Genomic DNA, 215,877 nt, shown 5'->3' with positions numbered 1-215,877 from the left:
CAAACCCTAACAGTCCCTAACACTAACCCTAAGCCTCAGCCTAACCCTAGCAGCCCTTACCCCAACCCTCATAGTCCCTCACTAACATCTCTAACAAAACCTAACCATAGCCCATTCAGACAAACAGATTTGAAGTTTTTTTGACTAAATGAATTAAAAAGCATTTTTCTTTTTACTTCCTATGCCTTGCTACCTAGGGGGGAGTTTATATTACAACTTTTGGAGCTCATTCATGCTGTGTAGTTATAGAAAGTCACATCAAGATTCTAAACATCCTAGGAAGCTTTGAGGGGCTGTAAGCTTTCTTGCTTCCCAGTGAGGTTTACAGCTCTGAAATGAGCCTAAGAGTTTGGATTACAAATAAAATGTGGTGAGGAAGGTGGGACAAGAAAGCAGGGAAGAGGGCAGAGTTGCTTATGCAAGTTTGGCTTGTAGGAACAACAGCCATGTGAACTCATCATGATGCAAGGTTGCTCCTGCTCCAGAGTACATCCTGGCTACTTTTTAAATCAGCATCACACAAGGTTGCGTGCCAGCTGTTTGGACTCAAGCGCTGGCTGCATACTGTAAGGGAACAAGATACAGGATCCAGACTCAAGGTTTTAAGACAGACATATAGACTTTTGTCTGTCAAGACTTAAGGCCAGGCTTGTTAAGCTCAAGCTTACTAAGGCAGTTTTGAGAGTTCAAGAGTAAACTGAATTACCTGAGTGGACTTCGATTTTTGACTCTGCTAGGCAGAAGGCGAGGCAGGGAAAGAGGCTGATATAGGTACTTCGAATCACCCTTGAGAGGAGGCAATATCTTTCTGTTAATTAGTAAGGGAGTGTGCTCTTTGTCTCAAGCAAGTACCATTGTGAGTACATACTCAGACCCTGAAATAAAATACTAACTTCTGGAAAGCGGACTTTGGGAACAAAAAAATTAATTTTGAGTATCAGCATTTAAGACCAGTTTCTTACAATAATGAAAATGATTAGGTTAATAGACAGAGATCTTGACTGGTAAAAATAAAGATATAAGAAATCTTCCGATTAGATAACAAGCAGACTTTGTGTTGTTTGTGCAATGATTACCTGAATGATGTGTGTCATACTCAGTACTGACTTTTACTTAAAAACCTTTAACCCGGTATAGTCAGCCAGAATATGCAAAAGATTTGTTATTAAACGGTTTTCTGCCTTGGAAAATGTGCAATTATGTTTAGATGTTAACAGCAGAAAGTGTAATTCCTGAACCATAGGATTATAAGAAGCAATTCCTGAAAACTCTGTGGGAGAAGTAAGGAGCAAAGCAGGACTCAAAACACTATCAGTTATTCACAAACACATTTCCACTATTTTAAAAAGCCTTTAAAAATTACCTTCAGTAGTCTCTGAAAATAATTTCCTTGGGTAGATGAGAGGCCCAGTTTTGAAGACCAGTATTTAATTTTTGGAACTTCAGCATCATTAGGCTTCTAGTGCAATTTGCAGTCAGGACCCCTGTAAATCAAAATGCAATTTAAAAAAAAAAAAAAAAAGCGCTCTGCAAATGTTTTCATTAGCTGAGGACCCAACAGTGTGCAAATGAGGCAAGGTATGCCTGAAGGTTAAGCAAGACTGAGATGAAAGGCTGTGGATTAATATGGAATAAAGCCTAAGCAATATGGATCAACGCCAGAGCAAACAGAAGTTGCTAAATTTTCCCCAGGTATCTTCAGCCAATCTTATCAGTATGGTAGGTAGTATAGGTTTAGATGAAAGGCTGCCTGTATTATCTCAGGAGAATATTTAATAGCTTGGTGAGATTTTACAAAGAAGATATAACTGAGAAGGCCAAAGAAGAAAACACATACATACTAACTACACAACCCAACATAAACCCACAAAAATAACTACTCTTATGTAAAGAGGTTACGGTGCATGAAAACAGAGTGGAAGTGGAATTAGCATCACTATGACAGCATCTTCTCTATATGTGAAAAAAGATGGAAATTATACAAAATATTAACTGACTTACTCTAAAATACAGCCTTCATTCCTGCAACTCTGAAATGCAATTTCTGTTCTTTTCCAATGGTCAAATCTTGAAGTCAGATGTTCAGGACAGACAGTTTCCACTGAAAATAATTTTGAAAGCTTGAATTTAAAATTAAGTATTTTTTCTGATAAACTCTCTCTAGAGAAGGGTATATTTTAAGAAATATCAGCATGCATGAAAAAAATCAGTTTTATACACAGCACGTAATTTTAATAGCTAGATATTAAGTTAAGTTAATGAACTAAGCACACTCATTATCTTTGCATTATAAAGCTGAATGGTAAATAATAATAAAAAAATCTTAATCTTTTAACAAAAAGCTGTATGTATTAAAATGTTGACAGGTCTCAGCCAAATTTTTTATATAATCACAGTTTATTTCATGGAAGTAATGAAACTATTCCTCATCCTGCAGTCTTCACAAACTTGTACACATATGCCTATCAGATGCATAACTTCACTAATAAAAGCTTGTGACTTGTTTTAAATTTAAACAAAGAGCAACATTTAGGAAAAGTAGCAAATGTCCAAAGCACGTTGGACTCTGCACATACGCAATAAGTAAAGCAGGGAAAATGAGATTTCTTTGTTCTCGCTTTTCCAACTTCCCTCCACAAAGGCAAGAGCATTATCAAGACCCCGTAGACAATACAAAAACTATGATTAGGCAGAGCTACGTGCTTTCAGCTCCTTCGTACGTGCCAGTTTTCATTTGCCCCCTCACCTCAAGCGACACAAAAAGTAACACCAGTCTTACTGCCTGATTTAACTGGGTTTAACAGAAAGATTAGGGGAAAAAATGTGAGTGAGGCAAAATATGTTAGACTTTTGTTAAAGATTACACCTTCAGGCAGAGCAAGTATTGTGTAATTTAAAGCAGCACTGGTTTGGCCAGCTTGTTTGCCAGGGTCCAGTCACCTGCTGCTTGAGCAGAGCTGGTTGGGAACAGGTCGCACAGACCTCAGCTCAGGCAGGTGGTGAGCCCTGCACCATTTGGGCAGATGTTCGCTAAAGCAGTCAACAAACTATCACGTCTGATCAAACAGGCAATTTACTCTATTTTCCTTTGATCTATTATATTAAGACAATACTAATGTGAAGAAATAACATGTTTAATTGAGTTGTTTTTCTAGAAGTGAGGAAGAACCAAAAAGAAGGCTGAACATTATCAATGAGAGTGAAGTAACTGCAGCTTACTGAAGAAAGCAAGGTGAAGGGGAAGTGAGATGGGTGTTTGGGTTCAGGTCTCCCAGCAGTCTCCATCTCCCAGACAACCTCACCTTTTCACAGTCCAAGTATAGAAAAAGAGAGATGAACTTCCACAAGAACTCAGTTACCTGCTTCTTCACAGATTTCCAGTGGCAATCCCAGCGGCATCTGTGAATGAGCCAGACTTAGAGCTTGCCCAGCTGCCATCCCAGGGAAGGCTGCCTGTAGGCATTTTGTATTTTCATTCTGTTTGGGGAGTATTGCACAACTGCAACTTAGTCTGCAAATGATCTCCCATCATCCTCATTCCTCAATAATTCTTACACATATGTGCACAAAGTCAAAGACAAATTCTTGAGACTTAAGTGCAGAAAACAGGAAAGAGATGATTCTTCCCCAAGTACTTGTTTGTAGAAGAGTGTATCCACCTGTGTGTCAATACTGTTGCTGTCAATGCTGAATCAACAATCACTGCAAGACAAGGAGTTACTGCACACACACACACACCCCCCCCACAAAAAACACCCCCTCAGTTAAAAAGTAACAAAGTTCCCAATATTGGTTAAAGTTTTAAAAGGGTGAAATCTGAGAGGAATGAATGAAGAATAAACACTGAAGTTAAAGACACAGCAAATCTACATAAAATATTTTTGTGGTTTATCACATGCTATGAAACAGGAAAGGAAGTTTTTCTTGACTTGTTCCATTACAGCTTTACAGCATTTGATTCAAATCATTGGATCCAACTTCAGTTACAACAACCAAGCAAAATGGCTTTTATAATCTTGTAATGATTTGAATGAGATTGGTTAAGATCAAGGTGGACATTTCTGTGGTTTTCAAGAAAGTATGAAGACACTGTCCGCAATTTCTGAAAAAAAACTGCAAAGTAACCAGTGTCTATTTTCTTTCAAGGCAAAGAACAGCATATTGTCATTTAATGAAATAAGTCTGGCTGCAACTTCTGGGCTGAAAAATGTCAAGATTATATATTATATATATATATAATATAACAGCACTAGACCTCCTTGATCCAGCTTCTTTGCTCTGGTAAGCAGAACGCAAAAAAAAAAAATTATTTTTTTTAATTAAAAAGGTATTATCAAACTATCAGTTTATCAAGCTTTAATGACCTGAAAATAAATTTCAGCACAGGTCCTGAGGGCCTGTTTACTCTCAGCCTGCAATGCAGTGCGATTTCCAGCACTGAGGTTGAAGTTTGACTTTGGGTGGAACCCCACCACGACAAAGTTCAAGCTTTTATCACACAAGTAAATTATACAGGCTCTACACAGCAATCCAGGCTGTGAAAGTGTTACCGTTACCAGCGATCCAGATATCAACCTACTTCACTTGTCATTTCTACACTGCCTTGTTGTTTAGCTTTGATCAGCTTCCCTAGACTACATAATTATGCAGCCTTTTACAACCTCTTGCAAACACAGGGCTTTTTCAGGAAACTTATTCAGTCTAAATGATCCATCCCCGCAACTGAAGCCATCCTGAACTAGAAGAGGATTTCAGAACTTCTCATGTGGGAAAAGTTTTCACAGGAAAATTAAATGAATCCTTTCTTAACGGGACAGATGAGAAAGGGAATGTGACAGATGCTTTGCAGATACCTTAAACAGCTATTTGTGAGATGGTACGGCACAAATTGTAAAGGTCTTTAGCTCTTAGGCTAGGTTCAAGAGCTAAGTAAGAATTTACCAATTGCTGACAGACAAACCACAAATCTGGCAAAATTGCCTTCATTTCATTTCCAATCATCAGAACAGAGACTTAGTTCTTTTCCCATTTACCTCCAAAATGGCCTTATGCAACTGCATCCTCAGTATCAGCTGAGTCAAGGCTATGCTCAAGCCCAGCTCTCCATGTCATGACCTGCATTATGATCATACAATTGTGAGCCCAAATTATCAGTTCAGATTCAGTTCTGCAATATTGCCTGGGAAGAAAGGTCAAGTTTACCATGCATTGCATATCTTCATATAATCTACTATCAGCAAGAGATAAGAACATGCAACATAACACTGGATCTGTGGTACTGGTTTGAAGCCCCCCATCCCACAGGATTTGTAAATAAATATTTGTTAAAAATATCCCACAGGATAAGGTAAATCAAACAGGTATGCTCATCTCTAGCACACATCTGCTTGCAGTGCTGATCAATATAGTAGCTTTCTTAGTATCATGAACTCATGCCCATAACTTAGTATGAAAGCAGACACTCCTTCACATTCCTTCTCACACAATTCACATTTAACCTGCAGATGAAAATGAAATGTTTTTAAAAGAAAAAATAATGGAGCCCCAACTAAAAAAAACTTGGGCACTAACACATGAAATGTGGGTTTTCAGGCTTAAGAGAACCTTCATAGACTCCCAAACACCTCCTCCTGCGGTATTAGGTGATGAAAGACTCTTGCTTTTATATAATTTTGTGAGAAAATGGAGAGTCATTTGCCTGTCTGAGAATTTGTGTATCAGATCCCCAAATGGAGAACAAACAGCCTTTTCCTCCAAGATGAGTAACAGGTATATAACATAACTTGGCAAATCAACTTGGTTTAATGGATGCTAAAGTCATGGATATCAGCACGCTGCTTAGCAGACTATTTTCATCAGTGGCTTTCCCCAGGCAGTGAGCTAGCTGGGTTCAAGAAAAGAATTTAGGGCTCACTCTTCCCAAGATACTTGAAGCAGTAACTATCTGCTCCAAACTTGCCTCACTCATTTTGCCCTGGAGAACATTTAGCAATGCCATACCCTCACTCATCCGCTGGCACAGCCTGCTCTAACAAACATCCACTGAGATTCTGGAATCTGCTCATGGGTTTTGACCACTCAGGTTCAAACATTCTGGAAAAGGGAAAATCACCTAGGACTAAAGAGGAAGGGTCCATGAGAAGGAGAGGTACTCCTAAAGAAGCTGTAATTTCCAGAGCATGTTTCAAATTCATTGCTAATTCCATTGTTACAGATGTGCACCTGAAATAAAACAGTAATAGGAAAGTGTTGAGCAATTCTCCTTTACACATAACTGAAAGTTGCATTGCAACAACCTGCCAAAGGAATATTTGTTTTTACTTGAACAGAACACAAAGTCAAAACACAAGTGAGACTGTGTCACATCACGTAAATAGTCTTATTCTCACAGTAAGTAGCTCTAAGTGGATTCATCATCTTGTTTATTTGAAGAAATGGCATTATTGTCCTCCAGTGTTCTGTGCCCTTCCATTGTGTTCTGAAAAAGCCAGGTTTGACTGTGTAATACTTGTCACGGCCAGTTTAGCAGCACAGAACACAGGTTAGCCTTTTAAGCATTATTATGCTGAAACAGGGAGTTTTCAAAACAAAGGTAGCTGCAGAAGGTACATATTACCTACCTAGCCCATTCTGCCCTGCTCAACATTACTGCACAAGGCGTTTCCTCTCATCCTCATCCCCTAGTGCTTGATTTTCTTTTCTGACTTGACATCATCCAAACTTTAGCCTAACCTCTACTCTAAACTGGTATAAATTACAGTGGAATTTATTAGTGACAATGATTTACAGCCATGGTCAGATAAAGGCCACCTGGACAAACTTAGAATAGCTTTCCATGTGAATTACTCTACTAAAACCTCTGCAAGTTCATGTCACAGTACCGTTTCCACTACATGTTAAGTGTACTTATCCACTTTTTTCTAGTGTATATAGTGTATATAGTAATAACCTTACAATATACAGTGAGGAAGGAGGCACACACTTCCTTACCTATGAAACAAAAAAGGACAGATTTAGGAACTAAGTAACTGCAATATGAAAAGCGGAACCAAACATTTGGGTAACAAATGGTAGAATAAATTTCTGTACTGACAGCTTTTTGAAAGGCTGTATGGTAGCTTTGAAACACTTCATATGTTACATTTCAACTCTACATACTCAAACAATTGACAACCGACCTTCACTAACAGATGAGTGAACTGCAATGAAAAACAAGGTAACCTTGTGACAAATCTGTAAATTGCCACTGAAATTTTCATATAATAAATAAAAGGTTCTTCAGCAAACAGAGGCTTAAGCAAGGCTTTGTCAACAAACCCCACAGTAAAGCAGGACAGCAATTTTTTCCAGTTCATATAGTACATGCAATCGTAGACACATGAGCAGCATTCCCTTTCCTGAAGGGTGAGGAAATTAAAGAGGTTCCTAACAAGTAATTTCACTGAGCTGAGCAGAACTTAGTGCTTGGCCCCTACGTGTGAATTCCAAGCACCAGCCTTGAGTCCAAGGCCTTTGTTGGCAGCCAGAGCCTGTGCAGGACAAATAACTACATTCTGAAATAGATACCAATTACCCAGAACTTCCAACAGCTTCTGCATCATCTCCAAAAAACAGATGAAGATATGAACTTCCTAGATTAAAATAAACTCTTTGAAAATACTTGCACAGAAAACAGACAACACGTTGCCAAGAGATTTTTTAAATTCAGCTTTATTTCAGAAATAAAAAAGGAAGACAGTATAATTAATTTAGCAAACAACAAAAATAAGATTAAGCCTTGTTCACTCTTTTCCAAAACTCATTAGGATTCTATGTTCCAGTCAGAAATATTCCCACCCATTCATGTAGCTCTTTCAGGTAAAAATCCAACTGAATCCCAGAACAAGGTAGGCTACCAGTTCATATTATTTTATGGCATCTACACCGCAGCTAATTTTTCACAATAGGTTAGTACATAAATGAGTTGGAACAGCACTTAGTATCTACTTTCCTTCACCTATCTATCACCTCTTACAATGCAAATTCACACTTAAATGCCAAATTGGGAAGTACTCCTGCTCAAAACACAACTCAAGACAGACCCAGAAATGCACCAAATATTAAAAAACTTGCTATGATTGAAATTTGTGAAACATTTGCTTGAGTTACAAGCTAGTAGCTGGGCTCTGAAATCCTTTGTATCACTTATTCAAGCCTTTTCCAGACCAAATCCTAAGGCGGCAGTATCAACAGGCAAACAAGGAGAGCAAGTATTTCATACAAGGGGTACTGTTGTGCAACTACAATCTCAACCATTTACACATACATGCTGATCTTTCTGTTTGGCAAGGGAAGAGGCAGAAGTTACAGGCAGAGTCCTATAACTTGCCAGGACTCTAGATGCACAATGAATTACCCGATTCTACTGAGCACACACTTCTGAAACTCTTGTGGTCTGTTAGGACCAACTTCAGTATGCAACAGTTAGGACTTTTTTTTTATTCAAAACTGCCAACAGTAAGCTTGGACACTAATTACCCCATAAGTGGGTCTTGCTTTATGTGTATGAGTCTGGCATATGGCAAAGTAGCAGGGGAAAGCCCTCCCGTTGAGTCATGAGGTTCAAAAAGGACCCTCGTTTCCTAAACACCATGTCTGAGAGGAGTCTAGGAGGTCCAGGCCCATCAACCTGTCCAGTAGTTGGAGTTCTTGTCCTCAAAATAGAGGACTCTAATGCCAGATTTATACTCATGGTGAGGTGGGACAGTTGTGTGCCAGTTGGCCCTTAGCAAGGGAAGGCCAGTAGGGCCCAGTGGCACAGCAGGGGGCAGGGTATTTGGTAGAGATGTATGGGAGTCTTTCTGGCTTTACTGAAGCACCACAAGCCTGTGAAGTCCCCACCTCACCCCAGACACCACTCAGGTTGATTGGTGTTAGTTCACATCTCTCACATCTGTTTTGTGAGACAAGCATGTCGTTCAAGTCGAACCCCACTACTCCCTGCTGACTCACGGACTTCTGTATTCAGCACCAACAACGCCAGCGTCCCACACTGGATAACACTTTCCAAACAGTTATCTAACAAGAAATACTAGGTGGGATTTTGGCCTTATAAAACAGTAGCTTAAGCCTTGTTTTTTGTTGTATGCTTGTAGAGTAAAGTGCTCAGATGCTGACAACATGCTTTCTGAGGTAACCACTACTACTCAGATTCAAAAGGCAGTGTCCACAAATAATTATCATTTAACTACTGCTCTAAGGTCTCAAATATAAACACTTTCATTTTGTGCCAATTATTAAGACCTGATTAAAGATTACACTCTAAGACTGAGGAAAAAAATATTGCTAAAGAAACTCCTTTCAATCTCAGGAATAATAATAGGGATCACTTTTCAATCTAAAGGGTTCCAAAAGTCTTTTATACTGATTAACTGAATATCAAATACTAGGCAACATTACAACATGCTTAAAGTCAAGTTTATGCATATATCCAACTATAGATATCCACATTCATAGAAATCTACCACTTTAATTGAAGTCTAACTCTGAAAACTAGCTCTGGCTTGATCAGTAGCTAGTAATATGAGACTACGGCAGTAAAACAACAGAATTTCAGAAACCATTGGGAATAGTTTTGAATACGCTAGAACTTAAGATCATGGTCAAGAAAAATATTCATGCATTTGAAGGTTAATTTTTTAGAAACTTAGAAAAATCAGTATTTTTCCATTTAAATTCTTACAGATTAGATAGAACAATCCCCCCACCCCTAAAGAACTGTAAGATGTAATCAATTTAGTTATAAAGTGTATGAAATAAGAAAGTATCTTTTCCTATCCCCCTTTGGTCTGTTATATCCCAACCTAGCATTAGTAAGCAAAGATTATCTTAAAATATATATTGGGAATAAAATTTACATCTATTCAGATTAAACTTTCTAGATAGCTTCATTTCAATCATAAGGACGAAATGCCTTTGTGTTGGAAAGCAGGGCATTTTTATATCTTTTAATATACCTGTAATTAATATACCTATAAATCTATACCGCACATTTTACTTCTGGAAGGCCAAAAATGAAATTCAAAAGGAAGCATCTACAAATACCTAAAAGAACTAATTTATTAGAAATACTGAGCAACATCAACTTTAACATGAACAAGTTTATCCTTAAGGATAATTATAGTATCATTCTAGAAGTTCTATTGGGTGATTTAGCCAGGAGAGTTTTACCACAAATAAAACAAGCAATATTGCAATTAAACTTATATTTGCATCTAGAAATGAAGATAATTTTTAATCAATTTCCTTAAAAATACCCGATATTGTTAACGAGCAGTAAAGCACTCGTGTTGAAAGGCACTAGGATTGTTAGCTTATGTTACCTAGTTTCCCATACAGATACAGGCACTTGAAAGCTTAACAAGTCGAGCCTGTAAAACACTTCTGTGTTTGTGCAGAAGTCGCTACATTCATTCACATCTTCAACAGGTTGTCCTGCAGTTGTAAGGACGCAAAATTCACAGATTAAGTCTCCGCAGCGTGCTTTACAAGTTGGATCTTTCTTTGGCAGACACACGAGATGTGGATTGTGTATATGTCCTAATCACATCCTAAAAATAATACAAAAGAAATATTCAGAGCAAGGTCCACTAGAAGTAGTTAGGGGAACTTCAGGAAAAAATTGAGTACTTAAAGCAACAATGTTATTCTATGTAGCAAGCACTGAGCCCAGGAAAGGCTTATGGAAATGTTTCATTACCATTACAAAGAACGAGTAATCATTTGGTCTGAAGAATCAGCCTGAACACATCGCATATCACGTACAGTTATCTTTCACAAGCCTTCCAAAAACCAACTGAAACAAAGTTAATTGTACACCATTGGTTAATCAACACTTAAATGTAATTAATGATGATTCATCATGGGTTAGTTCTATACGTGCTGAGTTCCACCATTTAAACTAAATGGGAATCAAGACTATTACTCATTTTTTTGTCTTTACAGAAGAAGCTAATTCACAGCCAGTCAAAATTCAGCTACAGGAATCATTATCATACCTTCTTCCCACTGTCAGCATTGTATTTGTCCAGCAAAGCCTGAACACGGGCACCATAGTCAGGATGAACATCAGTGAAGTTTTTCACCTTAACATGAAGGCAGAACACAAGAGATAATAAGAAGTTTTTCCTCCACTTCAAATGTATTCTTTAACACATTTTCTGTTCTGTGGTCCACAAGCAGTAGATGTTATAAGGAAGAAGAGGAGAATGAACATTCCTTTCCAGAAGTTTAATTCTGGCCAGCCAGAAAGGGAGCTATGAACATCTTCAAACACTATTTGTATTATCTCACACAGAACTCTTTCCCGATATAAAGAAAGGTCTATTAGGAAAGATAAAGATCAATCCCTCTCTGGCCCTCACTGCCTTCTCCTTGTTTAGAGCAAAACATTACACTGGCAGTCGCCTCATTTTTGAAACAAGCAGCTAAACACATGACATCCTTGATGTTCAATGTTCACCCCATTTTTCCCATCACAAACAAAAGTTACTTTAGCATGTTAAATATTGTGTTCTATTATGTAATTAGGCACGTATTTAAATGGTCTGTATTGAAAATTCATGAATAAGAAAAAATCCAGAAGTTGCCTTTTCAGAGAAGAATTCCTGATCTTCCTTTCCATACGCATATTGCCATTTTGACTGCAAGAAAAGCTGGACTAAAGAGCAAAGGCTAAAAACCAAACAGGCCACTTACAGCTCTCTTCTGAATGAAGAGTTGTGCATCTTTAAGATGATCAGCAATGTTTTTACACAGCCTTTGGCGTTCATCCTCCTTCAGCACTTTCGTATAGAAATCTCGCACCTTACAATTAGAAAAAGTTTTATTTTGAAATTCATAAAAGCAAGTCATTCTACCTGTATCAGCCAGTAACACTTATAAGATTCATTATGACTGAAGAATAGCTATCACTTACTAGTCAGGCAACGCTTAAAATACTCAGAACACTTAAACTTAAAGGCAATCAATTCGTGGTTTTGGGGTCATGTGGTTGGTTGGGGTTTTTTTCCTCCCAAAACCTGCTAACAACTCTTTCCATTTCTAGGTGGAAATAACTGGTGTTTGGTGAATTAAAATCAATATCGCTGTTGGGGTACAATTCAGGAATTGATGATCATGACGTTACATTCATACTCTAGTTTGCATATCTGCAGACACTAATCACAAGATGCCAAAGTAACAACGTCTAGATATCTGTGTCCAGAATACAGATGGCAAAGGTCTGAGAGAATTCACTAACTGTCCTGTCAGCAAGAATTCAGTTATTCACGAAATTAAGCTGCATGGAGATCTTCCAGGCTCTCATGGGACCTGAACTTCAGGTTAGCCCAGGTGCTTCAGAGAGAAGCCATATCTGCATGATTCTTACCAATATTCTTTAAACTCATTTTATCTAATAAGCCTTTTCATACATTGTACCTGAGTCACATTATCTTCATTTGCACTATTGAAGCGCTGCACATCTCCCGAAACAGACATACGGCTCTCTTTTACAATGGGCTGATCTTCTGGACCGGTAAAACTATTTGGATAATAGTTTGGAGCACCACCTGAAAAGAAACAAACCCCCCCCCCCAAAACCAAAACAATCAGATGCCAGCTCTCCCAGATTAAGGCCCAAGACAGAAAATGTTCTCTGCCTAGAAGAATCTAAATCAATTCCCCAGCTCGATTCACTTCATTAAAAAGTTGTCAGCATTTTTTTGTCAACGCACAGCTCAACAACAGGAGTTGCGTCTTCCAGCTAGTACTTAACAGCACTTACCACAAAGAGAATTTTGATAGATTTTTGTGGGGAAAATTTGTTTGTTTCAGAAATAAGGAAATCTGGCCACTCTCACAACAACATTGCTCAGACCTTTTAAATATACAAAGTCACGAGAGTTATTCAAAGTTTTAGTCCAAGGCAGCATGAAAATACACTTTCATCTGCATATTTGAAGAACTACTAGTCTTAGCTATGTGGGGGGGTTATTTTCTTGTTTTCCAAATATTTCCCTCACCTACCTCAGCAAGTATTAGAATTCATAGCCCAGAGGAATACAGCATTTTGGCACGACACGTAAGTATATCCTTGTTTCATCTCAGGTGTAAACCAGCCACTATTGGGCAAACATTGACAGAACACAACATGCTGAATAGAAGGGAGGTTAAAGCTCTAGTCTTGGCATTTATGCTCTTGCCTTTCGCAATCTCTTGGAGAGCAGAAAGTTAAGTAGTTTAACAAAGCAGACTAAGTATAGGAAAATCGATCTTTAAATCTTAAGAAAGCATATAAAGATTTCTCAGAGACATTCAGGCCACCTCTATTATTTTTCAAATAGATTTTTGCTTAGAAGTAGAAACAAAGAGGTAGTAATTAACTTCTGTGAAACTATTTCTCTGGCATATTTCTTCATTTTGAATTATTAATATTTCGGAACTTTTTCAATTAACAAGTATGTTTCTAGAAGTCTTTAAAGGAACATAAACTAGGGACACTACTGAATTCGTTTGATTGCTTTCAACAAGATCCCCTCAAACAAGAGATAACAGGATAAAAGTCAGTATCTTGTCAATTAGTATTGTATCAAGAACATAGGAAACAGGAATAAAAGGTCAATTTTTATAGTAAAAAGAATTACTCAGGGAGAGCCCTCCTCTGAGAGGACTAGTACTATCGAACACATTCATAAAGTTACCTGAAAATGGAGCAAACAACAAACTGACAGCTCAGCCTCTGCAAACTAACTCAGTCAAAATCAAAGCTAGCCATCTATACTGACACATAATCTCACGATACCAAAACAGTGGATGAAAATTGCTTTTCTGAAAACAAATTTATCTGCCATGTAATCCACACGGGGAATAGAAGCGCATGCAACTTTATACATGCACAATCATGAATACTAAGATATGTCATGCCCAGTCACAAAATACATCTTGAATTCATTTGGACAGTTAGAAGTTACTTTCAGATTGCTGGCGAGTGCAGAGTTAGAGACAGTATTAGGAACTGCACACAGACAAAAGTAGGGCACTCTATACAAGGAGCATATAATGGATTTTTAACAAAGGCAGGCGAGGCCAGCTGATCTCAGAAAGCATCTAGTAACGTAAGGAAAGGTACCAAGAGGTTGACAAAGATTATGAGAGGTAAGGAACAGTTTTCATATAAAAGGAAAAAGCCAGACTGGGAAGTCTGAAGCTCAGGAAGTTACACAGTGATGTCTGTGTTGGGGCGAAAAAGCCCCAAGAGACACTAAATGGCTGAGGAGAAAAAGTAGCATTTCTTATAGTATAATAAATTAGTAATATCCAGCACCACCCCCAGACCCAAATCTGTTTAGCAAGTATCTTAAATCCCCTGTGAACAGGAAAGAATTCTGTGGTACGTGCATAAGCATCATTATAAAGACATTTTCATTACTACCTTGGTTGTCAGAAACACACATTAGTCCATCCCTCTGGTAATTGGCCACACGAGCTCTGAAGGGGCAGTTCACAGGAATTTGTAGATAGTTAGGTCCCAGACGGTGTCTATGAGTGTCAGGATACGAAAAAAGGCGACCCTAAAACAGTGATCACAAATATTTACTACTTGCTGAAAGAGATCACTTAAGTGGTAGATGCGAATTCAAAGCACTATATATTAAATACTACAAGGAAGAAGACTGTTTCCTTTGCATATATATTCCTTACATACTTCATATTACATACCAAGTGACAAGCCACAAGCTAACTTTGCTGCACTACCAGTGAAGAATGGCAGGCTGCGTTGTATTCATGCAGCTTGGGTATTTCCTACCCATTTCAAAAGGCTAAACCTATTCTGAAGCAGCAGAATGGTTATATGTGTACAGGTGAAAGCAACTATAGTAGTGCTAAATGTTACTTAGGAGTAACATAGTATTTTCAACCTTAAGTTTTAAAATTTGATTGTATTGAAATAAGGTAGCCCCTTATCTATTTACTGAACTGAATCTGAAGCATTCTAGTGACATCTGGACACCAAGATGACAGGGATTCTAACCATTAAGTCTGTGGGAGTGCAGAGAGACAAATGAAAGAACTGCCTGATGGTTCAAGACTTTATCAGTAAAATTGTCAAAATACTTTGTTGTTCCTATGGATATCATTTGAAGCAACAATCTGGTTTTAATCTGAACAAGCTTAACATGCAAAGATCCATGACTTTGCAAACAGTATAGTCTACTGCAGCCAGTCTTGTCTTAGATATTTTGACCTGTAAGAAATCTGATACAAACCACAAGACCATTCTTTAGAAGTAGTATCAGGGATTAGCTGTATCTGTATTTTAAGAGCACTTGAAGTCCACCTCTCACACTCATAAGAGTTTATAGTTCTAAGATCTATTGTAAAAACATGAACAAACATGCACTACTGCTATGACTTTATCCTGTATTCTTGCCAGCCTGGCAGATTTCCCCATTAACTTTGATAGTTGTTGCAGATACCCTGTAAATTCTAGATTTTTCTATTCCTTTAGTTCTTTCCCATTCTCCTTATATTTAAATTTTTGATGAGCACATCAAATTGTAATCATTAAAAAACAACCACAAATTAAAAAAAAAAAAGAACCAATTACTTTTCATTTGTCAGGTTCTACTGCTGCTACATGAACAGGGGATAGGATTTAGAAACAGCAATGCAAACTTAATGCTCTTCAGGTAAAACCTTACGTGCATTGTAGTTTACCTGCAGCATTTTATCAGGGCTAGGTTCAATACCAGGTGGCATGTTGCTAGGATCGAAGGCCAGCTGTTCTACCTCTGCAAAGTAATTCACAGGATTCCTGTTCAAGACAAGCTTTCCCACAGGGATGAGAGGGTAGTCACCATGCGGCCAAATCTACAATACATAACACACATACATTAAAGTCAATGTTATTACAGAATTATGCAGCTTAAATAATTACTAGGCAGCATTTGCCCGATTTAAGTCTTGACTGAGCGAATACATTACTGAAGAAATTTCTTTTTTGCTAACAAACATTTTGGGAGATCTCTTATTTTAAGAAGGCTTTTGCAATTACTACAAGTATTAATGCAACTTATTTCATCTCAGCATAATCTCAGCTACTTTACTACTTAAATGAAATACCCACAGGTGCTTGAAAAACTGCCTAGGAATGCAATATCGTAGGTGGAGATGGTAGCATGATTGTTTTCAGCTACTTCAAAACACAGCTAGCTTAGCTAGCCTTTTCTTTGTCATCTTAGCCTGTACTTTCAAGTCCAAAAGTCTTTAGCCACTTTGGGAGAGCAATATTAGGAAAAAGAGGAAAAGAAGTAGTAACACAAGTTTAGTTTAATATGTTTCAACAAGCCATTCCTTGGAACGGCAACTGGAAGTCTGACAAAATCCAACCAACAATCAGAAGCTACGTTGTCAACACCACTTAAAACTAGCGAGCTCAGGGTGTGACTATATGATCTGAGATGACTCTTTGGAAGTGCAGCGCAGTTGTAATCTGCAGGCCTGGAATCAAGCCCTATCCATATTTCACTGAGGAAAAGTAATGTCAGATATAACATCAATATAATCTCCAAGATTTCCAACTTAACATGATCATATAATAAAGAGTACACTTAAACAGAAGGGAAAAATAAAAAGGACAGACTAACTTTAGCCATAGGGACTAATAAGAAAACAGTGCTACTCCATGGAAACTGTTACACTTCTACAGAAACCTCAGTTTTGGCGTTTGCTACGTTTTGATCTCATGACCTTTCTTAAACCAGCTGAATTCCAATATTCACAGCAGTATCAGAGATACCTTAGTTACATCAAAAGGATTAAATGGAAACTTCTCTGCTTCTTCAAATGTCATAACTTGAATGTAGAAAGACCAAGATGGATAGTCCCCCTTGGCAATGGCATTGTAAAGATCACGTATTCCATAATCAGGATCAGTAGAAGCCAATCTTCCTGCTTCTTCAACAGGAAGATTTTTGATGCCCTGGTCAGTCTAAAAGTGATAAAAACAGTAGCACCAGTTACAACATGCAGAAAGTATTACAGAAATCATTACTAAGAAGGTACTTTAACAAGACTTATAATCCAAGAACGTGACTGTCCATGTTCCAATCTTCAGTAATTTGAGTTCAGAATAACAGTACATTCAACAGCTGCCTTCAAGATAAAAATTATTTCTCTGCTAAAAGTGAAATAAATAGGTAACGCTATACTGCAAAACAGGACATCAAACTTGAAGGTATGATACCTGCAGCACATGAAGTAGATTTCCCCTCTGTCCTTACAGGACAGAGTGCTCCTTCACTGTCCCACCATCCCACCTTCTCTTACAGATCACATGCCAACATAAAGTGATAAAACAGTTGCAGCCCTCAGGGCTGAGATTCTACATGAATCTCAATTTCTTACTCCCATCTAAAATGGGACTAAAATACCACTTTAATAGGCTTTTGAATGAATCCTTGAAGGCTAAAAGCTGATATACAATCCCTTTTAGTTTAAAATAATGGTTTCTGAAGTCTTGCTTCAAAGGTAGATGTCCAGCCTTCAGTAAAGTCTAATGAGGTAAGAAGCTGTATGGCCTTTAAAATTTTGAAGGGAAGTTGTTTTCAAGCAAGATATGCTAGAGACTGCTTTCTCAGAAAAGTGCGAAAGTTCTGTGAGGTTCCACAAGCTTCAGCTGCAGAGCTCTTAGAAACAGAGTTTTTATATTTTGATGTACAGTTGAGGCCACCTTAAAAATACTAGATCAATGCAGCTTATATCCAGAGGATAAACGGAAACAAAAACCAGATCCAGATTGAGAGAATTTTGACCTGAAGAAGCACCTGTTGAATCCAAACTTCTGTATAACCATGAATATGAAACAGGAACATATCACACACCGAACAAAACAATTTCCAAAGGACTAGAGGATTCTTGCATCTGCACTGAATAGCAAGGGAGCCCGATGCAAAGTTCTTGCACAGCTTCACATCCACAACTCCCAGTGGCATGAGGCTGAAGTCCAGTAAGCTGAGCTAGATGTCATAGCTCACCACATGAGTACACCAAGTTCTGCAATAACAAGAGAGTTCCCAACAAAGCGTTCTTCACAGTCTAGTAAATCCATACCAAGAAAAATGTTGACTGTCATATTTGTTAAAGGCATGAAACTGATAAAAAAACCCCATGTACCTTGGTGATTGAGCTTATGCACGAAGTCTTTCCTGAATTCAACTTGAAAAGTCATAGAAAATTTTTCAATGATCTATTTAAATGGATTTTTTTAACCAATGATGTATACTATCTGTAAGTAATTGGAAAAAAATATCAATACCTTTGCATGGAACTTGCAATAAACTGGTCTTCCACTAGCGTTAACCAGTTTAAAAGTGTGCGATCCATATCCATTCATATGGCGATAACCATCAGGGATACCACGATCACTGAACAAGAAAGACACCTAAAGAGAAGGATCAAACTGTATCAATGGACTCACCAGATCAAGGATAAAGTGACCATTCAAGACCAAGTTTATTTATTGCATTAATCTGCATCCCTGGAAGCTATCTTAACGTTATGAATTCCTTGAGGAATTTCTAAGTTTAAGTTTTAAGAGTGTTAATGAAATTAGACTGCTTTGGTTTTGCACAAAGAACAATTGTGGGCATAAAACCTCATGTAGGTTTAATTCACGTGAAATATTCAGTGAAGTACAAGACATTAACCTAATGATAATGTTATGATCTCCCTTGTAAGCACAGAGCAGATAAGCATGGATAATTTAAGTTACAAATGTAAGTAAGAGTTTTTTTCCAGGTGAAAGACAAAATCTGAAAACAGAAGTCCTTAATAACATCAGTCTTCAAGCAGTAACCATATCATCATGCAAACATATTCAAAATGCTGTTTTTCTTTAGGTTTATGATCACAAACAATGCTTGTGGTACTTTTTCCAATTAGTAATTACTGGAAGGCTTCTGTGTGAACTTAGTCTCTTAAAAAAAAAAGACAACTGCATTTTTAATTTTATATTAGCTTTTTTGCATAATTTTTAAATATAAATACATTCCAGAATAGCTAGAATGCACTGTGAATTCTAGTCATTTTGGGGGTTGATCTAATGTGCAACGCGATATACAACTATACATTACTAGAGAACAGTAAAAAAAAAAAGTACGGGGGAAGTAGTTTGTTGTTTATCAGTATCTCTGCTGCTTTAGTGTTAGAAAGCTTCACAACTTGCCCTTTATCCTTACATAAAAAACAATTATGAAAACAGAAGAATATCACTCGTTTCACAGTGTCATTAAAAGAAAAAAGGCTAGATACACATACTAACAGCTTTAAATGTTATGATAGGCCTTTCACCTTTACTGTTCCTAGATTACGTAGACTTTAGATAAAACTGGAAAAAGAGACAGTTAAAACACATATGCTGTCATAACATGATTTTCTTAATCATACAAAATAAAGTCAGAGACACTCACTTGATGCAAAGACTCAGGGCGAAGACTCCAGAAGTCCCACACCATGTCTGGATCCTTCAAATGAGTCTGAGGGTTCCTCTTTTGGGTATGGATGAAGGACGGAAACTAATTTGTCCAGAAGTGGAGGAGGGGGAAAAATTAAGAAGGAAAAAGATTTCTGTAACATTTCCAAACTATATGGAGTATCCTAAGCAACTCCTGGTACAAAACAAGACAAACATTTTTTTCCAATACACTCAACAGTGAAAGGAACAGCACACTGAAAGATGAGTAAGTTGTAAGATCACTGAAAAGAAATCTTCTCATTGTTATACCCCTCCTGCAACCAAATTCATTCACAGACCAGTAAAATTAGGGTAAGTAAAACATTTACAGCTACGATAAACAGGCTGGTCAAAGCTAGAGAATTATTTCATTTTGTGACTGAAAGTGAGACGTGAATCTTTTGTATTTGTATACCTGAACTTTTCACTTATGAGTCTGATATTCCGTATACAGAGAGATTATAAACTATCTGTGCAGAACTCCCTCACTCAAGGAAAGCCCTTCTACTTACAAAGTGCTGTTATACTGAAAGATCAAAACAATCACTTAATGAAAAGAAGTTGCAAGAAGCTTTTAAAGTGAAAAGTCTGTCCCCGGCCCTCTCAAATAGCCTGAGAACAAAAAAAACTGTCTACAAAGCAAAACAGCTAATATGAACACCAGTGAAAATTATTAGATCTGAAGTTAAAAACACAATGATGTCCTTGCTAGCTATTCTGTTGTGACATATGTACCAGCAAACACAACTATGCATGTTCTGTTTGTGGTATGAAACCATGTATGTAAACAAGCATTAGTTCTTGAAATAATTTGTTTTTCTAAAAAGTAACACCTTTTCAAGTCAAAAGTGTTCAGACCATTTAACAAACAACAAATCTTTAACTGTGTCAAAACAACAGGTTTTGCTTCTTAGTGAAGCAAGAACAAGATGTGAATGAACTTTTGGACTCTTTCACAAAGTACACTCATCTTTTGTGCTTACTCACCAACATGGCATCCCGAATGAAGAAGATAGGAGTATTATTTCCCACAAGATCCCAATTACCCTCCTCTGTATAGAATTTCATTGCAAAGCCTCGAGGATCACGAACTGTATCAGCTGACCCAGATTCTCCAGCTTGAAGAAGCACATGAACAGACAGAAGTGTTACTATAGGAAATGCATACAAATTATAAGCATAAAAACATAGAATTTGAGAATATGCCATAAAATCTTCGAAAGACAGGGTTTATTAATTTCTGTGCATCATATCCCAGTGTGAAAGCTCTCATTTAGAAGGTAGCAATCTATATAGCATGCCTAATGAAAAGGAAAATTATAGAAGAGTTGTAACCCTTCTAATTTCCCTCCTGCTTTATCCAGAACAGTCTTTTCAATGGGCAAATTTATACCAGAGCAAAAGTGCCAAAGTGTCTACCACAATATCTGAGCAAAAGCATTCCAGAAGTATTCAGGAACAGCTCATGCTAAATAAAACATCATGATGAAATAACAAGGACAGTATGAGGACAGTCATTCTCTCATTAATTAAAAAAAAAAAAAGGGGGGGGCATACTACAGAATAGCTAGGAAGAAACATGTTCAAACAGAGCAGGGAAAGCAAAGGTAACTATGCAATGACCCACTTCAGCACAAAGTCTGCAGATCAAACTCAGCGGCCCGTCTTTCCCCTGTATCACATTCCATGCCCTTAAGTTTTGGCGACACAAGGAAAAGCCAGTAGGCCAAAACCAGAAGCATCTTGAGCCTTTCTGGACTTCTCTCTCCAATACTATCTCCTGAACTGAATCTTCATTAGGATTTCATTTCTTTTAAATACAGGTAACTTAGTAACACATACATTTTGAAAGATCAGTTTTCTATCAGGCAAGATATTGAACACAATGCATGTTTTAACTAATAGCATTTAAGATTTTGCCAGTTTATGCATTCAGCTCTAAGAAATAAGAGTTTATTTACAGAACATTGTTTATTTTTCTCTGCCTAGTACTTATTTTACAGCATTCATCCCCGTAACATTTCTACAGCATTAAGAGATTAGAGGTTTTTAACTTTCAAGCATTAAAACTGCAGTATGCAAGTGCTGATTATGATCCAGAAACAAAGCAAGCTTTCTGTCAGAAAAAAAAGAAATAGCTCAAAGCTATCCTTCCTCTCACAGTCCAGATAGAAAAGTGTCTACAGAGAGCTCTGACAAAGATGCAGAAGCTGCTTAAGGTCTTAGAATTTAAATGAAGTTCACAAACGAGGAACTGGTTGGCAGAAAGCATTTCAAACTACCTTAAGTCCATTAAGCACTCCACAATGCAAACATGGCTACCAGTGTAACTATGGCACACACGTAGGAAGACACAGAATAACTTTAGAGCCTTACCAACAGTGGAAAATCGTATAGCAATCGGAGTTCTTTTTCCAATATGTTCAAACACTTTTGCCTTACAATACTGGGTAATATCATGAGTGACTTCAAAGTAGCCAAAGGCTCCTGAAGAAAAATAATTTCAAAATATCAGATCTACATACCTTCCTTCCACTCACAGCATATCTGCTATTCTATTGCGGTAGAACATGAAAGTTTTGACTTAAAGGAAACATGGAAATAAAATACACCAGTTTAAAACACAGTTCATATCTACCCACTAAAATACTCGATTCGTTTTCACAAAATGCAACTTAAACTATTTACACAGTGCTCACTCTTCCTTCCTTCACTGAACATTAACAGTTCCCAGCAACAATACAGACTTCCATTTCTACTGTGCAAAATAACAAACAGTAGCTTTTTGAATGCTCTTCTGCCAAGATTTGCATATTTATCTCTGAGCTAGACAAGTATTTCTTTAATTCTGATGTGTTGCAGAATTTTTGGTCCACATGTAAGCTGGATGAAGCAATAAAATTCTTCCCACCCTCACAGAGGAATTTTTCCCATGTACATTCACATTATAAATTCAATCCCATATTTTCTTCTTCTAGAGCAATACATAACTAATCAGAGGTGCCAGTTCTACCTTGCTAAGATCAATAACAAATTTTAAGAGTTGGTTTAGGTGTTTTAAAATTCAAATATCAGATCATCATCTTGCTCTGGCAGACAGATACAGCAGATGACAAAGGCAAGAATCTCTATCAAATAACTTGCAAACAGACATTGAAACAGAGATGGGCAAGTCTTCCCTTCCAGAGGAATGGGGTAATATGGAGGAACAGATAGAAGCAGCACAGATTACGGGAAATACAGTAAAAGTCCAAGGGCTATAGCTATATTTCCTTTTTTTAAAAAAAAAAAAGTTTTTCAGTGCTTCGAATTTTAACATTGAGTTTTTTTAAACCTGGCTTTACTACTGTCATTGATATAAAATTGTTTATTATAATCTATAATACTGGATTATAGATAATATAATGCAGTTTGTCAAATTTTACGTGTTAATTCCAGTGCTTTTTAAAGTCTGATTCTACACAGAGAAAAAGAATGTGTTTTTAAACATACCTGCCCCTTTTGCATGCACAACTCTTTCAGGAATCCTCTCTCTGTCAAAATGAGCCATCTCATCAGTGAAAACAACATCTTGAACAAGAAGAGGTCCACGTGGCCCTACTGTCAGAATATTAAGCTTATCCCCTACAGGGTTGCCAGCACCAGTGGTCAAAACATCTGGTTTCTGAAAGCAAGAAACAATATCACAACAACAGAAATTAAAAACCCTTTCTATCTGAGCCACACAATGTGCACGCCTGTTTGACCATTATGTGTCACATAGCAAAAGGACTTAAGATTGTGGAACCAGTTACAGAAAATATAGATGTCTACACCTCAACACCGTGCTGTATCTGGGGCTACTTAAGAAAGGGAGTTCAAGTCATGTATAATCCAGGAATGTCTTCCATGGTTCAGAAATGAGACTATCTTGCTTCAAGAAAAATATGAAGCATCAACCTTAAAAACAGGTGTTAAAATTCACTTTACCCTCGCCTCAACAAGACAGGATGAGGAGAGAGACAGCTAGAAAAGGAGTTGCTGCTGGAAAGTAATAAGGGAGAAAGGAGAGGAAGAAGGTAATGTCAGTAGAGGGATGGAGGCAAAAGAAAAGACATACAGTCACACAGCATAAAGACTAAATGGAAGAGCTGTGGAAAAACAACATAAGCAAAAGCACCTGAAGAACCATCATTCTCAACTCTTGAGCCATAGAAGGACTAAGATTAACAAAAACCCTAAGAAGCCGTGCCGCCAATAAATGTGCGGTCAAAAGGACAGCAAACCACCTTTTTTCTTTTACTAAGATCATTATTGTCTTTAAAGAAACTGCGCAAGATAGCCCATACTAATCCTTTTCCCCTCCCATACCAAGTTTAAGTTAACCTACTTAGAGCTGCAGCACCTTTGTACAGCAGAAGTGACCCTGTACCTGAAAAAAAACAGTCACTCCAAGACAACTTCAAGAAACACTGGTTGGAACTCTGTAGCACTATAATTGAGCATACTCCCACTTTCTTAAAAAAAAAAAAAATCTCACTTGAAAAAAACTTTTATTTGCATCACATATAGGGTCATATAATCCTCTAAAGGAACCAGTCCTATTTTACTGGCTACTGTAGAAAACAGCAAGAAAAGTACATCAGCTCCTGCAATTGTCAAGTCTCTGGTGTCAGTTTTTTCCTGGAGAACATTTATTGTTAGGAGCCTGGGCAATGCTTGCAAAGGACTTCAAAGAACAGAACAGAAGTTAGTACAAACAAAAAAACCAAACACAAACCCCAAACAAAAGAAAAGTTTGCAACAGGGTGAGCTCAAGTATCATCCACAGATAGTGACCAGCCAACACTTAATCCAGTTACACGTCACACTGAACATACATGGATATGGCCTCTGTATCCATACCATCCTACCCTCTTCTGCCAGTAGCATCCCACACACCTGAACCATGGGAAATACACCAGAATAAACTCTCTCACCCCCTGCTGCCTAGTTCTCCTTCCTTTAAAGTTCTATAAATGAAAAAGGACAGTGAAGAGAAGGGAAAAGTAACTCTTGATGAGAAGGCTTTCACTATTATATCAGTGACTTTATGGGGTTCCAATTTTTATACTGACAATCTAAGCGCTCTTTTAATTACTGTAAACAGACAAAAATCCCATCTCTATCTTATGGAAGAGCATACTGAACTGGACTAACCTCCACGGGTTTTGGGTTTTTTTTTTTTGGTTTGTGTCCTGCCCCCGCCCCCCCCCCCCCCGACCTCAAGCAGCAACCCACAAAGGCAGGGGAAAGAACAATTATTCACATCTACACCCAGAGCTCTGGATGAGGCAGAGCATGCAGGGAGAGTTATACACGCACCTTTGTTTAACTCGGGTACGTGAATAACCACATAAAAGACATTTGACAGGATAACTGCATTTCCAGTGTGTACTTACTAATATGCAACACACACTAGCTGGCTTGAATTCCCAAAATATCTAGGTTCTTCATTCACCACTTCATTAGCATAAAGCTATACACATAAATTCAACTCCTTCAGGGTGCCTGAAATCCTAACCTACTCAGAAATTTGTACAAACATTTAAAAAAGACAATACACATCCAGTTACAAACAGGAACACGATGTTCAGAAACTTGCAGGAAAGTTATTACTTTAGCTTTATTTGAAGTATTTCAAGTCAAAGGAACATCAGCCTAAATCAAAATGTTATCTATAGTCTGGCAAGGGAAACATGCTAAAGTAGAAACTGTTCTCAGTATTCTTTCCACTGCTTATATATTGCATGCTTCCTACCTTCTATTTCGCTCAGTTTAGAATGAGCGAAGAAAACTATTTCCCTGCTCACGTTGAGAAATCGCCTAGTTAGACCACGTGGGAAGTTCTCCCATGCTGAATCAGTTTAAGAATTCAACTTCTTAAAAATACCCTAACATAAAAGCCCCATATAATTTAACATCCGTAAATATGTATGCCTTATTATGTTTTAGCTATCAGCTTAAACTAGAAATTGCTTAAGTCGCCATTACAAATGAACTTTTTTATTTAGAATTTAATTTCATACATTCCAGTAAGCAGCAGGATGCCATCATATTCAAGGAACTTCAGGAAAAAGCTCATTCATCCACTCCATGATTCAGTCTACTAAGTCTGACATATTCTACTTTTAAGATATTCACCCAGCACAAATTAACATAACTATATTATCAGCTCATTATCCTGACATTTTCTGTACTGAAAGCTACAAGCAACCCATCCTGGAACCCATTATAAGCCTCTGCTTTCAAAAACCCTTTCTTAGAACACGGTAGTCGGCAGACTATTAGTCTAAGAACTGTTGTGACGTGTGAGCATTTTAAGTTCAACTTTTTTTGCCAAGAATTCTTTTCTGAGTTTGCTTAGGGAAAACTATTTTTTTTTTAATCCAGCTTCCAGCACTGCAAATATTTTTCTTTTATTTTCATTAGCTTTGCTTATGAAAAGTTTCAAGTTTCTCACAGATGAAACCTAATGTATTAGGTTTTCTAATCATAATTACATTTTTTTGTACGGATGACTGCCATACTCATTTAAGATGGGTAAGCTCACTGTAATGTGATGAAAAATAACAGTCCCTACCAATGCATCCTAAACTTCTGCATTTTCCTCTCCAACCTCCTTGCGTTATTATTCATTACAGACATCTCCATCCTTCCAATGTGTTCTACATACAGATATTTCCACTTCATCCTCACTCTAAGGTAGCCTGTGACACAAAACCCCATGTCCAGCTTCAGGACTGTTCATGAATTCCAACTACTGGAATTCCAAGAACAGCAAACGTGGGGACTGGATTCTGGCAACTCTTTTTTAACATGAGACATAGCTCTTAAAAGCCCTCCAATCCATACAGCCACTTTTTAAAATCACTAATACTTATGTTATCTTGAAGCAGCAACCAAGTTTCATTCAGTACACTGGGAAACAAAAATTATGTTGAATTAGAGACCTGTTCATCCTGGAGTTCCCAATAAATTCTAAGCAGCTCCTCACAGGTTTAAACACACAGTGGTAGGACTGTAATGCATATACCTACACCTATGACCTTCCCCTCTACAATGCCCTTGCAAGAGCCTGGTAAAAGACAGGAGGAGTTAAAAAAAACCCAACAACTATATCCTTAGTCTTAAGGAGACTTTTTAGGTCCTTTTGATTCACCTATACCTTTATGATACCTGCCATGTGATCACCTTAGGGATAGAAAACCCCCTTGCATATTAGTTGTAAACTACACATGCAACAAAGGATAAAAGTTTGCAGAGGTAATACAGCCCTTCTCAAACCAACAGGCTATAATTTTGCCTAAAAACCTCTTCTGCTATAATGCTAAGATTTAAAACTACTAGAAGTAGTAGCTAAACCCACAATTTTTCAAAATATTTAGTTTCAAACCTGTCAAAAAATTTAACAGCTTTGTGGCTGTACAGTCTCTTTTGTGTAGGCAGACTTTCTGAAAGGTTCTTTCCAGCATTTGAATAGAAGAACAAACTTCTTTTTTTTTTAAAGTGGTAGGATATATTCACTTTAGTTTCAGGATAACGTTATGTGGGGCACGCAAAATAAGTTCCATCAGTGTGGAGGGAGAGGAAAAAACCCACAGTAGTTTTAGGAAGAATTCTCATACTACTTTTGACTTGAGTTTGTTTGATGACTGTATTTTCATATGGTTAGGAACTGCATACAATCAAAACCTTGAAAGATAAGAACTTTCAAATCTGCATGTTTAGTTCATTACAGCACTAACCTGCCAAGACAGAAAGAAGGGAAACAAAGCCAGGAGAGTTTTAGTCACAGCTGTTGTAAACACCATACATCAAAGTACATACTTCCAGGCACTACTGATACTTTGCACCTTATACAAGTCACTTTAAAATTCTAATAAGTCCTCCTTACTTTCTGTCTTAAGGTCTCATGACTCTTTATGCAACACAGACTTCTGGTTGCCTCCCAGTCTTCAAATTAACCTTGGCCTGTATTCAAATACTGCTTTGTTACAGAAAAGCTGATATTCATACCAAAAAAATAAGTCACGGTACAAAAATAATTATGACACACGCTAGAATAGGATGGGGTCACAGTTCATCACTGGAAGGTAGTTTTCATACAGTACCTTTTAGAACCAAGTGGAAAAAAGTGAAATTGAGATGACTTAACAACTGCAAGCAGTGGGACCCGAGACATCCACTTGTCTCTTGTAAGAGTGGTGCTTGGTATAACCAACAGAAAAACTATTTAACACCAAATAAGCACTTCCATTAGAAAAGACACAGCAGAAACTGCCACAGTAATTTGATAAAGAAGAAGGGAAATCAACTCTTGCAGCATTGGTACCTGTACCCAAATATTTCGGGGTATATTCTACACCTCCAGAAGACCGAATGCCATGCTGTTGCCTACACCTTCTCATGATTTCAGCCAACCGCTTGCCCAAACCCACTTCAACCTGGCAAACAAGCCTCCACTCTTGCGGAATGCGCTTTATCTTCATATTAATCTCTAGTTACATTTTCACTGGGTTCTACCAACAGGACATCAGAAATGAAAACGTGAACACCCGATCTGAGACCAAAAAAAGAAACATATGTATATGTACACGTATCTCTGCCCAAGGCCGTGCCCGCTCGGGCACAGCCAAGCCCCGCCGCTGCCCACCAGGAGAGCTGAGGCGGAGGCAGCCGCTGCCCGCCCATGCCGCCCCCGGCCCCTCGGCGCTCAGGACTCCCCAGGCACGGACCGAGCCCTGAGCCCCGCTACGGCGCTCCCCCCGGCTGCCCGCCGCCGCCTCAGGCCCGGGGCCCCCCTGAACTCGGCGCCCTCCCGCCCCGGGACCCCCGCAGCCCCCCACCGGTCCGCCGTTCCCCGGGCCGGACCCTTCCCGCCCAGGGAGGGCCGCCGTCCCTCAGGCCGCGCCGGGCTGTACCTGCGAGCCCCGCTGGCTCCGCCACTGCTTCAGCTGCTGCGAGGCGTCGTCCCGGCCGTCAGCCATTTTGCAAGAGACCCCCAAGGCGGGAAGGGCGGCGCGCGCGGCGGTGGGGGAGCAAGCGCGGGGCGGCGCGGCGGGACCGTGCAGCGAGGAGGCAGCACCGCAGAGGTCACCCCGCGGGAAGGCACCGCCGCGCCCTGCAGCACCAGCAGGTAGCGGGAGCTACTGCAGCCGCGGCTCCTACCCCGGCGCTGCGCCCGCCCCCGCTACTTGCTCGGCCAATATTCCCGCGCCCAGCGGGCAGCGCGAGCCGTGAGCGGGTGAGGCGCGCGTCAATCGTGCGCTGTGAGGCGGTGCCGGCGGCAGCCCCGCCATCGCCTGAGGCGACGGGGGTCGGCGACGGGCCGGTGAGGGGAGCAGCCTTCCCTCGGCACTCCGGTGTGTTTAATTATGGCGTGGTGTGGAGGTGTGTAATTTTTGGTGTGTGTTTCCAGTTTTGCGATGTCGGAACTTTCTAAAGCTGCTGATTGGGAAGATGGCATTCAGCGGTGTGGGAAATTACAGGATGGCACTGTGAAAACTGCAATTATTTAGGGAGTTTCAGAGGCAGGGTTTGTTTCAGCGGGAAGAAATGTTTTAAATTGCAAAATCGGAGTGACCGAGACTATAGTTAAATGTTGGTTCTTGTCTTTGTACCTCAAATGAAGCACAGGTGATACACGAACACTGCTCATAATTCGTACATGCCCAACTGTAAGCTGGATTTCTTTGGAGGCCTGAATTTGTAACCTTAAAAAAAACCCTACTTCTGAATTAATAAGAAGACTCCATGGGTTGTACTTACAAGTTACGAGGTAAATACATTTCTCCCGTCAGGCAACTGTAGTACTGCAGGTGGTAAAAGAGATTAACGGGCAGGGTTTTTTCCTATTTCTGAGGCAAAACCTTCCAACAACATGAATAATCTGTCTTAAACTATTAGGTTGTGTGACACTGGACACTTGAAAGATAGATTAGGATATTTATCTACCAGTTATTTTTTGGACTTGCACTTCATGGCACAATCTTCTGTATGGGGGTTCCTGGACCCAGACAGGTGGTAAGACTTCTTATACATGCTAGAAAACTAAGATATATACACCTTTCCCCTTATTAGCTCTTCCTGAATGACTTGACAGGGGTAATCACAGCAGATAGGAGACCTGTCCAAACAAACAATTACCCAAATGTGGTTTACAGGAGTGCTGGTTTATAAAAGCAACTGAACCAGCTAGTGGGGGGTGGGGTGTGTGTGTGGGGTGTGGGGGGGTGGGGTGTGTGGGGGGGGGGGTGTGTGGGGGTGTGTGTGTGTGTGTGTGTGTGGAATCCAGTATGGTTCTTTACAGAATACATATTACAACACTGAAGCAGAGCAGCTCTGTTTACCCATAGCCTGTCAGAAAGAAATGAAACTGAGAAAATGCCTGTCTGCAAGATTATGTACACATTTTTTTCTCTTGACAGGTACAAAGAATGGTCTAGCTCCTTATTTCAATCGGACAACTGTTTTATCTAGTATGTGTTGTTATGTATTAGATGGCTAAGACTCACAAATTCAGGTCTGTACTACATAGGGAATATCATGAATGGTATTATTCCTTTTCCTCCGTGGTAAGAACACTAAACTACCTTTTTTGTGCTTCAGCCTTATTTGGGACATTTCTTTCATGTCTCCAAGTCTCAATCTTTTCTTCCTTAACACGATAACCAATGTCATAAAGAAGAGCAGGAAAGATCATCCCCTATGTTTGTAATATGCTAAATATACAACATCAGACTATACCTGCTACTGCATCTTCTGTGCAACCACTGATCACTTCCATGTGCCAGACTTCCACTACACTCAGAAGATCCTTGGTAAAGCTAAACGGGAGCAAATCCCCAAAGGCCTTAAAAGTCTTTGTACACAGCAAAAAACTCTCTATTAGTATCAGCCAAAGAGAAAAGTATCCAAGTTTCGCAACAAGGTCTCAACCCACAGAAAACTTAGTTTTCAACTTGCTAGCTCCCATTCTGCAAACTAAGTTTGTAGGCCTCACCGTCAGCCATTCCTGAGAATATTTAATGGTCTTTTCAGGTATTCATTCAGACTTATGTGTTGTTCTTCCATACAGCTTTTCTTTTTTAGAATGACTGTTTTACAAAAATATGGTCTTTTCATAAGAAAAGACTGATTGACAAGTCCTATAGACTTAATATTAGGAGTGCATACACACTTTCTTTAAATCAAGTAATTGATATGTCAGTTTGTTTAACCAGCAAAATGAGGGAAATGTGGACATTTTCATGAAAACTCACTGTTTGCTTTTCCTTTAAAGTTTAATACTATGTCAACAAATATGTGTAGATAAACTTGCTTGTCGCAAATCTGCTTCAAAGTAAGAGTAACTTGCAAAAGCTGCTTCTCTTCCATTTCCCATAAACTCTTCTTATTATAACGGTAATGCTGGAGGAAAGGATATATGTGTGTATATGTACATGTATGTGTGTGTTTAAAAAAAAAAAAAAAAGAAGAGATTAAATATTGGCAAAGAAAATATGCAAAAAAAAAATATCCAAGAGAGAGCAAGTGGCATGTTTTTTCCAAAATGTTTGCTCTTTAGCTTTACTAAAACCAAGCCACTGCATTTGTTAAGAAAGGTTATATACAAAGCTAAATGTGAAACAAATATGAAATTTTTCTCTCATCTCACCTTAATCTTCTATCTTTTCAGTGAAGAAAGCATTGAGTACTGGTTTGAACTCCACAGGTACCTTGATGTGGATATCTGTATTTATTTCCTTTTTTCCCCCCATCTATTTTGATATTTAATTCCCGCGGCATCTTATTTGTTTGCATAAGCCTCCTGTTTTGTATGCATTAAGTAAACAAACTTCAAACAATTCCAAATTAATCATCTTTATTTAGCTGGGGAGACTGGTTCTATGTTGCTGCGTGTCTTTCTGAGGCATAATCCAAACCACACTTCACCCTTAATTAAGATTTTGTGAGATTAAAAGTCATAATACTTAGCATTTGTATTTTGTTTTCTGTATTTAAAGTGAGTTTAAACACAAACTACAAGGTCAATTCCACTCTGACGCATGCACACACACAGAATCGTGCTGTATATAAAGTTTACGCATAGTTCAGTGATTTACACACAAGCGAATGGTCTAGAATTAGTTGAGTACAAGGTCAGTAGTGTCTATTGCTTTGCTAATTAAGTTACATAGGCACCTAAAGCTTTCATGATACATATATCAGCCATGTCAGCTGGCCGACTTGGTACCTACCGCCTGCTTATGTTTACATCAGATTCATAAATGTTTCCATGTTCTCGACAACATCTGTTGAGTAAGTATGCTCAGAGTACTTCTACATAGCCAAAGCATTTAAACTTCAGCACAGAACATGGGGGCCACAATGACTTTTATTCTAAAAGATCAGGAAAAAGAAACAGAGTGCTTATTTTTTATCAAACTGACTATTGGTGAAAATACTTATCACAGGATCGGGAGACTTAATCTTTTTCCCCTTCTACTAAAAATGTTCAAACTACTATCTCCCAGAGTATCCAAATTATGTATCTAGAGATGAGGCTTGGGTACATTTTCTACCTGTGCCAGAAGAAATAAGGTCAGAAAGACCTGTTTTAGGCTCATGTAATAAAAATATAATTGATCCTACTGAATATATTTTCAGTCATGAAACAAATTGATCTACTGCATGTACTCCAACTGTGAAGTAATATAACGAAACTATTCTTGAGACTTGAAATAACAATTGGCCTTGTTATAAGCATCCAGCCTTGGGATACTTACAGTAAGTACCTCAGGACCTCTACAAATGACTGGTCCACTGATCCTTGTGCTGTCATGTCTGATGTAAGCATCAGGGCACAGGCAAAGCACTGAGAGAGGAACATATAAGGAAAGAGGAACTACTTAACTGTTCATTTACATGACAGAGGATTGAGAGGTAGATACAGCAAGTACAGTCAGAAGGAAAAGGTTGCTATTATATTTTAGAAAAACAGATAAATACTAATAGAAACATCAGGTTAATGTTCACCGTAATATAGTAGATGAAACATATTGTCTGTCTTGATTCCCAAGTGGCAATACACACCCAAAACGATTTTATACGTCAAACTTGCAATTAGATAGACATGGAGTCTGTGCCATTAGTCAGCCAACATCTGGGTGGCAGGTGCTAAGATGGTAGACAGTACATGGTGAGAAGAGATGGAATATAAGATAGGTAATAATAAACTGGAGATCTTTTTATATACTTTGTAAGTTATGTCTGAAAACATTTTGCTGCTTAAGCTATCATCATAAGTTTATAATTCAGTAGCTTGAATTATATGTAGCCTTTTTATTTTTGTATTTTCAGTCATCAGTTTCTAATGAAAAACATGGAAAATAGTGAAATATAACATCTTCAGAAGAGGTGAACTTCTAAGGATTGAGAGAATAGTAGTGGAAAAGGTAAGCAGGCAGGAAGTAAAAGCTGGTTTTTATGGGAAATAGCACATATATATTGGGCTGACAGTTGACAGAGTGAGATACTGAGATGCATAGCAAAGAGAAAACATGGACTTCTGAGAAGACATGCATAGAAGAAAATTAGGAAAACGCAGCTAGGAAACCTCTGTTTGTATTTGTAATTTTCCACCATCCTCTACTGTAGTTACTAGCACAAGGTCTTAATTTAAACCACTAGACAAAAAGTCTACCCTCAGTCATAGAAAAGTGTGTTAGAATAATAGTAGTTTATGTGTTTCAAACAACATGTTTTTCTTTTCCTCTGCTTCTTTCATTCTCCAGAGATAATAAAGGTTTCGGTGATTCCTCAAACTTTAATAGTGTATGTGGTTAGTAAATGTCAATGGATACACCAGTCCTAAAGTAAAATAAATTTTGCAGTATTTTTACTGAAAATATTGTTTTATTTATCTATATTAATGTTTTGCAATAATGTATTAATTATCATAAACATTACTCCTAATGATCATAATAAGAATTTGTGTTTCATATTTAGTGCTCGAAAGATGGCTGCATTATACTTGAGATAACTGAGAGCAGAACAATAACAATAAGAAACGCAGCACTTCTCAGGTGGTAAGGTATTCAAACATGTATTTAGCATTCTGATATCTCAGTTCTTTATTTTTATTCCTAGAAACTACATTATTAAAATCATTTCAAATCATAAAATACAGTTTTCTTTCGTTAATGCCTTTGCATTTATTTGATTTTCTTTCAAGTTAAAACACCAATAAGTAAGCTGATAAATGTTTTTCTGCATTTGTTCTCTGCATTGTCTGAAGCATTTAGCTAATAGCAGTTAATAAAACCTCTATTTTGAAACATGATTTTGCCCATTAATGCTTCATTCTGCATGAGAAAATATTTAAAACTAGACACAGCAATATTTTTTCTGTTGTTAAAATCAGAAGCTCTTAAACTTTTAAATGGGTCAACCATCCAGTATGACTTCATGACATGTGCTTTAAATTAGTCAAGTGCTTAATTGGCTTGCTGGATGTTTGCATGTATAAATATAGATGCTTGATCCAAGAGATACCTTGTTACAATAGGTGTCATTTTATATGTTCTAATTCTGTAGAAAGAAGAGAATCCTAAATGAACCGGTTCTTCAAACGAGTGGAATTTTCAGAAACTTAAAGGCAATTAAAAATGTTGGTTGCCCAGCAGGACTGGAAAATCAGGGTATTATTTTATTGCCAGTAAGATTTAGATATGTGCTTTTGAAAATTTTGGATATATGTCTGTAGCTAAATGCATCAATGTGGCTCTCAACTGATATACAGAGATTATTCATACAACTCATTAATATGCCATTAAAAGGAACTAAACTGAAGCTGCTACTTTGTGTATGAACAGAATTTGTTTGCCCATTATATTTTTTCTATGATCCATAAGCAAAAGAAAGAATAGTTTGATGCTGTGCTGGAAAGATCAGTGTAGTATTTCAGATTTAAACATCTAATTCTATGCTGCAGGTGGGAAGGTATACCTGATATGTGCTTTATTAGAGGTCTACAGAATAGGAAGAGAACAAAAGAGATTGCCTATGTGCCTTAACAGTATCAATACTGCTTTATCATCTGGGTATTCCATTTTGAAAGAAAAACCCTAATTAGTGGCATTTTGAGTGCATGACTGATATTTAGGTTGCAAGGTGAATAACACCAGTAACGGTGCATTTAGGCATGGTGAATACCTCAACTTTCACATAGTTTTAGTACTAAAACAATGTTAAAATTTGTCATCTGATCACACATTGTTCTTTACAGTGGTGATTTCTAAATTTTCCTGTGAATATAAAATCATGATTATGAGTGGAAGAGGCAATAACGTGATCACAGGAAGTTCATGGGGAAAAAAACCAAACAAACCAGCCAGTGGCCTGGCAACAAACAAGATGGATTTGCCGTACCCAGGGCAAATGTGGATGCTGGGAAACAAGGAAGGACAAGGAAGAAGGTATGTTGCGTTTGTAAAGTACAAAAAGAGAAGATGTCACTATCTTTGAAACCAATAGGCGAGTAGCTAGAAATTCTCCATACATGATCCAGTAATGAAGTCAAAACTGTTAAACCTGAGAGATTTAAGTTAGGTATCTAAATAATGTTTAGGTATCTAAAGAAAGGCCAGATTGGTCTTTTTCTGTGTAAGTTGTGAAAGGTGTGGTGCTCTGCAGGCAGAGATACATCAGAGACTATGACAGTGCATGTGACAATTGTAATAGGTACACGTGATACTTGTATGCTAGAGTATCAGTGAGCGTTTTACATATATAATAATCTAGTGTGCTGACTTGATGGGTCAGTTTCCCATGGAAGCACCCGGAGGTAATTGTTGCAAATTCCCAAGGCAGAGATTGCCTGGCAGGATCCCATTAAGATAATAATATTTTCTAAGTTTAACATCTTTATAATCGACCTGTACTTTAATATGTTTTCTCTTTCACTTTTTTGTCCTGAAAAATTCTTTAAAATATTTAATGGAAGCTAGCTCATCACTGATTTATTTTCCATGTCTCTAAACTAGCTGATAAATAGATGGTGAACATAACTCAGATATTTTGAAGATAATGTCATTGAATTTTGAAATAAATGCAGTTTTAAAATTCTGCTTTATTATTGAAGGAGGATCATGGCTGTCTCTTAAGTTGTCCTTTTAAGAGGAGTAACAGCAGTAGATGTAAAACAAGGTTTGTCCCTTGAGATGGTCCAGTTGGACTCGATAATTCTAAAGGTCTTTCCAACCTAAACGAGTCTATGATTTTAAGGTTGCAAATAGAACCAAGGGAATCATTAATCCTAGGGTAAGAGCACACTGATTAGTTTTGTTTGAATTGATAGGGCTTGTAGATTCTCAGTACCTTTGAACATCTGTTTTTATTTTGGTGTGAATATTTTAGCCAATTTTGTCACTTTAAGTAGCTGTCATTCCCAGTATATTTTACATCATAATAGGAGGCATCTAAGGATGGAATACTGGTAAAAAGTCTGTATACCATCTGCTTACATATCTTAATTTTGACAACAAGAAGGACTACAAAAAATTCCATGGTCTTATGAGATTCAGAGAAGCGAGGGGCACAGTCAGAGTGAAATAAAGCACTGTTAGTAGCATATTAGATAAATATAGAATAGCTCTTCTAGCCTGGGATAATTGGTCCACCACAGTGCCTGCCATATGGCCAGCAGCTTGCTGATGCCCTTTGCCCCAGCTGTCTTGTCTAATGGCAGCATCTGAGTTGTTGTTCCAGTCGTTCAGATAAAAGCAGTTTTTCACACTGACTAGTTATATGTCATTATAGGTTGCAAAGATGGCCATTATTTTGTTTAAGACTTACACAATTGCCAGGGACTACTTCAGATTTCTGCTGAAGTAGAATAGAATAAAAGACCTGGACAAGCCCTTGACTGTTTTGACCACAGGTAGGTGCATGGAAAATAAACAGCAGAATTTTTTCTGTATGTTTAGGTATGGCTACTCTTAAAGCCAGAGTTGTCTTATATACATTTGACCTCATTTTTCTTAGGGTTTCTGTTCATAGGAAATTTGTTGCTTCAAATAGGTAAGTTAAAATGATGGAAGCATCTAATATACTAAAAAAAAGCAAAGTAATTCCATAACTACAGTAGTCTTTACAGCATTTAGTTAGACATTGGGATCAATTTTATATATCCTAAATATACTCTGTTTTTTACGTGTATGGAGAGATCTGTTTCTAAAACGTGCTCCTGCTGTATAGAAATTGCTAGAGGAGGTAATAGTTACTTTGACATAGTAGCACAGAACTTGGCAGTTTCATGACAGCCACTAAGTGGTGAAACTTGCCTGGAAACTGTAACAAATTATTCGTTTGCTGGGTTTTTTTCTGGAGGTTGACATTAAGTTATATTGATATGTTTCTTTTTCACTACTAATTGTCCCCTGCACCCTGGCTGGCCATGTACAAGATATTTACAAAAGGTTTACAAGCCATTTACATTGCCAAGAAACTTACAATGGAGGGATAAAAATAAAGGTCATAACTTAAAAGCCATCAAACTTATGAACTTGCTAAAACCTTCTAAACAGATCTACAGTGATCTATCAGCATTCCTTTTATGTGCATTTCTTGTTTTTGTTGGGTTATGAGCAGTGTTTGTTCTGTGTTTGAACAGCACAGCTGGGTCTTGGTCCATAGTGTGGACTTCTAAACAATTTTATAAGGAATACGTATTTTTCACTGAATATGCTGCCTTTGTTTTTTTCAGTACTTCTAGTCTAAAAATGTTGGATAATTTTTTACTGCTACAAAGAAATTAATACATGATACAACCGTGTCCAACAGTGAAAACAGGGGTTTTTTCTGTAGTTCTCTGGTTATCATATTATTTGGCTGAGGAGGGGTTTTTTTCTTATCTTTTGTTGTTACTGTTGTAGGGGGTTTCTTTATTCGTTTTTATAGTGTGCTAATACCTCTTCTGTTTGATACTGCTATTCATACATTTTCCTGAAATCTCAAAATATGTTTCAAGATACAGAGATATCTTAATTTTCTGCCTGCATGACAGATCTTTTCACCATCTTCTTCCACACTGATGTTTTCCCTGCTTACCAGTAGTAGGAGTAGTCATATCCTATTCACAAAAGGCTCCATTGTATTAACTGCCAAGTATTCTTCTATGGATTAGAGATAGACCTTGGTCTATCCCCCTGTATTTTAATGGATCTGAACAAGGAGGTTTCTGTTGTGATCCAGTTCTAATGACTTATCCTGTGACATCCACCCACCATTCTTCATTTAATTTAATTCTATTGTCAACCTCTGATACACCTCTGAATCATCATTTTATTGAGTACTGATGGATCCCATATTTCATGATCCTGGTGCCAGCCCCCCTTCTACTGAATCATACAGACTATTCTTATATGATTTTTTTAGGACCAGTTACTGGGATGTGCTATGCATAGAGCATTGTATAGCACTGTGATACTGCCATTACAGATGATGTGTCACAGGTATGCCTTCCCAATGACGTAGGTGGGAAAAAAAGGGAGTTGGTAATTATCTATCCATTGCTTACAGCATATGCTTCATCCTGAGTGGCAATAACAGTGTGCCTGTGTCAGCAGTCTCCTTGTTTGAAAAATATTCCTGGATTATATGATAACAAGGAACCCTGTGTCATAACTGGAATTACGTGTATAAGAAGGTGGATGGTGTTATGTTTATTAAGGCTGGATGTTGATGAGGTGGTCTTGAGCCAACAGTGCTAATAAACAACTCAGCTACATGTGCATGTACTGAACTGACAGTGAGTTTTGGAACCTTGTTATGTGATTGTTTCCCTGCTGTTTTTCACATTATTTTACTCTTTGGGTTGGAAGTATGCACGCTCTTCTGCTGTAGCAAAACCTGTATGGTGGTATACACATTCAGCATCTTCACAAGAATAGTGAGATGGTAAAATACTGTTCATTCACATAAGAACTAGGAGCAAGCACACTGAAAAAGTATGAACAGTGCATTGTGTGAGGTACTTATTGGCCATCATATAAACTCAGAAAATTTCCATTAATTCGTACACTCACTTGGATAATAAGTGTCAAACTACAAATTCTTGCTCCAACAAACTGAGATTAAATCTTCTCATTGAAGGTTTCTTAGAATTTTTAATATGGCAACATAATTTAGTGATGGATACTAGAATACTAGTTACTGTGCTGTTATGGTGTTATGTAGAGTAAAAAGATTTCTTTGAAACTGTTACAGAATCTTTAAGAGAAAACCAAAAATTTTACCTCTATCTCAAACTTTCATGTTTCAGTGGCCTACTAATGTTGCAAAGCTTTGTTTTCCATTTTCTTTTTCATTAAAATGCCAATATTGATGGTCATGCTAGGTAAGTTATATAGCACTTTTCACATATGCCTTACAGATTTTAGATATAATTTTGTTAAAATTTCACCCTAATTTTTGGCAATCACTCATTTATTTACTGTTAACATTATGTAATATTGGCTCTGAGGTATCTAAACACTATGAAGTATACGTCCAACTGAAAAATTTGTAAGATTCTATTCTAGGTTTATTTACGTGCAGGTAGGCAAGGTTTTCTACTATATATTGGAAATGGCTGAAGTCTCTTATCAGAGAAATCAGAGAAAAGAAAATTAGGGGTCACATAAAAAGATAGGAAGTTATTAGTGAAGAGAGAATTGTGCAAGTGAAGACCTTGTGTTGTGGGTTTTTTTCCCCCTTATTGTAACATGTTTGGCATTCTTTTAGTAATTATTTTGTTGCTGGACATCCTCATGCATTGTAGTTTTTCCCACAAACATGTTTGACGTTTTCTCTGTCCTGCCTTCCAGATGAGTGCTATGGGGATAGTTCTGCAGGAGTCTGTCTCTCTTACTTGCCCTTTTACTGCTCTGGTGGCTCAATATGTTATTATTGATTCACTACCAAACCAGAACAGCAATGAGTTGGTGGCTGAAAGAGTTTAATGAAATATGGGAAGAATCAAGATGAAATGCTAGATTTAGACAAGGCTTAAAATGAGCCATGCGTGCCAGATGACTACTGTAGCTGCTAGGTCCTTTGTGGTGCTGAGGATCTCCTGGATACATCTGCACTGTCCCTTTGCATGGCTCTCACATTCCTTGGCCTGGGCCTCCATGGTCTAACCTGAATAGTTAGTTCACTCCTGAGGTGTCTCTGGATTGAATGTACTATGTCCCTTGCTGATGAAGTGTCAGTGTGTCTGAAAAAATAGTCAGAAGACAGTCGTAAAGACAGTGTGGAGGGCACTGTGCAAAGTCTGGCTACCTCTGCCTGACTGTCCTCCCGTGCCATCCCAGAAGGCATCATACTCTCCTATGCTTCATACTCTGCCTTACTCCCTGCTAGAGTGTACCACACCTAGCCTAAGCAGTATGGCTTTTGGGAGGGTTGCCAGCACCTTGACACTGCTCAGGATAACCTGAAAAACAACCCAGTAAATCTGAACACAAAACCATCAAGTGTTTATAGCATTTTGGCTTGGGTTCGTGAGAAGACTTTGGCATAGTTCTGTCATGCCTGGAGATGGCCTAGATTGGAGGTGTCACTTCCAGCACAATCAGCCTGACACACTGCTAGCAGGTATTAGGGTAGCTTAACACCCCTGAATTCTGCCAATAGTGGTGAGCAGGGCCCTTTTTAATTTCAGAAAATGAAAGCAGAATATATGTGAAGGAGACCATGTGACTGCATTAAATATAGTAGGATGCATGCATGTCCTGGCAAGAAAAGGCTCTGACAAGCATCCATACATTCCTGTGCGTGTATGTGCCTCCTTGGAATCTTTCTTGTGCAGATCAGAAAAAGTTAGTGCTCCCTGGGTACAAAGCCCAGTCAATCCTTACTTCCTTTGGAAACAACATCAACAACAGGCTGGAATGCCATTTATATAAATTATGTGGCATCATCTTGGTGAAGGGATAGTCACCACACCTCTTATCTTTTCCTATTGATGTGTGTTTCCTATCCAACTCCTTTCAGAGGTTCCTAATTGCAGAAGACATCTTCCAATGGGCCTGTCACCCTAGGCCACACATGATACCTCAGCAAGGATGGGAGGGAGAATGCTCCATGCATTATACATGTGCAAGACAGGGTAGGCACTGCTGACCTTTTGATGTAGGGCAGTGTCAAAACATGAACAGGGCCAGGACAATGTAACACAAGAATGCCGCCTTTTGTTAACCTTCAGCATAGGACTTCTATTTCTGGCTGGAATACTGTGTACATGGTGACAGGTGTGCTCACACAGTGTAGGGGATGTTGCTTTACTCCTTTTACGGTAAGTACCCAGGGTAGCTGTACGGCCAAGAGTTAGCCAACAGTAAACACAGGAGGCCTGGTAGAACACTGGAAGAAACAGTTCATTGAGAGCGGATGGCATAGTGTGTGCCAGCTCCACAGCAGACAGGAACTTAAACTGCTAATCCTCTTAAAGGCATATTTCAACTCAAAGCAAGGCACTTGAAGCATCACAAAGTTTTTGATTTGCTCCTGACTGAGGGCAGGTTAGAAAAATAGAGTAGTGAAGTTCCACTACTACACTGCGCTTCTTGTAATATACATCAGCTTCATGCTTATCCTCACTGTGTTTCCCCAACCCTGTCTCACTTGCTTTTTCTTTCCTTTTTCTTCCAGTTACGTTTTCTTGCTCAAGAACCTGTTTACTGCACAGAGAGACACATAGGTCGTAGGTTGGTAGGCATGACACCTTATCATGATGAGCCGCTCTGTCTCATGATGGGCCACCTCATCAGGTGCTGCTCTGGGAATGTGATCTACAAATGAGTAAGTTTAACCTCCTTCTCATGCAAAATGGCAAGTTTTGTCTTTCTGAAGCAGGTGTCTGCAACAGTGCACTATATTGTGTCTGTCTTGTGTGTATATTGTGAACAGAAAGGAGTGCTCCCTCTGCCAGAGGCTTTGTGCTGGGGATAAGGAAAGCAAGCAGATCTCTGTTTCTTCTTTTATAAATAGAAAGTCAGCGGCTTCACTACCATGCAGTTTAGACATTATGCTGGGCAATAGTGCAACTGTTGTAAACAGTTATGTATGCCTGGCATTGTGCACTTGTTGATCACTCTGTGAGACAAGACACCTTGTGGTGATAGTGCCATATCGTAGGACGGGATCTGTTTGAAACTGTCACATAGGCAGTGCCTCGTCAGTGTTCACATATACTCCCATTGCATGAAATGTGTCAAACAGCAGTTGTTCACGCAGCAGTGGGAAAGCTGGCATTCACGTCTCCCCTGCACATTCTTCATTTTGCAGTGAATTCAATTACTACACATTTGACAGACATGCTGGAGCAGTTTAAGTACAGAGTTGTTGCAGTATTTCCATACAGCCAGCCTCAAGAGGGAGTCAGTAGGTTAACTGTGATACAGCAAAGCTGTCTAATCCTACAGGGTCTGGTATTCCTTGGGGAAATAAAGCTCTGGCTAAGCACGACCAAGGGGAAGCAGAATTTGTGCACTGTATAGACTGGTGGCTATAGTTGTCACTATAGGGCTCACTAATAGCCCTTGTGAGGGCTGGTAAGAACCTTGTGGAATGAGATCCTTCATCAGCTAGGAAGCTATTGCTACTCTGATGTGTGTCAGTACCGCAGTAAATGTTGAGCTGTTGTCCTAAGGTTCTGAATTATTGCAGACAAGGTAGAAGACATTTTTAAGGGTTTTGCCCTTGCATTTTCCCCTGTCATTTGTCTTCAATTATTTTCAGCATTGTTTTCCATTTTATATAAACACTATTCTCAACATTGACTGATGTGTCCTGGGGCATCCGCTTCATAACAGTGTTAGAGGATAATATTTTGTTTCGTTTCCTGATAGCTTCTTGAGTGCTAAGGATTATGAAAAATACAATATTTAATTATAAATTCTTTCCATTGACTCTGTGATCATATGGTTGGCTCTTGGTAATGTTATTGTCAGTACTGTATTACTAGATAATGAAAGAGAGTTGAGGACTTGAACATTATTTCAGTGCACACATACCAGGAAGCGTGACACACATCCATTGCAACCTACACATGTAATTTGCTCTATCAAGTGTCTCATGAGATAGGTTAATATTGCAGCCAGTGAATGGGTATAGTAACAAGTGCAATTTCGACAAAAAAAAAATCATCCAAATAAGTGAGTATTCTGGCACATGGGGCTGTAGCAGGTTTCCACACATAGATCTGGAGATCATCTAGTCCAATCTTCAAAGAAGGGTCAGCTAAAGCAGGTAGTCCAGGACTGTGTCTGGTCAGGTTTGGAATATCTCCAAGGATGGAGACTCCACAACCTCCTTGGGCAACCTGTTCCAGTGTTTTACCATCCTCACAGTAAAAAGGTGAGGGTTTTTTAACATTTAAATGGGATGTTTTGTATTGTGATTTGGGCCTATTCCTTCTTGTTCTTTCACTGGACACACTGAGACAAACCTAGCTGTCTTCTTTGCTCTGCCCTCATCAGGTATTTATACACAAGGATGTTCTTGCACCTTCTCCAGGTTCAACAGTCCCGGGTCTCTCAGCCTCTCATAAAATGAGAGAAACTCCAGTCCCTTAGTCATGTTTGTGTCTTTTTGATGGACCGGCTCCTATGTCCAAGTCCTTCTGTAATTGGAGAGCCCAGAGCTGGACTCTGCATTCCAGATGTATCTCATCGGTGCTGAGCAGTGGGAAGGATCACCTCCCTCCACCTGCTGGCAATGCTTTTCCTAATGCAGCCCAGGATGTTGTTGGCCGCCTTTGCCACAAGGATGTACTGCTAGCTCACTTTCAACTTGTTTCCCACTAGGATCCCCAAGTCTTCTTATTCCAAGTTGTTTTCCAACTGCTCAGCCCCCAGCATGTATTGATGCATGGTGTTATTCCTCCCTAGATGCAGGACTTGGTGCCTACCTTTGTTGAACTTCGTGAGATTCCTGTTTGACCATTTCTTAAGCCTGTCAAGGACCCTCTGAATGGCAGTAGCGATCACTCCTCCCACTGTTTTGTCACCTGCCAATTTGCTAACTGGCCTTTAGCTCAACTTTGTGATGCTGATCACAAGTCTTTAAGCCCAGCAGCTCAGCCAGCTTTAACTCTACCTCCCTGACCACTTATCTAGGCTATAATTCATCAATTTGCCAGTGAGGATGTTACAGGAATGAGTGTCAAAAGCCTTGCTGAAGTGAAGATAAACAATACCAACTGCTCTTCCCTCATCCATCATGCTAGCGATTTCATCATAGAAGGCTGTCAGGTTAGTCAGGCATCATTTCCCTTTCATTAATCAATGCTGACTACTCTAAATCACTGTTTTTCCCTCAATGTGTTTGCAAATGGTTTCCAGGATTATTTGTTCCATCCCCTTTCCAAGGATGAAGGTGAGGCTGATGAATTTCTAGCTAGTTGCTCTGAATGATTTCTGGAGCACAGTACAGGAAAAGTTGTCCAGTTAAGCTATCTATAGAGCAGCAGCAAACCACTTTTTAGTTCATCTCAGGAATCTGACGTACATGTGCTCAGAGGTTTACCTCCAAGTTCCTTACCTCTCTAATTAAATCTACTGCAAAAGGCAGGTTTTGAAAGTAAAAAGGATTTTTGTAATGGATTCTCCATGTTTCTTGTTCTGTTCATATTTGAAAATGTGTCAGAAGCGGGCTGTTGTATAAAATCATTGGCAATTGAAAGTTTTTTAAATGGTCTTGCTTAACAGTCACTGTTAGTCATGATAGACATGACCCCTTATTTCTTGATAGTAATAATTTTGAGTAGTAATTTACGTGTCATTACAAATAACAGTAAAGCTAATCTGTGCTGATTTCCTACGCTAAGCAAACTCAGCTTACTGAATAAAAATTAATAGTGATCTCTTTTTAAATAGAAATTCTGTTTCAATTGACAGGCTAAGGATATCAGTGAGGCAAGTTATAAGGACTGGTAATGTCTTTTATTAGACTAGTAGAAAATAACTAGGCAGGATTTGTTAGGCAGGAGTGTTTCTGTGGAATTGTTAATGGCAAAATGTAGTTTTAGTCTAAGTCACAGATAAAACAAAGACAGGGAGATGGTAAGATCACCACTTATAACCAACAAGCCTGAAGATTTCTTCAGTGTACCCTCTGTAGACTTCAGTCACTTCTAAGTATGTCAAAAGTTTACACAAGGGATAGTATTATTTCTGAGGATTTTGAATAACAAAGGCTTGGTCTGAAATTCTAGTGTCCAGGAGATTCTGTGTTTTCTTTTTAAATTTTAATTCGTGCTGTCAAGTAAATTTACCTCTGAATTGCCAATTAACACATTCTGAAATCTAAGTTTTATAACCTTTGAAAAAGCCATACTACGCAAAATGAATGGGGGAAGAAGCTGACATTACATATTGGGAAAAGTCTTTCTTCGGCTGGTACCTCCATTACTCCTTGGTAGTTGGTGAGGTTAGCAGTGGCAATTTGGTAACTTGTTGAACTGGACCATCAACTCCAGTTAGACAATATATTGAGGGCCTTTGGATGGGGATTTTGCTGTATTGTAGAAAACACACCAGACATATGTTACCCCTCCATCAGTTTTGCTTGGAAAATATGCAAAATTTATTCTCTTAAATGCAGAAAACTTTTTTTTTTTTAAATCTGACTTAGACCTGATATGTGATTCACCTGCAGTAGTCATGCTTCATCTCTACTTTTCCCCCCCCCATATTCTAGTGTGTGAGCTTAGACTGATTTTCAGGTATTGGGCAGCAACTGTTAACAGAGCTAAAGTTTATTAAAAAAAGATGGTTTTGAATGTTGCAGATAAAATGCAGTTAAATAAAGTAGCTATATAAGGAAAAATGCCACATTTTTACAGTGAGCATCCAGAATTAGCACTTGCTGAAAACAAGACAGCAGCTTGAGAAGGACATTTCTAGCAATGACCATCAAAGCAGTTCATGCCCTATGAAGAAGCCCGGCTAACTGTTGAACCTTTGGGCTCATTAACACTCCCACCCACAGCTGCAGTGAATAAAGCTTGGAAACGGCTCCTCAGCCAGGTGTTCTGTAGGTACTACTTCAGGGTTTTGGTTGCACAATTCAAACAGCTTGAGTCTTTTGCTGAGGATAGTTGGACTATTTATTTGTTCTTCTCCATCTCCTTCCCCCCTTTTTTTTCTTGGTGGAAAAGCTTGAATCTTCTTAACTTCAAGTGAGAGAAATAAAGCTGATATTGAACTTAGTGGTAAGGGATGTTTATGCTGCTTAATAGTGTACATGTGAATATTATTTTCAAGGAATACACTGAATTTTGTGGGTTTAATGTGTATTTTGTTACTATTTTCAATAGTTTAAATTTTTTTACTTTTAAAAGTACTGATTTGGAGTCTTTGGTACAGATTAAGTTTATGAGGGCTTTACTTTTGCTTTGACTGTTATGTTTCCTTAAAAACATAAAGCAAATGCTTGATTAATTTTTTAAATGGATTTGCTATTTGTGTATTAGAGAATGCTGATCCTTTTAAATTCTAATCAATTTTGAGGTACTTTAAAATTAGACTCTTATACTCCAGACTTTGATAGAGTTTTATCAGAGCTAGACTAACACTTCTGTCTGAACTCTTTACACGATGAAAAATAAGGCTTCTAGAGTGCCCTATTTTTGTTTATCATGGGATTTCCACCATTACATCCTTTATCTGTTCTGCCTATGTTCCTGAAAGTATTCTGATATCTTCTACTTTCTTAACACTGCAATTCTGGAGAGAAATGATGATGAGAAAATCTGTCTATAGAAAATTGACTTTTATTGTATGAAAATAAATTGCAATCCCTAATGGCTCCAGTTGAAACATATACATAAAGAGCTCAATACTTATTGTGCATTATAAATCAAGGAATGTTAAGTTGTTCGTATCAACATTTTGATGTATGACTTGTAATCTTGATTGTTTGGGTTGGCAATTTTGTGTTAGTTCAGGATAGCAATTGCTTTCTGGAAACATACCTTAGTTTTCATAACATAGGCTAGTTTTGTTACAGATACATGCCTCTGGTCTGAAAGTGAACAGTTTTCTCCTACTTCATATAAAGAGAATAATTTGAATATTTCCTTCCACTCTTCTTGCTTCTTTTAGCTGTTCTTGGAGATGTTACAAAAGAAGCTCTTTCTCGTTCCCTGATAAAGATAGTGAATTAACATGAAAGAGCACAGAGCATGTGATTAACTTGTTCTGTCACGGATAAGTAATGCACATGAAATGGAGAAGTGCTAGTAGAGAACCTTTATTTGTCTGGTCCTATTCCTCCCACCCCAGTTTTGTTTTTGCTGTGACAGATACCTTTGAGCTTGAGGTTTAAATCATCCATTAGGAATATCATTTTCATGCTGGGGGGGGTGTCTGTTCCCCAGTTTGTTTCCCTTTGGAATAGGCTGGTGATAACTTTGCAGTGGAGGGACAGAATGATTTATCAGGCAAAGTGTTATTGTGTAAGGAACTATGATCTGTGATATTATGAAAATGGGAAGCGGTGTAACTCCTAACAATGAGAAAACACTGTGTGAGGGAAGTAAGAAAGCAGACACTGCTTGTTAAGCCAGATGATTTTTGTATTGTTACATTACTTGGAATGGTAGGAATAACAAACTGTGTGGGAGTATGGGAGAAGTGCAATAAAGGGAAAGAATAGAAATGATTTGCAGAAATGTGTCAAGTACTTGCACAGCTGCATTTTCCCCAAATGCTGTCAAGTTCCCATTGGCCAACTACAAAGCCATTCTCATTGTCAATTTATGCTTGCTTTTATGATTGAAATGAATCCTAAGAGGTGGACAGAACAGAATGAATTTTAGAGAAAGCTTTTGCAAAGAGGCATCGCAAAACAAGGCACAAAAGCTTTTTGGTGAGAAAGAGGTGATAGAGATTGGTTTTACTGCCAGCTTCCCATTCGCATAGAGGTCAGTGTGAAGACACAAGTCATCTGCGTATGATCTGAAGAGATATGGACAAGGAACTAACCTATAGTACCCTTGTTTAGAGGAGGCAGTGGAGAGATGTAGGGACATCAGGGCTGGCTGCCACATGGTAAACTACCCAAATTCACAGTTAATTACTCTGCAGTAGCCCATGGTACCTAATCTAAAGGATTAAATACAGATGCAAGAGTGGAAAGATAATCTTTTTAAAAGAAGTGTATTGACTGAATGCATGAGACTTAAAATTGTGTACTTTGAATCAGTGATGCCTTGTCTTACATTCAGGTACCTCTTTACCACGTGTACTGTCAGCTATGTTGCCTTTGCTGGGCTAGAAATGCTTAAAAATAGTGCTCAAGCCTGAAAAATATGACAAAATAACAGAGTTAGCTTTGATCTGTAAAATAACAACTGAGGTATTAGAATTGTGTAGTGGAAATAGGTATTTTTGAACTGACAGTGGGGCACAAACAAAGTGGTGAGGTGTTAGAATTTTCAAATAAATTTGAACGACTTTGAATTATGTCTGATTTTATCAGACAACTTACGCTTCATGCTTTCACGGGGAGAAGCTATGAAAAAGCAGAGCACTGTATTATAGTTTGGCTTAGATCTAAGAAAGATAAAAGAAGATGTAATGTTAAAAAAAGCTTTTGAGGGTCAACTAGTGGGAAGTTAGTACACCCTGTTAAGTACTTTGTCTTTTAGTATAAACAGGAGCGGCTTGATCCTGTGAGCAGAAGTGCACAAGTAAAATGAATTAAATACTTGAAAAATAATGTCTATGTAACAGTTCTGATATATTTTTTCATTGACACCAAGCAACATGTATACCACAGTACAAAAATACAAAATGCGATCCTGGTAAGGGATTAATGTTTTTGAAGTAGGAAAGCTCTTGTATCCCAGATGAGAGAAAAATCTGGGGAACAGCGTATTCCCAGCCATGCAAATAGGTGGTCAATAGCAACATATGCTCAAAGTATTTGTTAGCTCCGGCCTTCATATGAAAGCACTGCACTCTAGGTCAGATTGTATGCAAATACAACCCTGTTACTTCCTCTGTTGCAAGTAGTCATTAAGGGAAAGTACTGCAGGCTGAGAATATATTGCTGCGCTGCAAGTGTGACTCTAAAATATTTACCTTTAGAATTTTAAAATGCAGATTTCCAGGCTCCTTTTTAACAACAACAACAACAGAAAAGTCAAAGCGTTTGATGTGTTCATTGTTGCCTTGTAAAATGGGTGTCATTGCAGTCAGCCTCCTGTTAAAAATGTAGACGGCTTTGAGTGGAATCTTTTGGCCTCATACAACTATAAGACAACAGGACATAACACTGGGTATTTTTTATTGGAATCTATTATATGAAAAAAATATGTATACTCTGCAAGAGCACAAGAAATACCAACCAGGCTGCTCTAAGTGGAGGATGCCATTTACTCAAGGCAGAGAGAACTGCTTGGTGCAAGCCATCACAGTAGCTGTTTAGGTTTGTGAGTGCCAAAATTCACAGGTTTTTAGAGAGAAAATGAGCACAGAGCTTCAGGGTATCTTACAGAACCGAAGTAAAATGCTGTGTTTGTAAATAAGCTGCCGAAAAAAATAAATGACAGATATTTGCAGTCACTGCAGTTTCCAGTGTGGAGGAGCAAAATGAGGCAGAGCACTAACAAAATGGATTCTGGCCTGCCTTCACTCTCCCTGTCGGCTCCCGGTCACCTACTGCCGATGTAATTCAGGGCTCCGCGGCCGCGGAAGGGCAGGGGGCCCGCCTGCGCGCTTTTGTGGTGGGGGGGCCCCTGCATAGTAACGGGCTTGTGATCTTTGGCGCCGGGGGCGGGGAGAGGAATGTTAATTCTTGTAAAAAGACGTGAAAACTGCATTTGAAAGTTAAACGCTAAGAACTGGCGAACCTGGTGCGGGGGGTTACGGTTTCTCCTGCCGCCCCGCAGCCGCCTCAGTGCCCCAGAACAGCCGATGGGGGGCGCCCTCGGCCCGCACCGCCAGCCCGGGCCGGACCGTGGCTGGGGCGGAGGGAGGGAGGGAGGGAGGGGAGAAACCAGCCCGGCACCCCCCGCTCGTACCCCGCTCACGGTTCAAGGTCAGGGCCGCGTAAGCTGCCGCACAAAGGCTCCTTTCAAAGGCCGGCACACCGGCTTCGCGGCCGCCCGCACAATCCCCCATTCAGGCGCTGATCCCCCGCGGGACCAGGCGTGCGTGACCCTCGGCTCGGGGAGCCGCCGCAGCGCCCGGCCCGGCCGTGTGCCGTGCTCCGGCGCAGGGCAAGGCAGGGCGGGCGGCCGCCCCGGGTGAGCGGGGCCGGCGGTAGCGGAATGCTCGCTGGCGCCCGGACCGGCGGAGCGCTGCCCGGCTGTCCTCGCCTCCCCCCGCCCCGCCCCTCCCGGCGCAATTTGCATGCTACCCGCCCAGCTCGGATTTCACTGGTGGAGACGCTCTCTGCCGGCGCCGTTGATTGGTGCTTCTCCCCCCAGGTCGTTTGCATACGGCGGGGCGGGGCGCCCGGCAGACCTGCGGCGGAGAAGTTGAGTGGGAGCCGCCGCCAAGTGTCCCGCCGAGCGGCTCGCGCGGAGCCCGCCCCGCCCCGCGCCGCCTCCCCGCACCCTCCGCGGGCCCCGCGCCCTGCCCGGGCAGCAGCCGGCCCGCCCGGCCCGGCGCGGCTCTCGACCGCCGGCTGCCGCCAGCCGTTCCTCCCTTCCGAAGCAGAAGATGGCTGAGCACAGCCTCCCTGCGGGATGGAGGTAGCTGGCCCTCGGCTGAGCCGGCGTGCGGGGAGGGCTGTTTCCCGCTGTGCTGCAAATCCTCCCGCGCCGCTGGCGAGGCAGGCGGCTCTGGCCCGGTAGGCGCAGGAGGGATCTGCCCCAGCCTCACCTTTCGTGCTGTCGGCGGTTGGCTTCACCGGTCTTTCCTATGGCTGGGATATACAGCTCTACTCTGAAGACCCTGGAGGATTTAACTTTGGACTCTGGTTATGGGGCAGGGGATTCCTGCAGGTCTCTTAGTCTCTCTTCTTCCAAGTCCAACTCCCAAGCCTTCACCTCTTCTCAGCACAGAGGCAACTGGTGGTACTACTCGGGCTCCATGAACAGTAGGAATAACAGCTGGGATACCGTGAACACCGTTCTGCCAGAAGACCCCGAGGTTGCAGATATCTTTTCCAAGTGTCCTAAGCTGCCGGATCTAGAGGAATACCCTTGGACTGATGAAGACATTGGAAAAATACTCAGAAAAGGGAAGGGAGATGGCAGTAGCAGAACCTTTTCTCAGGAAGCTGTCAGGCGTCTCTCACAGTTACTGAGGCGCGCCTTGATCAGGGTCTCCAGGGAAGCTCAGCGTCTCAGCGTGATGCACTCCAAGTGCACCAGGTTTGAGGTGCAGAGTGCTATCAAGCTCATCCAGAGCTGGTCGTTGTCGGAAAGCTGCGTCTTGGCGACTGTCAAGGCTCTCTCTCTGTACAGCATGAGTGCTGGGGATGGACTGAGAAAAGGTAAATCAGCTAGATGTGGCCTCACCTTTTCAGTGGGGAGGTTTTTCAGGTGGATGGTGGACACTAGGATCTCAGTTAGGATCCATGAATACGCGGCCATCTCTTTAACCGCTTGCATGGAAAACCTGGTAGAAGAGATTAAGGTCAGGGTTTTGGCAAGTCAGAGCCCAGATGGTGGAGGAGGGGAGATCTCAGCTGAAATCCTGGAGATGGTTATCAACAATGATGCTGAACTTTGGGGAGTGTTGCAACCTTATGAGCATCTCATCTGTGGGAAGAATGCTAATGGTAAGATACTGCTTTTACAATATCTAATCTTCATACCGACAAGCTTTGCAGTAAAATCATTGATTTTGATGGACTTTGGGTTTTTTTTGGTTTTTCTTTTCATCTGAATTGCATCTTGGTCGTGGTTTGTGTGTGCGTAAAGCAGGCATGATGGTTTTACCAGGCAAGAATGTTCCTGCTTTATTCTTAAGAAAGGGGCAGAGGCTGTGGGAAACCAAGCCCTGTTGTCCTAACAAATGTCTCCTGACTTTTTACCAGCTGCTGTTTTGAGCAATTTTACTGTAACTGGCATGTAAACCTGCTTCTCTGTAATCATAAGGTGAAATGTGCTTTACAAGCTGCTCCTCAGAAAACACCACTATTGTTTTAAACAAAACTTACATTATAGTGAGTATTTTGCAGTTTCATCTTAAAGATGCAATTCCCACGTACAGCCTGGAGAGGGGAAACAACATTATTTTTTTTTCTTTGTGATAGTAAAATTCAGTTTCTGAACAGAAACTTGTAACTGCATGTTACTTAGACTTCCTTCTAGTTTAGCAGGAACCTGTGCTGAAATTACACTCGTGCAATAAACAAGAGCTTGTGCTTGGCTTGCCACAGTGGATATTTGGGATGGTGCCTCAGTAATGAGAATAACATAGCATTAAGGTACTTACCTCTGTAATTTGTTTAGAAAGCAGACTTTTTGAACAGTTAAGCAAATAAGCAGAGAGAGGAATGTTGGCGTCTTCCTATGGGACTGAGGAGTAGTTTGAAAGACTTAAGTCATGACAGTTCTACTAAGAAGCTGCAGTGTTTATTTTGCATTGTCACACTGAAGAGTACCATATTTTTTCCATGGAAAAATTGAGAGAAACATTGAATTTAGAAAACTATTCTGTGCACTGCACACAGTTTCGTGACTTCTGCTGGCCTCATTGTTATGGTCAGATATCCCATGCATAAAACCTTTCTGATTTAACTCTATAAAACTAAGTGGCTTGGTCCTCTTCAAAAGATAATCTCATATTGAGAGACAAAGGAAAGGAGCAGATTTTCTTTGATGGGGAAAAAATATACCTTAGGTGAATGTTAGTAATGAAGTGCTTTGTTAGGGAAGGGCTGACTCAACTTCTGATCCTTGGGTGCATTGATTTCCTGCAGTTATCCTATACAAAAGCAATAATGTTGCCGTTCAGATCACTAGTAGGTGAGTGCAGTGACTGTCCCCATTGGGTGAGCCTGCTTCAGATTACAGTGTAAGAGGATGGCTGCTATTACAGCGCTCACAAAACCTCTCTTGTGTGTTCTGTCTGCCCTCTGTCCACCGACTGTTACTAAACGTATGTGAAAAAAGTGTGAAGAGCCCTTTGGGATGTGCTCTTGGTGCTGGTACAAGACATAACTGTAACATTAAAAGTCAAACATAGACATCTACTTTTTCTAAGTACAAGCTCTTTGGTGGAAGACTGTAAGGGTATGAGGATATCTTGTCCTCTGCCAAAACACTTGTCATAATTCTTTGCGTATCATGGGAGCACTTGTCACCGGGTCCAAAAAGAGGACGTGGTTCCTTCTCTTGTTCCTTACTTAGGGAAGCTGGAGTGAAATGTTGTGGTTCTGTGAAGTAAAACATGCACTTGAGCTGTTCCTTGCTCAGTGCTTTTGCCACACAGTTTCTGTGTGTAAAATGGAGAGGAAGAGTAAGTCCCTCAGAGCTTTTTTTTTTTCCTGCCTTTTTTTTTTTTTCTTGAGAGAGATCTCTTTGGAAAAACTGCAGTGAATGAATGGAAGCTGGTGTGCAATGGAAACGGGAGTGACTGTGCAGGGAAATGCTTATAAATATTCAAACCACCAAATGGTCAGTTATGATAACGCTTGTGTAGTGTAATACCAAGCAGTTACTGGCCACAGAAGGGTTGGCTTCTGTTGCCTCTTTTGTTGTTCCTGTCTTTCAGATCAATTCTGTCAATAATTGAATGCATTTTTAAAGTCTGAAAATGGAATAAAACCACACATGAAGGTATCCTGTGATTTCCTGTGACAGTCTGTCACTAGTATTTTACCTGACACAAGTCAGTGAATCTTCTAAATGGCTTTTCTTGCAGTTGTAAGACCACAAATGGTTTTATCTGGATGCAAAAAAGCTTGAAATAACTTCTTTATTCTTCTCCCTGTAGGAATTGTAAATTAGTAGTATTCACATAATTCTTCACAGTGCTTTCAAATGATCTTGTCTTTTACATTAATTTAAATCTGAGGTAGATCTAGCAGTAAAATAACTGGATTTATTCCAGTGTAAGAAACAGGAAAACTTGCTTTACTGTCACTTTTGGTTTTTTTATAGTAAGAGCATTTTAATGGAGTACTTGTAAACTGTGCACTTGGCATATGTTTGTTGGGTTTTGTTTTATAGCACTGAGTTTGATGTTAGAGATAAAAAGCACTTAGAGGTTAAGTTCTAACTCCAGTCGAGCATTGCAATCTCTGGATAAAATCCATGGCAGAAGATTGTACTGGATTATCATAATGGACCTTTCTGGCATTATGATCTATTGAATACCATTTTCATTATTAGATCAGGATAGCATGCTTCTTTGGAGTCTAAGAAACAGTAAGTAAATACATAAATCTTTGTAAATTCTTAAGAGACTGAGGTTTAGACCTGTGTTTCTTCAGTGACTAATACCCCATCAAAGACCATAGTCCAGTCACTGTGCTTAAGGCTTTGGAGGCTGAAGGCTTAATATTCTGTATTGTAACAAGCGTGGTTTAGTGAACAGCTGGTGTGTGAAGGGTGAAGTTAGAAACTCAGTAAATACTTAAGGGGGATTTTAGTATTATTTTAAGATAAATAATGATCTGTGGTGGGTTTATGTTTTTGCCCTTTCCATGAAGTTGTTCTTTAATCAACTATTTGAGACTTCTGTGAGACGTTTTCTGCTGTCAGTGTGAGTTCTGAGTTCATGACTGGGATTCGGTCTCTGCCTTGGAAGGAGGAATGTCATCTGAATTTATGGTTGTAAGGAGTTCTGTAGAGCTCTCTGTGAGTTTAGGTGGGCTATTGCAAAAATAATGCCATGCAAGCTGGAAAGAAAATGAAACAAAAGCAGCAAAAATGATAAGCAGCTACTGAAATGTAGTTACTGGAAGGTAAAAACAAAAAAAAAAGGTAATGTACATTGGAATACGTGTTTTATTTGTTATTTTTAATTACTTGGAGATATATGATATGTATTGGTTTGATACAGCTAGAGAATGCATCTGGTGGTTTCACAGGGATTTGGAGACGTTAATTTGTAATATTAGAGTCTATTCATTTGAAACGTTTGTTGGGAGACAAGGAGAAATACAAACTTACATTGGAAATGTGATTCTTCTACTTCATGTTCCTGTGTTTCACTGGTGCATGGTTCACTAGAATCTGAACTGTCAGCACTGCAAATACATTTTGATATTATTGCCCTATTAACTACAGAACTTATGTTGTACTTAACTATCTAGTTATTGCCAAACCCTCCTGCGACAGCCAATACACCTGCTGTGCTATTTAATGCATCAGCACATCCTGGTGTTCTGCATATGTAAGTGTTGACAGATGTCTTTGCGGGGGGAAAAAACCAAAAAGCCAACCAAACAAAAAAAAAAGGGGGGGGGGGGGGGGATATGACTGAGTAACACTGTTTCTTCACATACCTCTTAGCCAAAACACTTGACATTCTCTGTGCATGAACCAATCCACAAATCGGCCTGTTGGTTTGCTCAGCTGATGAGTAGTAGAAACAGAGTCTGAAATAAGCTGTGCTTGTGTTTTGAGACCTTTATCTTAGAAAGGACTTAAGAGGGGAAATGTGTAACCTTTCCTCACGGTAGGAGGGAATGATTTGGACTCAGTAAAATTAGACCAGGGATGAACTTTCTTCTTTTGATACTAAACACTGTGGCACACCCTACCAAGCATCAAGTGTGGACTTTGGATTTAGTATCACTAACTAACCCCATTTTCTTTCATATTTGTCACTGTGCTAATATAGATTACTAATATAGATTAAAAATTATTGCTGATTTTAACATTGAGGATTTTTAGAGTTATGCTATTATAAAAAATCCTTTTTGTAGTTATCAAAATGGCCTGAAATAACTTTTTTTATTTCAAGTGTAGCCATGGTACTGTACTAAAATCCAGCAGGGAAAAGAAATAATTTATGACATTTCAATAAACAGAATGTCCTTTTGTTATCTGAACTGAACGAACTGGTGTGCTCATAAAGAACTTGATCAAATTTAATAAGCTATCAGCTTCACAACTCTTCAGGAATACACTGCGTTTTGGAAGGAGTGCGTTTTGGGGAAGAGAGCTGCAAATGCAATCAATAAACTAAGATGAGTGGAAGTACAAAGCTAGTACAGCGGTACCACAGGTGATTTGCAGATCATTAAAAACAAAAACCAAATGCCTCTGTCTCCTGCGTCATCATCTGAAGCAGTATTTGGAAGCAGTGTTGCTTACTGGGGATTCCTGGGCAGGGATATGATAGACCTACGTGCATGTTTCCATGTTAGATGAGCTGGTTGTAGCTATTTGATCTATTGCTATTTGATCAAATAGGTTGATCCTATTTGAACTATGGCTTCATTCACCTCTGTACAAATGTACCCCCAGCATACCTTGTGTGCTTCTACTCCTACATGCTCAAGAGCTTGAATTTATATCCACAAACCCACAGGGACAAATTCTTTAAACCTTAATGTTAGTGCTTGTATATACATGCTCGCCTCTCCTACAAACGCAAACCACTAGATGCGCGATTAAAAAACACAAGTATCTGCAGATATGCGTCTCGCTTATGTTAAAGGGTAGATCAAGTAAGGCTAAAATGCCTATTTTTTCCCCCCTTATAGTGGGTTTTATGTGTCTGTATATGTAATTTGGTGATAGTAAAGGAGAACTTCATTGATGAAGTAATAATGCTGTTTAATCCTTCAAATTGCTGGCATTACACCACGGCAGTAAAATCTTTGTTCTTTCTGTTCACTTGGTTAAAGAACAAGTGCTGAAACTCCGTGTGTAACTACTAGTAGCAAACGCTGATATGTGGATTTCAAGTGGAATCGGTGCAGTGACAGCTTATCTCCGCAAAACTGAGGAGCTAGGCCTGTGAAGAAGGAACCTCTTGGAGAGAAAAGTCTATGACCTGTTGTGTTGAGGCTGAAGATTCTTGTTACTGTGAAAGCCAGGGGTTTGAACTGAGCAAATACTGTTGAGGCTAGGCCAGAATTTTATCCTTGGTATGTTAAATCGTAAGTTATAGCAGGGTTTTGGTGGCTTTTCAAAATTTATTTTTCAGATTAAAAAGCAACCTGCTTTAGCTCACAGTTTAGCGGTGAACACCTGTGCAATATTTGGGGTGCTCTTGCATTTTTATTTTCTACGTGTGTCTGCAGAAAATGAGGCATGAGCTTTGAGTGTTCATATTCTTAATAATAAAATATGATATGGTTGATGTACATGTCTTCTGACATTGGAATAATGGAAATTAAACTTGTCTCTTTTCCAGTTTGAAGATCTTGCAGCGTTCAGTCAGCTAGTCTTTCTGAACTGAGCCACCAGAGGTTGTTTTTTTTTCATATACCTCATTTAATTTCTTACGTGATTTGGAACCTAAACTCATCTGATCTGGGGAGAATTGATGGCTGTCAGTGAACCTCCCTGACTGATCGCTAACATTACAAATTGCTTCCTCTTGCTTGAGATCTGCACTCACCCAGGGCATGGATGCTATATATATTGTAGCTGTTTTGAAATCTTAATCCTACCTAATTTGGGGCTATTCCAAAACTAAATGCAATAGTAACATAGGGTGGCAGTGAATTTTAAATAAATTGTATTTTGGTGATGGAGTTGAGTTGAAAGGCCTTTTTACACTGAAAAATCTTGTTTGGGTATTAATGTTGTTGTAACTTTTTCATGTTGTTATAGTTTATTTCTGCTGACACACCTGGTATGATTCAGTTAGTCTAGTTAATGGTCCACTTGGAGCTTCCTTCCTTATCTGTTTCATTTTTCTGTCCCTTTCCCTAGCTTGGTGTGTAATGCATGGGTATGCAAAGGAAATGTTTAAGCTTATGAAGCCCTCTGTTGTATGAAATGCAAAATACTGGAAATATTTATTTACAATAGACTATAAAATTCACTTACTACACAATTAGCAAGTTGCAGAGGGGAATGGGCTTAGGACTCAAGCACTTAACTTCTGAAAGAACTGGAAAAAGTGCCTGTTTGCACTTGGGAGCTTAAACCCAAGATCTTAATGTTGAGCTAGAAGTTAGTTCATTTTTAAAAGGAACTCATCTTACAGCAGTGCAAGAAAATGTGAAATAAGGCCAAAGGTAATATTAATCCTGTGATCTTCACTAACTTGATATTGTCCTTTCTTAAAGTAAAATGTAGAATGAACAGGTGTCTTATCTTGAGTAATTTGCCCATTGTACCAGCAGAACTCAAAAGAAGAGAAACAGAGGCTTCTAAACTGAGTAAAACCACTAGATACTCAGCAGCACCCATCAAATCCCTCAGCATTCTTTATTCTTCTGAATATTTGGGAACAAGATCAAAATAATTTTTCATTTACATTTTAGCTCTCATTTTGCATTTAGTCAATGCTAAGTTTTTCAAGTCAATATATGTGGTCCTTATTTATAAATATTTCCATGATGTTCTAGGCTTTGCAGTCTTAAACTCTTGGCATTAAGAAAAAACCTCTCTCATTGGCTAAGTTCTACTACACCAGGAGTAAGCAGAAGAAAATGTCCATTTGCTCACACTGAACCATGATAATTCAGACTGAGGAACAAAAGAATAAAGCCAATCATTGCTGATGCTGTTCTTGTCTTAATAGGATTAATTTACACATTGTTTTGAACATAAGTGCCTAACATGACATTTGGTTAAGCCTGAGGCAATGGTAAAACCAGTACAGTGGTGGCTTCGTGCTTTCTTAATTTACAAATTTGGATGAAAATATTTCAACAGAACTCTGATTCTTTCCTTTACAGAACAAGAGCTACATTTTAACAAAAATTAAACACAAGCTGCACCTTGTTGAGAGCATCTAAGTCAATTTAAGGATTCAAAGTTGTGCATTTATGAGTGGGGAGAGCCTTTTAAATGGAGCCTTCTTATTGGCAATGGAGGCCTTATCACAAGAAAGCAATAATGGGAAGAGGAAAGGATGCAGAAACGCTGAAAAGTTTGTTTCTTTCACCCAAACACATCCAGACTTGCCTTCTGACTTAGGTCAGTAGCCAAGCTAGAACTGTGAGTTCATCCCGGTCCTGAGGAAATGTTTGGCTACAGCGGGTGTGACTTGGTGCAGTTGGCAACTGGAGTGAGGAGAGACCAGTGCTGGGACAGGCCAGCTCTGGGCAGGGCACAGCTGAGGGTTGTTTGTTCATCTGTAATTAAAATGTCTGCCGGCCGCCTGCTGGGGTGGTGGCTGCAGCTTTTGTGAGCATGGTGTATGTGGGATAGAATTAATAATGTGAAAGGAACTTCTGAGGGAGGGGTCTGCTGTAATTGCTGTTGTCTTCAGGAGTAGAAACTAAGGATCAGTCATTTCAATTCAAGTTAAATGGAATTCTGAGCGATAAAATCCTTGTCTATAAAAGCCTACTTGCTTATGTGTTACTTGCAGATGAAAGTCCCTTAAAATTGTAAACTTCCTCCTCATCTGCTCAAAACCTGTTACTTAATGATGTGATTTCATTAACTGTAGTCTAGCTGATGTTTTCTGTGGTGGTCCTCTAGGAAGCAGTTGTTTGGATTGGTCTTTACTGTGATCTTAACATGAAATGACCCTTTGAAATAGACATTCAACAGAGCTGAGATCGTGGACCTGTGAGAATCATTAAATCAGGTCACAGGGATTGCTGTGAGTGTACTTACTTTCTTCCTGTTGACAAGGCAAAAACTGTCTGGTGTTCTTCGTACAAGTTTGACCCAGACAACTCCTAGGTTAACTGTAAGCCTGAGCACTTGTCCATCTTGTTCTGGTTGTTTAATTATTACACCTGGACCATTTCTTTCTTAAAGCTTGTTTGATGTTCACAAGGCTACTTAACCTGCTTCACATCTGAATTGAGCAAAATACCAGCTTCTGGAGGATGCTGCAAGGTTCCATTCAGTCATTCGTGTAAAGTGCTTTCAGGCTGTGGCATGATAGGGACAGTAGAAGACAAACGATCTTCTCAGTCATCTTCGGTTGGTGTACATTGTTCATGTGTGGGTTTCTCTCTATGCTAACTGTGTTGTCTTACACTGAGAATATGCATCTCTGCTTATTTTATGCACAAGTAGCAAGTTAGCTATTTGATAAATTTCTGAAATTGATGTCTAAGCTCTGATTATTATTTTATTAAAAAAAAATTGTTAGAAGAAAGCTAGGGAAGTTTCCAAGTGACCAAAGTAGTGCTTTTTTGTAGTGTTGCAGTGCTACAGCAGTCTACCAGGAGGCTGCATTTGGCTCTCCCTGTCCAGAAAATGAAAAAATCTTGACATAAGCAAAAAAGAGGAAAACTGTGGAAAATGTACTTAAGTAATTGCTGTAGTTTTTGTGTAGCAACACCAAAATGCTTGAGATGATTAAGGGTATTTGTGGTATAATCATAGACTAGAGACTAAGAAGCTAAATAAACATTTAAGACCAGCTTTTCAGTTCATGCATATAGATTTATAAGAACTGATAAATTTGCTATGGGGCTATACAAGATCAAAGTAAATGTTGTTTATGATATTTCAGGGATGAGAGGAAAGGAACACTACAGAAGACATCTGTTTGTCCCATTCTTTACTGTTTATAACATTACAGTCCATGTTGGGTACTTCTGTTGCTTTCATTTCTAGCCCAATACGCAGTCTGTTGCCTGGGACCTGGAGAACAAAGAAAAAAACATGACCTACATGTTTATGCTGGGAATTATACATTAAAAAGATAAACATGCAGAGGCTTAATTATCTATTATTTTCTTGATCTTATGTGGCACTTTCTTTCCCTGTTTAAGTCCAAGATGACAGTGAATAGATTTTCTTCTAATACTTACATTTTAGTGCTTCTGAGTAAGGCACACTACTATTTCAGCTGAAGGACAAGAGTTGAATATTGGCAAACTGCTAAAGTAGGGAATTAGGCCAGTTTTGCCTCCTATTCTTTCTTCAAACTGTTTTGGATTTTTGATGTTCTAATAGAATTTAGTAGAAGTCAATTTCTTGTTTGCTTGTTTTATTTAAATGACTACCCAATACTCTGCAGCACAGACTCATGTCAGAACTAGTAGATGAAAGCAAAAGCCTGGGTTTCTAGTTGCTTTTAGACAGTTCACTCATCTTTAACTTTGATTCCACTTGGATGACCCACTGATGGTCCTGCAGCTTCTTTCAACCTGAAATTGTGTGTGTCTCAGCCTTGCCTGATGGGTGAGGAAGCGGTGTCAGGATGCTGCTGTGGCTTGTGACGAACATTTCTGTGGTAGGTATGCAGATATGCAGGCAGATAGCATCCCTCTGTGTACCGTTAGCTGGAGTGTTAACTGCAGAGATGTCTCTTTGGAGTGTTATTGTGTGCCGGATTTGGGAAGAATTGGTAATGTGAGTCATGAGAAACATAAATGGACTGGTGCATGCTGTAAATTTGTCATGCTTATCTGTTTCTGCATCACAAAGAGTTGAGAGGTTTCCTTTTTATTTCTTTTTCAGGTTTTGTGCTATTTCCTGAGATAATACCACAGGCCTAACCAAAATGTTAGGAATGGATGTATATTGTAATAATATGAGAGATAATATATAATGAAATGGATTTCCTCTGTGAGGCTTGGATAGATAGAATTTCTGGTTAATTGCACATTGAATTTCTGCTCTTTGGTTTGCATGTTACCTTTCTTCCACCCTCCATCTTGTTTTCTGCTCAGCTTGCAATGGCAGTTTTGTTTAGTCTAGAGATGGTAAAAATTGCTCTAGAGTTGAATTGATACAGTTTTATTATAGTCTTAAGTATGGTTTCTGATACTTTCACGTTATGATGTCAAATTTATAAGGTATCTTTGGATATTTTCACAAAGTGGTAGTTTAACTTAGAGTAGAGAGAAGATAGAAAACAATGTAATAGTAGCAACCAAGACACACAATTCTTATTAGTTGTTTTTAATAAGCCATTTCATTCTATTGTCAATATGTAAAGACTTCTAAAGCTTGTCTATGGGCTTTTTCTTTTTTTATTTCAAGTGTTATAAAAAGTTCTCGTGCTTTGGCAGTATACGTGAACATTTTGTCTCGAGTGAGTATCAGTTTTATTTGAACTTGTAAGATACTTGAGGGTGATGACAGTAAGATCAAGTAGAAAATTTGTCAGAATTGTTGTCAATGAACTGCTGCTGAAAGCAAGCTTAGAATCCATGCAAGAAGTGCTGCTTACTGTAAAGTTTAATCTTGCTGGAACCAAAGAAATAATTTTCATTGAGTTTAATGGGGGGTTTGGTAGGTATCCAGAATAGGTTTGCGGATTTTTTAGATGTCAGGAACGCTTCTACCTGGCATGGTGCAGGTAGAGGAAGAGAAAGGCAGAAAGGCAAGAAAATTAATCGGAGTTGTGAACTAGGCTCAAGGGGGAAAAAATACAGTGTGTTTATTTACCAGTGCTGAGAGACCAGAGTTTTGTTATGGAACGAAGCAGTGGCTTATGGATTTTAGTCTGTGATTCCTTACAATATCAAGGGAATTATTTTGCTTACCAGAAAAGGCTGGCTTCTTTCTGAAGCAGTTGCCTGGGCTCTTCTGAAATCGCTTGGATTGAGGCCACGTGTTTGTTTGAGGTAGTTTTGTTTTAGTACTTTGTAATAAACTTAAGGGCTTTACACCTCGAGGTGGGAGAAGCTTTGATGGTAACGATTCATTCCATGGAAAACCTGGATGTCCTGTTGTGTACGCTGGGGGCAGGGGGGATTTAAAGCATCTGTACACTGAGGTAGTTCTGTAGCTGTGCTGGAGTGTGATGTGGGTGACAGGTGTTTTCTTTTTTAATATTATTCCTTGAAAAAAAGTATGTCCTTTCCCCCATCACCCCCCCCCCCAGTCCCATTCTCTCAGGGCAATACCAGATGCAGGGTCTCTTATTAAAGGCACTGAGGGAAGATTCATGTGTAATGCTACATTTCCCAATGGAAAGCAACCCTGGAATTGCTTCTGGCACGTTTTCCTTGTGTGTGTAATCTTGGGTCTCATTTTTGTTGCAGACATGTGGAAATGCAGCTTTCGTCACAGGTTATTTTGTGGGATAATATATGTGCTGCACATCAATAAATTTGGGGAGGGGGCTGTTTTGCTTTGCTTTTGAACAGTCGCAGTGACCTGTGACCTGCTGGAATTGCATGATAAAACTGTGTGAATTTTCTTCTACCTTGACAGCAGTTCAGAATATAATTTTCCTTTTGGAGCATGATGATGTGTATGTAAGGCTGTGTGACTATGGTTTTTATGTTCACTGCAGAAGGCCAGAGCTCCCCTAAGGCAAGCACAATTTATGAACTAAAATGAATATAATTTATTAGCATGAAGGTAACTCTTGCCATGTAGCCAAGACATAGATAATGCATATGTTATGGAAGAAGATACTAAATTGGCACAGGGCATTTGGCCTACCACCATCTGCAAAGCCTGAACTCCAATTTTCTGCTGTTGCCATGGGCTGCAGACTCAGACAGGAAATCATGGTAGGATGGGAAAGGGTCCAAAATATACACAGCTAGTATAAGGTTTGCAGTTAAAAGAGAGTCAGAGAACAGGCTATCTGTTCTACTGCACAGGCAGTGCAAAGTAAAACTGGCTTGTATGTGTGTGTGCGCGCATGCGCACTTTAAATGTCTTTTTATATTTTATATGCTCATTTTTTAAAAGCTTGAATTTTTTCCATGTAAAGTAACGTGTATAACTTCAAATGATCCATTTATATACGAGGGGCCTGATTCAACCCTTACTTAATTGGCCACGCTGGTCTGAAAGAAGAGTAAAGCAGCGGAGAATCAAGCCGTGACACACACGAAGTAACCACGCAGTTTTGTCTTGGCATGTCAAACAAAAGAGCAGCCCCCTGCCTCCACTTTTTTCCTCAGATTCACCACTGCTTCGGGATGTGGTTTTGTTTTCAGGGAACGGTATAGCTGTGTATGGTCAAGAGACAGGGGCACAGAAGGTGTTTGGTTAGTGGAGCTGGATCACTTTCTAGCGCTGGTTAGATCATGGGGTCAGAGTTAGCAGTGTATTTTCTTTGAACTATAGGTTGAAACAGGGAATGCTGGGGTGAGTTGCCTTGGACAGCAAACAGTTCTCTTATCTCTCGGTGAGAGAGTAAGTGTAATAATCTACGGGTAATGAATTGCACTGTTTGCAAAGCTTCCTGTCTGTTTAAGAGAGCAGTGTGCAACTGGTCAACTTATGCAACCTTGACAGATGATGAGAGAGAGTAATTTCTACATCAGTTTCTAATTTAATTTTTGTAGAGAAGATGTTCCTTAAACTAAAAAATAACAACAAAACAACACCAAGTGTCATGCTAGAGACGCATTCTGGACTGACAGAATAGGAGCTCAGTGAACTTCTTGTGGCAGAAATCTGAACCAGAACTTTTTCTCACAGGCCCATCTGTGGTTTTTAACTCTGACTGAAGGGAACCATACAAGAGGGTGGTTTGTTCTCAGGGCATTTTCCAACCAGAGCTTTTATTGGGCTGTAAGAACTGCTTCCTGCTTGCCTTAGTTGTGTATGTAGTCCCTTTTCAGCTTCATGGAAGAATGGAACTGTGAACAGGAGTAAGGTGAGGTCTGCATGTTACAGTGCCAAATATTGCTGGATGCAGTGGTGATGTATCTGCCAAGAACGAGACTGAAGCTACCAATTAATCCCATTTAGACATCAAATAACTTAGGTAGCATTTAGCCCTGGGGCTGGAATCAGTGAATGAGGCAGTCTATTTCATGACCCTGTGTCTTCCAGTAACTGCTGCTTTTTTGTGTGTGTAATGTAATCTTAAAAAGACTTGCTGATTTTTGACTTTTTATTTTAAATAAAATCTGACCGGAGATAGTTTTCAAATTGTGAACTGTCTCAGCCAAGCCATCTGCCTGAGTCTTCAGCGGTGCATTGTATTTCTGAAAAGCATTCTAGTGAAACATGATAATTCTGAAAAGTTTGAGCTGATTCTACATTAAAAGAGGTGATCCAAAAAGCTGCTGCTGATTTACATGTGAACACTGCCAAGTATTTCTCTGATGAGAGTACATAACAAAGAAGTGCTCCAGTGATTGAGTAAGGCTGATTTGAACAATTTGTTGTGGGTTATAGCTCCTTCTGATATTCCACAATTGTGAGAAGCTACTGTCACTTGCATTTTCAATCTGTTTTGCTTGGAGGTACAAGATCTTTTGTTGTCAAGTCCCTTGAGCCAGTTATGGGGGGAGATATAATATTTCTTGCTTAAAAAGGTTCACAAAGCTTGCATGGGCTGACTAGATCTGACTTTGTCACCCATAGGGATTTCTAGAAGATTGCAGAGAAGTTGTATTTGATTGGTCTTAATTAGGGATTGATAGACAAATTCTCATTTGGCTTTTGGGTCTGAATATGGATATGAATTAAGAATCAATTGCTTTCCTAACAATTTATTTCCTATATTCTTAACTGAGGAGCTTGCTCAGTGAACATCTGTAAAAATGTGTAGTATTCATTGTATAGGACTGGTTCATGTGAGGACACTTTTCATTGTTCAGGGACAACAGGTTACTTTCTGTGCTTGTTATGTGATGAACAGCATGAGCTTTAAAAGATTCGCGTGGGAGTGATTTCTTCTACTTTTGTGATTTGCTGTTGAAGAGAAATGAAGCAGTTCATAAAAAGCAGCTGCTTATTTTGGAACAAAATCAGCATAACACATTGAAGAACCCATTAATCACTTAGCTTGACCTTAACTTATTTTTTAAAAAACTTTTAAAATCTTTTGTTCGTTTCAGGATGCCAGGGATGCTAAGAAATAAGTTATGTGTTCAGATCTACAGGTTAAGAGCATCAAATTAAGTTATAATAGGGAGTAAAATCAAAATGGATTCCTGTTGAAGTATTACCTTTCCTCTTACTCATTTTCAGGAAAAGGTGGCTGTATAAATACCTGTACAAATAAAGAACTGTTGTGAACTCTTGTCTTGTTCCATGGTTGCCATGTGTAAATTTTTGTCCTGGGATAGCGGTTGCTTCTCTTTGTTCAAACTTTGCCCACACAAAAGCCCTCACTTTTCAGCAAATCTTCCAGGAGGGGGAAAAGAAAAGATAAATAAACCACCTTCTTTATCTCTCCTCCCCTCAAAAATCCCAAGGCTCATTTTGCAAGAGAACTTACTCTGTATTTAGGCTCTTGGTGAAGTTACCTTGGCAAAGGTAACTTCTATATCCCCGGTGTAGTCCTAATGGTATCAAAAGAGCTTACCGCGTTACAATCATGTTAACTTGTTGCAGAGATTTTTCAGTACTGTGAGTAAAAACTAGACTAGTTCTGGGATGGAGCAAGGGGTCAGTAGATGACTTTTTGAAAAGAGTGAATGGTCTGGTCAGAAACCTGTTCTATGATTGTATAGGAGCACAATACAATTGTCTATTCCTGCAAAGTGAAATGTTATGATCTACAGGATCAAGCTTTCATTCAGCTTTTAAAGGAAGATACTCAACCAGCATCTTCATTTTATTGGGAAGGTACAGTCAGTTTTGTGGTGTTCTTTAGTACATAGTAGTTCATAAAACCAGCAGACTTAATTGGAGGTAGCAGTTAGTAGAAGCATATGAGGTGAACCCAAATGTGATCTCTTGGGGTCTGAATTGAGTCTTCTCTTAAAATACACATGGCTTGGTGCAGTGAGTAGCTGAGGTTGAGAGCAACGTAGTAATAATTTTGTTTGAATAATGGCATTCATGTAGCTATGCTAATGATCTGTATCCTGCTGTCTATCCTACAGACTGGACTCTGAGCTTTACATCTGTTATAGCTTCTGTCTGTAATAGAGCTCGTCTTGATATACAGTGATGTAATGGATCAGAATCTGACCTTATTACACTGCTTTCCCACAACTGTTGTGCAGCAATCACACAGCTGTTCACAGATTATTTTTTTTCCAGTTGGCTGCTTTGGGAGACGTTATTTTTTGGCCTCAACTTCCGAATGCAAGTAATCAGCCAGTCTTCGGTAACAACATTCAGAGCAGGCAGTGGTGTTGAAGGCATTAAGCATCGCTTAAGTATTTGATTCTGCTCAGAATGTTCAGGCCTTTAATGAATTTTAGGTTTATTTTTATGGGCAATGAATTGCGTGCTTCCTTCCTCCCTTTGCCCCTATCTTTTTCTCAGCTTACAACAAGCTAAGACAAAAGCAGCACTTAAAAAGAAATTCACTGTTTCATACAGATATATCTTAGAGGCTTTTTTCATTAATGTCATGGATACATGCTGTGTTACATTCAGCATCCCAGCTGACATCAGGGAAGTTGCATGGGCTAGCAGTTCACCACTTAGTGTTTTGGGTTTGGGGGTTTTTGGTTTTGTTTTTTTTTTAAGTATCTTTTGATGCATTTTTTCTGAAAGTACTGTGAGCTTATGAATTAGACCCAAGAAAGAAGGAGGAATATAAATGAATATTTTGGGAACTGGAAATCCTGACTGCACTGCATAACTACTTGGTCATATTAGAATCACTGAAATACTGGTTAGGAGGAGCTCCTGAAGGTCATGTAGTCCAGTCTCCCACCTGAGGTGGATTCCTGCCAGAACTAGATCTGGCAGGCGATTTTTTTTGTGGCTCAATCTTGAAAAGGTCCATATGGTAGATATCACAGCCTCTCTGAGCAACCTGCTCACTTCTTAGTGAAGAAGTTTCGCCTAATGTCAAGCATGAGATGAAGCCACAGTTTGTGGCTTGTGCCCTTGGAGCACCATGTGGCGCTTCTGAGAAAAATTTGGCTCCATAATTTTTGTAGCTACCTTTCAAATAGTTGTAGGCTTCTTTTAAATTGGCCTCTAACATCCTCATAGCCAGCCTATACAAGTCCAGCTCCCCCACCCTGTCCTTGAAGGCTGTGCTCTCTAGGTCTCTGCCCATTTTCAGGTAGACATCCACTGCTGGTTCCTCTGCAGTTATCCACATCCCACTTAAGTGGGCACCCTAAAACTGTTACCTACAAAATTGCTGAGGCTGTTTATGAAGGTATTAAACAATATGGACCCCAGTATCAGCTTGGGTATTCTCTGCTCATTATCATTCTACCAAATGAATACTGTATGCATAATACAGTATAGTATTATTGTGTGGTCTGCTGTCATCTCTGCCTTGCCTTGAGTGTGGAAAAGCCTTCCACACTCAAGGTGTGAAGGTTAGAAACTGCTGTTGAATTCTGCCCAAGCAGAGCACAGAGAAGTGCAGTGGCAGAGCTCCAGATAGGAAGAGGCAGAGGTGTGGCAAGAGGTGGCAGCAATCAGGAGGCTCTCTCCAGAGTCCCAGGTCTTCTGACTCTCTAATTTCTGAAGACTTGGCTTCTCTGGGACACTGAGCTGTTGTATAACTTTTTGGTCATGTGATTTTTCACACTCTGTGTCTTTGTTTTTAATTCATGTATTAACTGAAGCTAATGGTGCCTTTGACCTTTTGTAGAGTATCTAAAGTTCAGTGAATGAAAGAACTTCACAAACAAGTGCGTTACATCGCCCTGTGACCATGCATTCATACTTAGCAGTCAGTGGCTGTCATGTCCCCTGTCACTTACAGAATGCCTCACATTGTATGTTAGTGTCACCTGATCTTTGATCATCTGTTGTTTCTACTGGAGAAACACCGGGAAAGCCTGTCTTTGGAGCATGCTTGCCCTGGCTTGGATGCCAACCCTTTATTAGGCATCATCTTTGGGCCAGAGAACTTGCAGTACAGTTGTACAGAAACAAGGGTGGGAGGATGAAGCATTGTATGACAACCCTGTGGCAAAAGCAAGGATGAGCCCAGACGGATTGGGTCCAGGCTTACCACTTCCGACCGCTGTTGCAGTCTCTGCTGGAGAGGGATGTGTCCTGGTGTTGCTGAAATCCTAGACCTGACAGACTGTAGTGAGCGAGGTTGTGGCTTTGCATGTGGTAAGCAAGTATGGGAAAAAAAAAGTTTCAAAGGCAGAATTTTCTCTCTGCTGGAGCATGAAACTGAGGCATTGCATGCTCTAAGGGGGTCGCCAAAAAGAATGGCTTCATCGCTAGAGAGTGACCTTCTTGCTACCCCAAACAGTGGTTCTTGAGTTCCCTTGTAGCCATTTGTACAGTCAGAACTATTTCTGATGTTTTAAAATAAAAAAGAAGAAAATCAAACTAAACATCCCCCCCAAACCAAACCAAACAAAAACAAACCAACAAAAAAAATCCCTGAAGTGTTCTGTGTGGCAGTCAAATATTACTACACACTTCTTGCAAACTCTTTTAGAACTGTCAACTGAGTTAGAGCTATGGTGTCAATGTTATTGCAGTGTATAAGAATATCAATATTTTCACTGTCCAGACACCTTCAGAATAAAGAGTTTGAAGTCTGGCCATGAGATCTGCTTCTGCCTGAGATCCAGTCTCAGGTTTCAGTGGTGGGTTTTTTTCTCATTCCCCTTCAGCTCTTCTCCTGTCGCCCACAACCAGTGTTGAAGACACAACCTGCCGGATCATTTCAAGCTTAGGAGATAGGAAAGTGGGATCTGTTGGTTATAGCAGACTGCAGACAGATTTGTTGTCATTCTTTATCACTGACTGCCCTTTTTAAAATTGCAGTCACTTATGTAAATGCTGCCTGTATGTACTTGGAAAATTGAGTCACTCTGCTCTATGCAAGCAGAGAACTGAGGAGCAAGTATTTTAGTTTCTCTACCACTGCATTATGACATGGAGCAATCGCGAACCAAAGACTTGTACAGTATTTCTTCGGAAATTATGGCTCTAAACACTAGCTGTCACTTCTGACTTACACCAGCTGCCCAGGAAAACAGGTACAGGATTATGTCTTAGCCTTACCTAATCCTTTTAAAAACAGAATGTCACCTACAGAAATCAATGAACTAATAATACATAGGTAAGCAGTTGAAGAGAATTTTATACCTATTAAAATAACAAAGCTGGTGAGTGTGCAGGTTCTAGTACACCCACACTGCTTTTCTTCCCTTCCATCTTTCAATTATTTTGCTTCACAGTTATAATATTTTGAAGGGAGAGTGGGGTGGAGACCAGGACACTGTAAGTTACTCTGTATTAACTTTGTTCAGCTCTTGAACAAAGCTCTTAACAAAACTGGAGCTCTTTAATTAAGACATGTCACTTTTTTCTCTGTGAAAAAGTTGAAATTATGCTGAAATGTTCCGCAAAGAGGCTGGATCCCATTAGCCAGCAGTATCAGTTCTGAATGCAGGGTCCCCTCTGAGGCTGGTAGTACTCAGCCTTTCCAAATGGTGGAAGAAGAGAGTAGAGACACAATTTTGACATACTTACAAACTCTGGAAATGTCAGCAGAGCTAATCCTGACTAACACATTTTCTTTACCAATGAGGTATAGACTGCAAATATTGGTGTACCCCAGAAAATGGTTTTCTCCTGTCTTGAGTAGTGTAACTAAATTGAGTTTGCTAGTAGCAAGAGGAAACTTGCTCCCTACATACAAATTTGTCTGTCTCTAATTGAAGTAAACCCTCTGTGAAATTGCTACCCAGAAATGACCTCACTAAGGTTGTTTGTTCAAGCTCTTGGCAATCAGTTTTGAATACTCGATGCAGTAGCCAGAAAGCAGCAAAACTCCCTATAAAGCTAGAGAATAAATGAGGTAGTGGTGTCCATTATATCAAAATGCTCTCTAGTTCTCTGCTTTTAGTTCAAAAAATGATTAAAATAGTATTCTAATGTTCATTTATTAGTTACACCCTGCCATGTGAATCCAAAAAAATGGCTCTATATGGAATGCTAAAATGTCAGAGATTAACTGTGTTTCAGTATTTCATCTTAACCCAAGTAACTGTAGTGAGCTACTTAAATACAAAAACAAGGAAAAAAATCCTGCACTATTACAAGTCTGTTGCATGTGAGTCTTTGAATTTAGGTAATTTCATGCATGCGGAGGTAGACTTTATTTTTCCTTCATCAGCTAAAATAACAATAAAGCTGAACTTGGTGTATTTATTTAATGAAACACAGGATCCCTGCCCTGATGGTTTTAATCAGTACCCTCGCCATGTGGTAATTAGGGGTTCTCTCCCATGGTTCTGTTTTTACTTAACTTTCAGAATGTGTAGCCAGTTTAAGTTTCCAGAGATACTTACAACTGATGTTGCTTCATTTACATGCAGATTATCCAGAGGGGACTCTTAAACACACACTCACATGCAGACATTTTCAGCACTTTCTCATTCAGTGAACAGTGTTCTTTAGTAAAATGTTATCTTTTGTGAGCAACTAATTCATTCCACTCTGCGGATGTGACCAGCTCTTTCATTTCTTGCACACAAGGATTCAGAAGCTGAAGAGGGCTGAGAGCCAGGATTGCCTGCTCTCTGATGCTCTGCTGACTGCAGCTCTGCTAATTTAGAAGTACGTACCTGAAATCAGGTTCAGGCTGTATGTTTGCCACAGAGAAGCCCTATATGCAATACAGGTCAAGAAATGGGCCACTGCTTTCTCTGGCTAGACCAAGCATATCGGTGGAAGAGGTTATGGCAGGCTTCTCATCTTTGTGCTTAATAGTTAACTCCCTAAAAGTGACCTGAGAAATATTTGTGTCTCTGACTGTAGTGCTGGGTACCATTTGCTTCTGGTAGTTATGGAATCACTGGAGACATGAGGAAGTAGAACAAATATATAGCATTTACAGCTCTCTAAACCAGCTTCCTTGCATAATGTGTGATGTTAAAATACTAGGTGGCAGTTTGGTCCGATATAAAACTTTTATAGGTATGAATCTGAGCCAGCCACATTATTCAGGAAGCCACTACTGAGTTTTCAAGTTGTCCAAAATGTGTGCTAGTAAAACCCTTTTATAAAGCAATACAACCTCACGCAAACTCCCTGTATGACTAGTCATCTGTGTCCTGGCATTTAACTAGTGGGATGTTTGTGATGTGAGTCTCAGTTGCTGGTTTGCACAGGTATACTGCTTGTAAAGCCAGGGAGTGAGCTTCTCCCAGTCTCTCCTGGTTCTAGGCTTTAGCAAAGGGATTACAGAGGAACTAGCTTTGCATTATGCTGAAACCTATTAATTAAATCTTTCTCATTGCAGAACTGAGTCTTGCTGCTAATTCCTTTCCCTTCCCGAGTGTTAAGATTAAAAGTGAATTTATCAGGTTTTATACAGCACGCTGTGTGTTTACTCTAGGATCATAAATGTGTCTGGTTGTGGGTATCTGGTGCCTCTTTTCTATGAGCAGAAAAATAAAAAAAAATACCCCAATACATGACCATGAAGCTTAGATGGTGGGGCCTGAGTTTTGGATTGTGAAGGAAAAAAAATTCTATTTTACTGTGCACATCTTGGAATAAATTAATTGGAAAGATTAAAACATTTGGTTGCAAATTTAAGTCAGTAGCTGGAGTGATTTGGGGTCAGAACAGGAGGTGGCTAGCCTGGACAACTAGCACATGAGCATTGCTTCCTAAATGTGGATATACACCCAAATGGCTTTAAAGGTGTCTGAGACCACAGCTGTGTCTAGAATATCCAGCCCCCCACACTCTTTAGGAATACTAGTAACTGTGAAAATGCCCCCATAGTAGAAATACAGTGTTAGGATGAAGGTATGTTGCATTCTGATTGCAGTGGGATCTCCTATTATTTGTCTGAGAAGCTGTTCAGATTCCCAGCTAAATAGATCTTTGCAGGCTTGTTCACTCATTTCTTTGATCTGGCTTGGCACTTTTCTGTTTCATTCTGTTGTAATTTTTTCTTTGCAGCTCAGCTGTTCTTAATCATAGCAGCTTATGAATTGGGGTACGTACTTTAGCTCTGACTTTGAAAATGAGGAGTTTCATCTTTACAGTTTTATCATAAATAACAAAATTAAGAAATTTATAATAAAGCATGCTTTAAACAGTTTCAATAGGGAAGCATGTTACAGTGCACTGAGAAACCTGTTTAACTGGTAGCAGTAACAGTCCACTAACTGCGGCTTAACTTTAAACCTATGCTTACTAAACACAAAACACCCATATACTTTATAACAAATGTAATTTTCTTTTGTGAATAAAATATGGATACATATGTTCTTTTAAAAACAGTGTTTGCTCTTACATGTTGTGGAAGAGCTGGCGTGTGGATACAGACTGCAGTTTGGAAACCCATGAGGAGGTAGAGATTGCAAAAAAAATTGCTCAGAATTACTTCCCCTCTTTGATACTCCTTGTGCAAAAAAAGGGGAGGATGATTGAGAAGGATAATTATTATGAGCAAACAGTAGGGAACCCAGGTTTTACTGTCCCAGTGTAGCACTATACCAGTAGCATACTGTACTCTGTACTCACTGTAGCGAGTTCTGTAGTAGTGTCCTACGAACAGTACAGAACTGAGAGAGGGGAGACTAGAGGTGTCTCCTGGTTTCCAAATGAAGGATCAGATACTGTTCCTGCTGTTATGTGGTCTGAATGGCCAGTTGGTAGTACTTGTCATTGGACGCAATCAAAATGTTTGCAGATCTCTCTGAGTTTGGCCACATTTGTTCCTATGTGAATGTAGTAGTACTATGTGGAAGGTTGTGGGTGAATAAAAATGACAAGCTGTAGCCAGGGCTTGAAAACATGGTACCAGCATTTACTGCTAGGGCTGTTCTGTTGGAAAACAGATCCCTTTGGGTAAAAAAGGAAAAGGAAACAGATCCCTTAATGAAAATAAAAACATGTTATGGGATAGTTTTGCTTGTGTTGGAGATGCTATTTTTTTTTTGTTTGTTTCTGGTGAGGCTTGACTTCATTTAATTTGAGTATTGCTGCTAATAGTATAGCACCATACCCATTGTATTGCCTTGGCACAGAAAATTCAATTGAACTGTCCAGGGCCATCTTTCAAGTCAGTATGAGAGCTGGGATTGAATTCCAGGTGCTCTGGCTGTTTTAAGTTTTGAGATTTTGTGCTCCCCATGGTTCGGCTGTAATTTTAGAGCTTGTGGTTATGGAGGGCAAGTTGCATTCAGCACAGCACCAGTCGACAGTGAGATTCTTTAACAGTGATTTTATACCATGAGCATCAAGCCTTCAACGGAAATAACAAAAACTGCAAGACCTTACTACAGTAAAAACCACTGGTGTTTGGAATACTTGCCACAACTTCTTTTAACAGCTTGCTTGGCTGATATGCTCTCTCTAACCTTGTAGGCTGGGACAGTCACAAAGCAGAGGACTGAAAATACAAGTAGTCAGTGAACTCGAAGGATTTAAGTCTGCTCAGCTGTGCCATTTTGTCAGAAATAAATTTAGTGTACATGGGGAAATATTTTACGGAATACTTCTCACTGTGCAGTCATCCACATTTGAGTAACATTTCCATGTTGTAGAAAAGCAAACCACTGTGCATACTCATTACAGAAACATGTTTGTGCAGCTCACCGTAGATCACATCCAGAAACAACCTACACATACCTGTCTGGTGACAAATGATTGCTCAGCCCAGCAGCAATCTGACTTCTCTTTTATGATAAGCTAAGGTGATTTCCTTATTGCAAATTATGGGAAGGTCTCTTTCTCTTTCTTTCTGAAGCACATAGTCATCTATTTTTGGATTCAGTTTGTATCACATTCATGATGACTCTTGCCGGGTACGTCAGAAAGCCTGTCATCGTTCTTTTTTTAAATATTATACAGCTGAGTAGAATTAAGACATACCATACACATGAGGAAACCTCTCTTCCCTTTCAGCTATACTGAAAAACTGTATTAGTTCACTCTGTGCTTGTACTTAGGAACACTTAGGCAGTGTAATAAGAGGTAGAGAAGCTCTTGTGAAGAAGATGACACACAACAGTTTCAGTACGCTGCTTCTACTTTACACCCTGCTTACAAACTATTGCAGGGATAGAAGCTAGGAGCTATAAATCTTATTGTTGTAATAAATAACTTGCAATTTTTATTAAGTACCTTTTGTTAGTGTTTTACAAATACTAAATAAGCTTTGTAGCACCTTATTAAGGCAGAGGAATATTGCAAATTTAAAATAAATTTAAAAAAAAAAAGAAAATTTGAAATGTATGCAGGAGAAGTGATTTGTTGAATGTCACACAAAAAAACAGTGGCAAAACTGGAAGGAAAATCCTCAAATGTGCCTCAGTTGATCTGTGGTGCTTGCTAATGGACAGGCAAGCTATTAGTTTTGGGCTTTTGCCAGCTCATCAGGAAATGAATTAGATGTGTCCTGACTGTGCTGTACTTTGTGCTCTCTGGCCAGTGTGGGCAGCCAGTATGAGCTTTAGCAAAATGGAGGCATTTTTAGAGTAACCCCAGGACTGCATGAATTTACAGCCCGCAGACAGCGGAGGGGGGACACGACACAGCAAAGCAACTTCAGCATCTCATTGTATCTCCAAATAAGAGATGGGATGTAACTTCCTGAAATTCCTTCTGATACTGAATAGTTATTAGAGGGTGGTCTGCTTGAAGCTTATGGACAAAAAGTTGTGTTATGCTTAGGCCATAGACTGTTAACCATGTATTAGAAGAAATTATTATGATTAGAGGACTTTCTGTGAATATTGCTGGAGAAACATGCTCCTGCAACTGAGTGGGTCAAGAATGGGGGCCACCTTCTCAGACTGAGCAAATTCTCAGTGCATCACACATGAATTGGTTACAAAACTCCTTCCCATATTGAAAGTGAAATCTCAGTCTGTTTCCATTTGGTTCTTCCCAGAAGAAGAAATCTTGCCCCCCCCCACCCCCCACCCTGTGGTAATGCTGAAGGTGAAGGGGGATGCATTTGCTACTGCATTTTTTTTTCTCTTTTTATGCCTACTGCATGTGTGGGGCTGCATAAAGACCTCATTACCGTCTATTTTATAAAAACTTTATCAAAATAAGAAAAAAAAAATCAATGCATGAAAATGATCCTTTGTTGTTACTGTTTTAGCTTAGGTAAAAACAGGTTCTGTCATTAATCAATTATTTCATTTATTCATATAATCATATTTATTTTTTAAATTGTACTATAAAAATACAAAGGCCTGAGGAAGTTCACTAGCATAACTTAAATATAAAAGTAAAAGTTGTGATTTATTACTTTAAAATCAGTCTCTGACTTCATGAAATGGGTCTAATATTCATCTTGGTTACAGCAGTGTATCTGAAATGAGTGTCTGGGCTCATATCTCTTGTCTACAAAGAAACCTGTTTTAAGCAATAGCCCTTCAGGCCAATAAAAATTAGTTGCTTAGTAAACTTAGTTATTTAAGAAGAAAATAAAATTCTGCATGGAAATTTAGGCTCATTCCGTAAACATGTGTGACCATAAATATACCTAGTTCAGTAAACTTGTTAGAACAGTCTTAAATCAGACACTGTGAAAAACAGATTTTACATAAGTTGTGCTAAACCTTGGCAATGTTACTGATCTAGGAGTGACTGGATTTCCTTGTTGCTAAATTTGTTCTAAGATCTCTCTTCCTCTGGAGAAAAATTATTTTGTATCATTTTAAATTGTTGGTCTTGCTGGTTATGAGTAAGCTGTGGGGTGGATTTGCTCTCTGGTGTGCCTTGCAGATCTGGTCCGACACCTTTCTGGTGTTCCTACAAAGCAGGATGGGACTTGAGTGTGCATCTCCACCACCTCCCCAGTCTGCCTGGTTGCCTGGGCACCTAAGTTTTCTTCTAAGAAAAATGGGAGTTCCCAGTAGAATTGTGGCTGCATAGTTGGGGAAATAAAATTGCAGGGAGTCCGTGAAATGGTCCTGTTAGGCATGACTGATGATGAGGACCGAATGGGGTCATGCCACAGTAGGGTAGTGGTTACACCAGAGACGTGCAAAACTTTCCATATCTATGTATAGTATTTTGACATTCATGGTTTCATCTTCCTTCTGCAAGGAAATGAGACAGTTGTTCATAAAAGAGGTATTTATCAAGCAGATGCCAATAAATAATACAAACTGCTTAATGAAAGGTAATTGTCTTTTGTGGGGGAAAAAAGTTTCATTTTCATCACTGCAAATTGAAACCATGTTGTAGGTGGCTGCTTGCAACAGAATCCAAACTTGGCTCTATATATGGGCTCTGAGAACTGAGCTGGGTTTTTTCACTAGGTATAAGTTGGGTGAGTTAAAAAAAACTTGGTCGAGTTGAAGTAATGACATGGGGTGACCTACACAGGTACTACCATTCCTTTTCTGTGTTGGAGGAGTTATTCTAAGGTGACATACTGTGATGTTAATATGCAAAGGCTTGTATTGTCTGTCAGCATAGTTAAAATATAAGGATTAACATAAACACATTCTCCTTTGCATTGATTTTTTTTTAACTGCTAATGGAACAGAAAAGCAAGAAAGGCTTAATCTGTGCCCTAGGAACCGATGATTTGGCTCTGTACACAGCATGGGAAGGAACAGAGCTGCTGAGTAAGAGTTTATCACTGCTTCATAATAATTTTTCAAAATGGAAGCACTCTTGTAACTGAAAGTTGAAGAGTCAGATGCTAGTGGAACCAAAATCGGATAGAACATTTGCAATAAAACAAGTTCACTGCACCATCCTGTTGAACCTTGCTTTGAAATTAATGACCACTGAGTTTTGTTCTTGTAACTTGAACTGGGTTTTATTTTTGGAGGAGTATTTATTAAAGTGTGCATTGTTGTTGAGAGTTTTTTCATGTGGGGATTTCAGTGCTAAGTAAGCAATTCAGTAAGAATGTCTTCTGTATAAGTGGAGCTGCTCTGCATTTGTTAGGGTTGTCCTCAGAAAGAAAATAACGTACAGAAAGTTGTCTACATTTATGCCATGGCTTGCTGATGAATGCTAATGCTTACACAGTGTAAGCCCTGAAATACAACTGAACTTTGCAGTTAGAAAAAAAGAGAAAAAGGATATTCTTAATACCACTGAACAAAGAGAGAAGATCAAAGCCAACCAATCAACCCCAATTTTTGTTTTACTCGATTTTGAAAGGCCCCTGTTACTATAGTAACTCCAGTAGGTCTTTTAATTACAAAATTTGTAAAAACGCATCAATTATTCAGAACTGCTGGGGGGAAAAACAGTGGCATAAATGCTTATAAAAAAAAAAAAGGAAATTTGCAAACAAAGCTTGACAGACTTCCCATTAAGCATGATAGGGAAGAACAGTATCAGCATAAACACATTGGGTTCAAGTTCTCAGAAAGCAGTCCCCTGTTAGAAGGTTTCCCCTTTGGCTAAAGAGAAAAAAATAATTCCCATCACTGTCCAAATAAAGCACTTCCCTCTCCACAGATACAGATGGTTGAGTTTGTTCTTTATAGACCCTAAATTTAATTACAGTGTATCTGAGCAGAGCAGTTGTGTTATCACATTAATTAGCAGTTTAGAGAACTGTTCAGTACTGGAAGTGTTGAATACCAGTGTGTGTTGCAGGTACTAGTTCTATCAAAGAGGAATCAAATAATTTAGCAATAATGAGCACCTTTCAAATAATAATTGCATTTAAAATAGATGCTGTCATCTTTTATCATCAGATATGTTTCTAAAATGGATTTATACTCCAAACAGACTTATATTGACAGTACCAGAGTAGAAGAATTCAAGGCATATCATGTGAGCAATTTCTAAATGCCATCTCTTGACTTGAATACATGCTGAGTTGATGTATTTGGCAGACCTGCTGTAGCTGTGGGAGACACTGCATTTTCTGACACCACAGGGGAACGCAATAGTGAAATTTTGGTTGTGAATCTTTTGCTTTTCAGAAATGGACACTTTTAGTGACTGATACTTGGAATCTCTTTCTTTGTGCCTTTATTTTTCCCCTCTGTAAGAAACTACATACCACTTTTGTCTGTTGTATTCCTTACTCCAGTATGTCACGCATCCCAGACTTTATTTCATATTCTGACAAAGATTTTAATTGTATGTCCAAGTAGTAAGCTTACTTCTGGATCTAATTTGAGTTTTAGTGCAAACCTAAATGGCTATGCCTGTACTAAACTACTATACTCTGTGCACTGACCCCCACGTGCTTGCTTGGCTGTGTTGGGAACAGAAACTGTTTCTTTTGGAAGCTGTTGCTTTCCAGAGTTCTGTTTTTTAATTTTTCTCTTTACATGTTCCCTACTTGCCCCCCTGTATGTCAAAACCTGCTTGCTTATATGGCATGGCCAGGCCTTAATCCTGCTCTTCACACTGTCTATTCAATTTCTGCAGGGCTTGGATCCTCTCAAGTGGTAGGAAAGGTATTGTGGGCAGAGGCTAGATTCCGTTTAACCTACTGAGCAAGTACAGGAAAAAGTGATTTTAAATAAGCATCAAAAAGCTTGACTTTTCTTGAAATAACTAGTTAGTATCCAGTGTTAGAAGTGATAGTAATAAGGAATTGCCAATGCTGTATAAAATAATAATGGGTGTGGATACCATTCTGACCATGCTAATTAGCACTTATCTCTCAGGCTCTTTGTTAACCCCTGACAGTTTTACAACCAAGGCTTTATCAGGGTAGCACTATGACTTAAAGTGCACGTGTGGTTGTAAAGCATGATTGGCTTGCAGGCAGGTTTGGTAAGGTTTGGTTTTGTCTTTGGAAGTCCAGCCCTAATACCTGCTGCATGCTAAAATGCAGGCTTTGGATAGAAGCGTCACAGGAACTGCAGCATCAAAATGGGAGATGAAGTTAAATTCTTCCTTGGTCGTACAGCAAGCACTCTGAAGGTCTCTGAACAATCCCCCTTACACTGTCTTCCTTCAGCCTATTAATGAATTTTAAATACTTTGTGCATCTTCCAAAATCTCAGTTACATAAAATTTGTTGGATCGATCCTTGTTTCATAAAACAAGCAAAAATAAGTTACTACTATTGGGTTTACTGTTGTTGGTTTTATTCTTTTCCTGCTTGTGTAGTTTCTATTGCTAGAAGAAACATTCTATTCCTACTATTAACTGAACCTGTTTTTATATAAAATAGAACAATAAGGAGTGTTTCTGTTAACCCCCCGGAATATTTTGGTGTGTGCTATATTACTTAGCCAGAGTGAAAATCCACCAAAAGTTTTTGAAATAGCCCCCTAAGACTGGTGTGTTTACACAGCATCCACAGGTCATGAAATTATTCCTTTGAGATACTTTCACAAACATCAACCTGGTAACTGTATGCTTTTTCACATTTTTCAAACTCTGGGATTATGTAAATCCAAGGAGTTGTGATTAACAAAGTTTCAGTGTTGGTAAATTCCTGGGAAAGAACTTGTCCCTCCCTAACATCTTATATGTTAATGTAAGCTGTGAATGGATTGTGTAAGTGCTGAGCAAATGATACCTTTTTTCACCTGATGTATAATCCATGTCAGTGTAAAAGGAATCATAAACAGTCCTGCTGATCTGTTACTGTACATAGTAACATGTTTCATGAATACATCTTCGTTTCCAGGATGGTGGTCTCTGGTGTAAATGTGTTGAGAATATTAATGAATCTGTCTTTGTAAATGGCTTTGCAGTCTTCAACTGCACGTGCAAATTCTGACTGTGCAGACCTGTACCTCAAAAAGGCCAGCACAAAATATCACCTTGCAGTAATGCTGCTCATCTTTGGTGATCACAGATGATCAAAACATGGATTAGAAGTTTCATTTGGGAACCTTTTGCTGTCATAAAGTGTTTCTGTTAGTCTCCTAAGTGATGAGGTTTACAGCTGCAGAAGTACTGTTCTGAGGACGGAAACCTTAGCATGGCAGAGCTGCTGTAACCTGTAGGCTCACAAGCTGTAGGCAGCATGGAAAGGTTTGCTTGCAAAGCCGTACCTTGATGTCCAGGAGGCTTGCCACAGCTGCCTGCAGAGATTTCACATCCTCACATCACAAGGAGAGATTTAATGATTGATCCTTCCAGTTGAAGGATAGAATTGTAACCTGATAGACTGAATTCAGAGGAAAACATATATTGCTGTTGAGTATTTATTTTTAAAGAAGTATTTATATTTTGTGTTTAGTATTTATGGATTACTTCTTACTACTTTTTTATTAATAGAACTAGCTATATAGAATCATAGAATGGTTTGGGTTGGAAAGGACCTTAAGGATCAAGTAGTTCCAGCCCCCCTGCCAGGGGCAGGGACACTTTCCACCAGCCCAGGCTGCTCCCAGCCCCATCCAGCCTGGCCCTGAGCACTGCCAGGGATGGGGCACCCACAGCTGCTCTGGGCAGCCTGGGCCAGCACTTCGCCACCCTCACAGGAAAGAATTTATTCCCAATATCTAATCTAAATTCACTCTTTTTCAGCTTAAAACTATTCCCCCTTGTCTTATCACCACATGCCCTTGTAAAAAGCCCCTCTCCACCTTTTCTGTAGCCCCCCTTTATGTACTGGCAGGTGCTGGAAGGTCTCCCTGGAGCCTTCTCTGCTCCAGGTGACCAGCCCCAGCTCCCTCAGCCTCTCCTCACAGCAGAGATGCTCTAGCCCTCTAACCATCTGTGTGGCTGTCCTCTGGACTCACTTCAACAGGTCCACAAGCTTTTTATGTCGGGGGCCCCAGAGCTGAACGCAGTACTGCAGGTGGGATCTCAGGAGAGAGGAGTAGAGAGGGAGAATCGCCTCCATTGACCTGCTGGCCATGCTGCTTTTTATGCAGCCCAAGATACGGTTGGCTCTCTGGGCTGCAAGCACAGGTTGTTGGGCCGTGTTGAGCTTCTCATCCACCAGCACCCCCAAGTCCTTCTAAGCTCTTACTCAAAGGCAGAGATCCAATGGTAGTGAGGCTGAGGAGAGAGTGCTGTTTCGCTCACTATTCGCCATATACACAACACACAGAGAAAACACATATATGCACACACAGGGAGAAGAATCACTAAGCTGTTTTCTGTCATTAGCTGTCCAAGAGCTTATTGCACTGAATTTGTGTTGATAAGCTAGTGTCCACTTTCCAAAGGCTCCTGAGTATTTGAATGCAGCGAGGCTCACCTAGTTAATCACGGAGGGGTAGGAAGTAAGGCGTATTTCAGAAGCTAATTCAAAGTGAAAAGTAATTTATTTTTTTTTAATTAGACAACATTTCTTAATGGATAGACAACACTGACCTGAGGTTTAAAGGCAATATTCGCAAAAATTAAATTTAACTTGGAGAGGTATTTTTCCGTCAGCTCCATGCTTTGAACCGTCCCCTAGAGTAGCTGCTATTTTAGACTTATATTGACTTGCAGATCATTGTTTTTCAGTGTGTGGAGCAGAGCTAATAATGCTAAGTTTCAGGACCTGTAGCTGTGAAAAGCCATTTGTTTCCCCTTATCTTTAAAAATTTGGGGTTTTTTCACTAAAAGTTTTTGAATGTGGACTCTAACTTGGTTGTTCTTGTGGTGAAAGCTGCATACAGAAAAGAGTCTGAAAAATGTCTTATATAATGTAGTAATATATCAACTCAAAACAGTTGTTTCCACTGTTCTTGTAACTTTTTACAGTTAAGGGTGGCATGTCTGTTGTGTCTAATAGCACAGCCTCCTTAAGGTTCAAAACTGCCACAGATTATAAAGTTTCCATTAAAGGATAATAAACTATATGTCAATGTGACAAAAGAACTCTCTTATCTCTTTGGAGTAAGAATGCTCTTTGAAGAGCTTCGTAAAAGACTGCAGTATGAAATAAGTCTAGTTATTTTGAATTTCTATAAAGTATGTCAACCCAAAGGCTAAAGGGATTATCTGTGAAGTAACAAAATGTGAAAGATGAATGCTTTCCTTCTGTGTCATAAATGACATCTCTTTAGAAAGCACAGGTATAAATTGTTCTTCACCAGCAGTGGTTCAAATCAGGAACGATTCCTTGAAATTAGTGGAGCTTTTCAGATCCAAGGGATCTAGCTGCAGTTGAAGGCTAATTCAGTTTTAGGTTGAGTGTAGATCTTGAGTGTAAATAAGTAATCATAATCTTTATCCAGCATATGGTTGTCTACCTCTGGAATTGGGAGACCTTCTTTCTTTTAGCTTTGCTTATACTTTTAGGTGAATTAAAGTGACCAGGAACAAAGATTAACTGAAATAGATGTATCCATGCATGGATTTGCTTAAAAATTGGTCTCCCTGAACTAACTAAATGTTTGCAAGCCTGAAATCAGAGGTAGGTTGGATCTGAATACTTAAGTTAGTCATATTTATTATTTAGAGGTTAGTTTTTATTATTTATTTATTCATGAACTACCTAAATACTAAGTTCTTACTCAAAGGCAGAATATCCAGTGGTAGTGAGGCTGAGGAGCAAGTGCTGTTTTGCTCACCATTTGCCACAGACACAAACTGAGCACATACCTAATCAAAAAAGAGAAATAATTTTACTGCTTTCAAGATCTAGTGCATTAACCATTTGATGACTAGGTACATAGTGTTTTTTTCCCTTTTTCCCCAGAATTAATTCTGGGGTAATACTTTTCAAATTGAGAAACTGGTAATTAAAGAGTAGATTTTTATTTTTAACTAGCAAGAGAGAAAGTGTTTCTATTGCATAATATTCTTTGTGTGCCAAAAGTATAAAAGTCCCTTTAAGAATGAACAAATTTTGCCACTGAGCTGTATTAAATAGATCTGACGAATGGCTGAGTTGTGTGTTGGTTTGTAATTGGCCAACAGTAAATGGCTCTTTATCTGAGTACTGGCATATTGTACATAATGAAGATGCTGAGAGGAAAAATTTTGCCCTTCTTATAGAAAGGCAACAGAAACAAAACCCTTAAGCTTTACAGCACTATGCTTTTATGAAGCATATATCCACTGAAATCAAAAGGAATGTAAAACTTTCCTTGGGCTAAACAGTTTCTGTCATCTCTGCTGAGACCCTCTACATCTTTGCTGACAACTCCAGAGCTCCTTATCTTCTAATCACCTTAGCCAAAAGCAACCTTGGCTCTGTGGATGAGGAGCTTAATCACATAATAATGTGGCCTCTGGAGAAGAACAGAAAAGGAACAGAGATGGATGGCACTGGTGGATAGCCAAAACTCAAGTTTTTAAAACATTTGGATGCTCTTGGTGCTATTTCATTCATTAAATGCCAGAACTCTGGGGAAAAAAATGAAAGAGGATGTGGGCGAAAGCTACAGGAGCTCAGGTTTACAGGCCCCTATGATTCCCAATTATGTTTGGCGAACAGCAGAATAAAATTAATGATGCCAAATTATCCTTCTATGCAACGTGTGATAGCTTAACTATTTTCGCTATTTCAGAGTTGTAAATGATGGAACTGATAGCACACTGATGTGCTCCTTTCAGGCTTCTCGTTTATATTAATGAGTTTTAGTCATCTAAGGCAAACTGATAACTACTGATTAATAGCTCAGCAACTTTCAGAGTGGCATCAAAGGCTGATTTCTCCCTTTTATTTTTTTTTTTTTTAACTCCTTGATGGGTTAGGAGTTAAGACAGTTAATTGTTAACTTGAAGCTTAATTGAAATCCAGATGTTAAATTCTTGATGGAAGTTAATTTAATGCTGATCATGACTATAGCTGATTTCAGTCTAATTTTTTTTAATGTAGCTTTGAACTTGCAAAACAAGAGCATGATTCGTTTCACAATTTTTTGTATTTTTTTTTTTTAGCTTTTACAGTCTGTTGAAGAGGGCTTGTTAAACTAATATTGAACAAAGATAAATTATCATAGAAGCATCAAATAGCTACTAGCAAAAGCAATTAAAACCCTCAGAAAAACTCAAAATTATCAAGAGAAGGCAAACTGCTTTCCTTAAATCTTTAATCTGTTTTTAATTTCTATATACTTGTATGAAGAACAGATACCACATTTTCTGGGCAGTATGTAATGGTAAAGACCAGAATAAGAATTACAGGTATGTGCATGCAAGAAGTCAAATAACCATTACTTGTTTTAGAAAATGGATGGGAAGGTTTGGAAGAAAAATTATTGAGGTGTAATAACAAAACCAAAGTCGGTCTCTGAACAAGGCTGGGGGTTTTATATGCAGGCAGCTGCTTACAGGTGAAATCTTTGAGGGCTTGATTGTACAGTATTGTGTCTCTAGTTTTTCTGTTGCTGTAGTGAATACAGGATTGACCAAAACTGTTAGAATAGTCAGTGCAAGTAAGACATCATATTAATATGGGCTATGCCTATATCAGGCTTCAAAATATTCCACTTTTCAAGTAGAGGTTTTCAGAAGCCAAGCAGGCAACAACTTAGTAGAGTGTTTGTGCAATTATTATTACAAATACTCCGCGTTTTTCCTGGACTGTTTACTAAAAATTATATCAAACATCTGAAGTTCTTGTCCTGACACTGACATAGTCCAGGTCAGCTTCTACTTTTCAAACAACTGCCTTCATTGTTTTCCAGGAGGAATATTGCTACAGTTTTCTAAATAGGCCGTTCCTCTAAATAAGGAAATCTGATATGCTGAGAAATCTTGGCCCAGAAGTCAGAAACACTGTTCCCTAATCAGTATTTCTTTAGAATATACAGTGATGTTGACACTTCCTCTCTGTGCCTGGTGTTGAGCTTTAAGGCTGTCCCACAGATGGCTTCAGGCATTTGACATGTACAATGATGGGAACTAGATTTGCAAAAAGCAATTTCACTGGACAAAGGGTGTGTGTGGGTGGGTATTGGTACATATTTAGTCTTCACTTTAGATTGAGACATTTTACAGTGATATTCCAAACAGCATTTGCTAGAAAGATTAATCCATTGCAGTGGAAATTAAATGCATATTTTAAATTCAGATGGTTTTCTATTGTCAGTGATGTATAGGGAAAATAAATGTGAAAACCATTTAAAAAGCTTGTGTAAAACTTGCATGTGTGCTGAAGAATGTTGTCCTTTAGCATTACACCCCAAATCAGACTTTCTTGTCTGATTGTCAGATTGACTAGTTTGTTTCTAATCTTAAGAGTTCTTTTCATCTTTAGAAACTGAGTTTAAAAAAGAACTTTAATATTCTTCAGTGGAATTGTACATCTGAACAATAAGCATCTGCTACAGTTTGAGATTCCTTCTTCACTTGTAAGAGTGCTCTGGTTCAGAGCATGCTGAGGTTGGTGTGCTTGACAAAATGTGGTTCGGGCTGCGGCCATCAGACCAGCAGTTTGTGACTTGTAATGCTTTGCTGCAGCATTCCTACCATATCTCTAGTCCAGCTTTCAAAAACTGCACAAAACTACTGTCTTTACCAATTTACCTTTTGCTCAGTTTCAAAGAGGCCAACATGAGTGTAGAGTATCACTTAACTCAAGCTAGACAGATTTTGTTTGACCAGAAGGTTAGTTTCCTGGAAGATGCTGGGTGAAGATCTGCCTGGCAGAAATAAGATAACTACAAAGTGAATTCTGAAATTCCAAATTTTCTTCTCAGAACTGGCAAAAGATGCAGGTACTGAAATAAAAAATAAAAATAAGAAATGAATAGGTGGTGGTAAAAATAGTTTTGATGCTTATAATTTGGATCCTTCTAATATTCAAGTTATTAACCACAGAAGAAAGGAGCACTAATATAAGGAACTTAATATAAATTACTGAAGCCTTTCAAATATAACTAACTTAGAAGGACTCTTCTAGCAGAAAATAACATTATATATTGTTTAGATATTGAAGGTAATCCTGGAATGCTAAAGAGTTCTAATTTGCAGGAGTAAGGACTTGACTCTTTAGCACATTCAGTCTTCCAAAGTCCTAACCTCGCTATAGCCCATTCAGTCCTCCAAAATCCTAACCTCACTGTTCAAAGTTAAGAGCCTGCTTTTAAAAAGGGAGCAGAACACCACCCCCACCCCCAGTTTTGGTTAGGTTTGTTTTCTGGTATTTTTAGCCTGTGGTGTTTAAGTTAGTTTTCTCATCTGTAAAGAATGGGAGGATGGATATTTTGTTTGCCTTTTTTTTGTGTTTTAGGGAGGAACATTGTTCTGCTCATTCTTGAGAATCACGAAACCTCCCCCATTTGCAATAGAGTGGCAAGTATTGACAAAATTACTGTACTGCAGTCTTCACTCCACATTGAAGGCTGTTAAGAGCTTCCATGGCCCTGATGATAATAATTAATAGTTTGGGTAAATCTTGCTTTTACTGAGTTTTAGCATCTATGAGAAGGTGTAAGTTGCTGTTTTTGTGGTATGTGGACCAGATTTCATCAACAATGTCTCATGATTGCTTTTAGGATACATCGTTTCTCTGTTTCTCCACTGAGTTTTGTGCCAACCTCTGTAACTGCTTGCATTATGAAAGGTGTTCAAACGAAATACTTAACATATATTTAGTTTTCTCAAACAGGGGGGAAGAGGAATCAGCCACATAAGAACAGCTACTTCTTCCCAGCTGTCCAGAGATACCATTTGGTATCCTGTGAGTCACAGAACACAGCTAGGAAACAGTGTCGCTGAAAATTCAGGGTGCAGTTTTATGTTACACTGAGTTCAGCCTAAGTTTAGGCTGCCAATGAAATGAGATCCTGTTCTCCCTGGGCCAGCCATGTGCTTCCACTGTTTGTGTTTGCTCTGGCAACTCTCTGACTGTGGGCAAGTTGGATCACTTTGCTGATTTAATGGAAAACTTGCTTTCAAAACGAAAAGCAAGTTTTCCATTAGATTGGATTGCTGGCCTGAGACAGAAAACTGCATAATCCTGTGCAAGACCGAGGATGAGAATACATGCTTTAGGGAAGAAGACTTCACCTTTCAACATTAGCCAACATAATGTAAAACTGTGAACTTAAGATTAAATCAGAATTTATAACCTAGTTTAAATATACAGAATACTTAGGATCTTTTTTGAACGTCAGTTGGCACCCACAGGGTGAGATCCTGATTCTGTATTATTGGATGTGAACTGCCCTATATGGTTCTAGTGCTGCATGGTGGAAATGCTGAGATGGGTGGAATTGGAACAGGCAAATAAAACATCCTTGGTATCACTGACTCACTCATTGCCAATGCATTACCTGCAATACTGCGCATCTGTTATATCGTGGGTATTTCCTAGAGAAAAAGGAGATAAACATGAAACTTCCCTGAAATGTAATCTCTTATCAGAGGGTGTGGAACAAGTTTTTTAACACCTCTATTTGACTGAGACAACCAGGAGGAAGCCTGCTGCAGCATAGGCTAGTGTTCTGGGTGAATGCTTCTCTCTTTAGCTTGGTGACTGTCTTAACCAGCAGGAAACTGCAGTTTCCAGGGTGAAGATGAATGCTTTATCCTCTCAACTTCTGTTGAGATTCTGATTCGTAATATATGAAGTAGTGGGTGGACACACTTTTTGGTTGTTGGTTTGGTTTGGGGTTTTTTTTGGCTGGAAGCTTTATGCAAGATCTTGTCTTATTCTGATCCACTTTGTTTCCATTCACTTTGATATAGGTCAGGAGTAACTCTGAAGTCAAGGTATTTATAGAGCATAATGTTATCCTTAACTTTATTCATGGAAGTAGTAGTACCAGCAGGTAACTTGATGGAATATCCACTGTAGAATCAAACCTTAAGTCAGTGAAAGTTACAGTTTGCTGGATCAAGTTTTATCTATGGTGGGAGCACATATTGCAAAAATAGTATGTAGTAACAAACATGTTATGGTACTTAAAATTAGGAACTGTCATAAATGATCTCTGTATCACTCTCCTGCCCCTTGACAGTGGGAAGTAGAATGAAATAATTAGTTTTCCGCATTCAGGACAGCAATAGCCCTACCAGGTCTATCACAGACCTGTGAGCAGAACCAGTCTGGTACACTTCCCCAGAGAAATTCTTATCACCGGGAGGAGTAAAGCCACTCTTAGCCCCCCTTTGTACTTTTTAAGGGGGATTCTTACAGAAATTCACTCTGCTTTGTGCACTAAAGAGCCAGAGCTTGACAGATCAATGTTCTTTATTACAGTAGCTAATAAAAAGAGCTTTATCAGGTTACCTTGCTTTGTAGCTGGTTCTTGCATCTGTCTCTATTAACCATTTCCCCATTTACTGCAGGGGCAATCTAGTCCTGTGGCTGTGAGGGCAGCTGTGCCGCAGCACAAGTGTAGAGGTATCGCACAAACAGGAGTTTGCAGTGACCGATCTAGTGAGAGCTCACCAGTAAATTCTCTCCTCCCAGCTATTCAAACGAGGCTGCAGGTTTCCTCTGCCAGAGCACCCATTTTAACTGGCCTGAGCACATACATCATGGTAAAAGTTGTATTTTAAAAATGTCAAAATCATGCTATCAAATATGAGCTGACTGTCCATTGGAAATCAGAATGTACAATCCTAGCTTGGTGTATAAAGCATGTCATGGTAAAAATCCTTGTGCTTACCTGCTTGCTTTTGTTCAGTTTTAGAATCAGGCAATAACAATAGTAAACTGCCTCTCATGGCTTCATTAATGTGCACAAGTACATCGTTTTGAAGCTGCATTTTAAAGTTAGTATAGTTCATTATTAATACATAAGGAACAAATACAAATATGAAGGTCGAAGTCCAGGCTTCTTTACTAAATTGTAAATGGAGAGAAATCAGTCACAATAGTGTAAGCAAGTGCACTTTGACTCATGAAAGAGAGTAGGAAATTCAGCTGGATAATTCTTTTTGGTTCTTTGCACACAGCAGAAGATTGGGAGTATTGCTTACTAGTACTGAGTTTTACTGTAACATTCAGAAAATTTTATTCATTATTGTATAAAACTAGTTTTCCCTAGCATGTCGATTTTGTAAGCCTTTTTCGTTACAATTACTAGAGTTCTTACTTCCAGTTTTCTGGTCTGATCAGTGAAAAGGATAGAAGGTATAAAGGTTGTTTTGATTTATTTTGGTATAACCTCTAGCCAGAAATACGTAATATTGCAAAACAGGAAGAAAAAAAATGAGAGAAATGTGAAAGCTATTGGTGTTCTAAGTGGAGGTCCTGCTCCCTGAAGGATAGAGCTATTTCATGTTCCCCTTTTCAAATGGAGCATTACAGCATATAATGCAGCAATTATTTTGTTGGGTAGGTGTTTCATTACCAACCTGGGCCTTGGAGGTGATGAGAGAAAATTTGTCTTGACCTTCCAGGGAAGCCGTAAAAGAGAAATGATGTCTAAATAATAAATGTCTAGGAGATATGTGAAATGCTTAACGGTGTTGCACTTAGCTTTCATGACATATGTGCATTGTTGTATAAAGAGCTGTTATATGGATCATTTAAAAACCAGGAATATTTCCTATTGTTTCTTTGCATTTTTGACCTTCCTTCTTCTCCTGGTTCAATCCCTCTCAAATACAGTCTAATTTTTTTTTTTTTTTTTTTCCTGCAGGATGTCAGTTTTCCTGGTTTTCCCTTAGAAATGTAGCAAACCACAAAAAGCAGATTTAGAAAAAAACTTTGATTCCAGAGTGAGGGTAATGGGATCAGGTTTTTATTTACTATGCTTTGCTGTCTGTGCAGCATTTGGTATCGGTAGCCACACAAGAACGCATCTTGCCTTCTCCCTTTGATGATCCTGTGACAGTAGGGCAGATAATAGTGTGGAAGAGAACAAGCAGGAGTAGCTGCTGTGACATGCCTCGCTTTGTATTGCTGCTCAGGATTCTGGGGTAGGAGTGCAGGTTGTTCTTGGGTTTGGGTGTTGTGGGGGTTTTTTTTATTATTTTTAATTTCTTTGTTTTCCAAATTTAGATTTAATAGTTTTCAGGACCAGTGGTTGAGGTTGTTGTCATTCCTAAGTTCTGAAACTTACAATTCTGTAGTTGTGTTGTGTAGTTCCCTTGTTGAATAATCATAATGCTTTCTGTGCTTCTACTCTTTCCAATTGCTTTGGGAAAGGCTGATTTCCTCTCTGAGTGATATACAATAAAACTGATTTTAATGGAAAAATAAATTGCCCTGGAGTAAATAGTACATTAAATGATCTCATTTTAAAATCTTTCCTTCTAAACAAGTATGAGTGTTGCCATGTGTTGTTTTTCTTTTATTCTGTATTCCTCTGGATCTAATGGAGATGGAGATTCTCTTTTGCAAAGCAAATGTAATGCTCCCAAAGAACTGCTGATCTGGACAGATGATGTTTGTTATGTTGAGCATTATTAATGTTCCTAAGAACCCTTGTGTAACATTATCCATCATGCCAGAGTGTAGGGGTAACTTCTGATTCTGTCTGGCTTGAATGGCCTGCTTCATTCACTGGAACTGAAACTGAAAACTGAAAGTTTTACATCCTCAATGATTTCAGATACCGATTGATCAGCTGTTTTTCTGTGGGTGCTTGACAATCTTCGTTTTACTCCTAACTAAAGTGTTTCTGTTCTTGGCTCAGATTCTTGGATAGAAGCAATCCTTTAGAGAAGTAAATGATGAACAATTTATGCACTGCTTTATTGTAGCTTTACTTGTGTCAGCTAGGTCTCTCAGACTCTGCAAGATTTGGGTTAATGTTTCTTGATGCAAAAGGTTTGCAGTGATTAGAAGAGGCGCAAAGGAGAGCGTTTAGGCAGGTCTTTGATGCATAAAGCAAAACTCCACAGCCAGGAGCTTAATCTGTAACATCTGAAGCACAGTATCTGTAAGAGGCAGGGGCTCCCAAGTGCTGAGTTCAGAATGCAGCCCTGGTGGAGAGCCACTCCCTCTTGCAAAGATAAGGAACTACTGATAAGGAAATAAGCAGGATCTTGCCTCTTTTTGAAGTCAGTTTTTAACCTTATATTCCCTTTGGGAAAGAAAAACCTAATCTGATACCTTGGTCTCAAAACGTTGCCTGTGCTAATTCTAGCTTTGAGCCTAAGGCAACACAAGTGATGCTAAACACTACCCAAAAGACCCTCCTTGACATAGAAGCTAGTCACTAACCCTTTACATCATGCTTGTGTTTCTGAGGTTGCCCTCCTCTAAACGTAGCTGTACTTCTCCCCTCTTCCCACTCCATTTTCAACCTCGCTTTTCCATAGGTAGGGGTCTGGAGTGGCTTCCCTCTCAGCACAATTCCAAACCCATTTGTGCAAACTGAACCTTCCCTACAGCCTTTTTCCGTTCTCAAGACTTGTTCAGATGCTTTTCTCCTCCTTTCTAGGCTCCTTTTCTTTACTGACTTATCTTCTACTTTTTCATAGCTTCTTTCCACGTACTTGCCAATACTAATGTATTGGGTTATTGCTACTTTTTGTTCTTTGTCTCTTCCCTCGTATAGCCTTTTGCTAAAAAGTCCTCGGTAAATATTTATGTGAAGCATGCCTGTTATAAAACAGCTTCTGGTAGCTGTCACATCCCTGTGGGAGTGTGTGCACAGTGATGATGTGCTTCTGTGATTTCAGCCATAGCTGGCACTGCTCAATTTTGGAACTGTAAGCCCAATAGCGTGCTATCTGAATCTTGTTGTCTTTTTATTGAGGAAGTAGGTATCTAAAGTGGTTCAATGAGTATTGGTTTGTTGAAGTTTTCAGATGACTCAGTGTAATATACAGGTCTGGGGGGAGTTGGGAGTGTGACATATTATTTGTAAAAGTGGAAACTTGATGAGTTGAGAGGATGAAAAGCATGATTCATCTCTCGGTTCATGTCGCTATTATAAACCTAGAAAATACCCAAGCTGTATTTAACTGTAGCTTTAACTGATGTCAGCTGAGACTTGGTTTTGATCATTGGGAAACATGCCAGTTCTTCTCGGGGCTTCTGGAAAGCCTTGGTATCATTTTGACATCATGATGACTGTATATAATAATGCTTAAGATGACTGTCAGTATGGTGTCAAATATATACGTACATATATGTATACATACAAAAAAGATTTAAAACTTTTCTTGTGATCCTTTATCTCATGACAGATATGTCTTGCTTTATTGTATCTCAGGGGAACAGCATCACTGCTGGCATGTTTTCTCTGCTCTTTTTCTTGCCTATCAGTCCCTTAGTTGTGCCATGAAGAGGTAGTTCTAAAAAAAATACCACCAATGTCCATGTTTCAATGATCACATTTATGCATGTTTCCTGTTGACAGATAGTTGAGATAAGCAAAAGCACATTCCAAACTGTAAGCTGGAAGGAGCAATCATCATTGCTGTTCAGCATTGCAATGGCAGTATGGATCATGACAGCAGCCAACTGTACAGTTTGCCACTTGTCAAGTGCCTTTTCCCATAACTCTTTGCTTGAAGTTATGAGAAGGTTCAATCTGTGCATACATGTACTTTATTACAATAACAAGAAAAAATCTTGATAACCAAGCCATGTGGTTTTCTTCGTTTTCTAAAATGTAAATACCCATTTTATGAGGCTACTCAACAGGGAGTCTGTGTAACTTATGTACTGTGAACATGAAGATGTTTAAGATACAAGGAAGGATGTTACTCAAGTTTAATCATGATTTGCATAAAATTTAAGAAGAATTTTGGGAAACTGTTGCTTCCCCAAAAATTACTTGCAGATAGTAGGAAGAAATGCCATAATAGCTGTGAATGTGCTCTCTCTGAAGCCTTCTAAGCAGATAATGTGGAAGTTAAGACTGGGAGGCAGACAGCCAAATACACTGTAAATAGTTAAAAGCTCGATCTTATGATAAAAGAGTCACTAAAGCTCAACTGGGCTGACAGCTTTGTCATGTTGAACTACTGGAAGAAATTGAAACTGTCTTGGTGTATGTTTTCAGTCATTTTTGACAAAATGTTTGACTGCAGAGGCTTAATGTTAGAGAGCTGTTGTCTTGTTTTCTCCATTGACAGTTGTGGACTCAGGTGCTGGGCCCATGTTGTTCTATTTAGGTGAGCAACATGGAGCATACATGAGTTGTAGTCTCTGTTTTAAAGAAGAATTGCAGAGTTTCACCCAGGAAGAGAGAACATATGGAGTCCATCCATCCATACCTGAGGGGGATGTAGGAAGCCAGTGAGGGCAAAAATGCAGTTGTGGGAAGAGTGCGGTGAAGACTGAGACCACCTGGTCTCATGTCTGGAATCTGCTACCTCACTAGTGAGGATTCTGGATTTGCATTAATTTCTCGAGTTCATCTCAGAAATGCAGTTGTAATTGCAGAGCCCCCATGTAATTCTGACGGAGTAATTCTCCTTCTTGCCTCCTGCAGAGACCTTCAAATGTCATCTTGACACAGACTGTGATCCAAGCTTTTTTCCCAACAGATAAAAGTAAGTGCTGGCCACATGCAGGATTGCTATTATGAGTTTGTCTCACCTGTAAGTCTAATCAGCACTATACTGGATTTAAGCATCTGTTATGAATTAAGCTGGCTCATGCAGACCAGGCCCCTGACTTTTATTTCTATTGTTACTATTTTTCTGGGCTTTGCATGCCTTTCTGTTTATTGATGGTAAGTGCCCTCTGCAGCATATGGCTGCTGAAACATGGTGTCTGCATAAAAGCCACCCTGGAGGATAAGATAAAAAAGATTCTGTGTGAGCAACTACATAGGAACAATTTTGAAAGGGGTGGTATGAAGAGCATCCCTTGAGACTTAGCTCTTCTGATCAGCTAAACAAACACAGGACCAGTTAATCTTTCTGGCCCACTGGTGAGTTCATAGTGTCTTTCAGATGTTTCTGACTGAATGCAAGTAAGAATACTTGAAAGAAGAGTTAGGTGTATCCTACCTAGTGTGTTTGCTGTTGATGTGTGGTTAAAACTTCAGTTGATGGTACAAGAAAATGTGTTACTGCCTCAGATGGAAAACTCTCAGGAGCTGAAGACTGGCTTCTGTTTATAGGAACCTGATGGCCGGGTAAAGGCCAGTTGATCTCTGGGATGCCAGCCAATATAATTTCTGGTTTTGTCATATTGCCTGTTACCACTCTAGCAGGATTGTCTGTCAGGGCTGGTGCTTCCCCTTCAGAGGGGTTAATTTTGTCTCACTTTCTGAACACAAGGGAATAAAACTTAGCTTCTTTATTCTTTTGTTCCCCCATCATTGCCCATGTTAATTTAATTTGACAGCCTGGCGAATAGGATTTGTCAAATACTGTAACCTTAAGCAACACAGATATTGAAAACTGTGCTTTAAATTTATATAATCCAGATGTGAGAACCAATAAAACGCTCAGATGAAATGAAATGTCAGACTTTGTGGGGAGAGAAAGGGAGAAATACTATTTGCCACTTACTTTTCCACATGGCATAAAGTGCAGAGCAGGGTTCAATCAGTTATATTCATTTCCAAGTACAGAAGTAGTTTTTGTCATTTCAGTGCTGGTAGCTAATAATAAATATGATATCAAAAATGCTGAATTGCACAAGACTTGTTAAGTAAAAAAAATTTGGTGTTTGGGCAGCGAAAGGCTAAGTTGTTGAGATGATCTTCAGCTCAGAATGGTAAATCGTGTGGTATCATGTATGAAATTGTTTGATTGTCTTGCTCTTCTGATCAACACCAGGTACCACTCAAAGAGATACCATTTCTGTCTCTCAGTAATACTATCAAAAAAGCCACCGATTTAATGATTTTACAGCTGTAAGAGTTATCCAGTTGGGATAAGCCAAAGAACTCCAAAAGAGTAGAGGAAAGGAAGTTTGTAAGCTGTTAACCCTGTGTGCACTGAATAAGTGAACTAGAGCATCTTCTTTGGGAATTTCCCTTGTTTTACAAAACATGTTCTCAGATTATGTGCATAAAACAACTCCTGTGTCTGCAATATTTGTTCTCCTGTATGTAGGAAAAGCCTGAAAGATGTATAATAATTATCTTAAACTAATTTTCAGCTAAATCTCTTAATTCCCCAGGGACATTTCTTTGGCAGAAGGGAAGAAGTACTGAGTAATGCTAGGTAATATTTATGAAATAGTTCGTTCCCCAAAAGTGCAGTTTAATTTTAGCTAAAAATGGGTATTCATCAAATTCAGAGCATAGGTCTAATGAATAGGATTAAAATTTGGAAAATTTAAAACCTTACGATTTTATATTTAAAAGGCCAAGATTTTAATTTCAATATGAATTGCCATTTTAAATTTGCCTGCATTTAATATTAAAGCTGAAGAAACTTTCAACCAAAACAAAACAATTTTTCACATTTTGAAAATAATTTTATAGTAAGCCCAAAGTTGTATGGATAGCTCAGTAAGTAAATGCGGGTGTTGAGAATACTAACTTGATTTGTCTTTACAGTATTGTGGTATGATAAAATAAAGTTAGACTGTTCTTGACTTATTTCCATTTTCTACCATACAAATTAGGTGTCCATAAATAGGTTAGAAATTAAACTGTATTTAAACCACAACCCTCAGTTCTGCTCTCAGAAAAAATACCTTTTCATGCTTGAAGTTAGACCTGAATCAAGACCATCTGTGGTTTTGATTACACAAAATCAAAGCACGTATGATAAGATTTTGCAAATCCAACTGAACTGCTGGCTTTGTGTGTCTGTAAATCATGGTTTGCTTAAGTCAAAAGCTTTAGAAAAAAACCTCAAAAGGTTTAGTGGAAAAAAAGTAGTATGAGAAAATGCATGGGTCAATTTTTCTTACTCCTAAGACACAAAATTAGAACAGCTAGGGGATGCATCCCCTAATATCAGCACAATTAATAAAATTAACTGCTCATGTTGGAGCCTTGTATGTTGGAAACTGAGTCATGTGAAGTTAGTGCATTAGTTAAGAGACTAGGACACAGCAGACCTGAGTGAAGTCACAGTTTTTCAATTATTTTCTGCATTGTCTTGGTGCAGAATTACCTGTTGTTCTCTGTCTGCAGTGTGAGGCTATTACTACTTCTTACGTGTGAAGGGAGAATGCTCTTTTTTTACTTTTTTTTACATTCGTGAGCCAAATAGGCTATAATGTGGAAAGAGCTTTTTCAGGCTGATGTAAAGGCAAAGCTTTTATCAAAGATAGTTGTTGGATTGCAGGTTTGGGGCAAAGTCTGCAGTTTCTGTTGGAGTCTCCAGGTATCCCACCCTTTCCAGGCCATGGTTAGGGTGCAGCCAGCTTAGAAGTTCAGGGCAAAATTTGAGTAGATAAAAATTCCATAGCCCTGTACAGTTTTCAAGAGAAGCATCCTGTTAGAAATGCAAGGTGCCACAGCTGTATTTGAGAGAGAGAATGCCCCCTAAGTTTTCCTGTCCCAAGTTTTGTATATGCTGTCGTGGGGAAGTTTTTGCATCATTTGCAGCTAATTCAGATGGAGACAACACTGTAGAAAGATGTCACTGAAGGCAGATCCACATTGAAAAATTCTGTGTTTTTTAAACAATGCAGTATCTGTCTGGATTCTGGCTCTTTGAAACCTTGGTATAACCAAGCACAAAGACCTAAGCAGTAGAAGTGCCATTTGAAAAAATCAGTCCCACTCAGCTGATCATATGATCTAGCCTCTTGGGTTTGATTCATTCATTAGCTGTGTAATCCATTCGTTTCTGCTGTGGTTCCATAAATCACATGCTTGCCAGAGTGGAGAGAGTTATTCGAAAGGATGGAAGAACCATTAAGTAGAAATGAGAGGATGTGTAAAATGTTCACCCTACATAGCTGGGGGGGGATGAGCTCTGGTCTCCGTATGATATGGAGTGGAAAGACCAGTGAAACCTCAGCCATTTCCCCTGTTTCTGGTTAACGTAATAAACATGGTACTGAAGTATTCCCAGTAGGGACATACTGCAGCTTCCAAAACTGGGAATAGCTTTCTTCTGTCATGCTTAGCCGTGGCTTTGTATGTTTTTCCTCCAAATTACAACATGGTTTTAATCTAAACAGACATCAGTTCTGTACGCCAAGCACATCAAATATATATTGCAAGGATAACAGAATGGAAGAAAGTAACATGGCTCACAACATGACCGTGTGATAGTACAGGGAAGAGGAGGGGGAACTGGAGGAAAGGGTTGAGCAGGGAATGGACCCCCTAAAGCAAAGGAACTAATGGAAAAAGCGGTCAATGAATAGAGGTATTGTATTCAACTTCTTGAAAGAGATTCCCCAGGGAAAGGTTAGGTTCCAGGATAAATGAAATCTCCCCTCAAATGGCATTCTTCCCTGTCCACATACAGGCATGATGTTTACCTATTAAGGAAAAGAATTGAGAGTATTTATCGCTTCTGTTCTAATTCATACAATTCCACAAGTGTCTTATTTTTGCCTTGATTGGGAGGGCTGTGTTATCAGAAGGTTCTGCCTTTCTGAAAGATATTTTCTTCTAGGATCTCTGAAGCACCACCTCCAATTTCTTTTATTATTTTTTTGCCTTCCAGCTTTTTATACTTAGTGTTGCTGGAAAGTATAGGCTTTTTCCACAGTCACTGCAAAATGTCTAGACAACAGCGTCAACGCTGTGTAAGTCTCCATACATGGATGTTTCTCCACCTTCTGGGGGTACTAGATAACTTTTGGAAAGGGGGTGAGAATGGAGAAGTGCTGGCTTTGGAAGCCTTAGGATTATTTGTCTTGTGTGAGCTCACAGATTAGTACAGACAGGGGATATAAAAATCCTTAAGGAGGCTGTTGTGAAGAGTACATGGGACTGAGGAGGGAAGAAACAGATGGGATGTCTCTTGCAACCCGCTTCAAGGCCAGAAAGTTGTGTGATGTCATGATGTCATTCTTGTGACATAGTGGTAAGCTCTGTTTCTTTGACAGTTGTGTTTGGGTCTTCTATTGTTTAAGTGATTGCTGCTATAATTAGAAAGTTACAGGACATCTTCAGTTTTACACCACAAAAGAAGTTGGTTTTAGTTCTTGTGACAGTGGAAGTTTCAAAAGCCATGGAGTGTAGTCTAAAAATGCAGAAACCTGAAAGTTCCTGAATCTCGGAATAATATCCCAGGATATTTTTTTTCAATTTTTTCCCCTCATCGTTTTTTCAACTCCTGATGTTGACCAATATTTTCAGTAAAGACATACATTTTAGCCTGAGCATGGTACATCAGGCACTGACTTTAACTGTGTCTAGCTCATCATTGGTGTTTGCATTGTCGTAGCTCTTTGGAAACTCATGCAAATGCTAGACAAAGTACACTCATGCCTTACAGACTTCTTCAGGTTATTCAAATCCTATTTGGTTAGCAAGCACGTAGATATGGTCATCTACTTTGTAGATCAAAGATATTAAACCAGAATTGTCTGTAGTTGTCACTAATATGGTGATATAGAAGGACTGTGATATTTGTTTTTAGAAAGTTCTGCTGAGCTTTTTTGAAGAATACAAATTACAGAAGTAGTCATGTGGGGAAGCAGGCACAAAAAAGAGCTGTTCTAAGTGTAAGAGTGCAAAGGAAGCAAGCTACATGTACAAGGTGTAGAAATGGCTTTAAAAAAAAAATATCAAAATCAAGCTGAAACATGTTTCTCTTTAATATATGGTCTCACTCCACAGCTGCTCCTTCTCCAGCCAGGCATGCAACATTTTCATTGCAGCACTCCCTAAGGACTTGGCATTGCTTAGTCTGTCAAGACCAACAACTGACACAGTGCTGCTGAAACATATGAAACACGAGTTGAATGGTGCCAACACTTTATAACATTACGGGGCTTTTACCCAAACAGAAGGATCCTGCACTGAACTGCTTTATGTTCCGTTCTTTTTACAAATCTACGCCTCTGACTTCTATTTTTTGAGAAACTTCTTTTGCTCGCACTGTGGCTTTTCAGAGATCTTGCACGTTCTTGGTCTTATGCTTTTGATGTACTATATTTTGACAGTTGCTGCAAAGTTGCTTGGGTGGATTGGGCTCCAGAGGTTTGTAGATTCACACTACAATTTCAGATGGGTGAGAATGATGGAGGGAAGTTTCACAACAGTGGCTGAACCCTGGGAAGCAACATGGTACTCAGTGGTAGAGCCAGTGCGATAATGTAAGAGCAGAGTGCTAGAAGCAGAGTTACAGGACAACTGGGACTAAGTTACTTCTTTCTGAATATTTTCTCTCTGGAGCTCCTTCAGTTTGTTTTATAGAGCAATGGAAATTGTCTAAACTCGAGACTAAGGGGAAGATGCTGAATTTCAGATGTTCTTGCACCGACTCCTTACCTTGTTGGCCACAGGTAAAATGCTCTGTTTCTAATCTGTAAAACAGGTCAGATGCTTACTTCCCCTTCTTAGAGAGATGATGTGGGAATTAGCTTCCATTTATGAAGTACTTTAATGTGCTGTCATTCTTCAGGGTTCAGAATAGACTTTAACCATAGAGATCTTCCTCTCTGGCTCGGAAAAGACCACACCTACCACATTGCTCTCAGCTTTATTCATCTGAGTCACGAGGAAAAAAAGCTAACAAATTGGCATGAGCTCAGAGGAGAGCAACCCTAACAACTCAGGGACTGGCTGGAGGGGTTAAATTAATAACACAAGATTAAAAGAGATAAATATATGTAGTTTGGTGAAAGCTGTTCCCCTGGAGTTAATTATGCCATATTATTTTAAAGATGTAAATGTTGAAGGATTTGCTTAGTTTGCTCCAGAGAGGTAATTGGCAGAGAAAAGAGGAAGCAAAAAGGAACTTCAAGTGGAATACCAAGGGAAAAGAATTTCCTGACAGTGGATCTGTTGCTCTGTCAAACAGGCTTGCAGTACAGTGCTGAAAGCCCCACTGCTTGAAACGTGAAAGTCGCCTAGATAAGGAGGAAGTCCTGAAATGAGATAGAGATGAAACCAAATGATTCTTGTTTGTTTCAATTATTGTAATTTGAGAGATTCAGCTACCGTTATTGATACAGCAGTGATGCCCAAAAGCTCGAATCAAGAGATGCATGCTGTGGAAACACATGTACAAGCTTTTCCCTATGTGTTACAAATCTGTAGAGCATTCTGGATCCAGACTGACTCAGAATTTAGTACTGAAGGGCCACAGCCAACACTGGTATGGATATTCTGCCCTTTTTGTTCCTATCCCAGCAGAGGCGCACTGCCTGCTGGCAAGACCGGTGTGGTGGGCACAGCAGAGCTGCTCTTGGAGTACCCAAGAGCAGTGCAGTCGGCCCCTGCTGGCTCATCCTCCACACACCGACTCCGGTAGCATGCAGCTTGTCAGTTCACAAACACAAAAATACTGTACCAGGCTTCCAAGGTCCTCCTGGGCTGTAATTGTAAGAACAACTATTGGAAGGTTCAGAGAAAACTTAAACAGGAAAACTCAAGGAAAATTAGTTTAACTTCCCAGTTAATTATGAACATCTTTTTTTCCCTTTCTTAAATATTTTTGTTTCTCTCATATTCCAGGTGTTCCTATGCTGCAGCACACACCAGATTTGGCCTGAGTATTTGAGGAAGGATAACTGTGGTGCCCTGGAGTTCCTTGCAGGCAGATTTATCCTGGTAGTCCAAGCAGGGTATATTAATCCATGTTTAGTGCTGTGCTATTGCAATTATTGTGCTTCCAGTGACTAGGCTAACTTGTTTAGACTTATCGCAAGCATCTCTGCAATGCTCAGCAGTCAGCTAAGCATTTTTCCTGGAAAACAGCATCAGCAATAATTAGTATTTCTGCCAGTTAAATAAGATGGAGACCTAAAATCAAACTGCTCTGATTGTGCAGTTTATTTAGATCAAGCAAATCCTGAACTCAGGTCTGTAGAGTCAAGGAAGAAGTCAACCTTGATCATGGCTTTTAACTTGCTAGGTACTGGGTTTGATCAGAGAAATGGATCAAATGTCCTTTGTAAACAAAATATTTGAAACATGTGTTACATTTGAAACCACATGTGAGAAATCATAGCTATGAAGCCTTAATCATATTGCATGGGAAATACCTAAGTTTCTTATTTAGTTAGGACCATTTAAATGTCTGGAAAAAAAGTAAAAAAAAAAAAAAAGTCTGAAGCTAGTACTTCAACACAAAATCCTGTATTCGTTTTACATCTGTGATTATTAGTATATGTGAGATCTTATAAATAATGCTTCTGCCAAGCTTCATTACTTATGCTGATGAACTCTGCAGGATTTTATTCCCAAGCTGTAATACAGCCTTAGTTCAGGAATGGAAGTACAGTTCCATTCCCTTCCCCTCTCAGCATTTCATTGGTTATCTACAGCTTTCTGCCATACCAAGCTCCAGCCATAGTAGAACAACTCTTCGCATCTTGGTCTGCGATTTATGTTTGGCAGAGCATTATATTTACAACAGCACACGAAACTTTAGGGCATCTCAGATGGAGGTTCTACAAGGGGAGCTAAAAGCCAGAGAGATGCATGTGTGGAATTTCAACCTTCTCATGTTTTTTTAGGATGCTTCTGTTTTGGGATATTAACTTCGAGATAACTAGGTTTTAGAAAGCAATCCCAGTGGAATGATAACAGTGAAATAGTTAGTGTTGCTGAAACTCTTAAGAATCCCCTGCCGTTCCCGTGCTAACTCCAACACATGAACATGTACAGCCAACATATTTATGAGAATGTATGCTGCCAAGCAGTTAACTAAATGTGAAAAAACATGTAAGCTGGAATTGAGTGCATTTCCCATATTCTTCAAAATATTTTTTTAAAATGCATGCCATATAAAAGCTTTCAGAATAATGTTGTCGGTATTCAGTTTAATTAACTGATTAAAAATTAGAAAAGCGGTAATATTCTTGGTTTTGTCAAACTCTTCACTTCCAACTCACTGCTTACTAGAAGAAAGTCTGGTGTGCACTCTATGCAAATCAAAGCCAAGGTGTCAATTCTATTCCCAGGACCAATTCGGGAAGTTGGAGCAGAATAGCTGATTTGTCCAGGCTGTTTTAGCTTTCCTTATCTGTTCCCGGTCGTCTGTATATCGGGATCTGCTCTCTGCATCCCATCACTAACACTGTGCCCAAGAGAAATGCTGTGATAACAAGTAGTAACTTGGCTGTCCCGTTCATTAGATATATTGTGACTTAATGATAACATTAATTGAATTGGCTGAATAAGTGCTCTTTGGGCAGGATGCCAGTTTTTCTGAGACTTTGTGTAACAGATGTGCTTCTGAGGGAATGAATGAGATATGAATCCGTCTTCCAATAGGCACCAATTTGGTGTCTATTCCTGTGGTTCCCATCATCTTGTGGCTCTGAAGTGATATGTATAAAAGTATATGGCTGGCTGTAGTTTGATGCTTGTGAGCATGGGGGAGTTGGGTTGTGGGTTGTGTTTTTTTTTGTTTGGTTTGTTGGGGTTTTTTGTCACAGTGGTGATGAATGAATTAGCACTTTGCAGATGGTATTCTCTGCCCTGGTGGCATGTTCACCACCAACCACACTCTTCCTTCTCATTTGACTCCCGATCACTGTATGTTCCTGGCCTTGGCCCAGAGAGGTCAGCGACTCTTTACATTCTGCTCTCTTCAGGTCCGTGGCTTAAGAGAAATCAGAAGGTAGGAAAACTCATTTTGTTGTCTTTCAGGGATTCCTAGCAGCAGGTTTGCTATTCTTCCTTTCCATTTACTACTCCTGTGTGGTGTTCCACATTCCTCTTCAGAACTTGTGTTAGGGAGTGCTGCAGCGCTTTGGATACAGGGCTCAGCCTTCCTGCGAGACTCCCACCACATCAGTAAAGGCAGGGCAAACTACAATAGTTACTGTGCTGATATTGTCATCGTTAAAGCTAACAGATAACTCCTTCTCATCCATACTAATGCACAGTGTATGTAAGTTATCAACATCTGACTTCTTTCATTATTGAATCATTGTTTTTATTCAAGGACAGGTGTGTATAAACAGGGGCCATTTCAATTATTTACTGCTTCCATTGGTTAAGTGTTCCTTGGCCTTACCTAAAAACCTTATATAGAGACAACAAGTTTGTGTGCATGTAGCTAGAGAGACAAGGATGATCTTTTTAGGTATTCTGCTGTGTTCTGAACATGAGTATTTCCCCCCCCCCCCCCTTTTTTTTTTTCCTTCCTCTGTCAAACTTTGAGCTTCAGCAAGCTGCTTCTAACTACTAGCATATGTCTGGGGGTGGAGAAAGAGATGCAAGAAGGAATATTCCAAGGAGTACAGTAGCATTTCTGCATTCAGTAAGTTAGGCGTCAGCTCCTTCAGTTGTAACACAAAAAATAAAATGAATGATCTGTAAAGGAGCTGTAAATCTGAGAGAACAAGCTTGCCCTGTCCCTATAGTGATCACATAGCAGATCGTAACTTTAGTGTACCTAGTGTTTTCATTATGAGGATCTCAAAGCACTTTAGTGCTTTGAAGTAGCAAGATGTTTATTGCCTCTACTTTACAAATGAAAACATGAAGAGCCAGACAAAGCTAGATCTTGAATTTCTTGATTCACAGCAGCCATTTACTGTTTTCAGTGTGAGATGATGTGTGGAAGGAGTTTTGGAAATGCAGCAAGTAGTGATTGAGTGGGAGATGAAACCGTGTCTGAGGTGGTAGAGAAGACCAACTTCTCTTGCTTCTTAATTTGTTCTTTGAACCCTAGTATTGTCTCAGCTTGTTTTCAGAGTCAAACTCCTGTCTATTCACCAGCAGGACTTGCCTCCTGTAACCAGACAGGGGCTGTTCTCACTTGAACTTTTTGAAATCTCTCCGCTGAACCTGCCCTGATGGTGATCCCAGACAGCTGGCAGAGTTTTTGGTTTAGTGCTTTGGCCGTTTACTGGACAAACCACAACCTGGGGGCCATATCACCACCTCATTTTCCCACCTCTGCCTTTAAATACTTGAGAATGTTCTTTTTTGTCTCCACCCCTCCCAAAACAAGTATTTCTGCCCCCCCCTCCCCCCCCACCCCCCCAGTTTTAAATATGACAGGCATATGTCTATTTACTTATGGTACTTAAGGACCATTAAGTTGTGATTTCATTGCTGTCTCCTGAGTATTTCTTGGGAAGGCAGGTAGCTGTAGAAGGAACACTAATAGTTGTCTTTTAAATCAAATTAATTTAATGTATGGTATGTGTGTGGTCAGTATCTCCATTAATTTTTAGTCTCATCTTATAGATGAGTTAACCGTAAAACCTCTATGACTGTTGCTGGGTGTGAGCCAAGAGAAACAATGGCTATAAGGAGTAGAAGCACATCTCCCACATAATTGCAATCACGTTTGAGGTCCACTTGTACTGCAGTTTTTAGCTTTCTGCTTCTGTGCATTCCTTTGTTGTTATCATCTGGGTTTCAGCACTGCGCAGGAGCTGTACTGAGCTGAGGCTTTGGTTCAAGTCTCATCTTGAACACATGCTCTGTCTTTTTTCTGCGCTCTTTTTTTTTTTTTAAAAATCTTTGTGTTTGCTCAGACTGAAATCTTTGGTTACAAATCTCAGTGAACAAGTCCTTTGAGCTATGCCAATTGTTTCTGGAAGCTAATTATTGCGTGTTAGTAAATGAACCAGGTGGAAAGAATGTTAAATACAGCAGACTTGCAGCAACAAGTCTGCTGTCAAAAGGAAAAACACTAACCTCTCCCTAACTGAGGAGATATCAGCAGTTACAGCCACCAGCAGGTAGGAAGGTGAGAAACAGAGTAAACCAGGAACAGGAATAGAATTGTAAGTATTATACAATGAGCTGCTTCATGTAGAAAAAAGTTTCTGAAAAGCAGAGACCAAGACACTTGCCCGTACCACACATGTGGTTGTGTGCTGCTGGTAGTGTAAGGGAAGCATGTTGTCTGGGTTTTTCTTTGTTTTTTTTTTTATTCCCGTAGCCCCAGCACTTGGTAAATGCTGAAGTGGAACAGGAATTTGAATGCTGACTCAGAGGCATCAGCAGGTATTCTCTCCTGGTTGGTTTGATTCCAGATTTTCCAGCTATAGCAGGATTTCTACAAATGAAGTTTCAGGCTTTCAAATGTATTCGCTTGCCTAGAAGAGAGTAATGAAATCCAGAATGTAGCAATTCAAAACATTCCTGATTCCAAACCAATCCCCTGAGTCACTTAGTTGAAGGGACACAATTTAAGAGTGAGCTCAGTTCAAAACAAACCTGGAGTTCATTATCAATTTGGGGTGATTTAATCTCACAGTCCTTTATTATTCCTTTCTGGGACATTCTGAGGTGAAAGTTGTTGTATCTTCCACTGTAGCGAGAAAGTGCCTCATGTCAGTGACGTGCAGCGTAGCCTACTCGCCTTTGTCTGACAAACTCCAGGACTCAGCAGTCCGAAAAAGAAGCTCAGGCTAAAAGTAGGGCATGGTCAAGCGGTTTGCCACGAGACAGTGAGCTCCTTGTACCTCACTGTATTTAGTCATAAAATGGATGTGGTAAACACTGAAGTGCGTATTTTGAAATTAAACATACCCCCTTCCCCTGTTTTTTTTGCCCTCCATCTGTAGCATGCCATGTGAGGCAATTGCTGTGTTAAGCAGATACTACACCAAGGTAACAGATGCTGAGACAATATCAAGTATCTACAAAATTCTCTCCTCTCAAAGAGTCTGACCTTGTAAGAGTATAGCTGGTAGTGGATTGATCTCAGGTGTCAACGGCTGTACTGCATAATTAAGTATAACTTTATATGGTGAAGAGAGAAACAGAGCAATGTTGTATGTGTGTGTTAATGGTAATAAATGGATCTGTTTACTAAGGATCTATGTCACAGTTCAATTTTTTTTTTTTAATCTTTCCACTGGTTTATAATTTCATCCAGACTTTTCCATTAGTTAATTATGTGGTAATTAATCTTTGTTGCTCTTCATTTATCTGTTCCATCTGAGTAAATTTGTCTTACCTAGATGACTAAGAACAAAGGCATTTATGAACTCCCACCTGTACAAAAAGTGATCCTAACTAAACGATGCCTTTAATCCTATGGGTATCAGTTGCTTCTGCTACTCTGAACTTCGTATACCTCTGTTTCACAATAATAATGTCTGTACCTTTACACATGTGCTGTGAATTTTTTTTCAGTGCATGCCTTATACATCCTGGCTGGGGTATTCGTGGTGTCAGTGAGAGGTGCTGTGGATGTGACATGCCGCCTGCCCTCTGGCTGGAGTGACAGCAGGAAGGTAGAGGTTCCTCCTGCAGAGTCATCCTCAGTGTAGACTCTGGAAAAAACGGTGCAAAACTCTCACTCCTGCTGACACTGGTTGTTCTTCTCAGCTAGGAGTTTGTGCCAGATTCCCATGCATGTGGTGAGATGCGGTTATGCTGATAACTGTGATTCTTGCATGTGAGCAGCAAGTGACATACTTTGTAAGTGGGAGCTCTGTCCGTGAGCTGTGGGCCTGTGAATTTGGAGATTGGGAGCTACAGTGATGTTTGGATTAGGCTGGCTGTTGAGAATGTGGCCTCTCTTTGCTAAGACCTCTCCCTCTGCAGACAGCGAACATCATCTAGATAGTGAACGTCATCTAGATGCACTCCATGCTTTTCTTCAGTTGGGACAACTGCTAAAATATAAACCTGTTTCGCTTACGAGCTACAAAACTGCATGTTTTCCAGTTGTAACCTAAGAATGTAATTTAATCTTGAGACTCTCCAGCTGCATACTAAACATGAAAGTTCAAGTGAGTTTTATTTTCAATACAGGGGGGAAGTGTATGTATTATTCATGATGCAAAATGTAATGCAGTAAGCAGGTATTTGTGTTTTCATTCAGGTCAGTTATTTGCCTCTCAAAAAACCTAGCAAGTAATAGGTTGGGTTTTTCCCCCCTCTGCTGACTACACTTTATCCTCTTCCTTCTTATCTATTCTTAATTCTGTATAGAAATGCTTCACTGAGCATGTCAGATGTTTAGTATTCTGGTGTTCTCTGCATGGGTTCAGACATTTTAAGCAGTTGCTTAGAAGACCTATAAATTAATTTACTAAATATGAATAATCTTATCTTAAACTGTTCTGCTTTATCAAAAATAAAGACACAGGAATTGAAAAGTTCTTGGGTAAAATTTGAGCATGAATCAAAAATCACGTCTAAGGATATCTGAGTTTTGATTGTTTCTAGTGCGAGTGCTGCGTAGTCAAATTTTGATCTGATTTAAAACCCTGGCAAGCCTTTGATGTCACTGAGGTTATGCAAGGCTAGCTTTGCAAGCCTCTCACCATTTCCTCCTATGAATACAACCCAGACTCTCGGTCTCTTCAAGATGAACAAATGGTTTACTGGGAAATTCACTTGGTTTCACCAAGGTTTTCCCAAGCTGTGATGTGCAAGTAAGGCAGAAATGAATGTAGGCCATAAAAAGCAGGTCTGTTGTATTAGTCTGACAGTAGCTGGCCTAGGAGTGTAACAATGGCTGAATGCTCAGTGATGAAAGATGGGTATGTGTTATGTATACCTTTGTTACCCTGTTTAACAGTGAGGTAGGGGGATTCTCCCAGTTTTGAGAGGAAAGAAAAAGGCAAGCTTAACTTAGCTGTATTTTTTCTGGCCAGTGACAAGTACCAAACTGCATTGCACATTATTACTGTTGTTTCGAGATCTGGAGGTTCTAAAGCTTTAATAAGCATGTCTGCAGATAATGGTGTGTACTGCATAGCTCAACTATTGCCTGTGCTTTTGTGCAAAGCCTTTCATCTGCCAAAATAGTGTCTGAGTCTTAGTCTCTTTCTGTTCATGCTGATGTGGGTGCGTAAGTTGCATGCGTCAGTGGCGTCGCAGCATTTTGGTGTACACAAGAGGAGAAACGGGTCTTTTATACCTTTTTTACATGCGAGAGTCTTCTCAGCATTGCCACCTGGGTAGTCCTGTTGCAGTGGGCTGTCTTCAATGTGGTGATTCATTGCAATTAATAGGGCTACTTAAATATGTCCATGGCTCCCTTTGGGATAGTTTAGGCAAAATGTGTATTAGTCCAGTGTGCTCTGTTGTTACAGTGGAGAAGGGACCATCAGTAGTTTATCTATGTATGGCAGCAGCTCTTCAGATGAGCTATTAAGCAGGGCCAGCCCATCGTAAGCTTTCTACCAAATCCAAAGCTCACCTCTGGGCACTGTTTCTATATATTAAGACCCACAGTGCAAGACACTGCATTTTCTGTCCAAAAGAGCTTTCAGTCTGAGATGAGCTCTGACAACCATGGAAGAAGAAATAACTAAAAAAGGTGGATGGAGATGGCCTAGGGAGAGGAGAAGAGGAGCTGCATGTATAGAGAAGTGGAATTTTGGCTGCTCAGTTTGGCAGCACAACTCAGCTAACTGTTGTCAATAGAAATTGGTCCTGCCTCTTCCCTGACTGTGCCCCTGGCAGGTGTATGTCCCTTGGTTCGTCAGCACTTGTACTGACAAAGTGTGGTCAGTACCATGAATCCAAGTCCAGCTTGTGCCATAACCTCTCATAGGAAAAGGCAGGACTGCTGAAAAGAGCGTAACAATTTGGGATTTGTTTGCTTTTTGTAGCTTCTGGACATGGCCTTTCCTGTAGGTCTCCCATGACTCCTCAGTGTTCAAGTAAGGGAGCCTGAGGCTGCAGGGGCTGCTGATCACACTGGCCTTATAGTAGGGGCTAACAGTGGTAGAGTGTGTATGTGGTTTTGCTTGTAAAAAGAAGTGGAGCATGTTTTTAAGGAGCATATTTCCTTTCTGCTTCCCTTCAGTGCATACAGATGTTATTTCAGAGGAAACGGTGCAACTACGCTAGTTTGTAGAAATTGTAGACTGTGCTGTTTCCTAAAAGTCACTTCTCGGTCTCATGCATCTGTGCATGTATACACTCCTGTAATGCAGAAGGGCTGTTCTTATACGTTCCACAATGAGATTTATTTTCTGGGACTTACTGGAAACATTATCAGAGAAAACTCATAGCTAGTGACCCAGCTACGTTGTGTTTTTCTGTCTGTTTTTTATTATGCTTGTGGTTTTTGCTAGATTTGCTTCAGCTGTGATTTATTTTAATCTTCTGCTCTGGCATTTACTGTTTAAGCTTGCATATTCCTTGCATTTTGTTGAGTGTTACTTCTTTTCAGTTTTCTGAGTTGTGGGATTATTTTTAGGTGACATCCAGGCCTTTGTCTTTCTCCTGAGCTCATGGCACTGCTTGTCCAGATCTTGGTCAGAGCCAGATTCCAGGTCGACTCAGCATCTCCTGCTTGACTCAAGAGTTCTTGCTGCCTTTTTCTGTTACCATTGCTTTTCTGAACCTGAAAAAAGTACTAAAATTGGATTTTAGTCTTCTAAAAGAAGGAAGGGTCTTCTGGCTTTGAACAATGTTTCATACAGTGATCACACACTGATTTTAGTGTTTAATGATTGAAAACTAAAGAGAAATTGGGAGAGAGAATGCCTTTTGAGGCTGTTGACAAGAATAGCCAGGATAAAGGCTGAAAACAACAAATACTTTGGGCTGAAGCTGCCCTATAAATCCCAAGTGGCACAAGTAATGTATCTGTCTTAATTCTTCTCGTGTATTGGTGTGCTAAATCTGAATGCCCACTGTGGAATCTGTAAGCTCTGCAGGTTGCATGCAGGAGTGTGGCTTTTACAGGTTTCGGCTGAAAGGACAACCTGCAGTGAGCAGGACGGAAATGGTTCAAGCTTCCAAAGAGCAAAGGGCTGGGTGAGTTGTGTTGACAAAAAATACTGCTCTTCCAGGGAGCTGGAAGTCTTACTTCCAGCAGGAAGAGGCTTTTCCCACAGAAAACACTAAGACAAATCCTCAATCCTGTCTTCTCAGGGACTTCTTTTTTGTTTGATGAAAAACAAGTGGAAAACTGGTATTTTTAGTTAGGGTGTTCTGGAGTTTACTTAATGTAGTAAATAGCAGTTTGGTGGCATTCAAAGGCAGATATTTAAGTGTTGTTTTTATTCTTAATGACAAGTTCTGGGGCAAATTTTCAGCAGAGAGATTGTGGGGTGAAGTAGGAGCCAAAGTTTTCTCTGTAGATTTGAGGCTCTTCTTTTCTCAGAGATAGATAAAATACAACCATTACAAAGCCCAGGATGTCTTCCACTTTTCTGGTGTTTAGTATGTCTCTTAGGGGCTTCCATTTTGTCAGTACCATCAGCTTTTTCTAGCTTTCAATCTGTGAGCTTAGTGCTGTTGCCTACAAGACCTGTAGCCAACACAGTGTATACTGTTTGGGCAGGAACTTCTCATATGATTACCATATGATTCACAGTCTCGCTGTGATACCAGCTTATGTCATATGTGTCCTGCTCCCACGCCCACAGAGCTCACATAAATACTCTACTTTGCTTATATTTGTTTTGTTTCTTTTGTAGTAAAAAGGTGGCTGGAAACCTCAGTTGTGGAAAGCAAGTGTGGTCAACTCTGACAAGGTTTTCTGGCTTTCCTTCCTCTCCTCCTCCGTGTGTGTGTATGTACAGAGCACAGCCTTGTCTTTCTTTCCTAAGCTGGGATCCAATTACACTATATCCCCACGCTGTTCCCTCTCTTCCTCAACTACTAAAACACACCTAGTTATTAATATAAGCCTTGTGCATGTTCTTCCTGCAGTCTCCTCTACAAAACACGCAAAAGATGCAATCTCTTCCGCCAGCGCTTCAAAAGCGACCCTGCTGGTGCTGCCTTGCGAAGCAGGCTGGTGTTACGTTAGTGATTTAGCCTGTTGGTTTAAACAGTCTATGCTACTTCTGTACCCAAGCTTAACAGTTTTATCCTCAATCAGTCCAGGGTAGCAGGGAAGGGTATGTCTCACAGAAATTAAATATTAAGGTTGTCTGCCATGGTTTCTTATCTTGGGGCTTGAGCATGTACATATTGCCTGCTTGTCAGATAGGATCCTGCTTCTTATCTTCAGTAAGACACCTGGTAGACATTTAGAGCAAATTTGAGCTGAAGCCCTGGGGATAGTAATGGTGCAACTGGAACGACTCACCTGGCCGGGGACTGTGAGGCTTTTACTGAAGGTACTCTAGATACGGCCGGTATCACTTGTCAAAAGGCTAAGGGGAGACTAACCTCCGTGTCTGACTGCTGTTTTTCAACTGAGTGTCAAAATAAAGAAACCAACACAAACCCTTGCAGGACACCGCATGGGTAGGGAGCAGCATGCCCAGCACGGGCTATAGTCTGCCTCGTCCACCAGAGAGCTGGCACCCGCAAAGCGATCCAGATGTACACATCTGGTAGTAGACTTTGGAATGGGGCTCGAAGTACAGATATACTGGTGGCCCAATGTGAAATTCCATTGAAATTTTATGGTTTTATTATTTCAAATGAAACTCTGTAATCATTTAAACCATTTTATTGTTTGCAAGGTTCTGTCCCTAAGCAGAGGTGCAGAGAAGCTAAGTACTAGGCAGAAAAATGTGACTTGTAAACCACAAAACCTGGAAAAGAATTTAGACTGTGAATAACCCTTCCCCTCCCCTTTCCATGAGGCTTCAGTTTGATGCAATCTAATGAGCAAAATACAGCAAGTGCTTTTTTGGTAGGGTTCCCTCTCACCCCCAACCCCCCACCCCCCTTCTTTGTTAGCCGTAATACTTTATTTTAGCCCTTTAATTTGATATTACCAAACAGCCTCCCAGGTAGGATTTTGTTGCCTTAAGAAACTTGGAAGGAAACACAGTCACCCTGGGGTTCATTTTTCAGATGTAGAGGGATCGCCAGGAAACTGTTTCACTTCTAGTTTCTGCCTTAATAGTTCTGAATGATGCAACCCTGTGTGGTTTAGTTAGTGAAAGACTGTATGAGAACACTATTTGAATTTCCTTGGCCAGTACAAACAAGAAGATACTCTAGTGAAGCTGATATAAACTTTGAATTGAGAGTGGTGTCAAGTGGAACATAGTGCTGTGACACACTGCTTGCATATGACATCCTGGGAAAGTGGCAGGTTAAAAGCAAAGCCTCCAGCCCAACGCATCAGGAAAGAGAGATTGGCATTCACTGTGCCAAATAGAGCAAGTGTGACATCTTTTCTCCTAAATGTTTGCTGTGATAGAGAAACCAGTAATTGTGTGAAGCTGCGGTAAGTCAGAGTCACAGTTTTGTGAATAGCTCTGATTTTTCATAATTTCACATAGAATTGATCTCTTTATGCTGTAGTATGACAAATTATTTTCAAAATACTATTCTTATTTTGGAGCACTGTAAGTGTAAAAATGACAGCAAGGGCTGCCTCCTTGCAACTCCCTCAGCCCTTGCTTCCAGTGTCATGAGTTAGAGCTAGTACCTTGAGTCTTCTGTTGTTTTGTTGTTTTGTTTGGGGGTTTTTGTTTCTTTTTTTAGACAGATAGCCATCCAGACTTTATTTACATGTGGCAGGATAAGCTGGTTGCAATGACAGGCTGTAAAACAAATTAATAACAGTAAAAAAGTTACTTGAGGCTAGTTTATGTGGTGTGATTTATGGGCGTTCCAAGATCACTCTGCTTCCATAGTGCAGGATCAGACAGATGATGTTGAATAAGGAATGTTTATTTAAAAAAAAAAAAAAGAAAAACGAGTGTGCAGCAGCAATTGCATTCTAGTTGGTCAGGAGAAAGTATGAATGTTGAAAAGAGATTAAAGAGGCATTAGGGTAATCCAAGATGTTATGCTTTTTAAAAGAGCGGGGAGGGGAGATTCATCCATTTCACAGTCTGGCTGTGAGCCTGCCAGCCCTTAGTCATGACCTTGTGAAAGGGAGACAAGAAGCTGCACTGGCCCTTTACTTGCCTTTTATTTTTGGAAGGAATTGGTTTGGAATTAAAATAAAAGTCAGTCTCTCTTACATGACAAAATAAGCCATTTTTCTTTGGCTGCTATTTGAGAAAGGACGGCTCTACCAGTCCCTAATTTGTGTGAGGTTCAGACTTGCTGTGTCAGAGCCCCCCAAGGGGATGGAGCAGCAGGTCCCAACAGGGGTGATGTCATTAACAACAGATGAGGTTGAAGTTGTTCAGAACCAGGCAGGGAATATGGAAAGCCACAAGGAAAGAAATAACTTTAAAGGTGACAACTTAAGTTATGAATAAAGTAACATAGCGAATAAGTGCAATTTCAGTGTAGATTGGCTCCATGGAAGAGGTGACAGTGGAGCATGTGAGCATAGCTCACTCACCTGGATAGCTGTTGATACAGGCCAGTCAGGCGGAGCTGGGGAAAGGCCTTTTCCTCTGCTAAGAAGTTAAATGGATTATATTCTCCGGCTGGAAGCCATGCGGATTCGTTACTCATTGCAGAATTATGGTAAACTGTCCTCTCTGGCGCCTCTGCCTTCCAAGGACCCACAGAAACCTGTTCTGTGGGACACGTTCTGACTCTTACTTCATCCACCGGTGGCTCTCCTTCCAGTGTACTCTCCCTGTTTTGCCTGGCTCACCTGGTGTTCGAAAGCAGTCTAAACCTGAAACAGAAAAAGTCTTTGGTCAGGGAGAAGCCGTGCTGCAGAAATGAGCCTTACACATAAAGAATGTATTCTCCCTTGTTGAAAATGCAAATATTTAATAAAAATGCCCATATTATTCCCCAGTTCTTAGATGTGGGAAAGGAAAATGTCTCAAAGGCCCTGAACAGAAGGCCCATCTGGGGGATATAATCTGTGAAGTGTAATGCCCAGTTTCTGTGTGTGTAACAACATCTTTCTGTAGTCTACCTTGTGACAGATAAAGCCTCGTGCTCATTTCTTGCAAGACTTGAAGTTCTAAACAAAGCCAAGCTTTGTAAAAAGCACAGAGTGAAGACGGCTGGTGAAACTGTGTGTCTCTTAGTCTAACCACAACAGATTGAAATTTTTCTTTTAATTTATTATTTTTTTTCTCTCTAGTCAGACACTGGCAATAAAAAAAAAAAATTCCTATGTGTGTAACTGGTGATCTCATAAGTCATTTGCCTGCTCCCCCTGGCGTGCCCAGGCTTGCCTTTCATCTCCATTCACTCTTTTAAAGGCCTGGGACAGCACAGGTAGATTTTAGCCTTATCTCGTAATTTGTTGTAAAACAGCTTCTTTGCTGAATAATTGGATTTGAAAATGTTTTCTATCAATATAAAAAGACTGCATTTTCATCAGGACACAGATGTTGCTACAAATGTAGAGGCAACGCTCAGCCTATGTACTTCCATGGCAGATCTGGACAGGACACTTATGGGCTGTTCCCTTGCTCTGCCTTGTGGCCTGCATAGGTTGAGAATTAGGGTTTTAATTGTGAATACCAGAAATGTGTAATTGCAGCTACACCAGCCTTGCCATACATAATAAACTGCTTGCTTTTCAGGTTAATACTTGTATTGAAAAAGCTGCTACTTTTGTCCTAACTATATCTATTTGCTGAGGGGTGTCCTGCTGTTCGAGTTTTTTTCTCCCCAAGACTACTTTGGAGAAAAAGCAGAATTATGAAGTAGCCGTGCTTTAAGGCTGATAATATAGTATTATGTTTTATATATAGCATTATGTTTTATATAAAGCAGCAAACTAACGCTTGGCCTTTCGTCTCAGTGGATCATGAATTCAGTGTTCACAAAGATAGGATCTTTTCCCTGTGAAGACTGAGAGCTTTTGTCTGCCATACTGCTTCCTTCCCCTGCATCTCAGAGCATTTTCCAAGCATCTCTGAGGCATCGTAAGTGGGGAGCAGTACTGTTAACTGTTTAACAGATGAGAAAACTGAGGGAAATGCCTTAGTCACATGATTTAGTGGCAACTGGAATAAATTCAGTATTTCTGCTGTTGGGTCCCATGAGCTATGTAGTAAACCTACTGTTGCCTTTACAGCCCACTAAGTCTTTTCCCACTATAACCTCTGTTTCAGCACAGTCTAATGGTTTATAATGCTGCCTCAAAATAGTTTTCCTTTTCTTCTGAGAATAGAGAAGTTTTTCTTAAAAGTACCTTCCCTCCCCTGGATTTTTATTTTTAATCATTCCCTGATGAAAAACTCCACATCAATCTGATCTCAGCTTGTCCTTCCAGCAGGAGAGAGGGGTTTGTGTGGGCCCCATCCAGAGCTGGGAATGTCAGCGCCTCTCTGGGTTATTTAAGATACATCTACGATGTAATAAATCTGATGTTGTCATTCTAATGGTACAATAGCTTGGAAATGAAAGAAGTCAGCTGGGGGAATGTGTGTGCACTGGAAAAATCATCCAGAATACTGTGTTGGAACAGAGGTTTGGATATTGTTGTGGAAAAATCTTGGAAACCATTAGGCTGGTGCACAGAAGCAATGAAGCAAAACAGCGATGCTTATTTAACAAAGGGAGAGAATATGAGGGGTGGCAGACTTAACGCATCCATTCCTTCTAGACTCTTTTGCATTCTTTTTTTATAATGTTGCAGGTCTTGTTGGCAGTATCCCTTAGGAGAAAGTGAACATAAAGAAAGCCAGCCAGAGGGTAACCAGAAGAGTACTTGAAGAATTTAGCATTTAAATTATTGATTTTTTTTTTTTTGTACCTCCCAGCTGAAGATGCTGAATAAACTACATCCATGTGGAAATGTCTTAAGCTTTTAGGCTGTCAACCAGGTACCATGTGGTGTGTTGCATAAAACTGCTCAGTGGAGATGTGTTTTACCTGGAGACTGCACCAGATGCCCTGTGTCCACCCGTATCTGTGCAAACAGGAATAGAATTATTGATAACCCCTTCTGTTCTCCCACCCTTTTCCCTGGAGTGTGTCTGACTTCCAGAGCACTGGGTTTCCTGCTCCACCGCAGTCCTGTGGAGTGATGCTGGCCGTGGGCTTTGATGCCTGTGCCTTCATTTATCCTGCTGAAAAAAAGGTAGTGATATTGATCTTTCCTTTGTATGGAAGCTGGGGTAGTTGAAGAAATGAGGGGTTATGTAGGTATTGTTTAAAACGGCTTTAAAAGGAGGAAGGACTAAGTTGATGCAAATACATAAATCGGTGTTCCTGCAAAGGGTGGTTTAGGTCTATTAAATACATCCCAGAAGAAAGGGTGGGAGGAATTCTTGGTTTGTTTTTTCAGTCTATTAGATGAGAAGAGATTCGAAGAGACCTTTTCCTTCCTACCTGAGAAATGCAGAGTTGGAAGCAGCTCCTAAAGGTCCCAGTTAGACCTGAACCTCAGAACTTTAGCTGTGCTTAGAAAGGAGTGATGATGATATCTTCAGTGAAGCCTAAATCTGAACCAAATTTTGACAGATATACCGTGTCTGTGGAGAGGGCCCACATGCTCTGTCACAGCCTTTTGCAAGAGTTTGAAATCCAGGCCTCAGGTAAAAAAGATGTTTTTCCTTCTCTGCTTGGTGGGGAGAAGAGAAATGCTACTATATCTAAAGTGCACTTCCTTTCATTATAAAAGACAAGCAGCAAAACTGGAAATAAAACCTGATGCAACAAATGCGCTTAACTTTTATTTGTGGAGAAGACATTTGGCAGCAAAAATCTAAAAGGCAACATAGTCTCTTTGAAATAGATGACCTCTCTTTGCCCTGTAAAATTTTCTGCATTCTGCTTTTCATTAGCTATTTGCTTATGAGATTTATATACTGTATAGATAAAAAATATATAAAATCTGAACTATGGTACAATTTAGACCTAACATGGACCTTACGGATGATGTGATCAAGTTTGTAAGAGCTGGACTCTGTGGTTTGACGCAACACAGTTCTTATGCAAGTCACTGCATGAGATCACTTAACAGGAATCAGTGAAGGCACAACAGCTTCTGTAATTGTGGCTGAAATGCTGTCACGCATACTCAGAGTCATATTTTTCCATCTGGGGATGTCCTTGGAGGTATCTGCTAAGGAGGAAACTTGCTGATAACTTGGATGGAGCCCCTTCATCCTGGGCAGATATAGGATGATTTAATGAAAACTTTAGCTCAGATACTAAATGCTTTCAGTCTTGTATCCTGGAACTTTCCCCAACCCAAAAGGATTAAGAGATTATTTTATTTTTTTCCCCAGAATGTTAGCTTTGGTGGGAGATTAATGGGAAGTTACTGGAGCTGTTTAAGAGGATTTTACTGTTGTAAGAGCTGAATGTTCAGAGGCTGAACCTCATTTCAGATATTCTTTCATCAGAATGCTCTGGTGTGTATGGGGCAGGGAGAGATGGAGAAGGTAGAAAAAGTCTTTAAAAAAAATTCCCTTTTACATTTGCCTAAAGATCTTTTTTTTTATGAAGAAGTAGAATTTATGTATAGACAGAAAGAAATCTTAAAGAAAAAAACCTTGCACGGAAGGTGTCAACAAGTTTTGTGGAAACATGTTCCTATGTCCTGGTGTTTGCGCTGTATGAGGGAACAAAAGCTGCATGTGCGTGAGCAGAGAATTTCTAACCTTCTTTTCCTCCGTTGCAGAAATGGATTTTTTTTCTGTAATGTGGCAGTAATGTCAGTACTTGTGCAGCATTCACCCAGAATTGCAACATGTTTTAAGATTACCAGTTAGTCAGTGCATCTGTGTAAGTAATGTCAAGGATCCTCAGAGATCACATTTTCTCTGACTGCCCCATAACAGCAGCCTTCAGGGCTGAATATGGTAGCTGTGAAAAGCACACAGCAGCAACTTTGCACAACAGGTTAGGCCAGGAAATGAAGAAAATTTTTAACTACACGTGTCACGAGTGAGTTAAAGCAGTTGGAAAGAGATTGTTCATGTTAAACTCTCTGGATATTTCATTAAAATTTCAGCTTTCAGAAAACCAGTGGCCTGAGCTCGAACAATTGTACATCTGAGAACATGGTATGCAAAGTCACCACATTAGTAAATAAATTAATTGTTCAGAGTTGGGAGAAAGCAGCCTGTGGGTTATGTCCAATTCTGTAGCGTTTGTCTCCTCAGCAGGCATGGCCACACTGAGTCACAAGCATGAAAGCTCACTTTTGTGAATCCTGTCTGCACAATTACATGAAAGTTTTGACTTTCATTTGAAAATGATGGTACAAGAATAAACTTTGACTTGTGTCCTCAGGGACTGAAACACTGCAGGAACATTTGCCTAGCTGAACAGAAACTAAAATGATTGCTCTTGCCTAAGCTTTTTTAGGCTGACGCAAAGACCCTCAGAGCATCATCAGCACGCTTTGGTGGTGGTGTTGGACTACATGTGGCAGCCAAGCCTCCTGTCTTGTCAGTAATGTGCTGGCTGGCCCAGCACAAGTAGTCTGGCAATGAGCATAGAATTTTTTCATGCTTCCTACCTCCCTGTGACTACTTTTGTGGGGAAGAAGAGGAGGGATCCTGCACAGGCCAGGGCTTTAATGAGCTGTGGCACTAGGAAGTACTTTGGACTTGCCAAATGCAGTAGTCCAGCCCTGACTTCTCAGCATTCCCCAGATCAGTTCATAAGAACAGCTGGACATTTTGTATGTCTGCAGGGTAGTAGTTTTCCTTTCTTAATTTGTAGGACACCATTGTGTGTGGGCAGCTACTGATTTTTGTTTTCCTTTTACCCCGCAGTGACTGTATTTCCTTTTTCCGGGAAGCACTGCCTGTGAACTACCTTGTTTAATATGTAAGAAAGTTCTTTTAGATACTTGAAGATAAAAGGTATCCATAACACTACTTCAGAATTAATTATGTCATGCCAGCTCCATCAGATAGTTAATGACTCTTGGCTTCGTAGACTCTCATAAAATAGGTAATTTATCAGTTGTGCCAAATGAGAGAAATCACCCTCCAGCTGAAGTCGGGAGCATGCATCCTTTGATTGCATTGGTAGAGGAAGAGCACATTATTAGATGAGCTGTCATATTGTAAGTAGATCAGTGCTTTTATTTTGGAGTGAAATTGTCTAAATATTGAAAAGGCATTCTCTAATATGATTTTTAAAATACTTAAGCATCCACTGACCTTTTTGCATGTGTTGTATTTTCTGTTTTTAAACACAGCACCACACATAGAATTCCTCGGCACGCTGGCAGTATAGTTAAGTCTTGTCACCAGCACCAATGGCTCTATGGCTTTCAAATTCAAGCTACCTTGCATTCATGTCTTTAAGCATGAATGGAAGTGTTAGTAAGAGATGCTCACTGTCCTAAGATTCCCTAAGATGTTTTAAAAACAAACACACCCCTCTTCCCTCCCCCCCACCCCCAACAACAACAAAAGCAACCAAAACCACAACCTCAGGAGTAAAGAGAAGAAACATCTCTATTTCTGATTACAGGTAGTATTTAGAGGCAAAGTAGCGGACTTGCCCATGGTCTGTATTAGAGCTAGGGAAAGAACCCAGACCTCCTGCAAAACCATTTCTCCCTGCCTGTTGTACCAAGTAACTTGCTAATTTGAGAGTAATATTGTTCCAGTTCTCAGGCTATCTAGACTGATGTAATATTTTGGCTGCAATCAGGTGGATCAAAATAAATTTTCTGGAAACAGTTCGAGTTCTCTGTTTCTTTTCTTATAAACAACTTCTTGCACTTGGCAAATTCAGTTTGTCTCAGAATGCCAAAATTGCAGATAAGTTTTTTACTAATTTCTAAAAGTAAGTCTTTTTACGATTTTCTCTAAAAGCAAGAGAGATAAATTTAAGGGTTCTGACTTAATTTATGGTTTTCAGTATTTCAGCAGTTTCTGTTATTTCTACAAGATATAGTGGCAATGTAAGGGTGTGATTTTGTGGCAGCTTAACCTGAAGTTTCTGCAGTCTCACCCTTTTGCCCCCAAAACGTGTTCTCATTGCCCCTTTTATGCCTGCACTTGCATTTATGTGTTTACACAGTGCTTTTGCTGAGGCAAGGAATTGATGTGACTAAAGCTAAGTCTACTGAGAGGAGGTTATTTTTAAAAAAAGAGACATCCCTCTCTTTCCTGAAGTGTCTTATGATACAACTGCACAAATTCCAATTCTGCCAAAAGCAGAGGCCAGGAACACAAAACTTGGGGTCAAAGTAGAGAGGCAGGAGCGTGGCTGCTCAAATATTGGAGGTAGTTCAATGGAAGTTTAAAACAATGTAGGTGGTACTGAGAATACCAAGCATCCAGCTCATTTTTAATGCCCTAGGTCTCTGAGATACTAGCTCTTTATCTGTGTCAGTCTGCATGGAATGGGTAATGTGGAGACATATGGGTGCAATCTGGCCCGAAGCAGGTTATAATGATGATCTTTCATCAGGTCAGCTCTTCAGAGGGTGAGAGGTGATTCGGTCTCCAGACAAAGATAACAGGTTAAACAAGTGCCAGTCACCTGTGGGGTAGGTTGATGAGAACTGTGATTTGAGTATCCCCTGCTGTTTGCACTGCAGATCCAGAGTGAGCTGTGAAGACAGCCAAAGGATAAAAATCTTGGTTTTACAGACTCAAGTGTCCAGGCACCTCATCTAAGACATAACGCAGGGGTTCATGTTGCAAATGCAAACAGAGGAGAAACATGGCTCTTTTCTTTGTTTGACAGATTTGGACAAGTAATAGACAGGTCTTTTTCATCTGGGAAATGAGAATAGTAGAGGCTAGAATAGCTGCAGGACTTCGATGTATTTCCTACTGCAGCTTTTGCCACCTGTCAGTGACACGATGGATTATTAAACACTACATAATATGGCTCTAGCTACTGCATATGGCCTAAACGGAGAGGTTTGGACTTGACAACCACTGAAGTTTTCTCTGTGTGTACCTACTTTTTTGCTGTTTTCTGTTTTTGGTAAAACTGCAGTTGCCAGATTTGATCCAGACATCAGCTTTTTGCTGCTGGCTTTATGTAGCTTTATACTCTAGCAACATCACCAGATGCTGAGAAAGCTTTTCTGTCTGGTCCTTGGCTAGGTATGACCTGCTGGTTTATGGGCAAAAATGGGATTTACAGGGAGAAATTCAAAGAGAGAGTGGAAGAAATCTCTCTCCTATACTCTAGAAAGTTTGGTGGATGCTGTAGTGACATTTCTCAAGGTAAGATGAAGGAGATGGATTGCTTACACCTGAGTGAGACACCCAGCAAAATACAAACAGTGATAGTGCAGCTGGAGATCAGGATTCCTACTGACTTTACACAGCACAGAGATTTCCACATTAGTTCCTGTCAGCATGGAGACCCCTTGACATTATTAGGTCAAAGAAAGGTGCTAATCCATCACAGAAAATGGCTCAGCACTTGATTTATATTCATTTATCTTTGCTCTGCACAAATGCTTTGTTCCTTATCCTTCTTTGAATCAGGCCAGCCTAATATATTGGCATCTCAATCATCATTTGGCTCCTACTGAGATGAAGAAGCAGTGGTCGGGCCTGCAGGGCCGTAACAGTAAAGCAGTGATTTATTAGTATGAACAGGGCAGGAAGGTGAAGAGGATCTTGAACAAAATAGGTAGTTAGGAGACTGTAGCATTTTTCTGTTAGTGTTTGATTATTCTGCCCTGAAGAACTGTAAAACAGCAAAACCAAACCCAAACCAAGTATCTTCAGGTTTCAAAGCATAGTATTAAAAAATGGATTCCTTTATCTTTATACCTTACTACGGTGATCTTGAAATACCCAAGAAGGTACATGTGGAAACTGCATGACTTTGCCCAGATAGTGACAGTGGATATCAGGTTCCGTCGGTATTAAGGGGAGGCATGTTCCAGCTCTGCTAGATCACCCTTTGTTTATTGTGCCACTTCCCAGGAAACAAGGTGAGGGGAATGGAGACAAATGATATTGGCTTAAGCATATAAAGCGTTACAAGTTCCTCAAGACCCTGAAATTTTTTAGGAAAAATAAAATATTTCCAAGAAAAGAAAGTAGAAGTGGCTCTTACTTATTGGACTGTTTTCCAGTGCTCTCTCATTCTTTCACTAACTCCTTCATCAGGGAACGTTTGGGGTTTTATTCCTATTCCTTTCCCACTGTCCTTCTCCCATATATCTATTTCCAGCCTCTCTAAGTCTCAGTTTCCTTTCCCTTCCCTGTTACTTTGTATTTCTTTTTGGAAAAAAAGATAGGTCTAAAGTAAAATTTCAGCTCCAAGTAAGTCTACGTTGTTGTGGAGCCACCTGGGTTTCAGATCAGAGTGATGTGTCCCATCGCCTATTCCAATCTTAACTCCTATCTGCATTTTGACATTCCTTAAATGGAGCTGCAGTGCAGTCTAGTTTTAGCCTTTACCAGCTTGTCCTATTTTAACAGAACAGTCTCTTATATGAACTGTTGCTTCAGTAATTTGGTGAAAGGAATGGAGTGTCCTTTGAGAAGAAAAGTATTCTTAGATAGTTGAGCTTCCCCAGATTTGCATCTGCCATGGTTCTAGCATTTGCTTTCCTCCATGACAAATTTAAAAAGCCTTCTAAAGACATTTTTTTCTTGGCAATAGTCAAAGCTATTAATGTTACTAGGATATAGTGGTTGCATACAGACAGCTGGATCCAAAAAGTGATTACTTATGTGGTATGGGATTATTTATGTGGTAGGGACCTTTGCTTTTCAAGTACTTCCATGCTGTGCATCTCTGTTACACAGCAGTAGAGATTCTGCACGTTGCCATCAGAGGGAAAGTCGCAGTGTAGTCTGGGTTCAGCAGGGAACCAACAAAATAACAAAATACAAATTTTATGTTATAGCCTAATGGCTACAGTTATTTAATAGAATAGGTAAGGTAATGCTATGATTGTTCATTTAAAAAAAAATAGTTTTCCTGGCAATATTACTTTTTTGTCAATGAAAGGATCTTCCTCTGGGAGCCAGTTTTCCATTATTTTATTATTTTCCTAAGAATTGTAGGAAGGTTCCCTGTAATCTTAATCTTCACCACCAGTGTATGACATGCTGCCATAGGAATATCTTCACATTTAGGAGCAGGCTTGTTCGTTGTTGGAAATGGGGGCTGACTGAAAAGGGGGAGAGGAATGCAAAATGGTAAGAGCTGCCTGCTTTTTTTTTGGTTGGTTTGTTTGTTTGTTTTTCGAGGCAGCTGGTGTCCTTCCTCAGGTTGTCTTCTCTAGTAAGTGGATTGCCATGGTCCTGCTGTTCAAATAGCCCCTGGCTGTGACTGTGGGCAAGTTGTTTTAGCACAGTAAAGTTCAAGATTACTTGAAAGATAACAGACTTACTGATTTTGAAAGATATTTGGAAGAACGGGTGGCACAGTCGCAGACCAGTGGGTAGGCACTCCAGTTGGTTTCATACGTCTGAGGTCCTACAGAATTTGACAGCAGTGGTGGGGATGGGGCTGAGCTGCTCTTCTAGCAAAGGTGCAAGAAATGCTACTTTATTTTGCAGTTAGCAGCATGGGTTCCATAACATCTGAAGAAAACTATCTAGGTTCTGTCTCTAGAGGAAATGGTGGGCACAAAATCATGACATTATTTTTGCTTATTGTCTGCAAGAGCAATCCTCTCTGTATTTGGAGCACCGGCTGTGCTCTTACCAAAGCTATTCTGGCACATGTGTGCTTGCTGTCTGAGCTACACAGTATTATTCCTCCTGGGGACACTGTCAGTAACCCTGCGTGCACGCGGGATTGTAAAGCAACAAGAACCTGTCTTGCTCTAAAAAATACTTTCCTTTTTACCTCTGCCATAAGGCAGTTTTCCCCAATTATGTTGTCTCATCTGAAGGAGGTCACCACTACAAATAATGATGTTGCAAGTGTTAAGAAAATAATTGCGTGCTACGGAATGGTGTAATTGGAAACTCACGTGCAAAAAAGCTTTAAGAAGATAGCACACTGGCAAAATCATTTGGGTTGAATGGTTGAATCCATTACAGATATGGTGCACAGGTGTAATAATGGTATCAAAATGTAGTTTCCCTGTTAAAAAAAAATAAATTAGATTCTAATTTTCATCCTCTACAAAGATGCTATGTTTAAAAACTGAAACATGTGGTAGTGTTTCAGATTCTTCAAAGAATCATGCCCATCCATCTGAGCACTGTAAACATTGCAGCTTTTTATGCTTATGCAAAAAAGATGCTGTTCTAGAATAAAAATATAGGAATCCTGGTTTTCTTCTGGGCTATTTAGAGTTACAAAACAATGCTGGGGATCCGTTAATAAGAGTAGTTTCCTGACCAAGTATTTAGATCTTGATGTAAATGTCTATAAATAATACAGTGGCAACAGCATTCTTTTGAAAACAAAATTCAAAGAGGTACTGTTTGAAAAGTGAATACTTGCTTAGGGCAGTTATATTTAGGGCTCTAATGGAAGTGTACAAGTTATGCCTTTTATACAAACTATAAATGGCTACATCCAAGAGACTTAGACTTTGAAATGCATTTGGCATTTATGCAATAAGAGAGACAGGCCAGAACCTCGTAGTGGAGTTGTTGGGGTTTTTATTTCTGCTAGCTTTGCAAATATTGCCAAATTCTTATAGTGTTGCTACCCCTAAAGGGACATTCAGAAATAGATATTGTATCTACTCTTGTTTGCAACTGGCATGAGTCTTCAAAGGCTGAATCCTGGGAAGAGTACAAGCATGACGATGATGGGGGGGGGGGAAATACAAGAAAGAAGAATGCAGATGCAGCAGTAGAGAGTAAAATAGGGGTTAGAAGCTGGAGCAAGTGCCATACATCATAGAAGAAACCCAAGCATGAATGTAGATGGTATGAGGCAGTCCTTTAGTACTACATGTGATGTGAGTAATAGGGGAGGGTGTTGCAAAGACAGAGGGCAAAAGTCAGCAGGTGGTGAGTAAGTGGAGTTCCTCAACTTCACATCTCATTGTTGACAAGTTCTCCAGGATCCTTTGATGTGAGGAAGCAGGAAGTTGCAAAATACTATCATTAGTAAGAGACTCGTTTGCTGTTGTGGGGAAAAAACTGCCAAATACTTCCAAGTGTGTGTTTGAGGAAATCAAAATCAAGAGGAATAGCTTCTGTTCTGAGATAGAGTTGTTGCTGGTCTTTAGTGCTATGAAATTACTCCTGGACAGTAGACCCTGTCTGTTTGACATGCACCATTAGATACTGCTGTCTGTATGGTAGCAGTTTGTGTTTGTACTCGTTCCAAAAACTTGTGCTCACCAAAGCTAGTATTGGGCTCCAGGCAGTTCTGGGTTAAAAATGTCAAAACCTGTGATTTTTTAACTACTCATGTACATAAATGCAGGTGTGAGCAATTTACTGTAAGTAAACTACCAATAATATTGGAGGTTAAACTCTGGGTATCAAATCTACAATATACTGTCTTTTCTTCTTGTGAACTACCCAGGATACACCCACCCAAAGTTTTGTGTCGTATGGCCAATGACTCAAAACCTGAATCATCTTCATCTGGAGGCATGGTATGCATGTGATCATCCTAGCGAGACTCCCATCCTTGCCCTGTTGAGGTCAGACTTTATGTTCTCAGTCAGGACTGTGCTGTGTTTCACTTAGATGAGATTTCAATTCGATATTTAGCGACAGATGCGTATTTCACCCTGACAAAATCAAAACTGTGCAGCTGTGCATCAGAGGGTTGCCGTTTTTGACACCTGATGGACACAATCCTTGAGTCATCTGAAAAACGCCAGTCCTTTCGGAGCAGTAGTTTGGTTACCGTTGACTTCCTATTTCTTCATGGCTTTTTTAAAGTAAGCATAGAATAAACAGCTCTTACGGTGCTCTGATATTTCAAGCCATTAAGTGATGTAATTGCAGTCTTGATGTTTATTATTAAGTTACCACAGTTTCCAAAATTTTATTTTAAGGGCATGTTTACTACAGCCAGGAGAGTCTTACGGGGGTAGATTTTATCAGGCCAAGGGCTCAGCAGTATAAAGAAGTTGATGGACAGGGGTCATGTAGAGTAGGCTCTTTCAAAAGATTGCTCTGGTATACCTGAAAAGGGATTGTATGGGATTATGCTGGAGTACTTCCCTGGTCAGATTCTCCATCTTGACATTCCCTAAGAAAAGGAACTGGGAGTGACAGAGGATATAAATTTACTATCCTCTTTGTGTTTGGCAAGCATACAGATCATGGGATGTATAAATAGAAGAATTGAACACAAGTAAAGAGAGGTCATTATGGCATGTACAAAGAGCTTAGTCAGACCACATCTGGAGAACTGGGCATGATTCAAAGACCATATTTCAGGAAGGACAGTGAACAATAAGGAATGGATTAGAAGAGGGTATTGTAGAGGGTATGAGGGCTCTAGCTGGTGCCTGCAGTTGCTGCAGTCCCACTGGTTACGCCAAATAAAGCTGGTTTTACTGTAAAAGCACCTAGATTGGAGACCTCTAAAGAGTTCCAAGGGAATGGAGAAGGTGTTATAAACCTGTTCTCCCTAAGGTTTCTAACCCCCACAGTAATGCTGCTAAAAGGACTTGGTGTTTCTGGAGTTGCCATTATTTAACTGTCATCTCTCTTTTTTAAAAAATAAGGTTTGTTTTTTAGCTTTCATATGTTTTTTCTTGTGTGTGCATATATGTAGTTTTTTCTTTATGATTTCTTATGGTAATTTTGATGCTTGTCATAATAACTGTCCCAATATTGTATCCACAGCAGAATCTCTGTTAAGCTAAAATCCATTTTGCCTTTCTTAACCCTCCCAGTTGAGTAAAACTTCTCATTTTTGTATCGTAAGCTCCATTGGGGTGGAATTATACATCGTCACAATATTGTGTCCTTTCAACTCAGGAGTAGCTGTGTCTTGGAGAGCTTTGGGATTATTGAAAGTAAAGAGGGCTGTGTAAATGGAAGATGGACTGATGCTAAGGGACAAAAAAAGTGCTGTGGATGTATATAGGAAATGGTGACACTGCTGAAATGTTGCGTAGTGTGAAGGAGTGAAATGAAAGAGAAACGAAGCAAGAAGGTTGCTTCTGTGATGCCACCCTTAATGAGAACGAAGCAATATCCCCATTTTCCAGATAAGTGAACTGGGACACTAATTAAACTGGTTGGGGTTTACACAGCTAGTTAATGCTAAGTCTTCTGCCTGTTGGTCCACAGCCATTTTTTGGCACAGGATTCTGGTTTTGTGTTTCTTTCTCAGTGTTCATAATCTATTTATACCATGCCTCATAAAACTTTCTCTTTTTTTCATTGATATTTGTAGCGCAGTGTGGGGTTTTCTCTTCAATATATCTTACTGGATCTTGAAAATAAGAGTCCTAGAAACAAAGGTGGTTTTATCTCTTAACCTAACATTACAGTCTGGTATGGGTCTTTGCCTGTCCTCAGACCCTGTGTAGAAGATCCAGTGACTGGAAAACCATGTGTGCAAAATTGTAACTGATCAGCCTAGTTTTAGGGATGTACTTGTTGATGTACTAGCACATGTGCTCCTCTTCAAAAACAGTTGTAGTCCTAGTGCTAGGAAGCATTTACATTCTTTTATTTACAGATCATATTCTCAAAGGTCTTTTATTATGAGATGTAAGTAGCATAGTTCTACAAACCTAGACTAAAGCCTTGCAGTCATGTCATTTATTTCCAGTCTCTGGATCCAGGTTGTGAGAGCAATGGCTCCGTGTTGGCCATTTGTGTACAGACAAGGTCTAACGGCACAGGGATTCTGAACTGGGAGATTTGGACTTTGCAACGAGCTGGTTCTGATGCATGAGCTTGGTAGTTGCTTCTCCTCCTTTTGTCTCTGTTTCTCCATCTAGGAAACGGAAATGAGGACAATCACCATCTCATAAAAGCACTGATACCTTTTATCTTGTGAACTATGCAGTTGCTGCTACTAGAGATAAAATTTGCTTTGTTTTTTGGCATTAAAATATAAACCAAAGGTATGTTCCCTTGTGCTTATGTTCAGTTAAGCACTTGGGGCCGAGCCAGGTTAGTGGTTGTCCAGAAGACCACAGGGATATGGAAGTGGGATTAATGACTCAGTAAATACTGACTCGGTACTAAACCAAGGCCTTTCTCCTACATTTGTAGTCATTTGCAATCCTATATATTACAGTGGATTCAAATATAATAGTTTTTACAGATGCTTCCTACCTTTCCCCCTCCAACTTCCAGTCAATTCTACCATTTTCATAGCAAAAGTGAGGCAAAGTACGTTGAACTTTTCCCAGTGTGGGATGAAGACAGGGTACAGTTAGCTACCTAGGAGTAAGGAGGCATTTAAGTATTTGTAGTGACTGTCAGCAGGCTTCTGCTCCTCCTGTGGCAGTGTGTACAGAAGGGTAGTGTTATGGCTCGCATAGCGCTTCAGAAGCTGCAAGCTCTGCTGCTTTTGAACCACAAGGCGCTGCACTGACCTGCACCCCAGGAAGGGATGGTGGGTCTTGATAGTGCTTCAAACTCTCTTTTAGGGTATTCTGATACTTCAGTCAAGCAATGCCTGTTGATACAGAGAGACATGAAGGGCAAGACTGCATGCTTCTAGTGCATCTCTGATGACATTCCTGAAGTCCAGGCAAACTTAATTTTATTAATTTGAAGGGGACATTGTCTCTATGAGCAGTTAGACCAAGACTAGGGAGCCCATGTGAGGGCTGTGTGAATCATCAGATCTGTCCAGAAATGTCTGATTAGGACAGCAGCTCTTCAATGGACAGATCCAGTTGAGCACTTGTAGAAGACTGAAAGATGTTTTCTCTCTGCTTGAAGCTCCTCCCTCTTCTGATTTTCCTCCTGTTTTCAATTATAGAATCACTGTTTAATGTGGATGCAGATACAAGCAACTGTGTTTGATTTTTCTTACTGCTGACAGAGACAAACTGAAAGAGATGCCTGCCTGCTTTATAGGAGAAGCCACATTATTTTCCTATATGTTAGCAATTATATGCATTGTTTCCTGATCACAAGTCTTTCTCACAATCTATCGCATGACTGTAGTTGATTATAGAGCCTGATGTGTTTAGATTTGAGTGAGCTCTATCAAGAACACTTTGGTTGCCTGTTTTTTGGAGACGTGGGGGAGCATTTGTTTATATTCTGTCAGAATGTTCCTGTATTATCTCAGAAAATAAAGAAGGGTTGAGCTTTCCTAGCAGTGGTAGGTCAGCAAGAAGAAAACAGCTCCAGGAAGTGGCATTAATTCTAGGTGGTGCTCTGTACTCTGAATTGATTGGCAAGAAAGAACTGACGGCATTGTGTTGCTTGGTAGAATGGGAAACAAAAAACAAGGAGAGCCTTGAATGCTCCTTGCCGTGAAGAATTACAGGACTTTGTGCAAGGTGACAGCCATCCTGATGTCACAGCCAAATTGCAATGTGGGAACTGCAGTTGCAATTGGATGAAGTTTTTGCTGGGTCCATTGAAATTAGTGGGATTTGGCTATTCACTTCAGTGTAGTCAGGTCATCACCATCGGCCTTCCAAATCACAGCTCAGTTCACTGGGATCAGCTATCCTTCTCACCTTGCAGAATGTTTCAGAAATACGCTGATGCTGGAGACCCAAGACTGGTTTTTTTTCTTATTTGGTTTTGTAATTCTTTTATCTAGCATATTCACAGCAGTTCTGATTTCACATATGTGGCTTTTTGCAGTATGGGGGGCTTTTAGAAACAATTTCTAATGTATAAAGACGATCCCAAATTTTATGAGGGCTTTCGTTTCTGGTTGCTTTTGCCCAATAGATATTTGTTTCCTGTTGTTCTAATTTGTATTACGGTAGTGTTCAGTAACTATCACCACTGTTTTAGGTGCAATGCAAACACAGTGCACTGAGAGAATCCTTGCCCAGTGAACCTGTTTTTCTTCTGGTCAAAGGGAGAAATCAATATACATTGTATTCTCTCACAGGCTTTACTAGGTTTATTAAACAAAACAAAACAAACAAAAAAAGGCATTTTTTCTGTGTCGGTAGTTTATGGTGTGTAACCCTGTCCTAATTATGTTCCTGATTCTTTGCCTAACCTGTCCAGAATACAGCCAGTGCATTTCTGAGATAAGGGAGTTTGTACCCTGGGCAATTTCCATGAGGAGTCCCAGACAGCAGAATTTGAGTGTTTTCCAGACAAGACTCCTTGGCCCTTTGCCACTTGTGAGTGGCCCCATCTTAACCTCCAGGCATCATCTAAGTGTTTGAAAGTCATCAAATGGCTGAAAAGTTAATCACTAGGAAGTTGTCGCCCAGCATGAAGGATTTAGATTAGAGAAAGCACAGAGAAAATCATTACAGCAAGATATAAGTGATGGCTAGTCCTTTTTCATGAATGTAACATGAAAACAGCATGAAGTGTGAAGATAACATAGGTACTTTAAAAATTATTTGAACTAAGGTTTTTAAACATTCAAATCTTAAAATAAAATTTGGGTAGAAGTCTGCATTTGCTTGTATCTTGATATAGAAAGAGCAGAACTTGATTCCAGCCTCTCGATTATCATGGGACATTCAGGGATGGACCCTGGGTTCCTTACAGAAATTGCCTTGCTTGAGGACAAGACCAGTTGCCCAGCTCAGGGAAACCACGCAGGAGTTTTGCACAGCCCTGCTCCTGGGAGCAGTCAAGTTATAGCAAAGCTCTCAGCAGAACTGCTGCACCTCTTAAAGCAGGAGTCCAAGACTGTGAACAGACTTTTCCCTGGACCTAGCTCAGACTGTGGAAACATTTTCAGTTGCTATTAAAAAGCATCAAATTACAGACAACAATTTCAAAATCTTTAGGCAAGCAGAATAATTTGAGTTTAAGGAACTGCTTAACTGGAATTTCACCCAGTCGTGACTGCCTTTTAAGATCATTGGCAGCAAGTGCCTATGAGCAGGTTTCGTATTTAACTGAGGTAGAATAAATATGTCTTTATTTCCAGCTGCTATTTCAAAGGCTATGGAAATATCAGAAACAAATTGTTAGCCAGCCGTGCCTTAATCACAGTGCTACAAACGTGCTTTCAATTGGGCTGCTACAGTGTTGCCTCATGCCATTCTAGAGGTGACTTCTGTGCTCTTGAGGTTTGATCTAAGCCACACACAAATTAATAGACTAACTTCACCTGGGCTTGGATCCCATACTTAAAATCTTGGTTAATTAAAAAAAAAATAATAAATTGTGACCAGAATGCCCAGGATACTGCCAGGGATTCGTAGGAAACACAACACAGCCCACATCAGAGGGACTATTGTAACAGTGGTGTGCATGCCTGAATGGTTCATTCCTGCACGGCAATTACGTGCTGTTTGACATTGTTGTTTTGTGGGGAAAACACATTCTTGAACATCAGGAAATAAATCGGCAGTTTTAATGTGATTTCAAACAGAGAGTGTTTTGACATGAATTGATTTATTTCAATTACAGTTTTGCTTATTTAGCTAGCCATGATTAAAACCAGTGTTGCCACAAATAAAAAAAATACAGAAGTGTGAATGCCAGATAGAAACTGAAGATTCCCCCAGGGTTTAGACCATTGTAACACCTTTTGACTGCAAATTTCTTGATTTGGGTGGGAGGAGAGCAGGTACTGCCATTCGGGGTCCAAGTAGCCATCACAGTGCCTTTGCCTCTGTTATCAAACAAATTTTTTTTAATTGGTATTGAAGATTAAGTCCAGTTCCTAATTATAATACCAGTGGGCAAAGCTTGACTGCACATGTCCGTGTGCCTAAATTTCTGATCTGAACAGCAAAGATGATACTTTTCCAACACTGCGTAATTACTGGAAACATATCGGGGAGGAAATCCTGATCAACGTGCTGCAAGACATAGTAACTGTGGGGTACATTTCTCCTTTGCTGTCCATTCAGTCGCTGCTCTCCATTGGTCTCAAAAGCAGTGCTGAGTGGTGTGTTTTCTCATTCCCAGGCCTGCTTATACCTATTGAGACCTGCCAAACGTGGGGAGCCTTAGTGAAATCTTATGTAATGAGGGCCCGATTCATACCCCACTGCGATCCCAGGGAAAATTCCCAGTGGCATCATCAGGCTTTGGCATGTGGCCAGTCTTGGAAACTTCCTTCTTTCTCTCTCATACACAGAGGATGTTCCTCAGCTGTACCAAGGCAGAGGAGAACATAAATTTTGTCCACAAGTATCTTGTATGAGGTTAGGGTTTTTTCAAAAGTAAATAAATCATCCCTGTTTCCTCTAACCCACAGCACCTGGCAAACTGTTAATTGCAAAACTGAGAAAATGTTGTGCCAACTTAAGTCATTCTACAAATCTTTATTTTTAATTTCTTGTTAGAAAACAGAACCAACTGAAAGTGGCTGGCAGAGAAAATGTGCCCTGGTCGTCCGCGTGTCGTCCCCCCCCCCCCCCCCCTTCCCCCGCCTGGCTTAGTAGTGTAACTGCCAGTTTCTGTTTTCGCCTCTGTAGAATTATATGCCTCTACTTGAAACTTTTGACAAATCAGTCTATTTTCATTCTCCCTCTGCCATAAATTCAATCCATATGTCTTTAAAACATCCTTTCATAGCTTTAACATGGAAAAGGAAGTGGCTTAGGCTCCGTATAGGAGGCTACAGAGTATTTAAAGCAAGCTCTTCTAGTTTGCATGCATCGCTTCTGTTAGCTCTTAAAACCTCGACTTCCTAATTATTCAGGTTACAGAGGGCATTGGCAGAGTTTTCTCCATTAACTAACAGTGATGTACAGTGAAGAAGCACAAGAGGATAAATAATTCCCTTATCCTCAAAACATCCAGGAAGTTTTTGATGCAGCCCTTGGCTTTACCACCAAGCAGGATGCAAAGAGGATGTGAAAAGGGTAGGAGAGATCAATTCAGCATAAAATTTCAAAAGAAAACATCAAGACAAAGAAACAAAGGTCTTGCACAATGCACTGTCATTCATCTGGCAGGGTTTTGTTTGACAAGAATACACAGCACCTATGTGACAGGAGGTCATGGCAATAGGAGTAAAGTATCTCCACGTCTAAGGCTGAACTGGGGTCAGAAGGTGAGGGCGGGAAGGAAATGTGGGTCTAGGCTGAAATATATTGGTATGGCTGTGCACAGATCAAAGTTGAAAAATAAAAAATACAGGATGCAGCAGGATAAGAGCACAGACAGTTGTGGCTATAAGTATGCTCATCTGAAATCACAGAAAATTTGGGCCAGGCTGTGCTACTGGAATTACAGGATAGAGCCATAATAAAAAATATGGTAGCAGCTGAACACAACTGAAGATATGGTAGCAACAAGGGTACAGGAGCACTGGCGGAGTGGACTGCAGAAGACTTTCCAGAGTCCACCTGCCCCATGGATGCAGGGTCACTCTGTGTGCCATCAGACCCACTCCAGGGTGCTGTCAGAGGAGGCAGGTCCACTCTCCCACCCCAGCCCCAGTCACGCACCCATGCTCCCTACCTTGCATCAGTTCTAGAAGTCACACTCCCTCCCTTCCCTCTGTGCCACACAGAACAACCATATGGACGAAGGGCAACAAAATTCAGCTCACTAATTTGATGAGAAACTATTTAACTACTGGATTTCTGGGAAGAAAACAGGGGAGGCAGGTTTTTGGGGTGTTTTTAGATTTCTGTGTTGCACTGACTTGCATTGTGGCTGCAGATCTGCCCCGCTTGGCCAAAGATAACAAGTGAAAAAGATGATTGGGGTGAGGTGAATGCCCCTTTTAGAGACTGCCTGCATCTTAATATGAAACTGTATGTCAATTTTTTTATAGTATTCTCAGCCAATTCACCCAAATGGTCTCTTAATTTGCCAACAGTGCAAATGAGTTGTAGGAATATGTGCAAAGTGGGATGGGGTCCCAATAACAACTACACAAAACTGCTTGCAAATCTGTTGTTCAGTTACTGTGCATTAATGCTCATGTGTGCAAGAAGATAAAATGGAAGGAGTGTGTGTGTGGTAAATGCATGTGTGCAATTAATTATATTTCTAATCAGTCGCTTTCATAGAGGGGTCATTTATAGACATGAAAACACAGTCAACCTCAAAACTCATGGGCGTAGTTTGGCACATCCAAAGGTTCACACAGGTAGAAACCACAGTCTGCACACTTGAAACTGCATGCAGGTTCAAAGAACTGGCATAGCTTGTGGTTTTGTTTTCAGAGTTGAAAAGATTACAGCTGCCATTTACCTTAGATGGACTCGAGGTTATCTCCCACACCTCTGAAAATCAGGCCTTTATATCTAGCGATCTGCATACAGCTGTTCAAAAGCAAGCTGTGTGTGCACAGCCGAGTTGTTGTATAAACAATAGTAGAGACTTCACTAAAGCTTTTCATGTAGTTTTATCTCAACTGCAATTTGTTTCTAGTTTTTGAAGGCTGTAGAAACATCCAGCCTTACTCCCTAGAGCCTAGTTTCACTGTTTCAGCCGCTCCAATGGTATTTACAGCACAGTTTGATTTTTATTTGAACTGTTCAGAAGACCTTAAGTCCCCCAAGAAAGGTGCAAACGTGTTCAAGTTCCCTGTGGTGCCTATCGGTAGAAAGATGTGTTTTTCCACTCCTGTAACTTCACTTGTAACATGACTGTTTGCTCTCATCCCCAGGTGTGCTGTCTCTGCCTGCCTACTTTAGCCCATACAACGATGGCTCTGTGTGCAGCGATGGACGGGCTGATGCTTATGCCCAGCTGGAACTCCGAACTTTAGAGCAGTCTCTGTTGGCAACTTGCGTTGGAAGCATCTCTGAACTAAGTAAGTTTTGGATGTAATCGAACACGGGTTTCTTTCAGTGAAGCAGGAGAGCCAGTCCATCCACTATTGAGGTCAGTGGGAGTGTTGCCGTTGTTGACAGTGTGAGCAGTATTTGGCTAACGTTGCATAAAATTTAATTGTCTCGTGGTGCGGTTTATGAAAATTAGGTTGTTTCGTTAGACTGCTTTATATTTGATTCACTTTGGAGATGCAGAAGATGTGGCTTTTCTAGCATCTGGGTAGTTAGTGGTGTTAGTGCCAACAGAAGATGGATGCTTTTGCCTAGATGCCTCTGGAGGCTTTCTTGTACATTTGTGGAACACAGCAGTGGCACCTCCCTCAGACGGCAAAGAAGGTTCTCTTTGTTGGTGTTTGTGGAGTGGAAATGTCAAGGGTGCAGGATATTCAAGGAAAAGCTTTTTGGTTACTTGAAAAACAAAAAGTGGAGGAAAAAAATCTGAGAGCACTTGGGTAACAAAAACTTGTTCAAAACCTTCTTTTTTAATGCTAACCAAACAAAACGTTCCATTCCTAGACAACTCACAAAGCCCCCTTAAAGTAAACAAAAATTATTTGTGTTTTCCCAGTCTACTTTTCCCTTGCAACATTTTTGCTGGCATCACTTTCTTAGTCTCCACCATCTGAATGCTAATGAATGTTAGGGCCAGTAAGGAGTTTGTGGGTTTCACCGTTTATTTTGCAACCTGCCTTAATTTGAGGTTTTCACATTCCTTTAACACACCTCTATTTATCCTGGAACACAAGAGAACATTTGTAGCATGGGCCTAAGATTGAATACAGCTTCCTCTCTCTCTTCCCCTGTCCCTGCTTTGGCCAACTTGGTCATTACATCTAGTGAATAGATCTCCTGATACAGTTGCCTACCTTCTTTTTTTTTTTTTTTTTTTTTTAAATGTTGCTGCACATTGCCAGAAAAATAGAGTGAGTGAGTGTGCAAAGGAGAAGGAACGTTATTCTGAGCTGAAAATTTGAATTCCAGATGCATTTCTGCTATAATTGTGCAGACTTCTGTGTTAGTACCAACACTAGAGGATTCATGATATTCTCGTAAAATGTTTAATTCCTGGAGAGTCAGGAGCTACTGAAGTGGAAAGGCAGAGATGTTAGAAGGTTTTTCCATTCTAAAGTGGGTCCTTAAGCTGAATGTACTATGCAACAAATGAGTGGCACAGCTTTACAGTGCAAACTGGGATTTTTAATACTCTATTGATCTGAACCACTAATAACGTTGCCATGTTTAGAGATACAGTAGCTTTGGCGGGGTGGTTCCCTAACCTGGTAATACTAGAACCCCAGGGGTTCAGCTGGAGGTTGGCTGGCAAGCTCAGTGTATTGCTCTTGGATATAACTGAACAAATAATAACTTCCTAAAAATTTCAGAGGGAGGAGTGACAAATTCATATGTGGCATGGTTAAGTTCAGGGCGCTTTCTCAGGAACCAGCTTTGCGATGGGGTGACTATTTCAGTTCCATCCTTTCCCAGTATTGTAACTCTAGGACACAATAGAGGAACGTTTCCTGTGAGAGTTTGAGAATACTGTAAAACATAAAGCGGCAGAGGATTCTCCCAAGGAAAAAATAGAGCCTGGCTATGTATAGTAATCTATAGTAATCATTCAGCTCGCTGGTCTGGTAGTCACACTACTCAAAGATGTAATGTTTGAAGCCTTTATTGCAAAGCTCTTGAGAGTTTGCAGTGCACCACAATAAAAGGAGAGTAAACAGGGTGTGCCCAAAGTAAGCTTATTACAGAAAGACCAGCATTATGTGACTGCATAGCTGTTGTCTGGGGGTCATTGCCCTGTGAACTTTTTAAAAATCTGCAATCTTAAAATCCTTTCTGAGTAGACACTGTAATACAGGTCACCTTCTTCCAGGCCTCCTCAGGCCTACCAGTACTCTTACACACAGGCAGGTTGACTCAAGTTCAAAGAACAAGAGGACTGAGCAGCCTAGAAAGCACCTGGATTGAACTTCCTACAAGGCTCAGGGGCAAATTTCTGGCACAGCTTGTGACAGTTAGCATGATAAAGATTGGCTTTTTAATATGAGAGTCAGGTCTCGTTATTTCAGAGAAACCTGCAGCTAGAGTACGAATGAGAGAAGCAGGCCCCTGAAAGAAGGGATTTCTGTATTGAATATAATGTCACTAATTTGTCACAAATTCCTGGGTAAGAGGGTAGAATGTCATAACCCAGCTGAAAGAAATGGGAGCAATCTCATAACATAAAATGGTGATGCTGGCCATGAGAGTAAAGTATTTGTACTGGTGCCACTGGCTTTGCCTTGTGAAAGCTGTGCTCCCAGATTGGGCAGTAGACTTTTTACAACATCAATAGTTTTTGTAGGCAGACAAGAAACTCAAATAATGTGGTTGTAAAGAGGAGAAAACCAACAATAAAACAGGACGGAAAAATCACTGTACAGCTGTTGTTCTGAATGTATGGGGACTGAGAGAAATTTCATTCTGTTTTCTAACTAATAGCTTGTCATTTGAAAGAAAGTTAAATTTCCCATACAACAACTTGCGGAGTGGTGGCTTGCAGGCAGCTTATGCCTTTGTGGATGAAAAAGGGTATGTGCACACAAAAGACACTTCTCCTAACTGTAAGAGATTTTATTTAGTTCAAAAAGTGTACTTAAGAGGACTGTAGATGAATAGTAAAGATGATTTTGCATTCTTTCTCTTTGTGCAGGTGATTTGGTATCACGAGCAATGCACCACATGCAGTGCTTGAATACCATCCGCCCAGGCATGAGCCCCATTCGGCAAACCCGGCAGCAGCAGCCCATCTCCTGGTCCCCTGATGCTCTCCACACCCTCTACTACTTCCTACGCTGTCCTCAAATGGAGTCCATGGAGAACCCCAACCTTGATCCTCCAAGAATGACCCTGAACAATGAACGGTATGTAGGTCCATCAACTGTTAGTAGTCCAAGAGTTAGGCTGAGAAGGTCTCTTGCAGAGTAGCTGCGTGTGCATGGGCAGCTCAGGCAGCTCTGTGGGATGCAACCTATCAGGCATCAGTTATTCCTGCAGTCAGGCCAGATTATGTTGTCAGCCTTGCCAAGTTTGCAAAGCCTTGGAATTGGAATTGGAAAGTGAGCTGTTTTTTCATGCAATCTTTCCGAGCGAGGCAGGCATATACTGTATGCTGCCAACAAGGCTTGTCTAGAGATGCTGCCAAAAGTACATGTGGTTGCCTAAAGCAGTAATGACCTTACCAAAGAAAATGTTACCACTGCCAGTTAACAATTGTCATCATTCTCGGGAAAAGCAATGTCGTTTGCTGTGGAGAGGTTTGAAGGGTTTTATGAACATCCTTCGTAAGGATTACTTCAGTTGATGCTGCATGTTTGGTATAGAAAGAAATGTATATAGGAAGCCAATAACTAAACAGAAAATGCAGTGGATCTTCCTACCTTCTGCCAGCACCATAACTGACTCTGAAAGTAGGCCCATTATTAGAGTGGTCAGAAATTTTCCAGCGGAATGTTTTTTCTGTTAGAAACCTCACTGGTTTCCTTCCTGCCCAGCTCCTTGGCAGTCTGCCTGGCAGGCTGGTGGCAGCCGAGAGCTGAGGAGCCCTCAGAGCACTGGCCACAGGTTGAGTTCCTTGACAGGTCAGGCAGCTCTTGCTCTCCAGCTCCTTAGCTCATAGGCAGACTGAGTGCTGGCTGCCTTGCAGTTGCATCCTGCGGGGAGACCCAAGCCCCTCTGGAATTGTTAGGTTTGCCCAGTTCATAATGCATATCCAATTTTGTATTTATTTCAGAAATCTTACCTGAATGGGAAATTCTGGCTTCTGATTAACTCTGTTCAGTATTTGTGCTACTTTTTGGATGTCTTTTACCCTGCTGGACACCGGGCTGATGGCTCTATCCTGGCCCTTCCAAAAAGCAGCCTGTGGTTGGGAAGTTTCCTAGAGTAGTGAGGTGTTGAATCCTGAGAGGGAGGCCGCATGCACAAAACAAAAACCCAAGGTGCTTGTCAGGCAGGTGAGCAGGGAAAAAAGAACATCTCTGCAGCTTTGTAAATAACCTGGTTTCTTCTTCCCACCTTGGGCTTTACTGTACTCAGCCCAGCTTCTAAAATCAATATGAAATCACAGTAGCATACAAATAAAACTCATTCTAAAATCCTACGAAAGTTAGCCATTCTCTCTTTTCCCTGTTTTTTTCTGCACATGTGGGGATTATGGTGCTTTTTCCTCTGCTCCATGCTGGATAGCCTGTTGGGTTTTTTTTTAATTGAGATGCTTTCTAATTGCTTTCAGACTGCACTGTCTTCTGTCCATGCATTTCTGATGCTGCAAGTCAGCCCCATCTCATGCAGACCTACGTTGGCCTGCGCCAAGCCTGCCAGATGACTTCAGCAGCCTTAGAGGTTTATTGTAGCTGTGTTGACCACCACTGGAACCACATGTGGCTAGTGGCTTCATGGCCAGAGCCTGGCTAGTCAGGAGTGAGAAGACCTCTTGAGAATAATAGTAGATTGAACTGTCCCCTTTAAAAGCTCTGAATTTTCAGGCCAGGGTGCAGAAAAACATACTGCATAGAAGGCATCTCTATAATTTCAGTCTTGGTAAGTTACTTTAGGTTAAGGGAAACTTCAAATAAGGAGGAAAATATAAAGTTGTTGGTCTTAAACTGCCTGTTTGGCCATAATAATTTGTGTGTAGCTACCTCCACCAGTCATTTGTTTTCATTCTCTTGAATCATCTTTCTGTACTTCATTGTAGGTTGCACTGGACCAACCTCTTTGAGGTCTCAGTCTGGCAGGAGCACAAATATTTTAAAAAGTAAAGAAGTTTGTCTTTCTGTTTGTCTGATCCCCCAAAATCCTTTCAAAAAGAACAATCTGTGAGTAGAACTCCAGCATCAGGGAGAGGGAATTGATGTTCACATATGAAGAACCAAGAGGACTTAAGTGAAGTTGAATTAATAGGAAAGCAAAGAGGCATGGCTGCACAACTCTGAGCCCATTGGTAGCTCTGGTTTTTGGGCTCACTAATCTTAATCAAATACCATACCTAGTGCAAAGTTGTTTATTTTGCACTTTGTGTTTGCACACTGTGAAAAAAACAAGTTTTCGTGAGGCCAGATTCTGTGACTTTGTACCATTAGTTCCCACAGTTGTACAGCTGAAGCTGCTAAACAGCTTGTATCAGAAATGTAGATTAAGCTTTCTATTTTTTGTTGCATTCTTTTCAGTACTGTCAGTAGATGATGTTACTGCAGCTACTTGTTTTGTACACTGAAGATAATAAATGAGTGAAATCAGGAGTGCAGTTATCTCTCCAATTGCTCCCAAACAATGCTATTCACATGGTTCACTGGAGTTCTTTTGGAATGCAGGCTGCAACTCTATTCTGTTTTAAAATCCACACTAGATCCTATAACAGCTGGTGTAAGGGAAATTTCTGCCACTTTTTTCTGACCAGTACTTAGCTGTAAAGGAAACTAAAGAGGATATATTAAAATGGAGCAAAAACTGACATTAGGGGAAAAAACCCTGAACCTGAGGACTGTTAGGTTAAACAATTGGCTTTGAAAAGTTTGTGAAACCTGGAAATGAAGATAGTCCTGCCCAGTGTGCTAGAAATTAACATCCAACCCTGTCTTTCATTTGCTCCAAGATGTATTTTTATGTGTCTTACTGTGTTGACCGCTGGGCACATTATTTAGCATAGCCAGTGGGATAAATATGGCTATCAGCACTTTATACAGAAGGTAGTTTACTCTTTCGTGGCTTCAGAGGGGAGATGGTTGAGGCTGTGTGTGAGATGCCAGACTTGTGGCATGATAGGTGAGGGCACTGATTCACCTAATGTGACTTGGCAAGGCTGAGCAGCCCATTTCTTTTATTCTTTCCTGAGCTGTGCTAAATCAGCTGCAAACTCTGTGTTGCTCTTTTGTGCCTTTATGCTCTCTCTCTGCAATATACTTGTTATGTGCATTGCAATCGCAGTTTGTTTTCTACTGAAAAAAGTCTCAGTCACAAACAAGGACAGTAATGCTGACCTATTCTGCATTTGCTGGTGCTTCAGTTCCTAGGCTCCTGTATAAATCAATTGGCATTGAATACTGATTCGAAATGTCGCAGAGAGAGGGATGGCTGTTAGAGCTGCAGGCTTGGTAAAACCTGATCTTGGGAAGATCTGTGAGCTATATTGATTCAGTTGAAGGAACTGTAGTTGTTCAGTACATCTCAAGAGCTGACAACCTACTCTCTGTCCTGCTTAGCTTTCTGTTGTCTGTGAGCTTTGTGTGTCACACTGCGATGTGGAGTGCTAAGAAAATCCTAACACTGTAGGATCTGAAAGGTCTTTATTGTACTTTGCTTCAACATGAAGCCAAACACAGAATTCAGGTTCTGAAACAATGCCTAATTGAGGGTTTCATATGCTATAAAGGGCTTTTAAAACCTTAGCTGAGCTTCTGAACATATCCCGCAGCGAAGTGTATAAGGTATGAAAACGTACACACTTGCAGTTAGGTATGCAGGACACCCCAATGAACAGAGCCAGTTTAAACTGTCATAAACTGTGTGTGTTATCCATGCCAAACACCTTAACAACTAAAGAGCTGAGGTGGGTAAGCTGTAGAATCCTGCAGGAATGGGTTGATGTAGTTGTCTCTGGAGCTTGGCAGATAGAGGAGCTTTCTGATTTGGCCTCCAGTGTGTGAATCATTTGGGATACCAACAGACTGAAATTCTGGGAATTTTCTGTGTTGGTTATATCTGGTTCTGATACTTTCCTCCAGGTGAAAGCATTGAAGCAGGAGGAGAGGAGGCAGAATTAGAGAGAAAGCACTTGGGTATCTTAAGCAAAACATTTTAAACATTTCCACAATTAATGCAGCTGCTTACTGTATGACCGAGCCATGACACACTTGGAACCCAGAAATGGCCTTATTTGCTGCACGGACAGTAAACCATCTGCTATTTGGTGTCAAATAGGCCACCTAAGGAAGTGTTTTCCAAATACAGAGCGTCACTTGTGCAATACTTTGGCAAACAAATTAGACCCTGAGGGGAGAACAAGTTGATTGCCTCTATAATGATACACCTGACTGCCTGAAGGCTAGGAGCTTTTTGGTGTCATCAGAGAGTACATCTGTCTTTGTTGCTGCAAAGAAGTGTCTCTGCTGTGCAATAAGATTTTTTTGAGTTTCTCAGAGATCATAGTCTGTGTTGTGTCAGAGGTCAGACAATGCGTTTTTGGACAATGAAGAGTGAGCAGACGCGTGGCACTCCCTCTCTGCTCTGTTTCTGCTCTGGGTTTTTTCCCATTGCTTATGTCAGGCTGGCTGAGCTTGGGAGCACTCCACAATGTGAGATCATGTCCCAGAGCAGCAGAGCATGTTTGCTGGGATTGTTTGCGATGCTGTGACTTGAGAAGGGCCATCCAGAGGTAAATGAAGTCTCTTTCTCCCTTCTTCACTTTTTCCCAAGTGGGATATAAAGCTTTTGTCTCATTTTTAATGGTGTGTCAAGGCAAGAAAGCTCTCTTGGTGATACTTACGTTAAGGAGTATTTGTCTTCTCCCCATAGAGCACAAATCAAGGTCAATATTATTTTACAGCTGGGTGGACTAGTCTACCTTAGTTTAGTTGACTTGGCCAGGATAGTGGTCCATCCAACTTTAGAGCTAGGAATAAGACACCATTGACTGCCCTTGTCGTAAGTCTTTTTGGTTCTCATGTGCATACAGCATTTACTGTAGGAAAGGTAGCATGATCTAATATCTATGAACAGGCAGAAAGGTTGGATCTTGCTTCCTTGTGTAGCTGATTATCCATCTTTGGTAGGCTGAGCTTCTTCCTCTTCCAGCTGCCCTATTTAAAAAATGATAAATTATGTTTGACTGTTGTTGATACTGTTGGTCTTTAGAACATTCTAAAAGCAGTTCTGGGCTTGTCCACCAGTGCCCATGGATCCGGCCAAATCAGACCTTTCTGAGCTGTCCATGTTGCAGATGTGCCAAGTTTTACATGTTGTCGGAGTTTGCTGGTGCATTATTTTATTCCAAGCGTCAGTGAGTATAAAAGAATTTACATCAGCAGAAGCACACAGACTGTACCCATCTGACTCTGTCAGTGAAAATCCAGTAAAACACTAGGGAAGTTCCAGAGCTGATGTAGGATTTGTCAGCTGCCAATAGTAAAATTTGGGGCTTGCCAATTTGATGGAAATTCACAGCTCTTCATCTGGAAAAGTTGTGGACACTGCAAGAAGCCAACTACGATCACACAGGGGCCACCTCGTAAGAAAAGAGAAAGCTTCATCCTGTTTTCCATGTGCAGGAGTCTAGAAGGCTTGCTTCAGATTTGCTGCTTCTCTGGAGGAGTCTGTTTTGTGATGTGATGGTAAACAAACTTGGGCTTGCTCAGTTTCTTCCTCGTCGCATGAAATCCTTCAGAAAGACTGCTGCTTACTCTGCTTTCGGATGCATGGCTGATTTTTTCTACAAGGTTTAAAAGTGACCTGAAATTTTTCTGCTTCCAACAGGAGTTCTCCTATTACATCTGTCACCTCACATGATCCAGGGCCCATGGATAAGTGTGCAAGCCTGATTTTTCAGTAGGGTCAAGCAGGAGAAATGGTCTTGTGCCTGCTCTCCTGTGCCATATTAGCTGGGCAGGAGGAGGAGGGAGCTGAGCTATCTACTTGGGTTTTCTCTATGTGGAGTACTTCCAGGAATGCCTGCTCTGAGACGTTATTTATTATGAAAGGATGAAAACTATATCAGATGCTGCCAGAAGAAAAGATTGTAGCCCTTTCATGCTATTTTTGAGTGCTATTTGCTCAAATGCTATATTCTTCCAATATATGAGCTATTGATTTAAATTGTCAGTGGCTAGAGCACTTGATATTTTTTCTTATGAGTATAATCCAAATTTACTCTGGCTAACATGGAAACCAGAGAGGGCTCTAAATTAATATTTCCTGTTAGTGTCAAAATCCTGTCTAAACATCCTTGGATTCAATGGTGATCAAGTTTGCTTCTTGGCCTATTACGCTCTTAGATTCAAATACTCATGCTCAGACCAGACTGAATAGAGCAGTGGCCTTACGACTTTATTTTATCTTTCATACTTTGTAAAATCAAGTCTGTCCTGAGATACCTCAGAGACCTTCCATTGACTTCCACTGAGAGAAAAATAATCTCCAAGTAGTTTGCGCATCTACTTTCCTACAGTGCTGCTTTCAAGAGCCTTCTGGTGCAGTTTGTCTAAGAGCCTTGCAGTGGTTGATGCAAATAAAGAGCCCCTGTGCTACAGCTATTTCTAAACCCCTAGTGGCCATCCAATGAAGACTGCCTCCTCATCACATACTCTAAATTTCATGTTTTGAGAAAGAATTACTTTGATCTTACTTAGTGCCTTTTCACTTGAGGATCTCTAGGTGGATCATTAGAAATAATTAGAGCCTTCAGCTCTTTCCATCATGGTTAGCTGCTTTCTTCCCCTGTATTCAGAAAATGCCTTGCACAACTAAATGTTCATTCTGAAATTACTTGAAACAGAGTGATTTGGTCACATGGGTCAAATTTATACAACAAAATCAATTCATATTAAAGAAATTACTAACATTCCAGTTGTTAATGTGAGTTGTCTCCAGAAAGTCTTGTGCATGGGCATCCAACTGGCAGAAAAGGAAGGAAAATCAGGAATAACCTGCAGAGCCTGCTGCTGAGACCTGTGTTTGCTTGAGCTGCATCCTCAACATCACTGAGAAGTATCACTGCTTTCAGAGCTGGTTAAGGCTTTTCTGGACAAATCTTTTCTCCAGATGGATGTTTCCAGACTCTCACTGGTCTGTCAGGAGTCTTTTTTTCCTCTCTACTCTTTTTAACCACAGGTTTATGGAATTTTATTAAGTGCCATAACTACATCATTGTCTGTCTTTTAGATTTATCTTTGGCCTAGTCTTTCCCAATTCAAATTTAATATATTTATGTCTGAATTCTTCTATTTTATAGCCATATCCCATTGTTACCATGCCACATCAGGAACAGAACTTGATACACTTAGTCCAGTGGGCTGTGTCTTTGAAAAAGTCTGCAATAAAATAAGTTCTGGGATCTCTTGTCTGAAATTCTGATCTTTCTATTCTGTCTATAGCTGCCTCAGCAGTCAGAATAGGTATGTAGGAATAATAAAAGTAGACCCTGATTCAGGCATTTGCCTTGAGAAAGCATAATGCTGTAATCATACATTCATGTTTAACAGTACTTAAATCCACTCAGAGTATCCCTGAAGTCAACAGGGTGATTACAGAAAGAGGTGTCAGTGAGCATATTCCAGTCCCACTCCCATGCAATAGTCCCATTGATTTTCTTTTTTTTTTTCTTTTTTTTTTTTTTTTGCCCCGGATAGCTGTTTTGATGCTGATAATAAATATAGGGAAACAGAAAGAAGCCTTCCATTGAGCTGTGCCATTATGGTGTTGTGTGTTTAGAGTGGACGTAAAAGCATGCCCCTCTTTGTTTTAAAGAGAAAAAAAAAAGCTATTTGCTGTTGATGAAAGATTAGTTTGGTAGATTTATTAGAAGAATGAGAAGGCTATAAACAGAGAAGATCAGCTTCTTGCACCAGTCTTAAGGAGAGAAGCTGTTACCATGTATTTTTGCTTGTTTCAGACTTTAACCAGTTAATGTCAGACTTAATTGTGATTTTGAGATACTCATTCATAAGGAAGATGGAGTGAATGGCCCTGTTTCAAAAGCCAATAAGCTAAATCAACATGTATCTATTGACTAAAATTAACTGTTCATTGGTGATGCTGTTCCTGATCTTAGGCAGGATTATGTATTTGTTGTGCCCATAGTAAATAGTTGCAATATATTGAGTATCTTCCACAGTTTTGCAAATTGAGAGCATACATCATTTAACAGGAGGACTCAATAGCTTTAACGCTTGGAGTGAGCAACTTTGACCTTCCTGCTCTTTATGGTGACATCTCAGCACATGTTACGGTAGTAACATCTAGCCAGATGTAGAAACTACTCACTTTTTAACAGTCAGAGCCCATGCTAGTGGGGCTACGTATGTGCTCCTGGTATCCTGACTGAAGGACTGAAGAGACATCCAGGATGAAGTGTCCACACATGCTGTGGGCATCACAGCATTGGATAGGTGAAGTGAATTAAGACCAAGTCAAGTTTAAGTCAATAGTAGTTATGTTTGGGCTCTTGGTAATATTCCTGCCTTTGCCAGGCATCGTCTATTAAGGTATTTTTAAGTCTTACAATGTTTTTAACTGTTTATTTCTTTGTAGTTCAAAGCTTGCAGAATTGGAATGTGAGGGATGACCTTGGCAGTAGTGAAGGGAATTAATTGCAGACCCTGAGGATCGAATTCATCCAAGTGTAACTGCTGAGACTGGCAATGCAGTCTCCTCTGAATTAGATCTTTTTTTCCCCCCTCTTTTATGTTGTTTGTATAAACAAACACCGCTCAGTTTTGTTTTTTAACTCTGGGTATCTCACACCTGTGACAGACTAGCCTTTCTTCCATATTACTGGCTGTAAGCAATTTGCAGTGTTATTGGAGTGTTTCCAAAGTAGCCCCTATCTTCTGATCTTTCTGTATTGGAGCAGGGGTGTGGTACAAACATGGATTATTTAAATTATCTACAAAATTGCAAGGAGATGAATCTCACTGTGTATGAAATTGAACAGCACAATGCAGACTTCATGGAGAATAAAGTGACGGCCTTTCTATGCCAGCCTTAGCACAGAGGGAAAGAGCATTACAGGTAAAAAAAGAGCATACACAGTGAAACAAAAATTGATGCTTAATGGCTGTGTGTGAAGCCATGTGCCAAAAGCCAGGCTGTTACACTGTCTGGAAATCTTGCCACTGCTTATGTGCTGGTTTCCATGGACGACAGTTAAGGATGGTCTGAGAAGTCTCAGATGGCACAGACGCAGGGGGGACGGGTCACCAGGAAGGTTACCAGTTTCCTGTGGTCCTGGGCAGCCTGCTCTAGCTGACTGATTTTGAGCAAGGGGTTTGGACTAAGCCATCTCCAGGAGTGCCGTTCAACCTCAGCTGCTTATGCTTATGCTTTGGTGGATCTTAATTACATTATTTGTCCCTTAAAGTTGTTTTACATGTGTCAGCCTGGTACCTTCCAAATCATCGATAGGTATCAATCCATCGCTTCTTAGAACTGGCTGTTCGGGTAGACAGCAGGCAATAGCTGATCCTTACCACCTACTTAGAGAAGTAATAAGGCGCTTGACAGTCTTGTTGCAAAACATTCTTTTGGAAAACACTATTTTCTGCTTTCATAGGCATTTCGCAGTAGACCTCAGTGCTTGCTGGAAAACCCCCGAAAAACTGTCTTTGACCGAGGCCATTTCTGGCAAATGTCCCCTATTAGTAAAAACGTTTGAAAACTAGATGGATGATCTTGTTTAGCAACGAAGAGATGACAGCCATTCTGTGTGCGCTACCACGCTGCAATTACTATAACTACAGCTACAGTAATTACTGTAACTAGTGTAAAGATGTCCATGTTAAGTTCTTGGCTTCTGCTCTTAAGTTTCCATCTGTTCAGATAAAAAAGAAGGTGCAAGAAAATGACAGCCTGGCAACTTAGCTGCCTGGATTCTCAGGGCTGCCACGAACAGAAATCTTTAGTGCCTGTAGGCACCCTGTGTTGTGTATTGTTTATTGTTTGCTGTTTCATGATGAGAAGACTAGGCAGCAAGCTAGCATCAAAAACAAAGGAAAAATAATCCAGGGAAACTTGAAACAAAACTGTTACAGCACATGTTACTAAGGAGGTATTATAGAAACACAGAAATGAGTAAGATGAGGACTCCTGGCTTTTTCCATCTTTCAGACAGTGACTGCCCATTGAAACAGTAGAGGACTGACTGAGAGCCTAAATTTCTCTGCCCGACCCTTGCTGGTTTGCCATCATTTAATATGAGCCTGTCTCTGGTTTTTCCTAGGCGTAGATCCTTAAAGACAGTACCGTGATACCAGTGTAGTGCTCTTGTAACTAATGCAAGTAAAAAGCAGTAACTGTGGATGAAAGGCTCTGACCATATTGCAAAGAATGATGGTGGTAACAAGCCAACAAGTTTCTTCTTTTTCAGCAATTGTTGTTTCCAGTTGAAGTTAATATTATTTCCTATTGGACCAAATTACAGACCTTCACTTGCAGAACTTGCCTGTTTCCTGAGGAAGGAGTTAGGTGGTGCCTTAACAAAGGCCACACTAAAGAAAGAAAGAATTGTGAGCTTTTGCTGTGCAGCAGCCAGGGCTGACAGGTTGTTGGGGTTTTTGCTCTTACTGTTCCTGACATCTTTGTAACAGAGAGTGAAGAGCTAAGCTCTTCTGAAGAGTAAATGTTTCTGGGTATAATTCATGATAATAGCAACAATCATTCTTTCTCATGGATCTTGTGGAGATTAGAAACTAAGCCTTCCCTGGGGTAATCCTAGGTTGGTATGTCTCTGCTTTGTTTCTTTGTTAAAGGAGACCCTGGCAGTTTGCGCTTTCTTGTCCTATATATACGAGTGCATGTACTGCCGTGACCTGGTGGTCACTTACGGAGCTAAACTGTACTGTTTTCATCGTGCTTTTTACAGTAAATGCTGACCTGACTGTTTTAAAAGCATGTCTGCTCTGCAAGACAAATCCTATTCAAATGAGTTACATGTCTGAGCTGATTCAGCTCTAGTTCGTGGATTCTTCTGGGGCTAAACAACCTTTTGTTGATACCATGCATGCTGGCCTAACGTGTTTGCATAGAGAGGAAAGAGACTGAGCTGTGTTTTGCTCCTACTGCTTATCAGTGTAAATCTGGAGTGATGCTGCTAAAAGGGATAGTTTCAGTCTGGAGTCAAACTACTGGGAACTTGAGTTCCATTGAAGAATTTGTATCTGAAGTTCTTTCTTCCATGAATTAGAAAGTGTATCATGATGGTTAGAGAATAGAGGGGGGAGGCAGAAGCTGTAAGTTTTTGTTCCTAGGCTTGCTGGAAAACTCTACTACTGTAAGGAATTCACTTAGCCATTCCTCACTTCTTCGGCTTCCTTCAGAAATACAAAAGGTCCTTCCAGAGAAACATGGGGTTCTTCTGAGATGGCTGCTTCAGAATTGGTAGTTTTTTTCAGTAGGAAAGGGTGAGTTGTCTGTGATGCAGTACTAGGAGAAGATAGTTAAGCTAGTTGAGAGAAATAGAAGCACATTAGCATGAAATTATAAGAGGACTAATATAACCTGCTCAGAACATATCTTGTAATTATATTGCTTCCAGCATCCAGACTGCGTGATTAAGAGTTACCTCTGTGCAGCACTGCACTGTGCCAGGTAGTCAGTGCTCAGTTCCCTGTTGTGGCTGCCAAATTCTTGGGAAGTATCTCTGAAGAGTTGGTGTATTAGAACATCACAGAAACATATGTTCCTTAAATGACTTTCCATCTGGGTATCTCATTCCTCCTTATGCAAGAAGTTACGATAGTTTAATTAACTCATTTTGGAACCTCTTTTAGTCTGTGAAAATCTGTTTTGAGACACTCGGTATACTTAAGGGTAAGTGGCCAATCTCACTTAACCTGCCTGTACCTGTAGAAAGGGCATCTGCCGCAGTGCAGTGATATGTTACCATTTTGGCTATGTACAGCTTTATTCACACAGTCAGGGCTCAGAGGTACCTGCTGTGAAGAAGGACAAATGAAAACTAGTTTACTTCTGAAACACAATTTCTCCTTCTGTTTTCTTTGAGGTAAAAACTCTGGGAAGAAAGGTATCTGTTTCCCATGTTTCGTATACATTTTATTGATTACTCTTCTTTGGTTTGAAATGCAGAGCACTGGGTGCTGATAGAAAGTTTTAGTCAAGTAACAGGTAATGAAATGTAGAGCGGATGAAGATTTTGAATAATAATATTTTTCTCAACAAGCTGAAAAAGAGTAATTGTGCACATTGTGCTTGGCATTAGAGCTGATGTATGTTTAACTGCCATTTTTAACATGTCATTCATTGATGCTTCTGTGGTTTTAATCTGCTTTCTGGCAGCACAATTTCAATGGGGCTGAAAAGAAAAATATCCTTGTAATTTGCTATTAGAAGCAAAAAATATTTTTTTGTCATGCTAGTCATTAGCTGAGTGGGCAGCTGGAGCTTGGAATTCCTCCGTGTTCCTGTAGTAACCACAGTGCTGCACACTCTGCAATGGTCAAAATGAAGCAGGTTGGACCTGTTGCAAAAACAGGTTTTAGCCATGTATAAGAAAACTGCATTCACTTACCACTACCACCACCCCCACCCCATCATTAGAATGTTTATCTAATCTGTTAATATAAGGCTATTTAAGTGTACCTTTTTAGAGGGAGAGAGATGGGGTAACAGATAGCCTTGATATGGAGAGTTGTATAACAGCTGGGTTTTTTCATCTACCTCCTGGCCTGTACTGCAGATGTCACAGGTATAGGCAAACATCGCTGGTGTCTTACTCAGTCATTTGCAAACTCAGCATAAAATCTGCAACTTTGTAGTTCAGAGTACATGAGATATAAAACTTTGGTAGTATGACAAGTTGCTTTGTAGGAAGTTGCTGCTTGTGCAGCTGCCCATGCTGCTGGCCTCTTAGTAGTGCTAATAGTATTGGTAACGGCATGCATGATGGTGTCAGGTTTTGAAGGTTAATGCTGTTACATCTCTCATTTGTAAGATGGAGATTGTCATTTGTCGAGATTCCTCCTACTTCTGGTGTAGAAATGCATGTGTTCTGAGGGATGGCTGACGTTACCTGCTAGATTCTGCAATGCATATGTGGATAACATTGTCTTTCTGGAGAAACGGGGAGAGCAGTTGAGTTAGCTTCATGAGCTGACAGTGTTTGAAAAACTTGAGACCAGACCTGCCAAAGTCATCATATTTTGTCAGCTACGGCTATTGTCTGCAGCACATAAATTCATTATAATAGGAAGTTTACAACCCTGGCCTTAGATCTATAGATCTTTGCCTGAGAGAAAGCAGCATCGTTTTTATAGTTCGGTAGAGGTGTCAGGAATTACTAATACCCAAGGTGGCAAAATCTTCTTAGCTTAACTTTATATGCGTCCTGTCTGCATTGTTCTTGGTTCAGCCAAGCTGTTACCTGCTGAAAAAATCTCCTGCACATATATATTGAGGTATTGAAGAAATATCATTATTTGAAATTCACTGAAAGTTCATACACTGTAACAGAAAGCAAGAGGCCGTTTAGCAGCAGTGGTAGCATTTCTAAGTAACTGTGCTGAAAGCAGAGTTAATAGCCAGCATTTGTGCAATCTGCTGAGAAGTACTACAGCTCCAAATGTTGAAATTTAATGCATGCATACTCTAATTCTAGGATGTTTGGAAACTGAAAGAATTTGAGCTTGACCAATTAAGTCCACCTATCAGAACCGCAAAGTTAAGCAATTATGTCTGCCATTTGTAGTGCTGTTTAGGTTCATTGATGTGACCATAAAAATCACGGTGATAGAAGCATTAAAAAGGTTTGAATTTGGGAGATTTCACAATATTAAAGACAAAATGGAGGAGTGAGGGGATTTCTAGTCTGACATAGAAGGACTGACTTAATCACAACAGATTTTTTCTTTAAATTCGGGACACTTCAGTTGCTTATATTTCTCATATCTGTATGTTTACATGGTTCTATTTATTTAATTGTCTATGACAAAATACAAGCATATAACGCATTATGCTTCCCGGTTAAAAACAGAAACCTGTTCATTCACCACTGGTACCAAACATCTTTGGATGAAACCGAACCCACTCTCCATTTCTGCACAGCAACTCTTCAGTATTTTAAGACAAGAACTGAGGAACAAAACAGAAGCTTCTTGAAAATATAGGTGAAATATGTTCATTGAGCAGGTTGCCATTAGGACAAATGGATGGTCTCTTGCAAAATGATAAAGAAATGCCACACCGGCATCTTATAACAGTGACATTACTACTTCTTCTGATCTTTCATTAACGGAAGATCTTATGTGCCTTACCTGGCAGTGTCTTAGAGAGACTACTGCCTGTTCATTCCCAAATGCTGCACCCTGTGGGCTTGACTGGCTTTTATTCAAGAAGACGGACCCTTAGATTTTAGCTGTTTTGTGAAACCCTCTGTGATTGTAATAACAGCAGCCAGAACCTGGATTGTATAGCTACACTATTGGGTGGAGTAGGTACCCGATTTTAGTGCACACATGACATTATTGCACCTAAGAGAGCTCCAAAATCAGTTATTTTCATTGCATGTATTGGTGTGTCCCTCATGTTTTCATGCTAAATTAGTTTCTGGAACTTCTCAGAGTCCAGGAATGCAAAATGCCAAGAGATTACTTAGATTTTCATTAAGAAGATACTGACGTCAGCAGCAGGTGAGATTGACAGTACAAGAAGGCTATACTCACGGTAGTGAGGCACAGCCTAGCAGTGTAACACCAGTCAAGTCATTTGAAAAACAGAAGTTTCATCAGCTTTTTCTTAGTCCTGAAAATGAAAGAATCATCTTTTAAGCTTGAAATGTTTAGCCTCTAGATAGCACTATTTTGTGTTTGAAAATTTCTCTTTTGAAATAGTAAGTTTGGCTTGTGCTGTAAGGTAAACAGGAGATACTTCCCTGTTTCTTGTGAAAACCCTTTGCTTTGGTGAGGATTGCCTTTGTTTAGCTGAACAAACTTTTGCAGTTATAATTAACTGAACAGTTTTCAGTGTTCCAGAACTGCACAAAAATATTTATCTTTCTGGCTCTTTCTTCACACAGTTGTAGCTCGGGAGCTCCAGGCAGTTTTCATAAGCATGGCAATGCTTTGCCTTCAGGATTTTACAACTGGGCCCTGAAAATTAGTTCTATGATTGAATCTGGCAGATTGGTTTTGGCTTGAGAACCAGCATATGTTTTTTAACATATGCATGCTGGCAAATCAGATTGAAGTCATAACTAAGAGGCCTGTTATCTCAATCCTACTAGTGCTTTGGGAATTAGGTATAATGGGCAAAAAAATGATGGAGGAGGAGCCTCAGCACTGGACGGTGAAGAGCGGCACTGACCGCAGCAAAATCTGCTTGCAGATAGCAGTGGGGTTTTTTTAGTTTGCCAGCATAGCTGAACTGTAAGAGTTAACCTCTTGGTTTTTCTGCCCACAGGATCAAGGCTAATCCAAGAATAGCAGACAACCCATTCTTGCTGTCTGCCAGTGTTTATCTCTGCCTATCACACAGCATGCTGTTACAGGCCTCTTTCTTTAATGCCATTTGTATGCTCCAAAATGCACCAGTGTTTGCAGCAGGAACTGTCACGCGTGGCAAGGTTTCCTCAGTCAGCCTCCTTGGGGGGTGGGTCCTGGGCACCAGGCTTCGATGTGTCAGGTTGGTTCAGGGGGCAACAAAACATGCCAGCTTTTTCTTGTTTTCTGTTAGCCAGTGATGCTAATAAAAAAAAAATAATAATAATACTAGTATTTAAAACAAGGTCTCAATTATTTTTTTTTTATTTTCCATGTGAGTTGATTTTGAAGGACAGCAGAAAGTTTGAGGTTGTTTCTAACCTGCCTTGTAACTCTGCACAAGCACATTTGGGCTTTCAGGAACTTAAATTGTAAAAGCAGAAATGACAGACAAAATTAGAAGGTTGTTTTGGTTTTTTTTTTCTGCAAACCAGGGCAGTCGCCTTTTTATAAGAGCTGGGAGAGGCTTAACAGATTTGGTGAAAATGTGCCCTGACCAGACCCACTGTTCTGTGGTGGGAAGAGCCTGTGCCTCAGTGATGATGCGAGGATGCTCTTGGCCGCTCAGAGACAGGGTTTGAGACTGAGGTCCTTTGGAGGAGATCTGTAGAACTGACCTCTGCAAGTCTGGCAGTAAAAGTTGACATGCATAGGTCACTGGCAAACGCTGTTTTCTGTATCTAATTCAGCAGATGTAACAGCAAGTCAGTCCTCATAGTTGCATCTGATCGTGCAAATGATTTAAACATACAGCTGTGTATTGCTTGAGGTCATGACTGCAGTTAGGTCCAGAGTCATGCAAGAACAGTTCATCTTGTGGATTGTTTGCAGTAGTTTTCAGCTTATGGAGAGTTTTAGGACGTCGAGGAGTTGGAAGGAGCACAATCAGTGGTTTCCATTCCTCCGCGTTTCCTCTGTTGAGGTGGCTACTCACAGTGCCCGTCAGGGATCAGGCAGCGCTGTGTGTGCCTGGGGGAGGCAGGTGGAAGTCAGTCACATCCTTGACCACATAACTATGACCATATTGTTGTAGTTAAAACTATCGTGTATATCTATCTGACTCTTGTCATCAACTATATGCAATTTAAGTTGGTTTTAATTATTTTCTGTCTGTCTAGAAACCAAGAGTTCCTTCTGCCACAGAATACAGATGTTACAAATATGTTTTTCTAATGAGACACATGGCACATTCCAGAGCAGCACAAGTACTTGTTTTCAGCCTGAAAATGGGATCTTTTCCCTGTTGTTAAAACAAAGTTTGTAAAATGTGATTATAATAAATAAACCACAGACTTTTGAGAGTCTTTTTTTAAGATTCATAGTGAGTTCCTAAGGATTACTTCATGGGGTTTTTTTAGGGAGCTTGAATTTAGTTTTCACTTCGATATGCAGTTAACATGAAGTAAAACCTGTCTGGTGCCGCACCTTCTTTCTAAGTGTGGTTTGGAGACAAGGGCGGAAAAGGTGGTATTTCTGTCTGTGGTTACTAGGATTGCTAGGAAAGATCAGAGCTGCCAGTTCTAGATTTAATCTATTCTTGTACCGTTTCATATTCTATAAGCAGAGAAAACTGTGAAGGCAGATTCAGTGGAGAAGGGATCCCAGTAAATATAATATTATCCAGATGTTTTTTATTCTGTTAGTGTCTGACGGAAGGATAACTCGCTAAACTGTGGAAGCTGGTGTCATGGCATATCTAAGCCAAGACTTTAGTAACTTGATAATGATCCACTAAAATTTGAGAACTCTTTATCTTCTAAGATCTGAGCCAGTCATTGTTTCAAGGGAATTGAGAAGAAAACTTTCTTTTTGGGCCAGTTGACTGTGATTGAATTTCTTCTTCCTTTTCTGAGATGATCTGGGACTGCCTGCTTTGAAGGACGTGGCACTTGTTGAGGTGATCCTTTAATCTGGTCTGGCATGGAAATTCCTGTCTTTACTTTGTAAATGTGTGAGGTTTTCACAAATTCAGAAAAATATTTTGAATCTCAAAGGAATGGCTCCTGACTTAAATGGGTTGTGTTTTGAAGCAAAGATTTTGTTTTTTCTAAATCATCATTTCTGTTGTTGTTTTGTACACATATAATTACATACTCAGAAATATATTTTTTCCTGCAGCTTGAAAAGGGGTTTAGCGTTTGAGAATCCAAACTGTAAATATGCCACTGTTTTCCACATCATGGCATGCTTTAGTTTTCGGATACTCTGTCTTGCCTCAGAGTCTTTTCCTTTCTCCAATTAATGAGACTTCACTCTGTTTTCTTTCTGACTCTGTTGCCGTCCTTGGGGATTTTCCATCTTGGCGTAAAGTTCAAAAAATGCATCTTCTTCTAGCTACTCTCCTACGTGATTCACTATTTTGTTGCAGGTTAGTCTTACTCCCACTGTTTTTGCCCTACATAGTTCTGCTCATTGCATGTAGGTCTCCCAGGACCCCTAACTAGGAGCCCTGAAAAGCTTTGAAAAAGCCTGCTTGGCTTGGCAATCTGGCAAGCTCAGTATCTCTGCTAGTTACTTTACTCCCTTCTCTGTGTGCACACACAGTGTGACTTCTAAGCTTATTCCTTTAAAAAAAGAAACCAACAGGTAAGACTGAGCTATGGCTTTTTATAGCAGTTCTTAACTCACTTTGTGTTAGTGACTTTTTGAATTTTAACATTTTAGAGTAAAACGGGACTGAACCAGAGTTTGATTCCAGCATTAAACTCAAACTGAAAGCCCTTTCTTTTTCAGTCCCTTCTAAAAAAACCACATTGATCTCTGAAGATTTGGGATTCTTCTGTGCATGTAGCCTCTGTATCGTTTCATTAAATCAAATATGGGGGAGTTATCATGGCCTACCCTGCTCTGACCATAACTTTTCTGATATTTACACGTGTTCTGTGATGCTAAAGTTTGCATGTGCTTAAAATGTTAGCAGGGGCTTATAGAGCAGTTATTACAGATGAAAGGATGAGAAAGCTGTTCAGTTAAACCGTTTAGAAGATCGTGGGACAAGCTGGATGGGAGACTGACCATGCATGTGTCTCGGGACCAGCTCAGACTGCCAAGAGGGAGACAAATTTTGCCATTGCTTCTGTTAGGACAGTGTTTTCTTTCCTGCTTTAGAAGAAGGAGATTCTTGTTTGGAAGAACAAGGTTTTTCTTTCTTGATGTTGCTGTTGGCTCCCTCTTTGTTTTGCTGTAGCAAAACAGGAGGTGACTAAGAATAGCAGAGGAGGAGAAGAGATGTGGCTGCGAGGAGATGTCTCCTCCTTGCCTTGCTCCTCATTTCTTCAGCAGTCTTGTCACTGGACCCTCCTGGGGAGCCAGGCAGAAGGGAGGAATTTGATAGCATGGCTATTTCTTCTCTGGGAAGACCTACTGTTTTCATCTGAGGTAGCAGGTGTTCCTCACCTCTAAAAGTCAAGCTCCAAGTGCATCAGCCTAGCATTCAATGTAGAGGAGGGATGATGTAATTTTCTAACTCCTCTGGAGCTCTTTCCTTTTTGCATCCAGTTAACTTCCCTCTGCCAAAAATGTCTTGGCTCCAGCTCTCTTAAAAATCCTCAAAGAGCCTACTTTGGGGACTGGTTTCTTTGTGGTATATGAATCATAGATCATAGAATACCAGGTTGGAAGGAACCTCAAGGATCATCTGGTCCAACCTTTCTTGGCAAAAGCATGGTCTAGACAAAATGGCCAAGCACCCTATCCATCCACATCTTAAAAGTGTCCAATGTTGGGGAGTCCACCACTTCCCTGCAGAGATTATTCCAATAGCTGATTGTTCTCATTGTTAAAAATTTTCCTCTTGTGCCCAGTCAGAATCACCCCAGGAGCAGTTTGTACCTGTGAGTTAACGCTGAAAGTCTGTGATCCCGCGGCTTCTGAATGCTGGTCATGTCCTAGGCCACGCTAATCAAATGAGCATAGTACATTTTCCAGGAAAAAGTTACAACTTGCTATGAATTTTCTGCCAAGTGCTGCTGCTGCCACCATCCTTCATGGTTAAGTCTAAATAAAACAATGTGGTTTAGTTCAGATTAGGGGAAAAAGCCCATAATAAAGTCCATTCTTTCCCAGAGCAAATCTCACCTGCTCCAACCTGATCCCCTTGGGAATGGAGTGATGGTCCAATTCTAAATGGGAGAAAATTTCAAAGAACATGGGTAAAATATTGACAGCACATGACAGTATCAGACATTTCTGTGATTCTTTACAAGGTCTACGGTAGATGAACAGTGTCCATTTTACTTCCTACTGCTGTGTACTGTCTCAGTTTACATGTGGCATCACTCGAAGACAGCTTCACGGCAAGACACTGAACAAAGCAATGGTGGCATTCTTCGTCATAGAAAACAGAGAGTATGTGTCCCTGGTGAACTACTGCTGCGAGTATGACAGTTTCCCAGGGCTGTATCACTTCATGTGCAGAATTTAATGAGCTGCCAAATGCTTCTAAATGTCAGAAAGTCCAGAGGAAAACACACAGTACAGACCATGGCACAGACAGACATGTATAGACAGAAATTAATTCTTTAGCTTGCAGCATCTCCCTGTTAATTTTCCATGAAGGTTTCTCCCCTTCCCCTCCTCCAGTGTTTTTCAGACTGTGAAATGATCAGTGTTTCCCTAGAGGCAGATAGACGCCCAGGTTAAGGGCCACAGGCATAATAATTGTGTTTCTTTTCTAGAAACTGAATAATTGCATTTATTTTCTTAGTGCAATGCACCCCAATGTTGGCGTTACATTCAGTTGAACTGAATCTCTTTCTTTCTGCTTAGATCATGTGATAATACTGCTAATCTGATGTGGTGTCAGTGAGCAAAGTAAGATTGAACTGTTCCTGTGAGCATGCCCACACCATGAAGAAAGGAAATGGTTGGATAGAAGAAGAGAGAGAGAGAGAGAGAGACTGTGTGTGTGTGTGTGTGTGTATGTGTCAGGGGAAAAATAGGAAGCCCATCCCAAAGCTAGACATTTTCAAGATGAGTAAAACTTATACAGCAAAATAGAAACTGAAGTCATTATACTCACTCCTGATAGAGCAAGGATTTATCCAGTTTGCACAGCAATGAGAGTGGTGAGGTTTGGGCACATTAGGATAGCAGTATGAGGAAAACATCCCTCCTGACATTTCTTTGTGCAGTCCAGTCTGCTCTCCTTTGGACACAGGGTAACTAGGCAGTCTGTTGAGCTGTGAGTTTTAAAACCTTTGGAAAAATCTGTTGAGATTAAAAAAATAAACATTTTTTTTTTAAAAATCTTTCTCTTCCCATTCCTTCCAAACCAGGTTTTCCACATTCATGGTCTGCTTGTACATGGAAGCCATTTATAACCCTGGCACATACAGATTTTTTACAATGGAATGGAAATTTCTTCATGATGGGTGTTATTTCTGGTGCAGACTCAGTGGTATTTTCTGTTGGCTGACCACAGCTTCTTGCTGCCCAGCACCGTGTGTAACAATTACCAAGGTTTGGCTCGTTACCTCATAAGATGATCAGGAGTGTACTGGATTGACATGATTCTCTGTCCAGCAGCGTTCCCACCGTGAAAGTGTCAGGGAAGCTGCGATGTGGCCTAAATAGCTTATCTACCACTAAAGGTGGTAGATATAATCACTTCTAAGATGAGCTTTTCTGTTGCTCCAGAGCTGTTCAACCCATCTAACTTTGAATATTTAATTCTGGTGCTTTTAGCCTACCCAGCCTACCTCTCTGTCCTCACCATGTCTTGGAAGCTTTGAATCCTTCGCTAGAGGCTCTGCTGAGTACCTAGAAAGTCTAGATAATTAATTTAGGCTCCTCCCTTAAGTGCCTGAATTGAAAAGGTGAAATACCTCTTTTGCAGGCCGGATAAGGGTTGAAGTTCTCTGGAGCAGACTGCTGAAAGGCATCTCCCAAATGCCTGGTGATTGCTGCTTTTCCCTTAGGGAAGCCAGTCACCTCTGAATCGGCTGTGCCAGAGTGATTCATCTCATCCCTTGTGTCCGGGACAAGTTAGAAAGCCTGAGCAGGTGGGGGGATTCAAGCTGGACTTCCAGAAAGTCTTTTGACTGGTGAGGTGCTGGGTGGTTTTCAAAGTGATGAACATAGCAGCCCTGATATTTTGATTGTTTGACATAGAAGTAAACTGGTAAAAGGAATAAGTAGACGTCCTGTTAAAACAGGCTTGCATTGGCAATCCAGGGTTGATCAGATGCTTAAAAGGACCTCTGGTTCTGTAGATGCTTCACTACTCAGAAGAAGAGAAAGACCAGAGGGAAAAAATAGTGCATGTGTTTGTAATGAGATAATGGCAGCATTTTAGAGTGCACCTTGCAACCGGCAAAATGGAAACAGATGGCACATACTTTACAGAGTGGAGTTATTCCACCCTGAAGGATGTTCAAAGTCATACAGAGGTAGTTCAGCTTGCAAATCCCATTATTGATAAATGGATTCTAACGGGATTGGTGCTGCTTACTCTTACTGTGCTCGCATATGTGTGCAGACACATACATGCACAGCTTTGAAAATGCCTTTCATGGGTTTAGCTGCTTTCATTAATGCCAAAATCATTTATATTTCCTGGGATGTATCTTTTTTTCTCTGAACTTTGTAAAGGAATTGGTCCCTTCTCCCCTGAGTTATTTTCTTTTGAATGCTTATATGAAAAGGGCTTTTTTTCCAGCATTAATAAATTTGTTACTGGAGATGGGAAAGGTGTTTTCCATTACAGCTGGCACTTCTGAGCCTTCCACCAGGGTGGCAGGGTATCCTTGGGGAAAAAAATCAAGCAAATAATAGATCAGCCTGGCTATATATTGAGAGGATGGATGAGATGTATGAGAGTATTATGGTACCCATATTTTAGTGTGTAATCTCAATACTGTGTTCATTCTTATAGCAGGAGTAAGGGGGGGGCTTTTCATAAGTGGGTCCAAAATGGCTGTTGTTGCTGTTATTACCTTATTTGTATTCCTTTATTGCCTTGCAACCCTTCATATCAAGTAAAACCTCACTGTGTTGGATGCTGTACAAATTAGGAACAGATAGATTGCTTTTCCACAAATTGCTTACAATTCAAGTAATGTTGTACATTTATTCTTGCACAGAGATGTCTCCATGTTAGTTATCTCTTTGATTCTACTCGTTCCTCCCCAGAAAAACGGTTCACATTAAAATATGCATCAGTTCTCTTGAGGTCTAGAGGGTTAGTTGTGCAAAAACGGAGGCCTGAGCTCCGTGTGTAAGAAGTGTAGGATGTGAAAAAGCTGTCGAATAGGGATAATGTAACATAAAGAGCAGTGGAGGTAGCACCGAGTTAGCTTGGTTTAACTGAAGATTAGAACAATCAAGGATATTTTCAGTGTTACTAAGGGAGCAGTGGAGCAGCCTGTAGGTAAGGAACAACAGACGCAATTCTTACATAAGCTGCACCCCTGGGAAGCGAGCCCTTCTAATGGAAACCCAAGCGTTGGCCACTTGAGCTAGGGGGGACTGACGTACAACTAATAATAGTGCAAATAGGTCCCTTATATCAGCCTGGCCCCATTTCCCACAGGGTGAAATGGATTGCATGAAACCAGCATGTCCTGGCATGACCCCATTTTGGGGAAGAAGGAGTTCAGATAACTAAGGCTGAGCAGTTCCAGTTCCTTCCACCTGCTGTGACCCACCAGTCTTGCTGAGCACAGACACAGTTTGCCTCTGCAGGTGGGTTTTATCTGTGCCAAGCCTCTAAGCATGCCCAGGAAGCAATTAAACCTGCTTTTGCATTGCGGTACAAGATAGCAGGCCAGTGTTAACCACGATGGATTTTTTCCTCCTTGTTTACACAGACCCTTCATGCTTTTGCCACCGCTGATGGAGTGGATGAGAGTGGCTATCACCTATGCTGAGCACCGGCGCAGTTTGACTGTGGACAGTGATGACATCAGGCAGACAGCCAGACTGCTCCTACCTGGACTGGACTGCGAGCCCCGGCAGCTAAAGTACGTGGACTAAGCTTTATAAGCAGCTAAAGTAATTAGAAGTTCATACAATATTGTCCTTAGTTATATTTCACAGAATCCAGATCTCAAGATGCTACAGAGGCAATATATGTTTAACCTTTTAGTAGTCCAGGAGGTAGGGAAACTGTGGCCAAACACTGCAGCTGGAGTAGAAAGATTTTATCTTGCCAAAACTGTTGAATGAGACAGAGGATTGAAATGAAAATATTTGGATTTTTGTGCCTCAGCCTTAATTACAAGATTTTTCTTTGCTTTTTGAGATTTCTTGATGAAAATTATCAGTACCTTTTAAAATCTTCCCCTCACATATATATTGAGCAGGGATTTCTAATTAGCTTGGTTCATCAGCACATCATAGGTATTTTATTCAGGTTTGTAGTCCTTCAAGTTGCTGTCACTAGCACCGGTTTTGATATTAGGGTTACACCTTGAACTTTAGTACAAGGTAAATTCTTTTTTCTTGAGTTGAGTGAATTTTGTGCCCCACATACCGCTTTGGGTTAAATGTGTGGGCGGGACAATAAATTCTACTAACAATATACAATAAATAACACTAACAATAAATACTACTTTTATCATGCTCTTGAGTGATGAAATGATCACCTGAAAAGATAAAAATACACCATTACTCCTAGAAAATTATTTTTCATTTACAATAAGAAGGACAAGAGGCTTTAGTCAGGAGTGCTGGATCTGGTTTTGTTGCTTTTTACCTTTTCCTTCTGGCAGCCAGAAAGGCTCTTGCTTTTTGGTACATCTCTGCCTCCCCAGGTGCGAGTTGAAGGGTAGTACTTACTACCCACAGAACCTCATGCGAAGCTGAATTAGTTGGTGAGTGTGGTGGTGCAATTAGATGACTGAATGTTTCGTCGGCTGCAGCTGACTCCTAGTCTTACTCTCGGCTCTCAGTTTTGCCTTTCTCCCGAGACGGTGTACCTGACGGACTGAGACTGTGCCAGTCTTTTTAAAAGTGAAGTGAAGCAGGTGATACTTAGCAGTTAGTTAAACTCCTTGGCTTCAGACTGGACAGGAGCAGCTGGACTTGGCATCCACAAAGCAGGAGTTGTACATTTATTCCTGGAACGCTTTTCTTCTCCCTTTTCTGTGCCAGTGTACGTGTGCTCTGTGTCAAAGTGCAGGCTACTCTGGCTTACGTGGGGATGGTAGGTGCTAGTATAGGCAACTTTATATGTGCTAAACTAATTTTACATATGTGCCTAATGCTTGCCAAAACCTTTGAAGTTCTTTAATGAACAGTACCGCAGAATAACCTAATCGCAAGTACTTCCAGTCAGCTTCATGGTTTTTCTTTCACTCTCTCCTTTAGAAAGACTTCTGATTTCAAAAACTGAATCCAAACCTTCTGCTTCAAAGGCATCCCACTCTTATCTTTGCACTGTTTTTTAATGCTCATTAATATCCAAAGCACAGGTAGTCCCTTACTTCATAGATTGTATACCTTAAAAAAAAAAAAAAAAAAAAAAAAAAAAGAGGGCAGGGATTTGGGTGTTTGGTTTTGCTGCTGATGTGAGCTAATGAGCTAAAAGGAAACGCTTGGGAACAGCCTCTGTGAAAATGGGGTTCATTTTGGTAACTTCCAGCTGAAGCCACAATGATACAGCTGTGAAATGAAGGTCTCGATGGAAATCCAGCAAGTCCAGAACAACGTAGGCAATAAATAGAAGTGCAAAGCAGGTATAAAGGGCCTCAGCCACACTATGTGTGATATTCAGGCATAAGATAATTCACTTGCTAGTTGTTAAGGGTTAGCAGTACTGGCCCAGGGAAAGAGTACGTTAGAGGTTTCTATCCAGTTTGTTGTTATTACAGAAAGAATGGTGATTCTGTAAGAAAACTAAGATCCTTTCACGCCTTTTACCTCACCAAACTGTTCCTCCACAGGGTCGTGTGCAGTGTGCATTCCCTGCAGGTGAAATCACCTCTGCTTTAAAGTAACACACATCTTTGTACTAGAGGACAGAAATCAAAGTTAAGCTTGACCAGGTCTTCGTTCTGAACTGTCTCACCTGAATTTTATTTTCAGAGATCTAAGGATGTTCTGTGATACGTGGTGTAAGAGAAAGAGCATTGTCTTTTTGTTGCACAAAAGATTTAAACTGACAGAAAAGAAAAGAAAAAAAAAGAAAAAAAAGGAGAGAGCAGTGGCTCATTTCCAGCGCCCATTATATGATCCATTCAAGCAGTCATTTGTATCTAGCCATTCAGGCACACTTAGTGGAAAAGGAAGTCTTGGATCCGAAGCCAGATTTATCCCTGGTTTGCTGTGTGACTATAGGCAAATTGCAACTCTCTTCTCCTCATGATGCATAGGCTAGAAGTCATATAATGATAGTTCCTTGTGTGGTGATGCATCAGGTAGGGTATGTTGAAATCCCTGAAAAAGAAGTTGTGCGGTAGAACCAAAATATAATTACTATAACCTGAAATACAGCACCCTAAATCTGTTCTCCGACTGCTTGGGCAGCATAGTCTTCCGCAACAACTGTTTGTGTCTCAGTGGATGAAGCCTTCTAATAGGATGTTCTCGGTTTACGTTTGCCAGACGATTTATAAAACCTCTTGAGTACTCACCAGTTACTGGTTAAATGATAATATGAGTGGGGAAATGCTAAATTGCAGAGAACTGTGTTTCTCTTCCACCTACTTAAATATAAATGTTGGAATTTTAATATCAAGTTATTATCACACACTGCTTTTTTTGTTATGATTATTTTCACCTCACTGCAGGCCAAATTTAAATTGCTGACTACCAGTAGTGGTAGTAGTAGTTACTGCTTATGAAAGCCAAAGAGCACACCAGGCTTCAGCTCCCTTTCCAAGCTATCCCTGCCCAAACTAGGAAGTCAGCCGTACCCCTTCTCCTGCTCTCTGGGCTCTGCCTTCCCAATATCTCTCAGTCATAGAACCATTTGGGTTTGAAAAGACCTTTAAGATCATCAGGTCCAACAGTTCACCATCAGTTCTCCAGTTTATCCCCTGGGCACATCTGGGTGTACATGGGGGTTGCTGTCTGGGCAGCTGCAGGAGCACAGGCTTTACTCTGGGAAGCGTGTGAGAGTTTCTCTCTCTTCTCCCCAGAATAACAACTCACACATGAAAAACCTGCTGCGGTTACAGCTGCTGCACAGCAGTTGTGCGTATGTGAGCTCCCCCCCTCCCCAGCTCTTGTAGGATGCACTAACTTTTATCACACTCCAAAAGAAAAAACTATTTTGCATCCATCGTAGAAGAGCGTGCTGGCAAGCTACTGCTACAGAACAGCCACTGTGCAGGGTAACTTTTGCATGGGCTGAGCCCGCAGGGCCCCCAGGAGAAAAGCTCACAGTTACAACTTGCAATTCTTCCGCCTGAACTGGCCTCCTGGCAGCTCTGCACCAAGAACTGCAGCCCACCTTTTTGCTGGGTCTCTCTTGACAGCTCTGTGCAACTGTGTTGTTCTGCTGTTCGCTCTGCAGGGCTCATGGGTGAGTTGGCGTCCACCACCCTTGCTCTCCAGCAGTGCCTGTAAATAGCACTGGGTGGAATCATGTCTGTTAGCAACACAGAAACAATGTGCAAAGAGAGGTACCATCCCTTGAAAAACTTCTATTTTTTGAGGTTCACTGGATTTCAAATGATGTTGTTTTATTTAACTTTTTTTTTCCATAGGATTATTCTTCTACTCATTATTATTATATAAAGTCATTGCATCCTATTCTACATAATATTGTAGCAGCATGATACTCTACCAATTACCTTAGTAGAATGAGATTATTGATTTACTAGCCTAGCTCTAGGATTTACATATGTCTAGCAGTAAGCCTTTTACCTTACTGTCCTCTTGTGCTCTGTACTGCGTGTGTCCTAATCTTACATCTGGGTGCTTCAGAGATCTTGTCTTCTGATGTACTTGGCTGCCTCAGAGGTACATTTTATTTGCAGACATATCCCCAAAGAGCTAGTGACTCCAAGACTGCCCCTTTGCTTCCCTGCTGAGTGTTCCCCAAATTGTACCCTGATGTAGTTCCTTTCTGGAAGCAGCTGTGGCGAGATGCTGGTTTCCCCAGTACAGTGTGACCGGTCACCAGGCTGTGGAGGGATATTTGTTAACTCAGCGTATTGTTATAGCATCTGCTCACCATTTGTCATCCACCGTCAGGGCAAGTTCAGAAGCATTAAAAAATGACCAGCTGAATTAAAACGTGAATAAGATTCATCTTGAATCTTCTGTGTGAAGTGATGAGTGCTTTGCTTATCTGGCAGGCCATACGAAGTTTCCAGAAGAGAGGTTAGCCTTGCTGGAAGGATCTCATTTTTCAAAGGAAGCTGGCAGGCTGCTATCTCACTCACTGAGAGTTTGCACAAGAGCCTGTTTTGAAAACCAGACAAGTAGTAGAGAAGGCATCCACCCTGAGATAACATCAAAGGGCTGGCCCTGGCAATGCCCAGCCCAGATAGGAAACACCTCCAGTTTGGCAATGTTCCGTCAGTGAAGGAGATACGCTTCCAGGTTTGGAATTCAGAAGTCTCCGAGCAGATAACCAGAGGATTTGCAGTAATCCCTGGGCTCCTTCCCAATGAGATAAAGGTCGTTTGATAGTCATCTGAAGGATAAGGATTTAATAGCACCTCATAGAGATGTTAACGTACTTCCTTCTGTTGAGGTGTTGGAAAAGAGTTGAGAATGTTCCACTACCTAAATTTGATTCTGTCTTCAAATGTCTTTTTTTAATTATGATTTATTTTAATCATCTATTAAGAATAGGGATCATTATCTTCTTTCAGAAATACTTTTTATTTCAAAATAATACTTTTTATTTCAAAATAATAGACAGACAGTGTAATTGTTTCATCCTAGAACTACACTGGTACTCTATTATACAGACTTTCCTTCCACCTCTTTCTCCTTTTTGCAGTATGTTTGTGGACTATCCTATGTTTAATGGACTATCCTATAACAAGCAGGAAAATATAAATATGGTATTTGAAATACATACAGCTAATTATTTCAAACAACTGAGTTTGGGTGGGGGGGTTTGTGAGATGCAGAACTAAGGAAACCTGAGTTTGCAGCCTGTGACAGCCCCATCCCACCACAGTAACTGCTGCTGCAGTAACTGCAGTTGCTCGGTGTCCGTTATGGTACAGGCATACTCCTGCACCCCGATCCCGTTTTGCTGGATAAAATGTAGTGGAAGCAATGCCTGGTCCAGAGCTACCCTGGTACTGAGGGGCTGGGTGGAAAATACCACTCTTGGCAAGGAATAAGGACTTCTTTCTGCCTTTCCCTTGGAGGAGGGCACCAATAAGGTTTCTCTGCTTGGACCCCTTTTGAAAATTTTTTCTTCAGTGCTTACATGAATTTACTGTCTGTCTCTAAAGAGCTAAAACTTGCATCTCCAGTATGAGTGAAGTTAGCCAGATTTTTCAGAAATGATAATGCAGTGGGGAAAGTATATGGTAGGTAAAACCATGAAAATTCATATGGCTGACTTCTGTAGGAGATGGAGCTAAGAAAAAAAAAAAAAAAATCCAGAAATTATTTTCTCTTTCACAGACCTGAATGCTGCTTTAGTTCCTTCCGGAGACTGGATGCTAAGGCTGCTACTGAAAAATTCCAGCAGGATCTGGGTTTCCGAATGCTGAACTGCGGAAGGACAGATCTGATCAACCAAGCAATTGATGCACTGGGACCTGACGGGGTTAACACCATGGACGATCAGGTAAGCTGTCTAACCACACACATACATTCTTTGCATGAACAAATTGCATGTGGCAAATCAATACGCAAGGTCGTGTTAGTTGCCTCTCCAAGGCTTTTCTAATTCTAGCTTTTGTTGTAGTTTAAACATGTATGCCTTAAAACACAAAAAAAATTAGCCTGCAAACTGCACCTACCCCACTCTCATGCCACCCCCAAGAAGTGAGCCAAAGCCCAGAGCTAAATGTTTGCCAGCTGGAATGTAGGTCTGTTCATGGACGGCTGCTCAGGCACTGAGGGAAGGCAGGTTAACACGTGGCTGCGGATGGAAGGTCTGATGGTGGCTTAATGCTGAGGCCACGTCAGAACTAAGAGGTGTTTGCCACCGACACTCGCTTCTGGTTCAACAGCCCAAATCCATCTGGGTCAGGGATGAGTGACCAAAAGGTGTTCCTGCCTGATGGCTTTCAGGCTGCCTCTGTGAAGCGAGTTACGTGTTCTCAGTACAGCCTGGCACCTGGTATCAGTCATTATTAGCTTTGCTCAAATTTCATCATGCTGATGTATCTATTTTTTTCATTTTTACCTATTCCCTGCTCAGCTACATTGAACCATAGGGATTTGGTAGTCTGGAGAGTCTTTAGCTGCTTCTGCTGTCAGTCCCATCAAGTCACGGCAGAGTCTATTCTCTGGGGCATCATTCAATGCATGGAATTAGCTTTTAATTAAAAAAAAAAAGCTGTCACAGCAACAAGAATGAGCTGTCACATCGCAGAAACAATAGGATATTTAGCAGTAGGAAGGATTTGCATTCAAGTAGAGAGGTTTTCTCATAGACAGCATTTTACTGCAGTAGCATTTCAGACCAGATTCTGAAACTGGCACATCTTTCATGGTACTTTCCACCATCCTGCTGTTTTAAAGGAAGTGTGAATGTATACACAAATACGAGCAGAAACTACTTCTGCACAAGCTTCTGTCTAGGTATGTAGCTGCCTTATATACATAGCCAGTACAAGGAGCTTCATGGTCACAGGAGTGGGGTATCCCATCGCAGGTGTCCTTGATATTGACTTTATTGAAGTAGCAAAGGTGGTAGATTCGTAGTATGGAGGTCTGCCGCTTCCTGTATTATTTTTCCCATAAGTTTTTGCAGTTCCTGTTTCTGTAGCCTTGAGGCCTCCTCTTCTCTCAAAGCAGCTTATTCTGCATTGTGAACATTACTGTCCTCACACCAAAGACACTGGTGCCAAGACCATCACTTCTCACTGCAGGGAGTTTCTTACCTCTCTTCAGCCAGCCAGCAAACTGGGAGCCGTTTGGCCTTTGTGTGCATAAAGACTCAGCATTCTGTAGGCAATTTACTGGGAAAGTTTGAGGAGTTTCTGCTGTCACTTATTTATGGTCTCATTGTCATCCTATTGATGTCATCCTCTAGTGTCATCACACTGTGAACAGGGGGATTGTAGCGTGCTGATGGCTCTGTCGTCTTTGCAGAATGCTGCTCCCACATCTGACAGCAGTGTTTTGGCACTGCCCATGGAGGGCAAGACAGGCTCCCCCTGGAGAGAGACACTGTTGCTCTGAAATTCTCCACTTAAGTGACTCTGGAGCAACTCAGCTCTGCAGCTACAAAAGTGTCCTCCACTGCACTACCAATCCCAGAGTTAAATCCAGGCTTTAGCAGTGAGCTCTGCTGTAGCTGGAATAGGAAACCAAATCTGAACTTTGCAGCTAGCTCGTTGTGCCTTTCCTGTGAAGGAACAAGCCAAAGCCAGATGCCCAAACTTGGGAAAACTGGCTTAGGCATGACAACATAAAGCAGGTCTCTCTGTCCTGTTGTAGGATAGAACATTTAAGGCTGCACCTGGTAAGCTGAGTTCATATATCTGGATTTCTTTCGGTCATGGGAGAGTCTTCTTAACACACTGCACAGTAGGCAGGCACCTCCGAGGCATCGCAGAAGGGTGACCATCTGTCACCTGGCAAGTACAGCAAAAGTTTTGTTGCAAATCCTACGATAGTCAGCACTGTTGGACTAATTTAACATACAGGCTTTAGAGCCAGGTTCAGACTTTGGCCACTTCCTGAACAGGAGCACGTGCAACACTGAGGTGTGCATCCAGGCCCACCTCTGCGTGTATGTGTATGGAGAGATTTTTGGTTTGGAGAGAGAACTCGGAATGTACCTTCAGGAACACGAGTTTGGAGCAGGACCTTGTATTCACCTCTAGCAGGGACCTGGCAGCACTCTCAAACAGGATTTGAGGTGTTCAGGAAAACAATCTCTTCTTCCCTTTGCATACTGGGGAACAAGCAGCGGATGCAAAATTGGTTACAAAAAGTTAAAAACAAAACAAAACAAACAAAACAAAAAAAAGGTAAGGTAAGGTGAGTCTGTACAAGTTTTAGAAGCCTGGCCAGGGCAGTAAACATGGGCTTATGCCTGCAGGCCCGAGTTTTGGATTCTCAGTTAAGGTTACTTGTTACAATCAGAGTGGATCCTCCCAAGCACCCCCCCAAAACCAACACCCAACACCAGCCGGGCCCCAAAACATCTTTGCAAATGTGTAACTGCCTGAAATGTAAGAAGCTTGGAATTGTGGCTGTTTGGAAAAGTTGCCTTTGCAGATGCAAGATCAGAACAGCTCTGTGTGAGAGATAATGTATCACACAGATAATACAGTATCTTACGATAAGGTCCCTCTCTAAAGATGAAGCTGTATTACTACACAGTGAGCAGCAGAGATGCTGCCTGTGAAAAATTCAAATGCTCACACTAACAAAGCGGGGGAAGCTGCAGGATGTGAGCAGAAACGGATTTTACTAGGCCCTTCCTTTTCTATCCTTGGCTACTTCTGGAATGAACTCCGTAAGTAAGACTCATTTCACTCATAACTCATTTCTGAGCTGTCATGGTTTGCTGGTTAAGTAGAGAGAGAGAGATTTATGGGATTGAAATGCTGAAATATTGTGGCAAATAGGATTTTAGCAATGGGGATAAGTTGCCAAATACATTAATCTTGTGTATCTTTGTGTTGTTTTCTGCTTTCAGTTCATATGGCTACAAATGATCCAAGAAATGGTATTTCTTTTTTTGGCAGCCTTGAGAAAGCTCCAGAATTGTGGACAAGACGTGGCAGGGATTTTCAGTGATCCCTTCTGTATTCCTGCAGTCTTTTCCCCTGATGTTTTGTCCCCATCATTTTCCAGTGCTAATGCATTGTGTCCACTCTACATAGAAACCAAAATGTCTTGAACATGTACGTGTGCTGTCCCTACACACAGGCACGCCTTCACAAACATTCTTCTTTACGTTAAGATTCAAACTCACTGTGCCTGACAGTTTCACCAGTGATAGTTATAGAAAGGTAACTTTTTTTTTTCCTTCTTCTCCCTGAAGGGTATGACCCCACTAATGTACGCCTGTGCTGCTGGAGATGAAGCCATGGTCCAAATGCTGATAGATGCTGGAGCAAATTTAGATATACCAGTGAGTAACAGAGGATCCTACCCCCGTTATTGCTCATCTGTAAACTAACAAGAGCAGTTATGAAATCTCTCCTAGCAACTGAATGCTTCAGTACCAGAAGCTTCTGAGCAAGGCGCTTCTTTCAGAAATCATTGCTTCAGGGATTTGGGAGGAGGGAAAAAACCCTTCAAAACCTCTTGGAACACTCAGTGGCTCCAATTATGATTGGCATTGGCGAGCCTAATAGGCATGGGGGAGTGAGGGGGCCCCCCTCCTGAAAGTTCTGCCACTAGGAGAAACCAGTAGGCCCATTAAAAAGGCCCAGGGGACTGGACAGTGACTAGTGCTAGCAGTGTTCTCTGAGTGGCGTAGGTTACTGTTCCCTTGGGTTGTCACTTAGGAAGAAAAAAGGCAGTTATGTACAAGTCTAAAGATTAAGACAGAGAGAGGCTGCAGTGGTGAATAACCACCCGGATCCTTTCTCCCAGGTTCCCAGTACCTCTCCACGATACCCTTCGGTCCATCCCGACAGCCGGCACTGGACTGCTCTCACCTTTGCTGTGTTACATGGGCACATCTCTGTGGTTCAGGTAAGCGGAGGAGATCCCCAGTCAGGCATCTCTGCCAGCACTGGGCAGCACCCTGGCTGTCAGGCTTCTGGGGCACAGCACGGGCTCCATCTGCAGTTTGTGGTGGCAGCCCTCTAAAACCCATGAAAAACTGCATGGTTCGAAAATAAGGAGAATATAACCGATGCTTTTCTTGGGGACCTGTGAATTGATGACATAATTTCTAGCAAGGTCTTGATAACAAAACACAGTACGTTTCCTTATTTTCCTTCAGTTTCAGTGTTGGTCCAAGGCTTACCACTTCCAGAACAATACTGCACAATTAATTTCTTTGATATTAGATGAACTAGTGCTTCATGTGGAGTGGTCATGGGTAGACTGCTTGATCAGGGTGCTTCCTGACATTAGATGTTAATTGGTTTATAAATTTACATGTGCAAAAATTCAGTGTATGCTGATTTCTGCTCTAATATTTCTGCTCTAATGGCAGCAAATCATCTGTAACTTCCTTTATAATCCTTGAGAATTGCATGAACAAGACTTAATCTCTCCTGGGAGTTGAACTTTTCGCATCCTCCCTGCTCCCTTTTCTGTGGAATTAATGCAGAGGGCAGCAGGATGGGGTGGAATCCTGAAAATCCTACCCGAGTGTCAAGAGGAATTCAAAACTGATCACAGCAGATAAGTCGATTGCTGGTGAATTTAATTTCCCTTCTGCTGAAAGGGTGGGGAAGAAGAAAAAAGTAAGCAAATGGAGGCTGCACACGCTCATTTTTTTTTTTGTTTGTGTACATTTTTACATAATTACAAAGATTAGGTTCCACCTGGCAAATTGCCAGGGCAGCCTCTGGTGTTACAGAGGTTGGACAGCCTTAATTTGCATGTGAGATAAGAGTGTGATTCTCCCAGGAGATGTAGCCAAGCATATCAAAATGCTCTTTGCTCGTGTTAGATGGCATTACCCACAATGCTTGTTTCTTTTATTTTGGTTAAAACTTCTAAAGATGACACTTTTTTTTTTATTCAGCAGCTATTATTAAAAGGGCAGATTTCAGCTTTTGCTGAAATCAGTGTATAAAACCGCCTTTCCAGTGCAGGTCTGCCATGCAATACCTGCATAGAATAGCTGTCACCTGAAGAGAGACATGAACCAGCAGTTGTGCTCTGCAAAAAGTTTTATGCTAAAAATGCAAATGTATACGCTGTTTGTTACAAGGCCAAGGTCATCACTAATTGGGGATGGCTGAAACTCTTAAACTGTGCCACCCTTACAGGTACAGCCAGCTGGACTGCTGCACCCAGGGGAGGAACCTCCAGGGGCAGCACCCACCAGTCATGCTATGGGTGCCCCGTGCTGCCTGCCAGCCCTGCTTGGCTATAACGGGTCCCCCTCATGTTGTAACCTTTCCCCCTTCCTCCAGGAGGAGGGAAATTTCCCCTGCGAGCAGCTGGGTGCGCTCAGTGAAAGCAGGTTCTGTGTGTGGCAAATGAGTGCAGCTGCTGGGCCGCCTGGCTCCAGGGGGGCTGAGGCCAAGAGGTATGTGTGGCCTCCAGGGCTAATTCCCTGGAGGAACCCCGTTTCCTGCACACAGCTTGAAACTAAATCAGATGGACTTCCTGCACGGAAGAGCAGCTCTGATTGCAGGGCTCTTTGGTGGTGGGAAATTACAATTGCAAAATCATGTTCATAAAGGAGATTAAAAAAAAAAAGTGTTCTCCAAGCTGCCAGCTGAGCACCTTTCCAGCATAAACTCAATATTGAAAGCGCAGTACAGCAGAAGAAAATGAGAAAACTCCAAATTGACATTCATGTGGAGACTTTAGCCCTAGGCTGAGCGAGGAAATGCAAGAGAAATTTGCCTTATAATAGACATTTTGCTTTAGCCTTTGAGCTGGTCCCTTTGTGTGCACGCACTCCTCGCTATGAATCTGCTGGTTTTACTTTCTAACACACAGCCTCTTCTGTTTTGTCTTTCTGAATTGCTCTTTTCTCAACTCCTTGTCTTCCATGTGTCTGTTGCAGCTGCTCTTGGATGCTGGTGCCCACGTTGAGGGCTCTGCTGTTAACAGTGGAGAAGACAACTACGCCGAGACTCCTCTTCAGCTGGCTTCAGCAGCAGGTAAGCACCGTGCCGCCTCAGCACCCCTTTATCTCCTGTACCACAGGATAACCGCAGCCCATCCACCGTGGGTCTGGTGCCCGTAGCTCGCATTAGGAGTCACTTTGCACTGCCTTCCAGGGTGCTGTGGGTATGGTAAAGCCACCAAACAGGTAGCACAGCGACAGCCTGCTACACAGTCAGCATTTTTTTCATTTCTAAAACACTAGTAGGAACCTCGTCCAGGTTGGCAGCGACTAACAGCTGTTGTCACATGGCCAGAGCTTGACGGGCACTAAACGAGCGTCTGCTTTTGCAACTAGTCCCAACACTTACCTCCTGCCAGCGGCCTCTGTAGTAAAGCTGAAACAGCGCCTTCACACAGGGCACTGTCAAGAAACATAAACCAGCTACTGTCTAGTCCAGGCATGTCGTGGATCTAAGTAACTTCCAGATGCAAAAATTAGCAAGTTTAAATTCAGCCTGGGGAAAAATAACTGCTATATAAAGAAAGTTGTTTTATTAATTCATTAAATACAAGTAAAATTCTGCATTTCTTCTACCTAACTGTCATGAGATGAGATTAGCATTCTGTGGACAAGTCTGTGCTAGCCTAAAAGTACCTGTTGTTTTTCAACACGTTTCACCTCTGGTTTTGCTCTTTCCCTTAATCTCTCTCTGCTTTGTTTTTGAGCATTTATGAAGACAAGTCTCAGGCTTGCTCTGCTCCAAACTTTATGGAAGGGATAAAAAACAGCCGACACCCTTCCCAGTGACACTCATGGGTCTGGGTCTCTTGCCACCACTCAGATACACCTAATGGAAGCAGTGGAAGGGGGCCTGGCTGAACACCAATACCCTTTGTCAGCAGGACAGGTTTATGAAGCTGCGGTCAGCAAGCGGAGCACAGAGCAGCTCCCTTCTGGCCTCATCTACCAACTGAGCAGCCGAGGCTCTGATCCTAGTTAAACTGCTTGCATACGTCTCTGCTGGTGTGTAGTGAAGGCACCAGACCAGTTTAATTCTCTTTCCATTCTACCTGTAGTTACATGTGGGTGATCAGTAATGTGTGTGCTCCGTGATTCGGCTGCTGTCCCGGGGGGTTAGGAAGCCCAAGCGTGCTTGCAGGATGCTCTGAAAGCCATAGTTGGTAACAGAAGTTAGAGTGCTTTCAAAGAGGTAACAGACATGGACTCATCAGTGTGTTTCTGGCCATTTTTTCCTAGGGAACTATGAGTTGGTCAGCTTATTGCTAAGCAGGGGTGCTGATCCTCTCCTGAGTATGTTGGAAGTCAACGGTATGTCGTCTTCGCTTCACGAAGACATGAACTGCTTCAGTCACTCAGCTGCACATGGGCACAGGTAAAGCTCCGCTCGCGTTCAGAACAGGTTTCTTTGCTGGAGGCTATCACTGTAGGTATTCCTGCGTGACTTTGTTAGCTGCCTTAGCGCAAACCCTTGGGTGTGCAGGTCAGCGGATGGTGTAAGACTCTTCTGACAGCAGCCAGCCATTGTTTGTTTGTCTCAGACCATCCCAATTCTGAGGCAGGCGGTGCCTTTTAGGCACTCTGGGGAACGGAAAGATACTTTACACTGGTAGTTGCTCTCTGTTACATCCCTTTGAGAAAAAATTATGCAACACTTTCATTATTCAGCAACTGTAACTTTTATCAAAGGGGTTATATTTTAGTCAAAAGCACAAAATACAACAGAGAGATCTTTGTTTGATTTTTCTTAATTGTCTCATTTACTGGTCTAGCTCTGTAGCACTAGGAGTGAGCAGGAGCTGGTTGTAGGCCATATACGAGCAGGCCGAGTTCCAGTTGTGGGTAGGTTATGAGATTGTAGTTTGTGTTCTCAGACAGAATCTAATTGCGTTAAGGTGGCAAAAATAATCTGCAGCAGGATTTGGTTGGCTGCATCTCTGGTTTTTTAGATGGCTGACCAAGAGGTCAGTCATTAAAATGCTGAAAAGCCAGGCTGGGTTTTCCAGCCCCGTTTTCAGGGTAGTAATTTAGAAACAAGACATTCCTTACAAACTCATCCAGAAATCCTTCTGTTCCCAGAAAAAAATGCTAGCATAACGAGCCAATTAAAACAGCCCTGAAACCACCCGTGTAGATGGGCTGAGAGATACCTGCAGGGTCTTACAGCCGCACAGCTGGTCCTTCCAGTGGCACCTGAAATAGTAGCTACCTTGCTTGAACACAGCTGTGCTTTACCGTGGTGCCAGCACACCTCCAGGTACATCACACATCTGGATACGCCAGGGAAAAGTACCCCAAGCTCAAATGAGGCCCAAACTCTGCAGAGCTGGAACGGCCTCATGCAGTTATTTACAGTGTAAAACGACGCAGACACTGTTCTGTTCCCGATTCTGTTCCCCTCCCACAATCTTCTGCAACATCTAACCATGCAAACCGTGACACTCACGGCTTGTTCTCCAGGCGGCTAGGGCAGGGGGAGCCTGAAGCACAGAGTTCTCTGGCTTTAGTCACACTGAGCGGCACGGGTGCCAGGAGAGCACCGGCTAGCGGCAGTTCAGCATCGCAGCCCAGGGCTCGGCTGGGGAATGGCTGCTGCAGATGGCCGCAGCTGTTGCAGGGACGCCAGCAACACAAACTTTCCAACCTGGCTGGACACAAGAAAGCCTCTTGCTTGCAGCGGCTGTGTGAAATGCCAAACCAAAAAAAAATAAAAACATTCTCCCTGGATTTAGGGATGCAGAACTATCATTTTTTTATGGTTTCTATTTACTGATAGAGGAAGCGGGTCTGACTAAAACAGCATAACAGTACTTGAAGATGGTCACTGGGGAAAATGGCAAGAGTTCTAACAGATAGTCTGGGTAAATCTTAGTTCAGCACTTTAAGATGTTACCCTACTGGTGGCTGGCAGAAGGGCGCGTGCTTCTATGCCAAAGCACAGACCGTGATCCAGAGCCAGCCTGCCCCAGCGCTGAGGTATTCCCAGGTACCACGAAGGTGCCAGGAGCATGTTCTATGCTTTTGCCCTTGCGACCAGGGCATCAATTTCTAGCCCGTGGGATAGGGAAGAACAAGCGGTTTAAATGCTGCTCCATGTTGCCAGCTGTCTGTCTTTGGGAAGGGGATTATTATTTATAAGCCAGACCCCTAAAGCCAAATCACCATAGTTCTTGTCTGAATTGTTGATATTTATTAATAAGAGCTCTCTCTTCTTCTTCCTCAGGAATGTTCTGCGCAAGCTGCTGACCCAGCCGCAGCAACTGAAGGGAGACGTCCTCTCACTGGAGGAGATTTTAGCCGAGGGAGTGGAGAGTGACACCTCCAGCCAGGGCAGCTCCAGCGAGGGGCAAGTCAGGCTGTGTAAAACAAGGACGAAGGCTCTGCAGGAGGCCATGTATTACAGTGCTGAGCACGGCTACGTGGACATCACCATGGAGCTCAGGGCACTTGGTAGGGCGTTTGGTTTTAAGCATTGTGCACATTTAAGGTGTAAAAAAAAATTTTTCCTCTGCCCCTTTCACTTGGAGAAGAATATGTAACTCCATCTGCAAAGCTGTCCCAAGCTTATGGGAACCACCTGTCTAAATTAGATACAAAAGTGTTTAAGGCTCCTTACAATTTAGGTTTTCTAATTTTTTTTTTCCAAATCCCTACTGATCTGGTAACCAGGAGAAAAGACTTCATGCCATGTTTGTGTATGGTTATATATTCTAACAAGCACAGTTCAGATTTATTTTGTAGTTCTGACTAATCATGAAGCTAAGTACACAACAGGGAGTCTCTGGTCCTCAACAAGTCAGCTACAGTTCCAGCTTAGGGTCCCGGTACCAATCCTTTGCTGCAGATAAATCAATCTGTCAACGACCCAGTTCAGTCATCTTTCATATCAAGACAAAAAATGTATCTGCTGTTAGGATGTAGGTAAAGATATGCTTCGGTGCTGCAAGGTGTTAGTAATAGCAGCAGGACAGTCTACTCACAGGTGCTTCAGCAATGACCATCTTTCACTGTCCTTTTTGCTGTCGCTACAGGAGTCCCATGGAAACTCCACGTGTGGATCGAGTCACTGCGGACAACCTTCTACCAGTCTCGTTACTCAGTCGTACAGACCCTCTTACGGGAATTTGTCACCATTAAAGAGGAGGACTATAATGAAGAACTGGTTAACGAAGGGTTGCAGCTCATGTTTGACATCCTTAAAACCAGCAAAGTAATTATTAGTTTTGTAACAGTATCAAGGTCATGTTTGGGTTTTGCTGTTGTAGGAGGTAGCGCACAAGAACAAGGGAATGCCTATGCAGGGGCCCTAAAGAGTTTTCGCATGAAAATGTTCCCAGCAGCGTTTATCTAAACTCATATGCGGCCCTCGCAGCGAAGGCATTTGTTTCAATAGAAGGGAAAGCTATTCTGTTAACGTCCAACCCAGCAACCGCCTTATGAAACCATGTGAATGTGACAGGAAGAGTTACCAATACAGTACTGGGGGGTTCAGGTTCTCTCAAGAGTGTCTTCTAGGAGTTTTCTGAACAATGTTTTTGTTCAGTGACATTTTCCTTCTACATTTTATTTAAAGGTTCCTATGACTGTTTTTACATTGCTTTGCGAGGCATGTCTAGACCAGATTTGATCCATGGCATTATAGCGTGGCTGTCCCATTTTGCAGATAAGCTCACCCAGTCTCTACTGTGTTCTCCCCCCCGAAGCTGCTGCCTTCTGTGTTAGAGGGGGATGCCTGCCCTCTGACTGCAGGCGGGACACATCTGTAACACACAAGGTGGGGGAAGCTGAGGAGTGTACACAGCTCCTCTCAGTACCTCCCTTAACTGGTCACTGCAACTTAAGATTGTAACAGTCCGTTAAACGAAAAGCAAGAGAGAGAACTGGCTACTAAACCCAATCTGACATTCAGCTCGTGTCGTGAATCAAATCTTGCTGAGAACACGCCTGAGGGCTCACCTGTTACAGAGAGGCGAAGGGTGAGCTTTGGCTGACGGCCTTTCTCCCTCGAGGAAGGCTGTCCCGTAAACTGTCGCTGAGAGAATTCCTGCAGAGCGCAGTTGCTGTAAGCCTGATGAACTATTACAGCGTGTCTGAAACCTGTTCGATGCCAAGTGCTGACTGACAATACCCGTTCCGTCCTCCTTACAGAACGACTCTATCAATCAGCAGCTTGCCTCCATCTTCACCCACTGCTACGGCAGCAGTCCCATACCCAGCATTCCCGAAATCCGAAAGACACTGCCAGCTCGGCTCGGTAAGGCGCTCACCTGAACAGTCAAGTTCTTGGGACTTTTTTTTTTTTAAAGCATCCACAGTTTCAAAAAGCATTCACCCTCTTTTTTTCTTACCCTAACAGATCCTCACTTTCTAAACAATAAAGAAATGTCTGATGTGACTTTCTTAGTAGAAGGAAAACTATTTTATGCACACAAAGTTCTGCTGGTTACTGCATCTAACAGGTGAGTTGCCTTCCACAGCCACATGTTAAAGGAAGGTCTGGTCTCTGATGCGCATGACTGGCTCTCACTCAGTCACTGCAGGAAGGCAGCTGCCAAGGGTACGGACTACAGACCATAATCCAGGTCTGCAGGACCAAACCCCACATCTCCTGTGCTACTGTTAATAATAGAAGAGTAGTTCCAGCCACTCCTAGTAAGTGGTAGAGATTCCCAGAGCCCTGCTGACATAAACCAACGAGAATCATCCCTAAAAACCTGGGCGTACATATCCAGCCCTGCCTTTCCATTCCTGCCCGTGGAGCTCACTGCTCTGCAGTGCCTGCAGCTCTCACCCTGACCCGGTACACTGGCAGTTATTAGTTTCGTTCCCTGTTACTGGCACAGGAACAGCGTTTTGCAACTATTACAGGGTGGGATTGGATCAGACCCAAGCAACTTACAGGTTAAGTTGTCCCTGAAGTTCTAAACTAACTGTCATTAAATTGAAAGAAATGTTTCAGTTTTCAAGAGCAGGGAAGGCTCTTTATTTTCCCCTGGCTTAGGCTGTTTGTCAGCAGGTAACAGGTATGTGATGCACTAATACAGAAATCTATTAAAATTGTTCTCAGGTTTAAGACGCTAATGACCAATAAAACAGAGCACGACGGCCACGGCAGCAAGACTGTTGAAATCAGCGATATGAAATACAATATTTTCAAGGTATGTAACTTACTCTACCTTTTCATCTTTTCATGTACTTGGAAGCTAAGTCTAAGCCAAGGCCCAATATAACAGGTAATTTACAAGCAGAGATGGAGTTTGTTTCAGTGCACCTGTATTTCGGGAGTGTTCTGATCTTTGTCCAAACTTTTCAGTAGGACCAACCTTAAAACAGAAACCTCCAGCCTATATTCTTATTTTCTTACTAGGCAGCTGACTCCTCCATAAAGCAAGAGAAAGCAGTCTTAGACTTTTAAGACACCATTTTTATACTTTTTATGGCACCGTTTTCATGCCGTGCTAAGCATGAAGTAAACTTATTTACAGCAGGTGGACTGCCAGGCTCCACGTTAATTCAGGTCAGGTGACCGTAAGTCAGCCGTGTCCCTTTCAGGAAGGGCTCAGAACTGAGAATCGCACTTTGCTTTTATGATGTTTCCATATATGTGGTAACTGTTTCACTACAGCACTGAAGCTTTTCCTTTTCCTCTGTAAGCAAAGAGAAGGGGCAAAGCTGTCGGTCAGCAATACTGTCATCTCACGCAGAGGGGATGGAGTTGACTCTAAACATCTTTCTTCTGCTTGAAAGGGCCTAGGCATGTTTTGTGTCAGACAGATGACATCCACATTCTGCAGCTTAGGCCATGACAGAAAAAAGAAAATGTAACTGAGTATATTGAACAAAGATGTTGCTAAAGATAAACTTTTGCTTCACTGAAGAGAGCAACAAATAAAAGAGAATTAAACCAGTGAGATACTCCAGGGAATTAAACAATTTGATAGCAAACAAAATCAGAGGAATTAAGGAGATGATGGCATTCTACAGCAGTCTCAGTTACGGTGCATGGAGGGTGCTGCTCCTGGCTCTGCTGGAAAGCAGCTTTGCTCCCCTGTAATTCCGTTATACACATAAGGCTCAGATTTGTTACCACTGCTGTTAGAAACGGTAAGCACAGCGTGCAGTCCCACACCTGCTCCCACAGCACCCAGGACACTGGAATGACTTCTCTTCCCAACACCAAATCCAGTAGTTCCCTAGATAAGGTGGCACCAGTTGAGCTGGGGGGTGCGCAGGCAGATGAAAGAGCGAAGCTGCCTCTTGCTCTCCCTGCAAACAATTAGGCCTTTTCCTCTAGCCCTGATGGGGGGGCTGGAAGCTGATTAGAAGCACAGCAGGGGAGCCAAGTGGCTGGGAGGTCCCCCAGACACACATGCTGGTGGTGTGGCGGTTTCAGTGCTCCAGCGAGCTGGCAGCTCTGCGTGTGACCAGCCTGCAAGGCTTTACAAAACCCGATCCAAGGAACAGTTTCACAAGGACGTTTGTGTTGCTCAGAGACACACTGTCACCCCCGGCCTAAAACCCTCAACAGGACCCTTTTCAGAGCCCGAGGAAGAAAAGTGTATTAGAAAGCAGCAGATTTGCAACACTAGGGAAAAAAGCCGAGGGTAAAGGTGAGAGCCAGCGTACCACGCAATTCCCGTCTGCTCGGGAAGGGGAGCGCAGCCGTTCGCAGCCCCTTGTGCCTCCAGTGACCACAGCTTCATGCCCGGCCTTCTTCCCATTTCAGATGCTGATGCAGTATTTGTACTATGGAGGAACAGAATCTATGGAAATTCCCACCACTGACATCCTAGAGGTGAGCGTGGTTTCTTCTAAATCTTGCCAAGTGCACTGAGGCATAAACAAAGCTTGCAGGGGAAAAGCCAGGAGCCAACGGCAAAGCTTCCAATCCAGGAGCATACTTCACACTTTGAAACGAGCTTGAAGTTTCAAAACACCGTTGTTTGGAACTGAGAACTACCAGTTACGTCTTGCTACATCCCCGAGATGCTGGCGGCAGGGAGGGAAATCACTACAGTGCTTCTGGTGCCCAGCGCTGGGCGGAAGCCTGCTTTGCCCATCCTCTCTGTCCAGGGAGATTCAGTGGGGCACAGAAGAGGTGCAGCTGAGCCAGCAGCTCTGGTGCCCACAGCAGCCCAACACCGAGGGGCTGCAATTGTAGAGAAATAACCGATTTCAAGCTGACCTTCTGCAGAGCAGCTGCTGGTACCGCTCAGGTTGGACTTAGAGCGCTTCCACAGCACAAACAGGCCCTTGTTCAATAACGCTGCTCAGTTACAAGCAGTCCGTGAAATTAAAGCTTGAAGCTAAAGATTACACACAACTATTTTTTTTTTCCTCAGGAGAGGAAAGGGGGCTTTGAGCGCTCTAGGGCTCGTGTTAGGGTGACAGGAGGTAGCACCAATATGCTTTGCTAAGAGGGGAAATCTGCCTGTCGTGTCAGCGAGGCACCGAGTGGCCTCTCTGGTCTGGTGTGAGGACTTGGCCGTTGGAGCAGGGAGCCGGGGATCGTTCAGAGGGGAACTCATCAGCTCTGTGTGCCTTCCCTGAGCCTCTCGGGGCTCATGATCTCAAATTGCTTCTCTCTTGCCCTGATAGCTCTTGTCGGCTGCCAGCCTGTTCCAACTGGATGGCCTCCAGAGACACTGTGAAATCCTCTGTGCCCAGACGATCAACATGGAGAACTCCGTTAACATCTATAAATATGCAAAGGTAGGTGCCAAACTGCCTTGTTTCAGAATCACAATGAAGCAGCGCGTGTGCTTTCTGCAGCCTCCTTTTGGGAACTAAATACAACAGGCCCAGAGCAGGCACCGTGATGCTGGTAACCCTACCCTGACTGCAGCCACGAGTGAGATGTATTCCAGTTCCAGTCTGGGAAGTCCTACACAGCCCCAATACGTTTTCTTGTCTAAACCAGTCATGTATGAAATTGCTGCAAGATCCCTACAGAGCAGGGGAGAGGTGTCTTAGCAGGCTGGTAAGTGTGTGCAACACCAGCAAAGCCTAAGAGACTCAAATCCTCAGAGCAGCAGGGGCAATTGATTGTAGCACAGCAGCTAAGTAGTAAACCCTTTCCTAGCACAAACCCTACTGTTCGATGCAGATATTCACCTCTGTAGCGAATAACCCACATTATCAAGAAAATCATAACTACTGGATGTTTGCAGGACCAGATCCCTTGAAGACAAGCAGAAAGACAAAGGGGCTGATAATGGTGTGCATGTTTACTGGCGTGCAGTGTCACACTGATCCTTTTCAGTTCCTGACTCTGGCACTGGGTCATTCTTTTCCATGGAACTTGGACTGGTTTCTTTCAGGACGTAAAATTTAACGGTGCACAATGGTAGAGAGGGGGAAGGGAGCGTTGCCTACTGGCCTTTACTAAATTTGCTTAAATTACTATTTGCACAAAATTCTCAGAAACAGGGGGTGCGCATGCACATACAGTGCTTCTTAATACTGAACTTGGGTTTCATTGTTCTCCCCTTACTGAGCTGGTTCTGAAGCAAAGGGAACCAGATCACAGCCAGAAATCCACCTAATGTGCTTTAGAAGCGCAATATCCTTGTTTTCCTACGTTCAGCTCCCTTTTCTAGGGGTTAAGCTCACATCCCATGCACCACACTCTTACCGCCTCGAGCGGAGCGCACCATCTGGCAGCGCAGAGTTTTATGTCGCGGCACACGAACTCCTGGCTTGCACAGCTAAACAGGTATCTTGGCCGCTTCGTCAGCCAGTTGCTCTGCTCCTTTAAGGGGAAGGGACTGGAGTGCAGGCCAGCAGCTCTGCCAACAGCAGGCCAGCAGGGGAAGGAATTAAAAGAGCCTGAATGCCTCTGCCGAGGTCCTGCATTCAGTGCTTTTCCTGCCATCCTCCTTCTGTCTTAGAAAATATTAAAGGGAAAAGCATTAGCAATGAGGAGCAGCTCAGGCACGCCCCTGAGGTCTGCGGCATACAGAAAAGGCTAACTGGTTCTCCTCTCTCTGCAGATTCACAACGCGCCTGAACTAGCCTCTTTTTGCGAAGGCTTCTTCCTCAAACACATGAGCTCTCTCCTAGAGCAGGACTCATTCAAACAGCTGATCTACAGCAGGAACAGCAAAGTGCAAGGCCTGGACCCTCTGCGGGACTTGCAGACAGCCCTGGCCAGCCGCCTGCACTCTGTGTACGTCACCTCCAGGGTGTGAAGCAGGAACAAGGCAGTGGCAGGAGCACTGGTTCAACTGGTTCAAACTGCACGGGGATGCGTCGTCAGGCAGAGCAGCAGCTTTCCTGTTTGCCTTCTGGATGTTGCTGAAAGTCCCCTCCAAGAGATACCCCCTAGGCAAGCGTGCTGTGCCTCGTCCCGCTGATGCTGACGGAGGGGGAGCTGGCTTCTCTGTGCTACTACTGACACAGAAACACTGTCACAGCGCAAACAAGAACTGAGGACGCAAGTGAAGACCCTGAACCCAAGAGACTGTCAGCGCTGCCCTTTGAACAACCACAACGCAGGGCTGTAGAGAAGCGAGACAATTTACCTAGACCCAGCACCTCATATGTAGTCTTTAAGTGTCTGCCTACACGCCCTAACAGCCACCTAGTTCATACGCATAATGTTTTACGCGTCAAATGGCTGCGTAGAAGGAGTTCTCTAACCCCGCGGACACCGCCCGCACAGCAAGGCACCCGTCTGAGCAAAGGCTGGCGCGCGCAAACGCTTCGCTCTAGTAATAACCACCAGTGTCTGTGCCTGTCGGGAGGGTCTGACCTAAGTCCTCCCCCAAACTGCTGGCACCTTGAGAGAGATTTTGTAGATGCTCAAAGCTGAGTAGAAACTAATACTAAATCTGAATTTACTCCCTCTTTAAACCTACTATGAAGAACAGACGTGGGGCAGGGAGGGGAGAATTGTTTTTTTGGTTTTGTTTTTTTTTTAATACGTTTCACTGTGCTAGTTGTTAATCTGGATCCATTTTGAGGGGAAAAAAAGACCATCTGCCCTTTCACCACGGAGGTTTGATAGTCCCCATGACTTTCACCATAAAAACCTCTTTCTGAGAGACCTGACACTAAAGACTCAGGTGTAGCAGGAGCTAGCACTGTGCTGAAAAACAGTCCGATAGCAACAAATAGCAATAAAAGTCTCCCTAAGACCCTGAGGAGCGCACAGCTGGAGAGTTTGTTCTTTGCCTGGTGCCAGCTGGGATTAGCAGCTCGAGTCTCCCTTCCACAGCCCCAGCCAGGCTGCCCTGGGGGGACTGGGCACAGCACCCACCTGACCAGTTCCCCTGGCAGGCTGCAGCCTAACATTTAGGCGGCGGCACTTAAACAAGATGCCTCCACTGGGTCGGTCACCATTCACATTCTTCCCGTGTTGGCAGCAGACAGATGGTTCTGGTCCTGAAGGACTCACTGGAGGCTGCCTTCTAGCTGCCCGAGGAGAACTAAAAGGAGACAGTTCACCCTACAGTTTTGGGTCTGAAGCAGTGTTTTAGTGTGTGTGGTTCTTCCTTTTAAATAATCCCAGCCCTAGGAAGGCAGTTAGTTGTGTAAAAATGCATACCCTGCTCTTACCAACAGCTTTAAGGAAAAGACCTTCAGCTCTCTGTTAGCGCTCACCAAGAACATTTGCTAAGATGCTTTCATCCGGTACAGGTGGGTGAAGGAGAGGAGGAAGCCAAGTTCTCAGTGGAGAACTACTGCTTCTTAGAAATTCAACAATTAATATGGTAACTAAACACACTGGAAGAAGGAGGCTCAGCTGGGCCCGAGCTCCAAAGCACAACATAGACACGGTTTAGGCAGATGAAGGGATCTCCCAGAAAATCCATCAAAATTTGACATCGCCTCATTCCTACAGGAGTTAGATGAGAGGCAAACCGCACGCAAGGATAAACGTTTCTAGCCTGCACTCAGCAAGCTGACAGACAGTTGGTCAGGGCACCCCCAGCCTTGCTTTAGGCACGCCCCCACTTCGGAAGATCACCAGCGAAAATAACCCTATTTATTATGAGAAAGCCATACAGGGGGTTCAAAATTGTCACTGACCTGCCTGAAAAATATTACAAAAAGCTTTATCTTGGAAAGTATTTTCAAGTAGCTGCTCCAGCTATCTGTACAAATATGCAGGTCCTCTTTTGTTGCTGTAATATTACAATGCTTTGTTAATTGTACATTAATGTTGTCATTTATGTAAATGTACCAGGATTTTATTAACAACGTAATTTTAAAATACACAGCTGCTGTTATTTATTCTGCTTTTCTAACAATGAGAAAAACCGTATTTAAAGACACTTCTACGGAAAAGGCTGTTGCAGTTTTACCATCTTAAATTCGTTTTGGTACATATACCTGATTTTGTGCTTTAAAACAAGGGCTAAAGCGGCATTCATTTCCCCTTCTAGGCTCATTTTTTGACTTAGTAAGTTTAACTCGTGGTTTCCCTGGCTGAAGCAAGGTTACCTGCGTTCTATCGAAAAGCAGCAGATGGTAGCATCCAAGAAACCCCCTAATTCTAGGACGCTTCCCTGCAGCAGAGGAGACAGTGAAGGTTAATCGTTGCTTTAACCCAGAGGTGTTCAGGCAGCCCTCAGAAGTTAAACATCTGATTCGCCCCCTCCCAAGTGCCAACAGACAGAACGTACAAAAGCAGGTCCTGCTTCCTCCCGCGTCACCTCGGAACCCCAGGGGCCACGATGGCTCTGTCTGGAACTTTGCTGTAGCCACAGCAGGATTCGTGTCAGAGCAGAGAGTATTTAAGAACACTCCGACAGCCACACAGACGCAGGCGTGCGACAGTCTGGGAAGTGAGGGCGTGCATTTATCTATGAGGTAAGAAGTATAAAGGTTTAAGAGCAAGAATCTGACCTAGAACTATTTTTTTTTTCCTTCCCCTAAGTTGACCCCATAAATCTTGCAGACCCCCACCGAGTCTGGGGATAATGGCTGAGCTGAAACTCTGAATTTGGTGCCTCTGCAGGACTCAAATACTTCCTTAGAAGGCCGAGCACATTTAGAGGAAACCATTAATACTGCCAGAACCCGTACAGAACCTCTGCCTGCTTCTTCCCTTGAACTCCCCATCGCACACCTGAACAAAGGGAGCCGCGCAGCGTACCAGTCTGGTGTAGCAAGACTAGAAATCCCGTTCTATAATAAATTACCGTCACGGGTATTTCTTAGCCTTTCGTTTACACCACCCCAGAGAGGGCTGCTGGGAATGGCACAAGAGGGGTGCTTTCTCTTGCATCGTGCCATCGCGCCAGCATGCTTGGAAACCCCCCAGTACAAACACCGACTTGTTCTCACAAACCATGGAATACCAAGATTCCCTTTGGAACACTTTAACAAGTAGATTCAATAGAAATGCAGTGCTGCCCTTGGAGTCCTAGCGAGTAACACTGCAGCGCTTGCCCAGCGCTGGGGAAGCACAGAACTTTGCTGTCCGCAATTACTTCAGGGAGCAGAGGAAACGAACAGAGCTCACACATCTGTCTGAACACACTTGACGACTTCCAGCCTAAAATAAAACCCTCTTTGCTTTATAATAAGCCTTTGCACAGCAGGCAAGCACCGGCTAATGCAGCACCGCTGCTAACTGGCCCTTTGCCCTCACCAAATGCTGCCCCAGCGACCAGAGATGGCTTCCTGCACCTGCCGCAGCAGAGACAGCCAGGGCGACTCGAGGGAAAAAAAAAAAGGAGAGTGGCGACTCCCCTGAGGAGCCGGGGCAGCAAGCTGCTGTCGCCGCTGCCTGTGGCAGAGGGGAGGATGCAAAAGCTGGATCTGCCTCCCCGAAGGGCAGGTTTTGAGTGTAAGGGATCCACTAATCCACAGAAAGAGAATACTGCACTCAGCACTATTTGCTCAAGAAAAGAGGGGCAAAAAAAAGTTTTCTGTCATATGATGAGAAAATCACGGCAGGGAAAAAAGCCTGGCTAGCAGCAACAGGCAGCCCCAGAGCTGGAGTCACTTCAGCGCTGCCCATACTCCGGCTGTTGCTAACTGGAAGGGGAGCAGGCGGGTCAACTGCTCAGCTACGGCGCTACCCTCACGGGGGGCAGCCAAAGCTCATCACTTCACCAACACGCTCACCGGATGGGCAGCTTACTAAACCGAGCACAGCATCTCACCCAACGCTCCCGCCTCCGTGCGCAGCTCGGGCTGGCGGCTACCGGTGTCCCTCACACGCCCACCAGCAGAAAGCAGTCGTTAGAAAACGCACACCACGAGGCGCGTGCAGCTTTAGGGCCCTTCCTTATCAAGAGACAGGCTTGTGATTCACAGGCTACGTAGGGAAGCAGTAGTGACACAGACAAACCAAAATCCAGCTGTGGAAGCAAAAAAAATCCCAAGGGACTATCACGATGGCCAAATGGAAGAGACATAACTTCCTTCTGCCCCTTCTATGCCTTGCCCTTATCCAGTACAGCCACCTTTGCTTTCCAGACAGCTCCCTTCTCCCTCACACAGCTGTGGGAGGCAAGACCCTCCTGGAAGTACAGCAGCAGGGAAGATCCTCAGCTTCACCGGTTTTACTTTCTCCCAGATAAGCCTCGAAGGTCAGCTCACTCCAGCTGTCAAAATAGCTCACGGGGCTCCAAGCAAGCGGGATGATTCCACTGACAACTAGGTCACATCTACCCACCACCTGCAGAGAGCTGCTCAGCTATACGTGGCTCTCCCATTTTCCTCCAATTAGCCGCAGCACTGCACCACTGCAGGCAAGCGAGCTCACACGGGCACTGGAGAGGAGAGCGTGAACCCGCAGCAATGTGACAGAGCAGCGATCTGGGGAGCACCAAAAAAAGGCCACAGATCTGACCTCTTAGGTTTGAAACGGGGCCCGGGGCCTGAGACACCAACGTACATGGTTATTGGGTTCTGTAAAGACCTGTCGTCCCCCCCCCGCGACTAGGAACGGAGGAGGCATGGACAGGATGGCCAAGCTGGCTTGCCTGCGGTTAGATGGTGCACTGCAATTAGCAGGACACCAGGCTCCTTCAAGCATTCACAGCCCCATCTGCAGGGGATCTGGGTACAAAGACCAGAAACCTGCTCTAGTCAGAGGGAAACGGGTTCAAAACCAGCCCCAAACTACAATCCAGATACAAGATCGCTGTCTTCTCAGGTCCGACACCACATGGCATTTCCAGTGCACTTCTGGCTACAGAAAGACGCGCGCTCTTGCCTTGTTGCTGGATTGCATTCAACTAGCCCTTACTCTAGCTGGAATTTTAACCCAGCTTCACTGATGGAAAGCACAGGCAGAGGAAAATGTGGTTTGACTAGACTTGTTAAAAAAATAAAAATAAAAATCCACATCTCTCGCTTTTTTTAGTATCTGAGGGCTTTTTTCCACTTTGCTATTCAAAGAGCAATAGACAGGCAGAGGGATCCAAAAAGCTGCCAGGAATCATAAAATGTACACGGAAAACCTGAACAAGAACGGTTCAACTGAATACACATGTTTTCTGTAGAAATAGAAAAATTCCCCTTAAATACAACTCCCACTCAGAAACAGAGGGGCACACATGCAGCTCAAATCCTCCCAGCATTTTACAACAACTACAGCATACCCAGTTTACAGACAACAGAGCAAGAATTGCCACAGCCTGTAGCACACAGTGGAGGCAGCTCTAGAAATATCTCAGCTAGGCAGTAAAATTCGGATGTGCTTGAAGAATACAGTTTCATTTTGCCTACTATCCTGCACCTTGATTTACATACAAGAGGTCTCGCTGGTCTATAGATACTGTCACAGATCGGCTCCTCCCTAGCCTGTTGTCACCAATGGTTCCAACGTGCTCCCCCCCAGACAGTGCCAGTACATCAGGTGTCAAAGCCGTTAGGACTGCTGCCTGCTAGCGGGAGACCTTATCCCTGAAACCACCAGAAACCTCAGCCTGATGTAAGGCTCACACAGGACCAGCTTCATCACAGCCACGCGCAGGTCTCAGCTGGGGCACAGTCCCAGCAGAGGACAGTCGAATTCATAATTTCGTAGCTGTTTAGCAGGGCCTTATAAATAAACAGAAACTTTGACATATTTTTTGTATAAATATGAACTTTATTTGAACTTCTTAGCTTTTTGATTCTCAACTTAGCCCTTAAAAAACACAAACCAATTTCTGAGCCCTAAAAGCATATGGGTGTTCTGTAATAAAACTTCTCTTAAACCTTAGTTTTGAACCTATTAGCGGAACTAGAGTTTAACGGCCCTCCTGAGACACGCATTGTAATTTGCACCACTTCTACATTTTAAGGAAGTTCAATCAGCATTTTCTTAGCTTAAGAAGTAATGTGCAATAAAAAAAGGCTTTCTGATACTGTCGCCTATTAGTAAGACCCAGAGCAAGTAAAACACTACCACCTGGGTGAGCAAACCAGCAATCTGCACAGGCCAGAGAATCTGAAATAACGACGGCTGCTTTATTAGTGCAAAGTTTCAACACACTTTAAAAGGACTCTAAAAGCATTTAAAGCTTTGACTTGCAGCCTGTTAAACCACAGTTCAATCTTGCCAAGCAGAGCATATGAAGTGGGCAAGCCAGTGACTCAGTAACCATGTAACAGTTCTGTACCTGCCCACCATGGGAAGCACGCCTGTGGTGTCCCTTCCTCAAATGGCTGAAGGGCAGGACTGGCTTGGGACAATCCACAAAAAACACCCTTTTACTACATTAACCATCCCTCAGGCAAACGTGCCCAACTCAAAAGGTTTCTGCATTGAGCTAAGCAAGACATTAGAAAACCACAGTCCTGCAGGTATCTGTGGGAAATGGGGTTTTGACGGTGCAGACCCCCCGGGCTAGCAAACAGCATCGAGGCCCAGCAACGCAGCTCGTTTGTCCGAACGGCTCTCTCTCACCCAGCCAGGGCGCGTCCCCCAGAAGGGCTCCAGCACCAGCCCCCCTGCGGTAGACCTTGGTCCTTTGTCTCTCAGGACCAAGTCAGGCACAGAAAACACCCAGACAACAGAGCGTCCAGCAGATTGTCCCCCAAAGCAAGGGGTCGTAGCTCTCCACTTCTCCCCCAGCAAGAGCACTTCTTACTCAATTTTTAACAATAACGGCAAAATCAAAGAGAATTCACACTCACCTTTTCTTTTGAGGAGTTCCTGGGCAGCTGTGAAGAGCCTGGACACTTCCTGCTCTCCATGCCTGCTTTCACAACTTCCTTGGAGCCAGTTCAGGTCAGCTAGCCACCACCTCATCCCTGCAGGCTGCCAGGGCTGCTCCTCCGCACAGCTGGGTGATAACGGGGCCCCTCATCAAGCCTTTAAGGGCTGCAGCTGCAGGTCTCCCTTCTCAGGGCTCAGCTGCTCCCAGCGAGGGGGATGGGCTGTTGCCACTGTCTCACAGTGGCTTGCTAACCAAGGGCACAGACAGGCTGTGCCGTGCAAGGCCCTTGTGTAGGAGATGCTTCGCAAACCAGCCTCCCAGAGAAGAAATACTGTCTTTACCTAGGAAGAAACTGTTTCTTCAAGGATTTTCCGGGAAAAGGAGCTGTGAGATCTGCCAAGTAAATGTCATGTGTATCAGCTGTTGGTAAGTCTTTCTGTTCCAAACCTCTAAGGTCCAAAGCCAGAACATCAGGACAATGCAGCAGGGCGCTGGGGTACGGGACAAGGACAGTCTGTGACAAAGGTGTGCCCCGGTTTTGAAGCCTGTGGAGCCCGACAGGCAGTAGCCCCAGACAGCCTCAGCTCCAGACTGGCTCCTAGTTACTCCCGAGCAGGGACTACCGAGCAGCAGAGCTGGGGAGCTCGGTGGCCTGCCTGCTCAGCTGGCTCCCGAGCCCACACAGGTCACCAAGACCAGGTCCCGGTCTGACAGTGCTGATTCCCTGGCAACCTTCACACAAAACTTCCCACCAAAGCCAGGCAGCAGCTCTAGGTCAGCAGGTAGCAGGGAGACAGAACGGCCAAAGCAGCTTCCCCAGCACCTGTTCATCGTGCTACCCTGCCTGAGAACTAGGAAATGTAAATTACTGAGCTATGGGAAGTCTGAGACCTTGCAAGCAAGTGTGAATGCAAAAGAGCAGCCTTTATTGCAGCTGCTTGAGGAGCACAGTAAGTAGGAACTATAGACTACCTTCCAAAATAGAAGTGTTCATTGTATACCCTGAACTCCTGTGAGCAAGGACCGAATCATGAGCCTGAATTGGCCACGTGGTTAGTGCTCACTGAATAGCCGGCCCCAAATAAAACGTCAGTTGCTGTTCATGCCGAGAACTCCCTCGAGCTACAAAGGAGCAGTAGTTGTACTGAACCAGGAGCTGCATACATCAGCATGTGCTGCAAGGCTAAAACGTAGTCACATACCAAAGCCTAACACGTTTCTATCCTTTGTTGTCCAAACTCTCTTTTTAATAAAGACACCAACCATTAAGATGTGGGAAAGTTTACAGATTGATCTGTCCTCTCTGAATGGAAACTGTAGCTGCTGAAGCACCCCCATAACATCCCAGCATGCTGCACTGTGCCTCGCTCAAGCTCTGCGGTCACATTTCATAAAAAATCTTCATAGACTGTCCCCTGGCAGTGTCATTGTACTTCCCATAATACAAACACTTTAAAAAAGCCTCTACAGCTTTTCCTTCCCTCCAGCTCCCACCCCCCCTAAAAAAGTCTTTTGATTTAAAGAATAGTACTTCGTAAGTACAGACCCATCACTTGTTAATTCAAGTTCACTGATTAGCTTTAAAGTCATTTCTTCCACTTCTGCTTTGTATCTTTAGTCTTCTTAAATTTCTTCTGTTGCTTGGGTCCTCTTGCTGTTTCTAATTTTCTCTTCTTCTCACTGGGAAACAGGAACAAAATATCTGTTAAAAATACACCAGATTCCCAACCGGCTGGGGAATTTCTGTTGTAAAAGAGGGGCGAGGGTCTACACAGAAATGTGGTTGGGAGAAAACACTTCCAATGTCTTGGGTCATTTAAACTGGTGCTAAAGAAAGCACAGACAAGAATATGACCTAGATTTTCTAGCGTCTTCAGATTCTCTAACCCAATTTATATCCCTTAAGCTCTTGATTTTAGCCCGTCGTGTCCTAAAGGCAAATTATGCAGGGCATCTGGACTTTAGAGTACCTAGAAAAAAATATTACCACCAACAGTTTTAAGTATACAATTTTGTTCCTGCACTAGATTCTGACTAGAGCAAACATGACTGAGCTCCAACCTCTATAAGCACTGACAAGACCCTCTCATTCCCGTAAGGCTTCTGAGAACTCACAGCTTTCAGCATTCATGAAAAAAACCCCCATGAATATACAAAGGGTGGAACAGAGATCACATAATTGTTTCAGCTGTCAGACACCCCAGGAAGGGGAAATACGCAAGCAGGCGAGTCTTAACTATAAATCCCCAAGGAAAAGATGAGGAAAGACTCCATGCTGAGCAAGGTAGAACAAAGAAGATGGATGAAAAGGAATTGCAGAAACACAGACTCGGTATTTTGCAGGCTGCAGCTCACATTTGAAAGAATTCTTCTTCCCTGAATTTGCATTTTCTCCAATGGGACTATCACAGGCTCCCACCCAGCGTCAGCTCCCAAAGCAAATGGGGCAGTTATATGGAATGAGTTCCTCCTTTAAAAGTGGCCCAAGAGAGAAATAGTACCAATTTCTGTGCATGATCAGGATCAAGACTTATCCATGTCAACAGAAAAAAGTTAAAATAAGCAACTAAGTTACACGAAGACAGGACTACACTCTAAAGCAACACAGAATTCACAGCAGCAGCCTTGCTGTTAGAGGAACCACTGAGTCGCTGGCAGAGCGCTCAGGTTTCTCCAGAAAAACTGAAAATCTATCAAGGCTGCCAAGTTCATTTTATCTGCATTTAACTCTTCACTTCACCCTTTTGAAACGCTTTGTAATGAAGCCAGCAGGAAAGACCAGAGAGACCTCTGTGGAGTATTTCAACTTCCTTAACCTTTTCAAACTGACGACGGAAGCGTTCTGTCCTGCTTTGCTCAGCACCTCATTCCATTCTTCATCGTCACCCCGGATAATATATCTAAGTGAAAAAGGTAAAGGAAAATCCAAGTAAAATCACTAGCCCAAAGTAAAAAAAAAAAAAAAAAAAAAAAAAAAAAAGGTGATTACATTGTCAGGTGCACATTACTCTACAAACAAAGCCTCTGTGTCAGCACCCAACCAAATCAGTATTTGGAAATACATAAAAAACTAGAGTGGCAAAGGGATACAATAGTTTGTCACGACTCTGTCAGCAGACTCAGTCCAAACTAGGTCAATAGCAACCAACAATTGTCCCCATCCAAAGCTGGGTAGTGTCGAATGAAGTTCTCTCAGGAGCCTCTATTGTAAACATCACAAAACTGTTCTACGAGAGCCTCTCATCTGAAAAGCAGTGTGCTGAGTACAGTACACCTGTTACGAAAGCAAAAAATAGTGCCACAAAAATTATACTTTCCATAGTAGTGGTCTATACTTTGCCATCTAGATTTCTTAAAAGATACACCCTCATTATATAAATTTCTTTATAAAAGCTTGAGTTTTTATTTTTCTTTTTGCTCCCTCCAAAAAAGAGAAGGATGGTTATGGTGGTAAAGGAAGAGGATGCGAAAAGCAATGGCTTATAATGGAATGTCAGCTAAATTAGCAGCTGCTCTTAGACCAGCAGTAAGCTTGAGCGGTACAATTTTTCTGCATCAATCTGGGAAAAAACAAATACCTGCAGCTTGCTTTTGAAAAGAGAAATTAAGACCACAATCGCGATTCAAACAAGCTCATATTCTGTGCCCCTCGCCTGTGTGTTCAAGTACCCTGTAGATTATATACAAATTTAACCAGGCAAAGCAGTCATGTAGTAAAATTGAGTGGTTGCTCTCAGTCTCAAGTTCTTAAGAGATTCAGAATAGACTAGCCTTTGTTCGTACAAGGCTGAACAACACTGGATAAAGCCTTTTCAAATCGAACAGCTCTGTCTCTTCTATTAGTTTTCTATAACCTGTATTGAAAAGTGTTCAAAATAGATTTTTGTCTCTCTCCTCATGGAAGAGAACAAAACCTATTTATGGGTGGAAAAAAAAGAGAACACGGTCCAAAATGACAAACAGGCATGTAACACTATCAATGCTTAAAAATGGGATTAAAGCTTTTTAAAAATTCTGGTTAATTGTTTTCCTAATGTGACTGACTTGCAAGTCACTTCAGATCACACCTGTTTTTGTCCTTTCTTCACGTAAGACAATCAAAGACTCAGAAGCTTTTACTCCTTTCCTCAGATTTAACAGATATTAATCTAGAGCCAAACCAAACAACTTTTCTAGGATGTCAGCATAGTAAATAGGTTTTACAAGACAAAAATTGGGAGGAGGAGAGAGAGAAAGCAGAGAATCAGCGGCATGTGTAACACTTTTTGGTCCAGAAAAAGAGAAATCTGCTGACACTTCAAGTAAATTGCTGGTTCAGCAACTCAATATATCCTACAAATTGTCCAGCTCTACTGAAGTTAAAAGGCATCCGTGCACACTGTAGTTAAAGAAAGAAGCTCTGGTTGGTCGTTCTTATTCTGTTGGTTTGGGGTTTTTTTTGTTACAGAAGAGAATATTAAAATTAACCAGGTACTATTTTCACTTGGGCTGCACACACAGCTAAGCTGGATAGTAGACGACAGGACCTGGGTATCCTGGTTTGAGGAAACTAATGACTCTTTCTAGAAACATGGGAAACTGTAAAATTAGAAACACGCCACAGCCAGGCAGCTTACTTTATTACTCTGTATTATAGAACTATATAACTTATATATGTATAATACACATACTGTACACAGCCAGGATAAAGATTGACACATAGTAGGAGCTACTGCCATGAATAATTTACCATTTCAGTGACAAAAGAGAACAGACATACAAGAAGAATGCGCTCAAGCTCATACCAGAGGCACCGGGACAGAGCTGAGGACTGATCCAGCACTCCTGTTTGCAGAACATCATCTGTCTGCAGTACCGTAATGACGAGCCAGCCCCAGCTCTAGCAACAATTCAGTTCTACAGTTCCACAGACAGATCTCACTGCTGATCAGCTGTGATCTGCTAACTCACAACCTCCTGCTTTCTGTTCAAAATGCCAGCAGAAAAAAAACTGAAGTCAGTAAGTTCGTGCTTGGGAGTATGACACACTTCTCAGGCAATGAATTAATGTACTGAGGTAAACAGGTGAACGGCCTTGAACGTAAGTTGTTGCTTAATTTAATTCATACTGGAAAGAATGTTTTGAGTATGAAACAAAGCAGACTGGCTAACGGAGCTGATGAAGACTAAGATACTGGCTGTCAGGCACACAATACCCAAAGTTTTCATCAGCACAGCAGCATATGCTTACCCTACCTGGCCGCTGTTGAAAATACCCGTTGCTATTTCTCATTTATTGATGGTTTGAGATTGTAATAATGCAACTACAGCCTTGTGCACAAGTCTCAGCCAGATGCACTAGTGACCCGGCATTTGAACGTTGCAGGGAAAATCTGGAGCCGAGACTCATACAGATGAATTCTTACTGTGTAAGGTCCATGCCCTTCAGCTTCCCCACTTCTTGCTTGTGCTTTTCTTGGAATTCCTTTGCGGCTTCTTCCTGTAACACGACAGCAAAACAGATGCATTAAGGTCTAAGTGCAAAAGTGACCACATTATGGAAAGAAAATGCCTTTCCCACAGCAAGAGATGTATATCTCCTAAAGCAAGTAACACATCATCCTGAAAAACTTCTTTTATATAGTTGCATTTTTATGTTATTTGTATACAAATACTTGTAATATGTAACTCCAAGAACATCTCAGTAGATTCTGAAAAAGATCTATACAAAGCATATCCACAAGGACATAATGCAAAGCTGTCAGGTTTTAACCACCATATAGTGACAGATGTGATGTGGAATTCTTTCCATCCAAGAAAATTTAGATTACAAGGCTTCTACACTCAAGGGAACTCCATGAAGTGTTTACGTACGTATTAAGAAGAGAGTCTGTAATTACCAAATCGTCATGTAAAGATTTCAGTGTTGGCTCCATTACAATATCCTTTGTTGCCACCATCTGCTCCTCCACAGCTTTTTCCTGGACTGTATTGAACAACTGAAAATGAAGCAAGCCAACACACATAAGATTTGCTGATGCTTCTTCCAGGTTATTTCTTATACATAAGTAAGAAATTCTGTCTGTCCCCAAGAAACTCTTTTAAACTTGCAAATATTATCAGGCAGTTGTTTATTTCAAATGCATGCTTTCCATCAGACTGAAATAAAAAGCTCAAGGCTGCTTCCTGAAGACAGAATTATATACAGCTTTTACAAAAAGTATAAAACTAAAATCAGTCAGCACCCAATGTCACTCGCATAAATGTAGAGATCTCATTGGTTACAACATACTTTATTAATACAGCATCATTTGGTTAATGTCGGCAGCTAAAAGATGAGGGGTTTTTTTTGTATGTTATTGTCTTCAAAATAATTATAAGGGTGTTCTGCTGAGCAAATCACCTCTCCAATGAACAACCTACACCAGAAGCTTTGCTACCGTACCCTGAACCTTGAGAACTAGAGGCCCCAGGCTCAGCGAGCAATTGCAAGCAGTGGGCAAGCATTCTGTCCATCTCACCCTTTGATAACTCATCATGTTATTCCCTTTATCACAGATATTAGGGAGAAAGAAAACTAGATCCAAAACTTTCCAATTATTTCATTGGACTTGAAGTCTACCTCTAAATGACATTGGAAAAGGTTTTTTTCAAGCAAAGTTGAGATGCCACCAGTGCAGTAAACGATCATAAACAAATGGCTTAGGCTAAGCTGGCAGTATGGGTCGTACGCTCAGCATTTTGGTTGGGATATTTCAACTTTTCAAACCTTAAGACAAGCACTGTTATTTGGGAAAACACTATACAAATCAATGCCATAAATACCTGCTTTTTCCACCGGGGATTTTCCCATCTCACAAAGAAGTTTATAGTCAGTTACTGGGGACATGCTCAAGAAACGCAGTTCTGAATCAGCTTTCCATTAGTGCCAGCCTCAGTATTGGAATTACACTTTGGTCCAGAATAACTAAATCAAAGCTTGTCATGATGTTATTACCTGGACTACTTTGCGGATGATTCTGTTGAAAAGGCCCATCAACTGACTGCTGGGCAGTTCCAGCTCCTTTTCCAGTTGGTCCAGAGATTTATGCTGTAGGCCAATCCCTAGAAAAAGTGCCTGAGGGAACGACATGTATTTCTGTTACAGAGGCTTTTACAGAAAACACAAAGCTTGGCTTGGAGGCAGTGGAATACCCCTAAATTACTCTGTAGCTGGCAAGTGCCATTCTGTACTTAGAAGAGACAAGTATCTTTCTCCTGAAGTACAGCTAAAGTCAGAAGAACACTACAAAATGGAGAAATTATGAAAAGGACTACAAAAGAAGCAATTAACTGAACTGAAGACTCTTTAAAGATGATATGAAACAGGAAACTATTCCAAATATATATATACACAAAGAGAGGTGAAGCATGGCTTGTTCTCACAGTGATACATACCGACTGTGCAGCAGAGAGAGTGATATCACCCAACTGATTGAGAAAAAACATCCTGGCAATGGCAGGTACCATATCCATGATGAGATGATAGTCCACCATGTTGCGAGAGTACATCTCTAATCTCTTCAGGTCATACGGGATGAAAACCGATTCCAGTTCAGCACGGCTGATGGCTGATGGGTACAATAAAAAGACAACAATGTCAAGACTGTTCTTCATAGCTATCCAGGATCTTGGTTTTTAACACATTCTTTTTCATATCATTGAGTAAAGGCCAAGAACCTGTGCTACCCCACAGGTTCAGTTCCCTATACACTTCAGCATTCAACACACTAGGTACAACACCGCTACTCAGACTGGCTGGGTTATTCAAAGTCTTTTCAGACAGACATACGTCCATATGAAAAACTGCAACTGTCAAAACAGACCAGGATATCAACTTAAAGATGCCAGACAGACTAGAAACGGCAAGGGTTGAGAAACACCATTTGCCCAGTCTTTTAACTACACTGGTTTTGGTGGTAAAGAACTTTGTTCCCTTGTGGCAGCAACCAAAACTCTTTCACCAAGGCAGATACTAAAAACCCACAAGACACAGATTACCCAGTTCTCTCAAGAGGACTCCCCTCTGGCTGGCATACTGAGAAAACAGCAATTTGCTTTTAAGCCAGAAGTGACTGTTAAAACTGTCTTGTCTGACCCCTTTTTTTATACTGCCTGTGTGCTTCCCCTAGCAAGTGCTGGACTGAGCCAAACAACATGCAGTTGAACAAAAGACTCTCTCTTAGAAAGACATCACATTCCAATTTCCAAATTTCTGATGACAACATTCCTCCTAAGATCCCAAGCAAGCTCCTCTGCCTACTGACCCTTGCGATTCAAGGCTTCCCTTTTAATTCCATACTGGATTTGTCAGGTGTCAGTATCTATCCATGTTTTGTCATGCATTCAGCTGTTAAGAGTCAGGAGTCCTCTAATTTTGGATTACTTAAATCTTCGATCAAAAAAGCAAGGAAAAAAACCACGAAAAAACACCACTACCCATTTTCAGTGGCAGAAAATATCCTCCTCTTAGCATTTACTTAGAAATACAAGCATATTTCTGGATAATAGGAACAAAACACAGTAAGTGACCAAGAGCAATTCATGGCACTTTATAAGAGGTATCATATAATGCATGTATTTGAGAGCTCTGATAAACATATACATAGATTTTAAATGGCAATCTAACTGAGCATTGTGAGCCAAGGTACTCACGTGGTTGTGGCTGCTGTTTGATATTTTTGTTCTGTAGAATATTCAATGCCAACGAGGGAGAAAATGTGCTGAACTGGTAGGAAAGCAGAGAAAGGAACCGCCTTCTAAAATCTATAGGACAAGATGATAAAATAAATTATTCCTGTGGACCTCCAGAATAAATATATTGGAAGATTCTTCTAGCATTAGCAAAATCAAAGTTACCTTTCCAGAAGGCAGTAAGCCAAGGCTCCTGTTCCATGTCCTCTTCGTTCAGCATCTTCAGCATGATGCACGAATGCTCACCAGTCAGGTCATTCTAATAAATAAGATATACTTCCCATCACCCCCATGAATCTTTTGCACTCTGTGCTCAACTGAAGAAGGCAAAGGTCTTCTAAATCAACAACAACAATGCATGTATCAACTGCTACTGATCACCACTACCTAATGTAAAACCTACAAACTTCTAGAATTTGGTACATCCCAGTGCTGAGGGATTTTGGCTTACTGAGGTAACCCAGCAGTCACCAGTATTGCAAATTCCAGGTACAGCACAGAGCCAGAAAGACAAAGGAAAAATGCAGTGACATGGGACAAACAAATTATTCTCCTCAAAAGTACTGTAACTGCTAGTGCTATTTTTTGTAAACACCTGGAAAAACAAAAGCAGTCAGTTCAAGGGCCGCTTGCACATTTTACCAATAACCACGTTAATAACCCTCAAAAGCTGTGCCTTTGCTCTAACTTTTTAGGTGCAAACTACTTAAAGACCACATTCACAACCCTGAAACTTTATTCCTTTAGTTAACTATAGGCCCAAAGAACAAAAACGAACATAAAACAAACCCCAAATGTAGCCTCAGAAAACTTTCTTGCCCAAATCACATCTCACAGAAGCTAATGGAAAGATGCCCAGTGATTTCAATAGGCCTGGATTTCATTCAGAAGCAGTATGCTACTTACTGGTGTCTGCCTTAGATAAACTGGCACAAATCCAGCACGTTTCCAAAACCTGGGGTAAGGGAAAAGAGAAAATGCACTAAGAATTATGGAGCTCTTGGTTCTACAACTTGTGGTTAAATGCAGTCTATCTACCACACAGGAACAACTGTTGAATAAGCAAAAGTCTGAGAGATACCCCACCAACTAATGAAAATGGACACTGACAGAAAGTAGTAACAGCAATCAAACTGACTGAGGTTCTAACTTAGAGGAGTGAAAAATTATGATTATGGTATCAAAAATGAACAAATTTTCAAAGACTGACAGATGAGAGCTATTGTGTTTGACAGGCTTCCAAGGCCTCCTTTAAAACCAGGCAGACAGGTTTAGATCAATATCATCACAGGCTCCTAAGGGTTGCCCTGGGGAGGGGATGAGGATTTACAGTTCACTTCACAGACTCTGCTCTTCTTCAATGAATGATGATTTTCCCTGGCAACTTCCAGGTTTCAAATAGTCACTTGTGGACCAGAGAGAATCCCAGGACAGATCAGCAAAATCCCACTGGCATCCCTTTCCACCCTCCTGTTCCTTCTTGTATCTCGGTTGTGAACTGATCCCACAAGTCATTGTGCCCAGCAAAAGGAGGACTCGTATAAAAAGACCTGCTGAGACCAAACATACGGCATCCCAGACAAAAGAATGAAGCTAAGCCCCAGAGCAACTGTCACTGGCAACCTCCCTCCACAGGACATGGTATGACTACTCAGCAGCTGCACGGGATGTTGCAAATTTCAGCAAGAAGCCCTACATGTGTACCCCAGCCTCTCCCCATCCCACTATTAATCCCTTTTTTTTTTTTTATCTATCCCACCACAGCTAACAGTCAAATAACTAAACAACTAAAGTAGTGAAACACTTTATTCTCCCCCTGTGTCCTGAGAGTGATCGTTCAAATAAATTAAGACATCTGAACCATTTGCTTTATAATTTGTAAAGATTAAGACTATTTCACAATAAACATTAAGTTCTGATGCTCTCCGGCACAGCTAAACAATTCACCATCACATTTTGGCATGAACTGTTCAGCCTGCTTGCCTTCGGCAGAACAGAAGAGGCTACAGTCCCTGTATCTGAAAAGCCAAATCCCACATAGCTACCTAACACTGTCCTGACTAGGTCAGTCATAAACTGGCCTCCACCACTCTTCCTTCTTCTATGGAACTCAGTCTCATTTCATGGGCTTGTACAGCACCCTAGGTTCTCTGTAAGTGGGGGAAGGCCAGCAAGGAACCAAGGTTTTAGGTGATTAATGATTGCTTTGCCTTTAGGCTACCAACCGCAAGAATTCTGCATTATTTTGAAACTCTCCCAAACTATGGATTCACAACTTCCCACGCTATGGCTAAGAAAGTCTCAGAAACCTAGATATTTTATATCATTTGGTAATATTAAAAAAGTTTGTATTTATTATAAAATTATATGGGTTTATATAAAACAGTGTTGCAAGGTGGAGCTAAAACTTAAGAAAAATTAATACATTCTTTACTACTGCAGTACCTCAGTTCCTCCATGCTAAGAAGAGCAAGAAGCAGCTGCAGCTGCTGGTGAAAAACATTTACATTAGTCCAGAAACTAACAACCAGCTTTGAAGTCAGCAGCAGCTCAAGCTTCTACAGGTCACAGGATGTAGTATTTAACTTCTCCCTGCTAATTACAGGCTGTTCTTACTTCTCTAGTCTGGAAAAACTGAGCAATTACAGCTAGTTAACTGTTTAGAAGGGTCACAGAGACAACCAAGAAGGGAATGAGTTTGCCCTCAGAAGCAGTTTGAGAAAACACTACACTGAAGGATGCACTTAGGATCAGCCCTACTGGTCATCAAGCAAAGGTCTTACCGGAGAAGTGGGCTTAGAGCTGTCCCACTTTTAGAAACCAAGTGAAACACACAGAGATAAAGAGAATACCCAAGGGCTAAAATATCTGCATCTATATCTGTACAGTACATTGTTTTTTTTAATATATATATATAATTATAATATATGTAGTTTACATAGTTAGTTATATTTTTGCACTGGATGTAACTAGCAAATAGAATAATGTCTTACTTGAGTAATCTTGGTGTTAGGCCATAAGATACCCCTAGATAGTCCAGGCTTTCGGCTTGTCTCTCAGTCAGTTTGAGAAGTAAAGGAGGCAAGTCTCTCCGAGGTGTCACAACCTCCTCTAACAAACTCACAGTCTGAAAAAGAAAGCGGAAATGAGTTAGTAGCAATCCTCACAGAAATCTGCAAATTAAATCTCCTATTCTGTATAAAAAATAAATATGAATATTTCCACCTTACAGAGAAATCATTATCGAGACTTACAGTGAAGAACAGCTTAGCACAACAGAAAACACAAAAAATGTACTGAGCTCCATACCTCACTGCTTACAGTTGCAATTTCTTTTGGCTTTTGAATTGTGTTTTCTTCAAAAGATAGGAATTTGCCTTCATAGTACATCTGCAGTAAAGTCAGAGCTCTGCTGCCATAGCCCATCTGTGGAGTAGGAACAACACACCTCAAACAAAAAGACGTATCTAGTTTTTAAGACAGGACAACAACATTCTCCCCTTACAAAGCCATTAACAATCATCAGGGCAAAGATCTCTCAGTCAGTACAAAAATGCATTTTCTTTGCTACACAGCAGCTCTATGGAGAAGGACACAACAGAACCTGGCTGTCTGAAATCACAAGAGCCCAGCTGGTAGTTTAGGACTGTGTAATAATTCTTGGTGCTTAATTGTGGCTCTCCAAAAATGCCAAACATCAGTTGTGAACATCTGGTAATCTCACAGTAAATATCACTGGATCTTGATTGTATATTGCTGCTTGGGATGCTGGCATGCTACAATGCTGCCTACTAATGACAGTTTACTGTCTAGCAACGACAGGAGCACTGGTTTGCTTCCCACCCATAGGAAAGCAATGCCCCCCAGCCTGCTGTGGCATCTGACCTCATTCTGTTACCACCACAGGCTTAGTCCCCAAGCTTAAAACACTAAAAACTGGAGCAACTGAAACATTTGCCCAGTTACTACATTCTGCCTGTACAGCCATCCTCATGGTACCACTGCTGACTATTCACAACTGGGTTTCAAAATACTTTACCCCCTGATAATCCGGATGAACTGCAATACGAACAACACGCCCACCAGAGAGGCCCCCGAAGTCTGGATCCTGGAACTGCGTAAGAGACAAAAGTCAACTTAAAGAACACAGATGGGTAGTCTAGAAATAAGAAATAGTTCTGAAATGTATCTTGGGTGTGAGTACACAGCCAAATTATTCACCTGCTCTGAAATGGTCCAGGGAATAAGATCACCAGAAGCTTTCTTTCCCCTAGAAAGGCTGTTCATGATAGACTGGCGAGAGATCTCTCCTTCCATGCACACCTGCCAGAGAAGGTAAAAGGCCATTAATGGAGAAAAACTGTTTTCTCCTACAGTCGCTCCACTACAGCAGAATCAAAACTCATACCCATGAGTCCTTATGAAGTATCAACATTTCATGTGATCCCTGCTCTGCAGATGAACAGACATGTATGTGCCAACAAACAGGCTCTACCCCTAAAAGCCCCATCTCAAAAACCACACCAGCACACCAACCAGGTGCACCTGGCGCAGTAGGCATTAACTATGGTGCAACACAAGCCTGAAGAGATTAAGCATAGAAAGTGCTCTATGCATTTTCTGTAGCCCATAAACAGCAAACACAAAAGCTTGTCCCACCAGTATTTGACTTTGTCATATATTTTTCATGTAAATGGGGACTTTTCCTTTTAAGAAACAGTAGATTTAACTAGCTACATCGAACACAGGTAATTACGAATCTGTGTTCTTAAGGAAGTAAGTATAGTACAGTATACTGTCTCACAGCAGTGTACTGCTTCATTACTGAACAGTTCACTTCATAGATCCACGCTGCTCTCTTACCTGAACAACAGCGAGTACTTCTGGTAATGAATTCTGGGTAGGTGGAACAGGTGGCAAAAGGCAAAAAAGATGATGGGCAGGTGCATCAGATAGCATCTGGAGGTCATTGGGTGAGTTCTGGAGGGTAAACACATACCAGAAAGTTAAAGAATTATTCCATGAGAAGAGCTTTAAAGTCCAGTGTAATGTTAGTAGCTGACTTCTAAACAATCCTCCATTTTCTGAATTTAGGGCTAGTAAGAAAATTGAAGCTAGTACAATACTGATGGATGAAAAAGCTCGCAGGCCAGATCATGGCTGTTATACTACCAGACAGCATGTGTTTTTCTCAAGTGAAACCTCCTGCTCTAATATGTATGGAACTGAACTGTCTGTTTTTATATTGCTACTTACCTCTTCATCTACCAAACCTCAAATATTTTTTTAAAGTGTCAGATTTTTAGTACTCAGTACTTACAGACTTCACCACTCACATCTACTAGTCATCCACGGTCTTGAAACCTTGAGATGAATGACTACTCTTTTCAGTAGTGCAACGGTACTACTCTTTTGGTTAACCTGAGGCTACTAGAATATGGTAAAGAGAACTGCAAAAGAGGTTCATCAATGATACTGTTCTGACAAACTTGTAGGCTCATCTAGAATTCAGTCTCCGGAATTTCTCAAGACAAAAATATTCCAGATATCTGTAAACGAGTATATTCAGTCAAGACCAAGGCAGAGATCTTCTCAAGAGAAAGGTGAATACAGATCTGTATACAACAAGAAGCAACTGAAGCTATTCAGAAACCTCAATTAGGCCAATTCAATCAGGCTGCCATAACAAGCACTGCTCCCTCCACAAAATTCCTAGCTGAAATTTTGATACAAGTTACACAAACTTTACCTTGTAGTGTGAAGCCACGTAGAGGGCCATCAGTCTCTGCAGAAAAACTTCTGATGCTCTGTGGTAACAAAAAAGCGTGTCTCTATTTACGTAGTATCTAACCGCAGGGGTTAAGGAAACAAGGAAAAAGCTCCTTGTTGGTCTAGGAGTAGTATCTTGGTACAGCCTTGGACTACCTGCTGGCTTGTGCTCTTAAAGACTCTACAGTTCACCTACAAGACTGAATAACTTTGGGCAGCATTCATAGCTTTCACACCCTTCATCTGTAAAGCTAAAGCTTTCATAATTCCAGCAAGACCTTCCCTACATCCAACTCTTCCTTAGGATTGCCTCTGCAGTAAAACTGGAGTTTGGTAACGTTCAGGTAAGAGACGTCACCGGTCTTACAAGGCAGTGGTAAAAGCTTAATTCCAGGAGTGTGGTCTTAATAGACTTTTGCCAAAAGATCATGTACTGAGGTAACATGTTAGCTGGAGAACCCACTATAAACCAGCTTGAAAAAAAAGTCCCCTTCACCTGAAAGCAATATATTTCAATCAGAGCACAACATCCGAGTAAGGATACAGGTCACAAGTCTCAGGCAGTGGGCAGCCAGAAATAATTCTGGTGATGTTAAGACAGTCCAAACACAGCAGATCATTTAGCCACTTTTCAACTGGGTCACCAGGAGCATATCGAATTGACTCATGGAGGGAGATTTCATGCAATGTACGAGCTGCAAACAGATTTCAGAAAAGAACATCTGGTGTTGGAAATTACAGCTAGCGAAGAACTCAACAGAATCAGTCTCCTCTGAAGGGCTCCCAGGAGATTAGAAAATCATTACTTGCATAGCTTTCACCCCTTAAAGGCTTTGTATCTGAAAATCATGAGGAAAACAGACAAGAGCTCCTTCGTTTTTCCATACCACTACCTTCCTACAGCTAGCTGCAAAGTACAAGGACACAGGGGATACCCACAGGGCTTGCCCATCAGCAGCACCAGAGGTCATGCTCATATACCGCAGTCCAGAATACAACAGGGTACCTGTGGCGAGTTTAGCCGTAGCTGTAGATTTGTTCTCTGCTGTCATGGTGACTTGGGTTTGTGCACTCTGTTGACGGAGCTGCTGAATGAGCTTCAGAGATAGTGATCGACCAGTACCCTCATACCTGCAAAGCAGAAGACAAAAGTCTGAAGCAAATAACAAAACAGCAATCCTGAGCCATGGGAAAGCTCCAGCACAGAACTACGCTGCCGTCCAGAGCTGTGTGCCACTCTGAGGCCTGTGAGGGGCGCAGCCACCTGTGAGAATCGCTGCCTTTTGATGTTCTTGTGTGTAGGACAGGGCAGCCTGCTCTGACACTTTCTTAATCTCACCACATTGGAAGGTTTTTCCCCCTCCTAACAAACTGAAGAATCCTGTTTACGTACTTGCTCCTTGTAGCAGAACAGAAAAGGTGCAAGTCAAACACTTAATGAATCCACAGTGGAATCAAAGGAAAGCAGCAAGTTCAAATACCGACCCTTGATTATTTTAAGGAGCAGTTCCATGGCAGATCAAGAATTAGTGTGACCTGATACAATAACGTGTAATAAAAAAAGGACTGGAGATAAGAATAGTCCACTGGCACTTGCACAACTGCTTTCCCAGGTAGACAGCTGCTGCTCAAGCCTTACCCGTTGATTGTAGAAGCCATGAAAACAAGATAAGGGCCTAGCAGGTTTTTCACCAGCGGTAGAGGAATGGCAGCAGCTTCATCAATCACAACAAGTTCAGCTTGACCCAGTTTCACAGAATCAGCAGGGTGTATGTACTGCAAGGAATGAGAGGAGACCGTCATTGTCAAAACGGAAGTGTCAGAGTTGGCAAAGCTGGAGCCCTGAGAAGCTGTTTGCTGTCCCTGTTCGCCATGACCATCAAGCCAGAGACTGAGACATGAAAACAAGCAGCTGAGAGAGGGTTCATGTTACCCTAGCAAGGACTGGGTCATGCATCTTGTTTTGCACATTTCCAAACAAATTTATCTGCAGAGATCATGAAAGTAAAGGAAATGTAATCACTAGAAACATATGCTCTTCCTTCACTATTTCTTTCAGCCTCCTTTGCTTTTGTAGGAGAAAGAAGAAACCCACAAGCAATTACCAAGGGAGCTTTGTGATCTACAAGTTATTCACAGAAAGAAACAAGATATTTTGTGAAAGTTACCAGAAGAAAAGGTCTGCCTTAAAGCAAAATCAATCAGGACAGTTACACACCACATAAAATTAACATGCTGAAATCAAAACAACTACAGCATCAGTAAAGCCAACAGTCAGGAATAAAAAGTAGAAATGCAAGAATGCAGAAGAGGCCAGTTACCTGAATGGTCTGTCTATGCTCCTTGAACACATTCACTCTGACAACAGCCTTGTTAAACTCCGGATTTAAAGACTGAACAATCTCATAGTCCAGATGTTCCTGAAAGAAAACATTGTAAACAGTATGAACAAGCCAAGATCTAAGAAAAAATATCATTTACCATTATCATCAAAATAAGCTCACTAAAAGTACACTGTTATTTCAGATTCTAGTTAAAAACTCTTGTAACAAAAGCTTCAGAGGCCTGAGAACTTAGAAATTATTTCCTTATGTTAAACACTATTTCACAAAGAACGTGATTTACCCAACTTAAAAATAAGGAAACAAAATTGACTCATTTTTGCAGATCATTACTGAAAAGGTTGGTAGCTAATATAAGTAAACAAAAATCACAGATAAGATGTAAATCCCCTCTTATACAGGAACACTGTAAAAGTATTATAAAATAGTCTGCCCTCCTTACCTGATACTGCAGTGCATCAAAGCCTTTAAATATGAACTCAAAGAGAGTATGAAGGTTATCAGGGCTTGGAGATGTAACAAAGATATTGGAGTAACTGCACAGAAAAATAAAACAAGAGTTTAACAACAAATTTTACATATACATACTAAATGGAATGTTTTCTTTATCTGAGGGGTTGATTCTACCTAATAACAAAAAGACAGCAGAGTCGTTTAGACACTTACCTCAATTTAAGTGTGATTATTTTGATTTTTAAAGAGGGAGGTTTTCTTATTACTTTAAAATAGAAAAATTTGAATGTCAATGTATGCAGCAATCAAAAGACGTAAGAAGAATAAAAAGGAAGGATGTAGGACTGGAAATTACAAATATATTCTGATCCTGTCATTTTCTTTTTTTTTTTTTTCAAATGCATGGATGCAAATAAAGCCTACGAAACTGGGGGATCACTCACCCAAAAGCTACTGCTCCAGCAATAGCCAGTCCCAAGGCAGCAGATTTACCACGTCCCCTGGCTGCTGTTAATGCCACAGTGCTCTGTAGAGTCTTCTCAGAAATGGCCTCAATAAATTTTAGAACTGCTTTTGCCTGATGATCAGGAAAAAAACCAGAAAATAAGTCAGCTGTGTTTAAACTGCTTTCAGCATTACTTAAGAGTTACCACCAGCACACGTCTTCCTTCCTAAAATAGGAAGGAGGAAGAAAAAGACAAGATGGGAGAGCTGAACATCAGAACCCAGACAACTAATGTGCAAGAAGTGGTAATTTTGGCCCATTGAGCTCTTGAATTTGTCCAGGTCGAAATACAGATCAACAATCAGTACAGCAATCCTCAATTACTACCTCCATGCCACTGACCACAGAGTATATTCAGCAAGATGGGAAGAGGCATGCTGCTCTCAGAGGGGGAAGACAAACATGTCTGGGCAGTGAGAAGACCTACTATAAAAGGACTTAAGCAGTGCACAGCTCTGGGAGCCACCAGGCTGAACTGCAACTTCTCAGTGGATACTCCAAAATAGAAAAGACAACTGCAACAGGGCCTTCATTTGGACTAGTCAGTGATTCTCAAACTGAAGTAAAAAAAGTGTAAAGGGAGGCAGGAATTATTAAAACATTATTAAAACATATTAAAACATTATATGGATTTTCAACTTCGATTCAGAACCGAACTGAACAGAAACTTGAGGTTAAATTTCCTGCTTATTTCAAACCCTAAGCACTCATCATCTTTTTAAATGTAGACTTCTCCAGATCAGCTTCCCGTCTCCATTCTAGTCCTTCCACTTATGAACTTCATGAAGAAAATCACTGGTACTCTTGTTGAGCTACCACGTCCAAGCAGATTTTCAAGGAAATTCAGACCACACCCATCACTGTTCACACTCACATTTGATTAATGCAAGATCAGGCACAAACCTCAATACCTAAGGTGGCCAGTCATGCACAGAGTATCCCAAATTTAGCCACCACACCAACCTGATCCAGGGTTTTACAGCCATCCACCAAAACTCCTACAGGTTGTGTATCCTGCAAGCTCTCCTTCAGTTCTTTCAGCTCCAAGTCCTGCGGCCGAACGCTATCTTCCTGTAAGCACAGAATTTACCGTAACAGGATTAGTAAAGGACACTTCGGCACAATTATACTTTTGTGATGTCTTCTGGTATCTTTTGTCAGGCAGAAAAAGGTAACTGAAAGGAAATATTACCGTAAATTGAATATACTCCCTAGAAACAGAAAAATTTAAATGGACAAACAGATACTTAACACTTCAATTTTACATTTTTACATTTCCTCAGGAGAACGGTTACACAGGAGGTGGGTATCCTGGCTTCCCCAAGCTTAGAGGAAAAAAAGAAAGGATTTTTCAGTACATGGTAACTGGAAAATGGCATTGCGAGGAAAAAGAGACCATGGACAGATCTTCTGAAGGATTTAATTATTTTTCAGTCTTCAGGCTGTACCAGAATTTTATGATCTTTGTTATACTTCTCATATGAGGTGCACAAATTGCCACATGGGGGAAACAAATACTGCAACAGCGATAGATCAGTTTTCAGACTAGTATCAAGATTTTCAAAGCCAAACAATAAACTTGGACACAAAAGCAACTGATTTTAAATGGGAATGAATTCTGATTTTCCTTAAAATTCCAAGGGCATCAGTCTATCCAACAGATAAGTCTTATCCAACAGATAAGCATTAGTGCTACCGTCACTGCTGTTATAATGCTAAGGCGGGTTCTTTTGTTTTTTAAAATCCGCGCTCTGTTAAAAATTTTCACCATCTCCGACAGAACCTATGTTGTTATTTCTTAGGCCACACAAAACAGTTCAAAAGCTTAAAGATTTCTATTTAAAACTGGTGTCATTTTACTTCAGTCTACAACTGAAAGTGATAAAGGGACACATTTCTAACAGTGCAAACTGTGTATCTGGCTTATATTCAGTGAATGTTTCTCAAGATGTGGCATGCGTAACTCAGAAACTGTTCCAGGTATCAGCTGTCTCCTGAGCTTGTAATATACTTATTTCCAAAGTGTTTTCCCACCCTCCAACCACTGAAAGCTCTTTTTATTTGTCTTGTCCCAACTGTCCGTCAGCTTGAAATTTCTCTAGGCACTTCTGAAACAGCAACCACAGCAATTAAGCTCCACCTTGCTATGCTAAGGAGCAACACAGCAAAATTAATAAATACAGGCAAGAACGAAAAAAAAAGCTGTGACAAAAAAGAAAAAAACAGGCAGGAAAGAAAAGACAGTTTCCCATGCTTCAGCCATACCAGGTATAATTTTTGCAGAATATTCTATTTTCTTTCTGCAAGACCACCGTTTGATATAAATCAGGGTGAAAGGAAAGCTTCCTTTTTTAAAAAATCTTTAATACACTGTGGCCAACTCAGACCAATTTCTCCCAAGGAAAAGCAGCTGACATTGCTTACTGACCTGCGACTGTGGTGGAACAGGCGTGATGTTTGCAACGTGACTGGAGATGGGCAAGATGTTCAGTTGATCATCAATCACGATGCAATTCTTGCATGAGGCCAGAGACAGAATGAACCTGAGCAGTCAAGCAAAGATAGCTCAATAAAAACACTAGCAACACAACTGCATGTTGGTAGTTAATCTCTTTTCTAAACCCAGACATAGTATCTACACAATTACAGCCAATTACAGCTGAGCCATGACAAGTTCACATAACTGGCAGTATGATTCTTACCATACAATCAGGATCACCTACAGAAAACAGGTATCCACTTAGCGTTCTCTCTTTGGAGACATCCTGGTAACTAAAGGGGATCTACCAAGAGAACATTTTAGCAGGAGGTAGCTGCGTAAAGGTGTAAGCTGTGAATCCACAGCAATTGTGACAAGTGCTGACCTCCAAAGACTGCAGTCAGTGCCAGCTTGCTCATCCTTCTAATTCCTGACATCACATAACCAAGTGCATACTAAAGAATGATTTCTGCAATTTTCCTAAGGTGCGAGCTAGGGCTCACACACTGCTTATTCTATACAACAAAAGCAAAGAAAACACCTTTACAAGGCACTTATAAACCCACAGAGAATACCCCACACAAAGCAGTTTTATGTTTTACAGTAGCACAATAAGCATCTAAACTTTGGTGCATCTGGGGCACATGTTTCTACAGGACATTTCAAGGGACTTGGAACAGTTTACAAATTCGGGCCTATCTGCATATATCCCTTGCAACATATGCCAAAATTTTGGATACAATTCCTCCAACAACAAACTGTATTCATTTCCAGAACAGCACATGAGAACTTCACTGAAGCAGCTGAGAAGCCCTATTCTAACGCAAACCTGTAGGATGCTTTCCTGATATGAATACACAACATTGTTCCAGATGCTTTTCTTGGGCATACAGCCTAGATTCTTTACACACTTAACAACTTACCTCTCATTAAACCTTCCTACCACATCCTGGTGTGCTTCTGTTCTGTATCTAGAGTGTACATCCTGAAATGAAAAATAAAACTCAATCTGGAAAAGCAACAGCAGTGATATTTACAAGATTATTACTAATGGGACAATCCACCTTCTTTTCCACTCTTGTGGATGACAGTCTCCCTCTCCATCAACACTGCATCCCAGAGAGGTTTTCTGTTTGTTGTGAAATAGCCATATTTTCTAAATACTTGTTAAAAATGTACCTCTCCTACCAGTACTTTTCACAATGGTCTTACTTATTCTTGCCTGACTTGATGATCAACTTTGTCAGGCACAGAACATTTCAAACTCTTCAGGGATGCTAACAAAAGTCTATCACTTAACTCACCTACTGGAATTATTACTAATGGAAACAGTTCCTGCTCGAGGTGTTAAGTATCTTCAGCATGAATAGTTCGTATCTAGAAATATACAGTAGTTGTGAAGCTGATCTCACCCAGCAAAAGGTCACAAAACACTCAAAAGGCCTATTTTTTTACTTAACTCTCTACTACATGGTCGGACAGCACAAATACTTTCCAAAACTACTGTCAAAGAAAAGAAGATAGTTAAATTTGTGAATGACAGGTGTTTCTCCCTTGTAACCTAACAGCATTTCAAGACACAGAGGTTGGCAGAAATGCCTAAGCATAAGACATTCAATCATAGACGAATGAAGGAGCAGGAAAGATGGAAGGAAGATCATGGCCCATAACAAAAGCAAAAAATAATCACTTAGCATCACCACGATGTACCTGCTTAAATAAACCAGACGCGTTACATTGAACATACCATGGTCATTGTATAGAGCTGCTTCAGTGAGTTCATAGTTCTCAAGAGAATCACCACAATTCCACCACCTTCTACTGTTTCAACAGTTCTAGCTAGCAGGTTTGGAGTCAAGGCTTCAAAATCCTAGGAAATACATAAAATTTCAGTTGCCTAGAGTTCATCAGGGCAACTAGCACCAATTAAAAGGAAAAGAAAGCCCAAAAACATTATTTCTCAAAGTTTAATTCACACTTAACACTGGCATTAAACAATATCCCATTAAAATTCTACTAGCAAGGCTAGCTCACCCTCCCAAAACTTGTAAAATATACTTAAGTCCACCATAATTGAAATAGCAGAAGCAACAAATACCATTCCTGCAGCATTTCAACTGAAACCAATGGGTAATAGTGCAATGCCCTTTAAGTCAAAAGTTTCCTTCCTCCTTACCTGAAGTACACACATGCCAAAAGTGTTACCAAGAATCTTATGAGTTTCATTGTAGTAGCAGTAGCGAATGTTTGTGGCTGCTATAAATAACTCAAAAGGATCATCGTCCTTGATGTTTAAAGTTCCACTTTTAATCTTCTTCTGTAGTTGTCTCATCCTCTTCTTCCGGTGGCTGGAGAACAAAATCCATACATAAGTTTTCTTAGAAAAAATTTTGAGAAAAGCGCATTCAGGCCTACACTCAAATCTAATTGGAAGTCAGAGCTCAGCCACCAAGGAAAAAAACTTGTGGATCACAATTATTGCTCTCATGATACAGTCCCATGCACCTTCAGCCCACAGCAGCGGATATCACACAAAACCAGCAGGTTTTGCAAGAAACCACTTGGTTAGAATCACGCAGTTTCAGGTTAATGCTTCCTTCCTGACTTTTGTGTGCAGACTGTTAAAATTTTAAACACTTCTTCAAAATGAAGGAATTCTAATGCTTAACCTGCATTCAGTCCTATTCACTACTGAGGCCAAAACTCTGAGAAATTAAGTGTTTTGGTCTTTTGAGGTTAGAAAGGTGAGGGAGACTGGCTCAGGACAACAGAATTAGCATTAGAGTCGTAGGAAGAAGCCAGAATTACCTAGTGCTGGTGTCAACTGTATTACAGAAGCCAAATTTTAGTTCTGGAAGGCCAAACTCCCTGTAGCTCCTCCAAGAACTTGTGTTGTTTCTCCTTACAACCAAATCAGGCAACCTACGCTCGGCAGACCCATCACAGAGCTTTTGCTTCACACAGAGCAGCGACTGCAGCATGAGACATGAGGTATCTTACCTGCTAAAGCCTAACTCCTTTTTGTAACACCATAGGACAGAGGGTCTAGCCTTTACAGTTGCTTTAGACAACATGTGATGAAGTATAACCACCTGCCAAAACACAGAAACATTCATGAACAGCTGTACTCACAGGCTAAAATTGAAGAGTAAAATATTTTTCAATTCTTGATGTCACAGCTGTGTTTTCTATCAAGCAATCCTGTGCCAAACAGAAGGATCCCTTGACATGTGAAGGTTAAATTGCTTTTTACACAGACCTGTGTGTCTGTGCCTTCTCCGGGGCTGCGTGACATTAAAGACACTGAATTACACCTATGATTTCCTCAGTACTCTTCTTTGAGAGAACCACTAACAACTGCACAAAAAAAAAGCCAATTATTCCAGGCTAAATAAAGTTCCTAGGAATTGTCTCAGTATAAATCTCGCACAATTTCAGACTTCTATAATGTAACAAGATTTAACTTGGAATTTTAATCCTCTAGTGAGTCCGGCCACCCACCTCACTGCTCTGCAGCCTGCACATTCAGTGAGCACACCGGCTGCTTTGGAATCCAACTCATTGGTGAAAACACTGAACACAAGCAGACACAGGGTATGTCCCACCAGAACCCACCTCTCACTTCAGCAGTAAATTAACAACAACCTTCTTCCACCACCACCTGATCAACTCACTATGTTCCAAGTTTTTTCACAACTAGTTTATTTTATTTCCCCAGGAACTGGAGCTAACTGAATAAAATAGCACTGTTTTGCTGTGCTTTTCTCCCCCTTTCCACTCAAAAAACAGATGTATAGGGTCTCAAGGAAAATTAGTCTAGTGACTAATTTCTTCCAAACGTTACCAAGTAGGTCCAGTCCAGGTTCTAGCGTGGTGACATCTGTGAGGTGACTCAGTACATAAAACACAGCTCGAGCGCAAATCCGTAACTTCTTACAACGCAACTGAGATCGGCAAAAAGCTCCTGCTAGCCACAAAATTAATTATCTTTTGCCCCAGTTTTTAAAAAATATCCTGATTTGCCTGTACTCGCTTGTATTTAACATTCGTGAGCTTCTCAGATGTTTAAGGACGAAGTCCCCTAAACCACCCCCAGCGCCCCTCCGCGCTCCCGCCCGGCGGCGTTACCTCAGGCAGGCCGAGGCTGGTAAAGCCCGCTTCGCTGAGGGAAGCCCGGTACCGGGCACTACAGACCGACCCTTCCCAGGCTCGGCTCGGCCCCGGCCCCCCGGGGCAGCGTTACCTGGTCCTTCCCGCGGTCGCCGACCACCACGAAGAGGGCCCGCTGCCGCTCCGCCACCCCGTTCTCGATCAGCACCCGAATGCGGTTGTCCACCTTCCGCCGCTGCATGGCTGCGGAGCGCCCTGCGCGGCCAGGCCGTTCCCCCGGGCGCAGCGGCACGGCACGCGGGAGGGGAGGGGAGAGGCGCGGCGCGGGGCAGGGCAGGGCGCGCGCGCCGTGCACTGCCGCAGGACCCCGGGGCTGCCCGCGCCGCCCGCCTGCGCGGAACAGCGCGCCCCCACGGAACTGCTGCCTGCCGAGAGCAGAGCTGAACCCGCGTTCCGGCGTGTTAGAGCCGCAGCGGAGCCGAGCGAACACACGCGTTGCTCAGCGCCTGGACGGTGCGTTTACGAGTGTCCCGTTCCCGCCGGGGCTGACCCGGACGGGCTCCCTGAGGCGGGCAGCGGGGGGGGGGGGCCCGGAGCGGCGGGCAGGGGCGCGGGGCGGCCCCCGGCGGGGAAGGCGCAGCGGGGCCATGTTCCACGTACGCCTCCAGCGGAGCCGGCAGCCGCACCGAAGCGCCTGCTGAGGAAGAACGTATTAATTGCTTAATTAATAAAGATTCTCCGGCCAGGGCAAAGCAGGTTGACTGTTGAAATCACCTACATATCCTCAATTATGTATCACAGAGCAAAACTCGCCAGCCCCTGTGGATGGGCAAAGGCCTGCAGGGTCTCACACCAGCTGTCCTCGTGTAACTGTAAATAAAGGGGTACAGCAAAATTCCATGGCAATGGCAACACTGGGGGTTTCTTACTTTATTTTTTTAAAATCCTTTGTTCTAAATAAATCTTGCTTGCAAAACACAGCGCTGTTGGGAGCAAACACCATGCCTGTGATTTGATGAAGATACTCCATTTCCACCGACTGCCAGCCTGTGCTAGCGGAACACCGCGTCACGCGCTGGAAACACAGAAAAGGGCACTTGGTTACACAGTATTCCCACAGGAACAAGGCTGCGGAAAGCAAAAAGAACACATACACAGAAAAACAACAAAACTTTAGGGGACAGTATCTGGTACTAAATGATGAAATCCCAAGAAATGTTAGGAACCTGGCGCTTCTCAATAAAACTGGGTAGCCTGTAACATTCCAGCTCCGCTGTTTAATAAAACCACAGCTGTCCAGACATCTGCCATACAAAATCCCAAGCTGCACAACTGCGGAGCTGCAATGGGACAATGATTTATCCATCTGACTTGGTTTAAATTCTATCAAGAGTTTTCAGAAACACAAAATTATTCTCAAACTGACAGCAAACCTATACCTAAAAACCTAAAATGTGTACCATCAACCTTTCAATACCAAAGTTGAGCCAAGCTATTTGCATAGATATATTTATTCTTCGCTTTTAATACTGCCAAAAAGAAGGTTTTGAACTTGAACATTTGAACAATGAAGTCTTTTAAACCAGGTAACATTAGAGGAAAAATGTGTAATACCACTGGATGTGTTTTGGAATAAAATATTTGTTTTAAAATATAGCAAAAATAGGGTAAGGCTATTGAATTAATAATCATAAAGGCTGAAGAACAGTATTTTTTGAGGATGTGAACCCAGGTAAACTCATTCACTGAGACAAACCCATCGATGCAACAGAAGCGTAGCAAGACCATTCCTTAAGGTAGAGAGGTATGAAATATTTGCTTAAAA

General features: G+C 41.1%; 3 protein-coding genes across 8 annotated transcripts; 1 reads left to right on the top strand and 2 right to left on the bottom strand.

The window, feature by feature from the left end:
• Positions 1 to 8,470: 8,470 nt before the first annotated feature.
• Positions 8,471 to 28,705, bottom strand: CAT (catalase). Its single transcript, XM_037401867.1, has 13 exons — positions 28,477 to 28,705; positions 23,027 to 23,198; positions 21,911 to 22,021; positions 20,522 to 20,652; positions 19,491 to 19,595; positions 18,338 to 18,463; positions 16,820 to 17,011; positions 15,739 to 15,891; positions 14,453 to 14,591; positions 12,460 to 12,590; positions 11,737 to 11,844; positions 11,037 to 11,123; positions 8,471 to 10,589 (listed from the first exon to the last, which is right to left on the bottom strand). Exons 1-13 carry the CDS (start codon positions 28,540 to 28,542, stop codon positions 10,524 to 10,526), a joined length of 1,587 nt encoding a protein of 528 aa, XP_037257764.1. The 5' UTR covers positions 28,543 to 28,705; the 3' UTR covers positions 8,471 to 10,523.
• Positions 28,706 to 28,846: 141 nt separating this feature from the next.
• Positions 28,847 to 184,811, top strand: ABTB2 (ankyrin repeat and BTB domain containing 2). 6 transcript variants are annotated; one of them, XM_037401863.1, is made up of 23 exons: positions 28,850 to 28,945; positions 29,865 to 29,982; positions 31,233 to 31,268; positions 32,897 to 32,991; positions 33,545 to 33,624; positions 34,824 to 35,013; positions 41,231 to 41,380; positions 134,351 to 134,497; positions 137,215 to 137,425; positions 160,573 to 160,725; positions 166,304 to 166,469; positions 169,851 to 169,940; positions 170,408 to 170,509; positions 172,512 to 172,608; positions 173,814 to 173,949; positions 175,798 to 176,024; positions 176,606 to 176,784; positions 177,723 to 177,828; positions 177,931 to 178,033; positions 178,642 to 178,732; positions 180,301 to 180,369; positions 181,173 to 181,286; positions 182,567 to 184,811. In XM_037401863.1, exons 7-23 carry the CDS (start codon positions 41,377 to 41,379, stop codon positions 182,762 to 182,764), a joined length of 2,193 nt encoding a protein of 730 aa, XP_037257760.1. In that variant the 5' UTR covers positions 28,850 to 28,945; positions 29,865 to 29,982; positions 31,233 to 31,268; positions 32,897 to 32,991; positions 33,545 to 33,624; positions 34,824 to 35,013; positions 41,231 to 41,376; the 3' UTR covers positions 182,765 to 184,811. The 6 variants fall into 6 exon arrangements, with proteins under 6 accessions (XP_037257761.1, XP_037257760.1, XP_037257759.1 ...); XM_037401862.1 differs by having other exon boundaries at positions 31,233 to 32,991; XM_037401864.1 differs by lacking the exons at positions 29,865 to 29,982; positions 31,233 to 31,268 and having other exon boundaries at positions 28,847 to 28,945.
• A 5,776-nt stretch (positions 184,812 to 190,587) lies between these two features.
• On the bottom strand, positions 190,588 to 214,334 carry NAT10 (N-acetyltransferase 10). The gene is made up of 28 exons (XM_037401858.1): positions 214,186 to 214,334; positions 212,943 to 213,034; positions 212,119 to 212,290; positions 211,690 to 211,812; positions 210,866 to 210,927; positions 209,892 to 210,006; positions 208,427 to 208,534; positions 207,402 to 207,535; positions 206,948 to 207,041; positions 206,485 to 206,583; positions 205,803 to 205,939; positions 205,170 to 205,294; positions 204,708 to 204,858; positions 204,144 to 204,240; positions 203,258 to 203,374; positions 202,616 to 202,717; positions 202,434 to 202,508; positions 201,704 to 201,820; positions 201,388 to 201,521; positions 199,301 to 199,349; positions 198,560 to 198,653; positions 198,356 to 198,466; positions 197,099 to 197,271; positions 196,659 to 196,778; positions 195,562 to 195,660; positions 195,088 to 195,161; positions 192,499 to 192,582; positions 190,588 to 191,362 (listed from the first exon to the last, which is right to left on the bottom strand). Exons 1-28 carry the CDS (start codon positions 214,291 to 214,293, stop codon positions 191,269 to 191,271), a joined length of 3,060 nt encoding a protein of 1,019 aa, XP_037257755.1. The 5' UTR covers positions 214,294 to 214,334; the 3' UTR covers positions 190,588 to 191,268.
• Between the last annotated feature and the right edge of the window lie 1,543 nt (positions 214,335 to 215,877).

Source organism: Falco rusticolus, chromosome 10, assembly GCF_015220075.1.
Source record: "Falco rusticolus isolate bFalRus1 chromosome 10, bFalRus1.pri, whole genome shotgun sequence".
NCBI classification, from domain to species: Eukaryota; Metazoa; Chordata; class Aves; order Falconiformes; family Falconidae; genus Falco; species Falco rusticolus.
This window is presented reverse-complemented; position numbering and strand designations above follow the sequence as displayed.

Excerpts from the sequence above, each read along its gene's own strand:
- ABTB2 (XM_037401860.1), top strand. The coding sequence starts at position 50,455 with ATGGCTGGGATATACAGCTCTACTCTGAAGACCCTGGAGGATTTAACT. Across the intron at positions 137,426-160,572 it reads ATGACCCTGAACAATGAACG|ACCCTTCATGCTTTTGCCAC; the intron begins GTATGTAGGTCC and ends TTGTTTACACAG. Across the intron at positions 180,370-181,172 it reads CCACCACTGACATCCTAGAG|CTCTTGTCGGCTGCCAGCCT; the intron begins GTGAGCGTGGTT and ends TTGCCCTGATAG.
- CAT (XM_037401867.1), bottom strand. The coding sequence starts at position 28,542 with ATGGCTGACGGCCGGGACGACGCCTCGCAGCAGCTGAAGCAGTGGCGG. Across the intron at positions 22,022-23,026 it reads TGTGCATGCAAAAGGGGCAG|GAGCCTTTGGCTACTTTGAA; the intron begins GTATGTTTAAAA and ends ATTTTTCTTCAG. Across the intron at positions 17,012-18,337 it reads ATTGCAAGTTCCATGCAAAG|ACTGACCAGGGCATCAAAAA; the intron begins GTATTGATATTT and ends TATCACTTTTAG.
- NAT10 (XM_037401858.1), bottom strand. The coding sequence starts at position 214,293 with ATGCAGCGGCGGAAGGTGGACAACCGCATTCGGGTGCTGATCGAGAAC. Across the intron at positions 213,035-214,185 it reads GCGACCGCGGGAAGGACCAG|GTGGTTATACTTCATCACAT; the intron begins GTAACGCTGCCC and ends GTGTTTTGGCAG. Across the intron at positions 205,940-206,484 it reads AGCATAGACAGACCATTCAG|TACATACACCCTGCTGATTC; the intron begins GTAACTGGCCTC and ends CATTCCTTGCAG.